This window comes from Hyaena hyaena, unplaced genomic scaffold, assembly GCF_003009895.1.
Source record: "Hyaena hyaena isolate Hyena2069 unplaced genomic scaffold, ASM300989v1 scaffold_10, whole genome shotgun sequence".
In the NCBI taxonomy this organism is placed as follows: domain Eukaryota; kingdom Metazoa; phylum Chordata; class Mammalia; order Carnivora; family Hyaenidae; genus Hyaena; species Hyaena hyaena.
The window spans coordinates 6,504,148-6,769,616 of record NW_024080642.1 but is presented as its reverse complement, the minus strand read 5'-3'; the positions used below and the strand labels follow the sequence as shown (position 1 = coordinate 6,769,616).

Below are 265,469 nucleotides of genomic sequence, written 5' to 3'. Positions count from 1 at the left end.
GCTTCCTCCTGCACGCATCGGGACGTGGATTTAGGAAGGATTTTCCCGGAGATCCCAGCCTTTAGCGAGCTGATCCCACCCACCCTTCTGGTTTTACAGATAAGAAACCGCGGGGGCGGAGCTGGGGCTTTTGACGTTAAGTCCCTTCGGCGCCTCCATGCTGCCTGCCAAGTGAAGGAGCTTTGAATTTTCCAACACATTTAATCAGTAACATTCCATTTGGCCTTTACAACACCCCCCGAAATACAGAAGACAGTTCATACTATTTCCATTTCACAAGTGATAACCACGACCCACCAAAGAGACTTGCCCAAGTGGCAGAATGGCAACCTAGAAGCTGGTGTGCACACTTTCTGCCCTACAGTCCTCAGCTCTCTCAGGGCTCTTTCCTTCTTTCTCTCTTTCAAATTCTGAGCGATCTGAGAGGGAGAGAAGTGGCCCAGGCCCAGAAGCCCTGTAGTTCTTGGGAGGAGATGTTGCCCCAAGACTTCCCGTTGAAGATCTGCCTCAGGTGCCAGAGCCTGCCTGCTGTGGTCAGAGCCTTGCAGTTGCTACCCTGGCTGGGGGGACAGCGCAGCTGAGGACAAGGAGCAGAAACCAGACAGCTGGTGCCAAAACTGAGATCTTCCCGGGATCTCAGTTCTGACTCATTTGCAGGACAGATAGGACATTGTCGTAAAGCCACTGGCTGTTTTGAGTCTCGCCCCTACAAGATTTGCCTCAGGTAGGACTTTGGTCTAGAGATGTGGGGAATCCATAAAGGCACTTAAGAAAAACTACAGGACTGGGGCCCCTGGGTGGCTCACGCAGTTAAGCATCCAACTTGATTTCGGCTCCAGTCCTGATCTCATGGTTCATGGGTTCGAGCCCCACATTGGGCTTTGCACTGCACTGAGCCTGCCTCGGATTCTCTCTCTCCCTTGCTCAGGCTCTCTCTCTCTCTCTCAAAATAGATAAGTAAAACTTAGAAAGCTTTTTAATAAAAAAACAAGAAAGAAAGAAAAACTACAGTCCTAATTAGAGAGGAAGCAAATGGTTCAGCTATGATCTGATCCCATTTGTATCCTCTTGAAGAAACAGTGGGAGCCCCGGATGTGCTTGGTCACATGGCCCTGGGCAGTAATAACCTAAAACCATCATTCACGGAGCACTGATCAGGAGCCAGGCACCCTGCTAACACCTTGCATATCTTGTTTTGTTTAAGAAGATATTTTTATAACCATTTAGGATGAGGAAGTTGACTACTTTAGGCAACTTGCCCAAGGTCACATTGCTAAGAACTGGTAGAGCCAAAATTCAAACCCAAACTATCTCACTCGAAAACCAATGTTCACTGTGCTCCTTGGCCACGAAGTTTGATTTTTTTCACCTGAGAAATGCGGTGTTCCTTGACAATCTCGCATCCCAAACTTTGGTCTGAGTACCTGAGGCCAGTGAACGGGTTTTGGTGGTCACTAGGTAGTGCCTGCGTCTTAGTATCAATAAAATGAGGCCCACCTGGCCTTGGCTCTGGTTTGTTTACCTAGTCTGAATAGGCGCTACTTTTTTCTTTCTGCAAGTTGGTATATGTCCTGCCCTCTAGTGGTTTGGGTTTGCAATACAACAATGACCTTGAGTGTAACTAACCGTAAGGATTCTATTCTTCCCTTGAATAGGATGTCCTTACAATGCTGGGCTCTAAGATTTCTGGGGCACTGACACCTTCCCCAACCCGAGGTCTAGTACAGTGGTTTTCAAACTTTATGACGTACTTCTGAGTCAGTAGTCCAGAGGGAGACCCAAGAATCCGAATTTTTAACAAGCACCCCAGTTCATTTTGATGCAGGCAATTGGCAGGCCACATCTTGATATAATGCTCCGCAACAGTTCAATTCCCATATTTCCCCAGAATCCCAACCCAAGCACCCTTGGGCTTTGGGGAATCTGGGACCGAATTAGCCACTCCTTTTCGCCAACCTCAATATTGAGTTTCCTGGGAGGTCATGGCTTGGATAGTCAAGGAGGGAAGTTGCAGCTGCCCCAGCAGTCAGCCCATGCTGAGTGAGGTTAGTTTTTGCTGATCTGGCAGGGAGAAAAGTGAAGAAAACTAACATTTGGTGCACCAGCCGTGGGCCAGTGGGCCAGACACTGTGCTAGGTGTTTTCAAGCACAATCCATTTTGAAAGGGACGCCTGGGTGGCTCAGTAGGTTAAGCATCCAACTTCAGCTCAGGTCACGTTCTCACCGTTCATGAGTTCGAGACCCTTGAACTTCAGAGGATCTTCTTCAGATCCTCTGTCCCCTCTCCCTCTGTTCCTCCCCCCTCATGTGTGCTCTCCCTCTCTCTCAAAAATAAATATTTTTTAAAAGTTTAATTAAAAAAATAATCCTTTTTTAATCCCTACAATAAACTATGAATTTATTATTCACTCTATTTTGTAGATGAGGAAATTGAAGTGCAGAGATGTTGAGCATCTTCATCAAGTTCAGAGCTGGTAAGAGCTGGAATTTGAATCCAAGTTTGTCTAATTCGGTAGTTCTCAACTGGGGGAGATTTTGGCCCCCAGGGGACATCTGGTAATGTCCTGAGACCCTCATGGTTGTCATAAATGCAGGGTGGGGATGTCGCTAATTCCATCTAGTGGGCCAGGGATGCTGCTAATATGTGACAAACGACAGCCCCCACAACCAGACATTATCTAGTCCAAAATGTCAGTAGTGCTGAGGTTGAGAAACCCTGGACTCAAAGCCTGTGCTTTTGCCCTATGAAGTGGGAGGGGTGAGGGGGATGGAGAGTTAGCAGAACAAAAGGGAGACGGGCCTACTCCCGGGGCCTTGGGTAGGAAGGGGATGAGACTTCCATGGTAAGGATAATGGATAATGGGGGTAGCTAGTGAGGTTTCTCTTTCTTCCAAGCCTGGCCAAGGCCCTGCTCAGTTTCTCCCAACCTTGCCAAGTCAGTCCTGGGACTTCACACTAAGCTTGTCCTGGAATGACCCTGACTCCCAGCTCAGGGCTGGGGTAAAAATATTTACCTGGGTCTTCCTGCAGGACTTACCAGTCAAAGCCTCTGGTTCCTGGGATCAGTGCACTCCACTCGCAGCCCCTGGCAGGCTCATTAGCACGCCTGCTGTGGAAAGTGACCGTGTAAATACAACAAGGGCCAAGTGGCATCTAAATTAGAAGTGGAGTGAATGGGCAAAGCCAAAAGAGTCCCCTCAGCTAGTCCCAGTCTGGGAAGGAACAGGGCAACTTGAGTAAGGAGTAGGGGGCAAATGGCCTGCGGAGCAGCCTTCTCGTCCCAGGAGGCATTCTTTCCACGGCTATTCCTCTCCTCTGGGCTTGGTTTGCAGCTTTGCTGGACCTTCCCCAGCACCATTCCTGGAGCACCCACTCACCCAGCCAGCCACCATTCTGAGCCTCCCCAATACTGGCCTCCTTCTAGACCTGGGAAAACGGTTATGAGTAGAGTGTGATCTGACTGTGCAGACAGGAAATACCTCTCGTTCCAAGCTCAGAACCTCTGAAGAGCTAACCAACAGATGGGGGGAGGGAGGGAGGTAGTCTTGGAGTGAACGAGGAAAGAACACACAAGCAGGTCCCCCATATTTGGGGTTCCACCTCCTTCCTTTCCAGAAGACCCAGGAGGATTGGGGCGGAGGCAGAGTGGGGGGTGGGGTGGGGATAAGGGGATGGAGGAGGGCAGGCCAGGAGGAGGATGTGGTAACAGCTGATTCGTCCCCTGAGGTCACACTTTCCAGCAATCAGCTGTTACTGGGGTGGAAGGCAGGAAGTTTCCTTAAAGGCACATTGTTCTGAACACAGGCTCGGAATTCTGGAGTTCCTAGGAACCACAGCAATTAAGTGGCGGTGCCGCTATTTTAAACCGAGGAACTGTCTCTCACCCCAGGCTGATCCTTTAGGCTCAGTTACTCTGATACTCAATTGGGAGTCTATGGAAAAGTTACGGATCCCTGTCCACATGTTCCTCTTTTTTGGGTGGGTAGGTGGGGGGTGGTAAATAGCGAAGGGTCCCAGACTTGCCCCTTTAAAAAAGCGGTTCAGTAGCTTTTGCCAAGTCATTGGGTTCCTCTTCGTTTTGCCCATCGCCCGCCCCCCTAGGCTCTGATTGGCCCCTGGGGAAAGGAGCAGCCTCCCCATTGGTCTCCACCTTTGAAATCTCTTCCTAAGCAGGCCTGAGTCAGTGAAAGGCTTCTGGAGGGCGGGACAGAATAGGGGTATTAGGCGGAGGTTGGGGTAGCTTACCAGTTGACACTCTGGCACGACCCCTCCCCTAGGGTCCGACCACTAGTCTTGCTTCTACCCTCAGGTGAGGACTGTACTATGAATCTTTTGTTGGGAAGCTGCTGCTTGAGAGGCTCGGCCTCCAGGCGACTGGGACGAGACCTACTCTACAAGAAAAGTCTCCTGGTTAGTAAGAGCCCGTCAGGGGAGGGGGGACTAGATCTCTCCAGTGAAAGCGGGGACTAGTCGAGGTGGACAGTCTTCCCTCCCCCCAAAAGCCCTCCAGAGTCCTCATCCAATGGCAGAGTCTGCTGGCCGGGAGGCTGATTTCCACCTTCAGTCCACCCACTCTTGCTTCGCCTGCTCCACCTTTCCCTAGAGAGCTATCGCCTCATTCGCAGAGGTCAACGATTCCATTTTGGGGTAGTTTAAAACAAGCACGCACGGCCCCAAAAAGGAGGGGGCTGTAGCCCTTTAAGGACTTAGCCCTTAAAGGCTAAGGAGAGGAGTTTAAAAATGCCAACTCACAGAGCGCGCTGGATTCTGGGAACGAGGTGCCAAGACCGAGAACTACATTGACCAGTGTGCACTGCAAACACACACGCCTTTACTTCCTTCTGCTCTTTAGGACTCGGGTTTGACGTAGCGCTCCTCAAAGCAAGCTGCCTTAGGCGTAGGGCTCAGCCACACCTTTTCACCTATTGGCGAGCTCGTGAGTTGGTGGGCGTGGCCTAGCCCAGCTCCGCCGGGCAAAGGGGTGGCCTCCTTGCCAATCAGAGCTGAGACGGCCGGAGAGGCGGGACCTGGGCAAAGTGCAGGCGCCCCTGAGTGGGTGTGGTCACGCTGCCCAACAGTGGGCGGTGATTGGCCCTGGGCGGTGCAATCGCAGCTTGTGCGTCACGACGCCGCCAGCTGATCGGAGACTGGAGCCGGTGTGTGCTGGGCGCAGGGAAGACACAGCGCCGCCGGCCGTGGGGAACGGACGCACTGATTTGCTCCCCTACCCTCAGCAGCCCCCCCACCCAGCACCAGGTGGGTGTGAGCTGGGGTCCCCACCGCACAGGAGGGAACCGTGGTAACAGGGTAACAGGGGAAAGTAGGGACCTGGTGGCCACACCCTGCCCTTCCGGGGGAGGGGAGAGGGGGCGGCGGGGGCAGGGGAGCTTTGGGGCAGAGGGGCTTGAACTGACTGGAGGAGTGTGGCAGGAGGTTTAAAGAAGGAGCCCGGAACAGCAGTAGTGCCGGGAGGTTTTGCAGACTGTCTAGAAGGGAGACGAGGGGCTGGAGGGCTGGGGGCAGCTAACCTGGGCACCCCCTGGTCGGAGGATACGAGAACTGGCCTCCTAGCTTGGGGAGGGTTTGGACCCGGCGAGTAGCGGGGAGGTAGTTTTCCTTTACTGGCAGTCAGTGGGTCAGGGCCAGTTGAGCGCCCTGGCAGGGAAGGGGTCTCTGGGCGGGCCGGCCCCTCCTCTTCGTTCCCTCCTGGGGATGTTATGTAAGGGGGGAGGGGAGAGGAGTAGGGGGCGGCGGTGCGGGGGCCTTATGCAACCCAAAGGTTAGGGTTTCACCGCGGTTGGTGGGGGAAGCGGGCTGGAGGAGGACCTGGAAACTCTAACCCCCCCTCCCCAGCCTAACTGGCCGTCTTGGGCCCAGAGAAGGTCACCTCTGCACCTCCCCCCAGCATGTCCGGTTGTGGGGCCCCTAGCCCAGGCCTGGCCCTGACCGCCTGGGAAGCCGGCTGGCTGGGTGGGGCGCCTGGGTTAGTCATCACTGGGCTCCCTCTCTCCCCACCTCTCGGCCAACTCTTGGCCCCTCCCTATGGCCTCTCGCTAGGCTATCGCCCCCACCTCCCTCCGGCCCTAGTTACAGCCTCCAACTCATTTGGCCTGTCATCCTGGCTGTCAGACTGGGCTAGGAATTGTCAGGGTGCCAAAGGGTTGATGGAGCAGCTGGTCAGAGGGTCAGTGCCCTGGGCCCACCCCGCCCTGCAGCCAAGGGCACCTGCTTGGCACAGACTCTGAGCAGCCGCTGAGTCCTACGGGCTGAACAGAGCTAGCTGGCTCAGACAGAGGAGAGTGGGAAGGAGTTGGACTGGTCACCTGGGGTAAGGAAGATACCACAAAGTTCATGCCTCCCAAGAGGGTTTTGTAATCTGAAAACCTCCCACCCCCACCCTAATCTTTCTTACCCTCTGAGTATAGAAGTCTGAAGGCAAGATCGCCTTGGCCCCTCACACTGGCATGGGCCATGCCCTTGGACTGAGTGTCAGCACAGGACCGCCCTCCCCAGCTCACAGCCCTCTAGCCTGCCACGCCCCCAGCCCCCTCCCTAGGCCATGCTGCAGGGCCCGGCTTTTCCTGCTGATTCATGCGTTGGAACTGTGGGGGCGGGGCTTGGAACTTGGAACAAAGTTCAGACATGGAGGGGCCGGCAGACAGCCTGGAATTCATACTAGATGTACCCGGAATGCGCAAGCGGAATGCCTGGCATTTGAGAGTCTTGGGGAAGCTGCCCATCCACCCTGCCCATACCTCCCTCCCCTCCAGCCTTAGGTCCCCTGTCCTCTCCTCACAGTCCCTGGAGCCTCTGCTGACCTTCCAAACACTTCCTTGCTCTTCCCCAGATGTAGGCCCCCAAAACTCTCCCAGCTGAACTCCTTAGGAACAAGTCAGTTGGGCTGATCACTGAACTCACATTTCTGGACCTAAGGTACAACTCTTCACCTAGTGCCTGGGTGACTGGTGGGATGTGTCCAAGATTCTAAGTCCTGCCCTCTCTGAATGCTGAAGAGGCTGGGCCCTCCGTGGATGGGCGGGGGAAGCGGGAGTGAGAGCAGGCCTGGGTCTCTACAGCCTTCAGTTCTGGAAAGAGGTGCAAGGAAGTATGTATAGAGCTGCCCCTTGCTTCTCACTGAAGTTAATCGCTATTGCAGGCCCAAGTCAGAGCCAGGAACCCTTTGTGACAAGCTTGAGCGTCTGTTGGAGCTGGACTTTGATGGCCAGTGGGACGGTGTCCCTGTGACATGGCTCTGCTCAGATCCTTCCCATTTTTCTTCCCTTTCCTTTTAGGAGCCTGTCCCTCCCACATCCTCAACTGGCTGAGCCGCAGTAGTTCTTCAGTGGCAAGCTTTATGTCCTGACCCAGCTAAAGCTGCCAGTTGAAGAACTGTTGCCCTCTGCCCCTGGCTTCGAGGAGGAGGAGGAAGAGGAGAAGGAGCTGCTTTCCCCCTCATCTGGAAGGTGACAGAACTGGGGCTGGGAAGGTCGAAACAGCGGGAGTGATGATGATACCTTTCGGGAAGGGGAACCCTGTTCAGTTGGAGACCCTTCCGCCAGATTGGCCCAGCAAGACAGAACAGTTTTAGATAGAGGCCCTAGTTGGATTGGGGGCAAGATGGCTGTGACTACCCCAGGTTAGTTGGTCTGCATCGGTGTGACAAGGGGAAGACAATGGGAGCAAAGAAAACTGCCTACGCCTTTACTCAGATGTCTTTCTTGACCCTCCTTCCTGTCTCCCTTTCTTTCCTACTGCCTCTCCAGGTGAGGTCCAAAGTAAATTTCATCTTCAGGGAAAGGGTCATACCGAAACTCCCATCTGAGTAGTCATGTCCATGTTCTTAGCTTTCCCTGTATTTCCTCAGACTGGCCTAGACTCTGCATACGGGGATAATCACCTATATGCGGGACCCTTGGACCCCTTGTCTCAGCTTCTCCGCCTGTGAGATGCAGAATCACACAGTTGAGTGTGCAGGGGCGAATCAGAAGCCTACTGTGCTGACTCCGAGCCTGGGCTGTCCTCTCCCTGTGGGTGGGAACAAAACAGCTTTTCACAGAAGCTGTTGCCCCTCCCCCATCCCTCACCAACACAGCCCCAGGAGCTGGGGGTGGGGGGAGGATTAGACGGAGGGGGCTAGGGTTAGACCAATGCTGGGGGCAGGAGGAGCTCAGTCTCTGCCTTGACTTCCCCCCATGCCAAGGTGGCCCCAGGCTTCCTCTGCCAGCCGAGCCAGGACTGCAGCCCCTGATGGGGTTCCAACTGCTGGTCCTCTGTTTCTTCCCCCACGTTACCTTCCAGGATAATTTGTGCGACTCAGCTTAGGCTTGTGCAGGCAGGAAATGCTCTTCTCCAGCAACCGGGAGAGATGGGGCGTGGGATGTGACCCCCTTTGGGGCATCAAGCTGTGCAAACCTACCACCCCTGGCTCCTGATGCAGTGGAACTCTTGGGGCCCAGGCTCTGGTGTGGTTCAACCGCGGCCCAGTAGTTGTGCCTGAAGGTGGCCAGATTCAGGGGCTGCAGAAAGCTGTCCTGTTGTGGGGCACAAGATGTACAGGTAGCTGGGTCCTATTCTCCATTTATGGGAGAGGTTTAGGGGAGAGTAGATCATTGACCCCACCCTCTGCAGCCTAGGCTGGATGTGTGTGGGACTGCGGTGGAGGGGGTGGGTAGACTGAGTCCACTCATAGGCTGCAACAAAGATTGCTCTGTCCCTGGACATTGCTTCCGTCCTTTCTTCCCCTCTCCGTTTCACTGGCCACAGCGTCTCCCTCCAGCCCTGGGTATGTGGCTCTGCCGTCCTCACCCATCATGGAGCAGAGATGAGGAGAGCAGCCTGGGAACACGGAGGCAGGCAGAGGACCAGTGAAGGATGAGGCCCGGAGAGCACAGGGCCCTGTCTGGGCACCCCGCAGAGGGGGCCCATAAAGGCCAGGAGCAACCCCGGAGGAGGGAGGACAGCCAGCCTCCATCAAGGACAAGCTCCCAGCCATCAGCTTCATTCACTATTTCTCTCCAGTGTTACTACCTCCCTCTGAGATCTGAGACTGTGTTAAAATGTCCTGTTGCTTCATCCTCCTGCGTGTACCTCCCTACCCTATAGTGTTTATATACAGCAGCTTCAAGGAGCAGGAACCAGCTGTGAAAGGACATGCACAGGAAATTCATAGAAGAAATCCAAATGGATAAAACCATGGAAAACAATGTGTGTTTCGTTAGTAATTAAAGACAAACATAGCTGAAAGCCTTTTTCCCTTTGCAAACTATATTTTAAAAATTTTTAAAAAAGACCCAGTATTGGCAAAGGAGTACTAAAATAACTCTCCCGTACCTTGCATATGGGGGTGCAAATTGGTACGGCCTTCCTGGATGTCAGTTTGGTAGTAGGTGTCAAACACTCAAAGTTTCCGTCGCCTTTGACCTAGTAATTCTACATTTGGGAATGTATCCTAAGAAAATAATTAAAGACTTAGTTACAGGATGCTCACCCCAGCATTGCAGTAGAAAAAAATGAGAAGCAACTGGCTGATTGGGAATTCATTTCTTTTTTGCTGTAATGGAAATTTGCAATGGGGGATTGCTTAAGTAAATCATTGTATATCCATCCAGATGGTGGAGTACTGCACAGCCATTAGAAGTCATGTAGAAGAACATTTGACTGGAAAGAAAAATGCTCTTTGAATATTAAAAAGGTTATAAAAATAGTGTGTATAATGTGATCTCAACTTTTTTTTTTTTAATATGTGTATACTGTAGATATAAAACAGATAAAGACCAAGGACATCACTCTTAAATGTTAGTAATAGCGATTATCTTTGGACGGTGGAACAAAATCATTGTGATTTTCCTCTTTGGCTTTCTATTATTTTAAAAATTTTTTGCATTGTGTACGGTTCTCATATAATAAATAAAATTTAAAAGAATCAGTGTAATTGTTTGAAAACTTTGGAGAGGTAGGTGTGGAGGAATGAAGGGATGCCCCTACCCCTTGGACGTGATGGGGTTTTGGCGAAGAAAAGGGTTGTGAGAATGTGAAGAACTTCATTCTCCAGGAGTAAGTAGCTGGAATCTACCCTCTCCACCTACGGGAAACAGCTCTCTGAATTGCTGGCTTTCAGCCAGCTGAAGAGGTGTGGCGTGGAGTAAGGAAAACAGTAAAAACCTGTCACTCTTCAGGAGATGGAAGATGGGGGGTGGGGAGAGATTTTATCTCCAGGCTGAAAGGTTCTAGAATCCTATGGGTCTTTGATTTTCTCTTTGACTCTGCCCCCCAACCTGGAGGTGACCCTGCGTGACCTCTCCTTGCCGCCTCATATTGAAAGGGAGAATTCTATTCCCCTAACAAGTACCAAGCCTGGGGCGGGGGGGTGGGGGTGGGGTTGCTTTTCCATACTTAACAGCTGAATGGTTTCCTTTTCCCTCCCCACCTAATAGCCAGGGTCCTCTGTGGGGCCCTCAAAAACGGTTAGGGGGAGGAGTCCCTTGCGGGTCGCTTCTCCAAAATGGGAGCTGCTGTTGCATTTGAAGGTACTGCGTAAGGAGACGGGACTGCTGGAATCAATAGGGTTGCTATGATGCGTTAAAGGTCTGGAAACCTCGGGAAGTGGAAAGGGTGGCTCCCAGGAAGCGAGGTACCCCCACAGCCGGGACGGGGTGGGTGAGGCGGGGCAGTGCGGTGGCGATGTTTATGCAAGTGGGAGTGGGTGTGCGCTGGCCTCTACCTTCAGGTCGGTGAGGGTGCCAACGGAGGGATGCCCGGCAGGTGAGAGATTAGCGCAGGGAGACGAGGTGAAAGACAATGGGGCGGGGCCTCTGGGAGTGTCAGGTGAGATTGGTGACCGATTTCGGGAGCTCCGAGGGGTTCGGGGCACAGGAGTTGGGGAAGACCCCCCCCATCGACATCCTGGAGGTCCCCCCTGAGCTCCGTTGCAAGGCCTGGTCTCCGGGAGCCCCCCCCCTCCATCCCCCGCTAGGGCGGGACGGGATCTGTGGCGGTGGCTCCGGGGCGTGGCTCCCCGGCTGCTCCAATCACCACCTAGCCGAGTGATGGGGGCGTGGCCGAAGCCTAGGAAAGTTAAAGCAGATTCCAAAGGCGAGGTGGGCTGGAGAAGCCAAGGACCCACTCTGGTCCGAAAACCAACTCACAACCCCCGCAGCTGACAGTGGGTGCGTCCTGGCTGAGAGCGCCGGCGCCCAAGGGACTACTAAATCAGACCTGTCAGGCCATGGCGCCCTGGGGGCTCCTTGTGACTGGCGCCTCCTTCGCCGCTTTCCGGGGGCTGCACTGGGCGCTGCAGCTGCTGCCCACGCCGGGATCTGCCGCCCAGGACCGTTGGAAGTGGCGGAACATCTGTGTCTCCCTGGTGCACAGCCTGCTCACAGGGGTCGGGGCGCTGCTCGGGTGCGGGGCTTAACGGTCGGGTAGGCACCGGGGTGAGGGTGAGCGGTCGAAGGCTGCGATGAGAAGACCCACACGGGCACCTTCAAGAACCGAAGCGGGACCTTACACAACACTTTTTTTTTTCTTTTCTTATTTTTTAAGTAGGCTCCACGCCCTTGAAGCGGGACCCTGAAAGTCTGACACTGAGTGGGGGGTGTGAATGGGTGGGTGAGCGTGCACAGCGGGAGAATGGCGTCTGAGTCTGCGTGATGCCGACCATGGTCCCCCATCTCCTACAGGCTCTCGCTGTACCCTCAGATGGCTGCCGACCCGATTCACGGCCACCCGCTCTGGGCCCTGGTGCTGGTGGCTGTGTCCGTGGGTGAGTCTGCAGGGAAGGCTGGGCCGGTTTGGCGGGGAGCAACCTTCCAATGGTAATTCCAGGTCCCCAGGTGTCAAATGTTTCTGGCAGCTTTGCTGAAAGAAACTAAAGACCTGGAAAAAGGAGGGTATGGAGATTCCTCTCCAGGAAGTACAACAACTTGGGGAGGGCCTAATGGCCCTGTCCCTCATACCGTGCCCCATAGGTTATTTCTTGGCGGATGGAGCTGACATGCTGTGGAACCAGACCTTGGGCCAGGCCTGGGAACTTCTCTGTCATCATTTGGTGGTGAGACTTGGGGAAGGGGAGACAGGCAGGGTGGTATGCTCAGGCTGGGGTCCTCAATCTCTCTTCAGGTTCCTGTCCAGTGACTTCCCAGAATCTCTGACCCTGTTGGTGCTTCATCCTCCGAACCTTGGGCTGGTTTGGGGGGGGGGGGAGGATTGGCTGCTAGCCACAGCTGGAGTCTGAACACTGCCTAGGTAGCTTGGATTCCCTCAGGTGTCCTGTCGATTGCAGAAATGTTGAATAGGGAGATTTTCTGAGAAGAGGGCGTCCCAGTATAGGGAGTGGGGATGGATGGGGCATGAAAACCCAGGATTGGAAATTGGGGGGGGATGGGATGTACTGTGCAGATAGTTATTATGGAAGGGTGATCTTAAGGCTGTTCAGGCCCCAAGTAAGCATAAAGGGCAGGTTTTTGATAGCATACCACAAAATGGTTGGGAGCCCCTGTCTTCGGGATGGAGATATTGGCACATGATGGCCAACAGTTCACGGAAGGTCCTCTGACCTCTGACCCCTGCTCCCCAGGTAGTGAGCTGCCTCAGCACCGCCATTCTGTCCAGCCACTATGTAGGCCTCTCTATGGTGTCTCTGCTCCTGGAGCTGAACTCCGCCTGCCTGCACCTACGAAAATTGCTGCTGCTTTCCCACCAGGCCCCATCCCTGGCCTTCAGCATGGCCAGCTGGGCCACCCTGGCCACCTTGGCCCTCTTCCGCCTGGTGCCTTTGGGGTGGATGAGTCTGTGGCTGATCCGGCAGCAACACCAGGTGCCTCCTGCTCTGGTCATCCTCGGTGGAACTGGGCTGGTCACTGTGGGTGCCATGAGCGTCATACTGGGTGTCCGTATTTTGGTCAGCGATGTCCTTCGGTCTCGGCCCCACCCACCCATCCCTAGGCACAAGGAAACCAGGGGCCCAAGGAGATGTTGTGATCGTGAGCTTGTCACCAGGGACAGTTCCACTCGCAGCCTGAAAGACTAGAGAGAAGCGTCAGGCTCCTCTCCTGCCAGTCCTGGGGGAGGCATGGCCAGGACAAAGCGATGGTGGTCTACAGTATACAGTCCCTCCACGGGGTAAGGACTGAATGGAATTTTCAGTATCTCGGTTCCTTTTCCGGCTGACTCACACCCCTCCCCCATTCCTAGGATCTAAGAAGAAATGCTGATGTTCATGGCGGGTGGGAAGCTGGGCTCCTGGGCTATTGTTCACTGAATCCCATCTTCAGATGACTGCTTCTTCCAGCAGAGACTCAAAAAGGTACAGCCAGTACTACCAGTGAGAGGTAGCAGGAGGCATGAAGGTAAATGAAACAGCCAATGAAATCCTTTGCTTTGGCACAGGAACAGGTGAAGAAAGGTGAGGTCCTATTAGGATCAGAGAGATCTGGCATGGAGGGGGTGGTGTCGGAGGAAAAAAGACCTCAACTGTGACCAAATTCTAGCAATGGGAGGAGCCCATACCGGTGCTATCGGTAGCCAGTAGGGATGGACGTAATGGTTGCCAAGAGACAGAAGAACTGGGCCACTACAATTGCTGGTATTTCTGGTTCTCAAAGCCACACCACTGTGTTTGTACTTAATATTAGTCCCACTGCCTTTAAAAACAATATTTTAAGAGAGAGAGCATGGGGGAGGGGCATAGGGAGAGAGAGAATCTTTTTTTTTTAAATATTTATTTATTTAGTTTGAGAGTGTGTGCATGCACACGTGCACATGAGTGAGGGAGGCAGAGAGAGAGAGGGAGAGAGAGGATCCTAAGCAGGCTCCATGCTGTCAGCACAGAGCCTGATGTAAAGTTCCATCTCACAAACTGTGAGATCATGACCTGAGCTGAAATCAAGAGTTGGATGCTCAATTCACCTAGCCACCCAGGGACCCCTGCTTTTTAAATTTTTAAAAAGCCTGGCACCTGCCCTTTAAATTTCTTAAGTGTCTTCTGACCTTTTGAAAGAAAACGCAGATTTTTAAAACAATTTCTCACGTGTATTTTTGAGAGAGGGAGAGAGACAGAGCATTAGTAGGGGAGGGGCAGAAAGAGAGGGAGACACAGAATCCAAAGCAAGCTCCGGGTTCTGAGCTGTCAGCACAGTGCCCGATGCAGGACTCAAACCCACAAACCGAACCATAAGATCATAACCTGAGCCACAGTCAGACGCTTAACTGACTGAGACACCCAGGTGCCCCTAGGCCTGTCTTCTTAGGACAGTACTGAAGCCCAGGGCCACGGCAGGGACTCAGACGCCTGTTCTGGGAGCCGAGTGTAGGGCTTTCCCAGGCCCTGTGTTTCATGGAAGAGTGAAAGCAGAGGCAGAAGTCTGTGAGGGAAGGCTTCCACTTGACTGCAGAGGGATTAAGGAATATCTGACTTTCTTCCAGGATTCCTTTGCAAGCTCTCCCTCTCCTTTCTCCCCTACCACTTCTGCGGAATTTTTTTCATTGCACAAAACCTCTCTTTTCTTCAGGCAGAACATCCAGGTATGGGAAGTATAGAGCAGATTAAGATTACTATTCTACAAACCAATGGACAGAAAGAGACATAACCCTTACTCATCCACAGGAAAGACATGAGCAGAAGCAAGAGACAGGAAGATTAAAACCAAAAAATCCTGCCCAAAAGCTGAGCTAGAAGACAAAAGGGATAATAGAAATGGCCGTACACAGATCATGGGAAAAATAGAAGGATCACCTGTGTGGAAGAGACAGAGGTGAAGAGAGATGGAGAGCAAGACAGGGAATCTTTGGCGGAAATGTTGAGAAAGACCATCATGGTTGCTGACAGGAACCAATCACAGAACTGGTAAAATGCTCATAAACAAAGAGGACAAGGAAAAGCAATATAAAAGCTGACAGGAAGGGACCCCAGGGGTGCAAGACACAGATGGTCTAGACAGAGAACTAGAGTGAGTGACAAGGAGGAACAATCCGGCTCAGGAGAGATGGAGGTAATAGAAGCCTTTAGAGAGGTTAGCAGAGCGAGAGAAGAGAGAGGTGGAAATAGAGACTGAGGGGGATTCGTCAAGGGAGCTGAGAAGCAAAAGAACTTGAAGGTGGAGAGGCACTCAGTGGAAAGATCCACCGGCAGAAAAAGAAAGTAGGAGATATGTTGTGTTGGAGACAGTCAGAAAGACAAAGGACAAACGGCTACAGTGCAAAACACAAAGACAGAGACTGCCAGGAGCTGGTAGGCAGAGACTGGTAGGAAGATGAGGAAAAATCAGAGTCAGGGATGTAAATTGAGATAGAAGAATAGGCAAAGGGACTGAGGAGAACCATAGAGAGTGAAAGAAGGGGGGAGGCGGGGGTGGGGGGGGAGGGAGAAGCAGGCAGATTAAATAAACATCCAAAGGAAAGGAGGCACCTGGCCAGCTCAGTCAATAGAGCATGTGTGATCTCAGAGTTGTGAGTTCGAGCCCCGTGCTAGGTGTAGATATTACTTAAAAAAAAAAAAAATCTATGGACGCCTGGGTGCCTCAGTTTGTTAAGCATCCGAGTTCAGCTCAGGTTGTGGTCTCAGGTTTTGTGGGTTTGAGCCTCACGTTGGGATCTCTGCTGTCAGCACACAGCCCACTTTGGATCCTCTGTCCCCTCTCTTTGTCCTTCCCCTGCTTGCACTCTCTCTATCTCCCTCTCTCTCTCTCTCCAAAATAAATTTTAAAAAAAATTAAGAAATAGATAAAAAGGGGCGCCTGGGTGGCTCAGTCGGTTAAGCATCCAACTTTGGCTCAGGTCATGATCTCATGGTTCGTGGGTTCGAGCCCCGCGTCAGGCTCTGTGCTGACAACTAGCTCAGAGCCTGGAGCCTGCTTTGGATTCTGTATCTCCCTCTCTCTCTGACTCTCCCCTGCTAATGCTGTATCTCTCTCTCTCTCTCTCTCTCTCTCTCTCTATCAGGAAAAAAAAAGAAAAGAAAAAATATTTAAAAAATAAATAAAATAAAAACTAGATAAATAGAATTTTAAAAATAACAACAAAAAGTCCAAAACCAACCAAATAAAAATAGCCAAAAGGGGGAAAAAAAAACAAGGAAAAGGAGGGAACAGATGAAGAGAGGAAGAAAGAATAGAGATAGAGAAAAAATGAAATAGATCATTAAATCACAAAGGGGGTGGGACACCTGACTGGCTCAGTTGAAAGAGGATGCAACTCTTCATCTCAGGGCCAAGAGTTGGGTTTTTTTTTTTTTCATGTTTATTCATTTTTGAGAGAGAGACAAACAGACAGAACACAAGCAGGGGAGGAGCAGAAAGAGAGACGGAGACACAGAATCCAAAGCAGGCTCCAGACTCTGAGCTGTGAGCACAGAGCTCGACACTCACAAATCACAGGGCTCAAACTCACAAATCAGGAGATCATGACCTGAGCCAAAGTTGGATGCTTAACTTACTGAGCCACCCAGGTGCCCCTCAGGGTTGAGAGTCTGAACCCCATGTTGGGACTAGAGATTACTTTGCAAAGTTAAAACATCTTTTTTTTAAGTTTATTTATTTATTTATTTATTTGGGGGAGAAGCAGAGAGAGAGAGGGAAAGAGAATCCTAAGCAGGCTCTCACTGTCAGCAACTTGAACTCACGAACCATAAGATCATGGCCTGAGCCAAAATCAAGGGTTGGATGCTTAACTGGCTGAGCCACCCAGGCACCCCCAAAATTAAAACATCTTAAACATTTTTTTAAAGCACAAAGGGAAAGAATAGCACTTAGAGGCTGAGAAGAAATTGCCACAGTTGGAACCAAACACAGGCAGACAATAAGAGCAGAGATGTCAGTTGTAATCAGACAAAAGCCAGAGAGGCAAAAGTATAGAAGTTGAGATAGAGAAACAAAATAGAATCGTGTCAAAGAGGTTGTCCTTAGTAGAAGTAGTATCTTCAAAACTCAATTTGCCATCTTAACCGAATGCCTTCACATTATCTTGAGTTTTCAAAGCAAAAGAAATGTGACAAACCCATGGAAGAAATCCATTCCCTAAGTATGTGCTGAGGTCAATATTGATTTGTCCTGAGCCCTGCCTGTTTTCTTGTGCCATTGACATAAATTCATGGTTCAACGGAGTACCCTCTAGATAGTAGTTGATAGTATCCGTGAGAGATGCCAAGACCTTGACCATTATGGAAATACAGCTGTTCCTGTGGGTTAACTAGTAAAACTTGTACGAGAAGGGTATTAGCTACTAGGTAGGGGTAGAACATAAGTAAACACCTGAAGAATTTGGGATCACACAAATTTTCATCATGGCGACCTAGTGAAACTTCAGGAGGGCAAGACTGCATTGTGATTATAATTAAGTAGATATCTCATCACAGAGACCAGTTATAGATGGTGTGGACCAGATATAGATGATGGGAATTGGAGAGGCGTGGTCAGTTGGGTCTCAAGAAAGGAGCAGCTCAAAAACGCAGAGGTTGGCTAATGCTGCATTTGTACGATGAGTTGCGTCACCGTGGCAGTGGCCTGTCAGACCTCACCATGGCCCCGTGAAGTGGTCGTCAAGACTGACTCCATGCCTACCAAGCTATTGGCTGATGAAGTATTTGTCCTCTGGCACAGAGGAGTGGCTTCCGGGATGGGGGACATTGATATATTATAGTCTTGAAACACTATCCTGGTCATAAATTAATAAATTGCTATGTACATAATTGCAGCAGTCTTTTAAGGATGTGGTTTCTTTGAGTCAGGTTTTCTTGGTTCCAGTGGTGGTCTGATTTATAATGAAATGTTGGCTTGTGGAAGCTTTGCCTTGGGGGAAGTCTCCTCTTGGACCAACTTTTTGACCTACAAAGCTCTAAAGTGTTAGAAGATCCTTTACTACCAAAAAGCAAACTTGGGGCACCTGGGTGGCTCAGTTGGTTAAGGGTCCAACTTCAGCTCAGGTCATGATCTCATGGTTCATGAGTTCTAGCCTCTTGTGGGGCTCTGTGTTGGCAGCTCAGAGCCTGGAGCCTGCTTTGGATTCTGTGTCTATGGCTCTCTGCCCTTCCCCTGCTCATGCTCTGTCTCTGTCTCTGAAAAATAAATAAGTGCTAAAAAAGAAAGGAAAGAAGGAAGAAAGAAAAGCAAGAGAACGGAATCTGACAATTTAGAGTGATTTTTCAATGCCAAGGCTTGGAACCAAAAGAATCTTTTAGCCGAATTAATCTTGAGTTAACAAGAAAATTAATTAGACAGAAATCTCTGTAACTGAGTTGTCAAGGCTTTATCATATATAAAATCTGGATTTGTCAGGCTGAAAATTAGAAGCCCTCACTGGGCAGGAAAGTACATAAGGGAAGTTATACTCTTTTTCTTTCATGTTTATTTTATTTTTAAGAGAAAGAGACAGAGCATGAGTGGAGGGGCAGAGAGAAGGAGACACAGAATCAAAGCAGGCTCCAGGCTCTGAGCTGTCAGCACAGAGCCGGATGCCATGAGGTCATGACCTGACTGGAACTGACTGAGCCACCCAGGTGACCCAGGGGGATTTATTCTCTAAAGAGCTGCACTTGCATTGAAATGTTTGTTTAGAATCACTGGCTTAAAGTCACAGGATCCCAAACTAAACATTTGCTATACTTACCATCGTTAGTCACCTTTCATGCTATCTCCTATCTAACCTCATTCAACAAAGACCAATCCCATTATCTAGATGAGAAAACAAACCTCCGAGAGGTTGAATAATTTGCTCAGATTTAACTAGCTAGCTGGTGGCAGGGTCTGGACTCAAACCCATTTTTTTTTTTTCTATGATACCACCTGTGGCCAACATCTGCTATTTTTGCCTGCCTAGCAGTGTAGAGATTTTCCTTAGAAAACCAGGCCTCTCTTGGGGCACCTGGGTGGCTTAGTCGGTTAAGCGTCCGACTTTCGCTTGGGTCATGATCTCGCGGTTCGTAGGTTCGAGCCCCGCGTCGGGCTCTGTGCTGACTGCCAGCTCAGAGCCTGGAGCCTGTTTCAGAATCTGTGACTCCCTCTCTCTCTGACCCTCCCCTGCTCACGCTGTCTCTCTCTCTGTCTCTCTCCTAGAAATAAATAAAAACATTAAAAAAAAAAGAAAAAGAAAAAAGAAAACCAGGCCTCTCTCACTCCTCTGTCAATGGGCATGTGACCTAGGCGTAGCCAATCAAAACACAATATCCTCTTTCCCTGAGATGCGTTCCTGACACACAACTAGAGTTTATGAGCCTCAGCACCTTGACTTCTGCTTGACCTTTTAGCTAAGGGCACTAAGTGTGTTAACATTGCTAAGCCAGTAGGATGTAAGAGATCGTCTCTGAACATGAAGCCACCACAGAAAGAGGGGTCAGAGATGGAGATCTCTAACATCATTTGGGTGTCTAGATCAAGCTCTGCCTGAAGCTGGAACTCATGGACAATTCAGTTACACAAGCCAGAGAACTCCTGATTTGCTTAAGTGAGTATGAGTTGAGTTTTTTGGGGTTTTGTATTTTGTTTTGTTTTTTCACTTGTGACAGTGAGTCTTTGTTAATACATCACCTTCAAGGCTATCCAGTCTTACTCTTTCAGTTTGCAGGAAATTGAAACCTAGAAAAGTTAAGTGACCTATCCAAGTACGCCCAGCCAGTTTGTAGCATGGCCAGACTTAGAATCCAGGTCTCTCCTTTGGTTCAGGCCTCGTTCTTACACACTACATTGCCTTTTTCTTTATAGAAAGGCTGAGGAGGGGAGAAACATCAAGGTAAAAAGATAGGAGGCAGCTGACAACCGAAGAGCTATCAGATCAGATAAATTGCCTCTGAAGTGGTTATTTCTAAGTCAGGATGCTTCAGTTTGAAAGCCAGACTTATATTCACCAAGTATTGATCCCTGTGCTTTTCAGGAAACTGCAGGCCAGAGGTCCATTTCAGCCTTCCCCTGCAAATGAGAACACCACTTACCTCCATGGTGTGAGCATATTCTTTCCCCTTCTTGCCACATCTTCTGCAGGAACATTCTGTGGGAATGTGTAGGTTCGGTGTAGGTCCATGGATGTGAAAGGTTATCAGACACGCCACGGTGGCATAAGGATTGTTCTGACCTGAAGTCAATTGAGAAACAGATACAGGAAAAGTTCTCTATCCTCCCCATCTCTGCCTAGAGGCAGAGTCCAAGTTTCCCTTTGTGAAGGTGGGACGGTGGCTCCCTCCGGCACCTTTTATCAGGAAGAGAATGACTCCTAATCACACTGGAGGATGAATGAGATTTAATAAGGTCTGCATAACAGACCTTATGAAAATAAGCCTTATTATCGCAGAAGTGATTCTCTGAGTGAGCCCTTTCAACTAAGGATGCAGGCCACGTGACCTTTAGGAGGCGAAGAATGGGAGTTCATTTGTGCAGTGCATCGTGAGGGTCCCTGCAAAGGGCTCTCTGCCTACCACCACCCAGTCCCCAAAACACTGTGGGATGGTATCTGAAATTCCAGGGAGGATCAATGATTTCTTGGGGTTAGGCTTTGCCTCCTCCCTCTGGCCTGCCCGCCTGAGCCCTTGAAAGGACCCGTTTGCCTCCTTGAACTTCACTGGTTGGTGTTGCTAACCCTGAGAGCTGAGAGGCTAACACAGCACATGCCGTAGATCCCAGGTTGAGAGGCCTGGAGAACCAGGGGGCCACGAATTCCAGCTCCTGCTCCGCTGTTGACTTGCTCCCCTCAGCAGTGTGTCCAAATGTGGTTTTCTTCAAGCTCTGCCCTTCCTTCCCTAACCGCAGCTCTTCCCAAAATCTAAAGGTTTCTACCCGGACAGCAAGCAAAGGTGGGGAGCGGGGTAGATGACGGCAATGAGGGCAGGGAAACGGGGGTGGGGTGGGGGGCCACCACCCAGGGAGGGCAGCTGCAGCGACACTTCCTTGATGTGTATTAAATTTTAGAAATTCGGGTGAACTTTGCATTCTGCTTCAAAATCTGTTCATATCCGGCTTAATATAAAATACCATTTGGAATTACTTGGGAGTTATAATACTTGATTGTAAAAATTTTTACAAAATGTCCAGTGAAACTGTCGGTTTTACTATCCAGGAAGATGTGCCATCTCTTTTTAGGTTTATTACTTATTTTGAGAAAAAGAGAGAGAGAGGAGATGAATGAATGGGAGAGGAGCAGCGAGAGAGAAGAGAGAGAATCCCAAGCAGGCTCTGTGCCATTGGCGTGGGACTTGAAACCATGAACCATGAGGTCATGACCGGAGCCTAAATCAAGAGTCAGATGCCTGACCAACTGAGCCACTCACGTGCCCTGAAGATGTGCCATTTTATCTGTGGCTCCAACTATCAATGGCATGCTTCACTTTTCCTTATTTCTCCTTTCAACAAGAATCTATAAAGTATCACATTGAGTAAAAATCCAGATCTCCTGCAGGTTACGGGAACCCTGCACCCAGGATTTTGTTAAAGTGGGAAATTGGGAAAGAAGTCCTACCAGAGGAGGGAAACCGGAGGTAAGAAATGTAGAAACAGGTCATCCACAGACTGAGAATGGACAAACAGCACATAGAGGGGATGGGATTGTTGCATTCTGACATCCAAGGGGTGGTCCGGAGCCTAACTCACGACCTTTCTTCCCAGACCTGCATCCTTTCCTGCATTCTCCCAGCCTGTGGATGGCACTGCAATCAACTCACTGTAGAAGTCAGGAATTTAAGATTCAGTCTTGAGCACACCACCCCGCGTCCCACCCCATACACACCTATCTGATTAATCACCCAGTTTGGAATGGATTCCACATCCATTCATTCCTTTCCATTTCTGCTTTCCCACCCTGGTCAAAGTTACTGCCATCTCTAGCCTGGATGATGTTGATGGTGACTTCATAACTATCCTCCACGAAGCAGCCAGTGTGGGATTGTTCCCATGAACATCTGATCATGTCATTCCCCAACTTGATACCATCCAGATGCCCCTCCTTCTTTTGAAGGTATAGGCATGACTCGGGGCGCCTGGGTGGCTCAGTCAGTTAAGCGTCCAACTTCCCGAGCTCAGGTCATGATCTCATGGTTTGTGAGTACAAGTCCCACATCGGGCTCTGTGCTGACAGCTTGGAGCCTGGAGCCTGCTTCAGATCCTGTGTCACCTCTCTCTCTGCCCCTCACTCCCTCAAAAATAAACAAACACAAACAAACAAACAAACAAACAAACATAAAGGCACGACTCAGGAGCGGTCCTGTAGAGTTGTGCATGATCTCCCCTTATCTACCCTCCGGACTCTTGTGACTTTATATTTGACTCTGTCCGCGCTTTCCTTCTCAGAATCTTGCACCACAATGGCGAGTGCTGGGTAGGCTTCCCATTATCCCCTGCAACTGTCTTTCTGGCTCCCCTCCTCCTCCTCCTACTGTATCCCCTGTATCTTATACACTCTCTTTTCTTTCTTGTTTTTTTTTTTTCTTTTTTACATTCTTACTTTTCAGTGCTCATTTCCAACATGTCTTTTTCCAAGGAAATTTCCATGACCCTCCCCCTATAATTAGGTCAAATCTCTCTGTACTTTTCACTGCAAGCACTTATTACAAGTTTAATTGAAGAACCAATTATGCACATTTGAGGAAAGCCATGATATATATAGAAAAAGAAAAGGGAAAACACACAAAAAGCAAAGACTGCATGGAGAATAAAACTTCAGAAAAGCTCTTATTGTTTTCCTCAGAGAGACAAGAGAATATATTGTAACCATGAAATAAGAACATACTAGCAAAAAAGAAAGAAAAGCATTCAGAAAAAAACAAAAAGAGTATTTTGAAATTAAAAATGTGATACTGGAGGGGTGCCTAGGTGTCACAGTTTGATGGGCTTTGGACTCTTGATCTCAGCTCAGGTCATGATCTCATGGTTCAGGAGTTCGAGCCCCGCTTCAGGCTCTCTGCTTTGGGTTCTGTGTCTCCCTCTTTCTGCCTCTCCCTTGCTCTCTCTCTTTCTCTCTCTCTCTCTCAAAATAAATAAACTTTTAAAAAATGTGATACTGGAAATGAAAAATTCATGGAGGAGTTGAGCAAATCTCCCAGAATTAGGACAGAAAAGGTGAGACAATCATGGAACCAGTGCAGGAGATTCAACGTCAAAATAATGGATGGGGCGCCTGGGGGACTCAGTCCGTTAAGTGTCTGACTTTGGCTCAGGTCATGATCTCACGGTTTCTGAGTTGGAGCCCCACTTCAGGGTCTGTGCTGACAGCTCAGAGCCTGGACCTGCTTCAGGTTCTGTGTCTCCCTCTCTCTCTGCCCCTCCCATGCTCGTGCTCTGTCTCTCTGTCTATCAATAATGAATAAATGTTAAAAAAAATTTTTTTTTAAAAAACATCCAAGTAATGGAAAGGGGTGCCTGGCTGGCTCAGTCAGTAGAACCTGTGGCTCTTGATCTTACAGTCATGAGTTCGAGCCCCATTTGGGCATAGAGTTTACTTAAAATAATAATAATAATAATAATAATAATAATAATAAAGGTGTTTGAGTGGCTCAGTCAGTTGAGCATCTGACTCTTGATTTTGACTCAGGTCATGATCCCAGGGTCATGGGATTGAGCCCCACGTTGGGCTCCGTGCTGAGTGTGGAGCCTGCTTAAGATTCTTTCTCTTTCAGGGCGCCTGGGTGGCTCAGTCAGTTAAGTGTCTGACTTTGGCTCAGGTCATAATCTCACGATTCATGAGTTTGAGCCCTGCATCAAGTGAGCTCAAGCCCCACTTTGAGCTCTGCACTGGGATTGTGGACCCTGCGTGGAATTCTCTCTCTTCTCTCTCTCTTTCTCTCTCTCTCTCTGGCCCTCACTCACTCTTGCTCTATCTCAAAAATAAATAAACTTGAAAAAGATTCTTTCTCTTCCTCCCTCTGCCCTTCTCCCCCACTCATGCTCTCTCTCTCTCTCTATAATTCTATAATTGAGAGAAATAATAATAATAATGGGAATCCCAGGAAGAGAGAACTGAGGGAAAAAAAGAAAATCATCAATGAAGTAATAAAAGAAAATTCGTCAAAACCAAAGAACATGAGTTGCAGTTCCTACATATTGATGGGTCCACAGACCAGTGAAAGAAAATAGATTCACGTTGAGCAAATCATAGGTAAATTTCAGGACACTGAGATTAATGTTCCAGAGGGGAGCATCTCAGGAGCTGGGCACTCACTCCACTACTTCTGTGTCCTCCCATAGGGAGCTGGAGAGAGGACCTTGGGGTGTGGCTTCTAGAGCCAGACTACTTGGATTTCAATCCCAGACCTGCCACTTATTGGCTATGTGGATTGGGCAAGTTACTTGATTTTTCTGTGTCCCAGTATCCTCATCTGTGCAGTGAAATGACAGTAATAGGATCATCATGAGAATTCAGTGAATTAACATATGCAGTGCACTTAGACAAGTGCGTAACAGAGTACATGCTATGTAGTGCTATTGATAGTGCATGCACAATTACATAAGCATGGATTGTTAATCTTGTCAAAATTATAATACAACCAGGTTGGGAGAATGAGATTGTATGAAGGGTATACATATATATGGGAGGCTAGGGCGGGTTAGATCTCCATTTTCTACAATGGAAAGTGGGTGGATAACCTCTAAAAGCAAAACGTCAAGTGGCTCGGTCGGTTGAGAAACTGATTCTTGACTTTGGCTCAAGTCATGATCTCAGAGTTGTTCGATCAGGCCCTGCTTTGGGATCTGTGCTGGGTGTTAAGATTCTCTTAAGAGTCTCTCTCTCCCCGTCTCCCTCTGTCCCTCCCCCTGCTCATGCATATGCCCGCTCTCTCTCTCTAAAAAAATAAAATAAAATAAACTTGGGGCATCTGGGTGGCTCAGTCGGTTAAGTGTCCGACTTTGGCTCAGGTCATGATCTCACAGTTCAGCCTCACATCGAACTCTCTGCTGTCACTGCAGAGCCTGCTTTGGATAATCTGTCCCCCTTTTTCTGTCTCTTCCCCACTGTTTCTTGCTCTATATCTCAAAGTAAATTTAAAAAAACTTTTTTTAAATGTTTATTTTCTTTTATTTTTGAAAGAGAGACAGAGAATGAGCTGGAGAGGGGCAGAGAGAGAGGGAGACACAGAATCCAAAGCAGCCTCCAGGCTCTGAGAGCCTGACTCGAGGCTTGAACCCACAAGCTATGAGATCATGACCTGAGCCAAAGTCAGATGCTTAACCGACTGAACCACCTAGGTGCCCCTCAGAATGAAGAAATAAACTTAAGAATATATATAAAATAAAAGCAAAAAGTCAAAAAGTAACAATACACACTTGTTTGGAGATATGAGAATAAATGCCAAATTAATCAGCGAAAGTTGATGACAGTGGTTTTCTTTGGGAAAGGAGAAATGAGCAGGGGAAGCATAGGCAGCTGTTCTTTGTGACAGATTCTGTGAGACTATATAACTTTGTAAAAGCTGTAACTAAAAATATTCATTGTATAACTAGTTATTTAATATCCGCAGGTAGAATGCATGCTCCAAGCAGGCGCAGCCTCGTTCTGGTTGGCTGTCTTCTGTACCCGGCACCCTGGCAAGGTCAGCACCTGGAGGTGTGTATTAAACTTTAATAGAAATACATCTTTAAGGGTAGGTATGCTTTGAAAAGACTTACTGCATTGAATAGGAGTTTGGACAAGATGATCTCCGATGTCTCAGCCAGTTCTATGATTTTAATCTACCTTCCCTCTTATCTCAGTTTCTCTTAAACCTCTTGCTACAGTCCAAATTCTTGTTTTTCTTTTATGCCTAAATTTTCAAATGAGTGGTTGATACCCATTGCCTCCCTTGTTTTAGGAACCTTCTTGGCAACCGGGAACCATATTGTCCCATTATTTCTCTGAAACTGCTCTCGTAGGTTATAGAATTCTTTCTTGCCAAGATCGTGTCCTTTCTTAGTCTTCCTCTACTTCTTGCATCATCTCATATGGTAGAGGGCTTCCTCTTCTTGAAGCCCTGTGGGCCTCTCCCAATCTTTCCAGCTATTACTTCCCTGGCTTTTTCTGGCATCCTCCTGTTCCAGACTGTCTCCAGGCTTCCTCATTTGCTTTTCTGTTAGTCTTCTTATGGCCTTACTATCCGCTTTGGTCTGTCGATTGAACATCTGGTCTGAGCTCTTAGACTTCACACTTGTGTATTTCTAGCCAGAGGACTCCTTCATTCATATGACCCAAGTCACCTCCAAGTCCAGTTTTAAACTCCTTAAACAATAAGGAGACTGGTTTGGCTGCAATGAATTGGGCCCATAACAATGGCAGCTAATATTGTCTCTTTAGCTCTGTTCCCGGCTCTGTCACTTTGCTACTCAACTGAGCTCCATCAGACTCAGACTATATTTGACCAGTTAAGAGACCTTAAGAGAAGTTCTTAATTCTTTAAGTCTTAAAGTGTCTTCATTTGTAAATTGTTTACTTTTTAAAAATATTTTATTTTTAATTTTTAATGTTTTCAGGAATAGAATTTAGTGATTCATCAATTACATATAACACCCTGTGCTCCTCCCAGCAAATATCCTCCTTAATGTGCCTTGACTACTTAGTGTAAATTATTTGATTTGCACAAATGTTTTCCAGCTTTAAAAGAAAAAGCTTGGAAAACATTGGCAAGTAGATAAAATCATTGGTAAAAAGTCAAAATGCTGCCCAAGCTCTGGAATTCAAGATCAACTACAACTTAGCCCAAAATTTTCCCATCCAACATTATACTTCTTAGGATGACCATAGAAGATGATATAGCAGGGGCACCTGGGTGGCTGAGTCGGTTAAGCATCCGACTGCAGGCCAGACCATGATCTCACAGTTTGTGGGTTCGAGCCCCGCGTCGGGCTCTGTGCTGACAGCTAGCTCAGAGCCTGGATCCTGCTTCAGATGCTGTGTCTTCCTCTCTCTCTCTGACTCTCCCCTGCTCACGCTCTCTCTCTCTCTCAGAAATAAATAAAACATTAACAACAACAACAATAAAAGATGATACAGCAGTATGGTTAAGAACACAAGCCTCCTGGGCACCTGGCTGGCTCAGTCGGTAGAGCATGCAACTCTTAATCTCAGGGTCGTGAGTTCGAGCCCCATGTTGGGGGTAGAGTTTACTTAAAAAACAAACAAACCACAAACATATACGCTCTGGATACAGTCACTTAGGGTGAGACGGAGGCCCTGTTATTTACTGTCTGTGGGGACTTGGGCAAGTGGCTCAGCTTCTCTGACCTTCAGTTTCTTTAACTATAAATGAGGTCAATAAGAGTACCTACCTTGTTGGATCATTGTGACAGTTAAGTGAACTCATGCATAGAAAGTTGTTAGAGAGGACCTGACATATGCCTCATGTAATTAGCCATGTAACCCAAGGCAGATTACTCAACGATTCTGAACTTGGGTTTCTCATCAGTAAAATAGAAATAATAATGACATCTATCTTGTAAGGTTGTTTTGAGGATTAAAGTAGCTTACATATATTTATTTATTAACTTAAAAATAATTTTAGGCTCACATGAAAATTGCAAAAGTAGCACAGAGAGCATAAAGAGAAACACATAGATCAATGGAGTTAAACTGAGAGTCAAGGAACAAATGGCCAATTGATTTTTGACAAAGGAGCCAAGACAATTCAAAGGGGAAAGAACAGTCTTTTTAACAAATGGTGCTGGGGCAACTGGATAGCCATACACAAAAGAATGCATTTGGACCCCTCTCTCCTACCACACATTAAAAATTAAGCCAATGGAGGGGCGCCTGGGTAGCTCAGTTGTTAAGCGTCCAACTACAGCTCAGGTCATGATCTCATGGTACATGGGTTCAAGCCCCACATTGGGCTCTGTGCTGACAGCTAGCTCAGAGCCTGGAGCCTGTTTCAGATTCTGTATCTCCCTCTCTCTCTGATCCTCCCCTGCTCATACTGTCTCTCCCAGAAATAAATAAAACATTAAAAAATTTTTTAAAATTAAGCCAATGTGAATCATAGACCTACATGTAAGAGCTAAAACTATAAAACTCTTAGAAAAAACATAGGAGTACATGCTTGTGAGTCGGATTAGGCAATCATTTCTTTTGTTCTTTTTTTTCCCAATATTATTCAGGTTTTTTTTTTTTTTTAAGTTTATTTAGAGAGAGGCTGTGTGCACATGAGCTCACATACACCTGTGTGAGAGCATGAACTGGAGGGGGGAGGGCAGAGAGAGAAAGGGACAGAGAGAATCCCAAGCAGGCTCCATGGAGTGTGACAACATGCTGTCAGTGTGGAGCCCAACTCAGAGCTTGAACTCATGAACCGTGAGATCATGACCTGAACCAAAATCAAGAGGCTGATGCTTGGTTGGTGTGCCTGGGTGGCTCAGTCGGTTGGGCGTCTGACTTCAGCTCAGGTCATGATCTTGCCATTCATGAGTTCAAGCCCCGTGTCAGGCTCTATGCTGACAGCTCAGAGCCTGGAGCCTGCTTCAGGCTCTGTGTGTGTGTGTGTGTGTGTCTCTCTGCCCTCCTCGACTCACACTCTGTCTCTCTCTCACACACAAATAAATAGTCTGATGCTTAACTGACTGAGCCATTCCAGTGCCCCTAGTTAGGCAATAATTTATAAGATTTGATGCCAAAATCATAAGTAATAGAAGGTTTTATAAGTTGAACTTTATCCAAATTAAAAACCTTTCTTCTTCAAAGAACACCATGAATAAAATGAAAAGATAACCCTAAGAATGAAAGAAAATGTTTGCATATCTTATAAAGGTCCTTATAAAGGGACTTGTATCTAGGATAAGGAACTACCAGAATACAATAATAAAAAGACAACCCAATTTCAATATGGGCAAAGGATCTAAATAGACATTTCTCCAAAGAAGATTTTGTATATAGGTATATGTATATGTATATGTGTGTATATGCATATATTTTGAGGACGTACCTCAAAAACATGCTAAGTAAAAGAAGCCAGCCACAAAAGACAACTATTCTATGATACTAATTATAAGAAATGTCTAGATCAGGCAAAACTATAGAGACAGAAACTATATTAGTGCTTGCCCAGGGCTGAGGAGTAGGAGGTAGTTGGAAACATGCAGTGAGTGCTAATGGGTACAAGATTTCTTTTTGGGATGATGAGAATGTTCTGAAACTAGATACTAATGATAATTTCATGACTCTAAATATGCTAAAACTCATTGGAGTGTATACTTAAAAGAGGTGAACTTTATGTAATGCAAATTATATCTCAATATTGCTGTTTAGAAAGAGTACAGGGGCTCCTGGCTGGCTCACTTGGTGGAGAGCATGGAGAACTTGGCTCTTGATCTTGGGATTATGAGTTTGAGCCCCACATTGGATGTAGATTACTTAAAAATAAAATCTTTTTTTTTTTTGTAACGAAAGAAATAGTACAGAGAGTTCCCATGTACCTTTCACCCAGTAGCAAACTTCTTACATGACAATAGCAGAACAACCAAAACCAGAAGTTGGCATTGGTACTATTGACAAATAGTCAGTCACAAAAGATCACTATTCTATGATACTAATTATAAGACATGTCTAGATCAGGCAAAACTATTGAGACAGAAAGTATATTAGTGGTTGCCGGGGGCTGAGGAGTAGGAGGTAGGTGGAAACGTGCAGTGATTGCTAATGGGTACAAGGTTTCTTTTTGGGACAATAGACAATACTAGGATATTACCAGGGTTTAAAACAATACCTCCCACACAAATGAACCTTATACAGGTGGGAGGACTGCACAACAATGATGAACATAATGATAGTGGAATTTCTACTGCTGGCTGCAAGGTTGATTGGCTGTTTTCAGAGCATGCCATATTGGTTCCTTTTTTTTTTTTCTTAAGTTTATTTATTTTGAAAGAGAAAGAGTGCGAGCGAGCTCATGAGCCGGAGAGAGGCAGAGAATCTCAACCAGGCAGAGCCTGATGTGGGTCTTGAACCCATAAACTGTGAGACCATAACCTGAGCCAAAGTCAAGTGCCAGATGGTTAACCGACTGAGCCACCCAGGCGCTCCTATTGGTTCCCCTTTCTAAACTTCAACTCTAGGGCCGCCTGGGTGGCTCAGTTAAGCGTCTGACTTCAGCTCAGGTCATGATCTCACGGTTCGTGGGTTGAAGTCCCGCGTCGGGCTCGGTGCTGACAGCTCAGAGCCTGGAGCCTGCTTCAGATTCTGTGTCTCCCTCTCTCTCTGACCCTCCCCTGCTCACACTGTCTCTCTCTCTCTCAAAAATAAATAAAACATTAAAAATTTTAAAGATAAACTTCAATTCTAGCAGTTTCCACCACCTGGGATTCCTTTCTCTTTCCTCTTTCTTTACCCCATCAAATCCCTCACATCCACCCATTTCCATCAAATCTTTACTAATGCTCCTCTCCCTTCTGTGACTTGGGTGAACTTCCACACTAGCCTCCTCTTGTCTGGACTCTCCTTTGCACTTTTCTCTAATCTTTGAGTCCTAAATTTTCAACCAGATTGAGAGGTTGTATGGTTTACAATTCCTCTGCATCCTCCACAGTAAACTTTGTGAGTAAACTTACCTGTGGACTAAGTCAGATTTAAGGTTGTTTGGATGGAATAAGAGAGATAGAAAGTGAAACTAGGATGGCAGGAGGTGGAGAGCAATTCAAGCAGCAAGACAGAGGCAGAGCCTGAGGGAATCAAGAAGCATTGATAAGGTGTCCACTATATACACCATACTGTAATCATTGCCAGAGAGAGAGAGAAGAATGGAGAGGGAGGGGAAAGGTCAGCTAGCAATGTTGATCCCCATGCCCTCTTTACTGCTCTAGGTGCATTGACTAACCCCTTGACTTCACACGCAGAGTTAAAATGCCCTGCCCCTGAACTCCCATCCCATTGCATTGTAAGATCCTGGGTTGTGTGGCCGCTACCCTGAGTTCCAGGAGGTTGGCTTTTCTCCCTGCTGTTCCAACCCCTATACCTACTGAGCACTCAATAAATGATGAACAAAGCAAGGATGGACTCCGAGCAAGAGGACCTCAAGTCTCCATTTATGAAACTAGATACAGTATAATGTGCAGATGATAACAAATTTATTTTTCAAAAAGAAGGCCTGTTGTAATTTGACAGACCCCAATCGCAGATTAGAGGGCGAGATCCACCTATCACAGGTCCCAAAAGCAGCCCGAAAGGGGCGGGAGGCAGGGCTTGCACCTACCCGACCCCACCCTCTTGCGTTTTACTGTTTCCGCCTATGCACCCGCCCCCTCTTGCCCTATGTGCAACTCTCATTGGTGAACTCTCTAATCTGTCTGGGCACATGGGCGCCTATTGGGTCAACTGCTGAACGAGAGTGGCGTACTTCCCGGCGTTGGGAACGCACAGCGGACGTAGGTTTGCCGCCATTTCTGCTGCGAAGAAAGCGGCTACCTGTGTAGGGGCTTTTTGGGGTTCGTGGCAGGCTTTAAGGGCTGGGCTGCGGGAGGCGGGAGGCAGTCGGGTTGAACGGCCTAAAGGTTGGGCTGGGCCAGACTGGGCATACTCTGAGCGAAGCGGGTTTGCAGGTCGGGGGTGTGGACGCGTTCCTGCTGGGCCCGGGCCCTATTGCTTGTTACAATTTTTCTCTCTGTGTCCCCCAGATCCTCCGGGAATGGCCGGAGTATTTCCTTACCGAGGGCCGGGCAACCCGGTGCCCGGCCCTCTAGCCCCGTTGCCAGACTACATGTCGGAAGAGAAGCTGCAGGAGAAAGGTGAAGAACGGGTGCGGGAGCGGCGCCTGCGGGCCCAGAGGCTTAGGGCGGGTGTGCGCGTGCGCGCAGCGGGTTTGCTGTTTTTTTTTTTTTTTTTTCCCCGTTTTGTTAAGCTGTCCGCTCTCTTATAGCCCCGTTTGTTTATTTATTTTTATCTAATAGAGTAAAGGTATCTGTTTTTGTATTGCCGGATCCAGTGGGGACACAATTGTATTTAAAAAAAAAAAAAAAGATCCTTCCCTGACGAGGGTTAAGTTGCAGGGAGGGAGGTAGACAGTAAAAAACTTAATGTGTTACAAGACTGTCAGACAGTCATAAATGTGATCAAGGAGATAAACGAAAAAATAAAGCAGAGTGAGGTAAGAGAATTGGCATCTGGATGCCCACCCCATGCTTATACATTTTGACAGGAGCTTACCCTGGGGCATGAGGTGGGGATGATTAAGTGTGTAGATCTTTAAACTGAGGTGTCTTTGTAGCCCGAAAATGGCAGCAGTTACAGGCCAAGCGATACGCAGAAAAGCGGAAGTTTGGATTTGTGGATGCTCAAAAGGAAGACATGCCCCCAGAACATGTTCGGAAGATCATTCGAGACCATGGAGACATGACCAACAGGAAGTTCCGCCATGACAAAAGGGTCTACTTGGGGTAATGAACCTCTTGGAATTGTTTTGTTTGCAGTTTGGCCCCTCTCCCTTGTTCTGTCCCATGGGTTGTAGCCCTGGATGGATTTCGGGACAGGAACTCTCTATGACAGCCCATCTTGGTGGTTATAGGCAAAGGGAGAAAACTAGGATTCTGTGATCATTTTCAAATCTTCCAGTCATTCATTCTCTGATTGCTCTAATTTTTTTTTTTTTGATCTGCCTCTAATTAGTCCTGTTAATTGGTCCAGCTATGTTAAGATTTCCCTGTCTTTGAATGGGGTGAAACCTAGAACAGGACACTGCATTCTTATTGCTGGTAACTTCTCAGTGACTATAGAATTCTGAGGTTCAGGATATTTTAACTCCTGAAGCCTCTATACTCTTGTTTTCCTGTGCTCCCAAGCTGAGTGAATACAGATATAAGTGCCTTAGCAAACCTCTTTTCCATTTGGACACAAAAATGTTAGCCACTTAATGGTCTAAGGCAGCCATTAAAAAAAGATAACCATGGGGCGCCTGGGTGGCTTAGTCGGTTAAGCGTCCGACTTTCGCTTAGGTCATGATCTCGCGGTTCGTGGGTTCGAGCCCCGCGTCGGGCTCTGTGCTTACTGCCAGCTCAGAGCCTGGAGCCTGTTTCAATCTGTGACTCCCTCTCTCTCTGACCCTCCCCTGCTCACGCTGTGTGTGTCTCTCTCTCTCTCTCCTAGAAATAAATAAAAAACATTAAAAAAAAAAAGATAACCATATATATTTTGTTTATTTATAAAAAGTATTTTTTTTTAATGTTTTATTTATTCCTGAGAAAGACAGTGTGAGCAGAGGAGGGTCAGAGAGAGAGGGAGACACAGAATCTGAAATAGGCTCCAGGCTCTGAGCGAGCTGTCAGCACAGAGCCCGACGCGGGGCTCAAACCCATGAACTGTGAGATCACGACCTGAGCCGAAGTCGGACGCGTAACCGACTGAGCCACCCAGGTGCCCCTATAAAAAGTATTTCCTGAGAACTGTGCTAGATACTAGGGAGAGGGTAGTGAATAGGAAGTAATGGCCTTTCTGTATCTTTATAGTTTTGTGGCATGACAGATATGAGACAGATGGTTACAATGAGGTGTGACAGATATTTTATTATTTTTTAAGGTGAACAATTTTATTTAATATTGGTTTATTTTATTTTATTTTTTTTTAACTATTTTTATTTATTTCTAGGATAGAGAGAGACAGCGTGAACAGGGGAGGGTCAGAGAGAGAGGGAGACACAGACTCTGAAACAGGCTCCAGGCTCTGAGCTGGCAGTCAGCACAGAGCCCGACGCGGGGCTCGAACCCACAAACCGCGAGATCATGACCTAAGCAAAAGTCGGACGCTTAACCGATTAAGCCACCCAGGTGCCCCTCTCTTATTTTTTTAATTTGGGAGAGATGGACTGCAAGTGGAGGAAAAGGGCAGAAAGAGAGAATCTCAGCGCAGAGCCTGACGTAGGGCTCAAATCCCATGACCCGAGGATCATGACCTGAGCTGAAATCAAGAGTTGGACGCTTAACTGACTGATCCCCCCAAGGCACCTTTTACTATTATTACTTGTGGGAAGATACAGAGCGTGTAGAATGTGGGAGGGCCCAAAAGCTACCTCAAGAGGAAAAGAAGCCCAGTATTGTGGGACTGTGAAGTTTAAGAGGAAGAGTGCACAACTGGAGAGGAGGAAGTAGGGCTCCTGGTCGCAGAGGGCCTGTGCGCTCAGTTTGAGAGTTTGGACTGTAAGACAGGCTTTTCTGTGGAATGCAGTACTGTGATACCATGTGTCTTCTCTGCATGGCACAGGTAGCAGAACACCTTGTCGCTTATAATCGTCTTTCTCCTTAACGTTGCAGGGCCCTAAAGTATATGCCTCATGCAGTACTCAAACTCCTGGAGAACATGCCTATGCCTTGGGAGCAGATTCGAGATGTGCCTGTGCTGTACCACATTACTGGAGCCATTTCTTTTGTCAATGAGATTCCCTGGGTCATTGAGCCCGTCTACATCTCCCAGTGGGGGTGAGAAGGGCTGGAATATGGGGATGGGGGTTGGGGGCAGTGAGCAGAAACTATAGTATGACATTGTTGGCTTCTAGGTCAATGTGGATTATGATGCGCCGTGAAAAAAGAGACAGGAGGCATTTCAAGAGGATGCGCTTCCCCCCTTTCGATGATGAAGAGCCACCTTTGGATTATGCTGACAACATCCTAGATGTTGAACCACTGGAGGCCATTCAGCTAGAGCTGGACCCTGAGGAGGATGCCCCTGTGTTGGATTGGTTCTATGACCACCAACCATTGAGGGACAGCCGGAAGTGAGTAATGCTTACAGTTGTTACTGCTCCTGTGAGAGTTTTGGAAATTGAGGTGTTCTGGAAGAGCAATAGGTAGAGTGGCTTGGCTAGTTGGTATAACTAACTGACAAAGGCCTGTCTTTTCTTCCTAGGTATGTGAATGGCTCCACTTACCAGCGTTGGCAGTTCACACTGCCCATGATGTCCACTCTCTACCGTCTGGCCAATCAGCTCCTGACAGACTTGGTAGATGACAACTATTTCTATCTGTTTGATTTGAAGGCCTTCTTTACCTCCAAGGCACTCAATATGGCCATTCCTGGAGGTCCCAAATTTGAACCTCTTGTTCGAGACATCAACCTCCAGTAAGTTGAAGAATAGGGGTTTTATGCACCTTTGGTTGAATAAAATCTAATCTAGATCCTTGAGATACCATTGTAGTTTCCAAATTCCCCAGCTGGTCAGCTCATCCTTGCTTTTGCATCCTAGGGATGAAGACTGGAACGAATTCAATGATATTAACAAGATCATTATCCGGCAGCCTATCCGTACTGAATACAAGATTGCTTTTCCTTACCTGTACAACAACCTTCCACACCACGTCCACCTCACCTGGTGAGAGCTAGAATACATGTTGGGGAAAAGAGAAGGCTGGAGAGGTAGAGAAACCTGAGCTGACTCTTCTTCCGTTTTAGGTACCACACTCCCAATGTTGTGTTCATCAAAACTGAGGACCCTGATCTGCCAGCTTTCTACTTTGATCCTTTGATCAACCCAATTTCTCATAGGCACTCCGTGAAGGTGAGAAGGGACATTGACCTTAGTTTTTCTAAGAGAAATTTCCTAACTGTGGCTGAAGTGTTACTAGATGAAAATTCAGCTAGAGGGAGACATGTTTGTCATCCTGTTTAGTGTTCCCCTTGAGCTTTAAGCTAATTTGACACTTTGGCACTTGGCTCAACCCAAGTTATTGGTGTAATCTGTGTTCCTGTGATTGGGACTTTATATAGCCTATTTTGGTCTGTTTGCATTATGGTTTTTTAAAAATACTTTTATTAAGATATAGTTCGCATACCATGTAGCTCACCTATTTAAAGTGTACAGTTCAGTGGTTTTTAGTGTATTCTGAGTAGTTCAGCCGTCTCTACAGGCAATTTTAGGATATTTTCATCATCCCAGAAATTCCTGTAGCATTGGTAGTCACTCTTTCTGTTGAACCTCTCTTGCCTAGGCAACTACTAATCTTTCTGTAGATATGTCTATTCTGGAGATTTTATATAAATCAAGTCTTACAGTATGTGATCTTCTGTGATTGGCCTTTTATACTTGGAACAATGTTTCTGATGTTTACCAATGTTCCATAGTGTTCTTAACAGACCTCCGTCCCCTAGCCCAGCTTTTGGAGCCTGGGTAGGAGGTGATTGCATTGTGTGCTTCTTAAGGTACTGGGGCTCCTTGGGAGGCCCTTGGTGATGAGCCAGTTGGGGCGTGAGGAGTGATGCTTGCTTTCCTGGTTGGCCCTGGCTTGTTCTCTGCTCCCCTGGCCCCCTTTGCCCTGGCTCTTTAGGGCTTTTCTTGTCTGGCAGCCTAGTTTCCATGGCAGATGTAGCCACTGTGCTTGGCCCCAGAGAATTTCCCTTCATCCCAGTTCTCTGCCAAGTTCACTGGGAGCTGAACCCTAGGGGGTTCTCCTTTCAGAGCCAGGAACCGTTGCCTGATGATGATGAGGAGTTTGAGCTCCCAGAGTTTGTGGAGCCCTTCCTGAAGGACACACCCCTCTACACAGACAATACAGCCAATGGCATTGCCCTCCTCTGGGCCCCACGGCCCTTCAACCTACGCTCTGGTCGCACCCGCCGGGCCCTGGACATCCCCCTTGTCAAGAACTGGTAAGACTTCTGTCTGGGGGGTGATAATGAATGTATTGGAGAAAACACTATGCCTGGGTGGGATTGCAGCCTTTACCGGAGAGACTGGAGAGAGAGATGGGCTAGCTCTGCTTGGTTTGTTTTCCCAGGTATCGAGAGCATTGTCCTGCTGGGCAGCCTGTGAAAGTGAGAGTCTCCTACCAGAAACTGCTTAAGTACTATGTGCTGAATGCCCTGAAGCACCGGCCCCCTAAAGCCCAAAAGAAGAGGTAAGATGCCTGAGGGTCATTGCTCTGACTTGTTCCAAACTCAGTCTGGAGCTAACTGTCACTCTGTCTCTTTTATTCCCACTCCAGGTACCTGTTCCGTTCCTTCAAAGCCACCAAATTCTTTCAGTCCACAAAGCTGGACTGGGTGGAGGTGGGGCTACAGGTTTGCCGCCAGGGCTACAACATGCTCAACCTTCTCATTCACCGTAAAAACCTCAACTATCTGCACCTGGATTACAACTTCAATCTTAAGCCTGTTAAGACCCTCACCACCAAGGTGTCTGCATTTCTCCTCTGGGTTTAAGGGGTGTTACTGGTTTTGCTCTGTCCCCTGGGGAAGGAGTACATCTAGTTGGGACCATTGCTAATTAATGTTTTTAAAATTTTTGGTATCTTCTCCAGGAAAGAAAGAAATCTCGTTTTGGGAATGCTTTCCATCTCTGTCGAGAAGTTCTGCGTTTAACTAAGCTGGTGGTCGACAGTCATGTGCAGTACCGATTAGGCAATGTCGATGCCTTCCAGGTGAGGCTAGGGAGCCTTGATCCCTGCTCCCTCCACACACCCCTGGGGGGAGGGGGAAGCTGAGTGAAGGCTGGTCTCATGGAACCTGCTCTAGCTTAAAGTCTGATGGGCTAATTGTATTGCAGCTGGCAGATGGGTTGCAGTATATCTTTGCCCATGTGGGGCAGCTGACGGGCATGTACCGCTACAAGTACAAGCTGATGCGGCAGATTCGCATGTGCAAGGACCTGAAGCATCTCATCTATTACCGCTTCAACACGGTGGGAGCCCGCCCTCATGCACTTCCTTTCTCCCAATTCATTTTAATTTTTCTGTCTAGTCAGGGCTTTTACAGGGACTGTTTGGGGGCACTGAATATGTCCTTACTTGGCCTCACTGTATGTATTTTAACATTTCCCCCAAAAGCCCACCTTTAAGTCGGGAATCTCAGTTACTGGTTTTTGCCTTAGAATTTCTCACTCCATTTTAGATGTCGAGGTCCAGGAGTTTTGCCTTTTGTCCTTTTATTGTCTTAGATATGTTCTTCTTGCCCCTACTTGTGCCCAATTTCCAATTGCTCTCTAAAAGAATTGCTAACTTACATTCTTGATTTCTGTTCGGGGCCACAGGGCCCTGTAGGGAAGGGCCCTGGCTGTGGCTTCTGGGCTGCTGGCTGGAGGGTCTGGCTGTTCTTCATGCGTGGCATCACCCCTTTGCTGGAGCGGTGGCTGGGCAACCTCCTGGCCCGACAGTTTGAAGGTGAGTGGTTTTCTCTGTGTCCAATATTCTTTTTTTTCTTAATCACTTCAAGGGTAGATCATATGGTCCCATTCTGCCCCCTGTCCTTGTTGGAGACTGAGAATCTCTTCCTGCTGGATTGCCTCTAAGTCCCATTCTTCAGTGATTCTGACTTAGCACTGTGTTCCTTGGGCTTCTCTCCGGGGCCTTGAGGTTGTCTTGGATTTGCAGGATGGAAATTCCTCAGACGCGTAGTTGTGACTATCTGAGGGAGCTTGTCTTTTTTGCATGTGCTGGGCGTATGGACACTGTTGATTCAGTGTGGCTGTGGTTAATGAGGGGGCGTGATGGTAGAGACTCACTGAGAGCAATGAATCTTGCCTTTAATCAATTTTCACTTTAGGCCGACACTCTAAGGGGGTGGCAAAGACTGTAACAAAGCAGCGAGTGGAGTCACATTTTGACCTTGAGCTTCGGGCAGCTGTGATGCATGACATTCTGGACATGATGCCTGAGGGAATTAAACAGAACAAGGCCCGGACGATCCTGCAGCACCTCAGTGAAGCCTGGCGCTGCTGGAAGGCCAACATTCCCTGGAAGGTGGGTTGTCACCCCGACTCCAAGGAGACATGGACATCATCTTCCTAGGGTTAGGGTTACCGCTCCCGGGCCACCTGGTAAGCTCAATCGATTGAGTGTCTGACTCTTGATTTCAGCTCAGGTCATGATCCAGGGTTATGGGATGGAGCCCTGCATTGGGCTTCTCTCTTTCTCTCCCCATCTCCCCCTCCCTCCCTGTCTCCCTGTCTGTCCCCTATCCCTTTCCCCCACCTCTCTCTCTCTCTCGCTCTTAAAAAAAAAAAAAAAAAGGTTAGGGGCAGTGGGTGGGGCACCTGAGTTCAGTTGGTTGAGTGTTTGACATCAGCTCAGGTCATGATCTCACAGTTCGTGGGTTTAAGCCCTGCGTCGGGCTCTGTGCAGACAGCTCAGAGCCTGGAGCCTGTTCAGCTTCTGTGTCTTCCTTTCTCTCTGCCCTTCCCCCACTTGTATTCTTTCTGTCTGAGAAATAACTGTTTAAAAAAAAAAGATCATTTTCAGACTCCCTTTGCGGGCTATGTGACTCTTGTCTGTCACTTTCTCACTGTGCCTTTTGTACTTTCAGGTACCTGGGCTGCCAACACCCATAGAGAATATGATCCTTCGTTATGTGAAGGCCAAGGCTGATTGGTGGACTAACACTGCCCACTACAACCGAGAACGGATTCGCCGTGGAGCCACTGTGGACAAGACTGTTTGTAAAAAGAACCTGGGCCGCCTCACTCGGCTCTACCTGAAGGCAGAACAGGAGCGGCAGCACAACTACCTGAAGGTTGGGCGGCTTAGGCTGGGCTGGGTGTGGGGAGTAGGCAGGAGAATACACTGCAGAATTGGGATTATGCCTTGTCCTGTAGGGATGAGGCTACAGCGCGGGGCTGATTATCACGTCTGCTCTGCAGGATGGGCCATACATCACAGCAGAGGAGGCGGTGGCTGTGTACACCACCACTGTGCACTGGCTGGAAAGCCGGAGGTTCTCACCCATCCCATTCCCCCCACTCTCCTACAAGCATGACACCAAGTTGCTCATCTTGGCCTTGGAGCGGCTCAAAGAGGCTTACAGGTGAGGGGTAGAGGGTGGATTTTTTTGGGAAGGTGAGAGCGGGAAGGAAGGCATTGTTGTCACCGTCTGAAGAAGGTTCAGCTTCACTGGTTTCTGGTTTTGGTTTCCTGTTTGGTTTTTCCTTTCATCTTTCCTGTTTCCTTATCAGTGTGAAGTCTCGGTTAAACCAGTCTCAGAGGGAAGAGCTAGGTCTGATCGAGCAAGCCTATGATAACCCGCATGAGGCATTATCGCGCATCAAACGTCACCTCCTCACTCAGAGAGCCTTTAAAGAAGTAAGATCCCCCCCCACCTCCCGGTTTTCCATTGGCATGCTATTCGTTCACGGCCCCAAGAATAGTGGGTTGCTGTGAGCAATCAGTGGGTCCGTGTAAGTCAGCTTCCCTTTTCTGCAGGTGGGCATTGAGTTCATGGATCTCTATAGCCACCTGGTGCCGGTATATGATGTGGAGCCACTGGAGAAGATCACAGACGCCTACCTGGACCAGTACCTGTGGTATGAAGCTGACAAGCGCCGCCTGTTCCCACCGTGGATCAAGCCCGCTGACACAGAACCACCCCCTCTGCTTGTTTATAAGTGGTGCCAAGGTAAAGGTTTTCTGAGTTTGCATTTGGGAATTGAGGTGGATTGGGTTGATTTGAGGTGGCTTTGAGTTCTACATCAAAGTTTTCATCCAGGCAGTGTAGTTGACTCTTACGTAGTGCCAAGGAAATAGCGTTGATGTGAAACTGAGCAACGCTGGCACTCCTGGCAGTCCACACCCATGAGTTGAGGGCGGTGTGACGAGGTTATGGGCCGTGGTAGCTACTGCAGGGCACGAATTTCTAACCTGCTGGACGCCTGTCTTGACTACTCCTCAGGCATCAATAACCTGCAGGACGTGTGGGAGACAAGTGAGGGTGAGTGCAACGTCATGCTGGAATCACGCTTCGAGAAGATGTATGAAAAGATCGACTTGACCCTTCTTAACAGGCTGCTGCGACTCATCGTAGACCACAATATAGCTGACTACATGACAGCCAAGAACAACGTTGTCATCAACTATAAGGTATGTCTTAGGGGCAGGGTAGCAAGGAATTGGGGAAGGGGTGTGTATGGCCCCCTGAGTTAGGATTTGCTGAAACAAAAGAGAATAAGCCCCAGAGAGGCTTGGGACATGGCCTAGGGTTAAGAATCGCTAAGTATCTGTGAATCTTTCTTTCTAGGACATGAACCATACAAATTCTTACGGGATCATCAGGGGCCTACAGTTTGCCTCGTTCATCGTGCAGTACTATGGCCTGGTGATGGATTTGCTTGTGTTGGGATTGCACCGGGCCAGTGAGATGGCTGGGCCCCCTCAGATGCCAAATGACTTTCTCAGTTTCCAGGACATAGCCACTGAGGCTGCCCACCCCATCCGTCTCTTCTGCAGATACATTGATCGCATACATATTTTCTTCAGGTGAGGACTTGCCTGGATTCTTCCCTTTGCAGGGCATCAGGACGTGTGCCCGGCCTCTGGGACGCAGCTGTTGTTCCTTAGTCAAGGAACTAAGGTTGTTGCTGCTGGGTCGGGGCTCTAAAATAGAATGAAGTCCTGTGAGTAGGGTGGCCTTTGGAGGTGGGCTCTACCTACAGAGCTGTAGGTCTGTAGGTCTCATGAGGTCCCCGTTTATTTGGGTCTCAGCCATGCGTCTTGCCTGGTGTAGGTTCACAGCAGATGAGGCTCGGGACCTGATCCAACGTTACCTGACGGAGCATCCCGACCCTAACAACGAAAATATCGTTGGCTATAATAACAAGAAGTGCTGGCCCCGAGATGCCCGCATGCGCCTCATGAAGCATGATGTCAACTTGTGAGTTTAACTTGGGGGCTGTGGAAGCTGGAACTGGACATTGGTCTGAGGGACCCAGAGAACAGTTAGAGGGAGTTTACTACGTTGTGTCCTGGGTGGGAGGAGTGTCTTCTGTTAGAATGTTGTCAGTCTGGCCTTCTGAGGGAAATTCCTTCAAGCTCTAGAAGACTGACGTGACCATATGTTCCCTGTGATCAGGGGTCGGGCAGTGTTCTGGGACATCAAGAACCGTCTGCCACGGTCAGTGACTACAGTTCAGTGGGAGAACAGCTTCGTGTCTGTGTACAGTAAGGACAACCCCAACCTGCTGTTCAACATGTGTGGCTTTGAGTGCCGCATCCTGCCTAAATGCCGCACCAGCTATGAGGAGTTCACTCACAAGGATGGGGTCTGGAACCTACAGAATGAGGTACAGTCTGGAAAAGGGGCTAGAACTCGCATTTCCACCCCCGCACCTCCAGGGTACAGAGGGTGAGGAACATCACACCTTTCATTCTCAGTTGAGCCTTTTTGGGTGGGTGGGGCTTTGTTGGGGAGGTGTCAGAGTTGGTCCTTGCTTACATGGCAGCATCAGAGACCAATTAACCTCAACCTTGTGGTTTAGGTTACTAAGGAGCGGACAGCTCAGTGTTTCCTGCGAGTGGATGATGAGTCAATGCAGCGTTTCCACAACCGTGTGCGTCAAATTCTGATGGCCTCTGGCTCCACCACCTTCACCAAGGTATATAAGTCGGTCACCCCCAGTCTCACTCACGTCCTCTGTCCATCTTCTATCCTTTTGAAGTCTTCCCTTGGTTTGCTCTCCTATTTTCCCAGCTTGGCTCAGTGTGCCAGTTTTCATGCTTTATGATATAGCAGTTTAAGAGTGTCAAATTAACTCGGTTCCGTTCTGAGAATACCCTGTAGGGATTGTCAGTGTGATGACTCCGAGTTAAGGTAAGGGTAGAAGTGGGATTCTTTAATTTGAACAAAACTTGACGTTTTTGCATTTTCCTAGGGGGCTTATTATCTATTCACATAGTTCATCTTTTAGCCAGTAACAGTGTACATGTTAAAAAGCAAGTATGGGGATGCCTGGGTGGGTCAGTCAGTTAAGTGTCCAGCTGCAGCTCAGGTCATGATCTCACGGTTCATGAGTTCAAGCCCCGTGTCAGGCTCTGTGCTGACAGCTCACAGCCTGGAGCCAGCTTCAGATTCTGTGTCTCCATCTCTTGGCCCCTCCCATGCTCACGTTCTGCCTGTCTCTCTCTGTCTCTCTCTCAAAAGTAAATAAATGTTAAAAAAAAAATTTTTTTTAAAGCAAGTATAACTAGCATTTATCTTCCCCTTCGTTTGCTTCCAAACACCCACCTGAAGGCAGCTGGATTTAAGAAAAAAATAATCCGGGGATTTAACAGTGTATACTTAGGTTTCCGCAAAGTTTAACAAGTCGCCTTGCTCTTCCTGCTGTCATTCCATGACGCCATAATGGTACACATGATGTCTTGGCTGATGCTCTAAAAAGCATGAGCAATGCCAAAGAGAGAAATTTCAGGTTCTTATTGGTTGTGCTCTAGACAATGCTTTTGTTTAGGATATGTTTCCCTATCGTAGTTTTTTTTTTTTTTTTTTTTAATGTTTTATTTAAGTAATCTCTGCACCCAACGTGGGGTTCAAACTCATGATCCTGAGATCAAGAGGCGCATGCACTTCTGGCTGAGCCAGCCGTGGGCCCCTTAGTGTTTCTTAAAATTTCTCATACTTTTTGAGTATAGTACAAGGGGAAAGTTTATCTTTTTAGGTTGGTTTATGCTCTCCAGTGGTCAGGTAACAAGAATTATGAAACTCATTCATTCATTCCATTGGTGTTTGTTGATAACTACTGTACTCAAGGCTCTGTGCACACCCTACATGTACCTTTGAGCTCACCTACCTGTTGGATAGACAGATCCATAGACGAGAAGACTGTAATGGGGTGTAGTGTTTATTTTTTTAATTTTTTATGTATTATTGGGACAGAAACAGCATGAGTGGGGGAAGGGCAGAGAGAGAGGGAGACATAGAATCAAAGCAGGCTCCAGGCTCTGAGCTGTCAGCACAGAGCCCGATGTGGGGCTTGAACTCATGAACTGTGAGGTCGTGACCTGAGCTGAAGTTGGACGCTTAACCAACTGAGCCACCCAGGCGCCCCAAGGGATGTAGTGTTTATAAGGCTATGGTGTTATTTGGGAATCTGTGATAACACTCAAGTTAATGACTCTAGCCCAGTCTGGGAGAGGGAGAGGAAAGGCTTCCCAAAAGAAGTAACGTGATGAGGTAGATGGGGGAGGGCATTCCTTCAGCCTTAGGTATGGAGAGGTAATTAGCATGATATGTGTGGAGCTGGGCAGATTTCAGGGTTCGTTGGAGTACTGTTATGGAGTAGGAGATGAGGGCTGGGTAGACAGTCAAGAGCCAGATCATGGGGGGCATTGCATGCCTTGTTAACAATCCTGTGAGGGGGGCCACCTGGGTGCTTCATTCAGTTAAGCATCTGACTTCGGCTCAGGTCATGATTTCACAGTTCCTGGGTTCAAGCCCCGCATCGGGCTCTTTGCTGACAACTAGCTCAGAGCCTGGAGCCTGTTTCAGATTCTGTGTCTTCCTCTCTCTCCGACCCTCCCCTGCTCATGCTGTCTTTTATCTCTCAGAAATAAGTAAAAAACATGTAAAAAAAAAAACTTGAGAAATAAATAAAACATTAAAAAACTTTTAAAGAGGGGCGCCTGGGTGGCTTAGTTGGTTAAGCGTCCAACTTTCGCTTAGGTCATGATCTCACGGTTCGTGGGTTCGAGCCCCGCGTCGGGCTCTGTGCTGACTGCCAGCTCAGAGCCTGGAGCCTGTTTCAGAATCTGTGACTCCCTCTCTCTCTGACCCTCCCCTGCTCACACTGTCTCTCTCTCTCTCTCCTAGAAATAAAATAAAACATTTAAAAAAAAAAAAAAAACTTTTAAAGAATCCTTTGAGGGTCTTTTTTTTTTTTATGTTTGTTTATTTTGAAAGAGCGAGCACTTGACACCCATGCAAGTGGGGGAGGGGCACAGAGAGTCCCAAGTGGTTCCGTGCTGTGGGGCTACAGATCAGAGCCTGATGTGGGGCTCGACCTCTTGAACTGTGAGATCATGACCTGAACCAAAATCAAGAATCAAATGCTTAACCACCTGAGCCATTCAGGCATCCAAAGAGTCCTGTGAGGTTCTTAAGTGTGCGAGTGACTTTTCTAGCTTTCTTTGTTAGGGCCTTCACTCTTGTACCTATGGGGAAGGTGGGTTGAGAGGAATGGGTGGAAGATCAAGTTTGTGGATTTCTGCTGAAGTCCTGATGATAGAGATGAGAGCAGTAGAAGACAGGAGCAGATCTGGTACGTTGTTAGCAGGTAAAATCAGCAGAGCCTCATTTTGGTGGAATACCAGAGGGAAAGGAAAATGACACTCAGTTTTTGGCCTGGCTGACTAGGTGGGTATTGGCACTACCAACTGGAAGAGTACAGGAGGAAGAGCAGGTTTAGGAGGGAAGGTAATTGGATTTCGTTCAGGATGTAAAAAGTTTGAGGTTCCTAAGAACATCCATATGGAGCTGTTTGGCAGGCACTTCATATATCCTGTGTTTTCCATTCCAAGAGAAGCGTGTGTGTGTGTTTGTGTGTGAGAGAGAGAGATATATACACACACACAAAAACAGACACGTGTGTATGTATTTTCCTTAGTGGAAAATTAGGTAACTTTGAGGCTCCTGTATGATGTACAGGTGGAGGTGTTTTACAGTCTGAAGCTTAAAGAAGATCTCTGGGTTGAAGATGGAGGTTTAGGAGCCTCTCAGCATGAAGTAGGTGGTTTAAAGCTCAGGAGCGTGCAAGATTTGCCAGGGTGAGGAGTGAGGAGAGCAGAGGGATGGGTTTGGAGCCATAGGACATACTGAGCAGCAGCGTGGCCAGACTGGGAGAGCACCGGGTCATGGGAGTCAAGGATGTCAGGATTTGGGGCGGGCATGTAACAGTGTCAGTTGCCTAAGAGTGTTTCAGTTAGATAAAGCCTGAAAAGTACCTATTGGATTTGGTAGTCAGGACGTCATTGGTGACCTTAGCAAGAGCTGTTTCAGAAATAGTGGGGATAGAAGCCAGATTGCAGTGGGTGAAGCTTTATGGGAAGTGAGGGAGTGGAGACAGCAAGGACTGTCAAATTGCCAGACCTGGAGGAAGAGGAAGAAGGACATGTGATGCCCCCTAGAGGGAGATCTAGGCCAAGGCAGTATTTTTAAATGGGACTGACTGATGTTCCATTAGGAAGGAGCCAGGAGCAGTTCAGGGTACGGGAGATCAGTGTAGTAAGTGATGGAGCAGTGTTCCGAGAGTTGAGTGGGGGCAGAGTAAAGGGCAAGCAGAGGGAATTCTCCTTTGAACCTAAAAGAAAAGAGATCTGGATATTTGTGAATGCAAGTTTGAGTGGGAAGTTATAACAAATACTGAATTTTTCAGCTTTGCCTGGGTTGGTCACAGTGATGAGGATATGACACAATTTTTGAAGAAACTGTGTGCTCCAGGTGGGTTTCAAGACAACAGAAGACAACTATGAGTTCTTCCCAGAAGCACTCAGCTACTCAGTGACATAGATTGACAAAGTGGATATATTCTAGTGGTAATTTGGGATTGAGGTTTTGTTATAGGACTGTTGTGGAGTGGTAAGGATGCAGGAGAATCGAGAGTCCTGGCCCCTATTAGGATCCTAGAGTGTGGGTGTGGGGGAGTGAGTAGGAAGAGACTAGAAGAGGCCAGTGGTCTTGAGTGTAGGGATCAAGGGAGTAGATGTGTGAGAGGGGAGAGCCTGAGTAATGTTACAGATTAGGGAGGTGATTGACCATAGTGGTTACAAGTCAGATTGGAGTTCAGATCACAGCTCTATCACATAACTAGTTGAGATCTTGGATAAGTCACCCACTTTGTGCTTCAGTTCTCTCTATAGAATGGGGATATCAGTGATGGGGGCCTGGCTGACTCAGTTGGTAGAGCATGGGACTCTTGGTCTTGCGGTTGTGAGTTTGAGTCCCATGTTGGGTGTAGAGATAAATAAATACACTTTAAAAATGGGGGGGCGCCTGGGTGGCTTAGTCAGTTAAGTGTCCGACTTTCGCTTAGGTCATGATCTCGCGGTTCGTGGGTTCGAGCCCTGCGTCGGGCTCTGTGCTGACTGCCAGCTCAGAGCCTGGAGCCTGTTTCAGTCTGTGACTCCCTCTCTCTCTGACCCTCCCCTGCTCACGCTGTCTCTGTCTCTCTCTCCTAGAAATAAATAAAACATTAAAAAAAAAAAATTTAAAAAAAAAAAAAAAAAAGGAAAATGCACTTTCCGTGAAAATCGAGAAAACACATCAGTCGAACCTCAGGCAGTATGAGAAATGCGCTGCCGTCTCCTTCTCGTCCGGGAGAAAGATTTGCTCCGTGCCATGNCTGACTGCCAGCTCAGAGCCTGGAGCCTGTTTCAGTCTGTGACTCCCTCTCTCTCTGACCCTCCTCTGCTCACGCTGTCTCTCTCTCTCTCTCCTAGAAGTAAAAAAAAAACAACTAAAAATGGGAGGCAGGGGTGCCTGGGTGGCTCATTCAGTTATTCGTCCGGTTTTAGCCCAGGTCATGATCTCACGGTTTGTAAGTTCACGCCCCGCATCGGGCTCTCTGCTGTCAGCACAGAGCCCACTTTGGTGCCTCTATCCCTCTCCTTCTCTGCCCCTTCTCCGCTCATGCGCACTCTCTCTTTCTCTCAAAACTAAATTAAAAAATTTTAAATGGGAAGCAGACCATAAGAGACTCTAAAACTGAGGGTTCTGGAGGGGTGTTGGGTGGGGAGATGTGCTACATGGAGGATGGACACTAGGTGTTTTGTGTACGTGATGAATCACTAAATTGTCCTGAAATCATTATTATACTGTGTATTAATTAACTTGGATTTAAAGAGGATTTCAAAAAAAAATAAAACAACGGGAATACTGACGTATTTATTACCTGTCTCTGAGGGCTTATTGTGAGAATGAAATAAGGTAGTAAGTGCAGTTATTTAGTAAATTGCGGACTTAATGTTTGCTGTCATTAAGTAGAGGGATCCGGGGTTGTGATCAGGTAGTAGAATGTTTTCTGAGGTGTGGTAACGTAAAGCGGTTCTTGTAACACAATATCTTGGTTTTCTAAGGTTGATAATAGGAGGGAAATCCCAGTAGGGTGAGAGGTGGCGGAACCTTGTGGCCCTGTTCTTGTCCTCTAAAACTGGACCCTTTCAGTCATTGCCACCACTGCCACTTTCGGTGCTCGCTCTTATCATCCTTTCGGGTGTGTGCAGCACACTAGCCCAAGCGTGTAGGCGGAGACCCTTCTCTTCAGTCCCGGTGGGAGCTAGAAAATACGACTGGAACGTTGAAGCAGGGTTTTGGTAAGGGCCAGGTGTAACCAGGAAAACAGATGGGCATAGATAGTCTGACTTAAAAGGTGCAGCCTACTTAGCTTCAGGTTCCAAAGGGCCTTATGGCTGGCTTCCCAACATGGCCGCCTCTGCTTCCTCCTCGAGGCATCCCTATCAGCATGTCCTGATGACTTGAAGTCTAAGGCCTGAGGGAAAGGCCTCAAGAGAACATCTTTGCCTGGCAGGAGATGTATTTCTCTGTTCTTTTTTGAGTTTTGTTTTGACTCCTATTTTACATTATTTTCAGACTTTTAAAAACAATTTTAGTTTTGGAGAACCTGGGTGGCTCAGTCAGTTGAGCGTCCAACTTCAGCTCAGGTCATGATCTCACGGTTTGTGGGTTCAAGCCCCCCATCGGGCTCTGTGCTGACAGCTCAGAGCCTGGAGCCTGTTCCGAATTCTGTGTCTCCCTCTCTCTCTGCCTCTCCCCTGCTCGCTCGCTTGCTCTCTGTCTCAGAAATAAATAAAACATTAAAAACAAAAACAAAAAAACAATTTTAGTTTTATTTTGAAATTGAAAGGAAGGGACAGAGATTTTTCACTCTACCTGTCCCTGTACATGCATAGCTGCCCCTATTAACGTCACTCACCAGAGTGGTACATTTTCTACCAAAGATGAACCTACACCAACACATCATAATCATCCAAAGGCCATAGTATACCTTTAGTTCAACCTTGGTGGTATATGTTCTGTGGGTTTGGACAGATGTAGGATGACCTATATCCATTATTATAATATACAGAGTATTTTCATTGCCCTGAAAGTACTAACAAAACCTCGAAAATATCTAGAATTCTGTTGTCCTAACAGAATTTTGATTTTTCCACATTCCCTTCCAAGTGGGTCATGAGGTGTGTTGGGCAAGTTGTAGAAGTTGAATTTGCTTCTTTTATGAAGACTTAAAGGCATAATGTGTGTTAGCTCTTACCATGGTATCTAGCACATGTAGTCACTCTGGCATTTTCTTGCCTGCTTCCCTGAATCCCCAGCAACTCCTGCTATTCTTTTTTGTTTTGAAGGGTTGTTTTTTTTTTTTTTTTAATGTTTTGTTTATTGATTTTGTGAAAGAAAGAGCAGGGGTGGGGGGCAGAGAGAGAGGGAGAGAGAATCCCATGGTCACAGCACAGAGTGTGACATGGGACTCAAACTCAAACTGAGATCATGACTTGAGCTGAAATCAGGAGTTGGACGCTTAACTGACTGAGCCAGCCAGGGCACCTGCTAATGTGAAGGAATGTGGAATACTCCTACTCCTGGTGTTTGTGAAGGAATGCAGTACTTCTTGGGAGTTCAGACTTCCTCCCCCCAGGAATAAAGCACTGGTAGCTGTGGTGTAGAACTGGTGTGTTCTGTGATAGAAACTGTGCAGCTGGCAGTGCCTAGAACCAGCTGCAATCCGAGAGCTGACTAAGCCTCACAGTTGTCCTGCTGAGGTCTATTTGCCTTTATTCCCAGATCTAGCCCAGTCTGGCCCCTGGCCTGCCTTTCTGTATGGTGGCCGTTGTCGTGGTTGCTTTATCTTGAGTACAACCTAGATGCTCAGTTTAACTTTTGTGATTTGATTCAGGCTGTTACCTAACTCTGAAGTCCCTTTTATGTTGCCTTGTGATTTGATTCAGGCTGTTACCTAACTCTGAAGTCCCTTTTATGTTGCCTATCTGAAGACAGCTATTTGCTCAAGGCTAATTTCTCTGGTAACTCTAGCCAGTGTGATCTCGCACTTCAGTAATTGTCGAGAAAACATTTTCCTTACCTTAAAATCTTGATTATATCATTTGGTATTTTGTAGTTTGCCTTTTTTTTTTTTTTTTTTTTTTTTAAATATTAAAGAACTAGCTTTGGTTTCATTGATTTTTATTTTTCTCTGTTCTACTTCATGGTTTTCAAAATGTATCTTTTCTTTTGCTTACATTGGGTTTAATTTGCTCTAAAAATTTCTGGTTTAAGGTAAAAGGTTAGATCAGTTTGGGATCTTTTTAAATACAAGCATTCACAGCTGTAAATTTCCCTCTTAGCACTGCTTCAGCTGCATCCCTCAAATTTTGATAAGTTGGATTTTTGTTTTCATTCGGTTAAAAATATTTTCTAATTTTCCTTGAGAGTTTTTATTTCACCCATATGTTATTTAGAAGTATGCTGTTTAGGGGCGTCTGGGTGGCTCAGTCAGTTAAGCATCTGTCTTGAGCCAGGTCATGATCTTGTGGTTCGTGGTTTGAGCCCTGCGTGTGCATGGGGCTCTGTGCTGACAGCTCAGAGCCTGGAGCCTGCTTTGGATTCTGTGTCTCCCCCTCTCTCTGCCCCTCTCCTGCTTGTGCTGTTTCTCTCTCTCTCTCAAAAATAGGGGCGCCTGGGTGGCTCAGATGGTTAGGCGTCTGACTTCAGCTCAGGTCACGATCTCACGGTTCGTGGGTTCGAGCCCCGTGTCGGGCTCTTTGCTGACAGCTCAGAGCCTGGAGCCTGCTTCGGATTCTGTGTCTCCCTCTCTCTCTCTCAGAAATAAATAAAACATTTAAAAAATTTTAAAGAAAAACAAAAGGCTCAAGAAGAACTTTAAATAAACATTAAAAAAAAATTTAATGGAAGTATCTGTTTAATTTTAAAATATTTGAGAGTTTTCTAGGTATTTTTGTTATTAGTTGCCAGTGCAATTATATTATAGTCAGAACACATACTTTGTATGATCTTTGTTTTTCCAGATGTCTTTTTTTGTTTGTTTTTGTTTTTCCAGATGTCTTAATACTTGTTTTATGGTCTACATACATGGTCTGTCTAGGTGACTGTCTTATGTGTACTTGAAAAGAATCTGTATTCTGGTTTTGGGTAGAGTGTTTTTGTTTTAATTTTTTATTATTTTTTTGATTTTTTTTTTTTTTTTTTTTTTGAGAGAGAGAGAGACAGAGTGTGAGCAGGGGAGGGACAGGGAGAGAGGGAGACACAGAATCCAAAGCAGGCTCCAGCTCTGAGCTGTCAGCATAGAGCCCAACGTGGGGCTCAGACTCAAAAGAGTGAGAGATCATGACCTGAGCCAAAGTCAGACACTCAAACGACTGAGCCACCCAGTGTTTATAAATGTCAATTAGGTCCAGTAGATTGAATGATGGTGCTGTTCAGGTCTTTGTAAATTCTTAATGACTTTTTTTGTCTACTGTCAATTGCTGAAAGAAGAGTTTTGGAAATTTTGAACTAAAATTGTGGATTTATTTATTTCCTTTTTCAGGTCCATTTTTGTTGTTGTTGGGATTTTTGTTTTTGCAAGGGGTTGTTCAGAGAGATAGTTAACTTTATTAGAGACATCCAAACTTTTAGCATAAAGCCACATGACATTTTTCAAGGAAATTATATATTTTTTGGAGTATGAAGAATTTCTGAAGTTCAGAAATCTGGAACTCTTAAAATATTTAGTCAAAACAAAAATACATAACAGGTTGTAATTTTATAAAAAGGCAATGATCAGGACATCTTGTTGAACACAGCTGAAAGTTTGGCAAAATGTGGGGCGCCTGGGTGGCTCAGTCGGTTAAGCGTCTGACTTCGGCTCAGGTCATGATCTCAGTTTGTGGGTTCGAGCCCTGCGTCAGGCTCTTTGCTGACAGCCAGCTCAGAGCCTGGAGCCTGTTTCTGATTCTGTGTCTCCGTCTCTCTCTGACCCTCCCCTGCTCACGTTGTCTCTCTCTGTCTCTCTCAGAAATAAAACATTTAAAAAAAAAAAAAAAAAGTTGGGCAAAATGTAATTGCAGCTGTAAAACCAACAAGGAATTCATCTAAGATATTAGGCTTAGGGGAGCCATTTCATTGATATCAAAATGCAAACTGACAAACTTTTTGTCCAAGGAAAAGTGAACCTGAATACAAGTGATGACCAGGGGATTGTGCCAGATGGAGTGCTGTCATGTACCTGAAGAGACAGCTGGAATTAGAAATGGGCCTTACAGATGCACACAGAGATACATAGATACTGTGTCTTATAGTAGTGCTACGCAAGCTTTGTTTTGTGTTTGCATGGGTATCTCTTTTCATCTTTTTACTTTTAACTTCTAGTTAAGTTGAATAGAACTATCGGTATAGTTAGGTTTAAATCTGCCATCATGAGGGGCGCCTTGGTGGCTCAGTCGGTTAAGCATCCTGCTTCGGGGCTCGGGCCATCATCTCATGGCCTGTGAGTTTGAGCCCCTCATTGGGCTCAATGCTGACAGCCTGGAGCCTGGTTCGGATTCTGTGTCTCTCTGCCCCTCCCCTGCTCACACTCTGTCTCTCAAATACAAACATTTAAAAAAACAATAAATCTTCCATCATGTATCTTTAGTTCTTACTCTGCTTTTTTCTTTTCCTGCTTTCTTTGTTTTGTTTTTTTGTTTTGTTTTGTTTTTTAAGATTTTATATTTTTAAGTAATCTTCAATGTGGGGCTTGAACTCCTAACCCCAAGCTCAAGAGTGGCATCCTTCATGCTCTACCAGGTTAGCCAGCCAGGTGCCCTGAGTGGGCTTGTTTGTTTTATTTCCCTCTTTGCTTGGTAACTACAAAGAGTTACCAAGCAGGGCTCTTTTTTTAAAGATTTATTTTGAAGGACTCTACACCCAACATGGATCCCAAACTGAGAATCCCGAAACCAAGGCTTGCATGCTCTACTGACTGAGCGAGCCAGGCGCCCCTGTGGTTGCTTCTTTTTCTTTTTACTGGTTGCTCTGTACATCACTGACTTACACGGTCCACTGTGACCATTGGTCTTCTACTAAGATCGCTTTACATATAGTACAAGAACCGCCCCCCAGCGTTATATTTCCATTTTCCCTTTCGTTCTTTGTAGTATTTTTGTCATATGTTTTAACTTTACCTGTATTAAAAATACATCACTTTGTTACGAATTTTGTTCTAAACAGTAGTTATTATTTTATAGAAACTACATAGTGAGTAAAAATATCTTTTGCTTTACTCATACTTTTTCTGTTTTTCTCGGTTATTTGATAAAAGTCCACATTTCCATCTGGGTTGTTTTCATGCTGCTTTCGAGAATTTCCTTAAGCGTTTCTTGTAGTAGTGTTCTACTGGTAGTGAATGCATTCTGCTTTTGTCTGTCTGGAAAAGTGTTTATTTTGCCTTGATTTCTAGTAATATAAATCATTGTTTTCTTTTGTAAATTTACAGTGTCATTCTACCAGTGAATTTTTTTGTTTCAGATATTGTAATTTTTATCTCTGGAAAGTTCCATCCAGATGTTTAATATTTGCCATCATTATGTTCATACTTTGTATACTCACGTGTAATTAAAAGATTTTTTAAATAGCTGTTTTAAGGCCCTTGGTTACTGACTTCATCACCTGTGTTACTACTAGGTCTATTTCTGTTTGATTTTTCTTCTGATTATGGATAATTCATTCATTTTTTGCATTAATGATCATTTTTTATTACATGCTAGAAATTTTGAATTTTACTTGTTGATAGGTTTTGTTATGTTTTGTTAAAGAGTACTGAGTTGTGTTCTGGTGTGCAGTTCAGTAACTTGTGGATTAGTTTGATCTTTTTAAGGCTTGCTTTTAAGCGTGGTTATGGCATCTCTATGGCATCCTTTGTTTTGGGGCTAATGAACCTCTGCTGCTAGGTTGATAACCTTCTGGGGACTCTACCCAATTCCCATGTATTATAGGTTCTCTCTGCTGTGGCTGGTGGGAACACAAACTGCTGCCAACCTTAGATGACTTGTGGGACTTGCTCAGCTTTCTGATCTCTGGGGTTCTTCTTGGAGTTTTACTCCAGTTACAGATTGGTACTCATTCAAAATCATGGGGAATCCCTTCACGGATCTCCAGAAATCTGTTTTGGAGACCTTGCTTCTTGTAGCTGTCTTGGCCTCTTGAACTCTAATCCCAATCTCTTCAATTCACCCAGACTATTGGGCCCTCTTTCTGTTACCCCTCTGTGTGTATGCTACAGCTTGGAAACTCAGTAAGCAGTAAGTTGGGGGCAGTTGTAAGTTTACATCATTTTCCTTTTGGTCAAGGGTCATGGTCTGTGTTGCTGGTTTGTGAATTGTCTGAAGATACTTTTTTATATATTTTGTTTAGTTTTCTAGCTGTTTATAGTTGGAAGACTATTTCTGTGGCCCTATTAGTTTTTATTTCCTCTATAATTTTTAGTAATTTTTCTCATCCCTTTTTCTCCCCCACCTACCCCAGGATTACTTACTGTATTTGCTTCTAAGTGTTTATGTTGCCTTAGTTGATATTTTTTTATTGAGATGAAATCACACTTTTAAAAAAATGTACAATTCTGGGGCACCTGGTGGCTCAGTTGGTTAAGCATCCGACTCTTGACTTCATCTCAGGTCATGATCTCACAGTTCATGAGTTAGAGCCCCACATTAGGCTCTGTGTGCTCACAGCATGAAGCCTGCTTTGGGTCCTCTGTCTTCCTCATTCTGGCCTTCTCTTGCTCACTCTCAAAAATAAATGTTAAAAAAAAATTAATAAAAAGAAAAAATTAAAGAAAAAAGATGTGCAGTTCCATGGTTTTCAGTATATATTGTGCAACCATCCCCACTGTCTAATTCTAGAATGTTTTCATCACCCCAGAAAGAAACCCTGTATCTGTTAGCAGTCATTCATTTTCCATCGTTCCCTCCCATTCAGCTCCTGGCAACTGTGAATCTACTTTCAGTCTATATGGATTTGTCTGCTTTGGATATTTCATATAAACTGAATTGTACAATACATGACCTTTTTTGGTCTGATTTCTTTCATCTAACATGTTTTCAAGATTCATCTACTTGGTAGCACATATCAGTACTTGAAGAATCCTTTTCACTGGTGAATAATATTCTATTATATGGATGTACCCAATTTTGTTTTTCTTTGTCAGTTGGTAGACATTTGCGTTTTTTCCACTTTTTTTTTTAATGTTTTATGTATTTCTGAGAAAGAGAGTGTGAGCAGGAGAAGGTCAGAGAGAGGGAAATACAGAATCTGAAATAGGCTCTAGGCTCTGAGCTGGCTGTCAGCACAGAGCCCGATGTGGGGCTTGAACCCACGAACCGTGAATCATGACCTGAGCCGAAGTCGGACACTTAACCAACTGAGCCACTCACGTGCCCCTCCACTTTTTGGCTATTATGAATAATGGTGCTGTGAGCATTTGTGTACAGATTTTTGTGCAGATGTATGTTTTCGTTTCTCTTGGTTTTATACTTAAGAGTAGAATTGCTGGATCATGTGGTAATTCTGTTTAACTTTTTAAACTACCAGGTTGTTTTTCAAGGTGATTGCATCATTACACATTCCTACCAGCAATAGTAGAGTGTTCTGTTTTCTTTTCTTTTCTTTTCTTTTTTTTTAAAAATGAGAGAGGCAGAGCATGAGTGGGGGAAGGGCAGAGAGAGGAGGAGACACAGAATCTGAATCAGGTTCCAGGCTCTGAGCTGTCAGCACAGAGCCCTACACAGGGGGCTCGAACCCATGAACTGTGAGAACATGACCTGAGCTGAAGTTGGACACTCAACCGACTGAACAACTCAGGTACCCCCAGGAGTGTTTCATTTTCTTCACATTCTTGCTAACACTTTTCACTGTTTTGTAGCCATTCCTGTGGGTGTTACATAGCGTCTCATAGTGGTTTTGACTTACGTATACTTCCTTAATGACACTGAGTCCAGATCTTCCTTGAGAACTAGGAAGAATACTTGAACTGGGTCAAGTAGTCCCCATGGCTCACCTGTAATTTCCTTTTCCCCCACTATTTTCAAGATTGTGAATAAGTGGAACACTGCTCTTATTGGCCTTATGACGTACTTTCGGGAGGCTGTTGTGAACACCCAGGAGCTCTTGGACTTGTTGGTGAAGTGTGAGAACAAGATCCAGACACGTATCAAGATTGGCCTCAACTCCAAGATGCCGAGTCGTTTCCCGCCTGTTGTGTTCTACACCCCTAAGGAGTTGGGTGGACTCGGCATGCTCTCCATGGGCCATGTGCTCATCCCCCAGTCTGACCTCCGGTAGGACTTGCTTGAAAATCTTGCTAGATCCTGAGGGAAGGGGACGTTTCTTTACTTTTAGGCTTTGTTTTTTCTCTAACCTTGGTTGTGCCCTCAAACAGGTGGTCCAAGCAGACAGATGTAGGTATCACACACTTTCGTTCAGGAATGAGCCATGAGGAAGACCAGCTGATTCCCAACCTGTACCGCTACATACAACCTTGGGAGAGCGAGTTCATTGATTCTCAGCGGGTCTGGGCTGAGTATGCACTGAAGAGACAAGAGGCTATTGCTCAGAACAGGTACACATCCAGGAAGGCATGGCCGTCCTGCTGGGGGTATGCAGCCTTGCATGGAGGTCAGGAGCAGAGCATGCTATACTTTTATGAAGACCAGGGAAGTAGGTTCTACATCTGACCTGTTTGTCCTTGGCCAGGGAGGAATGCTGAATAAGCTCTTTGTGTGAGCACATGTTTGAATTCAGTATTTTTTCTTTGACAGACGATTGACCTTAGAAGATCTAGAGGATTCATGGGATCGTGGCATTCCTCGAATCAACACCCTTTTCCAGAAGGACCGGCACACATTGGCTTATGATAAAGGCTGGCGTGTTCGAACTGACTTTAAGCAGTACCAGGTACATGGAGGGGATAATAGAGTTTCCCTGCACTAGAAGAGCCCACCACTGTGCCAGGAACCTGGGGCAGTAGACACCTGGAAGCTTGATGGTGCTTGCCTTGCCATCTAGGTTTTGAAGCAGAACCCTTTCTGGTGGACACATCAGCGTCATGACGGGAAACTCTGGAACCTGAACAACTACCGTACAGACATGATCCAGGCCCTGGGTGGTGTGGAAGGCATTCTGGAACACACACTCTTCAAGGGCACGTACTTCCCTACCTGGGAGGGGCTTTTTTGGTGAGGATTCTCTTCTCCCCTTACGGTGACCTGTCCTAACTCTGAGCTCATCCTTTTGTGCCTTGTGTTCTGTGGTGTCCACCAGAGAGCAGCGCTCTGGGAGATGTCAGGGTATCACTTTGCCTGGTCTCTTTTCCCCAGGGAGAAGGCCAGTGGTTTTGAGGAGTCTATGAAGTGGAAGAAGCTAACCAATGCTCAGCGATCAGGGTTGAACCAGATTCCCAATCGTAGATTCACCCTCTGGTGGTCTCCAACCATCAACCGAGCCAATGTGAGTGCGATTGCTAGACCTGGAAGATGGGAAGCTAAAAACACGTGTTTCTGCCTCCTTCATTATGTCCTGAGAACAAGTGTCTTGCTGTCTGGTGTCACTTACACTTTCTTTGTCCCATCAGGTATATGTAGGCTTTCAGGTGCAGCTGGACCTAACCGGTATCTTCATGCATGGCAAGATCCCCACGCTGAAGATCTCTCTCATCCAGATCTTCCGAGCCCACTTGTGGCAGAAGATTCACGAGAGCATCGTGATGGACTTGTGTCAGGTGGGTCAGGAACAAGGGCACGGGGCGCCACCAGAAGTCAGGTCCGCTTGGGCTCAGGCAGTTAAACATCTGACTCTTGGGGCGCCTGGGTGGCTCAGTCGGTTAAGCATCCGACTTCAGCTCAGGTCATGATCTCATGGTTTGTGGATTTGAGCCCCACATCGGGCTCTGTGCTGACAGCTCAGAGCCTGGAGCCTGTTTGGGACTCTGTATCTCCCTCTCTCTGACCCTCCCCTGTTCATGCTAGCTCGTGCGCGCGCGCTCTCTCTCTCTCTCAGAAATAAATAAAACCTAAAAAAAAATAAAATAAAATAAAACAACAACAAAAAAAACATCTGATTCTAGGTCACACCTCAGGTCATGAGTTAATGGTTCAAGCCCCACCTTGGGCTCTGTGCTGGGTGTGAAGCCTACTTTAAAAAAAGGTCAGCTTACTCTTGGCATGGGAAGTCCACCCTAGAAGCACTGAGGAGGAGACTTGCATTGTGGTGCCAGGTGCCACATTATCTGAACTCCTATAAGCCTCATTCTAAGTGGGCTCCCATGAACAGTCATAACCTTTCCACCTTTGCCTTTAGGTGTTTGATCAGGAACTGGATGCTCTAGAAATTGAAACAGTACAGAAGGAGACCATTCACCCACGAAAGTCCTATAAGATGAATTCTTCCTGTGCAGATATCCTGCTATTTGCTTCCTATAAGTGGAATGTCTCCCGGCCTTCATTGCTGGCGGACTCCAAGTAAGTGCTTTATAACCCAAGAAGGTTGGTTTTACTGTTCTACATGTGCTACTTTGGGAACTGTCCTTTCCTTTTGGAGATTTACATGTAGTGATTGAGGGTTAATGTGATTCTGGGACCTTGGTTGTGTTGGTGGCTTCCTAAAGCCTGAATTCCTAACCAGAATCTCTCTCTACCCTCAGGGATGTGATGGACAGTACCACCACTCAGAAGTATTGGATTGATATCCAGTTGCGCTGGGGGGACTATGATTCCCATGACATTGAACGCTATGCACGGGCCAAGTTCCTGGACTATACCACAGACAACATGAGTATCTACCCTTCGCCCACTGGTGTGCTCATTGCCATTGACCTGGCCTATAACCTGCATAGGTAAATTGGTGTTCAGAAGCACGTATGTATGTCAACCCCATACTTCAATTTTAATATTTTTAATTTATGTAAACTCTGGTTAATCTGGAGCTCAAACTCACAACTCTGAGATCAAGAGTCACATGCTCTACTGACTGCACCAACCAGGCACCCAGTCAGCCCCATACTTTAATGTATACATGTTTTTTAGTTTGTTTGTGTGGCCCTTTCCTCTTCTGGTTGACTTTTTCTTCCTTGCCTCTGTGTATATGGGCAGACACTCATCAGCCTGGTCTTCACTCTCCTTGCCTCTTCTGTTCTCATAGTGCCTATGGAAACTGGTTCCCAGGCAGCAAGCCTCTCATACAGCAGGCCATGGCCAAGATCATGAAGGCAAACCCTGCCTTGTATGTGTTACGTGAACGGATCCGCAAGGGGCTGCAGCTCTATTCATCTGAACCCACTGAGCCCTATCTGTCGTCTCAGAACTATGGTGAGCTCTTCTCCAACCAGATTATCTGGTTTGTGGATGACACTAATGTCTACAGAGTGACTATTCACAAGGTGAGGATTAGAAGCAGCTTAGGGATGTGGGCAAATGTGTACATAAGGGAAACGCAGGGTGGTTGTGTCTAGGCCGCACTAACTGATGGTATCATTCATTAGACCTTTGAAGGGAATTTGACAACCAAACCTATCAATGGGGCCATCTTCATCTTCAATCCACGCACAGGGCAGCTGTTCCTCAAGATTATCCACACATCTGTGTGGGCTGGACAGAAGCGTCTGGGGCAGGTGAGCTGGTTAAAGGGTCGAGAGGCTACCCCTTTTTTTCGGGGGAGGTGTGTCGGGGGGGGGCAGGAGGCCTCGTCCTGTTTCTCTCTCTGAGGTTAAGTGTGTCTCATTTGAACCTTTGCCCTGAATTACTTGGGGGGTGTTCTGCAGGGCGCCCAGCACTGTGTGAGGTCCATCGTTACCTACCGGTTGGTCTCTTCTGTTTCCTGAATCTCCCGTCTCTAACCTACCTTGAACAAGACTACCAAAAATCATCTTTGTAAAGGGAACAAGAATTCTTCAAGCATCATTTTTACCAAGTCTCTACCTTTTTCTATCTAACCCTTTTTTCTTGCTGAATTACCTCTTCTCTGGCTCTCTAGACACTTGGTAATCTGGCTGTGCTACCACCTGTCCAGCTGTGGTTTCTCTTCCTTTAAACCCTGTTTCCTTTTGCAACAGCCAGGATCCTGCTATCCCCAAACTCTGACCTTCATTTCCACTTCTGTGGCTTTGCTCATATATCTTTCTAGAATGCCCTCTCCTCTTTACTATGTTAATCAGTCTTCCTCATTCCCTAAGACCTGTTTCTGTGTATAGCTTTTTATCAATTTAAGCCCTAATTTGATTATTACATAATCAAATACCAGCTTGTGGTGTAACTTGCGTGAGTTTTGTCTGACCAGCTAGGTCTTTTGGGCAAGGCCATTTGACACTTTTTTTTGGACCTCCAAAGTACCTGACTTTCAATAGCAGTGCGCAGCAGAAACAGAGGTTGCTTATTTTTTTTGTTCTAGTTGACCTGCAGTGGTAGGGACTCAGTTTCCATTTCTTCCTCTCTCCCTGTTTAGCTGGCTAAGTGGAAGACGGCTGAGGAGGTGGCTGCCCTGATCCGATCTCTGCCTGTGGAGGAACAGCCCAAGCAGATCATTGTCACCAGGAAGGGCATGCTGGACCCACTGGAGGTGAGAGGTGGGTGAGGTCGAAGAAAGGAGGGCCGAGATGTATAGGCTGTTTCTAATCTTGGACTTGATCTTGTCTCAGGTGCACTTGCTGGACTTCCCCAATATTGTGATCAAAGGATCGGAGCTCCAGCTCCCTTTCCAGGCTTGTCTCAAGGTGGAAAAGTTTGGGGACCTTATCCTTAAAGCCACTGAACCCCAGATGGTTCTTTTTAATCTCTATGATGACTGGCTCAAGACTATCTCATCTTACACGGTATGAAACTACCTAACAGAGAAGGTTACTCTAAGAGGAGTGGGTTTGGGGCTGTAAGACAATCCTGTTCCTGCCTTAGGTTTTCCCCAGGTCCCCTATGGGGCCGTTGCACACCTTCAACCTGCAGATGAGATGTTCTGCAGTTCTGTGTTCTGCATATAAAGTTGACTGGGAGAGCAACAGAAGCTGTACCTTAAGAGTTTGAAATCAATTTCTAGGTTCCCTGAAAGGGTAGAAATGCGGGAAGTTGGGGGGACATGAAGTGGCTGACCCCACCTACCCCTTTATTGCCATATCTTTTCTCAGGCTTTCTCCCGCCTCATCCTGATTCTGCGTGCCCTGCATGTGAACAACGACCGGGCAAAGGTGATCCTGAAGCCAGACAAGACGACTATTACAGAGCCACACCATATTTGGCCCACTCTGACTGATGAGGAATGGATCAAGGTGGAAGTGCAACTCAAAGATCTGATCTTGGCCGACTACGGCAAAAAAAACAAGTGAGCACTGGCAGTTGGGAGATGCGTGGGACATCCTAAAAGGGTGAAATAAATGGTTCAGTATGTGGTTTCTGGGTCTTTTGAAACATTTAGGCTCAGGAATTTCTCAAGGACTTGTCCCGGAGATACCTACAGAAAAGAGATACGCAGTGTCTTCAGGAAATATAGAAAATGTCAATGTTTCAGGGTTTCGGTCTGCTTCTTGGGCATTGTTTCATGTTGCCATTTTGAGCAGGGCATTTCTTTACCATCCATATGTTACAGGAAGTTTTAGCATCCCAGATCCCCAGGTACTGCTGTTAATAACACGCACGCCCCTCTCCCTGTCATTTGGGCAACCCAAGAAAATGTCCATAGGTTTCCACATACCCCCTAGGATGACTAAGGTGATTGACTGACACTACCAGCGATGACTGAGAACATGTTCTAAGGGTTTCTGTGTTTGAGACTTGTCCTATAAACCAGGGCACTTCTTGTCAAGGAGAAGAGGGAGATCTTAGTACTGAGCAGTGTGAGCGCTGCTGAAAGGGTATAGGTGCACAGCGCCGTCCTGGGCTGTGATAAATCTTCTTGGTATTGGGACACCCCCACTTCACGCTCCCTTTATAATTGCCACTTGAGGATTGTCTGGGGTAGGGGTATGGAGTCCCCTGTCCTACCAAGTTATACTCTTGCCATTGAGGCATGATTGATGAAGGGGAAGAGATCTTGTGGTGTGACCCATGCTGTCCCCGCAGTGTGAATGTGGCATCACTGACACAATCAGAAATCCGAGACATCATCCTGGGTATGGAGATCTCGGCACCATCACAGCAGCGGCAGCAGATAGCAGAGATTGAGAAGCAGACCAAGGAACAGTCACAGCTGACGGCAACACAGACTCGTACTGTCAACAAGCATGGTGATGAGATCATTACTTCAACCACCAGCAACTATGAGACCCAGACTTTCTCATCGAAGACTGAATGGCGGGTTAGGTACTGTAAGGGGCCATGGGGTAGGGATGGCAAAGCCTACTGACGTTGCCTGAGGTGCTAGGCTGGAGAAATGCTGACATTCCCCACTGTTTTTAGGGCCATCTCTGCTGCCAACCTTCACCTAAGGACCAATCATATCTATGTTTCATCTGATGACATCAAGGAGACTGGTTATACCTATATCCTTCCCAAGAATGTACTTAAGAAGTTCATCTGCATATCTGACCTGCGGGCCCAAGTGAGTGAGTGTGCACAGCTAAGCCATAGTGTGCCTGGCATTTTATGTGCCTAAAATTCATCTGAATTCAGGGTATGTAAGAATGGCCAAAACAGCAAGGAGGGTTTTGCCTCCCATCAAATACATAATGCTTTAACGTTATAAAGCTGTGGCAGTTAAGAGTTCCAGACATTTTTGGAAGACGATAGTATACAGTCAGAAAGGGATCTTTATGTATTTAGTAAATGTGTATCAGATCTGTAGGATTAAGGATGCCTTAGGGTACTGAAACAGTCAGAACCCTGCCTCACAACTTAAAAAATGCAGGCGAAGGGGCGCCTGGGTGGCTCAGTGGGTTAAGTGTCTGACTTCAGCTCAGGTCATGATCTCACAGTTCGTGGGTTCGAGCCCTGCGTCTGACTTTGTGCCTACAGCCAGCTCAGAGCCTGGAGCCTGTTTCGGGTTCTGTATCTCCCTTTTTCTCTGACCTTCCCCTGCTCACACACGCGCGCGCGTGCTCTCTCTCTCTCTCTCTCTCTCTCTCAGAAATAAAAACATTAAAAATAAATTTTTAAAAAAACGCAGGTGGAATAAAGTCTCAATGTAAAATACTAGGTTGTAGAGTATTAGAAGAAAATGTCTAATATCTTAGTGTTGAGATTTTTTTTAGTTTATTTATTTTGAGAGACAGCGTGAGTGGGGGAGGGGGAGAGAGAGAAAGGATCTCAAGCTGACATTCCAGAGCCCAACTTGAAGCTTGAACTCATGAAATCATAAGATCATGACCTGAGCTGAAACCAAAAGTCGGATGCTTAACCAACTGAGCCACCCAGGAGCCCCGAGATAGCCTTCTTAAGATATAAAACCATGGGGCACCTGGGTGGCTCAGTTGAGCATCCAGCTCTTGATTACAGCTCAGGTTGAGATCGCAGGGTTGTGAAATTGAGTTCTGCCTGTGGCTCCACACTCAGTGCAGATTCTCTCTCTCACTCCGCTCCTCTCCCATGCATGCACAGTCTATCTACAATTAAAATTAATAAAATAACTAGAAGAATAGGCAAAGAATATGAAGGTAATTCAGAAACAACTATAAATGGCAAATGTAATATGAAAAGATGCTTGGGGGGGCCGCGTGGGTGGCTCAGTCTTTATTTCAGCTCAGGTCATAATCTCACGGCTTATGTATGAGTTTGAGCCCAGCGTCAGGCTTTGCACTGACAGTGCAGAGCCTGCTTGGGATTCTTTCTCTCCCTTTCTCTTCTGCCTCTTTCCTGCTCCTGATCACATTCTCTTTCTCTCTCAAAAATAAATACTTTGAAGAGGTGTTTGGCCTTACTAGTAATCAGGTAATTCATTGTATACAACACCCAATTTGTGGCCTCAGGTTGGTAAATTTGAGAAGACTGTTAGTATCTTGTATCGGTGGGTTTATAGGACACAGGTCCTCTTTGTCGATGGCCGTGTAAAATTTAAAATTCCACCTAGTGGTGGATTTAAAGATGTGTTCTTCTTGTGAAGCTTCATGAACTGTGTGTTGGTGTGCTCATTTATTTATGGATACTCCTTAATCAGCCGGGGACCATGTGAGCAATGCAGGTTCCTGGACCCCACTCGAGATTCTTTTTTTTTTTAATGTTTTAATGTTTTATTTCTGAGAGAGAGACAGTGTAAGCAGGGGAGGGTCAGAGAGAGCAGGAGACAAAGAATCGGAAACAGGCTCCAGGCTCTGAGCTATCGGCACAGAACTCGATGCGGGGCTCGAACCCACAAACCGTAAGATCATGACCTGAGCTGAAGTCGGCACTTAACCGACTGAGCCACCCAGGCGCCCCACCCCACTCGAGATTCTGATGTGAGAAGTCCAAGGTTAAGGGTCATGTTTAACGTTTTGAACAAGCACCCCAGGTGACTCTAATGCAAGAGATTCTGATCACATTTTGAGAAACTGTCCTTTGTTCTTGGGGAAGGGAACGAAACACAGGGCTGACAGCCCAGAGTCTGGAGTGGTGCTAAGAATCGTTCTGGTTCTTCACCCTTTTGTTCCCAGATTGCAGGGTACCTGTACGGGGTGAGCCCGCCAGATAACCCGCAGGTGAAGGAGATCCGCTGCATCGTGATGGTGCCGCAGTGGGGCACTCACCAAACCGTGCATCTGCCTGGCCAGCTGCCCCAGCATGAGTATCTCAAGGTCAGTGGGGGTGGGGGTGATGGGAGCTTTCTTGTGTCAGCCTGGTGGGAGGAAGGCAGCGTGTTGTTCTCATGGGGGGTGAGTCCTGTCTGTAGATGGGACTCCAGATAGCTTCTCACCTCTCTTCACCTATAGGAAATGGAACCCTTAGGATGGATCCACACTCAGCCCAATGAGTCCCCCCAGCTGTCACCCCAGGATGTCACCACCCACGCTAAGATCATGGCTGACAACCCATCTTGGGATGGCGAGAAGACCATTATCATCACCTGCAGGTAGTCTTGGGCCCCTTGGGGAGGAAATGCGGTGTGGCAGACCTTGCCACACAGGGCCTAGAAGGGCGGCCCGAGCTCTGACTGTCTTCATCCCTCTGTCAGCTTCACACCAGGCTCCTGCACGCTGACAGCCTATAAGCTGACCCCCAGTGGCTATGAATGGGGTCGCCAGAACACGGACAAGGGCAACAATCCCAAGGGCTATCTACCCTCGCATTATGAAAGGGTCCAGATGCTGCTGTCAGACCGCTTCCTTGGGTTTTTTATGGTCCCTGCCCAGTCCTCATGGAACTACAACTTTATGGGTAAGTTCAGCCTGAGGAAGAGGGACTACGGTTAGGCCATCACTGTTGGCACTTGGGGCTTGACTCCGGTTTGAAGATGGCCCGGAGGCCCAGGCTGGGTGACGCGGGTGCACTTTGTTAACACTGGACCTTTCCTCCCACCCCCAGGTGTCCGGCATGATCCCAACATGAAATACGAGTTGCAGCTGGCAAACCCCAAAGAGTTCTACCACGAGGTGCACAGACCTTCCCACTTCCTCAACTTTGCTCTCCTGCAAGAGGGCGAGGTCTACTCCGCGGATCGAGAGGACCTCTATGCCTAGTTGTATCCTCTCCTCCCCTCCCCCACTTCAGACGCTCCACAGGCTGGAGCCTTTTACCCGCAAAGACAAGCTGGTGACATTCAGCAGCTTGGCCCCCTCTTCCTCTATTTGTGCTTCTTGTGTTATTGATTTCTGGTGGCTTGTAGCCCTGAGCGAAGTGTATTAATAAATTTTGTATAAATAGGAGTTTTGGGGTTTGTTTTCCTCCTGAGCTCAAATTCTGGATGCAGGAAGGCTGGACTTGTTCACAGCAGCATGCTGGCCTCAGCCTTAAAGGGGTGTGAGCCTCCTATTCAGGGGCTGTGGTACTGAGTATCCCTTAATGAACCGAGGTGGGGTTGGGCTTTCACACCCCTACTGATTGGCTGTATTTGTCAATAATCGTCAAAATATTTGCAAACCAGGGCGGGCACCTGGGTGGCTCAGTCAGTTGAGTGTCTGACTTGATTTTGGCTCAGGTCATGCTCTCACAGTCATGAGATCAAGCCCTCTGTGCTGGGCCTGGAGACTGCTTAAGATTTTCTGTCTCCCATTCTCTTTCCGCCCATCCCTGCTCTTGCTCACTAGTGCTCTGATTTGCAAACCAAATCGCTCCTATTCGACATCCTTTGGAACAATTGCTGCCATTTTCTGAGCTTGTGGATTTTCCCTTCCCAACTGTGGTGCCCAACCTAGCCCCTTAAGCTTTGTGTCACTTCTGGTTGGGGAAACAGGCACATGGCTGGACAGATGGGCTGTCTCTGAGGCCAAGGACAACCCTCCTGCGTCTCACCTCTTGCCTGTAGTGCTTGGCAGCCAAGTTGAGCCTCATGACACCAGACACTGGGGTGGAGCCTGGACTGAACGCTGTGGGGAGGGATTGACAAAAGTGACCAGTTAGAGCCCTGAGCCTCAGCTCTGAGACGCCTGGCTGGAAGCAGGCAGTCCTGCTTCCTGTGACCTTGGGTACTCTTAACAGGACAGGACCCCGGGGGACCCAGTGCACTACCTCCTTACCCACGCCTTTTCCCTTAATCGCTCCTCCTCTGTCGCTTCTTCCCCGCCCTCTACTGCCCTAAACTGCTTCCTGGGCCGGAACTGTTTGGCTTTTTCCTGCCCCAGTTAGGGTTGGGGGTGGGGAGAGCGTCGCAGCCCTTGGCCTTCTGGGGCCATGGAGCCCAGGGGACCGGTACCCGGGGTGCCTGGCTGCGGGCCTCGAGTGGCCACCGGGTCAGGGACGGCTGCGGAGCTCGTGTACCATCTAGCGGGGGCCCTGGGCACGGAGCTGAAGGAGCTGGCGCGCCGCTTCGGGCCGGAGGCGGCGGCCAGGCTAGTGCCGCTCGTGGTTCGGGCGCTGGAGCTCCTGGAAAAGGCTGCGGTGGGGCCCGACCCCGACTCAGTGAGTCACCGCCCCCTCCCCTCGCCACCCGCAGGGCTGGTGGGAGCGTAGCGCTCACAGCCTGGACTCCCCAGCTGCAGGTGTCAGCGCAGCAGGCCGAACTGGAGCTGCGGCGGCTGCGCGAGGAGAACGAGCACCTCCGCAGACAGCTGCGCTCTGGGCCACAGGGTGAGTGCGGGCACCGCCACGGGGCGGGGCGGGCCGGCCCAGGGCCTCCTCCCCAGGCCGCTGCTAAGTTCGTCCCCTCCTCAGAGGAGCGCGCTCTTCTGCGGCAGCTCAAGGAGGTGACCGACCGCCAGCGAGATGAGCTCCGGGCGCACAACCGCGACCTGCTGCAGCGCAGCCAGGAGACCGAGGCGGTGAGGGCGGGGCAAGGGGCGGGGCGACGAGCGGGGCTCTCCACCTCCCCCATCGACACCCCGCCTACCTCCTCTTTTGCCCCGCCCCCAGCTTCAGGAGCAGCTGCAGCGCCTCCTGCTGGTGAATTCAGAGCTGAGGCACAAACTGGCCGCGGTGCAAACCCAGCTGCGTGCCGCGAGGGACCGCGAGAGTGAGCGGGAGCTACAGCGCCAAGGGGCAGTGGCACTGGCTCGAGAGCCGGCGCAGGACCGGGCCAAGGGGACCGGGTATGAGCAGAGGCAGGAGCCGGAGCGGGCACCCGCTGACGCGGGAGCCCCAGGGAGCCCTGAGGACCTGGTGAGTGCCCAGAGCAGTATTCGCAGGGCTGGAACTTGGTGGGCACTCGGGAAAGGTTTGCTGTGCTGCGTTAGCAAGTCCACCGGGAAGTTGGAAGGTGGCCAACAAGTGTGCGCCCCCCAGCCGGCCTCTGCTCTCACTCTCGGCCAGAGCTCTGGTCTATCATCTGTTGCAGCACCCTTGTCTCCCAGGTCTCCCTGGCAGTCACTTGCCCTAGCACTCCTGTGATGGCCTGGGGACAGGGGACACCGGCAGAGGCGCGCCCACCGACCAAGCCTGTCCTTCAGCCAGGGCGCCCCTCCAAGGTAGGACAGTGCAGCTTCAGTCGAGAGGAACTTGAGCAGATCCTTCAGGAGAGGAATGAACTCAAAGCCAATGTGTTCCTGCTGAAGGAGGAGCTGGCCTACTTCCAGAGGTGAGGGCGGTGGGCGGGGGCTGGGACGATGGCGGTGGGGGACTCCACTCACACCTGTTCCTGGGCCTCAAGTCACCAGCTTCATGTTTTGGTTCACGGATACAGCCACAGTGACATGTGCCAGGCACTGTGCCGGGCACTGGGAGGATGCCAGTCACACAGCGCCTGCCCTCCGGGAAACTTCTTCCACATGAGGGAGGAGGTGGTACAGAAAGTCACAGCAGTGCTCAGAGAAGTATTCCTAGGAAAGTCACAGTAGTGCTCAGTGAAGTATTCCTAGGAAAGGGCGACAACGAGGCTAAGGTCTGAGGGGTGTGAGCAAGGCAGAGTATTTAAAAATGGGGGAACAAGATGCATAGGTACTTGGAGTGAGACCTACCATGGGCATTCCCACTGCTTACTGGAGCCTGCTGCCTCCTCTGTAGGGAGCTGCTCACAGACCACCGGGTGCCCGGGCTTCTGGTTGAAGCCATGAAGGTGGCTGTCAAGAAGCAGCGGAAGAAGATCAAGGCCAAGATGTTAGGGATTCCAGAGGAAGCAGAGAGCAGGTAAGTCCCTGCCTTCATTCCCACTAAGCCAACTCCCCTTGCTCTTTCTGCTGAGCCTCATGTACCAGCCTGGTCATGCTCTAACCCAGTCTTGTCACCCCTTGAGCCTGCCACCTGAGCCTTCTTACTCCCTGAGCCTGTCACCTAGTTACTTCTTAAACCTGCTAACCTGGCCCGGTCACCCCTGGGCCTGCTGTCTGGTCTGTCCCGCTGAACCTATCACTCCGGACTGGGCACCCCCTGGGCCTGCCACTCCGGCCTGGTCACACCCTAGCCTGCTGCCCTTCTCTCCAGATTGCCCTGCTTCCGCTTGCCATGCTCACTGTACCTCCTGATAAAGAAACCTGGTAGCGCTGCTTCTCCGCATTAATTTTTTAGTTTCCTGTCTTGGCTGGATCTGTTTGTTCTCAGAAGGTTCAGGCTGTCGTTACAGCCATGTCAGGGCATGCTGTCAGGCTATAAAATAAAAGCCTCAAGATGTCCTTCATCTCCCCAGCACCTCCTTCTCTCTAGCCCCCAGGGGCCCAGAGTCACTCTGTCCTCCCTTGGCCACTCCTGGGCGCGGTGCAGAGGGCTGAACATAGCCGGACTCCTGGTGTCCCCTAGGGCCTTGATTAATGACCCTGACATCTCTTCTCTCTGCCTCAGTGACGATGAAGACAGCTCATGGCTCCTACTCTCCAGTGATAAGGAAGCCCACTCTCCACCCATTGAGTCCCGAATACAGAGTTTGTATGTTGGGAGAAGAGGAACGGGAAAGGTTGAGGGGGTGAGGGAGGGCCCCCACCTTTATTCTTTCCCCCTTTCCTGCTCCACTGACATTCGTTTCGCTGCGCTGAGCTCTAAGCGTGCCCGTCCCACGCTGGCCCTGGTCCCTTTGCCCCCTCGGTACCTCAGGCTCCCCTTTCTTCCCGTTGTATCCCTTTCCTCACCGCCCCCTGCCCTCAGCCCGTGTCATTGGCCCCTCTGGCATCCAATTCAGCGTGCCTCTTGGTTCTGCGCCCAGGTTTGGCCTGTCCTATCGAGGTGAAACAGAGGCCCCTGAAGCCCAGACCAGCAGCATGGCCCCCAGGAAGCTAGGGGGAGAAGAGGAGGCCCCACAGCCACCCCACTTGGATCCTGCGGGCAGCCCCACAGTCCTCAGCTCCTGACCAGCCTTGCTCTGCACTCGATGAACATCTTTGTCTGGGGAGGCCTCGGCTGCCCCAGAGACCTGACTCTGGAATCCGGCCATGGGTAGATGTGTGGCCTCCAGTAAGGGCAGGGCTCCCCCCTTTTCCAATCCTGGCCTGAGCCAGGGCACGATGAAGAGCTCAGCCTTCCTTCCTTCCCTGTATCTCTGTGCCAAGCCTCCGGGGTCAGATAAAAGCGCTTCCTCCCCGAGTCTCCATTTTCCCATTCATGAAATGGAGAGCTGACTACCTACCTCCCCAGGGTTTATGCGAACGGCCTAAGCCAATGTAATAAAGCCGCTGCCCACGATACCCAGAACCGGCTCCATGTCTGTGTGTTAGCGGTCTGCCCCCGCCTGGCTCTGCCGGGACCGAAGGCAGGCCGAGGTTTCCTCCCAGGGTCCTGTTGGTTGTTGGTGGGGAGGCGTCTCCCAGCTAGGGCCTCCGTTGGGTGGTATGACCTAATGGAAAGATGGGGCTCCCACTCACACCCCACACCCTCGCCTGTCCCCAGTGCTCTGGGATTTGCAGCTCCGGCTTCCTGCCCCCTCCAGACTGAGACCAGCCCCTCAAGCCTCCACTCAGCCTTCGCTTTTCCTTTCTCTGGTGTCCCGGCTTCCCAGCACCCGCCCGCCCTCTCAGGGAGGTGCCTCATGGCAGCCCGCCCCTCGGCACTGGTTTCCTCAGGAAAGGCCTTGGAAGGAAGCAGGGAGGGGGTTGGGAGCCGTGGGGGCCAGACTAACCCAAGCCTTCCCGCTGGACTGGCCGCCATGGGGCTGAGGCTGCTGCTCCCGCTGTTGCTGCTCTGGACCCAGGGGACCCAGGGGGCCAAGCTGGACCCCAGTGGGCAGCACGTCTGCGTGGCCAGCAGGTGGGTTTTGGTAGGAATCTGATGCGGGGTGGGGTGGGGTGGTGCCTGAACTGGTATGGCAGCATTGCAGGCAAGGAGGACATGAGGGAAGAGGTCATGGGGCTTGGGGACAGCCGGGGGGGGGGGGGGGGCACACGTCTGAACTTGGGAGGGCCAGGGAAGGAAAGGGAAGGGACTGGGGACACTGGGGCTGTGACTCTCGGCTAGGCCTGCCTGAGGGGGTTGAGGCAGCCTTGCACANAGGAGGACATGAGGGAAGAGGTCATGGGGCTTGGGGAGGGGGGGGGGGGGGGGGGGGGGGAGTCAAGGCAGAAGGTGGGAGGGCCAGGGAAGGAAAGGGAAGGGACTGGGGACACTGGGGCTGTGACTCTCGGCTAGGCCTGCCTGAGGGGGTTGAGGCAGCCTTGCACATCTCAGCCAGAGACAGTGATCCACCTGCGGAGCCAGCCTGTCCCCCAGCTGACCCCTCTCTGCCCCACAGCCCCTCTGCGGAGCTCCAGTGCTGCCCAGGCTGGAGGCAGAAAGATCAAGAATGCACTGTCCGTGAGTAGTGAGAACAGATCCCCACCCGAGAAGAAAGGAGGACACAGCCCCCTGACCCTTCCTCCCTCCCCTCCTGGGGCCTAGTTCCCCTCCTGAGCCCTAGGGCCAGGGTCCACGCTGACACCACCCGCCCCCGCCCCCGGCCCTGAGGGAATGGCAGGGCGCTGGGAGCCAGTGAGAGGGGCAGAGTGTCCCCTGGTTGTGCCATGCCACCGTCCTTCCCACCTGGGTGGGGTGTTTTTCAGCCATCTGTGAGGGGCTGGATGCCTGCCGGGAAGACGAAGTGTGCGTGAAACCAGGCCTCTGTCGATGCAAACCTGGATTCTTTGGGGCCCAGTGCAACACCCGTGAGTCCTGAGTTTCATCTGGAGGACGAAGTTGCTAGGCAGAACTGGGGAGCGGGGAGGCAAAGCAGGTAGAAATGTGATCTCAGAACAGCGGGGCCAGAATCCCTCCAAGCTTCCCTGAGGAAATTGAGACCCAGAGTCAGGAAGTGACGCATTCTTGGAAGATGCCTTGAGTCATCTGGTTCTTACCCGTATCCACAAAGCTCTACCCACAGCCTCAGTTCTGGGCCCTTCACCATCCACAACTTCTCAGAAGGGATGGTGGTTATCCCTGTTGATTGCGAAGTGGACACATTCTCAGTGTCCCGCACACGCACTTTACACTTGCGTGGAGGGTGGAAGGAGGTCCCTGGCGGGGCTCTGCCCTGCGGGGTAGAAAAGACAGGCTTGGTTAAGGGTTTGGTGGCCAGGATGGCCAGAGAGTAGCCATCAGGAATCAGGGCTGAGAGAAGACACTAGGGGGAAATGTGGCCTCTCCTGTGACCCTCACGGTCAGCATTCAGGTGCAAGGGGATGGGGTGTGTGTGTGGCGGGGGACACTCAGATGCTGTGTCATCTCTGGTGGGGTGGAGGTGGAGGGAGAGAGGTGGGCATGAATGAAATCCTACTTGTGTGTGACTCTGGGCAAACCTTTTCCCACTCAGGAGCTTTAAGTGTGTTCTGGAGCATGAAGTGGGAGGCTGGGCCACTCCAAAGGGTTTCTGTAGTTCGTGAATCCGAGGCAGGAAGTGATTTGTGCCCCAGGAGGTTAGGCGGCCAGATGTTCAAGGGTCTGTCTCCGGCTCTTGGGAGGGTGGGTCTGGCGCCCCTCTCCCTTGCGGAAGGGGGCGTGGAGCTGAGATCCGTCTCTGGCCCCGAGCCCACAGACCCCTTTACGTTCCCCGCCCCCCCCCCCCGCAGGCTGCCCGACTCAGTACTGGGGCCCCGACTGCCGTGAGAGCTGCGCCTGCCACCCACACGGCCAGTGCGAGCCGACCACGGGCGTGTGCCACTGCCAAGCGGACCGCTGGGGCAGCCGTTGCGAGTTCCAGTGCAACTGCGGCCCCCACGGGCGTTGCGACGCCGCGACGGGCGCGTGCCGCTGCGAGCCTGGCTGGTGGTCACCGACTTGCCGCCGTCCGTGCCAGTGCAACCTGGCGGTGGCGCGCTGCGACCCAGCCGACGGCTCCTGCCGCTGCGAGTCGGGCTGGTGGGGCCGTCGCTGCAGCTTCCGCTGCGGCTGCCACGGCTCGCCGTGCACGCAGGAGACCGGCCGCTGCCTCTGCCGGCCCGGCAGGTGGGGCCCCGAGTGCCAGCACGAGTGCGAGTGCGAGCGCGGCCACTGCAGCGGCAGCTCCGGCCTGTGCTCCTGCCCCGCCGGCTTCCGCGGCGCGCACTGCGAGGTGCCCTGCCCCGCCGGCAGCTATGGGCGGCACTGCCGCGACAGGTGAGGGGGGGCGCGGGGCTGCGGGCAGTCCCCGGGGGGCGGGTGCGGGGGGGTGCGGGGGGGGCAGTCCGCGGGCGGGGGGCGGTTCGGGCGGAAGAAGGAGCCGAGGGAACCCGAGAGAAAGGGGATGGGCCCGGCAGAGGCCGGGGCGAGGGGACAGCGTCGCGCGGTGCCCTCCGAGAAAGCATCCAAGGACGGGATGAAAGGGGGAGAAAGACCCCCGATGCTCCTAGGTCCAGCCTCGCCCACCCTGCGTCTGGTTACCGTTAAACGAACAATAGGAGTACTAGCGAGCTATACTTAGGAACAGATAAAAGATGAACTACGTGACGGAATGATTGTAGGGTCCCTTTTAGACCTGGTGGCTTTCAAACTTTGGCCGACTCCACCCATAACAAGAAATGCCTTCTCGGAGTCCCTGGCTGGCTCATAGGTAGAGTATTTGACTCTTGATCTGGGGCTTGTGAGTTCAAGCCCCATGTTGGGCGCTGCGCATGGTGCTTGCTTAAAAAACAAATAAAACCAAACAAAACAACGACGGAAAGAAATGCGTTTTACATCCCACCTATCTTATTCACGCATCTCTGTGGTAAAAGCTTAACTAGACAACATATATTATCTTTGCTTCAGGTATATAATATGTATTACGTGTATATATACAGTATATATACACATATGTTTTCTATTTTCTGTTTTTTTTCTTTTTTTGATGCTGGTCTGCTAAGTTGATTTTATGAAAAAATGAATCTGATCCAAGCATATGACTCCAGATAATTATCTGGAGGGAAACTTGTCAAGAAACTGTTAACAATCAATGAGAAATTAAGGTAAACCTTGTTGGAAAAGTTGCTAAGAGAGTAGATGCTAAGAGTTTGCATCCCAAAGGAAAAAGCCATCGTTTTCCTTTTTTTTTTTTTTTTTGTACCTATATGAGGTGAGGGATATTAACTAAACCTACCGTGGTAATCATTTCACAATATATGTAAGCCGAGTCATCATGCTGTACACTTTAAAGTTGCATACTGTCAGTCATATTTCAAAAAAAACTGGGGAAAGCATTTCTTAATACATTTTTTAAAAGCATATTTATTGAGAGAGAGAGGAATAGGGGCAGAGAGAGAGGGGAGAGAGCTTCCCCAGTAGGCTCCACACTATAAGCCCAGAGCGGGACTCAAACTCACAAACCGCGAGATTGTGGCCTGAGCCGAGATCAAGAGTCCGAGGCTTAACCACCTGAACCACCCAGGTGCCCCAGCCTTTTTTTTTTTTTTTTTAAACATAGGATAAACTTGAAATTATAGTGATGAAAACATACATTTTAAATTTTTATGGATCCTCATGTTACAGGATAGAAGACACACTGAGTCACATTGATGCCAGACCTCAGAGAAGGTGTGGGTAGGAGGGAGAGAGGAGAAAGGATAGGAGGGAGGAGGTTGGCCAAGGTAACTTGGCCACTTTGCCTGGGCCGACCCTGGGGCCCTGGGAAGGACGGGCCCTGAAATGGGAAGTTGGAAGGAGAGGGTGGGAATGAATCCTACAGAGGTCATCTGTCCAGCCTTTTTGCTATACAACATGGGGAAACGGGCTCAAACCTTCCTGAGTGTCCTGGATGCTCTCTGGTGTCCCTGGAGGCCCGGGCAGACATTCCATCCGTGGGCTCCTCACCCGTGGCTCCTTCTCTTCCCAGCTGTGGCCACTGCAAGCAGAACAAGCCATGCTCTGCAGACACAGGCAGCTGTGAGTCCTGCGAGCCGGGCTGGAACGGGACCCAGTGCCACCAGCCCTGCCCATCTGGCACCTTTGGCGAGAGCTGCCGGCAGCAGTGTCCCCGCTGCCGGCTGGGAGAGGCCTGTCAGGCGGACACTGGGCACTGTCAGCGCTGCGACCCTGGGTGGCTGGGGCCCAGGTGAGGGGGGCGGCCTGTTTGGGGTGGGGTGCCCCCTCCTTCAGGATCCTCATTCCAGCTCCGGGATAGCTGGCCCCTCCCCCAGCGGGGGCCCGCCTCCTGGCCAAGACTGAGGGGAGAGGGAGGGGTGCCGATGGGGCCCCGGGCAGGGCTCTCTTCCAGCTCCCTCACCACTCCGGTATCCTGTTCGCTTCTCCCTCCAGGGATCTGTAGTCTGTCACCTGTGGGGTTTGGCCCCAGGTTCAAGGCCCTGTTTACACCTGAGCTTCTCTGCCGAGGCATAGACAGTTGGGGGCCTGAGTCCAGAAGCATGGTGGAAGATGGGTGGGACCCTTCTGTGGGGGGTCTGCCCTGCCAGGCCTGCTGTGCCTTCCCCTTCCGAGTCTTGCCTCACCTCAGGTGTGAAGACCCCTGCCCACTCGGCACCTTTGGGGAGGGCTGTAGCTCTACCTGCCCCACCTGTGTTCAGGGGACCTGTGACGCTATGACTGGGGAATGTGTCTGCGACGCTGGCTACTGGGGACCCAGGTGAGAACTGGGGCCGGGAGGGGAGGCAAGGGCCTAGGTCAGGCCTCTGTGCAGTCTGTGTCCTAAACTTCCCTTCCTGGGCTTCTCTGCCTCCCGGATACCCACCCAGCATGCTCATAACTGAGAAGTTCTTTCTCCTCCTGTTGTGAGGTCTGCATCTTCTGAAGAAGAGTCAGAGCGATGCTTAATCTAAAAGGCCTGGCTCTGGAACTAGGCCAGGAAGGAGCGGAACTCCAGCTCCTTTGTTGTTTCCCTGAGGTCTTCAGGTAGTAAAGCATAATCAAGGTCAATGAGTCCAGTGTCCGGTTTTCCACCTCTAGGACAGAATGTTGTATCAAATGGAAGAGACCTCATTTTACAGAGGAGAGGACCGAGGCCCTAGAGTTTGGGGCAGGGCTGGACTCAGACCTCCAGACCCTGAGGACATTTCTCTGGATGCCATTGGCATCTTGCTTATTTCACATTGGTGCTGGATGGGCCAGGGACCAGGATCATGAGGGATGGATCTTGCCCAGAGATTATACCCTGGGGGGCTGGGGATCAGCTTGTGGGTGGCCTCTCTGGAAGATGGGCTTAGGGATGAGGGGGTTCTCCCAAACACGGCCAGGGGTACCTAGAATGTCCTCAGAGGTCGAGGAGCCTGTCTGCATGACGGGTTGGGGAGCAGTGCCTGGAAGTCTACCTTCCCCTGCCCCCTGCCCACCCCATCCCTTCTCACACAGCCTGCAGCCTGTTTCTCTTGTCACCCCTTAGCTGCAACACTTCGTGCCCATCTGGTTTCCATGGCAACAACTGCTCGATTCCCTGTGAATGCCCAGAGGGGTCCTGCCACCCTGTCTCTGGGGTCTGCCATCTGGGTAAGGTGGAAAGGAGGGTGCGGGGTGCAGTAACCAGGGGAAGACGGGCTCTTTATACGGCTTTGGGGACGTATCTCTTGCCAGGGAGGCTGGGCTCCCTTCAGAGATGTTCGCTGTACCCGAAATCTGCAAGGATGGTCGGGAGGCCCCTGAAGATAGGACGCAGCCCCTGCCCGCCGAGACGCCAGGCTCGCGTCCAGGGCTCGCGTCCATGAGCAGGCAGGGCTGGGTACCGGGACGTGTGTCAGGCGTGACAGCTGGGAGCCAGAGCTTGTGGAACAGGCCACGGACCATGAGGAGCAGACAGGGTAGCAGAGAGGCTGCCTTGGGGAGAGGGCCTCCAGCTGAGCAGAGCCTACATCTCTCTGAAGAAGGGGAGGGACCACTGGTGGAAAATTCCAGGGGCGGGGGGGCAACTCAGAGCTGGAGATGAGACGTGATGTGTGGAGGCCAGGAGGGCCCTGAACTTGCTGCCGTCCCCCGCTCTCCCCAGGGCCTCGCAGTCAGGACGCCGCCCTCATCGCAGGCACCCTTGTGCCTCTGCTGCTGCTCGTCCTGGGCATTGCCTTCTGCGCCTACTGCTGCTGGGCCGCCCGGTCACACCCCAAGGAGAGGTGAACGCTGGCTCATCCCAGCTCAGGCCTCAGGGTGGGAGCAAGGTGGCATCTGGTTTCCTTCCAGGGGCAGGGGAGGGCTGGCCTCGTTGCACACTTAGGTCAGAGGGCACGAGGTAGTTGGCAGTGGCCATGGCCTGGAGCCACCAGGTCAGCTGCCTGCCTTCTCTGGCCAGTGTACGAGCTGCATGAGGGTGAGCATTGGGCGCTGGGCACCAGGCTGGCAAATCTCAAAGCTGCAGCAGGAGGCCAAGGGTTTATTAACAGGGACCAGAGGGGGAAGGCGGGGAAGGCGGGAGCGGCAGGGCAGCTTTGGGCAGGGAGGGGAAGAGACGAGACCTCAACACCCCCCCACCGCCTACCCCCCACAGGAGAGTAATACAGGAGTCTGAGCAGTCGTTTATCAGAGACGGTGGCTTTCTGAGAAAAGGAGATAATAGGAAGGATTTGGGCTCACGGGGGCCCGCTGCGGGGGAATATGGCTTGCAAAGAGCTTTGTTCCTTTACAGAATCTCTTAGAGACTCACAGCAGCAAGGTTGAAAGCAGGGAATGTGGGGGCAGGAGGATTAGCATTCTCAATTCACAGAGGACGACACGGGGGGGGGGGGGGGGCCCAAGGTGACCCAGCCTGTGACTAGCCTGCACCAAGTCCCTGCTCTGGTGTTCTGGATTCTGTCCGGTGCTCTCTTGTTACTTTGTGCACTGAGCCTTGAGCTCCGTCGGCCTCTGTGCTGCAGGGGAGTCACAGATGGGCACACCCAGCGGCCCCTCCCCTGGAGCTGAGAGCCTGGGGGTGGGGCAGAAGACCCTCCCAGGAGGATAGGAACCATACAAAGGCTGTCAGAAATGGTAACAAGGAAGCAGCTTGTGGGGTGGGGTCAAGGACAGGCTTCCTGGAGGAGGTGCCACTTCCACAAATAGAGCTGAGCTGGGACTCAGGGCGATAACACAGAGCTGCATTTTGGGGAAGCTCACCAGGTGCCTGGAGCCATGCTGGGTCCTGAAAAGAGGCCTCATAGATAGGAGTTGTCCCCACTTTATAGATGAGGAAACTGAGGCCCGGAGAGGGCAAAGCCTGAACCAGAGTGGCTACCCGGGTCTATTTGAGCTATGTTGCCCTCTGGGACAGGCCCAAATCTCAGGCTCAATACTTTGGGTTTTACTCTGTAGTCAAAAGGAACCGCTGAGGTAGGTCACTGTGTCAGCCCTTTGCTTCTTCCCCGACCCTGCCCCAACCCATGGTCTTGTGCACTGACTGCCCTCCTTTACCGTCAGACCGGGAAGAGATGGAGCTGCCGTGTCCAGGATGAAGATGCAGGTCTGGGGGGCGCTGACCAGCCTGGGCTCCGCACTACCCTGCGGTTCCCTCAGCAGCCACAAGCTTCCCTGGGTGACCGGTGAGTGTGGGTGCTGAAGGTCAGGGGCTGGGACGGGACAAGTTCTTCCACGGAGCTCGGCGCCTGACCCACAGCCCCCTGCAGTCTCACACCACGACCCGGAGATCCCCTTCAACCACAGCTTCATTGAGCCGCCCTCCGCCGGCTGGGCCTCAGACGACTCCTTCTCTTCTGACCCTGAGTCTGGCGAGGAGGACGAGAGCCCTGCCTACTGCGTGCCACCCCAAGAAGGTAGCCCCCCCCCCCCCGCCCGCTTGGCCCCGAGCAGCCCTGCCCACTACTTCTTTATTCCTTCAGCAAACGTGTATCAAGTGCCCATTCAAGTGCAGATCAGTGTTCCTGGCTGGCGGATGTAGTAAAGAACAAGACAGGGTTGTGTCCTCACCAGCCTTCTCGTGTGGTGGGCGGTGACCAGACACGGGTAGGAGCGAGTGATGCATGCTTTGATGGACGACATACAAGTAGGGCCTCACAGTCCAGCCATGTCGGGGGTGATCAGGGTCAGGGAAGGTGTCTCCGTGTTCGTGATACTGGAGCTGCGTTTGCCAGACTCAGGAATCGGGAGCCAACAGAGTGCGAGTTAAGGTGGGAATGGTGTTTCAGGATGAGGGAACAATCCACATGAAGGTCCAAGGTGAGAGGGACATGACTGTGTGGCACCGAAAGGGTGCTGGCTTAGTTAGAGTGTGACATTAGTTCATAGTGGGAAGGGGTGGGGAGAAAAGTGTGTGTGTGGAACGAGTAGGGTCTACCCGAACAGGCCCTCCCCCTGCCTCGGTACCCTCACCCTCCTCCTCGCCCCATTGACGAGGGTTCCCAGAAGGTGCTAAAAGGAGTAAACGGGACGGACTGGGGTGGCCAGCCCGGCTTTGGCCAAGCTTTCCTGTCTCCCCTGCCAGGGCTGGCCACTGTGGCCCACGGAGAGTTTCCGGAGGCCAGCCTGGCTGCAGGTCCCATCCCTCCCCCTGAGGACGCCTCGACACCGTTCCCCATCCCGCGCACTTCCAGCCTAGCACGGGCCAAGCGGCCATCGGTCTCCTTTGCTGAAGGCACCAAGTTTGCGCCACAGAGTCGCCAGAGCTCAGGGGAGCTCTCCAGTCCTCTCCGAAAGCCCAAGAGGCTCTCGCGGGGGGGCCAGCTGAGTCCCGAAAGCCAGGAGGCTGAGGAGTCCGTGGACCCAGAGAAAGCGGAAACGGATGAGACCCTTCCTGGTGCTGCCAGCCCCAGGGATTCAGCTGCTGGCCGCCGGCGGCTCCCACCTGGCGGCCGGGTGGTGGCTGAGCGCGTGGAAGCCATTGAAGGCAGTGTCTCAGAAGGCTCAGGCTCTGTGACCACGATCTATATGCTGGCAGGGACACCCCAGGTATCTGAGGGCCCCGTCCGGTCTGTTCTCCGCCGTTTTGGTAGCTTCCAGAAAGGCCAGGCAGAGCCCAAGGTCAAGAGTGCCATCCCCAAGCCTCCGCGCCGGGCCCTAAGTCGAAATAAGGGCAGTTCCGGGCTGGCCTCTGGCACTGCCAGTCAGAGTCCCAACTTAGGCCGGAATGATGAGCTCACTAGAGCCTCGGAGTCTGCAGGAACCGGGCCAGAGGAGCTAGGCGATGGCACCAAGAGCTCAGGGAGGGCCCAGGGGCTGGCCCCTGAGGGGGGCCCCCAGGAACAGGATCCCCAGAAGCTGTCTGAGGAGGAGGGGCAGGAGGAGCCCCAGTATGAGAATGTTGCACCCATCTCTGGGCCACCAGCACCCTGAGAGCCTTGAATTTGGGGAGAGGGAAGACTGTGGATGGGGGGTAGGCGTTCGGACCGCCCCTGGCTCCAATTGTGTTTTGCTGGAAAAAGATGCCAGGGCCAGGAAGGACATACCAGAGCCTCTGCCCTTTCATGGAGGAGCGTCAGAGTTGGAGGCCAGTTGGCTCTGGGTCCTGGCAGTGCTCTGGGAGTGGACTGGGAGGCCTGGGCAGAGACCCTATTGGGTGGGGCCAGCAAGGGGAAAGAGGTGACTGCGGGGACTTTTTCTCTGTTGTCCTGGACTCTGTTTGCCCCAAAAGGCTATTCTTTTCTTCATTTGCAAAACATTTTTCTGAAATGGGAAACAACCTAAATGTTCGATGATAGAAGATTGGTTAAGGAAAGATTGCTTATGTTACATTCCTAAACAGCACGAGAAATCATGTCGTGTGAGAAGATTTCATATGCGAAATATGGGACACTGTTGATGTTTTACTGTTAAGTGTAAAAAGTCAGTTTTCCTTTTAGAAATCTCATTTCCTTTTCCTTCAGGATACGTGCTTTGAATCCTTCCATTTGGCGTATGTTTTATGATTGTTTGACAAACTTTTATTTTTAAAGGATGTACATGCATAAAAAAGATTTGGGAGCAAGGCATCAAGTGGCCTTTTTTATTTTCTGGGAGATGAGATTGTGGCTGATCTTTTCTTCCTTCATAAAATTCTGTATAATTTTTAAATTTCCTATAGTGAACATTCTTTTCACTTTTCTCCCTAGATTTAACTTTTTTTACAAAAAAATCATAAAAAGCAATGTTTTTTTGTTAAAAACAAAGTGCTAACATTACAGATATGTATAGAGTAGAAAGGAGATTTCCCCATTCCCCAGGGGAGTCTGAGGGACAGGGGAGGGGCCAGACTTGTCATCGAATGCCTTTTGGTTCTGAATTCTTTTCTTACATACTTGAATTACCAAGTCAGGACCAAAATACCAGTTTCCCCTTCGATCCTAGCGCTCAGAGAATCCTGCAGACAGCTTAGATTATGTTTTCCTGTGCACGTACCATTGTACAATTTGCTTTTTTACTGAAGTATACCCTGGATATCTTCTGATGTTAGTATTTATAAAGCTACCTCTTTTTATTAAAAAGTGGCTGCACGGGATTCCATTATGTGGAACTAACACAGGTTATTTAAGGCATCTCCTACCCATGGGAATTTGGGTTGTTTCTAATTGTTTTGATACAATAAATGATGCAGTGTACAACTTTGTCCGTATATCTTTTGACGCTCATGGAAGTTTGTATTAGAGATTCCAGCAAGCAGAATTGCTGGGTTGCAGGGTAAGAACGTTAAATAAACATTTGGGTACTGGGCGCCTGGGTGGCTCAGTTGGTTAAACGTCCAACTCCTGCTTAGGTCATGATCTCACGGTTCATGGGTTCTAGCCCCATGTCGAACTCTGTGCTGACAGCTCAGAGCCTGGAGCCTGCTTCAGATTCTGGGTCTCCCTCTCTCTCTCTGCCCCTCCCCTCCTCATGCTCTGTCTCTCTCAAAAACGAATAAACATTAAAAAAAAAAAAAAAGTTAACATTTGGGTACTTACTTCAAATTGCCCTCCAAAAAAACTGCATGGTTTTGCATTCTCACAAATGATGATAGGATCTGTGTCCCCACACCCAGTCTAATAGGTTGAAATGGTGTCTCATTATTTTAGCACCTTAAAAATAATAAAGTGATAACATGCTGAAGCTCCTTAAGAAGTTACAATCTTTGTACAGATAAAAGTGTTTTGCCTTTGTTTTTTAACCATCAAAAATTATGTCTTTAAAATGTGAATTTCGGAGTGCCTGGGTGGCTTAGTCGGTTAAGCGTCCGACTTTCGCTTAGGTCATGATCTCGCTGTTCGTGGGTTCGAGCCCCACGTCGGGCTCTGTGCTAACTGCCAGCTCAGAGCCTGGAGCCTGTTTCAGAGTCTGTCACTCCCTCTCTCTCTGACCCTCCCCTGCTCACGCTGTCTTTCTCTTCTAGAAATAAATAAAAAAACATTTAAAAAAATGTTTTTAAATGTGAATTTCTATGATTATCCTAAGGTTGAGTTGCTTCTTATGTCTTTGATAATTATTTGTATTTTTTCCTATGAACTATCTGATTATATTCTTTCCCCAATTTTTTTTTTTTAAATGTTTATTTTTGAGAGAGACAGCACGGGTGGGGCAGGGGCAGAGAGAGAGGGAGACTGGGGATCCAAAGTAGGATCCAGGCCCTAACAGCAGAGAGCCTGATGCGGGGCCTGAACCCACAAATGGTGGGCTCATGACCTGAGCTGACATCAGATGCCTAACCTACTGAGCCACCTGGGTGCCCCTCTTCCTCAGTATTCAGTTGAGGTGTTTCTCTTCTCCTCGATCTAGAAGTGCCTTTATGTATATCAAGGATATTAATTCTTTGCCCCATTTGTGATTGGTCGGTTAATGATGCTTATAGTTTTTCTTTTTCTTTCTCTGTAGAGATTTTTTTAAAAATGTTAATGTCTATTTATTTTTGAGAAATCGAGACAAAGCATGAGTCGGGGAAGGGCAGAGAGTGAGGGAGACATAGAATCCAAAGGAGGCTCCAGGCTCTGAGCTGTCAGCACAGAGCCTGATGCAGGGCTGTGAAATCATGACCTCAGCCAAAGTTGGATGCTTAACCAAATGAGCCACCCAGGCGCCTGAGAAATTAGAAAAATTTTTTTCAGTGTTTATTTGAGAGAGAGACAGAGACAGAGAGAGAGAGAGAGAGAGCAGAATGCAAGCAGGGGGAGGGGCAGAGAGAGAAAGAATGAGACAGAATCTAAAGCAGGCTCCAGGCTCCGAGCTGTTAGCACAGAGCCTGACATGGGGCTCAAACTTGTGAACTGAGAGATCATGATCTGGGCCGAAGTCAGACACTCAAATGACTGAGCCACACAGGTGCCCTAGCATCCCAGAAATTTAAAATTTTAATTTAGATGGTCTTTTTGACTTAGGAGTTTCTTGTGCTTAGTGGAAAGGTCTTCTCTACCTTAAAACTGGTAAAATAATCATCTGCAAGTTTCTTCTAGTACTTTAAGCGGTTTTATTTCTTTGATTTGCCAGCAGTGCTGGCGTTGGAGCTTTAACACCTTGATAAAAAGACTGAAAACAGAGGTGCCTGGGTGGCTCAGTCAGTGGAGCATCTGACTTTGGCTCCAGTCATGATCAGGGAGGATAATGTCTCTCTCTCTCTGCCCTTCCCCCTCTTGTGTGCTCTTGCGAGCGCTCTCTCTCTCTCTCTCTCTCAAAAATAAACATAAAAAAAGAAAAAAAAAAAGACCAAACAAACAAACCCAGAATTTCATTCAAATAGCCATGGATTCAAATCTCAGTTCTGATATACTAGTTTTGTGACTTTGGAATGGGGACACTGGCCATCTCCCAGAGTTACAGAGGGGATTAAATGACACAAACTATGTAAAGCACCTAGTAAAATTTTAGTTCTCAATGAAGGGTAATTATTATTGTCAGTACCATCATTCTCCCAGCTTTGAAGGACAAAGCTTCCATCCTTTGTCCCTAGAAGCAGGTACCTTCTACCCCTTTTCATTTGCTCATGTGTTTACTCAACAAACTCAATATTGTGCATCTTCTTTGTTCTTGCTTCTGTGTTGAGGGGGTATACGAAGTTGAGTAAGACCTAGGGGAAAGGGAGAGACAAACAGATGAACCGATAGTTACAAAACAGTGCAATCAGTAGACTGAGACAGTGGAGAATATTTTCGGGAGTGGCTAGGGAAGGCTTCCTGGAGGAGGTGCTATCCAAGAAGGGTGTGTATGTTTGAGGGCCAGAGGTGAGAGAACAGCAACTGCAGGAACCACAAGCAATTCCCTGTGATTGAAGCATCAACCGGCCTCTAGGGGGTGGAAGCCTCTAGAGGGTGGAAGACTAGTGGGGAGGAGTCTGTGGGTCCGGCTGGAAAACTTAAACTTTATCCTGCAAGACAGATGGCAGAGTTTCTGAAGGATTTTAGCAGAAGTCAGATTTACTAAAGTTAGATTTACATTTCCCACAGCTCACTGGGATGGGGTTGGGTGAAGAAATGGATTTGAGGGGCTGAGCCTGGAGGCTGGATGAACACCAGCTGCATTCCTACGGACACAGATGAGCAATATAGATACACATTTAGGAGACATGGGTGTATTGGTGAGGTGGGGATGGGATGAAGGAGAGGGAGAATAACAGCAGGTACCCAATAAATATTTGTTCAAATGATGGTTTTACGGTAGTGGAACCATTATCTGAGAAAGGAGAGGGACAGTCTTGGGGGTAGAAAGTGAATTATTTTTGACCTGTGTTTGAAACAGTTCAGAGGTGTGTATGAACAGCTGCCTGAAGACCTTCCTTAGGCAGGTGGCAGTAGGAGATAAGGAAGGACTGAAGTCTATCAAGTGACAGTGACAGGTGAGGGTGAATGGGCGAGATTCTGCGGGGGTGGGTAGCCGAAGAGGTGACCAGCCAGGATGCCCTAAACCCACAGCGCCAGGCGTGGAGTGAGCGAGGTTGCCAGCGCTGGGTTCCTGGCGGCAGGGGGCGCACTCGGATTCGAGGACCCGAAACGGAAGGCTGTGGAAGCTCCCAGAGTGTGCAGAGGGAGACCAAGCTGAATCTGAGGGAGCCCGGGGCCTCGGAGATAGGGCTGGCGACTCCGATCCGGGAGACGCATCTGGGCTGCTGAACGTTCACTCCCCAGTGCCCGGCCTCCATCCCTCTGCCCTAGCAGTCGTGGAGGCAGGTCCAGCTCGCTGATGAGACTAGAAGCCCAGAGTCCTCCCCACTGCACGCGCTCTCCCCGAGGCGCTGCCCGCCGCGTCACCACAGAGGGCCCTTGACGGAGACGCCTGGGAATGGGGCGTAAGGGGTAAGGGGGGTGGAGGTGGCGCAGGACAACGGGGATGAGATGGTCAACTCTGGGTAGAGGTCCCCAAGGGGACCAAGGACAGCGGGAACGGGTGGGCGAGGGGGCAGTGGATGGGAGAAAACCGTCCTAGGGTACAGACGAGCTCCAAACTCCCACCTAGGGATCCCCCAAGAGCATCGTCTAGGGATCGGGCAGATGGCACCCCAGAGACGGATCGGTGTCAGGAGCGCAGGGAAGAGGCACCCCACGCCTGGACAGGGGTCCGGGGATCCGGGATGTGCAGACAGCGCCTGGATGGAGGACACTGGGGGCAGACGAGTGAAATCAGAACACAAAGCCCGAGGCAGCTGGGGATGGCAGCGTTGCGTGGGACAGGCAATGGAGGTGGCAGGAGCAGAACAACCCACACGGAGCCAGAGCATCGGGACGTGGTGCCCAGGACAGAGGGGAAGCTGGGGACTGTGTAGCCGGCTGGAGAAGAACCGAGTGCAAGGAGCCCAGCTGCGTGTGCGAGAGAGGCAGGCATGCAGTCTACCGGAGCATCGACGGGGGGACAGAACCCAGGGTCAGAGCTTCGGAGTAAGGCTCTGGAGAGACGCTGGGGGTAATGCCCCGGGGGATTCCCAGCCGGGCTGTTACTCCAGTTTAAGGCAGCAGACCAGAGGCAACCCACCACTGCCCCTGGCCCCCCCCAGCTCTCTTGTTTGTCTCCCAAGTCCGGCCGGAACCGGCTTCTGCTCGCCGCCGGGCGGGCGGGTAGCTGCTGATTGGTCACTGGCTGTTTCCAGCCCCCACTCAGCCAATCAGGGTGCGACAGTGTTTTCGTCTTGGGGTCGGAATTAAAGCGCTGGAATAAAAGGAGGCAGAAAAGTCGCCGGCCGGGCCCGATACACGCCAGTAGCAGCCGGGTGAGCTGGGTCCTGGGGATCTGGGCATTGGGCGAAGGTGCTAGGCGTACAGAAGGCGCACGAATAGGGGCATAGGGAGATGATGTATGACGATGAGAGGAAACAGATTTGGTGAAGTTCCGCCAGGGATGAGATGACGAATAGAGGCGGCAGCCTGGAGATGGAGGGACGGGGGTCCGCTTCCATGGGAACAGACTAAATGGCGCGGAAGCAGCCCGGGATGGGGGTCGCGCCAGGTTGCTCGCGCCGCCGGTTTGAACCGGCTTCGCCTCTCCCATGCGGGATTCGCGTGGCCGCAGCCCTTAGCGACCTAGACAGCGGCCAATGGCGCGGCAGTTCCTAGCCGTCCAGCCTATGAGCGGGCCGGGGGCGGGCCGTTCTAGAGTCCCTGCGCTGATCTTGTGGTTGAAGGAACCAGCTCTGGGGAAGGGTCTCGAGTGCGGGCGGGAGAGCGCCTGTCAGGGTCCCAGGGAGTGGCAGTCCTCAGGTATGACCCTGCCCAGGTATTCGGACCTGAAGGTGCGTCCCCTGACGGTCCCCAAGCTGTGTCAGTCCTGCGGAGAGCCAGGATTAATTCCACGTCCCTGAGCATTCGTTAGTCCCTCCTGTTTTCATGCCTCAGGTTTCCTCGGAGTGAGCCAAGGGAGAGGTCTCCCTGCCTGGCCGGGGCCGCTGCTCCGTAGCTGAGGGCAGAAGGACGAGCCGGCCGCGGACAGGCTGGCCTGGGGTCCAGGCAGGGCTGGGGCTTCCTTCGCTGCGCGTACCCACGGCCCGGGCCGCGGAGGGGTGACAAGCTCCGCGCGCTGCGGCAGCGGCCCGGGTTGGCCGCACAGGCTGGGCAGAGACGGGCGCTGACGCCAGGTCTGTGTGCATTCAGGTGGCTGCAGAGCCGGAGCCGGAGCCTGGCCGCTACGCCGCGCCATGGCGCCCACCCTCGCCACTGCCCATCGGCGCCGCTGGTGGATGGCCTGCACGGCCGTGTTGGAAAACCTCCTCTTCTCGGCAGTCCTCCTGGGCTGGGGCTCGCTGCTCATCATGCTCAAGTCGGAAGGCTTCTACTCGTACCTGTGTACTGAGCCAGGTGAGACGGGCGTCTCGGGCTCTGGGTGGATCCCGGAGTGGGGGTTTGGGAGAGGGCGAGATGGCAGTGAAGACCCAGCCCGCCATAGCGCCTCCCATTTAGCAAAAGCCCCGTTTGATGCTCAGCCAGCTCTGCTGGGTACGCATCATTGTCTCTGTTTTATGGATGAAGAAACTGAGGCTCAGACCGATCTTCTGACTCATCCAAGGCCACACAGTTGAGGACTGTGGTAGTTCCAGCATCTCCAAGTCCAAGATGTTCTTTCCACCAGCTAGGAGCCTTGCTGGATTCCTCTCCTGCTGGTGTCTGGCCTGTCACTTGACTTGCACTAAATATGTTCTCTGACTGTGAGAAAGAGGAACTCCTGACTCAATGATTGGGGTACAGCAGAAGAGAGAGGAAGTGGTTTGGCCTCCACCGCTCTGAAGGTTCATCTAGAATCTAGATGTTTTTTAGGCCACTATGGAATCTCTTCAGGGCATGTCAGCTACAATTTCTTGTCTGCTTTTGCTGCCTTATGATTTTCCAGAGAACATTTCTTCCCATAGGCCACGAGGACATCTCCATGGCCTTCTATCTGCCTATCATGGTAGGGGGAGGCAAGGGGAGTATTTAAGGAAATAACACTAGTTCTGTCCTTGCCCTTTGCTGCACTGGGGTTGCTGAATGCAGGCGGAGGATGCTTGGCTACAAGAAGTGTAAGCCCCACTCCGGTCCTCACACGCCCCCTCACCTGGTTTAAGGATCCTAATTGCTATAGGTCAGTAGATTAAGCCAAGCAGTAGGATCCAAGTCCCCACCTCTACCCTCGAACCCCTTTCCTAGGTAACCCTGATAGGAAATGTTTCCCTCTGCCCTCTTGCTGTCCCCAACAGCGGCCACCTAATAGTTGAACTCCGCAATATCTCTTCCCAGTGCCTCTGTCAGCCAACCCCTGTGCGAGTCCCCTTAGAGGGAGATAGCTTAAGTTTGACCCAGGTTAGAGGCCTAAATCTGGGGGAAGAGAAAGCTTTGGACCCCCTTTCCGGCTGCCTGGAACCCCTTGTGGGATCCTCCTCCTTTCCCTTTGCTGATGGTCCCAGGACATTCCCAGGTGTTTCAGTCTCTAGGCAAGCTTTGCTGGACAAGGCAAGGGCGGGAGAAGCCGAGGGGATGCAGAGGCCCCCAGGGGAGAGGACACAGAGTATGTCATTTATAACCTTTAGCCTTTAGCTACTCAGAAATATTTCTTAATAGCCTAAAGGTTCTTGGCAGACCTTTTCCCACATCAGCAAGAAATCTTGGGAGACGGGAGAGTCACTCAGACCTTGTTCCTTGAACAAGCTTTCTGCTTTGCCCAAGAGATGTTAGCAGATTAAGGACTCTCGGGAAGAAGCAGGTTGGAGTTTGGCTCCTCCCCTGCCCTCCAGCTTTAGATCCTGACCCTGCTTGCCTCTTTGATGGATCGTTTCGGGCTACACCGAGGGTCTTAGAAACAGAAACTGACATCATCCCCAGATGAAGCTTTTAGCATCTCATCCAGACTGAGGGACTGTTGTGGTCGATTTTTTTTTTTTTTTTTTTGGACCTCCTGTGGAAGGTCAGATTCTAGAGTTTTATCCCCCAGATTGTCCCACCGCTTTAATTTATTTTATGGCATCGGCAGCATTGAGGCCGGTCACTTCATTCCTGCCTCGACCTTGGCTTCTTCCTTCGTTGAAATGGGAGGAGTCCCGGAGATTGTGCCGACACAGTGCTGAGTTGGTGTTTAAGCCCTAGAGGCTTGACCCCGTCCCTCCTATAAAGCAAAGTGAAGGTGAAGGGTCAGGTTGTAGGTTGAACATCAACTTCTTATCCCGTGCCTTTGCTCCTGCCTTTGATTTTGTGTTTTCTGACTCCCTGGCAAACCTGCTGACCTAGCATCCTTGATGGACAGGCCTGCCAATTCCACTTAGCTTATCTCTGGCCTCGCTGCTCCTCACTTCTTGCAGTCCAATTAGCCTATTGCCTCTGGGAGCCAGGAGTCTCCTTCGTGCCCCACCTAACTGGGAGTGCCTGGAGGATTTAGGGTCAAGGTTTCTGCTTGGGCCTAATATTTTCAAACTTGGTGGATGGCTGAACTGCAGAGAAGCCTTCGGGCCATGAATTGAATGCGGCTGTGACAAGCAGGCTGGTCTACAGCTGATTGAGATGCAGATTTGTCAGCTTTTGGTTGCTTTCTGGACCTTTGCTTTGGTTTGTTCTCTAAAGCAAATTTGCCTGAACCTGTTGAAAGGTTCTTGGGACTCCGGCCAGAATCTGGCCACAGACGCGGTGTTGGGTTCCAGCATAGTGAGGTGCGAGAAGGAAAGAAAAAGCCCGTTTCTCTGTTGCCTCTCTGCTCTTTTTGCCGTGGCCGCCAGGCAGGACTGATAAGGACTGGGGTGGGTTTTTGGGCTTTGCCTCCTGATGTGGACAGGGCTTCCCAGGCCAGGGGGAATGGGGCGTTCCCAGAACCATGTCGTTTTGGCCTCCGGAGGGGCTGCTGTACGTGCCCACTCTTGACCTCTTTCTTCATTCTGCCGTCTGACGGCCCTCTTGGACAGGGTCAGATCAGGGGGCTGGTGATCTCACCTAACCTCCAGGTTCTGTAAGCGTTGGTTGAGGCGCTGTGCCGGGGGTGTAGGGCAGTCCCAGGGGGTCTGCAGTCTGCCAGCGTCAACACATGGACCGTATCATTACGAGAGGTGTCGGAGCCCCAGTGGAGAGCCGCGTGCCAAGAAGGAGAGCCACTGCGGGCATCTGGTTCAAGTTGGGTGGCAGGGCCTCTCTGATGTTTGGAGGGCAAAGAGGGGCGAGTTGGGAGAAGAACGGGCAAGGAGAGGTGGGAAGGGGCCAAGGGCCTAGGAAGCCACTTGGGGAAGTTGGATTTTATTCTCAAGGCGAGAAGAAGAGACAGAGGCAGAAGAGGGTGACCATCACATTCACCTGTTAGACTCTAGGAGTTGTTGAGGCCTTGCCACATACTGGACGTGGGGTGGGGGCGGGCGTCGTGGCCTCTGCCTGAGGAAGTCTCAGTCCAGCTCCTCCGTGGCAGACCTCCGTGGCAGAGCTCCGTGGCAGAGCTCCGTGGCAGGCCTTAGTTCTGGGCTCTTGACTATCGCGGTCTCCCTACCTGTGGTGGCAGGGGAGCTGAATCCCCATGAGACAGAGTAGGAAGCTGGGCCCCTGAGGGGGAAGGGGGCCGCAGGGGGCAGAGAGGCTGCCGGCAAGGCAGGAAAGCAGAGCCAGGCCTGGTCCCCAGCAGGTGGCCAAGGTTGCAGACAAGAGACATTCCCTGCTGCTTGGAGACCCTCTTTTAACCGGATCCCCCCACTCTCCCCCTCACAGGCTGCTGGCTTTTGATACCTTTTGAAAACCCACCCTTTTACTTGTATTGCTGTGAATGCGACTGTTTCCATCCCCTCCTCCCCAGTTTATTTTGGATTTAAAAAAAAAAAAGTATTCTGTAGCAACGGGTAAGGTCTAAAGGCTGGTGCCCATGGCCTCAGGATGCATCACAGAAAGGAGCTGGCGCCCTCGGCAGCCCTTCCTACCAACCCTGCCTTCCTCCTGCCCATTTCATGACCCAGTTTCCCTCCCCCACATCCGCTGGCCCCACCTGCCTTCGTGGTGTTGCATGAAAGTTCTGTCCAGCTTGGGCTGTCTTTCAGGGAGGATCTTGGAGACGGTCCCATTCACACTAGGTGTCATTAAGAGCCACCTGGTGCTGTCCCCGACACGGTGACAGCCTTGTGCTGTCTCCATTCCCTTGGCATATTCTCTCTGAAATGCCTCTAACTCAGGTAGTACAAGCAGCAGCACAGCCTGAAGGTCAAAACCAGGAACTTTGAGGTCCCGCAGCCCGGTTTCAAGTCCAGCTTCCCCATAAGGGACTGTCTGGGAGACCATGGGCGGGCAGCTTGCTGGTGTCCCGGTGTGGCGTATGGTGGGGGTGAGAGGGTGCTGAGTGACACAGAACGAATGGCACTGAATACAGCAGGCAGCGTGCACAGGCATCTGGGACCACAGCGAGGGGCTAGGCCCTGGCCTCCCCAGGATGGCCCTGTGACTGTCTGTGGCCTGCCTTTTGTTTGCTCTGTGTTTGAGACTGACCTCTCACCTACATCCCCCTGTTGGACCGAGATGCTGCTTCCTGTTGCCGGATAGACTAAGGATTTGGGAGACAGACAGGAGATCCTGGGGCAGGGGCCATCGGCAGGGAGGTCCAGGGGCCTGCATCCTGGGTGGGGGGCTCAGTGCGCAGCCAGCCAGAGAAGGGGGGTGCTCGGAAACTTGGAGGGGCCTCCAACCCGGTGTCTCTTGCTCCCTTAAGCACCATGCAGCCAGCTGTCCTCGTTCCCTTTGTTGCTCTGGGGCGGGGGGAGCCCCCTCTTTGACCCAGGGATGTCAGGGGAGTCTGACAAAAAGGGAGCACCCCCGTTTTGTCCCCTGCTTTTACTGTGCAGATTGTGTGCGAGTCTTCTGGGAGGAGAGCTGAACAGTGCAGGCATTGTTCTCTCTCCCCTGCCCCTAAGCAGCCTCACAGCTATTTTCCCGGCACACTCTGGCCACACCAGTCCCTTGCCTGTCCTCTTGATTCACCTTCCCCCGCTGGGCTGGTCCAGGCCACCCTGGCCACTCACTGCAGACACATCTGTTTAATAAACAGGTGCCAGTGAGGTGCAGAGCAAGCCGGTTTGGGGAGAGGCCCGAGCTCCAGGTTGGGAGCAGAGGGGCACCCCAGGGCTTGACACTTCCTTTGTGCTTTATCTGTTTGTGTCTTTCCTGGCCCACGGTGGCCCAGGTGGGAGCAGAGGGAGAGGAGCAGCTTGGGTGCGGCTGTGTTTGGGCATCTGCCGGATCTGTGATTATTCATGTGGGCTGTTTACTGCCCACAAAACTTCTGGGCTCCCCGGAGATTTGGTCCCCTCTAGGAGTGAGGGGCACTGTTGCTTTGCTTCATGGGCAGACAAAGAGAGGCCACTGGGACCCCCCACCCCAGGCTGGACATCACTGCCCAGAGGCAGGAGGCCAGGCAGAGGCTAGGCAGCCCTGTCGGCAGGGATTTTTTTAAGGAGAGGAAGGTAGTGGCCCAAGGTGTGTAAGGTCCCTGCTCCTGAGTGCAGTGGCTGGAAGATGAAAGACGGGGAACAGATATCCTTCCCCCTAGTGTCGCCTTTCTCCTTGTGAGCTTCCCTGGCTAGCTAACTCTGAGTAATTCAAGATGCTTCCATCTTGAGTGGACAGGACTTGAATGTCCATCTCAACTGGACATGCCCAGTTATGGCAAATCAGGGAGACTGCCTTGGGGACATTGCCTGGGATTATTTATCCTGTCTCTGTGGGTGGGTATACTCATGGATTTAGGGGTCTAGCTCTGGGGAAACTGAGGGGCGGGCACCCTGGGGCCTCTATCCAGTTCCGTCAGTTCCCAGTCCAGCTCTGGCTGTCTGCTCATAGCAGCAGATCCTGCAGCACTCCGAGTCCTGAGTTGTTATGTGCCTTTTATTTATTTTTATTTATTTATTTTAAATATTTATTTTTGAGGGAGAAAGAGAATGAGAGTGGGTGCACACGTGTGATCAGGGGAGGGGCAGAGAGAGATGGGGACAGAGGATCTGAAGCGGGCTCTGCCAGCAGCAAGCCCCACGTGGGTCTCGAACTCACTAACTGAACCATGAGGTCCTGCCCTGAGCCGAAGTCGGACGGTCAACTGACCGAGCCACCCAGGCGCCCCTATTTCGTGTCCTTCAGTGCAGTCAGGGGCTCCAGACCCTGCGTGGGCACAATCAGGGCTCACGAGCCAACGATCTTGATCCTGGGCCCTCAGGTGCCTTTTCCACCCGTCTCCACTGTCACACCCGTGCTGCTCTGCCCCCCTCTGCACACCAGCGTGGGGATGGCCGTTGCTGTGTGGGGACCCTGCCCTCCCGTTTCCTGTTGCTGCTGGCTGAGCTGTCACCAGAAGCCAGTGCCAGCCTGTGAGGCAGCCCCGCCTCTGCGGAGTCCCCCCCCACAGTGGCTGTGTGGCTCAGGCCCGCTGGCCGAAGCAGGGCGTGAGGTGGTTCTGACCTGGACTCCGGTGGGCTCACGTGATCCTGTTGGTCACGCGTTTGGGCTGTCAGCGTGGTGGGGCCTCTTTTGGAAAACTGGAAGTGGCAGAGATTGGGGGAGGGGGAGAGCCTGGCTTGCTATGTTTTGTTTCTGTGGCTTCAGGAGGTTAGCGATGTGCCTTTTATCTCCTTACATCCCCCCATCTTCATGGTTCCGTATGTCCTAGTTCCTTCTACTCCCTGGGTCCTTTTGGCTGTTGTGATCTGACTTCATCGTATTCATTCATTCCGTAAACAGCTACCGTACACTAGGGCCTGGGCGAGGTGCTGGGGACATGGGCCCCCAGTGGAGGACTAGACACAAATTCATGCCACACACACACACACACAGTCATGGAACTCTGCACCCGGTTCTGTTGCCCGGCTTGGCCACCAGCCGCGTGCGCCATCCCAGGACTCCCGTAACAGTGATGATAGTAACTCGTCGCTACTGTTTAGTGAGCACTTTCTATGTCCATGTGAGCCCTGCAGTGTTATCCAGATTTTCTCATTTATCTCCTAGCAGACTCCAGGAGGTAGATACTATTATTATGTTATGCCATTTTACACATAAAGAAACTGAGATGGAGCGAGATTAAGTCACTTTTCCAAGGTTATACAGGTAGGAAGTAGCGGCACCAAAATTGGAACCCAGAGGCCAGGTTGTGGCACCTCTCCCTCAATCAGTGTGCCCCCTGCAGGGCTCGTTGGTTAAGAGGTTGGCATATAGCATGATTCACCTTAAGTGCATCCTTTTCCTGGGCAGGCCTTTGCAGCCCTCAGCTTGACAGCCCTGGTGCCAGAGGGCCGCGGTCGGGAGGCAGGCAGTTATCTGGAGCGAGGTGTTTCCTTAGCTCTCCTCGTGTGACCTCGCATCTAATCAGAGGCCGCTCCTCGTGGGATTAGTCAGCATCTCTCAACTAGCTTTCCCAGAGAGAGGGCTCCCGTGCCGCCTTCCGGCCTGCACTCCGCCCTCCAGCCCTCGGCTGCTGCAGCACTTCTCCCTCTCTCGTTTCCGTTGTCTTGGTGCCCGGTGGACTTTGGAGGGGTGTTAAGGGCTGAGATTGCAGCACAGGTGTCGCCACAGCAGCACTTGACCCCAGCAAGAAAAATAAGAAAGGTGAACCTCCATGAGTGAAAGCAAATAACTTGGGACTGTTTTAAAAAAAAAAAAAACCCTTTCTCGGGGCACCTGGGTGGCCCAGTCGGTTAAGCATCTGACTTCAGCTCAGGTCATGATCTCACGATTTGTGGGTTCGAGCTCCGCATTGGGCTGTGTGCTGACAGCTCAGAGCCAGGAGCCTGTTTCAGATTCTGTGTCTCCCTCTCTCTGTCTCTCCTCTGCTCACTCTCTGTCTCTCAAAAATGAATAAACATTAACAAATTAAAAATAAAAACAAAAAAGCCTTTCCCAGGGATTCTGTGACACAGTGTATGTGGTGGTCGATGCTTTGAAAATACCAGGGGGCGGGGGCAGGTGTACGGATGAGAAGTCTCCTGGACTCAGCAGTAAAGGAGGCCCACTCGCTCTTCCCTTTGGTTGACCAAGGAGAACTGAGGCATTGCAGGGAGACCAGCAGCCCGTGCTTCCCAAGTGGTCTGGGATCGACCACCTACACACTGGCTGCAGTCTGTTTCCAGGGACGGAGCTTCTGAGAAGGTTTCAGCCTGCCTGCAGCCCCACAGCCTAAACTGAGTCCTGAGGCCCATTCTTCTAGAGTGTGGGTTACTCTAGCATGGGAATCCCCAGCTGGGACACATGCGTGCTTCAGGGACACCTGAAACTCCAGAAACTGTGGACAAGACTTCCTGTGCATTTTCTGAGGAGCAGAACTTTCTCCCTTTTCCCCAAAGGGTTTGTGCCCTCCACAAACGACCAGGGCCTCCGCCTTATTGCTCCGGGGCTTGGGCCAGATGGACAGCCACGCCTGCTGGGGGGTAGCTAGAGCCAGCCCTGACATTTCTGGTGGGGCCTGGATGTGCGTCTGCCCCTCTGGCCTTTGGGCATCGCTGCCTGAACCCTGTGATCAAGTTTCCCTCCTTCTGCACACACAGAGAACGTCACCAACGGCACAGTGGGGGGCACGGCGGAGCCGGAGCACGAGGAGGTGAGCTGGATGAATGGCTGGCTCAGCTGCAAGGCCCAGGATGAGATGCTAAACTTGGCCTTCACCGTAGGCTCCTTCCTGCTCAGTGCCATCACCCTACCTCTAGGCATCGTCATGGACAAGTATGGCCCGAGGAAGCTCAGGCTGCTGGGCAGGTCAGTGCAGGGGTCGGGGTTGGGCAACTGCGACTCCTGGGGTCCCCACTGTAGGGAATCCTGGTACCTGCTCTCAGATGCACTGAGCTCCCTAAATGCCCGCCCGGAGTGGGACTCCTATCCGTCCCACCACGAAATCGGTAGGCCCTGTGACCCTTGAGGCGTGCCGGTACTGAGTAAAAAAGGTTCAGGGCCCCAGGCCCACCTGGAAGGGTTTGGAGTTGCTTGTCATTAAGAACACTGGTTTCCACCGTCTTCCTGACCTTCTTACATAACTCCCGTCAGAAAAAAAGATTTTGAACACGTGCCTCCAATGTAAACATGGGATTATCAGTTATATACGCAGATGCCATTCGTAATACTTTATGTGCTTTATGATGCAGGTACCAAAAAATGTCAATTAAAGTGGCTAAGGTTAAAAATGATAAAATAGTTTAAATTTTTAAAAATTGCAAAAAAAAAAAAAATCACCGAATTCCGGTCCTGAAACCAATACTGCACTGTATGTTAGCTAGCTAAAATTGAAATTAAAAAAAAAAAAAAAGATGAAACAGAAGTCCTCTGTTTCCACCACTCCTGGCACCACAGTGGATCATTTTGTGCACTCCCCGATACGGTCTGGAAAGCTCCAGTCTGCCGGACTCAGAGTCAGACCACCGGGAAGCTGGCCCTCTCAGGCCGGCATCCTCCCCAGACCAGCCCCACCGGGAACGATCACGTGCAGGGCAGTGGTTTGCAACCAGTGAGGCCTGTGGCTGTGAAGGGCATGGGTAGGGGATCAGTTTCACTTATTCTTTGGAGCCTAAGAGGCCTCTGTCCCCAGGACGGAGCCAGGCAGCCGGGACTCTGAAGCTGCCATTATCTCCCTCATGCTCAGCATGGTTCTGTCCCTCCCCTGGCGGGGCCGGCACAGGAACCCAGGAGATGGATTGCGCCCTCTCTCACTTCAGAGCCCTGGCCTCTCCGGTCGGAGGATGGGAGGGGACAGCGCAGGGGACAGTGATATTTACCAGATCTGCCTTTGGGCCTTGAATTCCAGTTTAGACACCTACTAGGGAGGAGACTTCTGAGAATGTAGTTCGTTTTTTTCTTTCTTTCTTTTTGTTTTATTTTCTTCATCAGTAAAACGGAGCCAGTTATACTCCTTACAAATGTTAAATTAAATGAGAGAATGTATATACATTTTATGAAAACATCTGACCCATAGTAAATACTTCCAAATAACACGACTAATAATAAGCCATGTACTATCTCTGCTTGGTTTTAGTGCCTGCTTTGCTGTCTCCTGCTTGCTGATTGCATATGGAGCAAGTAACCCAAACTGTGAGTACGCTTTTCCTCTACCCTTTGGTCAGGGATTGGGGAGGGAGTGCCCAGAGGTGCTCACGAGCCCACCTGCTCTAGGAAGCCGTGCCAGGCCTTACTGCTCAAGTTAGAGGGTAGCTGGTTAGGCCTTCACCCAGTTACTTATCTCAAAGTGTGGGCTGGATACGGCAGCAGCGCCCCCCAGACAGATGTCTGAGAGAAGCTCCTGGGGTGTGCCATGCTCCCATCTCATCATAAGCCAGGCCAGTCCCCGATGGCCTCATTGATGCCAACCTGAAACAGATGCTAAGAGCCAAGCCAGCTGAGGGATGTGTCTAGAAGTTGGGAGCTGAGTCCCCTGAGGCAACCTAGGCCAGCGCTGCGAGGTTGGTTTAGAAGCTGGGGCGTCTAAGAGGTGCCTGCGTGGCTCAGTGGGTTAAGCATCCAACTTTGGCTCAAGTCACGATCTCATGGTTTGTGGGTTTGAGCCCCCACATTGGGCTGTGTGCTGACAGCTCAGAGCCTGGAGCCTGCTTCGGATTCTGAGTCTCTCTCTCTCTCTGCCCCTCCCCTGCTCATGCTCTGTCTGTCTCTCTCAAAAATAAAAATGAACATAAAAAAAAAAAAAAAAGGAGCTGGGGCACCTGGCTGGCTCAGTCAGAATAGCGTGCAACTCTTGATCTCAGGTAGTGAGTTCAAGCCCCATGTTGGGCACAGAGCCTACTTTAAAAAAAAAATGGCTTAGAACCCAGCTGGTCCCCAGCCGTGTTTAGGTGGGGCTGTTGCTCCAAGGACTCTCAGAACAAACACCAAAATAGAACCTGAGTTTTATCAAAATCTTAGCTGGGCTCATCTACGATTTTTGAGGACCCCGTAGTCTTGGTTTCTGTGAAGCAGCTTCTGTGGGCCTCTGGCTTGCTGCTACGGTTAATGGAGAACGGAAGATGGGGACAGACCTGGAGCAGGAGTCCAGGCCCCATAAAATAAAAGAGGAGGGTGGCGAGGAAGAGGCTGTCCCAGCTCCCCAGGTGGCCAGCGCGCACCCCCGCCGGCCCACCGGCCGGTCCGCTTGCTCCCCGCAAGGCACTGGGCCGGGCCTCCCTGGAGCTCAGCCGTGGCGCCCAGATGACTGAGCCTCCCGTTTTCTTTCAGCTCTGTCTGTGCTCATCTTCATCGCCCTGTCTCTGAATGGCTTTGGTGGGATGTGCATGACCTTCACCTCCTTAACAGTAAGTGTTGATTTGTTAAAGCTCCCTCGTTCAGTCATCTCGTGGTGAATTTGAGGCAGCTTCTGTTGGCGTCGGTTTCCCTGCTTTCCGTTGGCCCACCTGTGCCTGGACACCCCAAGCAGGGGAGGCTGCTGGTGGTGAAGTGGCCTGGCAGCAAAGCCGGTCATGGCCTCCCGGGCTGGGAGGCTCCGGAGGCGGGTCCGAAGGCGCAGAGCTCGGCCCTCGGAGTGAGCCCGTGCCCTGCCTTCTGACCGTGGTTTAGGTGCTGAGGAAGCCAGCTCACTAGCCACGTACCCAGAGAAGACAGGAGCAGGGAGGAAATAGCTACCTACCGCCCACTTTCTTTTCTCTCCGATTTCGTGGCGGCTCTGGCTAATGGTACAACCTACAAACCAAGCTCCCTTGGAATCTCCTCGCCCCTCACCGTTGTCTTTGTCCAGAATGGAATGGAAAACTCAGGGGAGTACCTGGCTGTCTTCCTTCTTGGTTTTCTAAATGCCAGGGCCCAGCGAGCCAACCTGAGGAGGGAGGTGTTTTTTTGGGATGCTTGAGCACCCCCTTCCCTATAACCGTAGAACAACCCAGAATTTGCCTCTTTTTGAGGTGAGAGAGGTCGCAGGAAGGTCCAGGTTGAAAGAAAGAGAGTCCGAGAAGGCCAAAAATGTCCTCCCCAGGAGGAAGAAGGGAGCTCTCTGCAGCCTTGCCCTTCAGAGCTGGCTGATGGGAAAGAAGTAAGAAAACTACATTTCTGGGGCGCCTGGGTGGCTTAGTCGGTTAAGCGTCCGACTTTCGCTTAGGTCATGATCTCGCGGTTTGTGGGTTCGAGCCTCGCGTCGGGCTCTGTGCTGACTGCCAGCTCAGAGCCTGGAGCCTGTTTCAGTCTGTGACTCCCTCTCTCTCTGACCCTCCCCTGCTCACTCTGTATCTCTCTCTCTCTCTCTCTCTCCTAGAAATAAATAAAAATATTTAAAAAAAAAAGAAAACTACATTTCTCAGAGGGATTTCTATCCGACAGCAAAGTCTGGCTTGCCTCAGTTTCCCTGTGAAAAAGCTTTTATGACATAGAATCTGCTGTCCCCATTTGCAGGGCACTTTGGTCTCTGATTTCCCTTTCTACAAATGAGTCAAGTCATGCTATTGAGGGGCCCTGGGACTGCCGCTCTTCTAGAAGGAGCTTAGATAGGTAGCTGGCGCCTCGCTTTGCCGTGTTCGCTTTGTCCTGGTGGGAACGGGTAACCGTCTGGTGGAGGCCCACGGGAATGGAGAGTTCAGAGAGGTCTGTGTTGAGTGAGAAAGCACAGCACAGGGCTGTGTATGTGGGATGCTCAGGGTGTGGGTGACACAGGGGCATGGTGATGCGCACAAATCTGGGAACTCTGGTTGCCTTGCCCTGTGTGACAGGAGGGACATTTATTCTGTACTCTTTTGTGCATTTTTATTTCAGTTTTTTTTTTTTAACCAGGTAGATTTTTTTTTTTTAATGGATATATCCCTCTCCCTCCCAAGTTCCCAGGGGAAAGCAGATGTCGAAACTGTAAAAAATGTATCAGCACTGTCCAAAGTACACAGATCCCACTAAGTTGTGTAAATTATGAAACAAGAGTCATGGTTCTGTTTGTTCTTTGACAGCGTGAAAGCGACCAACTTTTTCATCAACATGAAAATTAAAAACCTGGCAGCATCCCCATGATTTCAGTCATGCTGTGCCTGTGTTATGGCACTTCTGAATCTCGGGATAAAAACAAAGAGACGGGCCTTGAACGTCAGGAGTTTATGCTCTGAGATAGAGAAGGATGCTTTATTGTAGTCAAGTTTAAGACAAATGGATAAAAACAACCACACCCTGGATCACCTTTAAGAAAGCCTTTAGGGCCCCTGGCTGGCTCAGTTGGGAGAGTATGTGACTCTTGATCTCGAGGTCATGAGTCTGGGGCCTAGGTTGAGGGTTGAGATTACTTAAAACAAAAAAGAAGAAAGCCTTTAAAATGAGCTTGTGGTTGTTATCAAGGGACATTTAGGGGAGGCTAGTGGGATTGTAAGATTTTATTTTCTGGATTTTTTAAATGATTATAAACAGTGTTTTTATGTTAAAAAGTCAATATTTTAGGGGCACCTAGATGGCTCAGTCGGTTAATCATCCGACTTTGGCTCAGGTCATGATCTCATGGTTTGTGAGTTCAAGCCCTGGGTCAGGCTCTGTGCTGACAACTTGGAGCTTGGACCCTGGAGCCTGCTTCGGATTCTCTGTCTCCCTCTCTTTCTGCCTCTCCCCTACTCCCCTCCCCAAAAAATAAATAGACCTTAAAAAAAATTTTAAGTCAACATTTTAGAAATATATATCATAAAATTCTCTAAGTATACCTTCATCAGCTTAGAATATATCTTTTCAGTATTTAAAAAAAATCTGCATAGGGACACCTGGGTGGTTTAACTGATTGAGTATCCAGCTCTTGGTTTTGGCTCAGGTCATGGTCCTAGAGTTGTGGGATCAAGTCCTACCTCGGGCTCAGCACTGCGTGAGGAGCCTGCTTGAGATTCTCTGTCTCTTCCCCTCCCCTGCTTGCGCATGCTGTCTCTCTTATAAACAAACAAACAAATCTACATATAGCCATGTTATATATTTTTAAAAAGGCTGGTACAGTTTGCATTTTTCAGTTAATGTATCTTTCACGTGTTTTTCTGCTGGGACTTAGAAATCTACCTTACTGTTTTAAACTCTAGAGATCTACTCATTATGAAATAGTTCTATGTTATTGTATAATATAGATGTACCATGATTTATTTAACCAGTTTCTTGCTAAAGGACAGTTGGGTCGGTCCCCAGGCTCTCTGATTTATGATGACGTTAAGGTGCCCAGCCCTGTACGTATATTTCTGTAAAATAAATTCCCGGAAGTGGTATTACTGTTCTTCCGCATACCAGTCCTGGTGGACCAGCAGGAATAAGAGTGGCCCTTTCTCCACATCCCTTCCTGTACGCTGTTATTAGTCTTTCAAACATCAGCCAGTCTGATCTGGTGAAAATGATATTCCATGATTTTTTAAAATTTTTCTTTAATTGTCTGCGAGGCAGAACATCTTTCCCCTCTTTTTTTGTGGTCATTTGTATTCTGTGAATTGTTTCTTTGTGTGATTTGTCTGTTTTTCTACAGGGCTGTTTTTCTTTTTTAAAGTGTTTTGTAAGAGCTCTTTTGTATATAAAGAAAATTAGCTCTCTTTTTGGAGTGAGCAAGGAATCTTCCCCTAGAGTTTTGAGGCCTCTGGGTGATCATGAATAAACTCCAGGAGGGCCGTACACTCCCTTAAGGTTGTGTGCCAGCAAACTGTGTGTGCCCAGGTGCATCTCTCTGCGGGAAGGACTGTTGCTCTCGTCAGCCTCTAACAGGTCTGTGCAATGTCCGAAAGCACCGGAGCAGGAGCACTCCCATTAAGCTCCTCGCCCGCCCATTCGGAGGCCAAAGCTACATAGGATACCTAGTGACCAGGCAAGAAAACCATCTGATTGTTACCTAAAGCATTTGGTTAGCAGATACCTGTTTAAGGGAGGCTGGTGGCTTGTTTCCTAAGGTCTCCATTCTTGGGTCTGGAGCAAGGATTAGCAAACTGCTGCCCCTAGGCCAAATCCAGACCACTGGTGAGTGTGGGGCGACGGATCAGGTAGAGGCCAGGTGGAAGCCGGCGGCGAGGGTGGTGAGAGAATTCACCCAAGGCAGAACGAAGGAGATACGAGTTTATCAGATATACCGCAGGGGAGCAGCGGGCAGAACAGCTGAAGAGAGACTGTCTGCCGGGAGGCAGTGGTGGGGGGCTGTAGTTAAGGTGGGGAGTGAGGAGGTCTGGGAATGTAGGTTCCTTGTTTGGCACCTGTGTCTGGGTATAAGTAGCCCATTGGTCAGCTGGGGCTAATGGCTATTTTGAGGTGGGTCACCTAACGGGCCTGTTTGTACTCAGCCTAGTGGTCACCACGCGCCCTTACTCAGGTTTCCATTGCTCAAGCCTGTTGCCTAAAAGAGGCCTCTACGGTGCGGGGTGCGGATTGTAAACAAAGTGTTTATTGGAACATAGCTATGCCCACTTGTTTACTATTGTCCGCAGCTGCCTTTGTGCTGTCGGGGCAGAGTGAGGGAGTTGTACAGAGACTGTATGGCCTGCAAGACCTAAAATGTGTACTGCCTGGCACTTTACGACCTTTGGACTGAGGCGCTAAGAAGCTACTCAGTTACCATTCCTTGTCCAAAGGCAGATGACGCCCTCACCCCCTCACCCCCACCCTACTGAGCCCCCTTCTAGGCACATGGGCCAACTCCCTGAAACTTCTGAGTCATTCCTCCCCGTCCACCGCTGCCCCGGCCCGAGGGATCTCGGGGGGCATTCTCTGGTCCCATGCCGCCTCAGGTAGGGGCTTCGTGGCTCTCCTTTCCCGAATAGAGCCCAGAAGGGGGATGAGAAGCAGGCCAGTGAGGACAGAGCCGGAGTTCTCGGGCAGTGTTGTAGGGCTGGCCGAGGCTTCTGCTGAGCAGAGCGCAGTCTCGTTCTGACACAGCCCAGATCTTTAAAAGCAGAACTGCCAGGATCGGCTCCCAGAGACGCCAGGCTAGCAGCATAGTGGCACTTTCTGTTTCGTCTCCCACCCATGTTCTAATTTGGGGGACAAAGGACTCTTTAGGGTTGCCTTTAGGAACTTCCTAAATCAAGTCTCCTACCACTTCTTTGGGGCCATGGATAATCAACTCTGTGATAACCTGGAAATTTGGGGGAATGTGTTGCCACAGAAACGCTGATTTGGGGACTTTCTGAGTTCCAAGAAGTTTTTGTGTTGTATGGTATAAATAGACATGACCAGGGGCTGTGAGCTGTCACCTCATTGGTGGAGAGGGGGGTCCCAAAGTAGGCAAAATGCCTTTTCCCCAGAGGCCAGGGCGAGATGATCAATAGCGCCTGAGAGGTCTGTACTCCTGTGTGATCCTTCCAGAGTAGAGGCTCAGAAGGGCAAGACTGAATCCCATTCCGGGGGGCTGCCGACAACCAGAACTGGCTTTCCCAGGTCCCCGAAACAGAGGGCCTAAACTGCCCACGGTGACATCCTCAGGGGAAGGGGAGGTCACTCCATGGGAACAGAGTACTTCCCAAGGTGCAGAGCCCCAGCCCTCCCGCTGGACGTCTGGACAGCACACTTTGGTCTGTTTGCCCAGTGTCTAGCGTTTGTACAACCCTTTAACTCGCTTCATTGGCTGGAGTGCAAATACCAGCCGGCGGCTGAGGTGGCATCTTTGGGCCACCACCCTGTGATCCAGGGCCTGGGGTTGCTTAGAGATGGGAGCAGATGTGACCGACATTGTGAACAAATCTTTTCCACTTCATTACTCTGCCCCCTGTCCCTACGGGCGGGACGGGGTTCTGAGCTGGAAACCTTGCGGCAAAACGGTCACAAACTGTTCTCAGGCTCCTTAATGAAAAATTTCTCTATGGGCTCTTCCTGTTTGATTCATTGAAGTCTGACTTTACTTCAGGAAGAAACGATCCCATGGGAGGTGGGACCAGAGTTTGATGAGAACAGAATAAATATCCCTCTTTAAATACCGAGAGGGGAGGAAAAGGAATCAAGGCACAGCAGTGAAGCGTGTGCCCCCTGGTGGGGGATGGGAATTCGGCGTTCCTGCTCAGCTGACCCATTTCTACCAGGAGAAAATCCCTGCAGTGCCCGGAGCCAGTTCTGTCTTTTGTTTTTTTTGTTTGTTTGTTTGTTTTAATGTTTTTCATTTATTTCTGAGAGAGAGACAGAGAGAGACAGTGTGAGCAGGGGAGAGTCAGAGAGAAAGGGAGATACAGAATCTGCAACAGGCTCCAGGCTCTGAGCTGTCAGCACAGAGCCCGATGCAGGACCCGAACCCACGAACCGTGAGATCATGGCCTGAGCTGAAGTCAGATGTTTAACCGACTGAGCCACCCAGGCGCCCCTGTCTTTTGGTTTTTATCCCGGTTCCTGAGAGCCCGCTGCCCAGCTGATCGCCACCGACCTGGGAAAAATGCACCCATCAGAGGGCTCTGCCTTAGGAATTGGTTCACCATGTGACACGTTCAGGGGTGAACAGAAAGTGTAGTGGAGGCAGCGACAGGGCTGGACCTGGCTGGGAAGGCAAACAAGGTGGTTTCGGGAGTGCGGCCCCTCCTCCCCACCCCTGCAGCAGCAAAGCGGAAAGGTGACCACAAGGACCTTTTCCTGGCAGTGTGTGCTTGGAGCTGCCCGGTTGTTGGGGTTAGGAAATAGCCTCGCTTTGCTGAGTCTGCTTGTCCAGACTGGTACCTGGATCCCGGCCTATACAAGTTGTACAGAGCTCTGGGCGTGTACACCAGCCACCTCTGGAAGTGGCCCCTGGTGTACCCTTAGCTGGTGGGCTTGGGGGACGTGGATTTGGAAAGCGAGTTCGAGGGGCTATGCGGACCGCCTGCCAGCCAGGGCCTAAAGGTCTTTGGAGCTCCTGAGGAGAGAGGCATGTTATAGAGGGTCTGCAAGGAAGCCAGCCGGTCCTCACCATCGTGGAGCCTAGGCCTCTGGGTCCTCTTGTCCAGTAGCCATGTTCGGTGGCCAGAACTCCAGGGGAGGGCCGCCTGCAGCTGCTGTTTTCCCCTCTGGGAAGGTCACACCGCCCGGGCCTGTTTACAGTGCAGCCACGAGGCTGAGAATGAGTCACCACCGGTAACCCCGAGCAAGCTAGGCCTTGGTCTCTGCCTGGAGAGCCCGTTCCAGCCCCAGCCCTTGCAGAGACAGCAGCAGCGGCTGTGGGAAGCGCCCAGAGCCGAGGGGGAGGGGCTGTGCTCCCCACCTGTGAGTGCAGTTGTGACTCCAGAACCAGGAAACCGCTCCTGCTGAGTGTTTTCCCGTGTCGTCTGTCATTGTAGCCTGGCTCCAGCTTCCTACTTGGCGGAAGAGCTGGTTCTTCCCCCTCCGCCCAGCCCTTGAGGCCCGCACTAGGGCACTCTGCTCAGCGCTCAGCCATGCCTCCATCATCAGGGCTTCTGAGTAGCCGTTATGTACAGTTGAGGTCATTTGGAGGCAGAAGGAGGGAGAGGGTGGGAGGGAGGAGGAGACCAGAGTGGGAGGAGACAGACCTAAGAATGAAATAGGAGAAAGTCCAAGGGCAAGTGCAAGTCTACTTGAAGGTGTGGCCCTGGACCATGGGGAGGTCAAGAGGAGGGAAACGGCAGGTAGGTCCAAAGGGAACATCGGAAGGAATGTAAAAAGAAACCTTTAGTGGGGAGAGCAGACAGAGTGCTTAATAAGGAGCAAATAGAAGCCCGAGAGGTGAGGGTAATTGCCCTGAGAACCAAACTCAGATTTCCAAGGGGCAGAGTAGTCCAGTGGCTATGCTCGGAAGCTTGACCTGCTTTGGATCCCAAATTTGACACTTACCAGTTTGAGGGTGTCCCTCGACTTTCCTAATCCTAGAGTTGTATACCCCATAAGTGAGAGTAAAAAGTGACACTTACCTTGGAAGATTGTTTTGAGGGTTTGTAAGATAATAACTACAGTAGGTATTAAAAATAGTTGCTATTATGATGCTACTATATTATTATATGCTATTGTACTAATATAATTATGCCATATTATTGTATATTAGTACTTCATACTAAGAAAAATCCTTTAATCAATCTGCTCCTGGACATAGCAAATGGGGGAAATCTCCTGGCAGGCATGACAGCTTTAGGAGGAAGGGAAGGAAGTGGCTTAAAGGAAAAACACAATTAGTATTAACATTTAAAGAATAATTAACATCCTTAGGGAAACCCTCTCTTCTCCTGTGCTTGCTATTCTTTTGTGACCACACACTGACTGTTGCCAGGATGTTTATACACTGGGTTTCATTGGCCAAGGTCACCCTTGATGTTTTTTTTCAGAGCAATTTCATCTGACATAAATGCTAGGTAGGCCCTAAGAGCTGACATACACTTTGACTACCTATTTAAAGACTTGTGTTGGTCAAAAGAACACCATGAACTAAGAAGTTAAATTAACTTTGAAGTTAAATGACAAACTAGGAAAATACACCTGTACTATACGGACAAACTGTAACTGTCGTTAATATATGAAGAGCCTATAAGAAATCAATATAAAAAGATTAACATCCTCATAGGAGAAAAGGACAAATGAGGAATATAAATGACTGATTTTTAAAATTGTAGAAAATGTTCAAAGTCCTTAGTAATCAGTAAATGCAAATGTTTTAATTTCGTTTTTTAGTCATGGAAATTTTTAAATATATACACGGTATTAGAATAGTATAATGATCCCATATGCCCATCTTGCAACTTCAACAATTACCAACTCACAACCAGCCTTGCTTTGTTCCTGTCTCCACCCACCATCCAGAGTGTTTTGAGGCAAATATCAATCATTGATTCATTTCATCCATATACACAAAGAAGTGGATTTTAAAACAAGGATGTTGGTAAAGTGGCAAATACTAAAAATAATGATACCTTGAAATGTTGGAGTGGATGCGGTGAAATAGACACCCTACAATGCTGCTAGTGGGAGTTACCAATTGGTGTAAGTTTTCTGGAAGGTGTTTGGCACAGGTTCTCACAAAAGCTTAAGAATGTGTATTCCCTTTTGCCTACTGATTCTATTTTTGGGAATTTACCTCAAGGGAATAATAGCTATGTGCACATAGGCTTATCTTTAAGAATGTTAATTAAAAAGACTTGAGTTTCAACATCAGAGAAATGCTTGCATAAATTATAGACCATTCAGATAAGGAAATACCAGACAGTCATTACAAATTATGTTGAAAGTGAATACGAAGTTAGAAAACATTTATAGGGATGCCTGGCTGGCTCAGTCACTGGAGCATGCAATTTTTGATCTCAGGGTCGTGAGTTCGAGCCCCATGGTGGGTATAGAGATTACTTAAAATTTTTAAAAATAATAATAGTAAAAAACAACTTTAAATAAAAAACTTTTAAAAGAAAGAAAAAAGGAAACTATATCAAGTAAAAGGGAAAAATTGTAAAATGACATGTAGCATATGATCCCAGTTTTGTTTAAAAGTTACCGATATTTATAGGAAAAAGATTAATGGGAAACACATTAAAAATACTAACATGATTATATCAGGGGGATTTTTATTTTATTCTTTCTTTATGTATACTTTTTTTTTAATGTTTTATTTATTTCTGAGAGAGAGAGAGACAGCATGAGCAGGGGAGGGTCAGAGAGAGAGGGAGACACAGAATCCGAAGGAGCCTCCAGGCTCTGAGCTAGCTGTCAGCACAGAGCCCAACACGGGGCTCAAACCCACGAACCGTGAGATCATGACCTGAGCTGAAGTCAGATGCTTAACCGACTGGGCCACTCAGGTGCCCCTTTCTATGTATACTTTGTTCCAAATGTTTTACAATTGCTTTTCTAATCAGAAAAAAATAATCCTAATTTAAAACACAGGATAAAGGGGCACCTGGGTGTCTCAGTCGACTGAGCTTCCGTCTTGGGCTCAGGTCATGATTTCATAGCTTGTGAGTTCAAGCCCCGCATCGTGCTCTGTGCTAACAGCTAGTTCAGAGCCTGGAGCCTGCTTCGGATTCTGTGCCTCCCTCTCTCTCTGCCCCTCCCCTGTTCATGCTCTGTCTCTCTCTCTCAAAAAATAAACAAACATTAAAAAAATAAATTAAATAAAATACAGGATATAGGTGTTGGTGGAAAGACTGTATAGTGTGGTTTGATCTGAGGCTCTACTCCCCTAGGAATTGCTCTGCTGACCAAAGTAACGTGTTGGGGCAAATTTTCTTGGTGTTGCTAAGAGTGTTCTAGGCAGCGAGAAGGAGAGCAGCTAAAAGGCTACTGCCCTTGTCTTGGTATGGCGACAAGGGCCTCATCCACGGGCAGATGGGAGGTCAGTCCTCTTCCTCAGCTTCCTGTTCTTCCCTGTCCTGGATCTGGTTCTGAGGAGAAGATTCCGGAAGATCAGGCCAGGTTGTGTGCTAGCCCCAAGTCCATTGTTCTGTGGGTCTCTAGCCTAGGTTAGGGTTAAGGCAAACTTGAGCTTAAGAAGACAGAAGGCCAAGGGCTGGCTAGCAAGCTGTCTCCTTTTTTAGAGTATTCCCAGCCCATTTGAAAAGTTGGGAGACACCTTTGTGTGCTCAAAGGTGACTACGGCAACAAGAGCGGCTTTCTGGCTTGACTTACATCAAGTAGCCTTCCCTGTACCGGGCGCTTGGCCTCCATGCGCTCTTCTGGTTCAGTTCCAAGCCCTCTTTGATCCCTTTCTTCCTTTATTTCCCCTGGCTGGAGTGGCGACTGAGGTTGGAACAGTTCCTTCCATATAAGCAGAACAAGTCTGTGGATTCTCCCGGGGGTGGATGTGACCCCAGAAAGGCCTCACCTGCAAGGCTGCCTTGCTAGGTGAGGCCACACAGAGCAGCCCGAATATGTGAGCTCAGGAGCGGAGGCGTGTCCTCTGAACCACGGCATACCCGGGAAGCAGGTATGCACAGTAGGATTAGGCACCTTCAGTACTCCCCTAGGTGTTCCCGGGCGCACGTGAGCGTGTCACATTGCCTCTGTGTCCAGCTGGGGGGAATTTCTGTATGCTTTCTCTCCTTCTCTGGCCCTGTCTGAGAAGCCTGAGTGGACAGAGGGGCCACTCTGCGTGAGGGCTGGAAGAAGAGCTCTTTGTGTCCTTGGGATTCTTTGCGGAGTCCGGATGGCCGCCCTGGCCCGCTGCCGTAACATGGCTAATTGGCCAGACGTGATAGATTCATTCAGGTTCCTTTTTCATCCTGGGACCCCACATCATCTTACGTTTCTTACTCATTATTTTTTAATAGTGATGTCGAGACAAATTCACATACCATACATTTCACCTAAAGTATACAGTTGAGTTGTTTTTAGTACATTCAGAGTTGTGCAGCCATCACCGTAATCAATTATATCACCCCAAATAGAAACCCTGTACCCATTAGCATTTCCTCCCTTTTCACTCCCAGCTTCCTCTGCCCCAGCCCTGGGCAACCACTAATCTATTTGTTGTCTCTATGGACTTGCCCATTCTAGACATTTCGTATAAATGGAATCATACAATATGTGGTCTTCTGTGACTTGTTTCTTTCAGCTCGCACAGTGTTCTCAAGGTGCATCCGTGCTGTAGTGTGCATCAGTACCTGATTTCCTCTTGTGGCTCAGTAATATTCCATTGTACAAACAGACCACAGCTTGTTTGTCCATTCACCCACTGATGGGCATTGGCATTGTTTGTCCTTTTTTGTTACTGTAAAGAATGCCGCCACAATTTTGTGAGTCCATATGTTTTCATTTCTCTTGGGTATATACCTAGGAGTGAAATTTCTAAGTCATATGATAACTCTGTGGTTAACTGCTGGAGGAACTGCCAGACTGTTATCCAAAGTGGCTGTGTCCCGGGGCGCCTGCGGGGCTCAGTCGGTTGAGCGTCCGACTTCGGCTCAGGTCATGATCTCGCGGTTCGTGGGTTTGAGCCCCATGTCGGGCTCTGTGCTGACAGTCAGCTCAGAGCCTGGAGACTGTTTTGTGGTTTTTTTTTTTTTAATGTTTTTTATTTATTTCTGAGAAAGAGAGAGAGAGGGAGACACAGAATCTGAAACAGGCTCGAGGCTCTGAGCTAGCTGTCAGCACAGAGCCCGACGTGGGGCTCGAACTCACGAACCATGAGATCATGACCCGAGCCGAAGTCGAACACTTAACCGACTGAGCCACCCAGGTGCCCCGCCTGGAGCCTGTTTCGGATTCTGTGTCTCCCTCTCTCTGACCCTCCCCTGCTCACGCTGTCTCTCTCTCTCTCAGAAATAAAACATTAAAAAACAAAACAAAACAAAACACCAAAGTGGCTGTGCACCATCTTAACATTTCCAGCAGCAGGGCATTAGGGTTCTGATTTCCCATATATCTCATCAACATTTGTTATTATCTGTGTAGCCACCCTGGCGGGTATTAAGCCATATCTCATTGTGGTTTCAACTTGCATTTCCCCAAGATTAATGATACTGAGTGGATTTTCATGTGCTTATTGGCCATGTGTAGATCTTTGGAGAAATGTCTGTTCAGATCTTTTGCCCATTTAAAAAACAGGGTTTTTTAAAAATTATTATTGAGTTGTAGGAGTCTTTTATATATACATAATGCATAGACACACGCCCCTTATCAGATGTATGATTTGCAGACATTTTCTCTCCTTTGTGTGTTCTTTTCACTTTCTTGGTGGTGCCTTTTTTTTTTCTTTTATGTTTATTTAGTTTTGAGAGAGAGATAGAGAGACAAAGTGTGAGCAGAGGAGGGGCAGAGAGAGAGGGAGACACAGAACCAAAATAGGCTCTGGGCTCTGAGCTGTCAGCACAGAGCCCAATGCGGGGCTCAAACCCACGAACCGAGATCATGACCTGAGCCGAAGTTGCATGTTCAACCAACTGAGCCACCCAAGCATCCCTTGCTGGTGCCCTCTGAAGCACAAAAGCTTTTAATTTTGGTGATGTCCCTTCCTCATTTTTCATTGTGGGCAAAACAGGCAGAAATGATGAGGGGCAGGGACGGCCAAGTTCAAACTGCACGCATTCAGCAACAATGGATTGGCTCACAGGTGGCAGTGTTCTGTGTTTAAGAAAACCCCAATATGATTCCAGGCAAATGGGAGAGGGGATGATAGATTAGGTCCATATGAACAACCTGAATTCAGTGAAGCAGGTTGGCATAGCTACACAGAGAGTGCTCCTCCATGCCCTGGGCGCTGTGCACATGGAACGGCAGAGCCTCTTCACAGCATGGCAGTGCGGGCTCTCTGGAGGCAAGGGAGAGGAGATACAAACTGGCTGTTTGGGAGGATATACTTTGCCCTAGGTCTGTGTGACTCTGTGACTATATTGTCACATTTACCATGCCTGGATTTGGGTAGACTCACCGGCCAGGTGGGTCTTAGCTTTGAAGTTGTGGCGGGTGGGCCCAGAATGAGCTGATATGGGAGGTGTGTGAGCGACCTTGCTGGGAAAAGAGACTGAGTATTTCTTGCCATCGGTCTTCTGCAGTGCCCGTCACTGGGGTAAAATGTGAGGGGGAGAGGGAGAGCCTTCCTTGCACTTAGAAACTCAGAAGTAGGAATCCCAAGGCTAGCCTAGCTCTCCTGTCAGCCCTGAGGGAACTGTAGAATTCTGATTGGCACCTTCCAGAAGCCTACTGTCTTAGAACCGAAAGCAGCTTTTGCTGACATCTGGTCCTTCTGGGACGCTGATATTTTTATGTATACAGTGACACTCTCATCCCCAAATAGATTCTTATTTTTAACAGGCTTGCTCCCTTTGAGGGATGCCTGAGGCTCCCGACTTTGCTCCCTGGCACCTCACTGTAATCCTGCAAAGACAGGAAGGCCCCTGGTATGTGCCTGAGCAAAGAGGAGGGACACTCACCAGCCCGGAAGTCCAACAGCTCAGAGTCCGACCCAGACTCGGAGTTCTGCATTAATCTCCCCTCCCCTTATCAGACTAAGTCCCGGATGAAAGGCTTCCAATGAGCCGTAATTACCCACTCCTCGCACTCCCTCAATGACACAGGAAGGAGAGCAGATAAGAGATGGAAACTGAGGATACCTCGATTCCCTCCCCCACGCCTCCCCCACAAGTCCGCTGCCCATTCTCTCAGTGGGCTCCCTTGCTTCTTGTCTTTCAGCTACCCAACATGTTTGGCGACCTTCGGTCCACATTTATTGCCTTGATGATTGGATCCTATGCCTCCTCAGCAGTCACCTTCCCGGGAATCAAGGTGAGGGTGTGGCCAGCCTCACCTTCTTGTCCTACTGTCTGAGCAGAGCCCTCTCCCTTGGCTCCTTCAGCCTCCTCTGAAGAGGGAAGTAGTTGTGAGTTCTGGGGTTCGCCCCTCCCCACCACCCACACCTGGGAGGATGCACCTGGGCTTCACAAGAGTAAGAAAAGAAAACCACTGCACCATGGGAGACGGAAAGTTCAAGCATATCACACAGGGTGTTCCGCAGGCCGCCTTTGCGTTTCTGGGCTGGGGTAGAGAAGAGGGATGGGTGAGTTCGTCCCCGGTCACCCCGCCCCCGGTCTGTTGTTGCTGGGCTGTTACTCATTAGCCAGAGCAATGCTCTTGGCTAAGTTGGTTCAGCTGTTTCCCTCCCAGGCAGGATTCTGAGCCCGTGGAAGTCACGCAGGGTCAGGAGGAAGCAAACACCTCACAGCCCATCAGCCCCAGCACCCACTCCAGATACTGTTGCCCCTGCGAAGGCTTCAGGAGGGGCTTGTCCCACGTCTGGTCTCAGCACCAAATCAAATCCCCTTTCCCGTGGTACATGGCGGGGAGGCCATGGACAGGAGCGCTGGCCTCCTGGGAGTCAGGGGCCCTGGAGGGTGTGGAGCCAGCCATCCTGTGGCCTCTAGGAGTCCTCACACTCTGGAGCGTTGGGGGGTCCACAAGTTCCTCCTCCACCTCTCCCGCTCTCCTTGCTGTCTAACTGCTGGTCCCCTCCCTGGGGAGCTGGGCAGCTGTCTGCCAGGACACTGGCGACTCTTGTGCTGGAAATAAATGGTAACAGTGACAACGACAGCTAATACGCTTGCTCAGCAGGCTTCCCACCCGCCAGGCCCTGTACTGAGCACTCTGGGGATCACACCCGCAGCCCCTGAGGGTACGTGCCAGTGTGACGCCCATTTCACAGAGGAGCAAAGGGAGACATCCATCTCCTCCTTGGGTATTTGGGGGCACCTGCCATGTGCATCCTTGAAGGCACATCCGTGAACAAGGCCAGCAGGTTCGCGTTCCCAAGGAGCTGGACTAGTAACGGACTAGGAAAGTGATCAAGAAGTCAGTGATCTCAGCCAGGGCTGTTCTCTGTGAACTTGTGAGGTGACAGCAATGGAGGCAGTCAGGAAAGGCCTCTCCAACGAGGTGACACGTGGTCCAAGTTGGAGGCACAGGGGGTTAACAATGTGCCGGGGCAAGCTGAGATTATTGGGACGACCGGACACCAAGGCTGGCAGGGTGCAGCTCGGCACAGGAAGAGCAGGGCTGTCAGATGCCCCCTGCCCGCCACCTGCCCTGCCTGCCTTCTGCTAACCCTGCCCCCTGGCCCTGCGCCTACCCCATTGTGCCTGTCAGGTCATCTACGACTTCGGCGCCTCCTTCATCATCATTCTCGTGGTCTGGGCCGGCTGCTCCGGGTTGGTTTTCCTCAACTGCTTCTTTAACTGGCCCCTGGAGCCTTTCCCGGGGCCGGAGGACATGGACTACTCGTAAGTGGGTGTGCCGTCTGCCCCTAATCCCACCCTGGCCAGGGTCCTGGGCAGCACCGATGGACACTCTCCTGTGACCTCCAGGGTGAAGATCAAGTTCAGCTGGCTGGGCTTTGACCACAAGATCACAGGGAAGCAGTTCTACAAGCAGGTGACCACGGTGGGGCGCCGCCTCAGCGTGGGCAGCTCCATGAGGAGCAGCAAGGAGCAGGCAGCACTACAGGAGGGCCACAAGCTCTGCCTGTCCACCATTGACCTGGAGGTGAAGTGCAAGCCAGACACTGCAGGTACCCACCTCACAGCCCTCACCTGCTAGGCCCGCATCCATACCTGCACCTCAGCAATGGGGAGGAGGCAGCCAGCCCAACCCGGAAGCCCTAGGCTCCTTCCCAGGCCCAGCAGCTCCTGAGGGCTTCACGGGTGCCGTCTCACTTCACTCCCACTTGATCCCCAGAGGGCAAGCAGCACCCTGCAAACGGGCTTACAGATGAATGCGCTAAGGCCCAGGCTGGAGAAGGGAGTCTTCCAACTCCTTTCACACACCTGGGTGACCCAGGTCCACCACGCACACATTTTTCCTTGCCCAGGCCCATCCCTCATCCAGCACGGGGTGATCTGGTCAGCAAATCAGGCCTTATGTATGGCCAGCCCCTGGGTAGTGGGTAGGCTGCGGGCACGGGGGTACGGCCATTGGTCCTCCAGAGCACCCCGGTCTTGTCCCCACAGCGGCCCCCTCCTTTATGCACAGCGTGTTCAGCCCCATCCTGCTGCTCAGCCTGGTCACTATGTGCATCACCCAGCTGCGGCTCATCTTCTACATGGGCGCCATGAACAACATCCTCAAGTTCCTGGTCAGCGGCGACCAGGATGTAGGTAGGTGGCCCCCGGACCTCGACGCGCGTCCCCATAGGAGGGCACCCCGCCATCCGTGCTCCCTCCTGCCCACCAGAGGTTAAGCCCACCACCAGGGAGGTAGTAGGTAGTAGGCCAGGAAATGGCAGGCCTCAAAGGATTCCCTGCCCTCGAGAGCCATGTCACCCCAGCCAGCCCCCACTGCTCTCTCCCGTTGCCATTAGAATTTCCCGGTTTAGAGGCGGGGGAGGGGGACTAAAATAATTACAGGTGTTCAGGGTGTGAGGCGTATGCTTTCCATTGCCTCAGGGGGACCTTCTGCAAGCCTGTGCGTAACTGAAAACACGGTGCCCCATGGAGTGCTCCACCTGAGAGCCTGCTGAGAGACAGGCAGGCAGCCCCATTGCCAAGGATCTCCCCACCCTGGGAAACCGCAGGCTTGGCCGCGGACAGGCTGTGTGCACAGGGGCGGGGGGGGGGTGTCCCCCCCGCCCCCCCCCGGAGCTGGATATCTCGGGATGCGCACCCAGGACTGGAAGGCAAGGCTTCCTTGTGGGTGTGAGCCAGTTGAGACTTGTCAAGTTTGGTAAACAGCGCTGATAAACCCACACACCACTTTTCTAAAACCGCTCAGAAGGTCTTCAGCTGATTAGAGGTTTTGATTCTACAAAGAAAATCAGTACTTCCTCAGGGCCTGAGCTGAGTCAGCGTTAGTCATCCCTGAGCGGGACAAACACAGTCGGTAAATCCTTTTTATTGGCATTCTCAATGGTGTGCAACTGTTTGTTGGTTTAATTGTTTTTCTCTAGGGGTATTTACGCTAGGGATGGCAAGGAACCAAATATAGGGGTTTTGGTGTGTTTTATTTTTATTATTTTTTTATTTTTTGACAGAGAGTTTGTTCATACAAGTGGGGGAGGGGCCGGAGAGGGAGAGAGAGAATTGAAAGGGCTCCACGCCCATCTCAGAGCCCAATGCAGGGCTCCATCCCATGACTATGGGATCACGAGCTGAGCCGAAAACAAGAGTTGGACGCTGAACTGACTGAGCCACTCAGGCACTCCTGAAATACAGTTTTTAAAGGGGATGAGTCAGCGAGGAACCTGCCTAGAGTTTTCTCTCTCCCCTCTCTCTCTCTCTCTTAAATAAATAAACACTTAAAAAAAAAGAAAGAGAAAAAGGGGCACCTGGGTGGCTCAGTTGGTTGAGCGTCCTTTTCGGCTCAGGTCATGATCTCACGGCTCATGAGTTCCAGCCCCGCGTCAGGCTCTGTGCTGACAGCTCAGAGCCCGGAGCCTGCTTCAGATTCTATGTCTCCCTCTCTCTTTGCCCCTCCCCTGCTCACACTCTGTCTCTGTGTCTGTCTCTCTCCCAAAAATAAACTTAAAAACAAAACAAAACAGCCTCAACCGAAGGGAAAGATGACAAAGGGACCCGGACAGCCTGGTCCCACCGTGAGAATGGATGTCCCGCGCTGAAGCAAAGTGGAGAAACACTGGCTACCATGTGCCCTTGCAAAATTTCATGACGAACGCTGACACAGCAGAGGCCCTGAGAGAGCCCGATAGGAAAAAGTATTTAGCTTTGTTTTGTCCAGTGATGCTCCCCCGAATTTCTACCACAAGAACATTTTTATGGTGTAACGCTCATTAGAATCCGTGGACCACACTTTGGGGAAAGCTGATCTATCGTGTCTAAACACCCTCTGTTGCAAACTCAGGCCCCGAGAAGTGAAGCGAGGGCCCACTGGCTCTTAGAAGGCAAAGCTCTCTGCTGCTGAGGCGTGGACTCTCACTCCAGTTCTCTGACAAATCTTTTGCTGCTTGACAGGCATTTTTTTCCCAACTGTTTCCCACATTCAAAAAGTCAGCTTTAAGAAGTAGAGGAAGTTGGGCCAGGAGGTTCAGTCTATAGCTGACGGACACCGGTTTTCCCATTCTGCTCCTGTGAGCTGTCGTTCCCGACACCCACAGCCCCGGCTGTCCCCAGAGGGGCACCTTCAGGATCGGGGAGCTGGTGGAATAGAAGGGAACAGCTCTGGCTGTCTGAGGGAGACCCATGGTGTCAGTGTTTGCCTGGGGGTCGGGGCAGGTTCTTTGCCCTCTCCCTGCCTGAGAGCAGTAGGAGGTATGACAGAGCCGTGTACACGAGGGGCCCCAGTTTGCTGGGTCTTCGGCACCCACGCCACTTCCCCCTCCTGGTCCCCGGCAAGCATGGCAGCCCTGATTTACCAGCCTGCCTGTGACAGTCCCCAGCTGCACGTGACTGAGGCCGCAGCAGGCCGGAAACCAACAGACGCGCGTGCTGGGCCTCACCCGCCTCTGTTCCCAGAAGCCTGGCTCAACCAAGCCGGGCGTCCCGTGGGTGCTCCGAGAGGCTGGTCTTGGTGGGAAATGGCATGTGTGCTGGGCCCAGAGCCGGCCTGCTTCCACACCCCGCCTCCCTAGAACAACCGTTGAGATTTCTGCTGCTAACCCCTCTCCTTTCTGCTTTTTCACTTTTGCTTTCTTGATGCAGTGATGGCTACTGGTAAGCCAGGGGGATTGTCGGAGAACACTGCAATGTCTCCTCCAGCCACCCTCTGACCAAGAAACATCCCTCTTGGCCAAAATTTGGGGTGGGGGGCAGTCAACTCTCAGCTCCTTTTTGCCTGAAAAAAAAAATCTCATCATAATTTTAAGGCTCTTTGAAGACTGGAGCCCTTACGTCACAGCCCCTGTGAGTGGTGCCTTCCTGGTATATTTCTAGAGGCAGAAAACTAATGACTAGTCAGACACAAAGCCTCAGTCCCAGGCATTGGTAATTTTGTGGTTCCCGAGTCACGGACGCTTCCTGAAGCTTCTGGGGGATGTCATTGTGACATACTGGATTTCATTAGACTGTTTCTTAGAAATAGGCAGACAATTTGGAGAAGAGAATAGGGGGGCTGGCCCTTGCTCCACCTTTGATTTCGGAGTTTAAAGTCTCTGGGCTCCCCTCAAGGCCCACAGGGAGGGGTGACGGGGTGGTCTGTGGAAGACCCCAGAAGGGCCCATGGGGGTCTCAGCCTCTCTCAGCACCTGTGCGGGCTTCTGCTAGGGCCCCCCCCATGACGCAGCCCGTTTTCCTCCCCAGTTGGCCTCTACACGTCCATCTTCGGTGTGCTCCAGCTGCTTTGCCTGCTGACAGCCCCTGTCATTGGCTACATCATGGACTGGAGGCTGAAGGAGTGTGAAGATGCCTCTGAGGAACCGGAGGAGAAAGATGCCAACCAGTGCGTAGACCGGGCCCGTGCCCTGGCTTCTGGCCCCCAGAGTCCGCTGCTAGGCGGGGGCAGGGTGGGTGGCAGCAGGAGAGGCGAGAGGGGGTTGTGCCCAAAGCTACTCATAAGGGCTTCAAGACACAGTGGGAAACGAGGTGGAAGAAGTCCTGCTTGCCTGCAAGGATCACTCCACTCGGTGGGAGTAGTAAGCTGCGCTATAACCGCAGAACGTGTTACTAGATCTGTTCGTAACTGTCAGCGTAAAACAAGGTATGGGAGCCCCGCTTTTGTAAGGATTGGGCTCCAAGATCAGAGGATGAGTTAAATGCTGTCTTTACGACTCCACCTTAATATAATAAGCCACTGTTTATTGCTTTAGGCCCCTTGCCAAGCACCTGATGCACAGTATCTCAGTTAGGCCAACACCTCAATGCGGCGCGTACTAGTGTTAATACCCATTTTTCAAAAGCGGGAACTGAAGTTAGGAGTTTGAGTAGCTTGTCTGGGGTCACATAGTGAGGAAGTGGTGGGCCTGGGACTCCCCGTGTGTCCAGCACTCGGCATTCATTCCTGGGTGTCATCCAGTTGTGCAGGGGTTATCTGTGTGGGCAGTGGGACTGGGATCCGTAGTAGGGAATTCACAAGGAGATAATTACTGAGAATGCTCTGTTATCTAGGTCAGGTCCTAAAGCCATGAGGTTGTTTGTGCCCATTCTGGTTCCATCAGTGGCATATTTGTTTCTCTTTCTCCCCTTCCTGCCCCCAAAGGGGAAACCCATTCCCTCCCTTGTTTGCCTTATTATCTGGCTTATCATCAGCTCCCTGCAGGATTTGGGTGACAGAGTCCGCGGTGAAGCGGGACTTCGCCACATTCTGACTTGGGTGCGCTCTGCTGCTCGCCTCCCCGTCGGCCTTTGCTGAGGCGGCACAGTTTGTTGATGGCCTCTTGGCACCCGACCTCCCCACTGCGGTGCACACCCAGCACGCAGTCCAGAGGGCACAGTGAGGCTGTCCCTAGTGGCGCTCCAGCCCTGACAGTCCCTCAGACATGCTTGGGTGGTCTCTGAGTCTTGCCTCGTCTACAAGCTGTGACTCCTGAGGCCTGACTTCCTGGAAGAGCCCATCCTCCTCCAGGGAGCTCCCAGCTCCAGTGTGTGCTCTGTCTCCACAGGGGCGAGAAGACGAAGAAGCGAGACCGGCAGATCCAGAAAGTCACCAATGCCATGCGGGCCTTCGCTTTCACAAACCTGCTGCTTGTGGGCTTTGGGGTGACCTGCCTCATTCCCAACTTGCCTCTACAGGTGGGTACAGGGAGAGGTCGGGGGACATGGTGATATGGGACAGCGGGACCAGAAGGGATGTGATGTGTCATGGAAGCCATCTACAAAGACCATGATGACTTTTCATTCATTTATTTCAACCAACAAGCAAGCAGCCGGCTGTTATTTACCAAGGGTTCTTAGCTGCCAGGCCCTGTGCTTGATGCTGGCGGTGAGCTCTACATGAAACTGGGATTGCCTTTCACAGAAGACTCTTCTCCATGAAGGCACATCCTTCTTCATGGCCTTTGGAGCATCTCGCATGGCATGAATCCCCCCCATCCTACTGTCCCCCAGAACTATGGGGGGCAGTGTGTGGCTACTTGGTTTGCATTTGCTCACACAGCTGAGACCTGAGGTCCAGAGAGGTCTGGCCAACCTCTGGCATTGGTGGGAGCATCGGCTTCTCTGGTACGAGAGTGCCTACAGGACATCTGTATTGTAGAGAGTTGGGGAGGGCCATGGTGATCACTTGGCGTCAGGGTTCAAAAGTTTAATTCCTTTTCACAAGATTTCTGATGCTTTTGAAACCTGACTTTTGTCAGACATTGCAAGCAAAGCAGATTTCGTCACCTGCTCAGCTCTACCCTTAGGTTCGAGAAAGAGTTTTATCGTGACGACTTTTGTAATCCCCAAGTTTATGAACTTTGAAGGGACGTGAGTGATAGCATTGCTTCCACATGGGTAGCCCAAGTCCAGAAAGTATCTTGGGCCAGGTCCAGAAGGGAAGCGAGAGTCTCTTCTTCTTTGCAAGTGGCCACGTGTTGAAGTACATCGAACACCCAGCTGTGCACCACCCATGGGTACTATCACGTGTGTGTGGCGACATTCTGTGTGAGACCAGAGTAAGCCATTGGAGGCTTGTTCCAGTTCCCAGTGAGTGTTGTTGTGTTCCTGGTGCCCTCCCAGCTTCCTGGCGGCCGCCCCCTCTACAAGACTGGTTGATAGTCCTTGCCCTGACCACCTTGTCTGATCAAGGGGCAGTGCTCACTGGGAACAGCCTTCTGCTTTCTGTTTTATTTAGTTCTCGTTGAAAGAAAAGTTATGAAAAGGCAACAAGACACTTGAAGTGGCAAGAGGGAGCCTGCACAAGTGTGTGCGAGCACAGTTGGGCACAGCCCTCTTGCGACACCGCAGAGAGCAGTCGGTGCCCCCTCCGCCGCCCACGTTTCTGGGAACAGGTCGTGGCTGCTAAGCAGGATGGCAGGGCCGTGTGCAGAGGGTCCTAGTGGCTGTGGCAAAACGGACAGCTCTCGACCTCCTCAGAATTCTCTCCAAGTGCTTCTTAGAGCTTGCTAAGCCTGCCAGCAGTGGCCTTTTTGAGAAGCTGAACTTTCCTCGGGAGGGGAGAAGGAAAGCTATCAGCCATTAGGGACTGAGAGACCAGGCACAGAGATCTCTGGGCACAGTCCTCAGGTCAGCAAAGGCAGGAGGTCGAGTCCTGATTAGCGACCTCCTATTTAGTGCTGTGTCAATACGTATACAGCAGCTGACTCCGGGTGGAGGCAGAGGGGCCCTGACTCAGCGTTTGCCAGTTTCCTTGGTGTAAATGCTTTCACCGTGGCTGATTCCAGCCACCATGAAGTCCCCAAATGTGCAGCTGGAGGGACATTCACAGTGACACGCCGGCATACGTCCCACCGCACCGGACGATAAACGTAAAAACCCTCAGAGTGCAGATCATAACAAAATCATGAAGAAATGGTGAATTTTGAGTATCTGTTACCTTTGTTTTTAATAGAATTTAATTGTAAGCTTTTATAAATATAATTTTTAGTAATGACTGTGTCTCATAGCTGGCTCATAAAATTCCTGAAAAGTCAGGAACTGGCCCTTGGAGAGCTGCTGTTGGCCAACACCAGGCTGCTAGTGCTCCCATGGCTCGGGACCCCAGGGGCTGTGAGGCCCCTCACGTTTTTCTGCTCACACTCTGCTCTCCCTCTCTCAGATCCTCTCCTTCATCCTGCACACGATCGTGCGAGGATTCATCCACTCTGCCGTCGGGGGCCTGTACGCCGCCGTGTAAGTGCTAGTTGCTGGGGGGTGGCCCGGTGGCTGCCGGTAGGGGAATGACCTGAGGGAGGCTCGTGGTGGGACTGAGCTCCTGAGGGAGGCCAGCCTGCCATCTGGGCTCATCTTCTTGTGCCAGGGGATGGGTACTGGGGCTTGGCCATGTCCAGGGGAGGTCACACGTGGCAGGAGGTGGGTCAGTGGGCAGACAGTTGGGTGCCCACAAGCCTTGGCACCTAACACGAAGTCAGTTCCCCCGCCAGAGTCAGTGCTCCTGTGTCGCTCATTATGCCTCGGGGCTTGCTGCTCAGCTGAGCCCCGGGACTGCCCCTGGCTGCTCACAGGAAGGACAGGGGCGGGCTCTAGCTGCCCGGAACTAAATGGCCCTCGGCAGGGGCAATGACATGGATAACTGAGCCCACGGTGTGTCAGACTCTTCTCACCCAGAGTCGTTAAGGGCCTGGTTCTGCCCTGGCCTGCTCGGGCCTTGGCTATAATGAAACCTGCCTCCTTTTCCAAGAGGCCACACATACAGAAGGAACGACAGTTGTTCTTCCCCCTGGGGTTCGGCTCAGAAATGGAACTCTGTGGGGGGCGCCTAGCTGCCTCCATCAATAGAGCATGCAACTCTTGATCTTGAGGTTGAGTTTGATCCCCACTTTGGGTGTAGGGATTAGTTAAAAATAAAATCTTAAAAAACAAAACAAAAACAAAAAAACCCTCAAACACCATCTGCTGTGTGTCTCTGACCGAAGACCCGTGCTTTCCTTGCTGGGAGCCCCTTCCCGCCTCTGGGGCTACCGCGCCTGACATGTCACTGAGATATTCTCTCCCATCAGCATCCCACGGGGGTCATTCCAGGTCTGCCTGTCGTTCCCCACTCCACCCAGTGCCAGGAGGAAGTAGCTGCGGTCCTGGCAGAGTCTGAGAGCCCACGGAGAGTGTGATGCCGAGTTTCCGTGATTACACAATGCCCCTCTGGATGAGGGCGTAGCGGAGCCAGGGCCAGCCTCCAGCCTGCTCCCTGGGCCTGTTTGCCAAGCTGCCAAGTCCTGCTGGCACCGCTCTTTCCACTCAGCTCATCCAGACACCCGTGGACCTGGGGCATGCCTGGGTAGAGTGGGGTCCCCATAATTGGGGGTCTCATGTCGGTCTGAAAGAGAAATTCACAGTCACAGGACTGCTTAGCAGAAACTGATCCAAGGCAGGCACACCTGGGGCCTTGTTGAGGCGGAGGCGCACTGGGAAAGCCTGACAGGTGACAGGTCCCCTGTTGTCCCGGCAGGTACCCCTCCACCCAGTTTGGCAGCCTCACGGGACTGCAGTCGCTGGTCAGTGCACTCTTCGCTCTCCTGCAGCAGCCCTTGTTTCTGGCCATGATGGGTCCCCTCCAAGGAGACCCTCTATGGGTAAGAAGGGTGCGGGGTTGTGGGGTATGGGCATCTGCCCACTCAGAGCTGGGGGGGCATCGCTCAGAGCTTCTGGGGCCCCAAGGATAGGCAGTTTGGAACTCGGGTTAGGATGGATTCTGGGTTCCTCTGTGAGCGGTGGCTGTGCAGGAGAAGGGTATCCTTTCTGGACCTGATTTTGGGGTAGCCCTCCTGCTGAGGGCTGGGATTTCTAACCAGGTACTGTGAGCGGGGCCCCAGTCCTGGCCCCACCCCCAGATATCCACACCAGGAGGTCAGAGGTTGGGGACCCACACCCCGAGGGCTTCTCAGCAGCCCACGGACGACCGACCAACTGGGAATCCTGGTGCTGGAATGTGAAGCGACAGGTCCTTCATCCAGTTTCAGCTTTTCCTCCCCTCTCTGGTGACCTCCCCTTTCCCAAACCGGAGTGTGGGGCAGGCCGTCGAGCCGGGCTCTGCAGGGACCATGGCCCTGCCTGTCCCCCGCCTCGCGCGATGGCCGCTCTCTTTTCCGTGTCTCCAGGTGAACGTGGGGCTACTTGCCCTGAGCATGCTGGGGTTCTGCCTGCCCCTCTACCTCGTGTGCTACCGGCGCCAGCTGGAGAGACAGCTACAGCAGAAGAGGGAGGATGACAAGCTTTTCCTCAAGCTGAACGGCTCCTCCAACCGGGAGGCTTTCGTGTAGTGCTCGCCGCCTCTGAACTGTGGCCCCTGCCCTTGCTTCAGTGACTCACCGGTGTCCTTCTCCCCATCCCGGAGGACCTCCATGCACCCTCAGGATCCCCTCCTTCACCATTTTGGAGTCCACGCTCCCTCCCAGGGCCCCGGTCCTGCCTTGGAGCTCTGCCGCGGAAGGACGGGAGAGGGCCCGGATGTGCGATGTTCCTACTGCTGGAAGCAAGGGCCAGCCTGGGCTTTGCTCTGCCACTCTCGAGGGGCCCTGGGGCCTTGAGGCACCCTGGTGCCTGCGGGAGGAGCAAGGAGGACCCCCAGCAGGCAGGCTCTCTCCCTTAAGTGTCTGGATTCTGCCTCTTGCCAAAGCACAGGGGTCTGCCACCTACTGCCTGCCACCTGCCCTCGGCTGCATGCCCACTGGCCACCCTGCCCAAGGACAAAGGCTTGCACTGTCTGCACACCCTCGCCTGGCCCCTCAACCTCCTCCCCTGGCCAGTCTGAGGCTGCCTGAGGAAGGAAGGACCCGCTTCCTGTTGTTGGTGCTAACTCCTTTGTAATTCCAGCCCCCTGTGGCCTGTCCGTGACCTGTCCTGTTCTAGGCCTGTGGAGAAGCCCCCTGGCTTAAAGCCTGGGGAGGGAATGGGGGGCTGGATAGTCACGCACGGCTAGGAGCCGAGGACAAGGCTGCTTAGCAGCCCCCTCACTTCCTCCCTCAGGGCAGGGAGCACGTTTCCACTGCCACCCTTCATCCAGTCTGTGACCCGAAGGGAATGAAAACAGCACCAACAGGCCCCCCCCCCCCCCATACACACAGCTGTTTTTATGGGGGTGGAAGCCAGGCTGTCGCTGACAGACGAGGAGGTAGAGGCCTGGCCGGGGAGATGGCTGGTGAGGGGCCTGTGTGTGTGTGTGTGTGTGTGTGTGTGTGTGTGGGATGTGTGACCATGTGATACGTGTGAGGAAGGTGTGTGGGGTAGTGCTAAGGTGTGGGCTCCAGGGGTCTGCCCTCATCCCCTTCCCAGGGCCGCCCAGGAGGCAGCCAGGCCTGCCACAGGCCCAGGGTCCCCAAGGCAGCCTTCCTCTGGGTCTGGAGCTGGTCTGAGGCCGTGGGGCCACAGCGCCCCCTGCCGGCAGACGCCTCCATGGTCCTGGAGCTGTTTACGGAAGAGGCCACCCTTCTCTGCCAGGCCCGCCTGGCCTTCCAGCCACCCACCTGACTGCCTCCAGAAGTGTGTCTGAGACTTCCTGGGAGTGCCCGGCAGGGCAGGTTGATTTTAGGTTTATGCTTTTGGGGGTTTTTTTCTTTTACGTTCTATCAGACTCCTTTTTATAAAGCAATAAATCCATTTTCCTCCTGGTAAGGGATGCCCCTGCTAAGCATTTCAGTTCATGGCCACACGTGCCTGTTTCTGGGTGATTGCCATCTTAGAAGCTAGAGTGGGGCCAGGGAGAGACCTTACTCCCCCACCCCACCCCCAAACAAACTGGGCTTGCACAGACATCTTAGAAGTGTGCGCCAAACTGCCTCTGCTGTTTCTCCTGACCCCTTCCATCCCCTACTCAGATTTCCTATCCCTGGGTCAACTGCCAGGGTTCCTCTCGAGCTCAGGACACAGGGTGATCCAGGAGAGCCTCAGGTTCAAATGTGGAGCAGAATGTGGTGGAGAACAGGAAGGGACAGACCCCAGCCCAAGCTTTCGTTCTGCTTTAATGGTCTGGCACCTGCAACACACCTCATTTTCCTAGGTTTCAGTCCACTCGGACATTAAAAGACAAGATGTTTGTTTGAAGCAGATATTTTTAATTTTCTTAAGGTTTATTTATTTTGGGGAGAGACAGCAAGTGAGCAAGCCAAGAGGGGCAGGGAGAGAGGATCCCAAGCAGGCTCTGTGTGGTCGGTGTGGAGCCCCACTCAGGGCTCCATCCCACAAACCGTGAGATCATGACCCAAGACAAAACCCAGAGCCGGACACTTAACTGACTAAGCTGCCCAGGCACCCCTAAAACAGATATTTTTAAAAAGGAGAGAGAACCACATCAACATTTTCCAAACCATTCTACAGAACACTAGTTCTGTGAGATATTAATTAGTCTAGTTTTTTAAAAAAAGACCTTTCATAGTCAGTGGCACGTGGCTGGCTCAGTAGAGCATGTAACTCTTGATCTTGGGATTGTGAGTTCAAGCCCTGTGTTGGGCACAGAGCTTACTTTAAAAAAAAAAAAAAAAAATTGGGAAATGCAGAGTTAAAGTCGGGCAGGTGCTAGACTTTCGTCATTTCATGGACCTGTGGCCTCCCAGGCATGGTCTGGTTTCAGCAGTCAGAGCCGTCTTCCTCCACATCCTACTTCCTCAAGCAGGAACTCTGGGGCTTGTTACAGATGTAGACGCCCGGTGTTGCCTCTGGCCCAGAGAATTGGCAGCCTACATTTTGCTAAGCCCCACCTGGTGATTCTGGTGCACCCAGATTTTGAGACCTACGGACACAGAGGAGTACAGTTTGGGGAGATGGCTAATTAGCAAGGGCCCTTGAGGTTGTACAGACGGGCCGTGCTGTCCCCAACAGCGCCCAGGCCTGGCCAAAGGGAGATGCTGCCTGCCTCTCCCACCCACCCGCAGGACATGGGCACTTTGTGCGAAGATCAGGCATTGAGAAACTAGAGCCCAAGGCCAACAGTGCATGGAGCAGTACCAGATGGGTCAGGTCCCTGCACCCCCACTCCCTTGTCAGGGGCCAGTCATTCTGCTCTGACTGTACAGAGTTGATGTGTTACATATTTTCCTGTTATCATCCTTGAATCATGATAAGAGCCCAGGAGTTAGATATTCTCCCTATTTTATAGCTGGAAAACTCGAAGCCCAGGGGGTGGAGTAAGTTGCTTAAGATTAGAGCCAGGACTCCTGAAGTCATTAGAGCATCCAAGGCCCTCCAGACCAGGACATTCCATTTGGAGCATCAGCCCCAGGGCCCACCAGGCCTCGGGAGCAGGGCAGCAACAGCCCGGGGAAGGGAAACAAAAAGCTAGGTACGGTCTCTGTTTCTTGGAGCCAAGAGCTTCCTCAGATACTGGGTTGAGCTCTACTTAGTAGTCATGTTGGCCCCAGAGACTGATGGGGACTTGGGGGAGCAAATCTCTGGTCACCCCCACCCTGGGATGGGAAGGGGACCATGAGCTGGTCAAAGGCACTCTGCACCAAGTGGCCACAGCCTTCTGTCTCTTCCCCCCCCCCCCCCCCCCCAGCTTCCTGGCTCCTGCTATGAAGGAGCAGGAAGTGATGCTGGACCGGTGCCTTTGGTGGCTTTTCGTCGAGAGGAAGGGGGCTGGGCCATCCTCAGGGACGTTGCCAGGAGTCCCCTCCTGTCCAGTCTCCCTGGACTCTTGTCTGGGAGTCTGGTCATTCCTTTGTGGCTGGCTTCCTGCAAATGCTCCTGGGGGAAGGTTCCAACCCTCCTAAAGCCCATGGTTACGGTTACAGGCCCCTGTGGGTTCCTTTCTATTTTGCTCCATCTCCTACCCTTCTTGTACCCAGAATCCGCCCGGTCGGAGGAACCTCTGCACAAGCCCCCCTTGTCATGGCCCCTGGGCCATGCCGTCTGAGGGGGACATCACTCTGCCCTGGGGCCTAAGGACACTGAAAATGCGGACACACCTGGAATTGGGGGGTCTGTGTGCAGGACTGCCCCAGGCAGCAGCACATTCAGCTCAGTGGAGTTGTTCATGCGCTTGCGTGTCCGCCTGTGTGACTTTGAGCAGACACGCAAGGTGGGGGTGGGGGGATGAGTGGTTGGCACTCTGTGGTCAGAGGCTCCTGTCAGAGAGCTCTGGGAAGTCGTCTCCACAAGATGGGGCTTCAGAGGCTGTTAAAACAGCAGCTCCCCTGTCTCTGAGGGAGAATACGATGGCTCTTCATAGGCTCTTGAGGTGCTGGGTGCCTTACCTGTTCCATTTACCAGGGGGCCATCTCAAGGGTGAGAGCCCATTTTCCCCAAGTATCGGTCGTGGGGTTGTGAGGATTAGGAGCCCGGGACCCCAAAAGTGAAAGAGTTGGGTTTTCTCTGGGCTCCAGCTCCCACCCTGGTTCCCCAGGGTTGGGGGCAAGATCAGGGTGAAGAGGTGGGCTCTGTGAGCCTGTTTCCACCCATGTCCTAATTTACCCAAGCCCTGGGGTGAGGACGCAGTGTCAAGAAGGAGGTGTGGGTGGCCTGCCACAAGCGCCAGCCTCTCCCTGCCAGCGGAGGGGGGGGGGGGGCACCACCTGTGTCCCTGGCTCTCTGCAGTCAGCAGCATGTCCACCTTTGAAGTTAGTCATTCTCAGCCTCATGGGTGGATCTGAAACTGAACCGGGCCCCTGGCAGCTCGCAGCTGGGACCCATCCCAGATGAGGCTCTATCTCCAGGTGCCGAGGAGGCAGTGAGAGGAGGAGCAGAGGATCGAGGCCCCGCCCCACATACTATCTCCGGGACCTTAGCAAGTCTTGAGCCTCAGTTTCATTACCTATAAGGTGGAGGGAATACCCTCACTGGGAGGTAGGTGGACTTGGGCATAAAGCACATGTACAGTGCTATAGCCTTGGCACCTAGTAGGTACTTAATAAGTGATAGCATTGGTTCATGACTCTGGAGGAATGCAGATAGCACGGGGGACAAAGGCCACCCCACCCTCACCCCATCCGTGTGATAGCACATCTACCCCAGGCAACTCCGGCGGGAACAGACTTGCGGCCAGGAAGTGAGGTCCGTTTCTGCTCACCCGGATCCCACTAAGAACCCCTCTCTAACCAAAAACCTTCAGAAGCTGTCCCCTTGCTCATCTTTTTTATTCTTTTTGTTCTCTTATTTGTCACATTTGAGTAAGTGATTTGGCCCCAAAAGTTTCTCAAGATAATTTCTAAATGGTGGGTGTTCAGGCGCCCCGACAGTTCACGCTAAGCGGGGTGACCAGGGTCGCAACAAGTAGGTGACACCTCCATGCCGCCTCCTGTACCTGTGTGGCTGTGCCTCCGTGTGTGTGTGTGTGCGCACGCGTGTGGGATGTGTTCTGCGCACATCAGGTGCAGACGCGCTCCGAGGAGCACGTGGGAGCTTGTCTGTGTGCTGGAGAAGAGGGACAGGGTCTTGCCTCGCCGAATCCCCTTCCGTTGCTGGAAAGGCCTAGGTCCTGAGTGGTGCCTGAAGGGTGAACTGTTCCCTCTGTCAACCAGGGTCCATAGGATAGTGACACTAATGACATCGCTCCTCAGTAACTGACCCTGGCGCCCGGCCCTATTGCTGTTTCTGGCACCTGGCTTACTTCCTGGCACACAGTAAGCACACAATAAATGTATGCTGAGAATGACTAGGAACTGCTTCCTCCTCTGCTCCTGTGTCTCTTCCTGAGTCACCCGTCTTTCTGCCCCTCGCCTCTTGCTCAGGTTCTCTGTCACTTGTCTGTGCTCCCTGACCGCCAGCCCTCCCCTGTGGTGCCCTTGCCTGCCCAGCTTCGCTGGTTTGGCCTTCTGCGCGGGGGAGGGGCAGAGTGAGGGGGCTCTTGGGTGGGAAGGCCGAGGCTCCTGGTGAATTCTGGTTTTAAAGGGAACTCATCCTTGTCCCCTTTCTTATGTATTGAGGTGCTGGTCACAGACATGACTGCTCCTCCTGTAGATATCCCACCACGGCGGCTGCCCTGGGCAACGGCAGCGAGAGAGAGCCCCTGGGCCTCCCTGGAGCAGCCACAAGGAAATATCCCCACCCCAGGGAGGGGAGGGGCAGTCTGGCCCTCACCCTGCTTGTGTGGAGGGGGCTCGAGGCCCAGGGCTGGGACGAGCGTGGCCTCGGGGGCCGGCTGGGGAAGGGATGAGAGGGACTATTTCATGGGTGTGTGCGGGAGCTCCTACCTGTCAGGACTGCAAATTCAAAAGCTCAGGTTCTGACCCATCCCTTTGCTGCTACCTTTCCTTTCCCATGTTTGGCTGACATTTCTCTAATAGAAGTAGAGGCACAGCATGAGGTCTCTGGTGATGCAGGGGTTGTTAGACCTTGACCTCCACAGCAGGGACACAGGAGGACTTGGCGGGGAGGGCGCTGTGGGGACGTGGAGGCCACAGCCTCCATCTAAGGGGCAGCCTTGACCCCACGCTATCACGGCCATGTGGGGATGAGCTTAGTGTTGTCTGTCGGATCTTCTGAGGTTTTTCAAAAGAAGCTGAAAATCCTAAATTTTATTATTTTATAAAAATTCCCTTTTTTGGACCATGTGGATGGCTCAGTTAGTTGAGCACCTGACTCTTAATTTTGGCCAGGTCAGGATCCCAGGGTCGTGAGACCGAGCCCGGCGTCAGGCTCTGCACTGAGCACAGAGCCTGCTTGGGATTCTCTTGTCCCCTGTTCCTCCCCGTCGCTTGTGCTCTCTCTCTAAAATAAAAATTAAAAACAATTTTTTTTTATTCCCATTTTCAATTGTTGGCTCAAAAAAAATTTTTTTAACTATCATGGCTGCCCAAATAGCTTTCCACTGTATGCAGGCCAAACACCGCCAGAGGTAAGGAGAGAGGAGTACATGCAAGGCCTCCTGGCCTCTTTTGGGTGGCCCCAAACAACTGTTGTCTCTTTCCTTGACTCCAGCAGGTGACACATCTGTCTTGCATCAGACTGTGGCCCTCTCTGGCCTGAGGCCTTTTTCTTTTTACCTTCGTGTCCCCCAATCCCGGTGCATAATAAATGCTGCCGAATGAGCAGGTGGGTTAAACAGTCTCATCTGGCTTCTCGAGTGGCCCAGAGTCTCCGTTTAGGGACAGGGCATGGTCGGCAAAGCGCAGGGCAGAAGCAGTCGGCCCCTACTGGCTGAGCACCCGCCCGCGGCCTGGCCCAGCCTGGCCCGCACCCTCCGCCTCCCAGGGGGCCCAGCCTGGCCGCCAGCCCCACACCTTCCTCCGTCTTCTTGTCCTGTGCCTGCGTCTCCACCAGAATGAGTGCTCCTTGAAAGGGGCCACATGCTCTGCCCTGGTCACTGCAATACTTCCAGAGCCTAGAAGGGCGCCTGGCACGCAACAGCTGCTCAATAAATACTTGGATGATGAAATTTAAGAAGGGAGAGAGAGAGAGAAATGAACTGAAAAGAGGCTGAAACACACTGAGAAGCAGGGGGAAGCGCGTGCTCGCCAGCCAGGAAGGGACAGAGCAGAAGATGGAAACAGGGAAACACAGTCTCCTCGAAATACCCAGAGCTGGGTTACAGGTGAGGCGGTGGCGAGGCCGAAACAGGGCCGGCTGGCCGGGGCGACCTGAGGCGGGGGAGGGGTCGGAGCTTCCAGATACACAGACGTGAGGACCGAGGCACGAGGAAGTCCAAGGTGGGGCGAAGGGCGCACGGACGGGCGGGAGACTGCTGGGAAGAGAAGATGGAAGAACCGGCGGCTGAAGGTCATCACCCAGACAGAGCAGCGTGACAGACTGAAGCCACAGGGCTGGGGGGAGCCAGAGAGGGCTGAAGCGGACAGGCAGGAGGAGACATGAAGAGAGACAGACAGAGGAAAGCCAGAGACAGAGAGATACAGAGAAACAGAGACGGGGCGGAGAGACCGAGAGAACAGAAAGAAAGGGAGACAAAGGTACACAGAGATACGAAGACAGAGAGACAGAGATACAAAGAGACAAGAGAGACAGAACTGGAGAGGGAGCATGGGATGGAGAGAAGACAGGTGTAGACAGAGATGGAGAGAGGGAGGGAAACAAAGAAAGAGACATGATAGGTCACTGTGACACTCGAGATTTTAAGCCTGGAGCATGGAGTAGTAGGTTTTGGCCTGTGGTTTTTTTATTAAAATTTTTTTTTAACATTTATTCATTTATTTATTTATTTATTAATATTTTATTTATTTCTAGGAGAGAGAGAGAGAGACACAGCGTGAGCAGAGGAGGGTCAGAGAGAGAGGGAGTCACAGACTGAAACAGGCTCCAGGCTCTGAGCTGGCTGTCAGCACAGAGCCCAACGCGGGGCTCGAACCCACGAACCACGAGATCATGACCTAAGCGAAAGTCGGACGCTTAACCGACTAAGCCACCCAGGTGTCCCTAATGTTTATTTATTTTTGAGAGACAGAGAGACAGTGCATGAGTGCGGGAAGAGCAGAGGGAGAAGGAAACACAGAATCTGAAACTGAGCTGACAGCACAGAGCCCGACACAGGGCTCGAACCCACAAACTATGAGATCATGACCTGAGCCGAAGTCAGATGCTTAACAGACTGAGCCACCCAGGTGCCCCGGAGGAGCAGTTTTTAAAATTACTTTTAATTTTTTTGTTTGAGAGAGAGATGGGGGGAGTGCAGAGGGAGAGAGAGATAGAATCCCAAGCGGGTTCTACACTCTGCATGGAGCCTGACACAGGGCTCAAACCACAAACCGTGAGATTGTGACCTGAGCTGAAACCAAGAGGGACACTCGACTGAGCCATCCAGATGCTGTTGGAGAGGTAGTTTTCAGGGGGCGATGGTGTCCATCCCTCCTTCCTCACAACACCCCTTCCTCAGTAACGATGATATGGAAATGTGCCATGCACTGCACAAAAATGCCTGGAGCACACTGCCTCCTCCCCTGATTCCTACCAATCCTACCAGGCGGGCACAATCATTGCCCAGATTCACATCTGAAGAGGCTGAGGCACAGAGAGGTTAGGTCACTTGCCCAAGCTCATCCAGGCCGGAAGAAGTAGGGCTGGGACTGGAAGGCATGGGAACCCGGGGGGTCTGCTCCCACAGTGGGGCTGAGGACTCCCAGGGGGCCAAGCTGGAGAGTGCTGTGGCACCTGCATGTGCGGGCTAACTCTTAAACACACCTGAAGCAGAGCCTGCTAGAATAAAAGAGATGTAAGAAACATCGCAAAACTAAAATGTGGGGGAAGATTAGACCTTGTTCAGACACTGAACTTATCTAGAGAAACTGCAAAGGGGCGCCTGGGTGGCTTAGTCGGTTAAGCCTCCGACTTTCGCTTAGGTCATGATCTCGCGGTTCGTGGGTTCGAGCCCCGCGTCGGGCTCTGTGCTGACTGCCAGCTCAGAGCCTGGAGCCTGTTTCAGAGTCTGTGACTCCCTCTCTCTCTGACCCTCCCCTGCTCACGCTGTCTCTCTCTCTCCTCGAAATAAATAAAAATATTAAAAAAAAAAGTTTTAAATAAAAAAAAGAAACTGCAAAATAGTATTTTTTAGGTAATTAGGGAAGTCTGAATGTGAAGTAGGTATGAGATAATATCAAGAAAGTATTAATTTGGGGCGCCTGGCTGGCTCAGTTAGTTAGTAGGGCGTGCAACTCTTGATCTTAGGGGCATGAGTTCAAGCCCCACGTTGGGGGTACATATTAGTTAAAAATAAAAGAGGGGTATCTGGGTGTCTCTGCTGGTTGAGCATCTGACTTTTGATTTTGGCCCAGGTCATGATCCCAGGGTCGTGAGATGGAGCCCCGAGTCAGGCTCCAGGCTGAGCATGGAGCCTGCTTATGATTCTCTACCACCCCCTCTCTCTGCCCCTCTCTCCCGCTCATGCTCTTTTTCTCTCTCTCAAAGTAAATAAATAAGCATTAAAGAAAAAGAAATTGTTGGGGCACCTAGGTGGTTCAGTTGGTTAAGTAACCGACTTCAGCTCAGGTCATGATCTCAAGGTTCATAAGTTTGAATCCTGGGTTGTGCTCTGTGCTGACAGCTCAGAGCCTGGAGCCTGCTTCAGATTCTGTGCCTTGGTCTCTCTCTGCCCCTCCCCTGCTCACACTCTCTCTCAAAAATAAATAAACACTGGGGCCCCTGGGTGGCTCAGTCAGCTAAACGTCCGACTTCAGCTCAGGTCATGATCTCACGGTTCGTGGGTTTGAGCCCTGCATCAGGCTCTGTGCTGACAGCTAGCTCGGAGCCTGCTTCTGATTCTGTGTCTCCCTCTCAATCTGACCCTCCCCTGCTCAAGCTGCCTCTCTCTCTCTCTCTCAGAAATAAATAAAAATATTTTAAAAATAAATAAATAAACATTAAAAGAAAAACTTATTAATTTTTTAAGTATGATAATGGCATGGGTTTTCGAGAAAATATTCCCATTCCTAGAATGCATACGGAAACATAGAGGGGTGAGGTGGCATGATGTCTGAGATCTGCTTTAAAATATTTCAGAAAAGGGGCACCTGGGTGGCTCAGTTGGTTAGGTGTCTGACGTGAGCTCAGGTCGTGATATTACTGTTTGTGAGTTTGAGCCCCGCATCAGGCTCTGTGCTGACAGTGCAGAGCCTGCTTCAGTTCCTCTGTCACCCTCCCTCTCTGACCCTCCCCTGCCTGCACTGGAGTGCACACTCTCTAAAAAAGAAACATTTAAAATAAAAGAAAATGTTGTTCCAAAATGGCAGCCTCCAGCCGCGCACAAGTGTTAGATCTGTACCGGGCGATGCTGAGAGAAAGCAAGCATTTCAGTGCCTACAATTACAGAACTTATGCTGTCAGGAGGATAAGAGATGCCTTCAGAGAAAATCAGAATGTAAAGGATCCTGTAGAAATTCAAACCTTAGTGAATAAAGCCAAAAGAGACCTTGAGATAATTCGTCGACAGGTCCACATTGGCCAACTGTATTCAACCGACAAGCTTAACATTGAGAATCAAGAGAAGCCTAGGGAGCGGGGACCAGCCATCCCCGGCAGCTGTGGACCCCACCTTCAGCATCCATTCTGTGCTTGGGATTTGGGTTCCCAACAGACCACAAGTGGCCTCTTTCTAACAGCAGCTTAAAATAGCCTCTTGCTCTGCCCCACATGTAAGGAGCTGATAAACTGAGTCCGGTTTCCATTCTTCTTCTTCTTTTTTTAAAAAATATTTTTATTTATTTCTAGGAGAGAGAGAGAGAGAGACAGCGTGAGTAGGGGAGGGTCAGAGAGAGAGGGAGACACAGACTCTGAAATAGGCTCCAGGCTCTGAGCTGGCAGTCAGCACAGGGCCTGACGTGGGGCTCGAACCCACAAACCGCGAGATCATGACCTAAGTGAAAGTCGGACGCTTAACCGACTAAGCCACCCAGGCGCCCCCGGTTTCCATTCTTCTTCAGCCTTAGTGAAAAAGGATGGCTGTCTCCTTGGTTCAAGTGTTCGAATGAAGAGCTGGAGCTCACTCCCAATACCGCTGTGTATTATTGTGTCTCCTCTGCACCCACCCCTCTTGTAACTCATCCTCGCTTGTATAGAGCACCTCCACACTTTGTTTCTTGGTTGACAATAAACAGAATTGTCTGCCTAAGTCACCTGACACCAGAATGAATGAATGAATGAATGAATGAATGAATGAATAAATAAATAAAATGTTTCAGAAAAGAGATAAAGCAAGATTGGCAAAATCTCTCTAACAGTGGAATCTGGGTGACAAGGATTGGGGGTTCCTTAAGGCCCTCGGTGGCTGCCCCCTGCCGCCAGAACAGAGGTATAGTTCTCTAGCTTGGCACTTGCTCCCACCCGTGTGCCCACACATGAAGCGCTCGAGCACTAACCAGAGGCCCTTGCAGAATCCTGCCTCTGGGCCTTTGCACCTGGTAGTTTCTCTCTGGAGATGCATTTCCTCTTCCAAAGTGGCTCAAGTGCCTGTTGTCCCGGGATGCCTCCCACACCTCTGCAGCCCAGGAGGCCTCTCCTTGGACCTGTTCTTTGCGTCACACACGTTCACCTTTGTCACAAGCTACCTTGTGTCACAAGTTGCAGTTCTCCAAAAATGCAAGTCTTCTTCCCTAAGAGTGACTTAAGGGCAGGGGCTGTTTCTCAGGCATTTCGATTATCGTTTTGCTTCTTACTTTCCCCATAGCCCAGCTCTCCAAGCCCTTTTGTCTCAGCTCTTGGTAACTAAGAGCCAGCTTAGCAATAATTCCTCTCATCACGGAGGGCTCAGCGTAAACCTCGCCTCCTCTAAGAGCCTTCCCTGACCACCCATTAATGTCACCCGCCACTGCCCGTGCTCACCCTCTCCGTGACATTTATCACTACTTGTGACAGTGCTAGAAGTTATTTCTGTGTTTGGTTATTCTCCACTCCCTCGCTCTGAACAAGGGAAAGACCTGGTTTTTCTAGGTCACCCCTGTATCCCGAGTGCTGAGCAAAGGCCCAGGACAAGGTCAGGAGCTCACTCAGTATGTATTGAGTGAATTTACTAGTTGTCCCAACCAGACTGCAGGCTTCCAGAGGGCATCATTGTTCAGTTACTTTCTGGAGAGAACCAGCACATGGCAATTGTTAAATAACTATTCACTGATATTATGTGGGAGAAAAAGCCCTCTACTTTTTCTCAGGTCAGGGTCAGGGGATCAGGGTCTGGTTCAACTTGGACTTTGGGTGGTAATATGTCTTCTCTTGGCCTTCCTTCAAGGGGCTTGGGCTTGGATTTCCGGGGCAATCCATGCACCTGCTTTAGGATTTGATGAATGAGTGGCCAACATATGCAATGCTCAGAGCTGTCCTGGGGTAGGTATGAGTCATGGCTTGACAGCAATATGCCACCCACTCCACCCTCCCTTCCTGCATCCCTATAGTGTTAGTTGCCTCACCAGCACCTGGTGTCCCTCAGGTCCAACACCGGAGTCATTATCCTCCGCTGTGCAAATCTACCTTTCTGGTATTCTTCTGAAGGCAGTACTGCCCACCCAGGCTCCCGGGCCAGAAACCTGGGTGGTTTCTTCCTGTTTCTCTCTCACCCTCTCAGCCAATTAGTCAACAAGACTTGCCAATATTACTTCTTGAGCTGCTTCCCTCCACTGCCCTTTCCCATCATTGTCCTAGTCCATCTTCACCTGGACTTGTGCAGAGGCCTCCTTACTGGTCTCCCTGCTTCTGCTCTGGCCCCCGCCATCCCCTCTCCACCCAACCCTCAGAGTAAGCCTCCAAACACCAAACCTGCTTAAAACACTTAAACGGCCCCAGCCCCCTTAGGATGGACTCCAGACACTTTATCATCACCTGCCAGAAATTGCATTATCTGCCCCCCAACCCTCTCCCCACTCTGCCTGGTAAACTCTCCCTTGGCTAGCCCTCTGTAGATCTCAGCTTAGAACTTCCTCTTCCAGGGAGTGCCTGGTTGGCTCAGTCCACAGAGCATGTGACTCTTGATCTCAGGGTCTTGAGTTTGAGCCCCACGTTGAGTGTGAAGATTACTTTAAAAAAGAATCTTAAAAAGAAAAAATAAAATAAAAAAGACCCTCTTCTTCCAGGAAAGTTTTGAGGACTGTATCTCCAGTGTATTCCCATCAAGCCCGTGTTTCACTATTCAGGGGCCTTTTCTCCTATCTGCCTTGTTCATTCCCTCAAAACACCGGCACAGGTTTTGGTACATAGCAGGTACTTTGCAAACACTTATTGGATGAATGACTTCACACTATGACCGCTAGGTGAAAATCTCCATCACATGCTCGCTATGGACTTGAACAAGTCATTCATTCATTCATTCATTTTTGAGCAAGTCTTTAAATCTCCGCCTCTTCCTCCTCACCTGTAAATGCGGACAGTAATGATAACTTTTTCTGGTAGAGTTGTTGTGGAGTCAAGCGCTTAGAAGAGCACCTGCACGTAAATTTGGCTATTTTAAATATTTTCTTGGCACAACCGTTTCCTTGATCTCAACCCACCCTACCGAGGGGAGCCAGGCGAACTGGTGCAAAACAGGCACACCTAGGTCCCCACGCGACACCTTGACGTCTGCTCCGCCTACTGTCTTGGGCGCACGGCGGGGAGGTCTTGACCCCCGCTGGAGACCCACCTAGGACGACGAAGCGGACGCGGACGCCACCGCCCATTTAAGGATGGAGGGGGCGGGCCCGAGAAGGCTCCGCCTTCGCGCTGAGGTCAGCGCGCACAGCTGCGTGTGACGCTCCGGTTGCCGCAGAGACGCCCCGCCCCCGCGCGGCGCTGCGGAACCGGAGCTCCGGGCGGCGTCGGCAGCGGCGCGGGTGGCGGCAAGGCCGGGGCGGCAGGAGCCGGCGCGGCGACCGCAGCGAGAGCGGCGGGGACGGAGCAGACCACGACGAAGGCGCACAGGCAGCAGGGCCGGGCCGGGCCACGGGGACAGCGGCCGCCGGGAAGCGGGCGGGAGGCCGGGCGGGCAGCTGGGAGCTGCGGAGCGACATGGTGCTGCTCAAGGAGTAGTGAGTGTCCGGCGCGCCGCGCCGTGCGGAAGCGGGGAGGAAGGGAAAGTCGGGGATGACGACCAGGGAGCCTGATGGCTTGGCGGAGTGGATGCAGCAGCCGGACAGGGATGGGGAGCAATGGATGGGCTGTTGGGCGGCCCAGCAGGGACTGGGAGGACCGTGAGGGCCGGACAGGCCCTGAGGTGGGGCCTCAACGGGGATAGAGAGATACGGACAGCTCATGAGGTGAGGCCTGAGGGACAGTGAGGGCCGAATAGGCCTGGGAGGAGAAGCCAAAGGGACAATGAGGGCTGGACAGGGCCTGAGATGGGGTCAAGGGGACAGGGAGAGCCAGCAGGGCATGAGGAGGGGCCTGAGGGGATGGAGATGCGTGGTGGCCCTACAGTGGGGGCAGAGGGACGAAGGGGCCCGCCAGAACTACAGGGGTGGCCTCGGGGGCTGGCGGGAGAAGGAGGAGTAGGCTTCGGGGGCTGAGAACAGTTAAGGCAGCTTCAGGAAAGGAGCTGAGACGGTGCAGAGGAGCGTGAGGGGGCCTGGAGTATGAGGAGGGGCTGCCTTGGGCATCAGGAGGATTGTAAGAAAGTGCACACAGGACAAGGTGCAGGGGGTCAGGGCCAGGCTTGGGTGAGAGAGGAAGGGTCTAAGAAGATTGCAGAGGACACTGGTGGCGTGACATGGTCCCTAAGTGGTAGGTGCAGAGGGGGAGGTACTTGGAAAGAAGCTTAGAATGTTTGCTTGGGACTTGGGGAGGGAATCCAGAAAATTTGGGGAGGAGCTGATTTTCGGGAGTTACAGTGCTGGAGAGGGCTGGGATGTTAGCAGGGCTGAAGACACTGTGGAGAGAGAGTAGGTTTGTGACTGTGATAAATAAACGTACTGGAGTGGGAGTTGGGGGGCAGGGGCAGCCTGTCTCTAGGGCAATCTCAGTCTTGGTGCAAAGAGATAGGGAAATTGCTTTGAGGAATTGAGGAGGCTCCCAAAAAGCCATTACCTGAGGAAAGACAATGAAGGGTGAGGGAGTTCTCGAGTAGTGACTGGGGTGGGAAACTGGTGACTTCTGGCAGGTGTTGCAGGCACATAGGCTTGCTCCTGAAATCCAGGGGACTGGGTGACAGGTGGGGATGTGTAGATTGCTAAATCTTTCAAACACTAGATGATGACCTGTCACTGAAGCTCAATGGTTCCAACTAAACATTTCAGGACTTTTTTTCCCCCCCAGAGAGGAGAGATTGAATGAGTATGTGCAGAATTTACAGTGAAACTGTTCTTCCCTGGAGAGGAGGGCGGGTGGGCAGCGGTGGGTCAGAAAGCCCAGGAAGTCCAGAAGGAGGAGACGTCCCTATAGGGAGCAACTGGTGGGACTCAGCTGGTAGTCGGGCAGGTGTGCAGAGGGCTGTTTCCATTCTGTCATTGAAGGCACTTTGCCCCATCCCATATGGCTCGGTCCTTGGAGGTGTTTAGGACATTTAGGACTTAGTGTGGTGCTTTGGATAACAAAGGGAGCAGAGACCCAAGCTGTCATCCCAGCTGGACGCCTCCTCTGAACAGCATTTTTTGGAGCCCCTCCACCTCTGGTTCTTGAATCCAGTGTGATGTTGATCCCGCCAGAGCTTGGAGCTTGGTATGGTGAGGACGGAGGACCCTGGGACACCAAAAGGAGGTGCACTTTGCCTTTAATCTTGACTGTCCAGAAAACAGCCTTTCCCAGCCTCCTGATCTTTTTATCTATTCCCAAGTGAATTCCAGAATCTGTAGAAAAACCTGGAGTTCTGTGAAGAAGGTCAGGCAGGGAAGGGACCTTCAGAAGATCTGAGTGAGTTTTGACGAAAGGGCCTTCTTTCCCAAGTCTTTGTTCTTCTACCCTTGAAGCCTACCAGGGAAAGGTCCAAGGTGCCGGGGCTGCAGAGCCTGCTTGGCATCCGCGTTTCCTTCCTGCCCGACCACACGCGCTCCAGCGGGTGTGTGCGTCCTGGGGCAGGGGCCGAGGAGGGGGGCATCCGAGACACTTGGCCGGGGCTGCAGTGCTGCAGGGAAGGGAAGGGTGGAAGTGAAGGTCACACTGAAGTGAGCACAGCTCCAGTCTCAGCCCAGCACTGCCCCTGTGGCCCTAGCCTTTGGAATTGCACCCTATTGCTGGCAAAGTGGTTTTGCTCTTGCGGAGCCTGGGTACGCAGCTGTCACGCTGTCACGCACGTAAGGCAACCTCTGAGCGTCCCATCGGGAGCTGCCTGATGCTGGTCTCCTTTTGGGGGAGCCTTGGTGCCCACCCAGGGTCTGGAGGTTTCCCTGGTGATTTCTCCGACACTTCCTCTAACAGGAATCGCCTCGATTTGATTTCTGCAAATTCTTGGATGTGGTTCTCACTGCCATTCTTGCAGATAAAAGGCATATTGTTTTCTAGGAAGTTTCTTCTGAAGGTGCAGAAATCGCGGCCTCCAAGTTGGAAGTGTTTTTCTGCACTGTTGGCTTTCTCTCATGGGAGGAGGGCATTCGTGGCAGCATCCAATAACCTGCAGGATTTGTGTTATTTGAGTCATTCTGGAGGAAGGGGGTTCGCAGGCAGTAAGCACTTGAAGCCCAGTTGGTTTTTCCTGCTACCCTTCTGCCCCGTGCCTTGCGTTAGGTGTGATGTTCTTCTCAGACCCCTGTGTGCCTCTTGCTACCTGGGGGACCTTTGTGGATTTAGAATTTAGTGAGCGGACCATTTGGTGGCCTGGAGCACAGCTCCCAATTGTCGGAACCACCGTAGGAAGGAGAACCTAGCAGCTCCTGCTTCAGCTAGCGTGCGAGGTGCAGGAGCCCCAGTGCGCTCCAGCTGCGGTTTGGGCACTGAGCTCAGGAGCGGGCTTCACTTGGAGGGATATAACCGAGTGTTTTGGTCAGAAGCTTAGAACTGGGGCTTGGCTGTTGCTCTGCCCCTGGCCCTCGTACCTCTGTGGAATGCCGACTGGTGTGGGACCTGGCCGGCCACGGCTGGTGGGTCATGGCTTATTGGTACTTCCGACAGTTAGTGGTCATTGAGATGGAGAAGAAGTAAAGGGAAACTGTCCATTGGGGTGTCTTTGGACAGCTCCTTGGGGGTTAGGACACGAGCTGAGTGTCCTCTCTTGGTGTCTTTGTGATAGTAGCTTGTATCGCAATATCCTGCCTCAGCAGAGATGGTTGGTGTGTGCCTGTGGGGTGGGGAAGCTTCGAAGGAGCTTGGCCCCTTCCCAGCCTTCCACCTTGAGGGCTCTTGTTAGGACATTGGGCCCCTAGAGCTGAAATCCCCAGGGCCTGAGTCTTCAGGTCTGACTCCTCATCGTGGCTTCAGAGTTTCCAGTGGGCTTGGGGGGGCGGTCCTCGTTTTGCTGGGAAAGATATTAGTGGGGGAGAGGGAGAAGAAGACAGCCTCAATGTGAGTCAGAGGCCTGCGAAGTAGCCGGTAGGGGACAGGCTTGCACTGAATCTCAGGTTCTAAATTGGGGCTGAAGGGCACAGATGATCCTGCCTCAGAGCACTTCAGGGGGCCATTCGCTGCTGGGGTTTCGACAGTGAGTATCAGCCACGTGCCACAGAATGTTTAGGACTGTGCTGAGATGATGCTGTAAGAGCCCTGGGTAGCATTCGGGCCTGAAGTTGATACTGTTTTCCCTCTCTTGTAGTCGAGTCATCCTGCCGGTGTCTGTAGATGAGGTAAGTTCTTTTATTTCCCTTTTTATTCATAGTTGTATATAATTGCTTGCGACCATTAGCTGCGTTGGGCTGCACGTTTATGTGGTTTTCATGGTTGTTCTAACTTGGAGATGCTCAGTACTCAATGATACTCAGTACTCGATGAGAATTTTCCCAACGCCACCTTTAGTCAAAGGAGGGCACCTAGCGTGTGTATCTGCAGCCTGCCTCAAGCTGCCAGCATGCTAGGTGACTTTGAACAGAGACTTTGGATAGAGGCTAAACCAGCCCCTTTTACCTGCTAAGACTGTGCCTGTTTGGGAACACTTTGTTGAGGGGATTGAGTGGGGGCGGGGGGATTTCTGGGCCCTCCGGGACCTGACTGGGAAGTGCGCACAGCCCTCTCTCTGGTTGTGCAACAGACCGGTAGGGCAGGAAATCTCCGAGGCCTCCCCGGCCATGCTCTAGGTGACTGCTGGGGTGATTGAGGCCCCGGGCCCTTTTCCGGAGATCGAGGAATGACACATGGGCTTGGCTTGCCCTCTGTCCTTTTATGGTTTTAGGCCTGATGTCCCTGAGGATGGCGCTCTGGCAGGACCTGCCCCAGGAAGGTTCAGAGGCCATGCTGACTCAGAGTCGTGTCTTGGACAGCAGAAAACTGTCATAGAGCCTCCCTTGTCCCACCCTTTCTTTGAACTTCCTCCACTCCCCTCTCCAGGTGCAGCCTGTTCTTTGCAGCCCCCAGCTTCTAGCCAGGCTCCAGTTTGGGTGAAGTGTGTCAGCCAGCGTGGTGCCCTCAGTCACTGTCTTTCCTGCAGTGTCAGCATGAAGCTCCTGTGATAACTTACACTCTGCTCCAAATATGAAATGGACCTTTGAAAAATGAAATCAGGCCGACAGAGCCTGCAGCACACTTTAGATGAGACAGATACCCAAGCTTCTTGAGCCCAGAGCGGGTGGGCAGGCCTTGGCCCCCTAGAGGATCGTCTCCAGTGGTGGGCTACGCATCTGATGAAAGCTGTGGAGACCTGGGGGTGAGAGTCGGAGGTGGGCCTCGAACATGCTTTGGGAGTTCTAGGAAGGGATTATGAGAGAAACCAGACGGGGGTGCAGGAGAAGGGGCATGGAAAGGGTAGATGCCGCTGTCCCTGGGGGCACCTGCCATGTACCTGGGGCCTGGGAACCATGTGCTGGGGCTGACAGGTGTTGCCTTGGAGGAGTTCCTGTCAACCCACCTCCTTGGGGGTCTTGCCGTCTTTGTGAAAAATAAAAGTGATGATTTTCCAAACCAGGAGGCCAAGCAGTAAGTCCCAGCATGTCCCTTGCCCTGAAACTCAGTTCTTGGGGTTCAGTAACTCACTCTCTGCTCTGCAGGATGATACCTCCCCCCAGTCCTGAAGATGTCCCCTGGGAACTCGGGAGTACCACAGTGTGGCATTTAGGGGCCAAATGGACCTTCTCACAGGGAGTATCCTTATGGCACAGGGACGGAAGCACTTGTGAGAAGTGTGGCCACCCCAGGAGAGCCAGCACCGTCCAGGAGCACCTGTTGGTGCCTTGCAGCAAGGCTGGAGATGGCTACGATGGGGCCAGGAGTGGAGGGGAAGAGGAACTCACCTTGAGATCATCTGCAATTGGCAGTTTTTAGCTTGTGATGGTTTTGGGTTTTTTTTTTCCCCAGCATTGGGGAAGTGGTGGGGCAGGGTGAACAGAGCCTAAAATCTAAGCAGAAGCTTGGGAAGTAAGTGCTGGTAAGGATCCATCTGTCTGCCAGGGAATGGTCAACCTGTTCTTGGCTAGAAACCACCGATGAGAAGGGAAGTGCCTGGCTTGGGTAGAGTGAAGCAGGTGCTGCTTCTCTAAGATTTTTTTGTTTTTAAGTAACCTCTGCAGCCCTGGTGTGGGTCTCGAACTTACAACCCCGAGGTCAGAAATCCCATGCTCCACCAACCGAGCCAGCCAGGTGCCCTAGAGCTGCTTTTTTGGTGGCTTAAACCTTAGTTCCAGAAGATCAGAAAACCTTGAATGGGGAAGCCAAAGAAGAAACGAGTAATGATCAACCTTTTCAGTCTTTATCAATAGCCCCATCATGACTCATGGTTCCCATGGGAACAGCCCAGCATCATCTGACTGTTGGATTCACTTCCCAATTGGAGGCCTTGACTTGAAACCCTTGTGGCTTTCTTTCTTTTTTTGTTTTGTAAGTTTATTTGTTTATATTAGTGATCTCTACCCAACCTGGGACTTAACCTCAAGACCTCAGGATCAAGAATTGCATGCTCTTGTGACTCTGCCAGCCAGGCACCCCTCCTCAGGGCCTTCTGATGTAGGTTGGGGAAGAGAGGAAGGAGAGAAGAAAAGGCCATGTCTTTATAACGATCCTTATGGTCTGAATCAATATTTTGGGGTGAAAGTCGCTTCTGTCTGGCCAGAGCCTTCGTCTGAACACTGCACGGGGTTTCTAGGCCTTCTGCACAGGAAGCCCTGGCTGTCTGACAAGGGCGTGTCCACCAGTTGTTCCTGGCTTAGATAGGCCCACGCTCTTCCCTGTGGGCAGGGCTGTCTTACTCCCCATTTCCAGAAACGCACAGTCCCATCCACCTGTGGTACCTGGCCTGACATGGTCACGTGGATGGGACCAACAGCTGTGCTGTTTCTCATGATGATGTTGCACGTCTGTGTCTCAGTGTGCCCCCCCACCCCCACTACCTCATCTTCCTGGGCTCCTGTTCCCAGGTCACCAAAGTGGTAGAGGGTATGTTTCTCAGCTGAGTGCTTTGGGACAAGGGCAGGCATCGTTGTCCCGGGCCTGAGGAGGCTGGAATCCTCAGATGGATAAGGGCTCTTTATCTGATTTCACAGTCTGACCGCCACACCCCCCCACACCCCCGTCTTAGTGTGGCTGCTTCCTGCTATCCTAGGGTGTGGAGCCACTTTGCCAAAGGGAGCCTCTGGCATGTCAAGTGTCCCTCACTTGTAGCTTCTGGAGGCCAGTCTTACTTAACCCCTTTGGATTAACAGAACGGCCTTCACTTGTCTCATTGGGATTACAGGATCAGAATATCAAGAGAGATTAAAGGGGGAAGATGCCAGCCCAACACACTGATCCTCTTAGAGCTTGCCCTCTGATTTCTGTATCTGATGAGGAACCAAATGAAGGGGATTAACCTCTGTGTGGGGGCCCCTCCCCAAGCAGCACCACCAGCCAGCAGCCCCGTCCCCCCCGACCAGGCCCTTTCTTCCGCCCGCCCTTCAGGATTGCTGAGTCAGTGGTTAGATGTTCTTATGACTCGTCTCTGAAACAATTACTGCTCCTTGTTAGGAACCCCTGTCTTTGCCAAACTGGGACCCACCCGACAGGGGTTTTCACCTTGCCTCAGCCAGGAGGCGGGGCTTGGAAAGGCACGGAGACAGCTTGGTGTCCCGTGGGGGCATCGAGGCAGCACTGATGTCGTTCAGGATTAGCAAGGTCAAGGTGACTGGCTCTCTCCCAGATGTTCCTCTCTGGGGGATTAACAGCCTTGATCGCTTGCCTGGGCCTTTCCTTGGCATTTTGTACTGGGTTTTCACTCTGGGAGTTGGAGCTCCAGCAGCGTGTCCTAGCCTGCTGCTTCTCCCCTCCGGCCGCTGCCCAGACATTTCCCTGCTGGGCTTTGCAAGCTGCCTGGTGACACAGGCTTACAGGTTTGAGGGGAAGTGGCCCGGAGGTTGCCTCTGCTCCTTGCTGTTGTACGCAGTGGTTTAAGCGGCAGCTGCTCAGAGAGGCAGCCTCTCTCTTAATCTTGATGGGAGGAAACCCCATGTCTGTCCCTCCTGGGCATACCGGGAGTTTGCGGAGGTGACGTAGAGGGTGAGGGCAACCTTTACACCCGCAGTGTGATCACGTACCTCTTTTTCGCATCCTCCCTAAATAGTTGTTCCTGGTGAAACTGGCAGGGAGAGGGAAAGTGCATCCTCTGGTACAGATGTAACTTCCTGCATTAACTGTTGCTGTTCACCCTTTTTGCCTTATTTTCCCCTCCAAACAGCTTCGCTCAGAGAGAGAGTTGCAGAAGGGCCAGAGTCACTGGCCGTAACACTGGGTTGTCCTGAGGGGGTCGGAGGACACCAGTGACCTTGACTGGTGGGTCCACAGGGTGGCAAGTGACCAAATAAAAGAAAACCAGGTTCTCGCCACCTAGTAAAGGTGCACACTGTGGGGTCAGAATCTCTGTTATCCAATTTTGGAAGCAGGGCACTTGCCCCCTCCCTGCCAGGAATCTGGAGAGCATCAGGAGGTTCGGTCGCCTGTAAGCTGTTCTCTGAGCTGCTGGCAGGGTGACGAGCTGCCCAACACCAGAGAAAAAACAGGTGGATGAGCCAGGTTACAGCAGAGGCTGTGGACCTCTCAGAGCACTGGGCAACTGTCTTTGACAACAAGTCATGTGTTAGGATCTGTTTGAATGAATAGGATGAAGAGATTCTAGCAGCTGACCCAGATCTTGTTTTAGGGTCTTCATACCGGAGGCAGGTTCAGGGAAGAAGGTACCTTGGACTCTATAATCTATTTTCTGGATAGTTGGTGTGAAGTTACGTATATTCACCTGGCTCCTTAAGCCTGGGTGGAAGATGTAAAAGAGGGAAGGATGAAGTGAAACACATTTGATACCTCAAGAGAGGCCATGGAGCCGCGTTCTTAGTTGCTATGGGTGGATTTGGGCAAGGTCCCAGTGGAACTGCAGAAAGAAATCCTGGATGTGGGGAATCGCAGAGTGATCTCATTGGACGGTTCCTGGCAGTGGGACCACGTGCGCGTGTCAAGAAGACCGCACTGACAATAAACCCTGTCCCTCTGTCCCTCTAGTACCAAGTAGGGCAGCTGTATTCTGTGGCCGAGGCCAGTAAAAATGAAACGGGTGGTGGTGAAGGCGTGGAGGTCCTGGTGAACGAGCCCTATGAGAAGGATGGCGAGAAAGGCCAGTACACACACAAGATCTACCACTTACAGAGGTATGTGGCCGAGCAGCAGGGCCGGGAGGCAGCCAGGGGGCGAGGCGGAGATGATGGGCCCCTGGGGGTGTTTCCAGATTCTCACTGGTTGCGCAGGTTGCTTCACCTGTGCGAGTGGGTATAAGGGACGCTTCTTTGCTCATTTAAAGGTTTTTTATTGATTTTTTATTTTTTGGAATTTTTTTTTTAACGAAGGTAATAACTTTCCTCACCAGACTCATGGTCCCTAGAGGTGGTAGTGTTTAGTTTCTTGGGGGCCGTTCCATTGTCTGTGAGTGTAGGGTGTGTGTGTGTGTGTGTGTGTGTGTGTGTGTGTATGTGTGTAGATGGGTGTTGCATTTCTTTCATTGTTCTCTCACATCCACGGGATCAAACTATACATACAGATCTGGACTTGGCTCCTTTGTTACTTGTCATATCATAGCCATTCTCGGCTGTCAGCATATTCTGCCCCATTCTTTTAGAGCGCGCAGTGCTACTTCGTACAGATATTCGGTAGCCTGCTTCACCAGTCCTCCCCCGATGGACAGATAGTCATCCTTACCAAATATTACACACCTCTTTTGCTGCACTCATGTGTGTAAATCTATAGTAGATGCTCCTAAAAGTGCAGTTGTGGGGCAGTAGTATTTTAAATTCTGATATTGTGAAATCGGTTACCAGAGAAATTTTAGCACCTTTTTGGATAGAAGGCATGAGTGTTTTATTTTTTTAATGCTTATTTATTTTTGAGAGAGACGGAGGGGCAGAGAGAGGGATACCCAGAATCCGAAGCAGGCTCCAGGCTCAGGGCTCTCCGCGTAGAGCCCAATGCAGGGCTCAAACTCAGGAACCACGAGATCATGACCTGAGCCAAAGTCAGACACTTAACTGACTGAGCCATCCAGGTGCCCCAAAGGCATGAATATTTATTTATTTATTTATTTATTTATTTATTTTTTAAATATTTTTATTTATTTCTATGAGAGAGAGAGAGACAGCGTGAGCAGGGGAGGGTCAAAGAGAGAGGGAGTCACAGACTGAAGCAGGCTCCAGGCTCTGAGCTGGCAGTCAGCACAGAGCCCGACGCGGGGCTCGAACCCACGAACCGCGAGATCATGACCTAAGCGAAAGTCGGACGCTTTACCGACTAAGCCACCCAGGCGCCCCAAAGGCATGAATATTTAAAAGTGAGCCTGAGGAGCGCCTGGACGACTCAGTTGGTTAAGCACCGGACTTAGCTCAGGTCATGATCTCATAGTTCTGTGGGTTTGAGCCCTGGGTCTGAATCAGTGCTGACAGCTCAGAGCCTGGAGCCTGTTGGATTCTGGGTCTCCTTCTCTCTCCCCCTCCCTAGCTCACATTCTGTCTCTCTCCCTGTCTCTCAAAAATAAATAAACAGTAAAAAATAAATAACAGTGACTCTTATGTGTATACCAAAATCCATAGCAAATCACATAGATTTGCTTAATCTCTAACCAAAACAGTCCTATTTCAGTAAACTCTAAGCTGACCCAAAGGGCACTCACTGAAAGCATTAGTAAACATACACCAGCTTGAATGGAAGTTGAATGAAGCTAGTTTTAGACACTCTGCAGTACTGGAAAAAATACACCTAATCTATGTTTTTTAACTGTGGTAAAATCTACAAAACCCAAAATTCACCATTTTTAAGTTCAGTGGCAGTAAGTGCGTTCACATTGCCGAGCAACATAAACCGGAGTCTTCATCTCCAGTCACTGAAGTGACTAGAAATGAAACCAATTTCATTTTCGTTTGGTAAAGTCCCTGACTGAATGTGGTCTGCTGCTCCGGAGATGTAAACGTGCTGGCCCGCAGGGGCCCAGGACTTTGCAAGTGCTGGAACCAGGAGGAGAGCAAGAACACTGTGAGGTGGGGAGATCTCACCACGACCCCATCTCCTGGCCCTTTTCCTCTGTCCTCCACGTCTCCTCTGCGTCTTCCTCTGTCCCTACTCGGAGTTGACTGCCGACCAATCCTTACTGAGCCCTTAGCCGTTGATTAGAATAAGGCTCAGGATGTGCCTTCCCCGTAGCGCATCTGTGGGGTTTTTTTTAAAAGAGGACATTGCAGGGACAGCGAGGTTGGGAGAAGGGGCCAGTTGGTTCCTTACGACTCAGTTGGGCCAACCGAGGTGTCAGAGGGATCTGTATATGTGGAGGGTGGGACTTGTCTCACCCTCTTCCTTAAAAGAGAGGGGGTAAACTCTGAGCTGCTACCACCACTCTTGACTTAACTTCAACTGCAAAACCCAGGTGGGAGCCAGCAGTCAGCACTGACCACCTTTCTCCACGAGGATCAAAGCCTTCCTGTCAGTCGTCTCATTGCCCCGGTCAGAAATGTGGGTTCCCTACTACCTTGTTTCTCGTCCCTCATATCAAATCAAGTCCTTTTGACTCCATCTCCTTAGTGCCTCCAGCATTTCCATCTCCTTCCATCATGTCTTGCCAGCCATCATCATGTCTTACCACAGCACCTCCTGACTCTTCTCCCTGCTTTCCGTTTCTCTGCACGGCTTCCAGTGTTCTGGCCAAAGATACATCTGTTGCTCCCCAGCTTAAAAGTTCTGGATGGGGACACCTGGGTGGCTCAGTCACTTGAGCGTCTGACTTTGGCTTAAGTCATGATCTCACACTTTGTGAGTTTGAGCCCCGCTTTGGACTCACTGCTATCAGCCTGTCAGTGCAGAGCCCACTTTGCATTCTCTTTCCCCCTCTCTCCGTTCCTCCCCTGCTTGCGTTCTCCCAAAACTAAGTAAATATTAAAAAAAAAAAAAAAAAAAAGGTTCTGGATAGCTTCCCTTCGTCCTAAAGTATAGATAAAGTCCATGCTCTTTGACGTAACTTACAATATCTTTTATGACCAGCCTCTGCAGGTTTTCTTTTTCTTTTTAAAAATTTTTTTAAATGTTTATTTATTTTTGAGAGAGACAGAGAGCGTGAGTTGGGGAAGGGTAGAGAGAGAGGGAGACACAGAATCCGAAGCAGGCTCCAGGCTCTGAGCTGTCATCACAGAACCCGACACGGGGCTTGAACTCACAAACTGTGAGATCATGACATGAGCCGAAGTTGGACACTTAACCGACTGAGCCACCCCATCGTGTTTTCTTGTATTCCTGCCTCATACCTTATACCAGCTACTCCACACTTCTCTTTCTTCTAGCTTTTCTAACCCCGCTTCCGACCTTTTATCTAGCTCAGTCCTACTCACGCTCCACTCTGTGTTCACGTAATTCTTATTTTCCTTGAAGAGCCTCCCCATGTACCATGCATCCCACATCATGTTCTCCCGAGCTCTGTCCCCCCGCCCAGAGCCCTGTGCTCACCCGCTCTGGCACACACGAACAGTGCCGTCCTCTGCCTGGTTTGTTAGACTCCCTGCTCGCACGTAGGCTCCATGAAATCAGGAGCCACGTCTGTGTGATTTCTGCACGTATCCCGGTGTGGGGCACACAGGACTATTTCCCTGAATGAGCGTGTCAGTGAGTGGTTGAATCTCAGAGTTGCCGGGGGCCTGAGTCAGCTGTCTGCTGGACTTAGCCCTTTTGTCTTAGGCCCAGGCACTAAAGCTGATGAGACTGTCAGAGCCTCTAAAGACTACATGGATTACCAGCTAAAAATGAAGGAAGAGGAATATATGCACCTTTAGAAGCAAACAAACAAACAAACAAACAAAATGGGCTCGTACCGTACATGCTGTTCTGTAACCTGAGATAAAATGAATTGATGAAATATTTTGTCCTGGGAGTCAGGTGGCCCTGAGGCCTTCCGGGCCTCTCAGAACTGATGACAGCAGATCGGATCATCTTGGATCCTATATCCCAAGTTCATCAGCCAGTCAGTCACTCTGGTGCATAAGCCCAGACTGGTGAACTCTTGGCTGTGTCCCATCCTCACAGGGTGTAGAGTAATGCCCTGGGCCTGGTGAGCTCAAAAAAAACCTGGGTAATGATAATGTAAGGATGGGCAAGCCATGGCAGGTGGCCCAGGGTCCCACCTCCTGTCCTGTTCTGATGGCCGGTGAGGTAGGTGGTGGAGCGAGTAGTGGGTAGAAGTTAGTAGCCAGCCTAGCTTGGGCGTCAGGCTCTGACAGGTGGCTTCTCACACTCAGGAGTGACCTGCTTATCTCATGGAAACTTGCTCGTCAACCCCGCTGAAAGCCGGGGCTGTGGCCTGAAGAACGTGATGTCAAAGCCCACTGTCTTCTCTCCTCTCTATTTGTCTTCACAATCCCTTTTTCTCACCACAGCAAAGTGCCCACGTTTGTTCGAATGCTAGCCCCAGAGGGAGCCCTGAATATACATGAAAAGGCATGGAATGCCTACCCTTACTGCAGAACTGGTGAGTGCAGACCTGGCCCGAAGCTGGGGTTTGAGCCCCAAGGCGGACCGAGGGTGTGGCCAAGTAGGCCCCGGGGTGGCAGTGAGGGGTCTTAGGGTTTGGGGTCTTACCTTCATTTTCCAGATTAAGCCAGTGATAGGATGAGCCTGGGGACTCCCCTCGGGCTGGCGGTGAGTGGCAGTGTCTCGTCTAGTACAGCTTGGCATCTGGCCGGGTGGGAAGCACCAAGGAGTCAGAGTCACAGCTGAGATGGAACAGAGCTGCCTGCCGTGGTTGGGAGGATATAATAATTATCGTTGTTTTTACTGATCACAGAAGTTATGTCCTTTGTTTAAATTGTGGAAAACACAAACAGAAGAAAATAATCACCCATGATTCTTCCATTCCTAGATAGTCATGTCAACATTTTAGTGCCTTTTTATCTAATCCTTTTTGTCTAATCCTTTTTTTCCCATGCTTACGAGTACCTCTCCAGACACGTTTCCAAGACAAATTTTAGATCAAACCATACTAATTGTTAAAATTGCTCATTTTCTACTCAGAATATTTTCCCTGTGTATTCTACTATTTTTTAAATTTGTAATGTCTGAATAATATTCCATTCTTCGAGGATAACTGTGATCTTTTTAAACCACTCCCTTATTATTAGACACTGAAATTTCCAGTTAAATGTGACGTATTTGGGTTTGGCTTGAAAAGCAGCTTTGAGGCTGAGGAGCTCTTGAGAGAGGCAGTCATAGGAAAGGACCTATAAGATGACCTTGCCCTGGAGGAGGGCCAAGCCTAGACACCAAGAAAACGTAAAAACAGAACCTTGATTTTGTTGGGGGAAAGTTGAAAATAAGCCCAAATTTTGATGACAAAGGATTCAGAAACAGCCATTTCCTAAACATATAACACATAGAATATGCATGCCCCATCTGGGGGGTGAGGAGGCAAGGAGGGAGGTGGCTACTGCTAGGAGCCCTGTATTCAAGGTATGAGTAGGGGTGGAATTATTGTCTTAATCTTGGCTGTCTGGGGTTTCTCTAAAGGGAAGACTTGAGCCTCCACAGAGAACTTTCTCTTCGAGACATTCTGGGATTCCCTTTGAGGGAATTTTAACAATTTTTTTTTTTAAATATTTTATTTATTTCTAGGAGAGAGAGAGACAGCGTGAGCAGGGGAGGGTCAGAGAGAGAGGGAGACACAGACTGAAACAGGCTCCAGGCTCTGAGCTGGCAGTCAGCACAGAGCCCGACGCGGGGCTCGAACCCACGAACCGCGAGATCATGACCTAAGCGAAAGTCAGACGCTTAACCGACTAAGCCACCCAGGCGCCCCGGAATTTTAACAATTTTAACAATTAGTATGTTTTTTAACAACTAATTTTAACAGTTAGTATGGTTTGATCTAAAATTTGTCTTGAAAATGTGTCTGGAGAGGTACTCGTAAGCATGGAAAAAAAAGGATTAGACAAAAAGGATTAGATAAAAAGGCACTGATTCTTAGCGGTTTAGGATTCTTAGGTCTTGAGGGCTGATTAGGAGTAGACTTCTTGGAAGACCCAAGCCAGTACTGATCTGTATCCTGGGGGCGCAGGGTGTCCTTAGAGATCCCCTGGAACTTGACCGTGAGTTGAGTGGCCTTTCCCCTGGCCTGCCTGCATTTGTTGGCGTAGACAGTCTGGGCGTGGGGCCCTCCTGCCAACCTCCGCTTACGTGTCCAGTTACACCTGTCTAATTCGTTGGGACCCGTCACTCCCTAGATCGTATCTGATGAGGATGCTCCACCCGTGGAGTCTTATCCTGTGGACTGTGGGAGAGGCTGAAGGCTAGAGCACAGAGTCATTGCTCTCCCCAACCTTCAGTGGCCCTACCGGGTTCAAGAACCTTGTTTCAGGACACGCACACTCTTCGGCAGAACCCGGAGTGTTTATTGCAGTAGTTGACAATGCAAATACCACTACTCCCTAAACAGCGCAGGGCAGGAAATTATTACCTTCTTGGGAAAGAGGCGCACTCATGTCTTTCTTTAAGGACAGTGTGCACCGTGGCTGGGTGTGTCTGACCTGGGGCCAAAGGTGAATTTTCTTTATGTCTGAGAGAATTGCTTTGAGCTTGCATCATAAGAACCTTAACCAACATGGCATAAAGGTGACACACTGTGTGGACTTTTCCATGCCTGGGTCAGTGTTCTGTGTACCCAGCTTCTGTTGACTGAGACACCTCTGTCCTCTGAGTAACTCTGGGGGGAGTCAGTGCTACAGCTGACACGGGCATTTTTCTAGATGCCAAGTGTCCATTCACATATTGTCCTGATCCTGAGCAAAAAAAAAAAAAGAAGAAAAATGTAATTTCTAAATACTCCGTGAAGAGAAGCGGGGAGTAAGGAGGGAAGGTGGTGTCCTCGGGGTGCGGGATTCACAGTTGGAGCCCTCCCTCGTACAGAACAAGTATGCTGAATCTTAGATCTGCGTAGTTAGATGTTATTTTTTGAAACTCAGAGACAGAAATAAGGAAGGCTCCAGGCCTCTGGTGGGAGAAAGATCAGGAGTTCAAACCCCTTAGCCTGGCCGAAGTAGATTCAAGTTTGAGGTGCGAATGGATAAAGGAGCATAGGGTGAAAGTCCAGGTATCTCTTAGAAGGCTCTACCCCTGCTCCAAGCGGAATGAAAACGGATTTGTAATGCTCCCTTTACTGTCCGCTCTTTCCGTCCTCTGACCTTATTTCTCTGTTTCTTTCCTCCTGATGCTGATGGGACGGGAGGAGGGTGTATGAAGGGGCTTGGCCTGTGATTGAAAGGAGGCAGAGGGAAACACATGTTTCTCCCCCTGCCGCTGCCTCTCACCTTAACCCAGCCTGAGTGCAGTGTCACTTAGCCATGGGTTTAAAGGACCTGATTGGTCGTCTTTGGAGAGCCGTTTCCTGAGACTTCCAGTATAGCGAGGCTTGCCGTTTGAAGAGACGGGGCTGCTCTGAATGCAGAGGTGTGTGGCGGGACAGGGAGGACTGGAGAAGACTGGAGGGGCTTGTTTGTCACCCTAGTTGACAGTAAAGGCCAGGGAGGGCCATCACCCTCAGAGGTTCAGAAACCTAGGTTGTCAGAACTGAGTGGATCCTTTTCTCACGGTCTCAGAAAGACTAACATATGAAAACCCCAAATGCTGGTATATTAAGTTGTACTGAAATACAGAATTATGGACGACACCGGCTATTCCTGTTTGCTGACTAGGGTGTCCTTTCTTGCAGACCCATCTACACGGGAGACCAAAGCATACTCAGAACGCTAACATGCAGTGGAGATAAATGTCCATTTGCTTAAGTGATCGGACTCTTGTGTCCATCGCTGAGCATATTCTGTCCCCACAGAGGCCAGGCTACTAAAACATTGCTTGCAGAACATGGATTCAGGATCAGGTGGTTAGCTGGAGAACCTTAATGGCTCGTGTCATCAAACTGGCCTCGGGTGACACTGCTGTCTCCACTGTGGACACAGGGCTGCTAGATGTGCCACACAGCAGCCCGCAGCTACCGCCACCGGCACAGCACGGGAGAGTTTCTGCCACTCGGGATATCACACCTATCATTTCCTTTTTTGTTAACTGATTTCCTTCGAGCTGATAACAGGGCAGTTACTTCAATAGGCCACAGGGTTATAATCTTAACTGGGTGCTTTCTTGCAAGTATCTTTCATTGGATTCAGGGAAATTACTAGTCGTCTCTTGTATTGTTTCTATACAAGGTGGCCCTTATCTGTTATATTTCAGCTCTTCCTTATCTTAATCTCAGGGGTGACCTTAGTTTCACTTTTGGAGTTAATGGTGCCTGACTGCTAGCCCCGTAAGCTGTCCATTGTGGCTGTGTGACATCCATCAGAACCTGAGAGAGCTAAATTCAGAGGGTACAGAGTGACCTGGGCTGTTGTGGGGATGAGAGCTAGCTTGTTCCTCGGCGACATTAGAGCTGCAGCCATTTTCTCTGATAAATAATTGATCCGTGCTCTCCAAGGGGTCTCATTACAATGAGCAGGAGCATAGAGGGCGCGAGGTCTGGTTACAGTGACAGGAAGCGTGCAGAAGGCCGGCAGACAGTGTCTGGCCGCAAGCGCCCTCTGTGCCCCAGGAGGCGGCGGGACAGCAGGGGACGCTCTGATGGCAGAGTGTTGGGTCTCAGTGCTTCGGCTCCACAGAGCCAGCCCCCTTTCCTTGCTCAGCTGGGAAGACTCAGTTCCGGAGTTGGTCTTTTGGGACTCTTGTATGAGTGAGGCGGGAGGCTCGGGACATTTGAGGTGCCAGATGCACTCACAGACGGGGCTTGAAGGCTGAGCGTGGAATAAGCCCCGGGGAGTGGAGAACTCTTTACCACCGTGGTCCCTGGGGGTGAGGGACAGATATTTATTGATCCTCATTAATCTTTGTCTCTCTTCTTTCCATGTCCTTGCCTTGGAACAGTTATTACGGTAAGAATTTGGTGGGGGGGGGGGTGGGGGATAGGAAAAGAGGAAATAAAAATTCACTACCCTGGAGGTTCCTGGGTATTCCTCTCTGTCAGGAAACATGGTTCTGTGGAGACTTAATCCTTTTCGCTCCTAATGAGGAGTTAGTTAATTGGCGAAGTGGCCTCTTACCATAAGCTGCGTTGGCATGTGGCTTTGTAGGTCCGGCATTTAGGACCACGGACCACGGGTGTCACGTGTGCAGTGTGACCCGAGGTGCTCTCCCACTCTCCCCACGTCATGCCGTCTCAGGCTACGAAACCTCGTTCGGCTGACTGTGTCTTTCCCACTGGCGCACCTGTGGACCCCAGGGAGCGCTGCCCTCTGGCAAAATTGTGAAGGCAGCGAGGTGTCTCTTCCACGTGCACCCCCTGTGTCATCACCCCTTCTTTTCACCCTTGGGCACCGCATCTAGGTGCCCATCCCTGCTGCTCAGTGGAGGTGGCTTCTGCTCACTTCCTGCCCCGAGGAGGTCGGAGTTAATGTGTGCCTCCTCCAGGGAGCACCACGTTTCAAGCAGCACCAGGGGAGGAAGCACCAAGGGTTCATTTGCTGAGAAGAGAACTTCGGGCCTCAGCAGTGGACTGGCTGGTGGAGGGGCGCTGGGGAACATTTGGTTGGCTAGGAATATTCCTTCTCACCTTAACCGTTAGCACCCTGTGCTTAAAGCAGGGTGACCAGTTGTTAAAGACATGCATTTTGAGGTCAGACCAATCTGGTTTTGAGGCCCAGCTCTGCCAGTGTCCCTGTGGCCTTGGACAAGTCACCTCCCCCCTTTGAACTTCACTTTCCTGTCTGTAAAATGAGGGTGAGGGCACTGCAGCCCTGGCCGGCTGGGATACGGATTGAACGAAATGATGCACCCCTAGTGTGCTGTGGGCTCCTGGGCAAGTTGGTGGTTACTGTAAGCAAGCTGGAGCCTCTCAGCCACCTGCGATCAGTCACGGAAGGTACTCTCCCGCTTCGAGGCTGGTGACCGTAAGGTGTTTTCCCCCTTCCAGAATGAATACATGAAAGAAGACTTTCTGATTAAAATTGAAACCTGGCACAAACCAGATCTTGGCACCCAGGAGAATGTAAGTAACACTTCCCAAGAGCCCAGGGACTTGCAGGCTGCGAGGGGGGTCTTGAGGCTCTGCCCAGAAGCCTCTCCTTCGCTGCTTTCCCTGGGGTCCCGTTTCCTGGCCGTGAAGGCAACAGCCTTCGCCTAGACCTCTCCTACCAGCATGGGATTGCTCTGTCTAATTTGTAAAATATGGTCTCCAAGACTCCTGTTTTCTTTCTTTCTCTCTCTCTCTCTCTTTTTTTAATGTTTTATTTTTTTTGAGAGAGAGGGAGACAGAGACAGAGCACAAGTGGGGGAGGCACAGAGGGAGAAGGAGACACAGAATCCGAAGCAGGCTCCAGGCTCTGAGCTGTCAGCACAGAGTCTGATTTGGGGCTTGAACCCACAAACCATGAGTTCATGACCTGAGCTGAAGTCAGACACTTAACTGGCTGAGCCACCCAGGCACCGCTCCAAGACTCCTTATAGGGCTTCTCGTAGAGCTGAGATTGGTCTAAAATGCAATTCTTGGCACAGAGGAACTGTATTTTTAAACCACGAAGATTACAGGGGCGCCTGGGTGCCTAGTTTAGTTAAGCAGCTGACTCTTTTTTTTTTTTTTAAATGTTTATTTATTTTTGAGACAGAGAGAGACAGAGCGTGAGTGGGGGAGGGGCGGAGAGAGAGGGAGACACAGGATCCGAAGCAGGCTCCAGGCTCTGAGCTCTCAGCACAGAGCCCGATGCGGGGCCTGAACCCACAAACCACGAGATCATGACCTGAGCTAGAGTCAGACGCTTAACCGACTGAGCCACCCATGTGTCCCAAGCGGCTGACTCTTAATTTGGGCTCAGGTTGTGATCTGATGGTTTGTGAGATCGAGCCCAGAGTTGGCCTTAGGATTCTCTCTCTCCCTTTCTTTGTCCCTCCCCTGCTCTCCCTTGCATTCTCTCCTCTCTCTCACAAACATTAAAATAAATAAATAAAACATGAAGATTATAACCTCTATAGAGCACAATTCTAAATCCTCGATTATATTTTATTTTAGTTTTTAATTTTATATATTTGTTATTTCAAGTAATCTCTCCACCCAAAGTGGGGCTCGAATTCACAACCCCGAGATCAAGAGCTGCGTGCTCCACCAACCGAGCCAGCCAGGTGCGCCATAACTCCTCAGTTTTCCAATACATCTGTTCTTCTTACCCCAGCAATCGGCCCCTGGGAATTTATCGTGCAGTTCTGCGCCCATGTGTGTGAGATAACTGATACACAAAGGCATTATTCCAGCATTCCCTGTGTAGCCAGAGATGAAAGACAATGTAAGAGCCCAGCAGTAGGACGCTGTAAATAAATCGTGGTGCAGCCTCACAGAGGGGTTTTATGCAGCCACTAAAAAGAGCTAATAGAGGGGTGTCTGGGTGGCTCAGTTGGTTAAGCAGCTGACTCTTGACTTTGGCTCAGGTCATGATCTCGCAGTTCCTTAGATCGAGCCCTATGTCGGGCTCTGTACTGACAGCTTGGAGCCTGCTTGGGATTCCCTCTCTCTGCCCTTCCCCTGCTCACTCGCTTTGTCTCTTCCCCTCTCTCTCTCTCACAATAAATAAATAAACATTTAAAAAATAAAACATTCTCTCTCTTCTCTCTCTCCCCCTGCTTGTTCTCTTTCTCTCACAAAATAAGTAAATAAACATTAAAAAAAAAAAAAAAAGGTGGGGCAGCACGTGGGTGGCTTAGTCAGTTAAGCATCTGACTCTTGATTTTGGTTCAGGTCATGATCTCACAGTTTGTGAGTTCAAGCCCAGCATCATACTCTGTGCTGACAGTGCAGAGCCTGCTTGAAATTCTCTCTCTCTTCTCCTCCCCTCCCCCCACCTACCCCTGCTTTGCTCTCTCTCTGTCAAAATAAAATAAACATAAAAAAAAAGTAAAACGTGTTCACACAAAAACTTAAAAAAACAACAACAATAGAGAACAGTCTTCAAGGTTCCGTGAAAAAAAAGCATGATACAAAACTGTATTTGTATTACCATTTGTATTAAAAGAAAAATCTTTCTAGGTGGATGTTTGTATGCGCATAGAATCTGGTGGTGGTGGTGTTATTCAAGAGGGGACTGGAAGATAAGAGAAAGTTTTTTTAAAGCATCAAAGTAAGCAGTATAGGGGCACCTGGGTGGCTCAGTCGGTTAAGCGTCCAACTCTTGATTTCGGCTCCGGTCATTATCTTACGGTTTGTGAGTTTGAGCCCCACATTGGGCTCTGTGCTGGTAGTGTGGAGCCTGCTTGAGAGCCTCTCTCTCTCTCTCTCTCTCTCTCTCTCTCTCTCTCTCTCTCTTCTCTCCCTCTCTCTTTCTGTCCCTCCCCTTCTCACTAGCTTCCCCTCCCAAAATAAACATTTTTTTTAAAAAGGAGTATATGGCTAAACAGGGAACATGTCCACAAAGGTTTGTAGTCAGGCTTTACAAAGGGGAGCTTATGGAAGTAACATAAGTGCTGTAAGTAGCCCTGAGTGTTTTGGCCTGCTGAAATCATAGTGTTAGTTCTCTCATGTCTACCTACTTAAACCCCACCCCCCGCCCCGTTCCTTTGGATACTTTCATCTATAATTCTTTACTGGTCAGAATCGCACATCGATGACCACGGGAGTAGCTGTTCCTAAGTGTTCATTCTGGTTAAAGGGTGCTTTGTAGTTGACAAAACCCACACCCTGGTCCTTGTTCCTGCAGGTGCACAAACTGGAGCCTGAGGCGTGGAAACATGTGGAAGCCATATATATAGACATTGCAGATCGAAGCCAAGTACTTAGCAAGGTAGGAACTGGTTAGCAATGTGGGCGATGTGGCCTTTGAGGTGCAGGAATGACTCCCAAGTGTCAGACCCCAGGGAACCGTACCCAACTTGGCTCAAAGGGAAGTTCTCTCTCGGCTATTGTTTATTTTATTTTTTAAATTAGTGTTAAGAATTCTCCTGTCTTGACTTGGGCATCCACCCGGAAGAAAGTGGCCCGGATGTATGTGTCCCATTTGGCCTCTGAGAATTCTCACTGGCCATCGTCAGTCCTGAGGATAATTTGCTCAGCTGAAATGACACTTAGCCTGAAACTAGTTCTCAAATTCATTTTTCCAAACCCAGTAATTCAAAAACATTTATTGCCTGCCCGTTACATTTGGAAGACTATGTTCTCTGGGTTCCAGCAGAATATATGAAAAGACAAATGCGCTTCCCTCAAGAAGTTGGTGTTGGCTTGTCAGAACACACATGGCAGCACCTGCCTAGAAAAGGACAGCCACTGCTACACCATGAACTTGGAACGAGCAGGGACCAGGTCTGTCCGGCTCAGTGCTGTGCTCCCAGGGAGTATTTGTATAGGGAAGGAAAGCTGAGTTTCTTCCTTCCTCATTCACTGCTCTTCCTATTTGTCAGGGAGATATTGGGAGCAGGGTGGAGGAATTTGGCTCTCTGCCCACTGATGGGAAGTAAGCATTTGCTTTCCATATCCCTGGGCTATGATACCCCTTTCCTGGAGTATCTCTGTGCTTCAGATATTTTGATCTATATGTGTCCAAAAAGACCTGAAAACCATCCTATGCTTCCTTGCATAATATCCTCACTTCCACCCTCAAAAGTTAGCAGATATTTCCGAAAACTTTTTATTGAAGTATAGCGTACGGCGAAGTTAATATATCCTAAGTGTATGGCTTAACAGATTTTCTCAAACTGAGCATACTCAAATAGTTCTCAAACAAATGATACCAAAGACTATGGCTCTCTGAGCATTTTGTCAACTCTGGTGGTTTTGTGTGCGTGGAGAGCAGCAGAGGTGGGGAAGATTTGATTGATTAACGTATTTCTTTTTATTTAAGCACAGTTGACACAAAAGGTTGATTTTTTTTAAGCTCACATAAATAATTTTCGCTTTGGGAAATACTTTGTGACTCGTGTGTGTCTGCGTGTGATTTGTTTTCTTCGGTATTTTTGTTAGGTAGCTCTTGTGGTAAGTTTGCTTTTCTTAAGCCCCTATTAGCCGGTGCAGAAGAACAGCCACATTTTAAACTTCTCTTACGGTTAATTCACACATGGCATTGACTGCATTATAAATAAGTGAAGTGAGACTAACAACGGTCTAGAAGAGCGTGGGTTCTATACAGTGAACATTTCCAGTAATGATTTTATTAAAACAAGTCAGTTCAGAAAAACAGAGCCAGAGGGAGATTGGAGGAGACTTCAGGCTCGACAAGCAGTTCTCATATGTGGCCGGGTTTTGGAATCACCTGCAGAGGTTTAAAAAAAAAAAAAAAAATCAATGCTGCCCTTACCTGCAGATATTCTGATTCGCTGGGTTTTAGGTGGAATGGCCCCAGAATCTGTATCTTGAAAAAACTTTCCGTGGTATTTTGGATGCTTATCACAGGTCGAATATCTGTCTTAAACTGGAAATATGTGCCCGCTCAGATAATACTTGACACTTTCATACACATAACATTGTAAACAGACTGTGGCAGAGAAAACCACACAGAGCTCTCCTCAGAGGCAAATGTAAACGGTTCTATATCTTGTTTATAAAATTTTCCTGTGTTTTCTATACACCAGCAGCTTTGACTGGTGTATGAAATATACTCTGATGGAAAAACCTAATCTCCGTTTCTCTCTCTCTGTCTCCCTCCCTCCTCCCCTCTATTTCTCCCTTCCTTCTCCAACTCCGATTCTACAACTGCTCTCAGGATTACAAGGCGGAGGAAGACCCAGCAAAATTTAAATCTATCAAAACAGGCCGAGGACCCTTGGGCCCGAATTGGAAGGTGCAGTTCACATCTTCACCACCAGGGGGCAGGGCATAGCACGGGCAGACCGCTACCATTGAGGAGGGGAATGGCAAGGGTGGGCTGAGGGAGGGGAGAGCCAGAGGTCTGCCCTCTTAGTTACCTGTCTGCCTGTATGTGTTTCTAATACAGCAAGAACTTGTAAACCAGAAAGACTGCCCATACATGTGTGCATACAAACTGGTTACTGTCAAGTTTAAGTGGTGGGGCCTGCAGAACAAAGTAGAAAACTTTATACATAAGGTAAGTGACCAGGGTAAGGCCTTTCCCCTGTGTGTGTTGTGGGGGGAGAGTGTTTGGGCCAACAAGATAAGTGACTTGTATCCTCTGGTGGCTGACATTAGAATATTTCGGTTTGATTTCCAGACCCCCACTTCCCCTTTCACTTATCTGTCTTACAGTTGAATGCTGCTTGTCCAGGGGGGACCACATGTTACAGGGAAGGAAACTCAAGCACAAAAAGGGAAACAGGAAGGGGTTTGCTGTGACTGAGCTGCAAATAAAACTCAGTCTTTCTCTTTGCCCTAAGCCACAAGGCAAGAGGCCCCATGAGCTAACTTCTCCAGCACCCTCAGCTCCTGAACTGGACAGACCTGAGGCGTTTTTATAGCCTTTTCTCTGATGTGTTGGAGCCTCGCTCTTGGGCCACATTTCACAGCTGCTGGCCAGTTTTAACCCGGCCTTAGGCTTTCGAGACAAGAAGGGACACTTGGCACAGTTGTTTTGGGCCCTCAGCCGAACCGTGAGCACGTGGGCTGCCTGTCTTGGCAGCATTTGGGGCACAGGGCAAGGCCGTGAGGGGGCTTCCTCCTACTCCAAACGTTACCTGTCGTCAAATGAGGGCAGAAGTCACTGACTTTGGGGACCCGAGGGCTCACCCGTGTAAGCCAGCCAGCCCCCCTCCTCCCCGGGCCCCTCCCTCCCCAACATGGGGTTGTTGACACGGAGGTCATGGGAGGGGAGCTGCGGCAGGGGCCGCTGCCTTCTGGTTCCTTCTAACTAGGTTCCCTCCTTTCTGTAGCAAGAAAGGCGTCTGTTTACAAACTTCCACAGGCAGCTGTTCTGTTGGCTCGATAAGTGGGTTGACCTGACCATGGACGACATCCGAAGGATGGAAGAAGAGACGAAGAGACAGCTGGATGAGGTGGGTGGGCGCCTGGAAGAGCCCGGCAGGAGACGGTGCCGCGGGGCAGGTCCGCGGGCGCCGCCTGGGGCTCTGGGAACGCGTCGCTCGGCGAGTGAGGCGTAGCTGGAAGGGGACAGCGAGCCGAGGCCGGCAGGGCGTTCTTCAGACCTGCACGGGTTGGGGAGCCGTGCTGGGCTGCCGACTCGGGGTGCCCCTGGGCGGAGGCAGGCTGGCCGCAGCGGGAGCACCACGCCGCCCCCCCGGAGGAGGCGGCGGCACGCACACGCAACGCACTACTCGACCGGGTAGTTTTGAGCTATTTGTAGAGTTTGGAGCCTTGGCTTCTTCTGGGGAAGCGGGGCTTGGCGTGGACCCAAGGTGCGGGAGGCCCACCACCCCTCCGGCCTCATTTGGGGGTGCCTCTCCCGCGGCTCGTGCCGAGGAGGCGTCGGTAAAGAGCGCTCACGCACTGGCTGTGTGTGAGGCACCGTTCCCAGGGCCCTCAGATAGCGGCCTCCCGTGATCCCCACGATACGGGTGCGCACCCGCCACTGTATTGCCACCTCGGATGAGGCTCCGGAGGCCAGCCCCGTGCCCGTGGTCACATGGCCTGCAGGTATGACGGGCAGCGTCAGGGCCACAGCTCACTTGGCTGCTTGTCCTCCCTTAAATGCCATTTGAGGCCTTCCTGCCCTGTCGGGGCTAAAAATAAGGCAGGAAGCTGTTTCATCACCGCGGTCTGTCTTTCCCTCCTGGCCCCGGGGTGGGGGGGGTGGGGGTGGGGTTGGCGCAGAGGCAGGTGTCGTGCAGATGGGGCCTTGCCCAGCCTCGCCCAGCTTCCCCAGACCCAGGCCTGGGTGCCCGTGGCGCCCCCGCTTCATGGTGCTGGTGGTGGGTAAGACCTTCCTTGGCTCCTGTTGAAGGCAGATGTTCTGCTTATTCATCCAGCTACGATGGCGGGGAAGTGGCAGGATCTGGGACACGATTCCAAAGGATCTTCAAGGAAGTGGTAGATTTTTAACCTCCGGGACCCTGGTGGTTCTGACTCTATGAGAGAGAGGCCTGTTTCGGTCACCCTAGTCCCAACAAAAGAAAGGGAAAAAGTTACCAAAGGAGCCTGACGACTTCAGGGATTAGCCTGGAGCCTCTGCCGCCCACAGCCTGACAAAGGCCAGCGAAAGTATGCCGGCGGGTAGAAGCGCGAATGGGCAGCCCTTCACTCTGTGGGTAGAATTTGAATTCTTGGAGCTGGAGGAACTCTCCAGAGGAGGAGCTCCTGGATCCAAAGTTTGAGTCCTCATCATTAGGGAGGTTTTTTCTGTGTGTTTTTTTTTTAATGTTTGTTTATTTTTGGGAAAGAGAGACAGAGTGTGAGCACAGGAGGGGCAGAGAGAGAGAGAGACATAGATTCTGAAGCAGGCTTCAGACTCTGAGCTGTCAGCAAAGAGCCCGACATGGGGCTTGAACTCATGAGCCGTGAGGTCATGATCTGAGCCAAGTCAGCCGTTTAACCAACTGAGCCATTCAGGCGCCCCCAGGGAGTTCTTTTTTTAATCCCCACCTCTCTCTGTGGGTTTCTCCATTCTGTGGAGAATTGTGCCAAAACCTTAGAAGATCAGTATCCTCCAGGATAACTGCAAATTCAGGAAACTCATTTTAGAAATGGAATTTTAAATAGTTTGTAGTAGAAGAAAAAGGCAAAACCAAGTCCGGGTCATGGTGGGACATCTTTTGACCTCATTAGCAACTGTACTGGACCTTTGTGTGCTAACTGTACCTCTGGCGTGCTTCTGTCTTCTCTCGTTTTTTCCTCCTTCTAAAAATATTTTTATCAACGTTTTATTTACACAGTTGTATTTATTTAGAAAAACACCTTATTGGGGTATGATTGACATACAGAAAGCTGCACATATTTAATGTATACATCTTTTTTTTTTAGTTTTTAAATGTTTATTTACTTTTGAAGGAAAAAGAGACAGAACATGAACAGGGGAGGAGCAGAGAGAGAGGGAGTCACAGAATCCGAAACGGGCTCCAGGCTCTGAGCTGTCAGCACAGAGCCCGGCGTGGGGCTTGAACTCACGAACAGTGAGATCATGACCAGAGCTGAAGTCGGTCATTTAACTGACTGAGCCCCCCAGGCGCCCCGTTAATGTATACACATCTTGATGAGTTTCAGATAAGTATACACCTGTGAAGCCATCATGACAGTCTTTGCTATGAACAAAAGCATCACCTCCGAAAGCATTTTTATAGTTTGCAAACTTGGATGGAGTCCCAGGCTTCTGAGGAAGCAGCTGTCCTCCTTTGCCCTGCCCCTGAGCCCTGGTCCTGAGCCCTGCCCCTGAGCCCTGCCCCTGGGTCCTGCCCCTGAGCCCTGCCCCTGAGCCCTGCCCTTGGGTCCTGCCCCTGAGTCCTGCCCTGAGCCCTGCCCCTAGGTCCTGCCCCTGAGTCCTGCCCCTGAGCCCTGCCCCTGGGTCCTGCCCCTGAACCCTGCCCCTGGGTCCCGCCCCTGGGCCCCGCCCCTGGGTCCCGCCCCTCGGTCCCGGCCCCTGGGTCCCGGCCCTGGGGCCCGGCCCCTGGGTCCCGCCCCTGAGTCCCGCCCCTGAGTCCCGCCCCTGAGTCCCGCCCCTGAGTCCTGGCCCCTGGGTCCTGCCCCTGAGTCCTGGCCCCTGGGTCCTGCCCCTGAGTCCCGCCCCTGAGTCCTGGCCCCCACACGTGGCCCCTTGCCGTTCTTAGGGTTGTTTCTTTTAATTACCTCCATATTTCCAAATAATATGCTGATGCACTTAATTCTCAGTCTCCCAACTCTAGACATTAATGGTCAATTTTTCCTATGGAAGGTTTAGCTCCTGTACTCCACCCATCACTCACTCTTTTCTCCCTCGTCCAATGTCACAATTTTGGGTTAATTCATGATTTGGTGTTTATATTATTACAGCTTAGTCGTTCTTTTCCCCATCTGAGCATTTTGGTCTGCTCCTGATTGTCGTTCCTCTCTTGGAAAATTTTTTGTTTTTTTAATAAGTTTGAAACTGGTATGTTAACAAACTGGAATTTAAATAAAAATTTGGGGAGGAAAAGATGAGAAGTTAGTAATTGCCTCCCTTCCTTGGGTTAGCTTAGTTTTATGTATCTGTGTCATTAAGGTTTGTGTTTGAATCTTTCCATGGATGATCCCATCTCGTTGTGTGGCACGTGCCGCCTTGATAACGCAGGTGATGTCCCTCCGTCTTATTTGATTTTGTTCCCCCCTCAATGGACACTCTGATCTAAAGATCTCCTCAGTTCTGTAAAATGTGTTTATATATCTGTTTCATAATTTTCTCCCCTCTGTTTCCTTTATTTTTTTTTCTGGAATTTTTATTAGGAGTCAGAAATCAGACCTCATGAAGTGACCCAATTTTCTCATGTTTTCTCTCCTTTTTTGTCTGCCTTCTGGAAGATATTTTCCAGCATTTGCCTCTCTCTCATCTATTGATTTTAAAAACATTTTCAAGCACTTCTTGCGCTGTGTTCTTTTCCTTAAGTACTTTTTCTATTTTTCTCTGTACGTTATCTTCCTTTTCTAAGGCTTTCGCTTTTTGTTTTTTGTGTTTGGTTCTCAAGGTTTCTCTGCCCCCTGTGTATTCTTTGTTTCTGGGGAGCACCTTTCTCCTGTCGGACTCTGTGATTCACGTTAGTGGCTTTCCTTAAATGACTAGTGGTCCTTGGCCATTCACTCACATCTAAGAGTGAGCAGCCATGGGACTGCTTTTTTTGTTTTTTTAATGTGTATTTAGTTTTGAGAGAGACAGAGTGCAAGTGGGGGAGGGCCAGAGAGAGAGGGAGACACAGAATGAGAAGCAGGCGCCAGGCTCTGAGCTGTCATCACAGAACCCGACGCGGGGCTCGAACCCACAGACCGTGAGATCATGACCGGAGCCAAAGTCAGATGCTCAACTGACTGAGCCACCCAGGCGCCCCGGGACTGCTTTAACTTAATCCCCTGGTGTTCCCTTGGGGGGCCGTGCTCGCCGAGCCCTTCACCGTTGCTATGATGTGACAGGAAGGGAGGTGATTGCTTGGCGTGAGTACTCAGGGAGGGAATACCAGGGCCAAACTGGTTTTTTTTCAATTCTCATTTTCAAACAAGTCACCCGTTTTCCACCCTAGCTGCACACCCACTCTCTGAGGTACTTGGTGCTTCCAGCTCCTGAGCCTCTGGCAAACCCGCAGCACAAGTAGGTCTGTTCCTCCTCCTCAGCTCCCCTCCCCGTGGACACTGAGGGCCAGTCCTGCTGCTCTGCAAGTCAGTCACTACTCGTCCATCCATGTTTCATCTTCCAGAATGTTGTTGCCATCCCTTCTCTGCTGTTGGCTCCTCTGTATTTGTGGTCTTCATGGCTTTACATCTTTTGCTTATTCTTTTACTGTCATCGCAATAGAGTTTGGGGGAGGAACAGCAACAAATGCGTGTTGCAACCTGCCATGGTTAACTGTAAATTTGCTATAGGAATTATGACCCTTATTCTCTGAATAATGCATAGCAGTCTAATGTGGGTGGATTTTCTCGGTGATTATGAGGGGTCACTATAAGGCCGCAGTCACCAGTACTGTAACTCTGGTTCCCATGGGAGGGCAGACTGAACCATTCTTGGGCTACGTTCAAGGATTTGAGAAACAAGAGTTCAAGAGATTAATCCTTTGCCCTAAAAAGAAACATGTCAGGATATGTGTGTGCCTGTCGGAGAGTGGTGTCTGTTCGTCTGTCTCCCCGCTCCTTTCTTCTTTCCCTTTCTTCTTCCCTCTCTTTTTCTCCCCCTCCGTTGCTCTCTTAAGAGACTCATAGTCTCAAAACTGGAAGAAGGCTCCTTAAAAAGCTCACTTAGTTCAATTACATGTCCAATGCTTGAGTCCTTTCTGCAGCTTCCCCACCAGCCTGTGCTTGGTCGCTCTCGATAATGGGGAACTCACTATCCAATGAATATGGTAGCAATAAAAAATATTTTTATTTCTTTTATAGAAGCTAACATTTTATTGAGGTCTTACTGTATATGTCTGGCATGTGTGGTCAGCATTTTCCACGAATTATGTCATCAAATCCTCATGTCATCCTGTGGCATAGTATTTTCTTTTTTTTTTTTTCTTAATGTTATTTATTTCTGAGAGAGACAGCGTGAGTAGGGGAGGGTCAGAGAGAGAGGGAGACAGAATCCGAAACAGGCTCCAGGCTTTGAGCTAGCTATCCGCACAGAGCCCGATGCGGGGCTCGAACCCATGAACCGTGAGATCATGACCTGAGCTGAAGTCGGACGCTTAACCAACTGAGCCATCCAGGCGCCCCTCGTATTTTCATTTTATAGAAAGAGCAACTGAGGCTCAAAGAAGTTGAGGATACCTTCTAGTTCAGTGTACCAGTGCCGCCCGGGCCTGTGGCCACTAACTCTGTAGGTAATATGTCTGGGGGAAGAGAACTCATTTAAAATGCCTAAGAAAGCTTGTTTCCCGATGCACTGGACTCTAGAACATTTGGTGAAAAACAGCAGAGACTGTTGTGTGAGAGTGCTAATATTCTGTAGCATTTCCTTCCCGGCCTTCCTTTGTGGGGGCTCCTTCTAGATCCCTGTTGGCTTCATGATTCCTCTGGTCCCTCCAGAGCCCACCCCGTTGTGGTGGAGCTGAGAGCCGGTGACCCTCTTGCTCCGCAGGTCCACGTAGGGGACTGTCTCTGAGCCTCCTGGTGGTCAGTCCCCCTGTCCGCGTGCTTGCACGTGAATGGGCCTGTCCCTTTCTCATCTGGTCTCCTGATTCTCGATGCTCCATCCTCCGGCTTTCTGACAGACCATTGCTGGCTCTCCATCATGTTTAGATTTTAAGATTTTAGCTTACCTGCTGGGCCGCGGACCAGACGGGAGTGAAGTTCCATTGGCATCTGCAAAGGGCAGCGCTAGCTCCGACTCTCGAGGCCATGCGATCTCTGCAGGTGGGGGACGATGCTGGCCCGTGGACCCAATTCCCCCTCGTGTGCCCCACAGTGAGTGACCCCAGGGCAGACCGCCTGGAACTCTGGCCAACATCTTGAAATATGGAAGTAGCTTTATTTTCTTTTTATTTGTTCATTCATTCATTCGTTTATTAATGTTGATTTATTTTTGAGAGAGAGAGAGACAGAGTGCGAGCAGGAAGGGGCAGAGAGAGGGAGACACAGAATCCGAAGCAGGCTCCAGGCTCTGAGCTGCCAGCACAGAACCCGACGCAGGGCTCAAACTCAGGAACCATGAGATCATGGCCTGAGCCAAAGTAAGATGCTTAACCAACTGAGCCACCCAGGCGCCCCTTTATTCTCTTTTTAAATATGGTCTCATTTTTCAATATTAGGGTAATATATAAACATTAAACATTTTTTTGGGAAATAGTGAAAAGTAGAAAGAAAAAAATCGCTTGTACTCTATTTAAAGACCACCTCTAAAACATTTGAAGTCTTTCTACACACTTTTATTTAGTTATGATCACAGGACATGTGCCAAATGGATAGCCTAGTTTTTTCTCTGAATGCTATAACAAATATATAACATTATAACAAACGTAACATCTCCCACTGAGAGTTTCTTCATATACAGGGCTCTGACTGCAGCATACCCGTTGCTCTATGCTCGGTCATTGCCCTGGGTTGGGTTTGCCTTCATGTTCTCAGGTTCTCACTGTTAGCAGTAATGCTGGAATGAAAATTTTTGTGTACTCAGTGTTTTGGATTATTATTTGGATTTGGATTACGAATATTTTCTTAGAATAAAGTCCTACCAGTGGAATTAGAGAATTTAAGACTCTTGTTATTTGTTACCAATTTTCTTTTCTGAAGGGCTTTTTGGTTTTTTTTAAATTTAATTTTCTTTTTAAGTTTTATTTACTTAAGTAATCTCTACACCCGTCTTGCGGCTTGAGCTCATGACCTGGAGATGAAGAGTCACGCGTCCCTCGGACTGAGTCATCCAGGAACTCCTGCAAAGGGCTTCCTAAAGAAGTTCTAGAAACAATTTGCATGTGCCTCCTATTTGTGTTCATTCAGGAATGCTCAGTCTATGGTTGCTTTTCAGTGTCTTAAACTGATTTTTTTTTTACTAGCTTTATTTTTTTATTGAACTTTTTATTTTGAAATGATTGTAAGATTCACATGCAGTTGTAAGAAATAATATGGAGTGGGGCGCCTGGGTGGCTTAGTTGGTTAAGCGTCTAACTTAATTTTGACTCACGTCATGACCTCATGGTTTATGAGTTCGAGCCCCACCTCTGGCTCTGTGCTGACAGAGCGGAGCCTGCTTGGGATTCTCGGTCTCCTCTCTCTGCAGCGTTGGTGCACATTCTCTTTCCCTCTCTTAAAAATAAATAAACTTAGGGGCGCCTGGGTGGCTTAGTCGGTTAAGCGTCCGACTTTCGCTTGGGTCATGATCTCGCGGTTCGTGGGTTCGAGCCCCGCGTCGGGCTCTGTGCTGACTGCCAGCTCAGAGCCTGGAGCCTATTTCAGAGTCTGTATCTCCCTCTCTCTCTGACCCTCCCCTGCTCACGCTGTCTCTCTCTCTCCCTCTCCTAGAAATAAATAAAAATTAAAAAAAAATAAAAAATAAAATAAATAAATAAATAAATAAACTTAAAAAAATAAATAGAATACAAAGAGATCCATTTCTCCCAATGACAACATGTTGCAAAACTATAGTACAGTATCACAACCAAGATATTGACATTGTAACTTTTACTATTTTTTTAATCAAAGTATTTCATACTTAATAGTAAAAACAATTTTCAAAAGATATAGAAAAATAGGGGCACCTGGCTGGCTTATTCAATATAGCATGTGACTCTCGATTTCATGGTTGTAAGTTTGAGCCCCATGTTAGGTGTAGAGATTAAAAATAAAATCTTTTTTTCTTTCAATTTTTTAATGTTTATTTTTGAGAGACAGAGAGACAACATCAGTGGGAGAAGGGCAGAGAGAGAGGGAGACACACAGTCTAAAGCAGGCTCCGAGCTGTCAGCACAGAGCCCAATGTGGGGCTTGAACCCACGAATCATGAGATAGTGCCCTGAGCCGAAGTCGGATACTTAACCGACGGAGCCACCCAGGTGCACCAAAAATAAAATCTTAAAAATTTATAAATATAGAAAAATTTAAAAATGGAAGTCCAAGTAAAAAAATAAATAGATGAATAAAAGTTCCTTTCTTCCAAACCCTGGCCTCATTCCCTAGAGAAAATCACTGCCTGGTCCAACTGACACTTTCTGTTGGTTGAGCTTCCATCTCTCGATTTCGGCTCACGTCATGATCGATCCCAGGGTTGTGGGACCGAGCCCTGTCTCTCTCCTTCTGCCCCTCTCCCCTGCTTGCGCACATGTGCGTGTACACACATTCTTTCTCTTCCTCAAACAAAACAAAAAAGCCAAACCAGGACTGGAGTTTCTATTTTCATATTCCTTGACCACATAGGCAGCCTGCAGTAGCTTGATTGGAGGAACAACCATCAGATAAAGTCTCTCAGTGTCCGAGAGGCCCCAGGAGACAGGAAATAAGCATTCTTAGAGCATTTCATTATAAGAATGAAATAATGCATTTTTATTTCAGTGGCACCCTCTGAGGTGACCTTGTCTCTGAGAGTAGGGGAAGCTATGATGGTCCCTGACAGGAAATTTCATCTTAAGCAGTAGGAAACAGGACCGGGCTTTGCATTCATAAATTAAAGCAAGGCAGTACACTCTGAGGGTGTACACGGAACTGGGTGAGGCCTAAGGAGCTTTGCTCCCCTGGTTCTAAACCTCAGCCTCTCAGAAATGGAAAATTTATGTGAATGGTCAGTAGTCAGCAAACAGTTAATGAGCTCATTTTTGTCTTTTTAAAACATTTATTTCCGTGGCACCTGGGTGGCTCAGTCGGTTGAGCATCCGACTTCGGCTCAGGTCATGATCTCACAGTCTGTGGGTTCGAGCCCCGCATCAGGCTCAGTGCTGACAGCTAGCTCAGAGCCTGGAGCCTGTTTCAGATTCTGTGTCTCCCTCTCGCTCTGCCCCTCTCCCACTCACTGTCTTTGTCTCTCAAAATAAAAGACATAAAAAAATAAACAAACAAAACATTTATTTTGAGCTGAGATATGGAAACAACCTAAGTGTCCATCAGTAGATGAATGGATAAAGAAAATGTGGTGTGTGTGTGTAAATAAAATGGATGGAATATGACTCAGCCATAAAAAGGAATGAAATCTTGCATTGTGACAACATGGATGGACCCTAAAAGGGTATTAACACTAAGTGAAATAAGTCAGAAAAAGACAAATACCATATAATCTCACTTATATGTGGAATCTAAAAAGCAAAACAAATGAACAAACAAGGAAAACAGAAACAGCCTCAAATACAGAGAACTAAGTAGTGGTTCCCAGAGGGGAGGGGGGATTGGGAAGTGGGTGAAACAGTTATAAAATCAGTAGGTCACAGGGAGCCTGGGTGGCTCAGTTGGCGAAGTGTCTGACTCTTGGTTTTGGCTCAGGTAAAGGTCTCACAGTTTGTGAGTTTGAGCCCCACGTTGGGCTCTGCACTGACACTGCGAAGTCTGCTTGGGATTCTCTCTCTCCCTCTCTCTCTCTCTCTCTGCCCCTCCCCTGCTCACACTTAAATGAACTTAAAAAAAAAATAAGTAAGTCACAGGATGAAAAGTACAGCACAGGGAATACAGTCAGTAGTAGTGGAATAACTGTATGTGACCAGTGGCAAACACACTTACATGGTGAATGTGTCCTAATGTATCTAATTGTCAAATCACTGTATTGTCCACAGAAACTAACGTAATATTGTACACCAGCTATACTTTAATTTTTTTTTTTTTAACTTTTATTTTTAGGGGCATCTGGGTGGCTCGGTTGAGTGGCCAACTCTTGACTTTGGCTCAGGTCCTGATCCCAGGGTCATGGGATAGAGCCCCGTGTCTGGCTCCACACTGGGCGTGGAGCCTGCTTAAGATTCTCTCTCTCACTCTGTCCCCATTTGCATGTGCTCTCTCTCTCTCTCAAATAAAAAAAATGAAAATTATTTTAAAAGTCCAAACTTAGAGAAAACGGCAAGAAAAATACAAAGAATTTTCTGTATTCCCCTTTATGCAGAGACTCATTCCTTTTAAGTTTTTTTTTTTTAGTTTATTTTTTTCTTTGTGAAAGAGAAAGAGAGAGAGGGAGAGAGAGAGACAGACAGACAGACAGACACACAGCACTGGAGAGGGGCAGAGAGAAAGGGAGAGAGAGAATCCCAAGCAGGCTCCGCACCGACAGAGGGCTCCATCCAGGAACTGCGATGCAAGATCATGACCCCAGCTGAAATAAAGAGTTGGACGCTGAACTGACTGAGCCATCCAGGCACCCCTATTTATTTTGAGAGACAGAGCAGTGGAGGGGCAGAGAGAGAGGGAGAGAATCCCAACACAGGGCTCAGTTCACAAACTGGGAGATCATGACCTGAACCAAAATCGAGTCAGATGCTTAACTGACTGAGCCACCCAGGCTCCCCAGAGACCTCTATCCTTTCGAGCAGATACAGCCCAGTGTCACAAACTGTACCTCTAGTCTCTGTCAGTCTGATGCAGTTCCTCAGTTTTCCTGGACTTCCGTGACCTTGACATTTTTGAAGGTTATAGGCATAGGTAAGTCATTATGTAGAGTGTCTTTCGGTTTGGGTTTATTGAGTGATTCTGCAGGATTAGATCCGGTTTATATGTTTTAGGCCAGACTGTCACAGATTTGGTGTTCTTTCATTGCATTGTAGCTGTCTTTCTGTCCATTTACTGGTCAGGTTATCTTTGTCCACTCAAAGCACAGGTATCACAGGTTAGTCTTTTTCTTTTTTCTTTTTCTTAAAAAAATTTTGTTAACATTTATTTATTATTGAGAAAAAGAGAGAGAGCATGAGCATAGGCAGGCAGAGAAAGGAGGAGACACAGCATTCGAGGCAGGCTCCAGGCTCTGAGCTAGCTGTCAGCTCAGAGCCTGATGTGGGGCTTGAACCCACGAGCAGTGAAATCATGACCCGAGCCAAAGTTGGACGCTCAACCAACTGAGCCACCCAGGTGCCTCTGTCTTTTTATTTGCGTGAGACAGCCCTGGGGCCCTGTCTCTAAGGAGCTCTGGTTCCTTTCAGTGAAGGGTCCTGGGTGTGTTCGTTACTGCTGGGCTGTTGCTCACGGGACAGAGCTGGGGAACTTTCACATCTGTAGTTACTTCCAGATCTGTCTTTCGTATGTACATTCACACCAATACTTCCATTTCCAGCCTAACACTACAAGGTAAACTTTTCCTCTTCTTAAAAATGTAACAGTGCCCTTATCCTTAATAGATTTCTGTCATGTTGAAAAATCTTAAATTTGGTAAACTCCTATAAAGTAATAGATTAAGAGGCATTAATTGATACAGATAACTGAAGTTACAGGAGCAATAAAAATCAAAAGTCATCATTCATGAACGTGAGTTTTAGAGCAGATCGACAGGGGACAGGCACTCAGGTGGAGGGAGGAAAAAGCACATACTGGCTTCATGTCAGAAAACAGATCTTCCTGTTTGGCACAGAGGATCTTTGCTGGGGATGATGAAAAGTGAGGCGTGTAAGACTGGCTGATCTCATGACCCACTTACTGTCTGTCTCCTGTAGGTTCTGACTTATCAGGTCTCAGGTCCCAAAATCGACCACAAGCAGCCTGGGCAATTCTTTTGCTCAAGTAGGAAACTCTGAACCGAAAGACCAAGCTGAGACATTTGATGCAATTGCAGTAAAAGTTGTCAATAGGGAGTGAATATCGGAACTTCCAGAATTTTTTTCTTTTCTTTTCTTTTTTTTTTTTTTTTTTTACCACATCCGGGTTCCACATGGACTCACTGAGTATGATAGTTGGGGAAAGCAGGGAGTGTGACCAATGGACAGGAGTTTGAAATGTGGCGGGAAGAGTGTTTTGAAAATACTTCCTAGCGGAGAGCTACTGCTTCTGAGGCAGCATCTCTGCAGACGTGGGAGCGTTGAAGCTTTAGCGGACAAAACAGAAACCTGAGGAGAAGGTAGTATCAAAGTCCCGGTTCCCCAGAGCTCGTGAGCCCTCGCCCCCGTGGCCGCAGGACACTGCCGAGGTCCCTGGTGACGTGGGCGGAGTGCACTCCTGTGCCAAGCAGCCTGCCGCACATATGTTAACTTGTTCTCCCCCACTTTGCCCCAGGATGTAATCACCGGGAGGAGAGACTTGGTCTCTCTTGGTTCACTGCGGAAACCTCAGGCCTGAAGCAGTTTTGTGCAGTTTCTAGCTCAAAGGAGTTGCTTCATAGATATCTGATGAATGAATGAATGAATGAATGAATGAGCGAGCGAGCTACACCCCAGCACTGCGATGCAGGGCGAGGACCAGAAATCCACATACATGGAGCTGTATGTGGTATGGCTTTGGCTGTATGTGTGCAGAATTCTCTTCTGATTCGCTTTGTGCCCAAAAAATGTCCCACCCTCTTCACTGGCAGGACTGAAGAGAAGGCGGGATGTATTTGTGTTGGAGTTCCAGCAGCAGCAAGAGCCTTCAGTTTTTCCTGTTTTTTTTCTGTTCCAGATGAGACAAAAGGACCCAGTGAAAGGAATGACCGCGGATGACTAAAGCCACCCCTCTCCCTTCTGCACTGTATGTACCCAACACTCTCCCTTTTGCATGTCATAGACGTGAAAGCCAGTTTGGGTGTCAGGGCCTCAGCGGCTCGCTGTGGAGTCAGGAAGCCTGCTTCATCCATCTGGTAGTGGTGACTGACACTGAAACATGCTGTGACTATTAGGACATTTCGGGGGCATCTGATTTTGTAACGACGGCCCAGTCAGACGCATGGACCTGGTGGTGGTGAGGAGTGGGCTGTGTCAGTGGACACGGAACTGAAGCTTATCCGCAACTAACTCCTCTCCCTCTCCTGACTAGAGCCACGTCAAGTGGAAGCTGGCATTCTGGGGTGTTCTCTATACACCCGGGCTCATTCCTAGTTCCTGGTGGCCGGCATTACCTGCCCCGCCCTTGGAAAATCCGCGGGCCAGACAGCCCTTCCTAAGGTCCATCGTGTCTGCGGCATTGCTCCCTTCCTCTTCAGACCCCCCGGTCCCGTACTAAGCAGCTGTCCCCAGTCAGAGGCGGCATCTTGCAGATGCTCGGAGAGTATTTCTGCCCGGGTCATAGGACCAGAGTGAGACGTTCCTTGCTTCATGCTGTCACTCTTGACTGAGCCCCGCCCTTCTCTTAGCTCCCGGGGCCCCGCATACCTCCAGACTTGGTGGTATTCTGGCAGCTAAGAGTGGGCTTGGTCATGGAATTAAAAACCTGGCCCTGCTTCCCATCAGGCTCTGAGAGAAAATTATGAGATGAAATCTGGTTGTCCTCTAACACTACGGAGCTGAGGCGGCTGGGGTCACAACAGCAGTGCAGACCTCAGCTCGCTCTCCCTGCCTCACGTGCTTGAGAACTTCCGGGAGATAAAACAGTAAGATTAAGTGGATTGTTGGCACTGCCAGCTGCTTGGACCTTAGTCTTCCCCTGACCCTAACCACCCCCCGCTCCCGGACTGGCATCTTTCCTCCTTTTGAAATTCCCCCATCAGTGACGATTTTACAGTGTGCTCCTATTTTCCTCTGTTGCTTCCTTAATAATTATATTTCTTTTCTAGTTTTGCAAGACAGTGGTCAACAGGAAGGCCCAGCAGCTCCACCCTCCCGAGTGACAGGCCATCTTCGGACGCAGCCTTTATCTGTGCCCATTCTTCAGGCAACTTTCGATCCCTTACTGTAGCTAATTCTAGATGCCCTTCAATATTGTGAACAAATAGACCGTCTGGTATTACGAAGCCCGCGTGTACGGGAGACTGCTCCTCTGAGATACATGGCCTGTAGGTTGCTGTGTTTACAGCTCCTCCCTCTGCAGCCATTGTGTTCTCAGCCCATTTCTGTGTGCCCCTCCCTTTATTTCCAAGTGACATTTTTAGTCTTTCAAAATAGCTGCCTTTTGTGATGTGGTGATTGAAATGATTTAAGTTTGTTTGTTTTCAACCTTGGGATAAACTGAGGTATTTTGCTTCCTGGGCAGATCTTTGCAAATTTGAGTGCTCCCCTGGGGAGAGGAGATGAGTTGGAAATACAGTTTTTTCCTCCATTTCCACAGAACAGCAGTGTGGCTTCCTAACTGTGATCTCTGTTCTCAGCATCCCCATTGCTCGTGCACTATAGGCACCAAGGAAGTGCCCAGGGCCCAGCCAGTCTGTTTTAAAAAGTCAACAAATTCAAATAACCTCTGCCCCAGGCATTGCATCTCCCGGTCACTAGTCTTAGAAACACCTATGGCTTCTCGGCCCTCCTGTTGCCCGATCTGTCTGGACCTCGCAGAGCCCACAATACACCCTGGTCCGCTCTCCACCTGGAGGGACCCGTCCGGTGTGGCCCTTAGAATTAAGTCTGCCCTGTGTGTACTAATTAGTCTGCCCGCCCCACTGAGGAGCTCTCTATGTCCACGCTCCTCTTCCCTTTTGGGCTGGTGCTGCCACTCAGCAATAATCCTCTTTTCTCTGTGCTTTCTCAGATTCCTGTCCTCTGTCTTTTGAGGTTGGTCAGGACACAAGGGTCCCGATCTTTTCATGCTGCACAAAACGAGCATGCAAAAAGCTTTTCCCCAGCAGAACATGTTCCCTCTTGTCTCCAGTGGCTGGAAAGGAATTTGGGGATCAGGAACTCAGCTCATCCCGCCCCCATGCTGAGTTCTGTCCTGGACAATCAAAAGCAAGTAGTGATCATGGTATGGAGCTCTGCCACAGTAGGCCGGTGAATAAGTCCAGACTCCAAGGGAGGTAGAGGCTGCTAAGTGCTTCGTAGTCTTGTACGACTTGGCAGAACCCAAGTGCGCCTTCCCGGTGGGAGAATCCGAGATAGCTGTGGTGTCATCCGACATCCGCCTTGTGAGGTATGTGTTAGCCAGGCGTGTTGTGACCCAAGCCCACGCCAGCCCAGGTGTGGCGGCGGAATAAGAGACCAAATCTGTGTTGGGGGAGCAAGAAGTAGGATGGGATCATTTATCCTTATGTTCTTGTCAGTTTGTTTTGCCTTACTCATCTCTAAGTGCAATAAGGGAGTGTTGCACAGGATTGCACCCGTGACATCCTGATGCATGCTTCCCTGTGGCCCTGCTGGGGCAACAGTGGACAGACTGAGACCCCTCAGTGTGGCTGGCTCCCACCTTCATTGAGGCCTCTTTGGGACCAGGAAACGTCCTGTTGCACCTTCCTGTCAGTCTTCTCATCTTGCAGGGTCTACAGTAATGGATCTGGGGCAGTTCAGTTGGCTATTAGGATCCCGACTGCTGGTAGCTTCTATTTGACTGGGAAAGCGAAGCATTCCTACTGGAGAAAAATGTAAATGTTTCCCTACAAGCTCTGTATTAGCTATAATTATATTTGTGCTTCAAGTTCTCCCTTCCTCACTCATCCACTAAGTCCAGCTGTGGGTTTTCCTGGGAGAAACGAACCATGATGTTCAAAGCAGACAGGCGGTTTGAGGGTCAGCAGATGGTAGTCTCCTTGCTTCAGCTCTTCTCGCAGATCCACACATATCACTCCAACTCCGGTGGGGGCTCGCTCTTTCTCTGGCTTTTCTCTGGCTCCTCCCACCTCCACCTGTTGCCCCAGTCTGAAAGCATCCACATGAGCTGAGCTAGAATTTCCCGAGGTCAGCTGGATCTGGGGCTCCAACCCACAGAAACATAATGAGGGGTTTCCCTGGTCTGTTCTATCCCCACGGATAGTGTTGCTGCTGGGCAACAGTGTTGGCTTTTAAGTACCCCCCTGACCCTCTCACCCACCCCCCAGACTGACTAGCAACCAGAGGGGCTTCTGATGCAAGGCTCGGCTCCAGGAACAGCACCTGAGGGCGTGCCATGCCCCTGCAGACTAGCTGCTTCCATTAGATTTCCAGGGTCGCAGTCCCAGTTTGAAGCAGCAGTGCCTCTGTTAAGGGGGGATGCAGGACTCTGGCCTTCTCACGGAGAGAGGTCAGGGACGGGGTCAGTATTGTGGGCATGTGTGTATCTTCCCAAGTTCTCTTACAGTCCCTGCTGGGACTCCCTGACTTATTTTGGTTGGTTCCTAGTGCTACTTTTACAAAATACACTTTGTAGAACTGATTAGATTACCTTTATTTAATGTGAGTTTGTGCCTTTTTGTCTCAATCTTCCGAAACAGGTATATTGGGGGGGAAAGCAGTCTAATAAAATCCTAGACAGAGCTTTCTGGAGTCCAGCTTATTGGTGATGTCCTTATGTCCATTTTACAATTTAGATACCCTCCAACTTCTGCTGTCCTCCATTTTACCAGGATTAGAAAAAATACAAGGTATCTCCAAAATTTTTTGCAACTCGATTTCTAGAAGTTGAAACATCCCATCCTCATTGTACTTATGCAGACATCTCATATTTGAGAGGAATTCCGCCATTTTCTACTGGCAGGATTTCCTTTTTGCTTTGGTCTCCCCTCCTCTTCACATCTCCCTCTTTTTTACCATCCTACCCAGCAAAACATTTATTAAAAAAAAAAAAAAAAAAGCTCCAGGTCTGTGAACCTCATAAAACTCGTTTGTGAAATTGTGCATTTTTCTGAGGAGTCGTTCTCATCCGATCCCCAAAGGAATTCCATGCACCGCCCTCCCCACGGCCAAAAAAGATTAAGAACCAGTTATTTGAAGAAAATCTGTTTTTTTCCTTGGCAAAGCAATCTTCAGTTCTATTCATCAAATACAGGCAGTGATTTTTCATTCCTTGGTGGCTAATTTCCTAACAGTCCAGGAACCTCCTACGTCTAATGTGTAATAAGTGACCTAACGAGTTTGAAAAGCGAGAAACGCTTGAAAGTAGGCGTGGAGAGGAACGACGGAGGAGCTTGATGACCAACGTGAGAGCCATTAACTGTAGGTGAGGGGCAGAGACTGGTTTACAGGCAGGGCAGTGGCTGGACTGCCACCCCACCCCACCCCACCCCACCCTACCCTCACCCCACCCTCACCCCTCGCCCTTCGGACCTCCGGGAAGGCGAAGGGGCACAACAGAGGTCAGCGACCCCCCTCTCCGACTGTAGCGAGGCTCGCCGGGCGGAGGATGTTCGTGCGCGCCTTGCAGCAGCTTCCGCCGGAAAACAGCCCCTCCCGGCCGGCCTTGCGCGGGGCACCCTGGGAGCCACGGGGTGACAGATGCCCGGCGCGTCGGGCGGGGCATTGTTGCGTCGGGCTTTGACGACACGGAGACGCGCCTCTCTTACGTCTCGGATCCCTTAAGTCTCTCCTCTCAGCCTTTCGCTGTTTCGCGCTCGTTGGAGCGTCCCGCCTCTTCCCCCGGGCCGAGCCACTCAGGGCCCTCCGTGCCCTCAAGCCCCGCCTCTTAAAGAAGCTGAGGCGGAGGGTCAGAATCCGGAAGGAAAACAACCGGCGAGAGTAAGCTGGCCGGGACCTCCTGCCGGAGGGAGGCGGATCGGGCCGGGAGCCGCTGCGGCGGGGACACGCGAGCCGGCCGGGCCGCTGCGTGGGGACAATGGCGGCCGTGAACCCACGGAAACCGACCGAACCGAGAGGCAAGACGCTCTGGTGAGGAAAGCGCTGGCGGGCAGGCCGGTCTGCTCCGGGCAGGATCCCTGCCTCCTACCCATTCCAGGCTGCGGATCTGGGGTAGAACTAGACTGGGAGGGAAAGGACCAGGCCTACAGGGCTGACTCCAGTTCAGAGGCCCTCCCCAGTTCTCCCAGGCCAATGCCGGGCGGGCTGTTTGGGGCCCAAGTCCCGCGCTCCCTCCAAACTCAAGCCGCCGTGCTCGTTTCCTATTTGGGCGACCCAAGCAGGTGTCTCGGTTTGCTACTGGCGGAGGCAGCGGTGTCGGGCCGTTTGAAGTTAAAGACAGAACAAGGTATTCTTCAGGCGGCTCTAGAATAGAAATCTTGTTCTTTTGATCAGCAAGTACATCACGGGATCTGCCTGATCCCATTGTGACCTCCTGAAATCCGAAATCAGATTTAGGTAAGGTGCTTTAGCGAAGTAATATAGCCTGGTCCCGTGCTTGCTCTTTAACGAAGAACGGCGCTAATCACCAACTTAGTGCAAGTCACAATGCAGGGATTTGCTGCTGGTCGTCGGATCTGAGAGCGAGGGCAAGAAATCCCGACTTTTGTTCTCCATCCATGTAGAGCTGGTCCGCGGGAAAACAAAGAGCTTTGGACTAAAAAGGCTGCTTTTCTTAATCCTTTGTTGGACAGCAGGGGGAGATCTTAAACAAACGAAGCCCAGAATCTCTGGCCGAATGCCTAGGAAGGTGGCTTCTGCATTGTTTTGTTGATGTTCATAGGGAGGGGCAGGAAGTTGTTTTAAAAGGCCAAGAATTTCAAATTGTGCCTTTTAGAACATGGACCTCTAAGAACAGGATCTGGTGGAGAAGAGATGGTTTTGGACATCCTGCCCTTTTCTCCCACCTCTTTCAACCCCCCTGTAGCTGCTCCCATTCTTGGTTTCCAGCTGCTGCAGGTCGTCCTCCTCATGGTGTCTGTCCCTAGGACTCACCTAGGGATCGGTGGCTGCCTTTGGTCTCTGCAGGGTTAGTAGCTCCTGCCTGCTCTGTACCAAGCAGAGTCTGGCTCTGTCTTGGAGTATTGTTGTAACTATTCAGTTAAAGGGATCTGCAAGTGTCCCCCCTGAGACTCTGATGGGATCATGTTATTGAGAGCTGCTGATCTAAGTTCTGTTACTTCCTTAGCATGAAGCCAAGGTTGAGGATGTTATCCAACTGACGACTTTTCCCAAAAGAGGGTAGACTCTTGAGAGAGATGCTGAGAACCTTGTTATTTAGGATCTTCTCCCTGGGCTCCCTGAAATGTTTGGCAGAATTGGTTATGCTCCAGGGACCTCCTAGGAAGAAGGAAGGAAGGGCATGTGGTATTGTTTTCTCTGTTACTTTTGAAATTCTCCTGTCTTGTAGTGCTGAGGCCTCTTACAAAGTAAAAACTGAACCTCCAGAATCTTCCTGGTGATCTTAAGAGCCCCAGGGTGTGAATGGCTGGTGGAATTATTAAATTCCTGACGACCCACGCCTTCTCTTGCCTGACCTGGAAACCTTTGGGCAGCCTTGCTAATGTCAGCAGCACCCGTGCTGCCAAGTGTGGGCAGCTGTGGTGGGCCTGCATGGGGGAGCCGAAACAGGATGGAAATTTCCTGCCTCAGGACCGAAGTGAGGATGACAAGTTGAGGTTCAGTGCTCCTCTTCCCATGCCCAGGTGCAGAAACTCGCCTTTCCCATTACGATTGCAGTGGATTGTGCAGGCCTTGACCCCTGTTTGATACCTGACAGGGTCTCACCCACCTTCCTCCACGACTTGCCTTTCCATCCATTCCACAGCATTCATGTTGCAACATGGAACGTGGCCTCTGCAGCACCCCCTCTAGACCTCAGTGACCTTCTTCAGCTCAACAAAGAGAACCTGAGTGTGGACATGTATGTCATTGGGTAGGTGTCTGCAGTGTCCCTTCCCCATATCTGAGATGGGTGAGCCCAGCCAGTCCGAAGTTGTCCCCGTGGGGAACTGTGACCTGTCCCCCCTTGTTCTGGAGTCTGAAAGCTAGGAGCTTTCAGCCTGCATCAGGGCCGGTCATCGTCTCTTGTCCTGAGTTAGTAATGGCAAGGGGTTGGCACTCAACAGCCAGGGGAGGGAGAGATCACGGTCATGAGTACCCAAGGTTTGAAAGTGCTGAGGGCAGCATGAAATGTCCGTGGCAGCGGCAGTACCCTCCAGGCCAGGGGGAGACCCTCTGACCTGGGATGGGCAGTTTGCAGGAAATGAACTGTGGGATCATGAGCCTCCTTTCTGACGCTGCCTTTGAAGACCCATGGAGCAATTTCTTCATGGACGTCCTTTCCCCTCTGAGCTTCGTCAAGGTAATTTACAAGTTCATGGGCAGTTGGGAACTGTATCCCTCCTCTCCTCACTAACCCGCAGTCCTTTGGTCTCCCACTCAGGCTTTCATGCCGTTTCCATTTGTTTGACGGCCTAGACCTCAGTTGCACCTGGCTTCCTGGGGCTTCTGTCTGCCTTGTGTCTTTCCAGTGTAGCTGGAGCTGAGCTGGGACCCCCAGGAATTAGTTTGGCACCTTGATATTTTTAGATTGGGAGAATCCTGGCGTGGTGGCGGGGGGGGGGGGGGGCACAGCAGGGTTATTAACACTTCAGTGCCCTCCCTGCCACCAGCCTCCATCTCTACTCACATGCCCATCCTGAAATCCCAGAGTATAATAATAACTGCTAACATTTATCGAGTGCTTACTTGGTGGTGAGCATTATAATAAGCTTTTTATATACATACGTTACTTAGAAACCCTAACTCTCTTGAAGTATGGCTATTTTGCAGATAAAATCAAGACTCAGAGTCACACAGGATATCTGGGATTTGAATCCAGATCTTTCTTCAAACTTCATAACCCTCGTTTTTGACTACTGTACCTTATTGCTCTGTTGGTGAGCTCCGAGGCTGACAGGTATCCCATGGCTAGCCTGCCGGTGTCAGAGGGTGTCCTCTGATCATAGAGGACATGTGCCTCAAATTCTAGGGGCCCAGAGGTTAGGAGAGGGGACACAGATGGGCAGGAAAATAGTTCTCAGTGTGAGGGGCCAGTATTCTTTGGGGAAACTCGACCATAAGAGACTCCACAGGGAAGGCTCTAGATTGCTGGATCTTCATGTTCTGGATGACATGAAGGCTCTAGATTGCTGGATCCTTCACGTCCATGGATCTTTATATCCTGCGCAGCCGAGGGATGAAGCATACTCCCTTTCAAAGCGCCTCATGCAGTGCTTCTGGGAAATACCAGAATTCCTCTATTCCTCTCCCTGGGCGACTGGATTTCTCAATTAATTCTCTTACCCCAGTTTGCCTAAGGGTGCCGATGCAACAGCTGTGAGTCCTCCTGAGGGCAGAGCCAGGAGGAGGGCCTATAAGCTTTGTCCTGCCACTGAGGCTGGAAAAGGCCAGCCCCCAAGCCCTTGGTCTCCTCCAGATGCAACTCAAGCCTCTTTCTACAGACGAGGAGCTAGAGCCTCTGTGAGGGGAGAATCACTTCTCTCACCACCCACTCTCTTCCCAAGACTGGAGGTCTCCCTGCGCCCTGGCTAATTGGCAGGGGACTGGTGGGATGGAATGGAGCCAAGGAAGTTAGCTCAGCTTGTGCAGGGACATAGCCCATTCCACCCATGCAGCCGCCCGCCTTTGGGAGGACTGCCTGAGGGGCTGGCGCCCAACACAGATAGATGGCCCTCCTTCCCCCAGCCAAGAGCTGAGGTGAAAGGGTGAGCCCTGCCTGCAGCCTCTTCCCTTTGGCAGGAGTTGGCCAGTTATAGGTTGAGAAGCCTGGGCCTGACCCCCTTTGCCTGCTCCAGGGCCCCTAGCTGCCTCCCTTTAGGCTCTTCCTTAGCTCCTCCTACCCCACTTCCTCCCACCGAACTTCCCCTGCAAGTCTCCCGCCTTCCCCCGCAGCCCCACCCTTTCTCCCAGTCTGAGGCTTTCCTGCCTCCGCCACCCCCCTTCCCTGCCCGCCCCTGCTCCTTCACAGAGTGGACTGGTGCCTTTGTGCGGGGTCCCGGTGGCCCAGACCTGCTCTGTGGATTCGGATTAAGCTTGACAGCTCTTCCTGGATCTTTATCAGTTCCTTAGGAGTCCGGTCCATCATCCTATGCTCGTGAATGGGAGAGACCAAGACTGGGGCCGGAGGGTGGGGCAGAGGACACATCTGTGGCAACCTCTACCCAACCCGAGGTTCTCACGCCTCCCTCACTCGGTCCTGGGTCTGGGGTTCCCCCTGCTCCGACTCCTCCACTGTGCCAAGGTTCCTGGCCTGCAGGATCAAGTTTCATAATTCCTGGAAGGCCCCAGTACACACTCCCCACCCGGGGATTTCCTCCTTGGCCTCTGCACCTCACGCTCCGGAAACAGCTACTCGGGTGGTAGGTGTAGACAGCCTGAAGCGGAGTAAGAGGGTCACTGGCTAAGGCCCGTTCCCGCTCCACCTCGAAGAGAGCGGGGATTTTGGCGATCCCAGACCTCTAACACTGTTAGCCAAGTAGTCCTTCTGGTTCCTTAGTCTCCTTGAGCCTCAGCTGTCCATCTGCAGGACAGGGACAGCGGTTCCTTTCGAGATTGGCGCCGACATTAAATGCAGAACGAAGGGTTTGTATAGATGGTGGCTGTTCTCCCCACCCCGCGAACACGTGCCCACCGTGCTTGCTCTCTGCCTCTGCACTGCCTTCATGGAAATCTGGCTAACCACGGTGTATGATTATTCGGGGGAGCGTTTTCTTAACTATTTTCCATTGAGCTATAATGTTTGCAAAATTAAGTGTATTTTTTATGTGTATATACACCAATATTACCACCTAACAAGTCAAAATGTAGAATATCTTTAGCATCCTAGAAGGCTCTCATATGTTCTTTATCTGAATTTAATTTTTTTTAAACATTTTTTTTTTTTTAATGTTTTATTTATTTCTAGGAGAGAGAGAGAGAGACAGCGTGAGCAGGGGAGGGTCAGAGAGAGAGGGAGTCACAGACTGAAACAGGCTCCAGGCTCCGAGCTGGCAGTCAGCACAGAGCCCGACGCGGGGCTCGAACCCACGAACCGAGAGATCATGACCTAAGCGAAAGTCGGACGCTTAACCGACTAAGCCACCCAGGCGCCCCTATCTGAATTTAATTTTTCTTTTTTTTTTAAGTAGGCTCCACGTCCAACCTGGGGCTTAAACTCACAACCCTGAGATCAAGGTTGTATGCTCTACTGACTGAGCCAGCTAGGCGTCCCTCCCTGAACTTACTTATATATTTTTTAAATTTTTTAAATGTTTATAAGAGGGAGAGAGAGGGAGAGAGAGAGAGAGAGAGAGAGAGAGAGAGAATCAAGTAGGCTCCATGCTGTCAGCACAGAGACGGATTCGGGGCTTGATCTCACAAATGGTGAAATCATGACATGAGCCAAATTCAGGAGCTGTACAGTTAAGTGACTGAGCCACCCGGGTGCTCCCTGCATTACTTTTATTTTATTTATTTATTTATTTGTTTATTTTTAAATGTTTACTTATTTTTGAGACTGCGTGTGCATGTGCACGGGGGAGGGGCAGAGAGAAGGGGACAGAGGATCCAAAGGGGGCTCTGTACTGACAGCAGCAACCCCAATGTGGGGCTTGAACTCACAAACTATGAGATCATAACCTGAGCCGAAGTCAGATGCTTAGCCAACTGAGCCACCCAGATACCACTACTGCCCCCTCCCTCCCAATTTACTTTTAAGAACTTTAAATCAAGGGCACGTGCCTGGCTCTGGCTCGGTCAGAAGAGCATGCGACTCTGGATCTCGGGGTCATGAGTTCAAGCCCTACTTTGTGTGTAGATTACTTGAAAAAAAATCCTTAAACCAGAAAATAAGAGCTACCAATTAATCCTTCCAGCATCTGTGACATAGATGAGATAGATTCCTGCTTTATCAATGATAAAATAGACTGAGACGTGACCCCGTATCAAATACTAAGAGCCCAAGTGGGATTTAACCCAGATCTGGCTAACTTCAAAGCAGTGCCCTTAGCCACTCTCCTGCGTTGTGCCATTCCTCTCTGAGGCCCCGGCCCATGGGTGTAGCAGCCCGGAGTGCTCGAAGGACCCCCAGGGCATGGGTGAGAGGAGCCCCTGGGCTGCATAGGGCTGAGACTGAAGAGTCAGTGCCCTGCTGATGGCAGGGTGCCCTGGCAGCCCTGTCTTCCCTGCCTTCCACCCAAGCCTAAGAACAGAAATTGGAACTCGCTTAGCTCCCAGAATGCATGCATCATTGGGCAGCTAAGGGGAGTAAGACTCGAGCCGAGATACCATTGACCTCAAGGCTGGGCACGGATGTGGTCAGCCGGTGCAGGGAGTTAAATGACCATTGTCCTCCCCGCCCCCCCCCCCCGTCCCCGTCTGTGCTGTAGGTCTCCAGTGTCCGCATGCAGGGGCTCCTCTTACTGTTCTTTGCCAAGCATCAGCATTTGCCCTTTGTCCAGATCCTCTCTACTAAATCCACCCCCACTGGCCTCTTCGGCTACTGGGTAAGGCCTGAGTTATTGTCTGTGTCGTGAGCTGGGAGGCCTCCTACCACTGGGCTGGGGAGGGCTGGGTACTTTAGAGGTGAGCAAATAAAAAGGGGGTGGAATGAATCTTCACATTATTCCAGGCCAGTGCCCCATATATCTGCTCTCCTGCCCCTAGTTGCTGAGCACCCCTGAGAGCTCAGACCGGGTGAGCTGGGCTCTTAGATGAAGAGGTTGCTCCAGGGAGCTGAGTGCCTGGCCCTGCGATGGGAAAGGGGAGGTGATTCTCACCCAGAGCAGCTTCCCACCCTTCTGCCCACCTGTTCTCCCAGGGGAACAAAGGGGGCATCAACATCTGCCTGAAGCTTTATGGCTACTATGTCAGCATCATCAACTGCCACCTGCCCCCGCACATGGCCAACAATGACCAGCGGCTGGAGCACTTTGACCGGATCCTCGAGATGCAAGACTTTGAGGGACAGAATATCCCCAACATCCTGGACCACGAGTGAGCATGCATTTGCGGACTGCCGCCCCTGCCCCCACCCCCACACCAGCCCGGGCTAGCACCCTCCTCAGGCAGCCTGGGCTCCCCTCCCACCCTTTCCCAGCCTCTTCCCTAACACTCCGTCTGCTCCCCTGTCCAGCTTTGCCTGCCTAGGGTCTGGGACCCCTTCCTTTTCCCTGGCCCCCTGGCCCGCCTAGGAAATCGGGACTCTTCTGAACATCCCCAACTGAGAATGACGTGCTTCCTTGAGGTTACCCACAGGGAGCTGGTTCTCAGCTTGCCTGGTGGCCAGTTGAGGGAGGCAGTGGGAAGGCTAGAGCCCACTCTGTATTTGTTACTTGCCCCCAGGGGCTGATCCCGTTGGCTCAGAGGACAGGGAAGTAGGTGGCCATCAGCACAGTCCAGTAGGACCCGTGCCACATCCTCACCAGTACTGGCTCCTCTCCCAGCATCGGGCGCCTTACCTGCCCCTCGAGCTCTGTGCCAGAGGAGTGAGCGGCCCTGGGGTCCGTTGCTCCCGCCTTCTCTTACCGCATCACAACCCTCAGCTGCCTTCTTGTGTCTCTGCAGCCTCATCCTCTGGTTTGGAGACATGAACTTTCGGATCGAGGACTTTGGGCTGCATTTTGTTCGGGAATCCATAAAAAATCGGCGCTACAAGGACCTGTGGGAGAAGGATCAGGTACCAGAGGAGGGAAGAAGGGTCCATAGGGGTGATCTGAGCCCGTTGTGGAGGCCCAACATCAAATGTGGGGAGCCCTGCTCAGGGGTTCCCAGGCCTCCAAAGCCCCTGTTCCCTTTCCCCCCGGGGGCCTGGTCTTCACCTGGAGGAAGTGCTGGGTGTGCGCTAAGATAGGGAACGCGAAGGGCTCCAGCCTGCCGCGGCCGCGCACTGGGCACCGACTCTCCCGTGCCCTGTTGTCTTTCCCGTCCCCAGGCTTGCTTGCCTTCGGGAGGATGAGAAAGTACCCCTTTGGGGGGACCCCGGCTACCCAAACACACTGTGATACATGTCTGCTGGTGGCTCCCAGACAGATGGAATTCAAAGCCTGGTCCCTAGAGTCCAAGGACTGGGAAGTGGCTTGCAGCTGCCTCTCGTGGGACTATGGCGTGATGTTTCCAGAAGGATTCAGCTGCTTTCCTCAGGGTGGAGCGGGGACGGGCTGCTGAGGCTGCCACCGGGGCGGCAAGACGTGAAGTGTCGCTAGCCTCCTGCCTAGCCTGCTGGCATGTGCTCGTCCCTTGAATGAAGTGTGTGCTGGGCCACTGGGTCAGGACTCCTAGGAGATGGGACTGTGCCTTTCTCTCCAGCTCAACATTGCCAAGAGACACGACCCACTGCTCCGGGAGTTCCAGGAGGGCCCCCTGCTCTTCCCACCCACCTACAAGTTTGATAAGAACTCCAACAACTACGATACCAGGTGAGGGGGCCCCGGCAGGTGACAGTCAGCCCGCCTCGGATTGGAATTAGCCTGCAAGGAGGAAACGCGGGGCCAAGAGGCTGGGGAAGTCGGGCCGTGTGGGCCCGAGTGGCAGAGGAGGCCACCTCCCAGTGCCAGTGTTAGGAAAGCAGGAGCAGGTGCAGCTGGCCACCGCCCCGGGAATGGCACCTCCCACCCGCTCACCTGACCATGGGAGCTGCCCCAGGTTGTCCTCGGGGAGCGGGAAGGTGCTGACAGGGCTGCAGGGTGGGGGTGGGGGCAGGGCGGGGAGGGCGAGAGGAAGGGGGAAAGCAGCCAATCCCTCACTCGGGAGGGACTGTATTTCTGCATTCTGGGCCCCCTTCCCCATACTTCCCCAGGCTTTCTGGCCCCTCCCAGGCAGGGGGACAGAAAGCTCCGCTGAGCCAGTTACTGGTATTTACTGGTATGAGGGGTCCTGCCCCAGCTGTGAGTGAATCGGGTACTACTCAGGAAGATGAAGTAGTAGTTGTCAGTGGGGGAGTTTATGGGGAACAATATAGAGACAGAGCTGTCGGAGGTACAGCTCTGCCACTTGTCGGCTGTGTGACCTTGGACAAGGTATTTAAGCCTCAGTCTTGTCATCTATAAAATGGGGATGATAATGTAGAGAATTGAATGAGACCTTGCATGTGCTCATCCAGGTGGCCTGACACCTGGTAAGCATGGTGACGACTGCTATTATTAGACTCATGTCTTCAGGTGGTAGTTTTACTAAGAACCTTCCTAAGAAGCCGAGAAAGGGCCAGGTAACCACCAAAACTTTAAGCTCGGGCAGAGGGTCAAAAGCAGCTCCGGCATGGAGTCACTGGCCCAATTGGGCAAGGCTTCTCGTCTCTTTGAATAGGGGCACCTGGCTGGCTCAGTTGGTTGACATGCGACACTTGATCCCAAGGTTGCGAGTTCGAGCCCCACATTGGGTGGAGACATTACTTAAAAATAAAATGTTAACAAAAGAAAAAGAAGAACCCCTCACATGTTCTGGGGGTTTTGTTTCACCTGGACCAGCTGCCTCATTTATTCCTCACAACGGGGCTGTCTTGTGAAGGAGGTGGGGGTGCCTCCAGCGCATCACCTCTGGAATTTAGGGAGGGGACAGTTATCTACCCCACCAGGCCAGGGGGAGGGGCAGAGCTGATGGCCCTGTGGGCCCTGTGCCGGAAGGGGATGGCACAGCCACAGCGGCCCCTCCACAGAAGGGGGTGAGGGCCAGCCATTTCAGGAGTGTGGAGCAAGACAGGGTGGGGTCATGGCCCGGGCAGTGTACACAAGAAGAGTCCACGAACCCTGGAAATAGAGTCCAGCCTGGGCAATGGAACGGGCCAGAAAGGAGGTAAGAGGGCAGGTTCTGGCCAGCCAGCTGGCCCGGGTCCCCGGCTGCAGGGGCACCACCAGTCTCCCCAGCCATTAGTTGGAAAGAAGACCTATCGGGAATTGGGAGGCGTCCGTGGGACAGGCCCAGGCCTTGGGGGCTGGGACCCTCTGCCAGTTGACTTTAAATCCTCGCTTGTCAGTGGGAAGAGAGCTGCTGGCAGGCCGTGGGGCCAGGGTTCACTTTGTCCCCACCCCCAGGTACAGTAGGGAAACCAGGAGACGGGGAGTTGTTGCAGGCAGCTGAGTCTAGGCTGTGGTCGGCAGGGGCTGAGACTGGCTAGAAGGGCCCCGAGGTGCTAAAGGACTTCAGAGGACCTCCCACGAAAGCTTGGCCAGAGTGGCAGAGTTGGCGCTGAGACCTAACTGGACTGTGTGGCCCACATGCTTCCCTCCAGCCCACGGTACCTCCACGTTCACAGCCAGTCTTGCCGGCAGCAGCAGAAATGAGAGCGGGGGCGGGACAGGCTTGTGAAAGAGGAGGCAGGTGCCTATTTCCACATGACAGATGCAAGGGGCGTTGTGATCGCCGTTACTGCGCGCTGACCATGCGTCTGTGTAACCAGACTGTTAACTCACCCTTGAAAACTCAGTTCAGGCATCATGTCTGTCAGAGGCCTTCCCAACGTTCCCCCATCCTGCCCAGAGCTCTCTCCTGCCCGGATGCTGCTTGAAAGCCTCGCACGTACCATGCTTTCAGTTCGCTCTCAAGACACGGTGTGCTCTTCTCGCTCTACTCCGAGTGCCTGGAGAGACTGGGTCTGATGTATGACCGTCTCTGTGTGCTGCTTAGTGCCCGGCCTGTGTTGAATTGGGGGCCTGAGAGGACAAAAGGACAAAAGATAAGGCATTTAAGGAGCAGCCAGCCTATTAGAGAGTCCCACCCATAGCAAGAGATCCAAATAAAGACTCTCAAGTCCAGGAGTCGGCCAGTAAAAGGTTCTAGAACTCTGTAAGTGCCAGAGGAGGTTGAGCGAATGGTGAGGAGCCAGGCAGCTGGAGCTAGGAGGAGTCCGTCAGAGCTGCTGTCAAGGACACAGCGGAGTTTGGCAGAAAGAAGGGCGGACATTGCAGTCAGTCAGCAGCACCGATGAGAGTTACCTTGAGAAGAGACTGACCAGCTCTACAAGGTGACCATAGGTGAGCTGTGTGCAGGGCAAGGTACGCATGCAGCTTTGCCCATCCACAGCAGCGCCCAAGCCAAGATGTAATGAGAAACGAGGTCAGCTCCATTACCGGGGAGAGTGAAAGGGCTCAGAGTGGGAAATCCTGTTAAAGTCAGGGATTGCAATAGGGTTTTGTTACAGTCGACATGAGCTTGGTCAACCTCTAGGCAGTGAGCAGAGGATATTAGGATTGATCTAGTCAAGACACAGGCCCAGAGTTCAGTGAGACAGGTAGAAGCCATCTGCAGGGAGTAGAAGAGAAAGGTCCTTTTCCAACCTAGAAATGGAACACATCACTACTTCGGGGTAAGTAAATTGGCTCAATTTTCTAGCTCCTAAAGAGAAATTTGCAGAGCTACCCGGTTTCAGTTTTTCTGAAGTTAGGACACACTAACATCCGGCAGCAATTCTTGTACTCAGCCACACCATTCAGCCAAAAAAGCATAAGTGAGGTCCAGTTCTGTGAGGCATGTTATGAGCCAGGTCTGGCTGCTGGGAATCGGCCACAGGGGAGTGCCGTGGAAGGAGCGTGGACTTCATTAGACCTGGGCAAACGTCTGACTTCGGCCTGGACAGGGTGACCTCTGAACCTGTGTCTTGTAGGAGGCAAATGCAACCTGTAACATTCCTCCGGTGTGGGGGGGATTAGAACAGCCCTGAAGACACCTGTCACACCGTTTAGGACCCCATGTTTTGCTCTTGTTACATTTAGAACGGAGACTGGGGGAACAAATATAATATTTAATTTGTACACATTTAACTTGTTTCTTGTCTTTTGTTTATCAAACAAGCTCTTTCAAGACCTTGTCAATCCCGTTTTTCAGATCCCCAGTTGCCTGGCGTGTAATAAGGGCTCGGTAAATCTTTGTTGAAAGACTGAACGGTACAGGTGCCCCGTGATAAGCCTGGGCCAGGCCATGGAAAAGGAAGAAAGGGAGACAGGCTGAGGAGTACTGAGGAAGAAGGAGAGACAGGCTGTGGTCAGGACTTGGGGAAGATCTTGAAGTCGCCATAATAGGGAAGTTGAGGAGGGGGAACACTTTGAAAGGGAGAGTGGTATGTTTGTATGGTGCATTACCAAGTTTAAGCGTTGCTAGGTACTGGCTGTGGGTTCAGTAGGTTTGGAGATTCTGTTTATGGTCTCTGCAATGCAAATAGCACATTCAGATGTGCTCTGAACAGTCCCCAGAAGAGTGAAGAGTTGAAACGACCCAAGGAGCCCCAAACGGATGTGCTTTAGCCGGTTAGCACTTTCTGACCACTCCCTTGTGCACATTAATTCATTTGGTCCTCACAATGTCTCTTTGAAGTAAGTACTGTTATCGCCCCATCTTAGAGTTGAAGAAACTGAGGCTTAGAGTTGTGAAGTCACTTGCCCGAGGGCACATAGCTTTCTCTCTCTCTCTTTTTTAAACTCAATTACCAGTTAATTATAAAAAGATATAATTCAGGAGCAGGCAGATGAAAAACATGTGTAGGGCAAGGTATGGGGAGAGGGCAAGGAGCTCCCATGCCCTCTGAGCCCGCCACTCTCTTCAAATCACGTGTTTGCCAACCAGAACCACATGGCTCTTAACTAACAGAGAAGGACCTTTCCCCCGACTCCTGTTGTCTGATTGTGGAGTCAGTTTACCAGCGAGACACCATTCTGCCTCTGTTGCTAGAAGACTGTATTGCTGTTGAATTGACATTATGTCAGAAATGTTAATTTAAAACAGTAAATGGCTGGGGAGGGGGGTGCCTGGGTGGCTCAGTTGGTTGAGCAACCAACTCTTGATGTCAGCTCAGGTCATGATCTCATGGTTCATGAGATCAAGCCCAATGTGGGGCTCTGCTCTGATAGCACAGAACCTGCTTGGGATTCTCTCTCTCTCTCTCACTCACTGTCACTCCCTCAAAAAGAAACAAACTCAAAAATTAATTAAAAACATTAATGGAATGAAACAGAAGACAAAAATAGCATTTCAACCTGCTTATTAGCATTTGAAACTGTATACATTAGGATTCGATGGACATTTTTGAGGTGAGAGGTCAAGTTTGGGGTTTTAGTTAGTTTGGGTTCCACAAGCCATTGAGTACCTATTGTGTGCCAGGCTCTGTACTAATGCTAAGGATACACAGGGGACCGAAGAGCCAGTCGTTCCTTCTGAGCTCACGCCAAACGCCATGCTGACTGGGAAACGGGAAACAGCAGCGCTGTATAACATAATTGGGGAAGCTCTGGTGTAAAATGCTTTGGAAGCAAAAAGGAGAGCTCAAAGGTGGCTTTATGACAAAGACAGCTTTGGAATCAGGCATTTCCCTGTGAAGAAGGGTATTCCAGGCAGCAAACACTGCAAGAGTAAAGATCCCGAGGCTTAAGAGTCGCTGTGGGGGACGCATCCGGGACAGTGGTGGGAGATAAGGTAGGACGGGTGTTAGACTCCTGAGCACCTTGAAAGCCGTACTTGGGCACCTGAGCTTAATTCTGGAGGCATGAAGATTCCTTAAAGGTTTTAAAGTAGGGAACCATCTGACCAGGCTTGATCACTCTTTTAAAATAAAGGGAGCGGGGTCACCCTGGTGGCTCAGTCGGTTAAGTGTCCAACCCTTGATTTCAGCTCAGGTCATGATCTCGTGGTTCGTGAGTTCAAGCCCCCCAGTGGGTTCTGTGATGACTGGTGCGTGCTTGGGATTCTCTCTCTCTGTCTCTGTTCCTACCCCACTCGCTCGCTCACTCTCAAAATAAATAAATAAACTTAAAAAAATTGAAGGGGAAAGAACCCAGAATAGCACTGTACCCCCACCCCACCCAGTTCCAGGACCTGGCGTCCCCCTTTGGAGGGTGGAGCCTGGTTGGCCAGCCAGTCTTCGAGAACACCGGGAGTGGCCTGGGCACGGCTGTGTTAGGAGTCTGAGACTTGCCTGTCTTGGGCAGCTACAGTTACCTCAGGGAGGAAAGCTCCCCCTCTTGTCTCTACGAGGGAGCTTGTGAGCAAAGAACAGGTGAGCAGGCTGTCAGTGGAGGACACTCGAAGACAGAGAGTCACAGTAGCCAGTGACTACAGAGTTTACTTTGTACCTCCCTCTGTGCTAAATATTTTTTGTGCTTTATCTCCTGTAATCACGTCTCAGCAACCCTATGAAGTAACTGTTACTACCTTCATTTTGCAGATGAGGAAGCTGGGCCCCTGGAGGGGTTGGCATGGTGATTAAGAGCGTGTGCTCTGTGGTTACCTACCACCTGCCCCTGAATCCTGGCTCTGCCACTTGGGAGCTGTGTGACTTTGGGAAAGTTACTTCCCCTTTAAATCTCCACCTCTCCACCTGGGAAAGAGTGGAGCAAACAGTATTGAAGGCAGGCACAGCCTCAGCTTCCCTACATGCGGCCCTTTGCTTTTCTGGGGTTGCGCCTTTAGTGAGGGGGAAGCCAAAGTCACGCTCACGTCTGACTCCCAAGTCCAGACTTCAGAAAAGCTTTGAAAAGGAAATGTTTCTGAATGACAATTTGATTCATAAAAATGGAGACCAGGCTGAAGGTCCTTGGCGGAGTCTGACGAAGGCCAGCATACTTTTTGGTTGTGTTGGGCCCCCTCCTGTCCGCTGCATACCGTATCCGGCTGTGGCCCAGGGGTCTCATGGCCACTGATAGGTCCTGGTGTTAGGGGCTCCAGCAAGCTCGTGGGGGTACCTTCGTGCTCTCCTGCCAACCCTTCTCTCCCCATTCTTTTCCTCCTCCTGCCAGTGAGAAGAAACGCAAGCCCGCATGGACTGACCGTATCCTGTGGAGGTTGAAGCGGCAGCCCCGGGCCAACCCCCACACCCCAAGGCTGCCAGCCCCTCACTTCCAGCCATCTCTGAGGAGCTACGTCAGCCACATGATGTACTCCATCAGTGACCATAAGCCTGTCACCGGCACCTTTGACTTGGAGGTGAATTTCTGGGCCGCCTGGTGCTGGACAGTGCCCGGGGCGGGGCCACCTCCCAAACCCTCCGGCCCTGGATTCTAATATCAGCACATCTCCCAGGGGAGACCTGTAGGCGGACACCATTGCCACTCCTCCCAGGTCAGGTGTCTCAGCTCTTAGAAGCTGTTGGAGGCGCTGTCAAAAATGCGTTCAGACCCTTTGTGAATAGGTTTCCATTTCCTCCTGGTGCCATCCCTTGGGGCTAATGAGTTCCATTATGCTTATTACCTACTATGAAATAGGACATCTTCCGTTTGTCCTAAACCCACCCGGATCAGGTTGCAAAGGGAGCTCCCTCCATCCTTGCGTCTTGCCATGGAACGACCAAGGCAATGTCTTCCTTTGTGACCTGCTGGCTGCCCTTATCCTTCGCTTTTCCATACTGGTTTGTCTGTCCGTTACCATCGTGTCCCTTCACATGCCTATAGCTGCTCTCCCCAGAGCCTTGGGTCAGGAACCCTAGCTAGAGGCCTGGGAGCAGCTACCTGGCTTCTTTCTTAAACCTGGCAGCAACTCCCCCATTCTCCCCCACCGTCACCCCTCAGCACTTGACCCTCTGCTTGGTTGCCCACCTGGCCCCCAGCCCCATCTTCCCTGGCAGGGCCAGCCACCCGCGACACGCCTTTGGCTCCTTCTTCAGCTGGCCAGCCAAGGTCTGATACTTTCTTGGGGCAGCCTGGCAGAGTTCAGCGCCCACCCCCTTGTGTGCCCTCTTTTCCCCTACTGACCCTGATGGATTGGAAGGGCACAGCAAGGACATTCGTCTCAGAGAAGGGAATGATGCTATGGGATTTCAACCCCTTTCCCACTCCTGCGTGTAGCTGATGCCATTGGTGACTGCCCCATTGATCACCCTGATACCCGAGGGCCTGTGGACCATGGAGAACGACATGTTGATCAGCTACTCCTTGACCCCAGACTTTCTCAGCAGCCCCTGGGACTGGATTGGACTGTACAAGGTGATGTGGCGGGCAAGGCGTGGCGTCCATCAGCCATACCCCTCTTTATCCACCTGAGGGTTTATGGGAGGTGGGTGCACCCTGAGGAGCTCGTGCTCATCACCCACAGGGATCCTTGCCCACCGAGGGGCAGTGAAGGGGAGGGGGCCTACGCCACAGTGGCCAGCCTGAGGGACAAAACCGTCCCCTCCTCAGGACTTGCCCTGGGTCCTGTGTCCTCCCAGACCTCTGACTGCCCAATCCCCTCTCCCACAGGTGGGGCTGCGCCACATTAATGACTACTTGTCCTACGTCTGGGTCAAGGACAACCAGGTCTCCTTCAACGACGGGCTGAGCCAGGTACCTGCCCCCTCTCCTCAGATAGGTGTCCCACGTCTCGGGCACAAGGCCTTGCCTGAGCACTGCTCTCTCTCGGAAGGAACGGACGGTGGGATAACTTGTTGCCGAGAGCTGCGTGGGGCCCAGGCCGGGGAGCTGACCCCATTCCTATGCATCCTCCCCTCCAGGTGTACTTCAATGTCAGCGATATCCCTGAGACTGAGGACCAGTTTCTCCTCTGTTACTATAGCAACAATCTGCATTCTGTGGTGGGGATAAGCAAACCCTTCAAGGTATGGGATGCTGCTGGGGGGAGGGGACTGTCAGAGGACTTGAGCTCCTCATCGCTTCTCCAAGGCCACGGGCCGAGGAACCCACTTGTACCTTCGAGCCGCATCCATCGAGAACGGGAGTGATGGAAAGGCACAAAGGAAAATCTGCTCTTCCCCACCCCACCCCACCTCCACCTCCACCTCCACCTCTACCTTCTCACCGCCTGCTTTATCCCTGCAGATCCAGCCTGCCTCCTTCTTGGCGGAGGACCCACTGGGTGAAGCCCAACCCCATATCTGAGCCCGGATGAGAATGGATCCAGGGCGGAGGCCAGAGCTGGCAGCCAGCTCTGCCTACCACTGCCAGGCGTGCAGGGGGCCCGGCCCCCAGAAGAGGCAGCAGGTATCCTCCACCTCCCAGGGGGAGCTCTAGCCATACTCTTATGCTCTCTCTCCAGCCCAGAGTTCTGGAATTGGCCACTCAAATACAGGTTTTTGTTGCTGAGATGTGAGTGCAGCCAGCTAGTTTGTCAACAGTGAAGACCTAGGACAGGCCACTGGATGGGGGAAGGACCCTCCTGCCTACATCTCGTCCCTTGATTTTCCCCACACACACTTCCAGTCATGCCCAAGCAGGCGTGCCAGGCACATGCCCCATCTGGCAGAGGCCTACATTCTTGTCACGCCATCCTGGGCCTCAGGCTGCCGGGCAGGGGGGGAGGTGGATGCTCACATTTGCACAGGCTCCCTAGACTGGTTGGCACAAGCACCCTGGGTTCCAGGAGTCTTGGCATCTCACTGCCTGTGCCCCTGAGGGATGGGCAGAGGGCCTGGGGTCCCTGCTTTCGGCAAGGACTAAGTGGGCAGGATGGAGGGCCCTCCACCCAGGCTCTCATGTAGAGGCTGGGCAAGGTGATTGCCCTGCCACCAGTACCCCCACCCCAGGATGGCCCAGGGCCGGAGCCGAAGAGTGAACCCGGGTTCACTTCTGCTGGGGGGTCAGGCTCCGTGCCCCAACCTGCCCTCTTGTGAAGGCACAGACTTTTCCAGGGTGTTCCTTGCCCAGCCGTGCCCATCTGCCCCTCATCTGCTGCGGTCGCTGGCCAGAAACCTGCCCTCTCTCTCGACTGCCCTAGCACCCAGAAGGGAGGCAGGCAGAGAAGAGAGCCAGAATGTAGATGTACTGGAGAATCTGGCCTCAGGGCTTTTCAGAGAGCACTCTCTAGGTGCTGTGTGGGCACTCCGTCCCACCTCCCACCACTTGCCTCCAGCCACTGGTGAGTCAACAGCCCTTCTCCCAGAAGACACCTCAGGGAGCCTGCTCTGTGATCGTCACGCCCATCCTATGACCTGAGAGTGAGGGACTCTGCTGTCTCTCTGTGATCCATACTCCACCCTGGGAGCCGCGTGTACCATCAAGAACTGTCCCCCTGGCTTCTCGTGGCCCATGGCTATCTGTGTTCTGTGTCTCTTGTATTGGGGGATGATTAGAAACATGACTTTTGCACTTGTGTGTGTGTGACTCCATGATGGTGGTGGGGGTGGTGGTGTGACTGTGGCACATGGTAACGGGCCCTAGCTAGACTCGAGGACAAGGGCCCTGTAGATCCAGACTAGACTTTCCGTGTCCGAGAGTAGCAGATACTGCCTGGATGGGAACGGGATGCCTTTCCAGGATGGTGGCCTTCTGGGTCCCTGGCACAGTTGGGACGAGCCACCTATGTAGTTAGGCACTTCGTTTACTTTGCTGTGAAGCGGAGTGCATTTCTGGGAACTGACAACTCAGAAAAGGTGCTTATTCTGCACCCACTGGTTCAGCCCTCCTCCCCGTAGTCTTGAGCTTTTGTCCCAGGTCCAACTATCCAAAAACGTCGCCATCTTTTCTCTCTGCCCCACCTTTTCCCCACATCTCCCTGCCCCAAGCCCTCCACGGTAACCTCTGTCCCTGCCCCAGCGCACTCACACCTCAGGAACCCCGAACGCTCGCACTCGCCCACTGCTTGCCTTCACACCTGCGCAACCGTCATGGGCACTGCCACACGGCACCTGTCGCGTGGCAGAGAGAGAAACCAAAGCTCAAAGGAGTGGCGTGAGCCTTCCAAAATCACACAGGCAGCTGTGGGGTCCTGCAGGGCCAGAAACCCAGGAACGAGGTCAAGACCCGGGTTTGAATCAGAGTTCCACCTCTACCCACACAGGAATCTGGGCCATCTGTAGAACACAAATAATGAATCCATTCACAAGATTATTGTGAGGACAATTGCAGAAACAACCAAAGCAACAGCGTGACTACCTCCTCGTTCTCATTAGTGGAGCCTTGGGGCTGGGTCTCGGGGGACCCCCTTCTGCTTGTGGGGAGCGTGCTCGTCCACATGTGCCCATCCCTCCCCTTCCGCTTTAAGTCTTCACACATCCCTGCCCCTGCCTCCTGTTGGGGGCCTCCTCCTGGCCTAGGGGTGGGGGGGAGTCCAGTGATTGAGAGGCCGGGAAGGGGAAGGGGGAGTGTTCTCCCTCCTCTTGGCCCCAGTCAGGATATGGCCGCTCTGGGCCCAGCCCTGACCCGCTGGGTGGAAACAGGAAATATGTGAGACTTGGTGTACGCTGGGTCTCTGCGCCTGGCTCCACAGCTGATAAGGGCCATTGTGTGGCCACCGGGGATGAGCCTGCCCTAGATAGATGTGCTGCTCAGAGGAAGGAAGGAAGCTTTGCCGGCCTTTCCTGGGCGGGGGAAGCTGTGGGGAGGGAAGGGAAGGGTGCCCCAGGGGAAGGTGCCCGTCCAGGGGGCTGTCAAGGCCAGCAGCAGCCCACTGGGCTCCACCCCTCCCAGGCCAGTGCCTCCCTCTGGAAAGGTCACTTTTCCCCATCCTCTTCCCCTCTCACTTCCTATAAGGAATGACTGAAGACTTGAGGGCTCACTCCCAGGCCAGGAAAGTGTCAGCTGTGATTTAGCAACAATAAAGAAGAAAACAGGAACCCCGGGGGTGAGGGGTACCTGAGGGTGCTATGGAAAAGTAAGAAGCCAACAGGGCTAAGGCTGCCCAGAGCCAAGGAGCCTAGGGACCAACTTCACAAGCATTAAAGGCTCCAGAGCAGGGTGGGACAGAGGCCTCCTCACAGTGTCGTCCTGCCTCTCTGGCTGAACCCCTCTGCTCAACGTGGCCAGCCCCCAGCAGCTCTGGCCTCTCAAACCTAAGGGGTTTACCTGCTGCTGTGGGGAGGTAGGCTCACTGGGGGAACATGCAGGAGGGGCAGTGCCTGTTGATGGATCCTGTTGGCTTAGGGCAGGGCGTGCTTCTGGTTTGGGGGGCACCGCGCTCCACAGCTGACACCGGTGAGTGGGCAGCAGGAGAGGCCTGGCCATGGAGCTGCTGGGGGAAAAGACTCTCCTACCCTTTGGGCTGGAGGCCAGGGTCCCCCACGGGTGGCTGCATCAGCTCCTCTGGGTACCTGGGACAACAGGCATTTCCTCCATCCCTCAGCCCCTCCTCTTCCTGCCCCAGCCCACTGGGCCAAGAGGCCTCCCAATCAGACCTGGGCTGCTCCAGCTGTGTCCTGAGGAGCTGGACCAGACGCATCCCCTGGGGCTGGAGTTGAAGCCGAACCAAGTGGCCATCCCAGTGTGAGACCCGGTTCCTGACTCCGGGAGCAGCCAGAGCCATCAGGCAGGAGGCTTCTGCTCAGCACACTGGCTCTCCGTCGGCGGAATGGCACTGCAAGTGGAGCTGATACCCACTGGGGAGATCATCCGCGTGGTTCATCCCCACAGGCCCTGCAAGCTCGTAAGCCGGGATGCTCTGGGCAGGGAGGAAGGGTGGCAGCGTCTCCCCAGGGCGCAGCAGCTCCCTCTCAAGCAAGCCCCTCAGGAAAGAGATCAGGGCAGTGGGGAGAGGTTCTGATCTTTGGCTAGACAGGAACAAACTGGACAAGAAGGGGCAAATGAAAGGAAGGAGTAAGAGTTTAAGCCCCTCCAGGAGCAGAGTTTTTCAAAGCAGGGATCTAGGTTTGAATCCCTTCTCTCCCAGCTCCCTGATCCTCATTAAGCTGGGCTATAAACTGGGTATAACACGTAGGTGACAGGACTGCTCTGGGACCTAAGGACCGGCCGTGCATGTAAAGCTCCAGATGGTTTAGGTTCAATTAATGCCTCCCCTTCATTCCAGCCCGAAGAACCAGGACTGGACAGCTCGCTGCATTAGCTTGGGCAGGGAAGGAGGGGGAAGAGAGACAGGTAGTCACAACTGGCGAAGAGCTGACCTGGCCTGGCAAACGCGGGGCGCGCGTCGGGGTTTTGCATTCTGAGGATGCAAAGGGGCCCTAGGAAGAGGAAATGCACCCCCTCCACCCAGCACTGCAGCGAGTGGGCCAGGTGTGGAGGAGAGCGCGTGAGTGTGTGCGCGCGCGTGCGTGTGTCCGTGTGTGACTGTGGCGCGCCCAGTCCCGGGAGCTGGTTGCGGAGCGTGCGGCCCCGAGTCTCCGCGGACTCGGGAGGGGGCCAGGGCCCGGGCTGGCGGCCGGGGCGGGGCCGGAGGGTTCGCGCGCGCGCGCCCGGGTCTGGGCCCTGCCCGGGATGACGACAGGCAGCGGCCCGGCCCCGGGCGGGCCCTGGGCGGGGAGAGCGTGCCGGGGCCGCGGACTCCGGAGCCGGCCACGCCGCCCAGCCTGGCCCCCGCCTGCGCACCCGAAGAGCCGAGCCGGTGGGTACGGGGGGCGGCGGGCGCGCAGCCGCGTGGTCCCGGGAGGGCTCGGCTGGCTGGCGGGAAGGAGGAAAGGGCAGGCGGCCGAGAGTCGAGCCCAGCCCGGAGCTGCAGTGCGGGTGGCGGGGGGTCGCCAGCCTGGGGATCGCTGGGGCGGAGGGTCGGCCCGGCCCGGCCCGTGAGGGCTCCCAGAACTCAGCCTCGTGGAGACTTAGGTTACTTGCAGGTAACGTGAGGGCAGGGAGAGGCGGCTGGGGTCGCAGGATCCAGGCACCCTGCGGGCCCTCCGGGCCCCTCCAGCTGCCTAGGCTGCCTCTGGGTTCCGGAGAGGACGCCCGAGCCCCGCCCCTTCCCGTACTCCGCCCCCGGGCCCCTGCGGTGCCAGCTTCCCCGCGCCTGGGCGCCTGTGAATGCGGCGGCCAGGGTCTCGGAGGTGAATGAGAGAATGAATGGTTGGCCCACGGCCTTATTCAGCTCCCGGCACGCTCTGGGCTCAGTGATTCGTTCATTCATACAGGCGTCCACGAGGGGTTACCGAGCCCCTACTGTGTGCCCAGCCAGGTGTACGCCCGGGAGGGAGCAGTCTCCTGGGAAAGACTGACAAGGAGACTGGCGATTAGAGCACGATGAGATATGGAGGGGGCTTTGTGTTGGGGGAGGCAGGAAGGGGTTCTGGAGGAGGTGATACCTGAGCTGAGTCTTGAGGGATGACTAAGAGTCAGTCAGGTGGGGAGAGGGAGGGTGTGCCCGACCAAGGAAGGTGCAGGTGCAAAGACAAGAAGCTTAGAGAGAGAGCGACGTGTGATAGCGGTGGGAGCAGTTCCTCCCGGCTGTGTGTGGTGGTGAAAGAAGGGACTGGAGAGGGCCACCCCTGTGGTCACAGAGGAACACAGGCGCACGGGGGTAAGCTGAGGACAGAGGGGGCTGCTGGAGTCTACATGCAGGTCCCTGGCAAGAAGCATTGGGTGTGAAGTATGGGCTTGGCGCACGGAAGGGTGCCCTATAAACTTGTACTCTATTAACATAAGATGTTAATTGATCAGATTCGCATTTGTAAATACTACTGGCTGTTGTAGGAAAACGGATTGGAGGGAGGAAGGCTGGAAGGGCAGTTTGAAGGCTGCTGTCTGATGCACGAGCAGAAGAGCGCAAGGGAAGCAGAGGGAAGGTTTTAGCAGGTGGTGCCTCTTGATGTGAGAAATGGAAGGAAGTGAACAGGCCTTTTGATGCCAGATGGCAATGCTTAGCTGGAGGTGTCTTCCTCCTTTCTATATATAGGATACGGAACAAGTAGAATAGGTCAGGGCGCAAAGTGTTCTGTTTACTTCCACTGGACCTCCAAGCAGAGGTGTCTGGCAGGCCAAAGACCCATGATTGTAGAGCTAGAGTGTACAGCCCTTGGCCGGGGCCCTGTGAACGATCAGGTAGAGCCCTTTAGTCCCCACCTTTAATCTCCTTTGCCCCTCACAACAGTCCCCTTGAGTCCGGAACAGTCCTTGGTGGGGCAGCCTGGGCCAGGACCTAAGATACATTCGATGAATATAAACTGAACACCTGTTGTGTGCCCAGCACTACACTGTGGGTGACAGAGGCTACGCTTCTATTTCCCCCAAAAGGCCAGGAGGCTGCCTCGGTGGAAATCAGCTTTTAGCAGAAATCTGGGGATGTTCAGAACACTCTCTCCAGACCTGCAAGGGTCCTTTGAGGCCCTTTGAACATCTGAGGTTGCCCACCGCCTTCCTCACTCCTCCAGAGGTCAGTCTTGAGGGTACCTGGCTCACACTAGGTAAAGTGCACTGGATGACCCAGGTCTGCTGGGTCCACCCCATCCCTGCCTTTAGAGGACACAACACAGGTGGGAGGATCTTGGGAAATAAGTCCCAGGTCACTCATGTGGGATGGCTCCTGGCCAGCCTGCAGCCAACCCCTAGGTACAGAGCCATGCTTGAGGCCCAAAGGCAGTGGCATGTTCCCAGGCCTACATGTCTAGTCACACAACACTGACAGGGTTGTATACTGGGCACTGCAGTCACGGGGTTACTGAGGAAGGCCACGGCCTGGCAGGGGAGCGAGGCTGCCCTTACAGAGAAGCGGAAGCTTGGAAAGCCACCAGCCAGCGGGCCTGCCTCTCTCCCTCAGCGCCGCTCTGCAAAAGCACGGAGTGTTGGCGTTCCTGGTTCCGATCCCACTCCTCTTTTTACTAGTCCGGGGATCTTGAACAAGTCATTCACTTGCCCAGACTCAGTTTCCCCGTCTGTAGAATGGGATAATAACACAGACCTAATGGCTTGGCTTGGGAGCATTGAAGGGAGTATGGTAAGTTGGCGCTGAGAACGCAGGAAGCTCCAGGCGCTGCAGCCTCGGTCGCTGTGTCTCTCACACCCTCGGTTCCCCGCCTCCCTACCCCCTCCCTGGGGCTGGTGCTTCCGTCCCGTGGGGCGGGGCGGGGCGGGCGGGGGACTGGACCCCAGCTGGGGCCGCCCCTCAGGCCTGCCCAGCAGCGAAGACGCCCCCTCCTTCCGCCGCCGGGCGGCGGCTGTGGGGGCGCCAGCGGGCATCCCGGGAATGCGGCGGCGCGGCTCCGGGTGGGGGTGGTGGGGGTGGCCGGCAGGACCCCTCCGCACGCGGATTCCCTTCATTCCAGCCGCTTGACGCGGCAGCGGGCGGGGCGGGCTCTGCGGCCGCGAAGCTCCGCCCGCTCTCCGCTCCTCCTCCCCGGTCCGCGAGCGGCCGCAGTGCCAACGCTGTCGCCCCCTTACCGCAGGGAGCCGTGCTGCTGGTGGGGGCTCGCTCGACCTCGTTCCCCCGGTACCCAAAGGCACTCCCCGCCCTGGGTGGGCTGGCAGCTGAGAACCCTCGCCGCTGTCGTTCCCTTCTGGATTTTAAACCTGGGGAGCCGCAGAGGGCGCCCCCTTCCTCCCTGAGTCCGCCTCTGTCGGTGGCGTTTCATACCCCCCTTCCTCTCCCACCCATCTCCCAGCTGCGCACCCAGTCCCCTCGCCCCTCCGCAAGGCCCCATCTCCCAGCTGGTGCACCCCCAGCGGGGTCCCCCGGGCCGCGGCTCTGGCCTGGCTGTTGTTCTCGAGGTAATGAGCCTCCCCACGAGGCTGCAGCCCGCACCTGCCGCAGCCTCACCCCCTCTCCCGGGAGCCTGGGTCCGGTGGGCATGCTGGGGCTTTAGGCGCCGCCTCTCCGTCACACACACACACACACACACACACATGCTGGGGCTTTAGGCGCCGCCTCTCCGTCACACACACACACACACACACACAGACACACATGCTGGGGCTTTAGGCGCCGCCTCTCCGTCACACACACACACACACACACACACACACACACACACACACACACCCCCCGCCCAGGACAAGTCAGTGTTACTGCGCCTCAGGCTCGTTATCTGTCAGGTGGGGTGCAGGTAAAGTTGTAAGTGGCAGACACGCCTAAGGGGCTTTCCCCGCTAGATAAGGAAGTGTGACCCATCTGGCCCAGGGGCTGGCTCTTAGTAGGTCTGTCCCAAGCACTTGAGGAGTGAATGTCGGGTCGAGAGAGGGAAGTGCTTGTTGAGGGGCTGGGAGGTGCCTTAGCGCTTTGTCTTAGCCCTCCCAACAATCTTTAAGGCAGGTAGTGGCCGCATTTTAAGGATGAAGAGTTGGCTTTGGGAAATTAAGTGACTTGCTCCCAGCCATACAGCTCTTAAGAAATAGCGCAGTCTTTTGCAAGCACCAAAGCCTTTTAGCCATCACCACCTCCGCCAGCGGTGGGATCTGAGCTGGAGTTTGCCCCTCAAGGGCCTTTCGGGGGCGGGGGGGCCGCTTGGGGCTGGTTTGGGAGAAAGAACAGTGTCCTTGGGGATCCAGAGGGACAAGAGAGGAGAGGAGCCCCTGAGTGAGGCACAGAGGCCCTCGTTAGGGTGTGTGGGATAGAGGAGAAGGGTGTAGGCCCCAAATGCGGGAAGTCGGGTGGACGTTTCCCAGATGGAAGAATGAGACCTCCATAGGGGCCAGACACGCACCGCACTCGGCAAAGGCTCCCCGTGGCCGTGGCTGCCCCTTGGGTGTGCGCTCCGTCCTGACTCGGGAACTTAAAGAGACTTTCTTGGGCCTTAAGGACACCAGGCCACCCCCAGAGAGTATATATAGGGGTGGACAGTGTCCCGTACGGAGGCTCCGCCCGCCTGGGCGCGCCGGCCGTATTTGGACATTTCGGTCTATTTTTAACTTTCCTGGGACTCGAGGTTGGGGTGAGGGGAGATGGAAATCCTGCCTCCTTCGGGACCCACGGGCCTCAACCCTCGTCGTACGCCTGGCCTGCTGTGTAGTGTAGACATAGCCCGGAAGTGAGTTCCGGGTCCGTGTAGACGCGGCGGCCGTGCGGGTTCCGGGCCCCACCCTGGAACCAACAACGTCCCTCCTGGAAAACCTGACTCAGGCGGAGCCCCTGCCCCGGCGGGGAGCCCCGCCCCCCCACCTCCACCCCCACACCGAGATCCCGCGTAGTTCCTACCCCACCCCCACCAGCTGGGCAGGGACCCCCGAGTGCGAACCCCGAGGGAGGCGGGGGCGGCCGGGGAGTCCGCGCTTCTGAGGCTCGCTGAGGGGGCGGTGCGGGGGGCGGTGCGGGGGGCGGGCCGGCCCCTCCCTCGCTGACGCCGCCGCCGCCGCCGCCGCCGCCGCCGCCGAGCCCGGGGCGGAGAGCACGGGCAGCGGAGCAGGGCGCCAGACCGGCCGGGCAGGATGCGCTACCGGGCGTCGGTGAGCGGAGGTGGCGGGCAGGGCGGGGGGTCCCGGGCGTCCCTCTCTGCTTCGCGGCGCCGCCTCGGCCCCGCCAGGAAGCGGGCGCGGCCCAGGAATTTGGAAAAACGTCCCGGAAAGTTGCAGGGGTAAGAGGCGGAGGCAAGGAGGGCCGCGGGCCACTCGGACCCAGAGCCGGGCTGGTAGCTCTCAGGGAGGACTGAGAGCACAGAGACCCACCACCCAGAGGGCAAGGGGGCGGGAGCTCCGGCCAGATTTGGCAGCAGCTTGGGGACAGGATTGGGGGGTGGGGGTGGGGAGGCGGTAAGGGACAACCTGGGAGAGGCAGGCCAGACCCAGAGGGGTGCCCCAGGCCAGATATCTGGATGCTTTGTGGTTGGAGGAGAATGGGTAGCCCTATGGGATCTACACCCACCTCCCACCACTGCCACCTTGGTTTTCTCCGACCCTTGACACTCTTGACGTCAGTTTCCTAGAGCCCCCCCCCCCATTTGAAGAGCGTAACGTGGGGTGAGGGCCTCATTGGGCCTGTCTGCTCTGGAGGCCGCTGGGCTTTCCGTGGTAAAACCCCCACCCCCTTGAGGCTTCTGGGGCTCTCAGGAGGAGGGTGTCTGGGGAGGCTGGCAGCTGGAGGAGAGGGTGTGGCCCAGCTATGGGAAGGAGTTCCCCCCCCACATCCCCCGCAACTTCTTGGGGGGGGTGTTGAGTCCCAACGCTGAGACCGGAGGCCCTCTGGGGAAATCCCTCTCCTGTGGTCTGTTGGTGGCCTCTTGCTTTGTCCCTGACTCTCTCCCCCTGCAGATTTTGATGAGTAGGGGTGACAGAGAGGGCCCCACCCCGCCTGCGGAATTCACTGTGAGCCATTTGTCCTCCAAAGCACCTGTCACACGTGGCCCAGAACTAAGAGACTTGAGGTCACCTGGTCTAACTCAACTCCTCCCCCTTGAGGAGGAAGCAACCCAGAGAGAGGAGGGGGTTTGTCCAAGGTCAACAGAGCATTCTTATTATTCCAGCGAGTTTCTACTCATGAGCCCTCTTTCTCTCCACAAAAGCAGTGCCTACCTGGATTCGGTGGCCTGGCTTCACATGTGCTCTGGGGCTTCTGTGTCCCAGTGTCCTGTGTCCAGGTCCCATGCGCCCCACATGGTCCTTGTTCTATGTGACCCATGCCCTCAACGTCCCGTGTGCCGGCTTCCTGTGACCCGACCCCTGTGCCCAACAGGGTCCATCTCTTGCGTGTCCTGTGTGTCCTGTGTGCATGTGCCCCTCGGTGCCCTCAGTCCCACAGGCCGAGGTGGAAGGGAAGCAGCCCTACCTTGCCCTGCTGGCTCTGAGCCTGCCCCACGGTCCATTCGCTGCAGGCCCTGGGCAGTGACGGGGTGCGGGTGACCATGGAGAGTGCGCTGACCGCCCGTGACCGGGTGGGGGTACAGGATTTCGTGCTGCTGGAGAACTTCACCAGCGAGGCAGCCTTCATCGAAAACCTGCGGCGACGGTTCCGAGAGAACCTCATTTACGTGAGCCCCAAGTGGGAAGAGAGGGGGCTCTGGGGGGGCGCAGACACAGGCCTGCGGGGGAGAGAGGCACCAGGAGCCTCTGGGAGAGACTTCTGATTCTCCTCCCCCGACCCCCAGACCTATATTGGCCCCGTCCTGGTTTCCGTCAACCCCTACCGGGACCTACAGATCTACAGCCGGCAGCACATGGAGCGCTACCGGGGTGTCAGCTTCTATGAGGTGCCACCCCACCTGTGAGTGACCCCCCAGCCTCTCCAGGAGCGACCCCCCCACCTCCACTTGAGATGACCTCACCCGACTCTCTAGAATATCCCTGACCTCCCACCTGGGACGAATCAGTGTTTGCATCTTGAGAGGCCCCACGGTCCCTCACCTGAGAGTGTCCCTGATCCCCACTTGAGATGAATCTCTCGGCCCTATCTGGGTGGGGCCTCCCCAGCCCCCACCCCACTCACACCCCCAGCTCCTTACCCCCAACCTGGGCATGGCTCCCCTACCTCAGTGACTCTGCGACCCCAACCTCCACATCCGTGACCTCCAGAACCCCCACCTGTGAGTGATCTCCCTAGTCCTCCACCTCAAAGTGACCCCCATCTTCAATGTGAAGGACCTCCCTCCACCCACACCCCTGAGGGTTCCCCCAGTCCCCATCTGTGAGGGTACGCCCAGCTCCGACCCGCCAGGGAACTCCAGCCAGACATGGGAAATATGGGAATCCTCGCGCCCGCCTCCTGCCTTGCCCCACTCCCATCCCTTAAGCTCCTGACAAGCCTCTGCCCCAGGTTTGCGGTGGCCGACACCGTGTACCGGGCACTGCGCACCGAGCGCCGGGATCAGGCGGTGATGATCTCTGGGGAGAGCGGCGCAGGCAAGACGGAGGCCACCAAGCGCCTGCTGCAGTTCTACGCCGAGACCTGCCCAGCCCCAGAGAGGGGGGGTGCGGTGCGCGACCGGCTGCTGCAGAGCAACCCAGTGCTGGAGGTGAGGGGACCGCAGCATCTGCAGGGAGGGAGGGCCAGGGAGGGAGCACCGGACACCCCTCACGCCCCGCTCCACTCCTAGGCCTTTGGAAATGCCAAGACCCTCCGGAACGATAACTCCAGCAGGTTCGGGAAGTACATGGATGTGCAGTTTGACTTCAAGGTAACTGTGGGTGTGTCAGGGCAGGGGAAATGGGATTCCCAGTTAGTAGGCACCCGCTCGCCAGGTCTTTGGTACCGGCAAATATTTATTGAGCTCCTACTGTGTGCCAAGTGCTGTTCCAGGTGCCGGTGGTACAGCAGTGAAACAAAGCAGATGAAAGTCCTGCCTCCAGGGAGGTAGACAATAAACAGAAAAGTGTAATTTAGGTGACAAGTGCCATGGCAAAAAGTAAAAGGAGGTAAGGGGTGGGGACAGTTGCTAATTGAAATAAGGCAGATAAGGTAGACCTCACTGAGAAGGTAGTATTTTGGTAAAGGCTCGATGGAGAGAGGGGAGCAAGCTGTGCGGATACCTGTGGGAGAGTTCAGGCAGAGGGACTAGCTGGTGCAAAGGCCCTGGGGTAGGAGAGTACCTGGTGTGTTTAAGGACAGCAAGGAGGCCAGAGAACAGGGCACCCAGGAATGGGAGAGGAGACTGGATGGTGCAGGCACTTCTGAGTCTTTGTAAGAACTTAAAAAAAAAAAAAAAACTCTGAGTAGGGGCGCCTGGGTGGCTCAGTCGGTTAAGCCTCTGACTTCAGCTCAAGCCGTGATCTCACCATTCATGAGTTCGAACCCTGCATCGGGCTCTGTGCTGACAGCTCGGAGCCTAGAGTCTGCTTGGGATTCTGTGTCTCCCTCTCTCTGCCCTTCCCCCACCCACGCTCTGTCTCTGTCTCTCTCAAAAATAAACAAAACAAAAAACCGAGCAGAAGGGGGGCCATTGGAGGGGCTGTTGGAGGGCTTGGAACAGAAGTGTGTCATGACGTGACGTTGCTCTCAGATCCTTCTCATGCTTTGTTGAGAGTAGATGGTAGGAGCAGGCTGAGCAGGGAAACCAGTCCAGAGGCTGGTGGGTATTAAGCCAAGGTGACAGATGACAGCGGCTGGGACCAGTGTGGCGGCAGTGTGGAGTTTGGGATGTCCGGAGGGTTAAAGCAGCAGGATTGGCTGCGCGACAGGACGTGAGGTTAGAGAGAGAAAGATGCTTCCGAGAGGAGGGCAAACTTCTTGGGCCGAATACCTAGAGGGGCCGAGTGACCACTGACCAGGATGGGAAGAGCAGCTAGTTTGAGGAGGGAGACACCACGAGTTCAGAGTTCAGTTCCAGGCCTGTTGAGTGTCAGCGGCTCGTCAGACAGCCAAGTGGAGCAGCCAGATGGATAGTGCTGAACGTGCTCATTTCTCAGATGAGAACACTGAGGCCAGAGCGGGTGGCTCGCTGAGCCCATGCCGCTAGTCACAGCTCTAGAATTAGAGGCCATGAGGTGCCTGGGTGGCTCAGTCAGTTAAGCATCTGACTTCAGATCAGGTCACGATCTCATGGTTCGTGGGTTCGAGCCCCACATCGGGCTCTGTGCTGACAGCTCAGAGCCTGGAGCCTGTTTCAGATTCTGTACCTCTGTCTCTCTCTGACCCTCCCCTGCTCACGCTGTCTGTCTGTCTCTCTCTCAGAAATAAACATTAAAAAAAAAAGAAAAGCATTTAAAAAGATTTTTTTTTAAATAGAATTAGAGGCCAGCAGTGCAGGGGAAGGTGAGGGAGATGGAGCCCGTCCCCAGGCCCCCTGAACAGCCACCACGTCCTGCCTGCCCACAGGGTGCGCCCGTGGGCGGCCACATCCTCAGTTACCTGCTGGAGAAGTCCCGAGTGGTGCACCAGAACCACGGGGAGAGGAACTTCCACGTCTTCTACCAGCTGCTGGAAGGGGGCGAGGAGGAGATGCTGCGCAGGCTGGGCTTGGAACGGAACCCCCAGAGCTACCTGTACCTGGTCAAGGTGAGCCGCATGTGGGCAGGGTGAGTGCCACCCAGGAAGCGCAGCGCCAGGGCCGGGGTGACCCAGCTCCGCCCTTCCTCCAGGGCCAGTGTGCCAAAGTCTCGTCCATCAATGACAAGAGTGACTGGAAAGTCGTCAGGAAGGCTCTGACAGTCATTGACTTCACTGAAGATGAAGTGGAGGTGAGGCCCGCGCTGGGGACCCTCCCTTCCCTCCCACCACGCCCACCTCCTCCCCCAAAAGACTTCCTTCTGCTTTTACAGCCCTTACAGCTCCCTTCTCTCAGACATTCCCCTGCCTGGTCCCTGCTCCATCTGACCGGTCACTGTTGCCCTCCTCGGCTCTCCGCCCCTCCTGTGACCGCCCCCATCCCCTCCCTGTTTGCCCAGGACCTGCTGAGCATTGTGGCCAGTGTCCTGCATTTGGGCAACATCCACTTTGCCGCTGACGAGGAGAGCAACGCCCAGGTCACCACCGAGAACCAGCTCAAGTATCTGACCAGGGTGAGTGGGGGAGGCAGAGGGTGAGGGCAGAGGGGCTGGGGCGAGGAGTGCACCCCACCAGGCCCACACCCCTCCCTCGGCAGCTGCTTGGCGTGGAAGGCTCGACGTTGCGGGAAGCCCTGACGCACAGGAAGATCATCGCCAAGGGGGAAGAGGTGAGGCCAAGCCCTTGTCCCAGGACGTGAGGGGTGGCGGGGGGTGCAGGTGCTCCAAGGCCTCCCACCCCCAGGAACGCGGCCTCCTGTCCTTATACCGTCTTCCCTCCGATGCGGCCGGTCATGGTTGTCCGGTGTGCAGCCTGAGCCCGTACGGGAGGGGGACGCAAAGGGGTCCGTGGCATTCATCTCCTGTCTCACCTCGGCCTGCAGCTCCTGAGCCCACTGAACTTGGAGCAGGCTGCGTATGCACGAGACGCTCTTGCCAAGGCCGTGTACAGCCGCACTTTTACCTGGCTGGTCAGGAAGATCAACAGGTCGCTGGCGTCCCAGGTGAGCTCATGGCTCTCGGCCCGTGCTGCCTCTGAGGCAGCGGAGAGAGCCGTCCGGGGAGGCCTGGGGCCGGGGGCCGCCGAACACCGGGACCCACGCTCTTGGTTGAACGACCGGCCCTAGGACGCGGAGAGCCCCAGCTGGCGGAGCACCACGGTCCTCGGGCTCCTGGACATTTATGGCTTTGAAGTGTTTCAGCACAACAGGTCAGCACCCCCTTCCACCTGCCTGTCTCGCCTCCCGTCTCCCCCATCCTGGGCCCTCTCGGCTCCCCACCCCTCCCAGCCTCTCGTATTCCCGACGAAGCCCCCGGCCATCTTGGGTCCTGCTCTGTGTGTCTTCCCTTAGCTGCTCAGAGGCCTCGCCCCGTGTCTCCCCTGCTCCTGGTTCTGTGCCCCCCTTGAGCTACCGTGGGCTCCTCTGTTTCCCTCACAGCTTTGAGCAGTTCTGCATCAATTACTGCAACGAGAAGCTGCAGCAGCTCTTCATCGAGCTCACCCTCAAGTCGGAGCAGGAGGAATATGAGGCTGAGGGCATCGCGGTGGGTGCGAGTCTACAGGTGTCCCTGCGGACACCGCATAGGAAGCCAGGCACTGGGGGCTCCCGGACGAGGTGCCAGGACCCCATGATCATGCTTCCTTCCCTTTTGCCCCTCAGTGGGAGCCTGTCCAGTATTTCAACAATAAGATCATCTGTGACCTGGTGGAGGAGAAGTTCAAGGGCATCATCTCCATTTTGGTGAGTCCTTTGCTCTTCCAAGGACTCGTGTTGGGGGCTAGGTGGGAGGGTGTTACTCCCTTCCCTGTTCTCTTAGGCATGTCCACAGAGGGCCCGAGTTCGGTGTTGGGTAGGGACAGGGCAGGGCTCTGTGCAGAGGGTGAGGTGAGGTGAGGTGCTGGTCTGGTCTGGACGCTGTCTGTGGGAGGCTCCCTGTGGTCTGCCCCGCCCCCTGCTTCCTGGTACGAAGCCCCTGAGTCTCCTGTGCCCCCCAGCTCCTTCCCTGATACATCCCTCACCCTCTGCCACACCCCCCAGGACGAGGAGTGCCTGCGCCCTGGGGAGGCCACGGATCTGACCTTCCTGGAGAAGTTGGAGGACACAGTCAAGCACCATCCGCACTTCTTGACGTAAGCGGGGTTGCCGGGCAGCTTAGGGGCAAGGGCTCGCTTGGAGCAGAGCCTGGGAAGCGTGAGATCCCCCTACCATCATAAGACCCCAGCCACAAGGAGAGATGACCAGGGGAGGTCCCAGGCTGAGGACAGGCACGCAAGGCCATAGCTTGTGGCGCATCCACAAAGTAAGAAGCTAAGAGGAGCATGGCTCCCTCCTGACTCTTTTTTGAGACTAAAATTTGCTAAGGTTTTTTTTTTTTTTTTTTTTTTTTAGCTTCCTTGTTTGGAAGTTGCTCTGTCTTTAAGGACTCCCCTAACGTGGGAAGGGGGAGGAAAGACACAAGCACCTCTGCCCTGCATCTTTTGTGCACATCACCTCCTCTAGCCTGAAGCAAGCCTGGGAGGAGGTGTTCGGGGTGCTTCCTCCACTGTACGGAGGCTCCAAGAGGTGATGTCATTTGCCCAAGGTTCTCACACATTTAGTAAGTTGCAGAGCCAAGACTCAGGCCTGGAGCCATTGAATGCCAAGGCCCTGAGCATTTTAGTTTTTTATTTTTATTTTTTGCTTAATTGTAACCTTAAGGGGCACCTGGGAGGCTCATTTGGTTAAAAGTCTGACTCTTGATTTAAGCTCAGGTTTGTGAGTTCGAGCCCCTCATTGGGCTCTGCACTGACAGTGCAAAGCCTGCTTGGGATTCTCTCTCTCTCTCTGCCTCTCCCCTGCTCACACTCTGTCTCTCTCTCAATTTATTTATAAATAAATAAACTTTAAAAAATCATAACCTTAAAAACCTTTTCCTGGGGGCGCCTGGGTGGCTCAGTCAGTTAAGCTTCCAACTTCTGCTCAGGTCATGATCTCACGGCTCTCGGGGGTCAGCACTGACGGTACAGAGCCTGCTTGGGATTCTCACTGTCTCCTCTCTGTCTGCCCCTGCCCCACTCGTACTTTCTATTTCTCTCATAATAAATAAATAGAAAACTTTTTTTTCTGATTGTAAAAATAATGATGCTCATTAGAGAAAAACTGGAACGTGTGCAAAAGCCACTTGTTACCTATCCTGTCACCCAGAGGTCATCGCTGTTAACAATGTAAGGCATTTCCTTCCTGCCTTTTTCTATATGTTTGTTTTTTATAGTTGAAAACTTATTGTGCATAAGGTTCAGGATAATGTTATATCCTGAGTATTTTCCTGTATCATCAAACAGAAAATTTTCCTCAAAACACTTCCTCCAATAGCTCTAGCTCGTGGATACCCCACTGCTCTCACCCAGCCTCTGGGGCCCCTGCCCAGCCTCCCGGCTTCTGCTGGGGCAACAAGGCTGCCACAGAGCCCCTCGTGCCTTAAATCTCTGCCTGCATCTCTGGTCAGTTGCTTGAATAGTCCTTAAACGTAGAGAATGGGGGGAGTAGGGGTGTGCCTGGCTGGCTCGGTTGGTGGACCGTGTGACCCTGGATCTCAGAGTTGAAAGTTTGAGTCCCATCTTGGGTATAGAGATGACTTAAATAAAATCTTAAACATAAAAATAAAGTGGACAATGGGTTAAAAGGTATAAACATGCTTAATACTTAAGTGATCCTTTGGGGCAGATTTCCATTCTTAAAATGTAGCGGGCAGCACTCAGCCCTCTGAGCACAGTCACATAACAGCCACAGGCAGTGAGAGGCCTACGTGCCTGTCCTGGCACTGTGTGACCCTGGGCAAGGCCGTCTGCCTCCCTGAGGCTCCGTGGCTGCCTCTGTGCGGGAGGCTGATGGCCCTGCCCTATCTACCACCGGGCACAGAGGGCCTGGGGCGCACCTGCTCCTTACTGGATGCCTGGGTCCTCTCTCGAGCCTCTTCAGCAGGAAGGCGCATGGCTCGGGCCGGCAATCTGTAGCTTTCTCTCGTTCCCCAGGCACAAGCTGGCTGACCAGCGGACCAGGAAATCTCTGGGCCGTGGGGAGTTCCGCCTTCTGCACTATGCTGGAGAGGTGACCTACAGCGTGACCGGTGAGGATTCTGGAGCTGGGTCCCCACAGTGGGCAGGGAGAAGGGCTCTCCCTCACCTCGTGTCTGCTCCCCCCTCCCAGGCTTTCTGGATAAAAACAATGACCTTCTCTTCCGGAACCTGAAGGAGGTGAGAAAGACTGGGGAGAGGGACCGGGGGCTGGGCACTGACTGACCTCTGCCCCAGGAACAGGTCCCGCCTGCGCCTGTGCCCTGACCCCCCTGCTTTGCCCTCACAGACCATGTGCAGCTCAGAAAATCCCATTATGAGCCAGTGCTTCGACCGGAGCGAGCTCAGTGACAAGAAGCGGCCAGAGACGGTGTGGAGGCTGTGGGGACCCGAGGGGGCACGTGTGTGCACGTGTGTGTGGATGGGTGCCTGCGTGAGCCAGGAGTTGGCAGCGTGCATGTGAGCTACGCGTTCACTGGGACACATCTGTGTGTGTCTGGGAGGCTGCCCGGGGCGTATCTGCGCTTGCTTCCGTATGCGCCCCTCTCTACCTGCGGACCCGCACAGGGACACCCGAGTCCTTGCGGCCATATACACATACATATACCTGTCTCTGCGTAGGCACCTGCCTGCATTCACCCATCTGGATCAGGCATTGCTAGGCACTCAGGAGACCAAAATGAATAGGTGCTTTCATAGAAATGTGCACACCGTGCTTTGGAAACACAGTAGGGAACAGCACATTGCCTGAGGGAGTAGAAGTGGGAGGAGCAGTCGGGAAGGCTTCCTAGAGGAAGCATCTGAGATGACCTGGGACTGAGTAGGTGCTTGTCAGATGAACCTGTGGGAGGGCACTGTAGGCAGCAGGAGGCCCAGCACAGACACGCAGAGCCCAAAAAGGCCCAGAGGCTGGCAGGAGGGTGACATCATCCAAGAGAGAGTCTGGGAGAGGCAGGTGCGGCCAGTGGTGGCGGATTCAGGGAGAGCTCCAGCGAGCTGAGGGCAGGGTGTGGCTGTTGGGTGTGGCAGGAGGAGGGCCCAGGTCCCAGGAGGAGCAAGTTCAGTCTGAGGTAGAAGTTGGAGTGCTGCAGGCTGAGACACGCTGGCAGGGAGGGTGCAGAAACCACGTGTCTCCAGTCCCCCGTTCTCTGATGCATACCCCTCCCCCTCCCCGCCACACCCCCTCCCCACTGGGAGGACACGTGCACCGCTGTCCACGCCCCTCCAACAGGCTGAAGGTTCGCATATCCACTGATCTCCTGCAGTGCCTCTCAGGCAACCTTGACTCCACTGGTCTAAAATGGGCCCTTGATCACACAGTGCCCCAGGCCTGCCCCTTCTGCGTCCCTAACTCAGGATGAGGATCACCCTCCACCAGTCCCGCAGGCCAGAGACCTGGGCAACATCCCTGACTTCAATCTCCCCCTTCTCCCTCACCCAGACAACTACTGGGTCTTGCTGGCTTCTGCTGCCCAAGAACTTCTCAGCTCCTTCCCCTCGGCCTTTCCCCACAATCCCAGTTCACTGCTCTGAGCCAGCCAGTGTCCTCCCCGGTCTCCTGGCCTCCTGGCTGCCCTTGCCACCCACCCTCCATATATTTGCTTAGAGATCTTCCAAAATGCGGATCTGTGCCTGCTATTCCCTCACTCCAGATTCCTCATTGGCTCCCTGTTTCCCTCAGAAGTCACTCCCCCTAATGTGACTCTCCAGGCCTGTCATGATAACTGCATCTGCCTGCCTCTCTAATCCTATCTCATTTACTCCCCATCTGGATCCTTTCACTGCTTATAGCTCCCTGGGTACGTCAAACTTTTGCTCAAGCTGTCCCTCTGCCTGAATACCTGTCCTCTCTTCCTTCTGGCTATCTCCTACTTATCCTTTAAAACTCAGCCCAAGGGTCACTTCTAGAAATGGAAAGGGGCATATCCTGATGCCCCTTACCTCCTAGATGAGTTGCCCCTCCTTGATGCTTTTGGAACCCCCAGGCCTACACCTCTGTCACTCATGGGATTGTAACTCTGTGGAGAAGTCTGCTTCTTCCATAGGTCTGAGATCCTTGAAGGTCTTGCTGAACAGTGTACAGGGACAGAGGTTGGAAGTCTAGGAGCAGAACACATTGTTAAGGAATGTGGCCCTGAAATTCTAGAAGGAGAAAGAGTTGTCATCAAAGGGAGATGTAGAATCAGGGCTGTGGGGATACCTGAGCAGTTTTTTTCTGAGTAATCCCTACACCCAGTGTGTAGAAGATTGGATGTAGAGACTGGGTGTGGCTTGAGCCCACAACCCTGAGGTCAAGAATATGTTCCACTGCTTGAGTCAGCCTGGTGCCCCCCGAGCAGGGCTTTTAGACAGGAGTGAGTTCCTAAGCTGATGTCTCTAGCCCACCTGGAAGATGCCTGCAGTCTGACCCCTTCCTCTCCTGTGAGCGTGGGGAGGCCAAAAGTGGCCCAAGCAGGGCCCAGGGTAAGCTGTGGGAATTGGTGCTGCTCTGCTCCAGGAAGGGGCAGCTGCAGGGTTCGGCAGCTTTGCCCCCGTGAGGGGCAGCTGCAGGGATCCACAGCCTTGGCCAACCTTCCATTCGCCTTGGCCGCCCAGGTTGCCACCCAGTTCAAGATGAGCCTCCTGCAGCTGGTGGAGATCCTGCAGTCCAAGGAGCCCGCCTACGTCCGCTGCATCAAGCCCAATGATGCTAAACAGCCAGGTAGGGCCCTACCCCCGCCGCAGGCCTGTGGGGGCTGGGTCGTCCCTGCAGGGGCGACAGGCCATCCATCCTTGAAAGTCCACTGACCACCCTGTTACCCCTCCCCCAGGCCGCTTTGACGAAGTGCTGATCAGGCACCAGGTGAAGTACCTGGGGTTGATGGAGAACCTGCGCGTGCGCAGAGCCGGCTTTGCCTATCGCCGCAAATACGAAGCTTTCCTGCAGAGGTGGGGGCGTGGCCTGGCTCAGCGCCCGGGAAAGGGGGTAGGGAAAGAGAGGGTAGGAGGGTAGGAAATTTCTGGATCCCGTGAATTCGGACAGGGGTTCTTGGCCCCATTTCAGAGACTAGGACACTGAGCCTCTGAGCTGCTGTGGGATGCATGCCAGGGGACCCTCCATGCTCGCGGGCCTGATATCAGGCTAGGTGGACAGGATGCCAGCTCGCTCCCCACCCCCTCGCCCCACCCACTCAGGGCCCTGCCCTCCTAGAGCCCCTGGTTAGGGGTCCATAGGTGTGCTCGACATGCTTGTCACCAGAGGCGATGGTAAAAGCCTATGGAGAGGACAGAGCAGCTTTGTGGATGGTCTGAGTTAGCGGTTGGGGAGTCAATCGGGTATGAATTCCATCCCTGCCATTTTCTAGCCCTATGTATGGCCTTAGACAGATGATTATACATCAGTTTCCTCCTCTTTAAAGTGGGTGCCGTGGGGCAGCTGGGTGGCTCACTTGTTTAAGTGTCCTACTCTTAATTTTTTAGAATGTTTTTATTTATTTCTGAGAGAGAGAGAGAGATACAGTGTGAGCCGGGGAGGGTCAGAGAGAGAGGGAGTCACAGAATCCGAAGACAGGCTCTAGGCTCCAAGCTGTCAGCACAGAGCCCCACACGGGGCCCGAACCCACGAACTGCGAGATCATGACCTGAGCCGAAGTCGGATACCCAACTGACTGAGCCACCCAGGCGCCCCTTTAAGTGTCCTACTCTTGATTTCGGCTCAGGTCACAATTTTGATTCAGGCCCCTGTATTGGGCTCTTTGGTGAGTGTGGAGCCTGCTTAAGATTCTCTCTCCCTCTGCCCCTCCCCCACTCATTCTCTTTTGAAAAAATACATATAATAAAATGGATACGGTGACAAAGTGACCTCTGAGGCTTTTCATGAGCGGCAAGTCAGCAGTAGTACCTAGCAGGTGCCCAGAAAAGCTGGTTTGGAGGGGAGGGGACTGCTTGGAGGGGGGGCCGGGTGCATTTCTGCTCCTCCTGTCTCCAGGTACAAGTCACTGTGTCCAGAGACATGGCCCACATGGGCAGGACGGCCCCAGGACGGGGTGGCCGTGCTGGTCAGGCACCTGGGCTATAAGCCGGAAGAGTACAAGATGGGCAGGTGAGTGTGGCCGCCCACATCCGGTGTCTGGGGCGCTAGCGGGTAGCAAGCAGCGGCTGATCACTGCTGCCTTCTCAGGACCAAGATCTTCATCCGCTTCCCCAAGACCCTGTTTGCCACAGAGGACGCCCTGGAGGTCCGGCGGCAGAGCCTGGGTAAGAGAGGGGCCCCACCCTTCCTGTCCCAGTGGGGTCTGTTCTGGGGAGGAGAGAAACCAGTGCATTTGGGCCTCTTCTCCAGGAAGTCCACCTCACATTCAGCCTCCCTCCTCCTTACCAGCTCTAGTCCTGCTCCTGGCTGCAGAGACTCGGAGTATATCCCCACATTCCTTTGCTCCTTCCTTGCTCCTTTAGTGCTCCCCTTCTCTTCTGTATCCTCTCATTCAGTGGCTCCTCCACCCACTCTCTCATCCACGCCCCTCGGTGAGCTCTGCCAGTGCCAGGCCCTCAGCTGGCTCCCCAGGGCTCTGGCCAGTTGACTTTCTTTCCCATCCACAGCCACGAAGATCCAGGCTGCCTGGAGGGGCTCCCACTGGCGGCAGAAATTCCTCCGAGTGAAGCGATCAGGTTCGGGGGGCCCCCGGTGTCCTCGGCAGGGGCGGGGTCTGGGGCTAGAGCGGGCCACCATGGTGAGGAGAGTAAGGGCAGCCGTCTGTGGTCCCCACAGCCATCTGCATCCAGTCGTGGTGGCGGGGAACGCTTGGCCGGAGGAAGGCGGCCAAGAGAAAGTGGGCGGCACAGACGATCCGGCGGTGAGCACCGGGGCCCCACGAGGGGGTGGTGCAGGGCCGGCAGTGGGGCGCTGCCAGGCTTCTCACCCCCACCCCTGGCGGCCCACCCCCCCCAGGCTCATCCGTGGGTTCATCCTGCGCCACGCCCCCCGCTGCCCCGAGAATGCCTTCTTCCTGGACCACGTGCGCACCTCCTTTCTGCTCAACCTGCGGAGGCATCTGCCCCGGAACGTCTTGGACACTTCCTGGCCCACACCGCCGCCTGCCCTGCGTGAGGTCTGTGGGCTCCCCTGCTGACGTGGGCACTGCGAAAGCGCTCAGCGGAGGGGCTACTGCTCTTGTGGCCGGAGAACTGGAGGTCCCCTGAGGGAGGAGAACTGGAGCAGGGCCGTGGAGAAGGAGTGGTCCAGGTTGAGGGGGTGGCGCTCTGGTAGAGGCCCCGTGGCGGGCATACGCCTGGTGTCTTCAGAGGGAAGGGAGCCGGGCGGTCTCAGGGCCCTGACCTGACTCACGCCCTCAGGCCTCGGAGCTTCTACGGGAGCTGTGCATGAAGAACATGGTGTGGAAGTACTGCCGGAGCATCAGCCCCGAGTGGAAGCAGCAGGTATGGAGGGTGAGGAGGCCGGCGGAGCTGGGACTAGCCAGTGAGGCCACGAGGAGCACTTCATCCCCGGCCTTGCGGTGTGATGTCACATGGATCCCGGGCCCTGTTTGGCCTCACGTATGAAGCCAAGGCTGGAGTAGATCCTGGGTGGCAAATAGGATTTGTCCTCCAGGCCAACTCCACTGGTCTGGTAGAGGCTCCCCAGAGCCCTGTGTGGAAAAGGCTATAGATTCAGTCTGGTCGATCGGTAATGTCTGCCGTGGTTCCACAGATGGACACTGGTGGCTGACATGCCTGTATATGCCAAGTCACTACTGGATGATGATGCTAAAGGACCTACCAGCTCAGATAACCTGGAGGCAGTTTGTAGAGTCTCAGCAATCAGCCAGCTTCGAAATGCCAAGTGAAATGCCAAGTTAGAGCTGACCGTCAGGGGCCCCAGGGCCAGGTCCGATGGGGAGTTAGCTCCAAAGTGGAGCCTAGCCCCCAGCAATGCTGTCCCTGCCCTTCTGGGAAGCCTTCTGTCTTGTTAGCGGGGACAGGGGCAAGGCGGGGGAGGGGCTCACGGCAGTGTTGGTGGCAGGGCTTAGACTCCTGGTGCTGGGGCCAGACAGAAGGGGAGAGGCGTCTCTGCTCCTGAGGCTGGCCTGCCCCCTCCCGCTCCCAAGACGGTTCCCACCCCTTCTCACCCCCACGCCGCACCTTTTGTCTCCTCAGCTGCAGCAAAAAGCCGTGGCTAGTGAGATCTTCAAGGGCAAGAAGGACAATTACCCCCAGAGCGTCCCCAGGCTCTTCATCAGCACACGGCTAGGTGAGCCCCTGACTTTCAGTGCTCCCACCCTCCGGCACCATCCGACTTAAGTCCCCTCCCCCTCCTCTGATGTCTTTCTCCCCCATCCGGGCTGCAGGTGCAGATGAGATCAGCCCCAAGGTATTGCAGGCCCTCGGCTCTGAGCCCATCCAGGTGAGACCACAGTTCCGCCACCTGAGGGCTGGATGCGGGCTGCTCAGGGCCTGGGCAGAGGACGAGGGCCTGCCCTGGAGCCCCCCAGCCCCTCCCCTAACCCTCGCCCCGCTTTGCACCCGCAGTATGCAGTGCCAGTGGTGAAATACGACCGCAAGGGCTACAAAGCCCGCTCCCGGCAGCTGCTGCTGACCCCCAACGCCGTGGTCATCGTAGAGGATGCCAAAGTCAAGCAGAGGATTGACTACGCCAACCTGACCGGTGAGCGAGAGCCCGGGGCTGCCTGGGGGGACCCCTGCTCTGACCCTTGACCCCTAACCTCTGCCCTTCCACGCAGGCATCTCCGTCAGCAGCCTGAGCGACAGCCTTTTCGTGCTGCACGTGCAGCGGGAAGACAATAAGCAGAAGGTACCCTTTGGACACCTGGGAGGTGGGGCGGGGCTGGGTTCTCTAGCTTCCGGCAGGGCCTGACCCCTTTCCCTTCTGGCCCCCCCAGGGGGATGTGGTGCTGCAGAGTGACCACGTGATTGAGACACTGACCAAGACAGCCCTCAGCGCTGACCGTGTGAACAACATCAACATCAACCAGGGCAGGTGAGGCGGTCAGGCTTGGGGGGGGCGCAGGTGTGAGCAGGAAGGCGGCCCTCACACGCCCCCTCCTTCCAGCATCACGTTTGCAGGGGGCCCCGGCAGGGATGGCATCATCGACTTCACCCCTGGCTCGGAACTACTCATCACCAAGGCCAAGAATGGGCACCTGGCTGTGGTGAGTGGGGCTGGCAGGCGACAGCCCACCTCCCTACCCATAGCCCTGGGGCTCACGTGGGCCTTGGGGGGCTACAGCTCCTTGGCAGCTTGGCAGAGCCTGGGCACCTCATCCGTGGGTCTCCCTCCACGGGGCATCAAACCACTTTGCTCATCTCATTGCCCACTGAGGGCCAGAGGGCAGAGCCATAGGAGGCTCCAGGATGCAGGGGGTCATAACGATGGCAGTGTCGGGAGGTGGGGAAGGCCTAGGAGGCTGGGGCGCTGGAGGAAGGCCCACTCTGGCAGGGTGGGAAGTCCTATGGGAGTAGAGCAGAGTCCCCAGGACCGAAGCCACCAGACACCCACCCCCCAGACCGCCACTGCATGTATCTAAACCGTGTAGACAAGCACCCAAAGCACCAGGGTCTGCCTCCTACTCACCACTCGGGCTTCTCTCTCTGGCCCCGTAGGTGGCCCCACGGCTGAACTCTCGGTGATGAAGGCGCCCACTGGACCCCCTCCCACCTCCCAACGCTTTGCTTATCCCCACCTCCCCTTCCCACTTACCAAAGACTCGAGCTTCTAGACAGGGACCCAGGGACACCTCGAAGCCCACTGACAAATTCCTGCCTTTTGCTCATCCCTCTCTTGAGGGAGCAGCAGGGGCCGGGGAGCTGCCCCAGAAGTGGGCCAGGCCGGGCCACAGCAATAGGAAAGCCGGGGACAGCGGCGGCCATGCCAGCCCCACTGCCGATGCCAAATATTTGAGAGAAGGGAACTTTTGCTGAGGTTTTCTCTGAGATTTTTTGATGCTTTATAAGAAACTATTTTTTAAGAAAGCTATTTTCCCACCCCAAGACACACTGGATGTGTTCTCCCTGATGCCAGCAGGGCAGGGAATGCAGCTGAGGGGTTGGGCGGTCTGGGCCCTGGTGCCCTCTTCCCCGCCCGGGCCACTCTCTCCTCTTCATTCCCTTGGCACCTTTCTGCCTGCCTGCCCACCTGTATGTACCCTTTGCAGCCTACTCCGACATCCCCTTGGGGGCTGAGACCACCTCCGCCTGCCCCCTTCTTCCTGCCTTAAAAATACCCTTTCAAACCATCACCCCCGCTGAGGACATCCTGGAGCGGGGAAGGAGTCTTGGAACATAGAACCTGGAAGACACCGAGAGATCGTTTAGTCTAGCTTCCTGGTGTGACAGAGCAGGACACGGAGGCCCAAGAGAAGGGACTTGCCCTTCATCCAGCAGGTTGGGGCAAAACCAGGACCACAGTCCTGCCTTCAGCACACCTCACTGCCTCTCCCAGGGACAGGCTCAGGTCTTAAGGGTGCGCGTGGCTCCCTAACCAGCAATCACCCTGGGGGCCAACGGGTGGGAGAAGCAGTCCTGCCTGAGTCTATGCCTTAGGATGACAGACACCTTGTCTATATATACTTTGGCCCCAATTCAAGGCTGCAGGGCCTTTCCTGGCCCCCTACCCCCTCCCTGTGTGGGGAGCCCAGGGAAGAGGCTGGCCTTGGGAGGAGCTGCAGAGGCCTCACCTCTTTCTGCTGCTTCCCCCCACCTCCCCAGAGGCGCTGGCGGCTGCCCAGCTGCCTCTGCCTTCCTGGGGGTCTCAGCCCACCGCTGACACTTCTGCAATCCAGAGAAACACTAAATAAAGCAATATGTGTTTGCCAACATTGGTCTGCTCGTGAATGTCAGGAAAGGGACAAGACCCCTAAACGGCAACCAGGGGTCTTGTATTAGAATTTCTGTCTTGTCCACAGAAGAAGGGAGGCATGGAGAAGAGTTTTTCCTTTCTGTTCTTCCTTCCTAGAGGGAAAACAGAAGTAACCAGGAGCTGCAACACAGACTTGGTCTCCCATTAACTGTCTACCAAAGGGCTGCTGAGGTGAGCCCACAGCAGTGAGCCAGGGGAGGACGCACCACACACTCACTGCCCAGCGGTCCTCGGCCCGGCAGAGAGAAACACAGCCCAGTGTGGGAAGTGCAGACCCCGAGGGGTACACTGGCTAGTGACGGACTCTGTCTGGGAGAAAGGCTGCAAACATTTCACAGAGAAGATGACATCTGACGTGGGTCTCAAAGGATAGGCTCCAGATCCTGTTGCAAGTGGCAAATAAAATCTAAATTGGCTTGGGCAGAAAAGGCATTTATTAACATTAGCAGCCTAACGGTCCCAGGGTAGGGCTGCTTGCAGGCACGCAAACAACATTGTTAGGAATGTGTCTGGAACCATCTCTTGGCTTAGCCTTCCCCTGTGGTGGCTCCATTGTCAAGCAGGTTGTGCCCTGTGGCATGGCAGCAACAGCCAGCAGCAGCTCTGGGCTTTCACTCTGTGAGTTGACCATAAGGAGGTAGAAAATAAGAGCATCATTCCCAGTAATTCAAAAGTCTCAGGGGGTGCCTGGGTGGCTCGGTTCGTTAAGCATCCAACTTTGGCTCAGGTCACGATCTCATCCTTCCGAGTTCAAGCCCGGCATCGGGCTCTGTGCTGACAGCTGAGCCTGGAGCCTGTTTTGGATTCTGTGTCTCCCTTGCTCTCTGCCCCTCCCCCACTCATGCTCTGTCCCTGTCTCTGTCTCTCTCTCAAAAATGAATAAATGTTTAAAAATTTAAAAAAAGAAAAGTCTCAGAGCCAATGCCAACTTGAGACCAACTTGAATGACGACCTTGAATTGGGTCTTCCCTGACCCAATTGTTGCAGTTACGGAGAAGAGCATATTCTATTCTTTTTTTTTTTTTAATATTTTTATTTATTTCTAGGAGAGAGAGAGAGAGAGAGAGAGACAGCGTGAGCAGGGGAGGGTCAGAGAGAGAGGGAGACACAGACTCTGAAATAGGCTCCAGGCTCTGAGCTGGCAGTCAGCACAGAGCCCGACGCGGGGCTCGAACCCACAAACCGCGAGATCATGACCTAAGCGAAAGTCGGACGCTTAACCGACTAAGCCACCCAGGCGCCCTGAGCATATTCTATTCTGATAGGTGCCTGCCAGGTCTGGGTCACACGTCTCTCCCCTACCCCAACCCCAGACACAAGCAGCATGAACCACACCTGACTCATGGTCCAAGAGTGGGGACAGATGGCTTCCCAAGAGATCATCAGAGTGGTACCTCCAGAAGAAAGGGAATGCGTGGTGCAGGCTGCATCCACAGAACTCCTCAGTAGACGGCTAAGAGTTTTCCCAAGTGGGACAGGCGTGGTGAGCAGAAGGAATGGGAAACGAAGGGTTTAAAAGTAAGAAAAAGTTTAGTTTGGGCTCAGCCTATCTGCCCAGGAGCTTAGATTCATCATCCGGGACAGAAGTCCCCAATGAATGACATACTGTGCAATGTGGGACTGTCCTGGGCCTGACGCAATCCTGGGCACACAATCTAGATTTGACACTCCCCCAACTACAGGGGGAGAAAAGCGCCACAATAACTTGTACTCTATCAGCAGTAGCAGTGGCCGCGAGAAGCTGACAGATAAGAGAAGCACCGTGCTGGACACAATCAGCAGCTCTAGAACTGAGCAGCGTGCTTTTTGCTAGCAAACTGCGATGCGTGCGAGAGCCACGTCACGGGCGTAGCCCACACGCAGCCCAGGAGCCTCGTCCTTAGGCGAGGTGGTCAAGAAGGGTGTGCACCTGCGGCTCACATCCTGCGGGAGGTCCAGGGCCCTCCAGGAGATGCGTGCCAATTGCGGGAAGCTGCACCGGGCCCTGGACCACAGCCTCCACCTGCTCTCTCTCCATCCTTCATTCAACTGGTATTCACTTAGTGCCTTTTATATGCCAGGCTCTCTGCCAGGCACTCGGGAGTTAGCAAGAACAAAAAGCACCCAAATCCTTGCTTTTACGGAGCGTACATTCTTGACGTTCTCAGCTCGGAGAGGACAAGGACAAGGAAGTTGACGCCTCTCGGACGCCTCACCGCAAAGGCGTGTCAACAGCTTTCCTAAAGGATGGAGGCCATGAGGGGCATTTACCTCACAGCAAGGCACACAACCTCTCTCTTTTTAAAGATTTTATTTTTAAGTCATCTCTACACCCAACATGGGGCTCGAACTCATAACCCTGAGATCAAGAGTCGCATGCTCTGCAGACCGAGTCAGCTGGGTGCCCCAGACAACCGATTCTCGGCAGTCCCACAGCACGTCACCACATACGAACATCTCACTAACTATTCTGGGAAGGTCTGGCCTCCAGCCTCGGTCCCTAGCACACTTTCCTCTCCAAGACCCTCCTGGAACCCCCTGGCATTTGTTCACAGAGCTTCCCCTCAGTGTCTGCCTCTAGATCTGATCTGTGCCCATTTTAAGATTGGTCCTGGTCTCTGAAAAACGAAGGGCTACCCACTGGGAGGAGAGGGCATTTCTCTTCATCGTTCAGAGGCTCCAGCAGAGGTTTGGAGATTTCTGTGTCTCCTTTCTTTCTCCCTGGTCTCCCTACATGGATGAGAACAAGGGAGAATAGTGTTTTTGTGCTAAGACAAATTGTGTCTACACACACCCACCTTTTCTTTCTCTCTCTTGGAAGGTGATCCTGTCAGTTTTCTCTCTAAGTAGCAATATTTTTGTCATCTTGATACAGATCATCTTTGTTTACTTTTTTTTTTTTTAAAAGCAAACTGTGTAATAGTAGCCCAACTCCAAGCATTCCATTTACATAATACTGTGGAGTGTGCAGACCGAACAGCTGTACGAGGCAGCTCTGATTACTTTAGGTAACACAGTGCAGGCACACAAGCAGGTCACTGGTCCCCTATTCCTCCTCCACTGCTAAAATAAGGAATTCCTTTCTTTGGTTAAGAGGGTAGCGAGTAAAGGACTTTGGTGTGTTTTTCTCTTGAACGGGGCAGGCTTCTCCTTCTTTTCCCATTTTACTTCTGCTTCTCTTTGAGGTAACTCCCCTGCACCCCACCCCAGTACCAGAAGCCAGTCCTAGGCAGGAAAGCCACATTCTTTGGAGGGCGGATCTCAAGCTTATCAGGAGGCAAAAGCCACCATTATAGCTGCAAAGCCCGAATGGATGTAGGGGAATGGATGAGAGAAGAGAAAGGACGGAGGCACAGGATGGGCTCGCCTCCTCCGTGTGCCAAGGCCACTCCAAGGCATTGGCCTCTCTGTGCTCAAGACAGAACACACGTGAATGGCCACTTGGGTCTAGGTCTTCCTCCTTGCCAATCTCCTTGCTTATTATCCAGCTTAGTTATGATCTGTTTCCTTCCTTCTTTCCTTCCTTTGTGACTTCCTTCCTTTCCCTTTTTCTTCTTTTAAAGGATGTTTTCCATCATATCCATATGCCCTGGAAAGGGGGTTAGAGAAATGGCTTCAGAGCCCACGGGCAGCCTCTGGGTGAAGCCTTGCCTCAAGGCTCGGCCATCCCGGAGAAGCAAAGAGCAGGCACTTCTCTTTCCCAAAGGGCCAGAATTCACACTGGGATGGCTTCTGCTGCTGGCTTGTGGTAACTCGCTGTGACTAAGCCAGGGTCATGATGAGTCACCCACAGCAGGGAAGGTGCCTTTGCTCCCCCCCACCTTCCCTTCCCAGAGCAGGCCCAGGAGTGTGTGTGGAGCAAATCCGGAAGAGGTATGCTATTCATATGAAGACCAAAACCCAAGGCTGACTGATTTTTGTTTAATGCCTATTTCTGCCATCCTCCCCAACCTCGTGTTCCCCTCCATTCCTATTCCAGAAGGCTGAGGATACAGCACAATGACCATAGCTCTCTGTTCCTTCCAGGATGTGAATGCCAGCTCCCCACTCAGCAGCCATATGTCTCTGGACAAATGACTTAACCTTTATGAGCTTCATCTGTAAAATGGGGCTAGCTGTAAAATAGGTTGTTAAGAGAATTAAATGAGATGACCCACATAAAGGCGGTTAGCAATTAGCTCTATGCCTGGCAGGTAGCAGTCCCTGAATAAATGTAAGCCGTTATCATAAAACATTTGTGTAGTGCCTTCTACACTAGCTGCTTGGCCTCTGAGGAGCTCTAGCGTGGGATACAGGCAGATCTGTAAACGAACAATTATAGTCAATGGGTAGGAACTGTAATGGAAATAATATGGACACAGGGCTGTCCATGCAGACAGGGAAGGGATGGGTGGTCAAAGCAGGGGACACATTTGAGATCTGGAAAGGAGTGAATACGTATTCCCGGAAAAGAAACGCAAGGTTCATGTAGGAGCAAGTAAGAGGAGACTGCGGCCCCACTTTATGCTGGGAGCTACAGAGAGTTTTCACACCTGGAGACCGTCAAAAGTTGCACACAGGGTAGCAACAGAGCCGTGATTCAGAAAGCCCACACTGGCAGATGTGTGCAATACATTTGGGGCAGCAAGACTACAGAGCAGAAGTGAGCAGCTGTTCACAGGAATGCAGATATAGAATACAGAGATAGACATGATCATGACAGCAGGAAGAGTAGAGGATCCCTACGGCCACAATTAGGGTTTAAAAGAATCTGGGCAAATGAGAGATTCAATACAGAGAGCTCCATACCTCTACCTCGCTTGGCATATTCTGCTTCCTTTGTGTTGAATGCTCTTCCCCCACTTGCCATTCAATAATCGGCTCAATCCACCTCCTCTGGTAAGCCACTTCGTATTGAATCCCTTTACAGACTGGATTAGCATCCCACCCCCACCCCCCACAGGGTTCCTAGAACCCCGTTGTCGGTTCCCTATCACAGTACTTGGCATTCCTTGGTCATCGTTTCCTGGTTCCTCCCACTGGTGGTGAATTCGGTGAGGTCAGGGCCCAGCTTTGATCACCTTTGCACCCACAGTGGTGTCAATAACTGCTTGCTGAATGAATCAATGCTAACAAAACACTTTAGCCAGTCCAGAGAAAAGCTGGAGCAACCTCCAGAAAAAAGACTGATGCCTCCCACAGTTCAGGCCCTGGGGCCACATCCATTTTTTGTGGCCTGGAGTCGCCGCCTAAGAAATGCTGGGCCTTCCAGGAACTCGAAGCCTGGTGCAGCGAAGAGCCCGGTGGCCCAGAGCGTAAACACAAACCTTCGCCGACTGCTGGCTAAGCCCGTACCCCTCGCCCCAGACTTCGCCTGTCCATCCGCTGCAGTCCCGATCCTCGCCAGGCGGCGACGCACGAGAGGACTCATGCGCAGTGCGCGCTCGAGCCATCTTTGCCCTTCTCCCAATGGCGGCCGGCGGTCCCCTTCCCGGCATCCTCGCGGGGGCAAAGCGCGCGTCATTTCCGGTGGGGAAGGCCCGCGGCCGCCGCCGCCATTTCGGGCGCTGCTGTGAGACTGAGACCGGAGCCGGTCCGCTGGGCGGCGGGCGCCGGGGCAGGAGGGGCGCGCGCGCGCGCGGCGGCGGCGGCGGCGGCCCAGCGTATAGGCGCGGAGGCGGCCATGGCGGGCAACTTCGACTCGGAGGAGCGGAGTAGCTGGTACTGGGGGCGGCTGAGCCGGCAGGAGGCGGTGGCGCTGTTGCAGGGCCAGCGGCACGGGGTGTTTTTGGTGCGGGACTCGAGCACCAGCCCCGGGGACTATGTGCTCAGCGTCTCCGAGAACTCGCGCGTCTCCCACTACATCATCAACAGCAGCGGCCCGCGCCCGCCTGTGCCACCGTCGCCCGCCCAGCCTCCGCCCGGTGAGGACAGAAGGGACGGGAGGCCCGGGGCGGGGGATGAGGGCCGCGGAACTCCCCAGCCTGGCTGGCTGCTCCTAGCGAGCTGACCTCCACGAGGGACAGGGGCAGAGGGCTGGAGTGACCATGGCAGGGGGGGCAGCCTGGTGCCCGGCCTCGTTCCCACCGACTAGCGGGCGTGTGTAGGGGAGGAGGAGCCGCTGACCCAGGCCTCTGGGTGTGACTTGGGAGGACAGCCCAGGGGAAGGGGAACTGCTTCGGCCCCAGGGTGGGGCTGGCGGCGGGGCCAGGCCCAAGGGCAGGGCCGGACAACGTGGGGACAAAGAGCCGAGGGGGATGTTGGCACTGCGGGGGCATCCCTTGGCACCGGTTTCCAGAATGAATCCGATAATCCTACAAGTGGCTTTTTAGGCTTGAAACATTTCCTGTAGTGTTAGAGAGCCGGGTTTGGTTTGGAGAGCTATTCTCCCCTGCTGGCCTTTGGTAGGAAGTCACCACATACTAGCCGGGAGGGATGGAGACACCCTCAGGAAGCCGGTCAGCTTTTTCCTTTCTTGGGCATTTTTCCAAAATACTTTTGCTGCCCTCTTCTCCCACAGAGGACGAAGGTGGTGAGCTAAGTGCCTTGGTGATAGAAGTAAGCCCTCTGTGATCAGCCCAGAACAAGTTGATGCCCCGCTGACAGTGTCCGAGAGATCTTAGCGCCCAGAGACAGTTTTCCGCTATTGGGGGGGGTTCTAGTTTTCACGGTATTTTGTGGAGGACATTTTTCTCCCCCCAGGAAATAAGCCAATAGAAACCGCCCTTTCCTTGAAAGCGAATGGACCTTGCAATTTCATTGGGCTTCAGCACTGTCAGTCTTGGGTGTCAGGGCCTCGCCTTTCTCAGTAAGTTGGGGCTGTGACCTAGGTTTTCCTTACCAAGGACCGTTGAGATGTGACTGTCTTCCTTACGCCGTTGGAGAATGTTAAGGAGGTTTGTGCACTTAGTACTTGAGATTTGTGCGGTACAGAGTAATTCTGAGGTTGCTGCCCTGTGTGACAGCACCGAGAGTCCTCGACCTTCTCATTGTTCACGCCTGGAAGCAGTTTCCGCCTGACCAGTTGAGGCAGCTCCAGGCCAGTCTCCATGCGTTAGGAAGCTCCCGAGCCAGGATTTGCAGACTTGCACGTTTGGGGTAGTCCTAATTTAGATTTCTTGACTCTGGCCAGAAATGGGGAGATAGGATAGTCAGCCTCTTTGTTGCTAACACATACCAATACATAAGTCTCTCAGTCCGTTGGATTTAATAGCATAACATGAGACCGGAATACTGATGTAACGGAGATTTGCCCGAAACCTTCTGCCACCTTCTTCGTATCTACGTCCTTGCAGTACAATGCAGTAATGTCACGGCAACTGTCACCAAAGCTCGGTTTTCACCCTTTTGCTTGCGTGTGTGTTTTGCAAAATTTGGAAATGGCAGCAGGCAGGTTTGTTAGTTTGAGCTTTCCCCACACCGTGGTGTTAATGACTTTGTGTCTCTGCACTTACCTTGATATTGAGCTCCACCTTTCCATAACAGATATGAGTTCAGATCCTTGGCCCAGGAGAGAAGGTGGAGATTGCCAGAGTTTGTGGATGGGGTGTGGAGCATTCGTGGGCATTGTGGTAATTCTTGTTTCTGGTAACGTGCCCACTTTTTCCACATAGAACAAGTGATTGAGTTGCTGTCTTTTTTTTTTTTTTTAAACATTTATTTATTTTTGAGAGACAGATCATGAACAGAGGGAGAGGGAGAGAGAGAGAGAGAGGGAGACACAGAATCTGAAGCAGGCTCCAGGCTCTGAGCTGTCAGCACAGAGCCCAATGCGGGGCTCGAATCCACGATCCATGAGATCATGACCTGAGCCAAAGTTGAACGCTTAACCTACTGAGCCACCCAGGTGCCCCATGAGTTGCTGTCTTTATAAAGATTACTTAATCTTTGTTCTCCCCCTCCTCCATCAAGCTATTTTCTTTTGAAACTACACAGAGGAATTTTTGAATTTTAGAAAAGCATGCACAGTATTAGCTAGCATTTCTTGACTGGTTATTCTATGCCAAGTACTTTGCTGAGTACTTTCTGTGCTTTATCTCATTTTCTGTCTATAACAATCTGGTGAGAAAGTACTATGATTGCTATTTATTGAGGTGTTTTCATTAAAAAAAATTTTTTTTTCCGTTTTATAGCTGAGGAAATAGAGTCAAAGATTCAGTAATTTGCCTGAGGTCACATAACTAGTAAATGGCTGAGCCAGAATTTGAACCTTTGAATTCTGACCAGAGAACTTACATTATTACACTGTACTTCTTTCTCTTCCCTTCTAAGATCTGAACAGTGCATGTAGAGGATTCAACACTTCTGTCTCTGGCCTGGGGTTACAGGTTCTATTTAAAGACCAAAAGGAAAGGATGACAAGAAGAAACTAGCTTTAGCATTTAGATAATACATGTCTGCCATCTAAAAGCAAATGATGAGGCTTTACATCCTTATTTGGTAATCTGAACATGAAAAATGAGCTTTTTATTTAAGATTATATAACATACTTTGTGGACATAATACATAGGTAGAATTTGTATGGAACGGTGTAGTTTTTAGAGTCACAGGGATAGGATGGATCAGATTTTCTCAAACTTTTACCATGAACCTATTTTTATTTTTTACTTTAATTTTTTAAATGTTTATTTATATATTAGTGAGAGAGACAGTGTGTGAGCAGGGGAGAGGCAGAGAGAGAGAGAGGGAGACAGATTCTGAAGCAGGCTCCAGGCTGTCAGCACAGAGCCTGACCTCGGGCTTGAACTCACACAAGCCGTGAGATCGTGACCTGAGCTGAAGTTGGAGGCTCAACCGACTGAGCCCCCCAGGCGCCCCCTGTAAACCTATTTTTAACTTAGATGTTCAGCTCCTGCAGGCTGCCATAGTCTGGGAGCACCCAGGGTGTGCCTCAGGGCCAGGCAGCGTTTGGTCAAGTCTGCTGGTCATATTCAGTCAGGTTAGACTTCGAGGTTGACCTCTGGAGAAGGCTTTGCAATCACTGATTCACACATTTCTTCTTCAGACAATGAGGTATTAGACCTTGACAGTAGACTGGATAAGTGTGACCTGGGAGAGTAGTTATGTTTGAGCTCTGGAGCTTGGATTTGAATCTTTCTTACTTGCCACTTACTACTTCTGTAACTTTGGGCGAGTTCTTTAACTTCTCTCTGTTTGCCCATCTGTAAAGGAAAGGGAAATAGTAATACTGATCTCAAAGGGTGGTTGTGAGGATTAAATGAGTTTTAGTGTATTAAATACTTATGAATGGCGTCAACATATAGTAAGTACTCAATAAGTATTAGATATATTAGTCTTATGAGGTTGGGAGAGCAGGAGTTGAAGCAAAATGGAAAACTCAGCTTTGAGAAGCTCACAGGTAGGCTTGGTGTGGGTTGGTGAAGTGGTCACCAACTGGGTGGAGGGGAATGGGGTGCATCACGCAGTGTGAAAGGACCTTGGATCCAGGACATGGAAATAAGATGACACTTGTTGTTACCTGCTTAACCCAGAGCCTTCTACCTGTTGCTCTAGTAGATGAAGGGAGCATAAAAGCTTGTCTCATTTTGAGGGGGCAGAAACTGGGTGGTTCTTGGTTTGTGCTGCCTCTTCAAGGTGGTGCTAAACCAAGCCACTTCTCTAGAGATCTTGTGGGACTGCTCATTACCCACTGCCGCTGGTTTGTTCCTCCACTGTCTGTTTCGCTTGTTTACCTCATCTTGTAGTTCTCAAACCTGGTCCTCCTGTTTTACTCCTCAGTTACAGAGAATCCATCCATCCAGTGGTTCTGGGGGGAAGTTCTTCAGTGGGTTGCTTACATGTTTTACAAGTAAAGGAGTCCATGGTAAAAGGAAGCAAGTTTATTTATTACAGGACTCCTCTAAGCCTTTACTAGACTTCTGTGAAAGTAGCAAGTGAGGCAGGTATTGGATACTGGGTTTTTCAAATATGTTTGACCATAAGACTTTTTGAGAAACATTTTGAGATTGCATAGAATCTTCTCTGAGAAACAGTATAGTGGACTTTGGCTTTGGGGATTAATTGAAAATTTCTGAAGGAATTCAGAGGTTTGGGTGCAGTATTAAGCCAAATTTGCTTTTTATTAAGCATCTGTAATGTACCAGCTACTTTTAGGAACTTTATTGTAATTAAGTAGGTGTTTGGCCCTATGAGAAGTTAAATGACAGCTCATACAGCTAGTAAATGGCAGAGCCAGAATTCATCAAACCCAGTCAGTCTGAGTCTGCAAAGTATCAGGCTGATAGACACCATTTTTAGAAAGTTCTATTTGCTTAGGAGACCAGACATTTGATACCTCTTTAGGAAACCTCAGATGGAAGTCAGCCTTTTTATCCCTTTGTATTAGACAGGTGGTGGGGTGTGTGTAAGCAATTTGTATAAATAGCGTAGGCAGAAGAGAAGGAGTGGGAATTAAGGAAAGGGGAAGGGAAAAAGGAAGTGCCGTGAGATCAAAGAGAGGATGATAATGGAGCTGCTGAGGTGGTACCCATGTCAGAAGTGACCTTGCCTGTCGTAGTCCACAGAGCTCTTGGGTGTTCACAAAACCTTCAGGGAGTGGTGTTGTAAAAACTGATGTAACCCAAGGGCTAAAATGCTTAAAAGTAGTGAGTTGGGCATGTACAGAAACCAAAAGAATATCTAATTGCATTGATTTTGATTTCTGAATATGTGTGTTCATAACTGCATGTTCAGAATACTGGCACAGGTTTATGTGGAACAAATCAGTGAGGTTTTCCAAGTTCCAGCAATGAGAACCTTGTCATTGGTTCTTTTCTCTAGACTGACTGACTGTATCTCCCTCCTTTCCCGCCCTTCTGTTTCCTGCCTTTGGCTCTTTGTGGTTGGAAGGAGATGGACTAAGGAAAAGGAACCAGAACACATAGCCGTGATGAGGTTTGGGCTTATCTGAGACTTAGCTTTGTTCTCTTCTCTTCCCTTCCCCTCTCTGGAGTTTGGATCAAGCTTCAGCTTGATAGTCCGGATATCTGATTGCTTCGGCAGAACACAAAAACAGGCATTCTTCTGGTGGTATTAGTGTAGTGTCATTAGAAGAGGAAAATATTTATAGGTGAAGAATATCCAAGATTTCCCTCAGCGTTTTGCTTTTATTTCTGTGACTGCTGGGGTTGCCAAGCCAAGCCAAAAAAAATCACAGTGGGCCCACTTCACACCATGTGGCAATTGAAGGATGAACCAACATCCTACCTTTATGTTTATGGCAGAGGAGCTGCCAGTTTTTCTTTCAGAATTCTCACAGTGATCTTTCTCAGGGACTTGGCTTTGTGGTCTTATTTGTTCTTCTAAACTCTTTTCCCCCAAAGAAACACAAACATAAAACACATTTTATTTGGGCTAGTACAGTGATGGAGGAACTATAACAATGGATAACGGAGTGGTTACTTTCCTTTTTAGAATGAAAAAAACAACTTGGAAATGTTCATGGAAGATCAGAGCTATTCTTTCATCATGATTTTGTTGTATCTAAGCACACAATTTGATGTTGCTACTGTTTTTTGTAAGAATACATCTCCCCTTAAAAGTGAAAGCAGGAGGGAAATAATGTCTTCCTGTGACATACCGCCTTGGTTACACTGTGTATGCCTTTGTATCCCCAGCTATGCTGTGAGCTTCTCAAAGCTGGGAACAGACTTTCATTTTACTTCTTTACCTCACATCAGAGTTTTGTTCATTAAGGATAGTATCTAACATTTACTGAGTATATACTGTCTGTCAACCACTGTCCCAAAAAGGCAGCTAGTGAAAACCATTTGGCTGTTGCACCTCAGCATGTAGTTGGGTAAGCTCTAACAAGGAAACTTTCCTCCCCAGGTGTCATTAGGACCATTTTCTAAGCTGTGGGTACTCTGCTGGTATGCGAGTTCCCCCTACAACTCAGCCCTGAAGGCTTTCTTGACCAGGCAGTGCTAAGTCCACCTCCTTGGAGCTCACACTGACCCAATCCTTAACCATTCTGCAGACCTAAAGGGTCACTTAATTAGCCTAGTGGTGATAGGATAGGCAGAATGACCATTATCTCCCTGCCTACCAGACTTGAATAGGAACAGTTCCCCTTCTTTGATCCACTTTAGTGAAGAGAAACTCTAGAGCACCACCATGCTCTGGTGTATTCATAACCAAAATTCCATTTCCACTTCAACACTCGAAACTATTACAGTTATGTCTGCTGAGTATCCACCATAGATATGTAGTCCTGGGGCTGGGCATCTATTTCAGCATCTTGATTTGGGGAGACAGCATTACTGAATGTGGGTTATTAACTTGTTTCAGCTTACAGCTAAAATCTGTGACTTCCACAGATGGATTTTTGCCATATAAGAAATAAGCACCTGTCCTTTAAATTGTGTCTTGGTGTCTCCTCATGCATTCATTTGTGTGAAAAGGGAAGGCATTCATCAGTGCTCATTCTGTATTGAGGACTTCGGGTTAGCTTTCAACGTTTATCTTTACTTCTCCCCACTACTGCATTTTAAATGCAGTTTTTCTGTTCATTCTAGAAGTGATTTCTAACAGTGAACAAAATAATTGGGTCTCATTTTCTTTAGAGTGAAAATTAATTTGCACATCTGAGCTACCACAATATTACTATTTCATCATATTAGTCAGTATGGCTTTTAGATGGTGGACCAGTGTTCTTGGAGTGGAGAGCACAAATTGACCATTTTCCTTAATAAAGGACTTGAACAAATAACCTTTCCCAAAAAGTACAAATAGTAAACTTGAAAAACACCAATCAAAGATGATATTTAAAAAGAGATCACATTTCTCGTTTTTAGTCAGTGATTTTTTAAATGCTGTTTTGGCAAGGGCATGGGGGAAGTGGGAACCTATAAACCACTGGTGGGAGTGTAAAATTGTGCAGATTTTTTTTGGAGGGCAAAACCTTAACGGTTTTCTTTCTGTGTGTGTGTGTTTGTGTGTGTGTGTGGTTTTTTTTGTTTTTGTTTTTGTTTTTTTGAGAAAGAACACGTGCATGCAAGTTGGAAAGGGAGAGAAGGAAAGAGAATCCCAAGGAAGGAGAGTCCACAGATGCGGGGCTCTCCATCTCATTACCATGAGACCATGTATGACCTGAGCCAAAATCAGGAATTGGTTGCTTAACTGACTGAGCCACCCAGATATTCCTAAACTTAATGTTCTTACCTTTTGATCCAGCCATTGCATTTCAAGGAATCTATCCTAAGGAAGTAACAAGAGAAAAAAGTTCATTAATAGTTAAGAACAAAATTGCTCATAATAGGGGCACCTGGGTGGCTTAGTCTGTTAAGACTCAGACTCTTCGGGGGCGCCTGGGTGGCTTAGTCGGTTAAGCGTCCGACTTTCGCTTAGGTCATGATCTCGCGGTTCGTGGGTTCGAGCCCCGCGTCCGGCTCTGTGCTGACAGCTAGCTCAGAGCCTGGAGCCTGTTTCAGATTCTGTATCTCCGTCTCTCTCTGACCCTCCCCTGCTCACGCTGTGTCTGTCTCTCTCTCTCTCTCTCCTAGAAATAAATAAAAAATATTAAAAAAAAAAAAAGACTCAGACTCTTCGTTTTGCCTCAGGTCATGATCTCATTGTCTCGTGGGTTCGAGCTGGGTTCGAGCTGTGAACCAGGCTCTTGAGTACTGACCGTGAGGAGCCTGCTTAGAATTCTTCCTCCCTCCCTCTCCCTCCTCTGCTCACATGTTCTGTCTCTCTCAAAATAAACTTTAAAAAAATTGCTCATAATAGCATTTTCACTAGCAAAAAGTTGGGAATACTTTATTTTTTTAATTTATATTATTTTTTAAATCCATTATCAGCATTTATTCCATTATCTTTATTAAAAAATTAATTTATTAAAAATTAATAAATTTATTTAAAAAATTTATTATTGAGAGACAGAGTATGAGCATGGGAGAGGCAGAGAGAGGGGAGGACACAGAATCCAAAGGAGGCTCCAGGCTCTGAGCTGTCAGCACAGAGCCCAGTGTGGGGCTTGAACTCACAGAGATCCTGACCTGAGCCAGTCAGACGTTTAACCGACTGAACCACCCAGGCGCCCCTTTATTATTTTTAAAGTGTATTTATTTTGAAAGAGAGAGGGGGCACATGAGTGGGGGGAGGGACTGAGAGAGAGGGAGAGAGAGAATCCTCAGCAGGCTCTGCACTGTCAGCATAGAGCTTGAGGTAGTGTAGAGCTTGATGCAGGGCTCCATCCACAAACCATGAGATCAAGACCTGAGCCGAAACCAAGAGTTGGATGCTTAACCCACTGAGCTACCCAGATGCGCCTGTTTGATTTATTTTAATGTGTGTATATTTTTGAGAGAGTTAGTGTATGTATGTGCTTGAGCTGGGGAAGGGTAGAAGGAGAGGGAGGCCAAGGATCCCAAGCAGTCTCTGTGCTGTCAGTGCCCTAACGTGGGGCTCAAACTCACAAACCACAAGATCATGACCTGAGCTGAAATCAAGTCAGATGCCAACTGAGTGAACCACCTAGACACCCCAATTTATTTATTTTTAAGTAAGCTCCATGCCCAGTATGGAGCCGAATGTGGAGCTTGAACTGATGACACTGAGATCAAGATCTGAGCTGAGATCAGAATCAGAAGCTTAACCTACTGAGCCACCCAGGTACCTGGGAAATACTTTGTAGCTATTAAAAGTCATGTTCTTGAGGGGCGCCTGGGTGGCTCAGTCAGTAAAGCATCTGACTTCAGCTCAGGTCATGATCTTATGGTTCGTGGATTCGAGCCCCACATCGGGCTCTGTGCTGACAGCTAGCTCAGAGCCTGGAGCCTGCTATGGATTCTGTGTCTCCCTCTCTCTGACCCTCCCCTGCTCATGCTGTCTCTCTCTCTCAGAAATAAATAAAACACTAAAAAAAAAAGTCATGTTCTTGAAAAAAAATTTTCTATAAAATAAAATATTTTTCATAATAGGGAAAATAGGCAAGATATAAAACTTTATGGCAACTTGGCTATAAAAACTTGTACATATTTATCACAGACACATCTGTATTAAAATCTGAGGTTAGGTGCCTGTCGTTAAGCGTCTGACTTCGGCTCAAGTCATGTTCTCACAGTTTGTGAATTTGATCCCTTGTGTTGGGCTCTGTGCTGACAGCTCAGAGCCTAGAGCCTGCTTCAGATACTGTGTCTCCCTCTCTCTCTGCCCCTCTTCCCACTGGCACTCACTCTCTCTCTCAAAAATGAATAAACAATTTTTCTTAATGTTTTATTTATTTTTGAGAGAGAGAGAGAGAGAGAGCATGAGCAGGGGAGGGTCAGAGAGAGAGGGAGACACAGAATCCGAAGACAGGCTCCAGGCTCTGAGCTAGCTGTCAGCACAGAGCCCAATGCGGGGCTTGAACCCATGAACCACGAGATCATGATCTTAGCTTAGTCGGACACTTAGCCGACTGAGCCACCCAGGCGCCCCAGCAATTTTTTAAAATCTGGGATGTTATAACTCAATGCTGAGTGCCTGTAGGTTAAGGCTGATTTTTTAAAAAGCCAAGCTCCACAAAAACCAGTTTTCTATAGTTAGTTATTACTTTACCAGGAAACCAAAGGTAAATCCAGTGAAGACAATTTGATGTTTTGGCGTTTAGAAAGTAAGTTAGAGGAACTCCTTACTTGACACTTTGTTTCTCGTTTGAACTGATGTTATGTTAATTTATTATTCACGTCTAGAATCTCAGGATAGAGAGGGAATACATTCTGAAGTCTGCCCTGTATGTCTGGAGCCATATACTTTTTGCACCATGTGAATTTTAAGGATTCCTACTATATTCTCTGACCCTCAATATGTCCTCAGAGGTTGAGAATTTTGTTTTTATTTATTCTTTAAAGATTTTAAGCAATTTCTACACCCAAAATGGAACTGGGACTCAACAATCCTGAGATCAGGAGTTACATGATGTACAGACTGAGCAAGCCAGGTGGCCTTAGAGGTTGAGAATTTTAATACTTCTTTATTTTTTCAAGCATCCTTATTGACTTTTTTTCATGACCTGTTTGCCTCAAGGGGGGGCAATACTGCTTGCATGTTTTATTTCAATGAAGACCTTAGGAATTGGTTTTTAAGCAGTTAGCTTTTTAGTTTCTCTTTATAGGCTCCTTGATTCTTTTGCCTGATTAAGATTCTTTATTTCCTTAATTTTTTTTTTTTTTTGTGGCTGTCAGAAATGAAATTGCAATCAGCAACCATAGGTTAAAAGAGAGAGCCTTAGGGTGCCAGGGTGGCTCAGTTGGTTGAGCATCTAACTCAACCCAGGATTGTGGGATCGAGCTCAGCATCTGGCTCTGTGCTGAGCTTGGAGCCTGCTTGGGATACTCTCTCTCCCTTTGCCTCTCTCCTCCACACACACGTATATTCTCTCTCCCTCCTTCCCCCAACCTCTAAAAAATAAATGAAATGAAAAAAACAATTTTTAAAGAGATCGTGCCTGGCTGGCTGGCTCAGTTGGTAGAGCATGGGCCTCTTGATCTCAGGGTTGTAAATTTGAGCCCCATATTGGGCACAGAGCTCACTTTAAAAAAAAAAAACAAAGCAAAACTTAGCAATGTACATTCTAGATGTGAAGGGAAGGAATGTATGAGCCTGGTATAGATTAGTAGCAAGTTCTCCCCACCTCTTGGAAAAGCTGCTGGGATCTATGATAAAGGAGAGCTTGCTACATTTCCTGAGGTTGAAAAGAAGATTTCAACAAAACCTTAAACCTTATGCTACTCTGTAAATGGGATAGCACAGAATGTTTTGGGAAAATGAACAGAAAATCTCCATGTTGCTTTGTCTTTGATTCAGTATGGGAATATGCCCCGACTGGCCTGGTCTCTTAATGACCTTCTCTTCCTTCTCTGCTGCAGGTGCTAGGGAGCATCTTTTGAGGGTATGTTGTAGCTCCAGAGTATGATTTCAGTTTACCATAAGGAGAGGGGCTATCTTTTCTAGACTTTTTTTTTTCTGATTACTAAATGTGTTTGGGAAATGTTTAAAATCTGCATTTCATCTCCTGTGTAATACGTCTTTAAATAATAGCCTATTCTGTTTTTTTCCAGGGGTGAGCCCCTCCAGACTCCGAATAGGAGATCAAGAGTTTGATTCATTGCCTGCTTTACTGGAATTCTACAAAATACATTACTTGGACACTACAACATTGATAGAACCAGTTTCCAAATCCAGGCAGGGTAGTGGAGTGATTCTCAGGCAGGAGGAGGCAGAGTATGTGCGAGCCCTCTTTGACTTTAATGGGAATGATGAAGAAGATCTTCCCTTTAAGAAAGGAGACATCCTGAGAATCCGGGATAAGCCTGAAGAGCAGTGGTGGAATGCGGAGGACAGCGAAGGCAAGAGGGGGATGATTCCAGTCCCTTACGTGGAGAAGTATAGACCTGCCTCCGCCTCAGTATCGGCTCTGATTGGAGGTAACCAGGAGGGTTCCCACCCGCAACCACTGGGTGGGCCGGAGCCTGGGCCCTATGCCCAACCCAGCGTCAACACTCCGCTCCCTAACCTCCAGAATGGGCCCATTTATGCCAGGGTAATCCAGAAGCGAGTCCCTAATGCCTACGACAAGACAGCCTTGGCTTTGGAGGTACATAATGTGCAAAATGTAGAAAGAAAGAGATCTGCTACAGGGTCTCCCTTTCAGACCTCTTAGAGCTTTATAGGAATGCTGAATACAAGCAGCAGCATTGTGATGTTATAGATGTCAAACCATTAAGTACTGATTTTGGCATTTAATGTTGGGTTTTCTCTCTTTTGTAGAAAACCTGTTTTGGAATGAGTAAGCTTAAAATTGTATAATTGAATGTTCTGATTGATCTACTAAACATACTTTGACTTCTTTAACTCCACCTAAATTCACAGGAATTAACCTAAAATATTTTTTTCTCATCTACATTCTAATCTGATTCTTTCTTTCTGTTTATCGTTGTTGAAAATAAGATGGGCTCTAGTAAAGTCCTTAAATGGAATTTTCCCACGAAAACATAATGTGTTACTTTAGAGAGCATGGACTTTCTTACCATTGACTGACTGTTCATAAAGAGTTCAGGGGGAACAGAAAAGCCTAGTACAGGTAAGAAGAGGTACATCCCCAAAAGCACACACTCCTAGGAGCTGCAGGTTTACTTGCCTTTTGCTGTTTGGTACATTTTTACAGGCGAGAAGCTAGTTCTCCAGAGGAATGAATGCTTGCCTTTTACTGGTGACTAGTTAGTCTTGGTAGCCCATCTCCTCTGGCCAACCATTATTCTTTTATTCTTCATTTTAGAACTCATAGCATAGCTCTAACCTCCACCCTCCCTCCCTTTCTGAGTTATGCACAGCTAGTGGTTCATTGTAAAAGCTTGTACAAAAGTGGCATGCTATCCGTCTTTCAGAGCTTACTGATAGAATGTGAATCTAAGCAGAAAGCTAACTTTCAAGAGCACAGACTGAAGTTATGTGAGCACAGAGGAGCAGAGAAGGGGCAAAAGTATATTCTTATAAACTGAGATCTCTAAATGCTGTTTTCTTTTTTTTTTTTTTTTTCCCTAAATGCTGTTTTCTTTGGATCATGTTCATACACTGAAGAGTAAGAGCTGCTTAGAAGTTTGCCTATAGAATAAGCTAGGGTCTATTTGAACCAGTCTCTGATCATACTGGACTTGAAGTTTTTCTTTTACATTCTGAATAGTGAATGCAAAAAGGGTTAGCTGAGTCTTACAGATTATACTGAAAAATGTATTTTTAAAGTGCTTGTTTTTAGAGATCATGTTGTGAGTTAAAAGTATTGTATTTCTGCTTTGGCGAGAAACGGATGTGTGTCATCTAGGGTACACCCCTCTTTCCCGATTTGAGTTTGGACATCCAATATGATGCTGTGCACATACATGACAGATGTAACTCTTGACATTTACTGCAGATCTTGTTAGCACTGGGCTAGATTATGAAAATAGCATTCATGAAACAAGCCAGCCAAGGCCTAGGAGAGAATAAACAGTAATTTTGTCTCCATTCACATTTCCTTTTTTTTTTTTTTCCTTTAAAGTAATCTCAGTACCCAACATGGGGTTCAAACTCAAACCCTAAGACCCAAGAGTCACATGCTCTAGTGACTGAGCCAGCCAGGTGCTCTTGCATTTCCATTCATTCATTCATTCATTCATTTGAGAGAGAGAGAGAGAGAGAGAAAGAGAGAATCTTAAGCAGGCTCCATGCTTGGTACAGAGCCTGATGCAGAGCTTGATCCCATGAGCCTGGGGTCATGACCTGAGTCAAAATCAAGAGTCACACCTTAAACCAAGTATTTTTTTTTTTGTTTTTTTTTTTGTTTTTTTTTTTAATTTTTTTTTGAGAATGACAGAGATTCGGGAAGGGGCAGAGAGTGAGAAGGGAGCAGGAGAATCCCAAGCAGGCCCTGTGCTGTCAGCTCAGAGCCTTACGTGGGGTTCGGACCCATGAACCATGAGATCATGACCTGAGCTCAAGTCAAGAATTGTATGCTTAACCAACTGAGCCAGGCTCCCCAAGAGAATTGTTTTTAATGATGCCTGCCTTGACTAGAGGTTTTAGTGCTCAAAATGGTTGAGCTGCTCTCCCTACAATGAAACATAAATCTTGGAAAATAGATAAGTAGGAAATGGTTTATTATAAAAAAAGAAAATAATGTCTGATTTCAGTAAGTTTTGTTTTTTGGTTAGATATTGATTTTAAGCCACATATATTGATTGCCGACGACGGCCTCTTTCGGATACCCCAAAGTAATAGCTTCGAAATACCTCATGAGTTTAAAAACACAGTGTTTGTTTAGCATCATACAATTTTAGAGCTGGAAAGGACTTAGTATCTTTATTATATAAAAAGAACTGATGGTTAGAAAGATTGGATTGTTCAGACTAATTGGAGGTAGAGCTATAATGAACCCAGATCTCCTGTGGTGCCTTTTCTATCATGCACAATTTAATCTGTGATTCTTTTTGTTTTTTAACAGTGCCGCTGCCCTTCTCACTGTAGGTATTGTGTGATTGCACTAGCAGCATATCCTCACCTGTCGTGTGTGCGAGGATAGTCGTGCTCTCAGTACAGTACAGCTGCACAGTAGACACTTGTCTCCTGTTCTCCTCTCCCATGTCTGGGTTTTTGTTTTGTTTTTTAATGTTTTATTTATTTCTAAGAGAGAGACAGCGTGAACAGGGGAGGGTCAGAGAGACAGGGAGACACAGACTCCGAAACAGGCTCCAGGCTCCGAGCTGGCAGTCAGCACAGAGCCCGACGAGGGGCTCGAACCCACAAACTGCGAGATCGTGACCTAAGCGAAAGTCGGACGCTTAACCGACTAAGCCACCCAGGCACCTCAACCCATGTTCTGAGCTGTCAGCACAGAGCCTGATGCAGGGCTCAAACTCACGACTGCGAGGTCATGACCTGAGCTGAAGTTGGACGCTCAACTGACTGAGCCACCCAGGTACCCCAGACCAGCAGTCTTCAGACTGCTTCTCAGTATCTTAAGAATCCCCAAGAGATGCCCAGCCAGAGAGAGAAGCAGAGGATGCAGGGCTCTGGCTCCAACCAAAGCAACTGTTTTTAACTATGTTATATGTTTGGATCTCTCTAAGATTTTCTTTGAAGAAAGGATTTCTGTACTTAAATAAATTTAAAAAACAGTTCACGAACCACCTGGTCTCACTTAAAGATGAAGTTTTTCTGCATTGGTACATTAACTCTGACCACAATCCTCAACTGGAAAATAAATTCTTACATATTTCCTCTTTTCCTCTGCACCAGATTTCTCTAGTAAGAATGAAGGCTGTGGAAAGTAGGGATTGATTCCAGCTAACCACCAAAGTAGGGGTATTCCTCTGCCCACTATAGTTCTGTGGGTCAGTTGGTCACATCTGGGGGGAATATAACTAAATCAGATACAAGCTGTTCCACACTGGAGCCCCTGAGATTTTATTTTATTTAAAACAATTTTTTTTAATGTTTTATTTATTGAGACAGAAACAGAGCATGAGCGGGGGAGGGTCAGAGAGAGAGGGAAACACAGAATCCGAAGCAGGCTTCAGGCTCGGAGCTGTCAGCACAGAGCCTGATGTGGGGCTCGGACTCACGAACCATGAGATCATGACCTGAACTGAAGTCTGCCGCTTAACCAACTGAGCCACCCAGGCACCCCGCTCCTGAGATTTTAAATATGCAGTTATGCTGAGTGTTTTAAAGGAGAGCTACTGGAAATAACACTAGGCTAGGGCAGTGGCACCTTTCATTTTTGTTCTTTGATTTTTGTTTACTGGTTCCTTGGAAGCTGGAATAGGATGAATCTTGTTTTGTAAATTGCAGATGTTAAAGTTAATTTGATACCTCTGTAGACTGTCCAAAACAATCAAATTATCTTTAAATCTACTAATTATGTAACTTACATTCTCCAATTCAACCTGGCATTTTGCCTTTGATAGATGATAAGACTTGAGAGTAATCAAGGAGCTTGTCAGGTATTCTTAGGTTTGGACCTGTTCCTCAGGGCACAGATGGGAAAGGTGTAAATGTGCTTTGGGTCCCAGATTATATGCATTAGTGGCTACATCAGCTCTGTCTCCCCCTGTGGAACTCCATGAAACCTAAATTGTTAAGGCCTTTTGGCCTGTGTGTGGAGAATTGGAGTAAACACCCCAATTTTCCCTGTGAGAATAAAAATTCGAGATCGGAAAGTGTAAGAACATGAGTGGCAAGTGTTTGCTGTGTCAGTTTGGTTTGTCTTTTCCTATAATTGTAACTATAGATTTCTGTATTGTTCATTGAGACAGGTGTCTGCTTTTCCTCTGCTTTCCATCCTTCTTGTACATTGCCTTTATTTCAGTTCATAGAATCTCAGTTGGAGAAGACTTTGTAGGTAAACTGGCCGCTCAGACATTAAAGGCAGGCCTTCTGGTATCTTCACAGGTGATTTTTATTAAAAATTTTTTTTGTTTTAATGCTTATTTTTGAGAGAGAGAGTAAGTGGGGGAGGGGCAGAGAGCGAAGGAGACACAGAATCCTAAGCAGGCACGGGCGCCTGGGTGGCTTAGTCGGTTAAGCGTCCGACTTTCGCTTAGGTCATGATCTCGCGGTTCGTGGGTTTGAGCCCCGCGTCGGGCTCTGTGCTGACTGCCAGCTCAGAGCCTGGAGCCTATTTCGGAGTCTGTGCCTCCCTCTCTCTCTGACCCTCCCCTGCTCATGCTGTCTCTCTCTCTCTCCTAGAAATAAATAAAAATATTAAAAAAAAAAAAAAAAAAGAATCCTAAGCAGGCTCCAGGCTCTGAGTTGTCAGTCCAGAGCCCGATGTGAGGCTCGACCTCATGAACCGCGAGATCATGACCTGAACCAAAGTCAGATGTTTAACTGACTGAGCAACCCAGGCTCCCCTTCATAAGTGATTTTTAAGAATTTTTTTTTTAATATTTTTATTTATTTCTAGGAGAGAGAGAGAGAGAGAGAGACAGCGTGAGCAGGGGAGGCTCAGAGAGAGAGGGAGTCACAGACTGAAACAGGCTCCAGGCTCCGAGCTGGCAGTCAGCACAGAGCCCGACATGGGGCTCGAACCCACGAACCGCGAGATCATGCCCTAAGCGAAAGTCGGACGCTTAACCGACTAAGCCACCCAGGCGCCCCATAGGTGATTTTTAAACATCTGTTTGAATATCTTTACTTTTGGGGAACTTGTTATCAACACAGACGTATAGTCCATAGGTTCCAAACTTTCTTGGTTCATAGCACCTATAGTGTCTCTCTTTTTTTTTTTTTTAAACTACTACTTTTTTTTTAAATTTTTTAATGTTTTATTTATTTCTGAGAGAGAGAGAGACAGAGACAGAGAGACAGCGTGAGCAGGGGAGGGTCAGAAATAGAGGGAGACACAGAATCTGAAGCAGGCTCCAGGCTCTGAGCTAGCTGTCAGCACAGAGCCCGGCGCAGAATTTGAACCCATGAATTGTGAGATCATGACCTGAGCCGAAGTCGGATGCTTAACCAACTGAGCCATCCAGGCGCCTTTTTCTTTCTTTTTTTTTTTTTTTTAATAATGTCTCAATAACATTTCACAGTGTCCCAGTCCAAAAGAAATACATGACAGTTGCATTTATTAAGTAAATGGGTTAAAAAATTTATATCCTAATAACTTAGTACCCATTTGAAAAATAATAAACATAATGGAAAGAAAACATTTTTAAAGATTTTTTAAAGTTTATTTTTGAGAGAGAGACAGAGCAAGTGGGGGAGGGACAGAGAGAGAGGGAGAGAGAGAATCCCAAGCAGGCTCCACACTGTCAGCACAGAGCCTGACTTGGGGCTCAAACCCATGAACTATGAGATAATGACCTGAGCTGAAGCCAAGAATAGGATGCTTAACCAACTGAGCCACCCAGGCTCCCCAAGAAAACAATATTTTAATTTTAATCTCAAATAATTACAGTTACTTAACTAACAAGATGTGTACATCTAGGGGTACCAGGATGGCTCAATTGGTTAAGCATCCAGCTTTGGCTCAGGTTATGATCTCATGGTTCATGAGTTTGAGCCCTGCATTGGGCTCTCTGTTGTCAGTGCAGACCCTGCTTTGGATCCTCTGCCTCCCTTTCTCTCTGCCCCTCCCTTCTGCCCCTCCCTTGATCATGCTCTTTCTCATTCTCTCTCTCTCTCTCACAACTAAGTAAAAACATTTTAAGAAAAGAAAAAAAAAAAAGTCGTGTACATCTATTAGACACCATATAGTTTCCAAACTTGAGATCATATTGAACACTGCCACCTCGTTTCTTGTTCTACACTTATTTCACGAGGTACTTGTTTTGTGTCATAGCAGCTGCCACCCAGCTTCACATCTTTGAAAGGAATGTTGTGCAGTCTAATGTAGAAATAGTCAACTGCCTTGAGCTAGTAGTTCACATGGCATAGTAGATGTCAACTATTGCTGTTTCCCTCAAAACTTGATGTTGTGGCACCCTCTGAATTTGCTACAGTGCCTCTGACGCCACAGTTTGGGAACCTTGGATCTAGTTCATTGTGTTAGTTTTTAGAACATTCTTGGGGGGCCTGGCTGGCTGAGTTGGTTGAACATGCGACTCTTTATCTTGGAGTTGTGAGTTCGAGCCCCACGTTGGGTGTAGAGATTACTTAAAAATAAAGTCTTTAAAGAAAAACAAAAAAGAGGGACTCCTGGGTGGCTCAGTCAGTTAAGCATCCGATTCTTAATTTCGGGTCAGGTTATGATCTCCCAGTTCATGGGATGGAGCTGACAGCACAGAGCCTGCTTGGGATTCTCTCCCTGTCTCTCTCTTCTGTCTCTCTGCCGCTCTCCCCTCTCCCCATCAAAATAAATAAATAAACTTTAAAAAGAAAAGGAAATTCTTTACATTTAGCTAAAAATGTATCTAGTATATGTAGTTACCTCTGCAGCTTGCACCAGGGGGACAGAGAACTTAGCTTTAGGCATTATCAGCTGTTGAGCTAGAGAAGATCTTTGCTGACTTGAACTAGAATTACGGTAAGACTGGGGTGCCTGGGTGGCTCAGTCAGTTAAGTGTCCAGCTTTGGTTTAGGTCATGATCTCATGGTTTGTGAGTTTGAGCCCCGTGTTGGGCTCTATGCTGACAGTTCAGAACCTGGAGCCTCCTTCAGATTCTGTGTCTCCCCCTCTCTCTGTCCCTCCCCATGGCAATATCAGTCCATCTCTGAGGAAACTGAATCTTTAAGGCCAAATTGGTTGTTTCCATTGATTTGTAAGACTGTGGATGTACTCTAAATATTACCTATTTCCTTAGATGAGTGATCTGCAAACTTTTTCAGTAAAGGGCTTTACAGACCATATGGTTTCTGTTACAACCACTCAACTGTCATTATAGCAAAAAAGCAGCCATAGACAAAACAATAGATGAGTTTGCTATGTTCTGAGAGAACTGTTTACAGAAACAGGCAGCAAGCTGGATTTGGCTCCTGGGCCATAGTTTGCTGACCCCTGTCTTAGATTGCTGTCATTTTCTTAACTTTTGTTCTCCTCCAGCCAAATCTGGAAGTGTTTCAAACACACGTGTTCTTGGTGTGTTTGAAAATGTCTGAAGTCAAGGCCTCTGTATTCCATCTCTGTATTTCCGTGGTTCTATTTCTATGAATTTATATGGATTTCCTGTCAGAGCTCGCTGGAATCCTGCAGCAAGTTAGGATCAAAGGAGCACTGGTGATTGTTGGTGCCTTTCCTGTTAGATAGCAGGGACCAACACTAGGAAGGTAGTCACCTGAGGTTACACCAGCAAAGGAGGTCACACAGTTCCCTGATGTCTCCTGTTGAGCAAGTACCAAAAATTAATGCTAATTGGGTTCCAGTATCTTTCTCACTATAATGAGAGCTCACTGGTGAATATCAGTTGGGTGGTCTTTTGCTCCTGGACCAATTGTAGATCTGACTACATGTGTACCAAAATTGTGATTTACCTTGCGAACTACACAAGAAACCAGGATTCATCAAGTTCCCTAGGAGTGAAAACACTGAAGTCACCGCATTCAGCCCTCTTCATAGATGATGCCCTGATTTACTTGCACACTTGCTTCTAACACATGACATAGGATCAGGACAGTGTAACAGTGCCTCAGTGAAATAACCATCACTATCTCTCCTTTACAAGGTGGCGGTGAAGTCTGCCTTGTAAAAAGAAAGGTTAACTGGTGCTTCAAATCCCTTATAAGGTCTTCCTTATTCATTGATAGGCAAATTAGGGGTTTTTCCACCTATAACTTGAATTTTGAAATCAGTAGTGTTAGAAAACAGTTATTACTGCATTTACTGATTAGTACATTCGTTTGTGTCTTAAGATTATAGCATATCTGGGGCAATCACTTTGTTTTGCTTTCTTTGTCTTTGAAGAAGCACGACAAGCTTTGAACCCATATATGTCCTCCTCACCCTCCTTGGTGTGGCCTTGGAAATCCTGCTTTATAAAGTTGTTGCCTAACAGGAGGAAAAGCGTGAATTCTCGTGTGTGTCTGATTTGGAGGAGAAACCGCACTTTGCGTAATCTGTGTTTTTAGACTGCCCTGTCACCTCCTGCGCTCCCCCAACCTGCACGCTTGACAGTCACCTGTTCTTCCAAACTATGGAAGTACTAGGGCCTCATGTGATCTAACGATAGTCATGTTGCCTTTGGGATTTGCCTTTTCTTGACCCTAGGAGTCCCCATGTGTTTCTGTATTATTTCAGTACAAAGACTCCATATTTAATTTTGATAAGGTCTTGCTTGAAGTATTTGTACTTAAAGACCACTTTGGACAGGTTAAGTAGCCCAATTGATGCTTACAATTTTCTCTTTTACCCATTTAAATATCAGAATTGCTTAAAAAAAAAATTGTTTCAGAGTTTTGCCAGCCTTTGTTTCACTCCCTGATGTTTGGGCCTCTCTGCCAAGAACCTAATCAACTATAAAAAAAAGTTTTGGATTTCAGAATATGGTGTGGTTTTCCTGAGCCTCTGTAGGGTAGAGCCAAGAGACCATGTGCATTTGGGAGATGGCTCTGGTGTGTCCCAAGGTCTAATCTGTACAGAATCCTCACCAGTAACATCTTGCACTGTTTCTCTGTTTGACCTCTTAAAGAAGAAAAGTCTGCGGGCAGGGCAGCAGGATCCAGCCTGTGTGTGGAGAAGCTGGTGTGGTTCTGTGGGACTGATAGCAGCGGAGTCTGGACTAGTCCACTTTTCAGCCGGCCCTTCACCTCTTAGAGCCCTGTGGGATGAGATTGGAGATAGCATGTTGAATGCTTAAAAATAAAGACAATATAACATTGAGAGGAAAGTGTTTAAATCTAGATTTTGGGGGTGCATGGGTGGCTTATGTGTCTGACTCTTGGTTTTGGCTCAGGTCATGATCTCAGAGTTTGTGGATTCAAGCCCCACATCAGGCTCCATGCTTGACAACGTGGGGGCTGCTTGAGATTCCCTCTCTCTATCTGCCCCTCTTCCAGTCGCTCTCTCTCAAAATAATCAAACTTGGAAAAAAAATGAATAAAATAAACCTAGATCTTGGTATCAAATAGAATGGTGGGCTTAAGGGTATAGCCTGAAGAACCATCTTCTAAAAAACACACAGAAAATCCGGGTGAAATACAACAACTTTTTATCTTTTTAATTAGATGTGAAATAATTTGAGGGGGTGGGTTAGGAGAAAAAAAAAAGATATGAAATCATTTGGTAAAAGGTACTGATCCTGAGTATACAGCTTGGAGTTTTACATGTGTGTGCACCTATGTGATAACCACCAAGATGAAAGTATAAAACATTTCCAGTACTCCAGAATGTTCCCTCATGTCTCTTTTGTGGGTTTTTAATATCAGTAAAATGATGGATTCAGATATGACAGCTGTTAGGGGTGTTAGTTGTTGTGAAACTAGCTTTTTTCCCCACCTAAGTAAGCTCTTCACCCAATGTGGGGCTTGAACTCACCACCCTGAGATCAAGAGTCAGATGCTCTACTGACAGCCAGCCAGGCACCCCGTCAAATCAACTTTTTAGACTGGTCCCTTGTCCTCATCTGGAGGGGAACTTAATGTGAGTGGCAATTTAGATTTTTGACATGAGCATACACATCCCCAAGGTATATTATTCTGTCTAGCTACCAGAATAGAACTTAGCATGACATGAGTATCTTAGCAGAAAATACAAATAAATACTAAAATGGGGGAAAGAAGTCCTGCACTTGATATAATTGACCTTAGAATAGCAAGGGGCTAGCAGTACAGTGACATTGATTCCAGCGGTATGATAGGGAGGAGGGTAGGGAGTCCAAGGATAGTTGACAGGACAGAAACCAGGAAAATTCACTACAGAATAATCAGATGTTATGGAGTGGATGTTGTACCTGGTGCAACACTGTTAAGAGGGGGTTTTTTGCTTTTCTTTTTTTTTAATTTATTTCTGAGAGTGGGAGAGAGACAGCGTGAACAGGGGAGGGTCAGAGAGAGGGAGATACAGAATCTGAAGCAGGCTCCAGGCTCTGAGCTAGCTGTCAGCACAGAGCCTGATGTGGGGCTCGAACCCACAAACTGTGAGATCATGACCTGAGCCGAAGTCAGATGCCCAACCGACTGAGCCACCCAGGCACCCCTGTAAGAGTTTTAAAAAGAAAGGAGCAATGGGGTGCCTGGGTGGCTTAGTCGGTTAAGCATCCAACTCTTGGTTTCAGCTTGAGGGGTTTGGCTGTAGTGGTGGCTTGCAGTTCATGAGTTTGAGCCCTGTGTTGGGCTGCATGCTGACAGTACCGAGCCTGCCTGGGATTCTCTTTTTTTGCCTCTCTCTCTGGGTCTTCCTCACTCTCTCTCTCAAAAATAAATTTAAAAACTTAAAAAAAAATAAGAAAGGAGCAAGTGAAAGTCTGAGAAGTAGAGAGTGTGCCTGGCTGGCTCAGTCCGTGGAATGTGCAACTCTTGAGCTTGGGGTTGTGAGTTCAAGCCCCCACGTTAGGCCTAGAGTTTACTTTAAAAATTAAAAATAAATAAATAAAAGGGGGGTGCCTGGATGGATCAGTCAGTTAAGCGTCTGACTTCGGCTCAGGTCATGATATCACAGTTCAGGAGTTTAAGCCCTGTGTTGGGCTCTGTGCTCACAGCTCAGAACCTGGAACCTGCTTCAGATTCTGTGTCTCCATCTCTCTCTGCCCCTCCTCCACTTGTGTTCTGTCTTTTTGTCTCTCTCAAACATAAATAAACATTAAAAAATTTAAAAATAAATAAAATTTGGGAACTAGAATTAGGGGTATAAAAAGAAATCTTTCAGATTATTTTTACTAGCTAAAAAAGTGTCACTTGAAGACTGATCTTCCTCTCCCTTGAAGACTAAAGGAGTTTCTTGACTTGTCACGGTTGGCTTGCTTGGGCATCAGGAACCCTGAAGGAGAAGAGTGCTGAGAATAAAGAGCCCTGGTGCCAGCAGCCCGCAGGGACTGCATGTGCATGCAAAGCTGGGCGTGCAGCATTGTCCTTTCTTCTCCCCTTAAACCATCAGCCGCAGTCTTCACAACGTCAGCAGGCTGCGCTGCTGCCTTTTCTCACCTGTGTATTTTGTCCCATTTTTCTCAATATTCTCTAGTTTCTGTCTTCCTTTTCTCAGCATCCTATGACCCCCGCAACCACCTTAGGCCTCTCTGGTTCTCAGATAGTTCTTCAGGAAATTGTAGACAGGCCAGTAGGCAAAGTGTTTCTTTGAGCAAGATCAGGCTGGTTTTACAGAAGGCCTTGGTCCTAAGCTCGAGTTCACTTTAGCCAGTAGTTGTCCTATAGACATTCTTAGGGAATCCTGAAGGTCATGGGAGCATAATTTCAAAGTTCCTGCTCTGGTAGAAAGAGATAAATTGGCTTTGGAACCAATACTTCTGGGCTCAAATCCCAGCCCTGCTACTGGCTGTGTGACCTCATGTAAATCCTGTAATTGGCCAGATTCAGTTTTATCATCTATAAATTGAAAAGTTCCTGTCTTACAAGGTTATTATAAGGACTAGAAAATAGCTTATATAAAATATTTTCTACAGTAGGGGTGCCTGGCTGGCTCAGTCAGTAGAGCATGTGATACTTGATCTCAGGGTTGTGAATTCAAACCCCGTGTTGGATCTTGGAGCTTACTTAAAAACAACAACAACAACAAAAAGAAACACCTCTACAGTACTTAATGAAAGTACAATAAATAGTGGCTATTAATTTAATAAAACCAAATGAACAGTTATACTGAGAAACTTCTTGTATGCTCAGAACTCAGATGTTGATAATTGAAGGATAAAGTTCTCTAGTCCAGTGTCATATGGGGCCTGATTTCACCATTGTTCAATATTTTGTCACAGGATGAATCCATTCATCAGACTGATTTTGTCTTAAGTTTTATAGGAGAATAGACATATATCCTAGATTGTCAAAACGTTATAGTTGATGTCGCAAAGGAAGCTTTCCATAGCAGAAGCAAAACATAATGTCTCCTTAATGACTAGGTACCAAGTGGCATTGAAGGAGCAACAAGGTCTGTTAGTACATGGTGGGGTGGGTGGGGGTGGAGAGCTAGCAGGCATTGACCTGCCAGGTAGAGCTTGTTGAAGAAGATGGGGACTTTGCAGGGAGCTGATGGAATGTGGAGTTTTGGCCTATACCTGCCCAAGTGGGAAAAGTCTTACCTTGACAGGAAGGTGATAGGAACACTTCATTTTCTGGGACCAGATGAACTTGATTTCCATGATTATCTTCTCCTCTGCAGGCACTAGTGGGTGGTGATGTGTATACATGAGTGGGTTGAGGGATTGTGCTGCGCTTGTATGCCAGTAAGGGTGGGGGACGTCTCCTTCTAGGCCACGGCCTGTGGGCCAAACAGCAAGCTAAGGGTAGTGGGTACCAAGAAGAGGAATACTGGGTCATTCTGGTTGGGATTGCTCATCCAGAGATGATTAAAATTTCCAAAAAGTGTCATTTTCTAGGATCCTTTATATTTTCTGCACTCTGTTTTTCTGCACTGCTAAAATCACTCTTCTTCCTTCTGCCTGCACTAACCACAAGTAATCAGTCTGGTGGCTGGGGCTTGGGAGGCAACAAATAGCCATTTCTATAATGTCAGCCCTAGAGCAATCACGTGGGCAGGGTATGCCTAACCAGAGAATGGAGTTTTTCAGTTTGCATTCATAACTGGAAATAAAGCGCTTTCCTTATTCTCCTCCTGCAGGTCGGTGAGCTGGTAAAGGTTACGAAGATTAATGTGAGTGGTCAGTGGGAAGGGGAGTGTAATGGCAAACGAGGTCACTTCCCATTCACACATGTCCGTCTGCTGGATCAACAGAATCCTGATGAGGACTTCAGCTGAGTATAGCTCAACAGTTTTGCTGACAGATGGGAACAATCTTTTTTTTTTTTTTTTCCAATTGTCATCTATACAGTTTTCTTCCAGACATCAAAGCAGTCTAGTTTATATAAGCATTCTGTTACCTGTGATCTTTTTTAGACTGAACTACTCCATCTCTAGTCTCATTTACCATATTCAGGGTACGAAACTGGAGGGCTCGTGTGTTAACTTCTGAATTGGCAATTTTAGGTGATAGCAGCCATGCCTGAGTGTATCAGAAGGGATGGGTATTTTGCATCCTTTCCCTCAGGTGGTGCAGATCAACCTGTGGAAAACTGATGGACACGAGAGGAATATTGCACACTGCTTACCCTGATTTACTCAATGGTTTTGTTTTCATTTTGAAATCATGCTAGCAAAAGGCAATAGACTGTTCCCTTCCACCCCCATGAAGTAATATTGCACCGTGTGAATAGGAAGTACCCAGTGGGATTGCTTTTTCATTTATAGAACATGACCACTGTGTGACTCATTCTGACAGTTTGGATCCTGAGATTTCCGAGGACACTACTAGAGGCATTTGTCTTCCTTCCTAGTCAATGCTTCATACTTTTTCTTGGGATTCTTTAAATCCTTGTCATTCTTTCCCCCAAACCTACAAATATGTTCATTCTCAAGAAAAGTATTTTTCATTCCAGATGACAAGCAGGATGTGCAGAGCACTTTATTCAGTGCATAGCTTTAAGCCAGTATTGGATTCACCGAGTGGACACCCAAACTCCCAGCTTTCTGCCTTCCCTCAAGGGGTCATAGTAGGTTCACACTGCTACCACAGCTAAATAAACTCCTGGCTAATGGGATCCAGTAGGGCCATTTTTCTCTTGAGTGCCAGAATCCTGTTAGGGGACTCTTTGAAATTCTTAGCTTCTACTTGCTTGGAGTGGAAGGACCAATCACTTAGAATATTCCATAGAGGGTTGTAGGGCCAAATTCTGCCCTTTGCTTTATGTGCAACTTGTATACAAGTCAGGTTAAAATTACATGAGTTTGGGGTAGAGTTAGTGCTTTTCTAAACATTTGAACCAATCATAAATTATGTAGTATTCATTTTACATGGCCAGAATAGTGCTTGAAGTACATTACATTATCACCTGCCTTCATTTTTGGCTCTTTTTCTTTGTGCTCCAGTTTAGTTTACAAATCCTTTCAAGTATGGAAGGTTTATGTGGGGCCAGGTGCTCCAAAGAATTGACTTCTGAGACCAAAAATGATCTAGGCTATTTAGACTACAATATGAAACTTTCAAAGTTAGTTCCCAGTCTAGAAAAGCACTTACTGGTCTATGGTGTGGTATGACCCATAGAAACACCTTATATTTTGCTTTGGGCCTCATTTTAGAAAAGTAATATATCTTTCGAATTGTTTTTACGTAGGTTTATGATTAATAATGCATTCTTTGAACTATACCAAATCATGGTATCCCAGTGACTAGCACAATGCCTGGCATAGTCGGTGTGCAGATGTCTGTGTGAGTGAATGAGGGGTGCACAGAAGCTCATTATACAGCACAGGGAAGCCGGCTGACACAGGATTACATACCACAAGCAAACTAATGAGTTGACGCTAATTTATTTTTACCTCACACTAAGGTAATGCTTGATAAAAATATTAATACTCAACTTTTAAAAGTTAGCACAGTGCAATGCACATAGTGGGTGCTCAATGATGTTAAATGAACAGATTTGCAATACTAGACTTAATTCCATCTGACTACTCTTAAATTTTCAGTTAGAGCAGAGATACTGTAAAATTCAAATTCAAATCCACATTAAATCTTGTTTTCCTGGAAGTATGACATCTAAAATACTTGTAGAAAAACCTTGTCATAAACTGATTTGAATGTGTGTATTTTCTTTTGCCTTTGACTTTGATATTGGCTTGGATATGTCTTCATCATATGTAATATTAGTGGAACATTCAGCTCTACCCAAATCATAAGAATTTCTCAATGATCAGATGACTGAAAGCCATTATATGAACTGTTAGGTTGGATTTGGCTGGGTGTGTCAGTTGTTGGACCTTAATCAAAGGACTTCTAAAAAGTATGTTCCAAAAGCAAATGCTAGAATCCTATTCAAGTGCATATGTACATTGTGACAGAGCAAAGTAAACTGTAATTGGCTGCTATATTTTATATAATCATTTCTGCAAAAGCCCAGTTTTTGGATACTAATATTTGACATGGTTAATTCTTATTAATTTGTTGGAATTGTTTATTGTTAATAATGCAAATAGATAATTTTTAATTATCCTTAAGTAACATTTCACTATTAATGGTTTGAAGTGGGTGATAAGCAAACCAATTTGAAATAAAATATGAACATGTGCCATTGTATTATAACACTATACACTTTCTTGACAGTTAAATTTTAAAAAATGTTTTTTTGTAGCATGTATTGTATATGTTTATAGTATATGTAGTAAATAAAAATATGGCCAAATGTTTGGCTTGGTGATCTTTTGAAGAAAGTAATCTTTGAATATTTTTCACAAAAGAGCTAAATCTTTTATGCTTAGGGAATAAGAGGTGTGTACATTCTACAGCCTACAATCATATAATCAGATAAAAAAACAGTTATATATAATCTGTGGGTACTCATTAAAGATTAGGTTAATCGTTGGTGATATTCTGAAGGGCCTCCAAAAGTCATGAAATAAATTGATTTGAGAGGAACATAAAAGATTATGTAATGATCAAAAAGCTGGAATAATGTGGACAGAGAACATCAGACTTGTCCAGAAATGGTTATATGTGGGTGTAAAGAAAGTAAGGATATGGTAGGGGACTTTATAAAGCAAATGAGAAGTTTAGACATTATATAATAGGTTTTTAGAATGTTAGTGTAGATAGATATACAGTGTAATTTCTCCTTTTTTATGTAAGTAGCACGTTTTCAGGATAATTTAGTAAATACCCCCAAAAAGGGCTAAACGTTATGTTTTTTCCATTCTTTGTCAAAGCACGTGTATATATTCAGACACACACAGTATGACACTAAATATACCTAACAGGTTGGCATTATCCTCTAGTTTTGTGTCCTAGGGGTGGCGAAGTTTTAAAAAGAAAAAGACAGGGCCACCTGGCTGGCTCAGTCACTACAGCATGCAACTCTTAACCTGGGGGTTGTGAGTTTGAGCCCCAAGTTGGGTATAGAGATTACTTTAAAAAAATGAAAAGGACGAGTTTTGCCAATTACTTGGACCCAAAATAAAACATCTCGTTACCGTAAGCAGATTGTCAACGCAGAGTTAAATAAAGGAATCTCCCCCAAAGGGAGCCAACTTTGCCATAAACAAGCTTAACAAGGTGATTTAAGTATGTTTTGATTTTTTTTATCAATAAAAAATAAAGTGTTAAAATCTTGTTTTAATATGTTGAGTGTTGGGTTCCTTCGCATAACTTTGAGTGCTCTTACCTCTCTTACATTTATGACCCTGACTTTTCAGATTAAATTCTATTCCTTTTACAGATACGAAGAGAGAAGAAGCCCCCTCTGTAGAAGAAAATGCGAAAATAGGCCTCTTAAGTTTGGCAGGAGAAGGCCTAGTATTTGGAGCTCTACTGCCATACATACCCTGAAAATAGAAGTGGGTGAAGGGCTAACAAGAACTTACCATTGGGAAGTAAGGTTCCTAAGGAGAGCAATGGTCAAGGGTCCTGCAGGGATACAAGATGAAAGCAAGCATCCAGCCTGGGCTTCTGATCAAGGGGGTGCTTCCAGTATTTCTGTAGTTGGCCTCATTTTCTTAGACTTGAGGTTTGCATTGAATCCTAGCAAGGTGGGCACTAGAATTTTGACCAAATGGTCAAAGGTAAACTGGCTTGGGCAGATTTTTTTTCTATCCTACTTGAAATGGGAAGACTGTGGACTGTAGCTTTCTGGGAGTGGGAGGGAGAGTAATTGAATATCAGACATGTGGAGTGTGACTTGTTCAAAGCCTCCTCTCCTTTGCAAGAATTTTATGGAGTTTTCTAGTTCCATTTCAAGCTGATGGCCCAGGTGAGCTTCTCCAAGGCCCTGAGTGCCAGCAAGGAAACTAGGGAAGTTGAGACCTGAGTTGAGGTGGAAGATGGTTTCCTCCTTTCTCTTTTATATCAGGAAAGTACAGTGAGTGAAAATGAACTTGGTACTATATAAGGGTATAGTAATACTGTTTGTTGGATACCTCTGGGCTGCCTTCATGTACTATGTAATTCAGGATATAGCTTCCTGGAGTTAATGTGTTATTTGTACAGGTTTGTATACTCAGTGCTACCTCCCTCTCCCTTCAGACCTCCAGCCTGACCGTAGGGCTCCCATGAGTCCTTAACAGCTGGGAGCCCTAACACAAAGGCCCAGCTGCCTTGGCTGCTGTTGCTACGGTGTCTAAAGACTATCTACTGTGGGGGGGCGCCTGGGTGGCTTAGTCAGTTAAGCGTCCGACTTTCGCTTAGGTCATGATCTCGCGGTTCGTGGGTTCGAGCCCCGCGTCGGGCTCTGTGCTGACTGCCAGCTCAGAGCCTGGAGCCTGCTTCAGCCTGTGACTCCCTCTCTCTCTGACCCTCCCCTGCTCACGCTGTCTCTCTCTCTCTCTCTCCTGGAAATAAATAAAACATTAAAAAAAAAAAAAAAAAGACTATCTACTGTGGGGTGATGGCAATCTTGACCTCACTCATCGTTTTGTAATCTTTGTTTAGAGAGAGTATCACATGAATCCAAGGATACCTCTACTGACACAGAAAGGAGCTATTCTAAATATGAAGTATTTTAATAAATGTGAAATATTCATCTGTTGTCACCAGAGGGAGAGATTGACTGCATATTTTGCAGGCTGTGAAGCTGTCAGAGCTAGCTGAGCGCTTCTGTGACTAGTTTTGATCAGATTATAGTGGCTCTGGGGCGCCTGGGTGGCTCAGTCGGTTGAGCATCCGACTTCGGCTCAGGTCATGATCTCACAATTCATGGGTTCGGGCCCCATGTCAGGCTCTGTGCTGACTGCCAGCTCAGAGCCTGGAGCCTATTTCAGAGTCTGTATCTCCCTCTCTCTCTGACCCTCCCCTGTTCACGCTGTCTCTCTCTCTCCTAGAAATAAATAAAAATATTAAAAAACCTTTTAATAAAAAGATTATAGTGGCTCTAAGCAGATCTGTAAAAAAAGATACAGGATAGATCCTTGCCCTTGTGAATCTTCCATTCTAGGAGTAGCAGGACAAAATCCACATCCATAGCCCCCATGGAGGCCGCTGGTGGCTTTCTTGAAGTGTTCTGTCATTGACGGTCACCAGACACACAGCTTGGTGGGCAGTAGCTTTTGTGAGTAACCAGTTGAAAAAGGCACTCCTTCCTCTGTGTGGACATGGCTCATGCCAGACTCATGGCTTGCCAAGTCCAAACCAGAGTGTGATTTGGGTATGGCTCCTGTTGCCACCTCAACCGAGTGCGCATTTCTGATGCACAACTGTATGTGGTACTCAGCAAGTAGCTTCGGTAATTCTTTTTAATGTTTCAGTTGGCTGCTCATTTATAGATGGTCTCTCTCCCTCACATCCCCATCATCACCAAATCCTGTCGGCTCTGCCTCTACCACCACCACCCAAGCAAGCAAGCCGTCTCCTGTGGACCACTGTAACAACACCCTGGCCGTTCGCTTTCCCTACTCTGTTCATCAGAGAGCATCTAGGACTTGAGCATGGCATTCTTCTTCTTTTTTTAATGTTTTATTAATTTTTGAGAGAGAGAGAGACAGCATGAGCAGGGAAGGGTCAGAGAGAGAGGGAGACACAGAATCTGAAGCAGGCTCCAGGCTCTGAGCTGTCAGCACAGAGCCCAATGCAAGCCTCAAACCCACGAACCGTGAGATCATGACCTGAGGCAAGGTCGGACGCTTAACCGACTGAGCCACCCAGGCGCCCTGAGCATGGCATTCTTTTACTTAAAATCATTTAATGGCTTCCTCTTAATCATAAAATACAACCCACATTCCATAGAACGGCATACGTGGGAATGCTGACCTTTTCCTCGGCCTAGCTTCCTTGTGCTCCTGTCAGGCTTCCCTTTCAGCTTCTCAGTTAGGGGGCACCTGGCTGGCTCAGTTGGTAGAGTGTGTGACTGTTGATCTCGGAGTCTTGCGTTTGAACCCCACGTTGGGCATCAAGGTTACTTAAAAAGGGATGGGGAACAAGTCAGCTTCTCAGATGAAGATGCCCTTGCCCGTTCTAGGACCTCCCTTCCCCTAACTCTGACCTACTCTCTTGGTTCCAATGTCACTTCCTCAGAAATGCCTTCCCCAAACCCATAATCTCGTACTTAGTCACATCACTCACCTTCACGGTGTTCATCTCAGATTGTGGTGGTGTATTTCTGTGTTCATTTCATTCCATCTCCTCTGTTAGACTAGAAGTCAGCTCCAGCTGGACGGGAGCTACATGTGATTTGGTTATTCCATCTTGAGAGCCCAGCACAGAGCCTAGCTCACAACAGACAATACAGTTATTGAATGAGGTATGTTTCCTTCAGCAGTTTTTAGTGCTGGGGAATAGGGACCCCCAGCTGACTACTTCTCAGCTGCTGTCTCTGGTTTCCTGGTCTTGTGTATACTCAAAGACTGCAGGTTCTTTTTTTTTTTTTAATTTTTTTTTTTTATTTATCTCTAGGAGAGAGAGAGATAGACAGCATGAACAGGGGAGGGTCAGAGAGAGAGGGAGACACAGACTCCGAAACAGGCTCCAGGCTCTGAGCTGGCAGTCAACACAGAGCCCGACGCGGGGCTTGAACCCACCAACCGCGAGATCATGACCTAAGCGAAAGTCGGACGCTTACCCGACTAAGCCACCCAGGCGTCCCTGCAGGTTCATTTTAATACCAGACTAAAACCAATTTAGGAAGGTCCTGTTGCAGAAACAAAAAATGCCTGTCAAAGCCCAGTCTCAGGGCTTGGGTGCTTCCCGGTGGCCATGTTCCTTTCCTTTTCCATAGAAAATGTGACTGGAACACTTAGAGGGGACCTATATTCATACAAGAAAGATTATTCTCTGGTTGTATCTTTTTTTACATTTTCATTCCAGTGTAACATACAGTGCTGTATTAGTTTCAAGTGTACAACATAGTGATCCAACGTTCCATATTTTACTCAGTGCTCATCAAGACAAGTGTATTCTTAGTCCCCCAACCTATTTCCCCCATCACCTACCCACCACCCTTTTGGCAACCATCAGGTTGTACTTTATACTTAAGAGGGTTTTTCTTTTTTTTTCTTTCTTTTTTTAATGTTTTATTTATTTCTAGGAGAGAGAGAGAGAGAGACAGCGTGAGCAGGGGAGGATCAGAGAGAGGGAGCCACAGACTCTGAAACAGGCTCCAGGCTCTGAGCTGGCAGTCAGCACAGAGCCTGACGCGGGGCTCGAACCCACGAACCGCGAGATCATGACCTAAGTGAAAATCAGATGCTTAACCGACTAAGCCACCCAGGCGCCCCGGTTTTTCTTTTTTTTTAAACTTGTCTCTTTAGTGCCCCATGTTTGGTTTGTTTCTTAAATTCCACATATGAGTGATATCATACGGTGGTTGTCTTTCTCTGGCTTATTTTACTTAGCATTATACTTTTTAGATCCACCCATCTTGTTGCCAGTGGCAAGATGTAATTATTTTCTATGGCTGAATAATATTCCTGGGTGATTATATACGTATATGTGTGTTTATATTATATATGCCTTACATCTTTATCCATTCATCTGTTGATGGACACTTACACTGCTTCCATATGTTGGCTAATTATAAGTAATGTTGCAATAAGCATACAGGTGCACGTGTCTCTTCAAATTAGTGTTTTTGTATTCTTTGGGTAAATACCCAGTAGTGCAATTACTGGGTTGTAGGATAATTCTATCTTTAACTTTTTAAAAAATGTTTATTTGAGAGAGAGAGAGAGAGAGAACACAAGTGGGGAAGAGCCAGAAAGACAAACAGGGAGAGAGAATCCCAAACAGGCTCCACGCTACCAGTCCAGAGCCGATCTCAGAGCTCAAACCAGCCAACTGAAATCATGACCTGAGCCAAAATCAAAAGTCAGACACTTAACTGACTGACCCACTCAGGTGCTCCCACCTTTAACTTAAAAAAGATTTTTAAAAAAAATTTGTTATTTGTCTCTGAGAGAGACAAGAGGGACAGAGCGTGGTCAGGGGAGGAACAGAGGGAGAGGGAGACAGAATCCGAAGCAGGCTCCAGGCTTCGAGCTGTCAGCACAGAGCCCGACGCGGGGCTCCAACTCACCGAACTGCAAGTTCATGACACGAGCCGAAGTCAGATGCTCAGCCAACTGAGGCACCCACGCGCCCCTAACTTTTTGAGGAAGCTTCATAAGATCTTCTACAGCCACTGCACCAGTCTGCATTCCTACCAGCAGTGCAGGGGAGCTCCTCACTAGTTGTAACTTATTTTTCATTTCTAGTTTTACCAATACTTTCAAAAAGACTGATCCCATTACAAAAAATGTTAAGATTATGTCCAAATTATTTTGTTCTCAAATGCCAGTTGTAATGGAAGTAGCTTAATAGGTCCTAAACACTATTCAAAGTAATTACTTCTTATCTTGCCTTTTAGGTCTCAATAACATAGACTGCAGAGGTAGCAAGTCAAGAGAGCAGCTAACCGGGGCAAGGTCCTTGTAAACTTCTCTCTGTAAACTATAGTAAAGGGCGTGACCCCATTCTAGTGTCAAGGTAAATTGGAAGTAAAGAGAAAATTGGCCCGAGTCTGGGGCCCAAATCCTTTGACAAGCCTTGTGAGATAACAGGAAACAAGAAGAAAGCCAGATCCCATCCCCAAAGAAAGAATGTAACAAGAGGAAGTGCTTTATTTAAATTCTTTGGCCACATCTTTTCTCTCAGTAGAATCAAATTCTTCCTCTACTTTCACTTTTTCTTTTGAATAAAAAATTGCCCCAGTTTCTCATTTCCCTTGTTAGGCATGCCTATGGGATTAGGTTTATGCTTGAACCAGCTAGTTGCTTCTTGTTTCTTAGCAAGCTCTGCCATAGGAGATCAAGGGCAGTCTTCCTGTTGTCATGACAACCGACATTTACATAAGCAAGAACTGGGGGAAAACCTTTGTTGTTGGGAATGATTTGTGGTAAATTTCATCCTAATGGGAAGATAAAGCCCCAACTCGACAGGCTAGCAGCTAGAATTGGAAAAACAGAACACACTTTTCCTATTCCTTTTAGGGACGGCTATTTGCTAGGTGCCACTTTTGGCTATCCTAAGTACTGCCTTATGTGGAGGAAAAAAAAAAAGGAAACAATGTACTAATCTTTAATTCTGTCTTTAATCACGTTTTCAGTAGCAATCAGGACTTGGTGTGTTTACGAGATGGAGAGAAGGGGCCTGTTCTTCTATATTGATCCAGAGTCTTGTGACCCCTGGAGGATCCACAGATACACCTCATCAGTCTAGCAGAGATTATTCAGTCAAATCCATGTTCTCTGCTGGGCACACTGCCTGACTACATTAACGAGGGTCTTTTGCCCTTATGTACGACCACGTGATTGAGATCAGCCAATGGACCGTGTGCAGGAGTGTCTGCGCCACTTTGGGGCCTGGCTTGTACAAAACCCCCACAGGTGCTCACCGTTTCCATCTGGCTGAGATGGAGATAACACCCAGGGCAGAGAGTTCATCCCCTGACCCCTAATTACTGCCTGAAGAAGGGTCTCTCCAGCTTCGTTATCCGCTAGGTAGCAGGAAATAAACGGTTCAACCATTATATGGGGGCACCTGGCTGGCTTAGTCAGTGGAACATGGGACTCTTGATCTCGGGGTTGTGAGTTTGGGGCCCACATTGGGAGTAGAGATTAGTTAAAATCTTCAGGGGTGTCTAGGGTGGCATCGGTCTCTGCATTGAGCATGGAACCTGCTTAGGATTCTCACTCTCCTTCTGCCCCTCTCTCCAATTGGTGCCCTCTCTCTCTCTCTCAAAAAAAAATGAAAAACAAAATCTTTAAAATCTTAAAAAATATACTTTTAATTTTTAAAAATAAAATTCAACAATAAATCTGGGGCACCTGAGTGACTCGGTTGAGCGTCCGATTTCAGCTCAGGTCATGATCTGGCTGTTAATAGGTTTGAGCCCTGCGTCGCGCTCTGTGCTGACAGCTCAGAGCCTGGAGCCTGCTTCGGATTCTGTGTCTCCCTCTCTCTCTACCCCTTCCCTGCTTGCACTCTTCTCTCCCTGTCTCTCAAAAATAAATCAACATTAAAAAAATAAATCTTTTTAAAAAACCCATTTTATGTTTTAAGATCAAATAGCTGTAGCAGTGAGCCTAGTCTGACTAATACAGAGGAATGGGATAGCTGGCGGAGGCTACCTGGCCGGCTGTTAGGACTGGATGATGCCAAAGCTTTGTAGTCATTAGTAAGATGCTATAGTCACCTCAGACAACAATTTTTTGCTGTAAGTATTCCCATGCAATATCTGAAATTGAAATTTAACTGAGCAGAGTGCCTGTGCGGCTCAGTCAGCTAAGCATCCGGCTCTTGATCTTGGTTCAAGTCAGGATCTCATGGTTTGCAAGTTCAAGCCCCGCTGACAGCACGGGGCCTGCTTGGGATTCTCTCTCCCTCCCTCATTCTCTAGCCCTCCCCTGCTTGTACTTCCTCTTTCTCTCTCAAAATAAATAAACTTCAAAAAAACAAGAAAACTTTAACTGAGCATCTTGTATTTTTATTTGCTAAACCTGGCAATTCTATCCCTGGCTGCCCTTTAAAGAAACACTCTGCCAGGCTGCTGCTCTTTCCTCAAGGGGTATTGCATTCCCTCCGAAGCATGAACAGTCTGTGCCTGAACATCTGGGGCCAACCCACTCATTCTGTACTTCACATTCTTGTCATCTTGCTAACTGCCCCAAGTGTGAGTCCCCTGGTCACCCTTCATTTTGTTCCTGGCATCCTCGAGCTGTACCAGGTCTTCTCTGAACACATGTGCACCATTTTGGACTTTAGACCATTTTTGAAGGTCTGGTCATCCTGTTCTGCTCCTTACCTGCCTTTCCATTATCAACCAACCTTCCTCTCATTTTTAAAAAAAATGTTAATGTTTATTTACTTTTGAGAGAGTCAGAGCGGGAGCGGGAGAGGGGCAGAGAGAGAGAGGGAGACACAGAATCCAAAGCAGCCTCCAGGCTCTGAGCTGTCAGCACAGAGCCCAACGCAGGGCTTCAACTCACAAACTGTGAGATCGTGCCCTGAGCCAAAGTCAAATGCTTAACCGACTGAGCCACCTAGGAGCCCCTACCTTCCTCTCATTTATGAAAGGTTTTGACATCTGGCCTGCTATCATCTGGAGTGACCCATCCATCACTTTGGCCTCCTTTTTTTTTTTTTTTTTTTTTGAGTTCTTCAAATTCATTATCTTGTCCTCTTACATCCTGAGATCTTTTACCCTCTGACTACTACCTTCTAGGCTTCCAGTTCTCTCACTTTTCCCAAATCCCTCTTCCATTCCTCCTCTGGTCCCTAAACTCCTCAACTATCAGACACCTTCTATCTTTTTTTTTCCCAAGTTGGATAATGAGTAAGTATATAATATTGTCAGGTCTTAAATATACCCAACTGCCTACTAGACATCTCCATTTGGATGTCGTGAAGGCATCTCAGACTTAACATATTCCAAACTAAATTCATCATCTCTTCCCCTATTTTTTTTTAAAGATTTTATTTTTAAGTAATCTCTACACCCAATTTGGGACTTGAACTTATAACCCTGAGATCAAGAGTTGCATGCTCCCGGAGCACGTGGGTGGCTTATTTGGTTAAGCATCCAACTTCAGCTCGGGTCGTAAGCTCATGGTTCATGAGTTCTAGCCCCACCTCAGGTTCTGCACAGACAGTGCAGAGCCTGTGTGGGATTCTCTCCCTCTCTCTGCTCCTCCTCCACTTGCTCTCTCCCTATCTCTGTCCCTCCACTACTTGCTCTCTCTCTCTCCCTCTCTCTCTCAAAATAAATAAACTTTTTAAAGAAAAGTTACATGTTCCACCGACTGAACTAGACACAGGTGCTCCTTCTCTTCCCCTGTTCCTTATCCACGTTCTTAATCTCAACTCTGTCACCACTTGGCCAAGCCCAAACCCTGGGGCCATCCTTTATTCCTTTCTCTCATTTATCATCCCATTTCTTGTCATTTATGGAATCTTAACTCCTAAGCATCTGTAAAATCAGTCCACTTAACTTCATCCCCGCTACTGCTACGTTAGTTCAGACTGCCAACTTCTGTCATCTAGATGACTGCAACAGCCGCCTGACTGGTCTCCTGCCTCTGTTCAACCCCTCCAGTCCCTAACACATTGCAGTCCTAGTGAGCTTTCTTCATTCGTATTAGGGTATATTCTCCTGCAGCAGATATCTAAACTCCCTGCAAAGGGGTGGAGAGCTCTTTAATGTTCTAGTTCCCACTTCTGTCTCCAGCCCTGCCTCTCCTTGCTCTCCTTCCTGCACTGGGGCCTCTAGCCACACTCAAGTTCTTGACCTTTCTTTACTTGCCCCTCCAGGCTTTTGTTTACAGTCTATACCTCTCTCTGACTCCCTTTGCCTCTCACCTTCAATTACTAGACTTATCTGACTAGTAATTGATCTGAGTAGTTCTCTTATCTGACTAGTTAGGTGTCTGTCCCAGGTCCTCTGCTGGCAATATGTATTTACAGTGTAGCATCACACCCAACTGAAACTACCTGTGCATGCCTGTCACACAACCAGGTGGCTCATTGGTGTATTTCAGTACCCAGCTCTGCTTATACACACAGCAGATACCCAGGGTATTTATTTTGGACAAAATAATGGAAAACATAGAATAGGTTGGAGGTCATCAAAAGCCAAGAGGGAACAGCGGGTAGTAATCATCCTATGGACATAAAAAAGTTACTCTGTCAGTTAGCTTTTGCTGCCAAATAAACCATGTCAATACTTAGTGGCTTAAAAC

The 265,469-nt window shown here is 50.5% G+C and overlaps 11 protein-coding genes and 2 long non-coding RNA genes across 27 annotated transcripts; 11 read left to right on the top strand and 2 right to left on the bottom strand.

Moving 5' to 3' along the window:
- The first annotated feature begins 5,169 nt into the window (after positions 1–5,169).
- On the top strand, positions 5,170–9,744 carry LOC120245453. The gene is made up of 2 exons (XR_005531793.1): positions 5,170–5,256; positions 7,293–9,744. It is a non-coding gene; the product is annotated as an uncharacterized LOC120245453 (long non-coding RNA).
- A 1,390-nt stretch (positions 9,745–11,134) lies between these two features.
- On the top strand, positions 11,135–13,027 carry TLCD2 (TLC domain containing 2). The gene is made up of 4 exons (XM_039252515.1): positions 11,135–11,400; positions 11,679–11,761; positions 11,967–12,049; positions 12,575–13,027. The coding sequence occupies exons 1-4, from the start codon at positions 11,225–11,227 to the stop codon at positions 13,025–13,027; spliced, it is 795 nt and encodes a 264-aa protein (XP_039108446.1). The 5' UTR covers positions 11,135–11,224.
- Positions 13,028–31,282: 18,255 nt separating this feature from the next.
- PRPF8 (pre-mRNA processing factor 8) lies at positions 31,283–65,386 on the top strand. Its single transcript, XM_039253068.1, has 43 exons — positions 31,283–31,343; positions 31,533–31,643; positions 32,123–32,291; positions 34,158–34,322; positions 34,400–34,618; positions 34,750–34,962; positions 35,087–35,212; positions 35,293–35,398; positions 36,296–36,486; positions 36,615–36,734; positions 36,822–37,011; positions 37,137–37,256; positions 37,382–37,516; positions 37,865–37,994; positions 38,377–38,573; positions 39,136–39,342; positions 39,470–39,633; positions 39,782–39,908; positions 40,029–40,221; positions 40,495–40,682; positions 40,840–41,078; positions 41,326–41,472; positions 41,671–41,881; positions 42,077–42,193; positions 55,666–55,913; positions 56,015–56,194; positions 56,394–56,529; positions 56,641–56,810; positions 56,952–57,081; positions 57,206–57,352; positions 57,931–58,091; positions 58,274–58,465; positions 58,771–59,008; positions 59,111–59,239; positions 60,070–60,183; positions 60,263–60,436; positions 60,743–60,936; positions 61,674–61,913; positions 62,010–62,151; positions 64,178–64,318; positions 64,454–64,593; positions 64,696–64,898; positions 65,046–65,386. Exons 2-43 carry the CDS (start codon positions 31,544–31,546, stop codon positions 65,198–65,200), a joined length of 7,008 nt encoding a protein of 2,335 aa, XP_039108999.1. The 5' UTR covers positions 31,283–31,343; positions 31,533–31,543; the 3' UTR covers positions 65,201–65,386.
- On the bottom strand, positions 64,331–66,438 carry LOC120245898. The gene is made up of 3 exons (XR_005531927.1): positions 66,373–66,438; positions 65,973–66,046; positions 64,331–64,447 (listed from the first exon to the last, which is right to left on the bottom strand). It is a non-coding gene; the product is annotated as an uncharacterized LOC120245898 (long non-coding RNA).
- On the top strand, positions 66,102–69,728 carry LOC120245890 (Rab interacting lysosomal protein). Of its 2 annotated transcripts, XM_039253115.1 has the most exons (9): positions 66,102–66,578; positions 66,653–66,746; positions 66,831–66,937; positions 67,029–67,274; positions 67,466–67,689; positions 68,115–68,237; positions 68,886–68,969; positions 69,244–69,330; positions 69,362–69,728. In XM_039253115.1, the coding sequence occupies exons 1-9, from the start codon at positions 66,351–66,353 to the stop codon at positions 69,528–69,530; spliced, it is 1,362 nt and encodes a 453-aa protein (XP_039109046.1). In that variant the 5' UTR covers positions 66,102–66,350; the 3' UTR covers positions 69,531–69,728. The 2 variants fall into 2 exon arrangements, with proteins under 2 accessions (XP_039109046.1, XP_039109039.1); XM_039253108.1 differs by having other exon boundaries at positions 67,562–67,689; positions 69,244–69,728.
- A 40-nt stretch (positions 69,729–69,768) lies between these two features.
- On the top strand, positions 69,769–80,370 carry SCARF1 (scavenger receptor class F member 1). Of its 2 annotated transcripts, none has more exons than XM_039253085.1 (11): positions 69,769–70,280; positions 70,762–70,823; positions 71,069–71,170; positions 72,071–72,596; positions 74,287–74,505; positions 74,905–75,033; positions 75,787–75,890; positions 76,384–76,504; positions 77,781–77,902; positions 77,987–78,133; positions 78,802–80,370. In XM_039253085.1, exons 1-11 carry the CDS (start codon positions 69,874–69,876, stop codon positions 79,647–79,649), a joined length of 2,787 nt encoding a protein of 928 aa, XP_039109016.1. In that variant the 5' UTR covers positions 69,769–69,873; the 3' UTR covers positions 79,650–80,370. The 2 variants fall into 2 exon arrangements, with proteins under 2 accessions (XP_039109016.1, XP_039109027.1); XM_039253096.1 differs by having other exon boundaries at positions 78,024–78,133; positions 78,802–79,007.
- Positions 80,371–83,100: 2,730 nt separating this feature from the next.
- LOC120245310 lies at positions 83,101–86,409 on the bottom strand. 4 transcript variants are annotated; one of them, XR_005531759.1, is made up of 4 exons: positions 85,080–86,335; positions 84,701–84,848; positions 83,688–83,775; positions 83,101–83,322 (listed from the first exon to the last, which is right to left on the bottom strand). XR_005531759.1 is itself a non-coding variant. In XM_039252320.1 (4 exons), the coding sequence occupies exons 1-2, from the start codon at positions 85,728–85,730 to the stop codon at positions 84,725–84,727; spliced, it is 903 nt and encodes a 300-aa protein (XP_039108251.1). In that variant the 5' UTR covers positions 85,731–86,407; the 3' UTR covers positions 83,101–83,322; positions 83,688–83,775; positions 84,701–84,724. The 4 variants fall into 4 exon arrangements, 2 of the variants coding, with proteins under 2 accessions (XP_039108251.1, XP_039108243.1); XR_005531758.1 differs by having other exon boundaries at positions 85,105–86,335; XM_039252320.1 differs by having other exon boundaries at positions 84,952–86,407.
- On the top strand, positions 86,348–123,984 carry SLC43A2 (solute carrier family 43 member 2). 3 transcript variants are annotated; one of them, XM_039252299.1, is made up of 14 exons: positions 86,348–86,533; positions 94,681–94,888; positions 96,156–96,211; positions 97,346–97,422; positions 111,107–111,199; positions 112,553–112,686; positions 112,771–112,973; positions 113,413–113,559; positions 116,056–116,067; positions 116,653–116,791; positions 117,951–118,080; positions 120,047–120,120; positions 121,394–121,463; positions 122,058–123,984. In XM_039252299.1, the coding sequence occupies exons 1-14, from the start codon at positions 86,374–86,376 to the stop codon at positions 122,202–122,204; spliced, it is 1,650 nt and encodes a 549-aa protein (XP_039108230.1). In that variant the 5' UTR covers positions 86,348–86,373; the 3' UTR covers positions 122,205–123,984. The 3 variants fall into 3 exon arrangements, with proteins under 3 accessions (XP_039108230.1, XP_039108214.1, XP_039108222.1); XM_039252283.1 differs by having other exon boundaries at positions 121,394–121,517; positions 122,043–123,984; XM_039252291.1 differs by lacking the exon at positions 116,056–116,067 and having other exon boundaries at positions 86,374–86,533; positions 121,394–121,517; positions 122,043–122,204.
- Positions 123,985–132,541: 8,557 nt separating this feature from the next.
- LOC120245860 (LYR motif-containing protein 4-like) lies at positions 132,542–135,046 on the top strand. Its single transcript, XM_039253024.1, has 2 exons — positions 132,542–132,833; positions 135,042–135,046. The coding sequence occupies exons 1-2, from the start codon at positions 132,542–132,544 to the stop codon at positions 135,044–135,046; spliced, it is 297 nt and encodes a 98-aa protein (XP_039108955.1).
- A 1,040-nt stretch (positions 135,047–136,086) lies between these two features.
- PITPNA (phosphatidylinositol transfer protein alpha) lies at positions 136,087–177,042 on the top strand. Its single transcript, XM_039252806.1, has 12 exons — positions 136,087–136,307; positions 139,955–139,985; positions 144,808–144,953; positions 149,202–149,293; positions 153,727–153,734; positions 154,772–154,846; positions 157,539–157,622; positions 159,534–159,611; positions 159,765–159,875; positions 160,654–160,776; positions 173,354–173,422; positions 174,444–177,042. Exons 1-11 carry the CDS (start codon positions 136,288–136,290, stop codon positions 173,396–173,398), a joined length of 813 nt encoding a protein of 270 aa, XP_039108737.1. The 5' UTR covers positions 136,087–136,287; the 3' UTR covers positions 173,399–173,422; positions 174,444–177,042.
- Positions 177,043–178,100: 1,058 nt separating this feature from the next.
- INPP5K (inositol polyphosphate-5-phosphatase K) lies at positions 178,101–196,398 on the top strand. 5 transcript variants are annotated; one of them, XR_005531841.1, is made up of 13 exons: positions 179,808–180,062; positions 180,185–180,292; positions 180,613–180,721; positions 184,788–184,904; positions 185,219–185,394; positions 185,965–186,076; positions 186,706–186,815; positions 193,116–193,302; positions 194,160–194,297; positions 194,553–194,636; positions 194,804–194,908; positions 195,129–195,290; positions 196,159–196,398. XR_005531841.1 is itself a non-coding variant. In XM_039252789.1 (12 exons), exons 1-12 carry the CDS (start codon positions 178,337–178,339, stop codon positions 195,186–195,188), a joined length of 1,359 nt encoding a protein of 452 aa, XP_039108720.1. In that variant the 5' UTR covers positions 178,101–178,336; the 3' UTR covers positions 195,189–196,398. The 5 variants fall into 5 exon arrangements, 4 of the variants coding, with proteins under 4 accessions (XP_039108720.1, XP_039108709.1, XP_039108695.1 ...); XM_039252789.1 differs by lacking the exon at positions 179,808–180,062 and adding an exon at positions 178,101–178,389 and having other exon boundaries at positions 195,129–196,398; XM_039252764.1 differs by having other exon boundaries at positions 195,129–196,398.
- A 2,024-nt stretch (positions 196,399–198,422) lies between these two features.
- On the top strand, positions 198,423–221,666 carry MYO1C (myosin IC). Of its 3 annotated transcripts, none has more exons than XM_039252584.1 (32): positions 198,423–198,666; positions 205,700–205,855; positions 205,973–206,088; positions 206,638–206,836; positions 206,918–206,998; positions 208,636–208,815; positions 208,899–208,997; positions 209,205–209,318; positions 209,402–209,473; positions 209,687–209,806; positions 209,930–210,012; positions 210,242–210,347; positions 210,464–210,544; positions 210,842–210,933; positions 212,815–212,909; positions 212,990–213,036; positions 213,146–213,226; positions 215,452–215,557; positions 215,667–215,784; positions 216,824–216,937; positions 217,016–217,092; positions 217,435–217,503; positions 217,604–217,688; positions 217,784–217,943; positions 218,188–218,271; positions 218,989–219,082; positions 219,180–219,235; positions 219,361–219,496; positions 219,573–219,643; positions 219,732–219,829; positions 219,902–220,001; positions 220,453–221,666. In XM_039252584.1, the coding sequence occupies exons 1-32, from the start codon at positions 198,592–198,594 to the stop codon at positions 220,477–220,479; spliced, it is 3,192 nt and encodes a 1,063-aa protein (XP_039108515.1). In that variant the 5' UTR covers positions 198,423–198,591; the 3' UTR covers positions 220,480–221,666. The 3 variants fall into 3 exon arrangements, with proteins under 3 accessions (XP_039108515.1, XP_039108531.1, XP_039108523.1); XM_039252600.1 differs by lacking the exon at positions 198,423–198,666 and adding an exon at positions 199,487–199,581; XM_039252592.1 differs by lacking the exon at positions 198,423–198,666 and adding an exon at positions 204,237–204,338.
- A 5,538-nt stretch (positions 221,667–227,204) lies between these two features.
- On the top strand, positions 227,205–254,974 carry CRK (CRK proto-oncogene, adaptor protein). Of its 2 annotated transcripts, none has more exons than XM_039252610.1 (3): positions 227,205–227,589; positions 238,708–239,243; positions 252,342–254,974. In XM_039252610.1, the coding sequence occupies exons 1-3, from the start codon at positions 227,349–227,351 to the stop codon at positions 252,477–252,479; spliced, it is 915 nt and encodes a 304-aa protein (XP_039108541.1). In that variant the 5' UTR covers positions 227,205–227,348; the 3' UTR covers positions 252,480–254,974. The 2 variants fall into 2 exon arrangements, with proteins under 2 accessions (XP_039108541.1, XP_039108545.1); XM_039252614.1 differs by having other exon boundaries at positions 238,708–239,073; positions 252,342–252,435.
- The last annotated feature ends 10,495 nt before the right edge of the window (positions 254,975–265,469 follow it).

Excerpts from the sequence above, each read along its gene's own strand:
- LOC120245890 (XM_039253115.1), top strand. The coding sequence starts at position 66,351 with ATGGAGCCCAGGGGACCGGTACCCGGGGTGCCTGGCTGCGGGCCTCGA. Across the intron at positions 66,579-66,652 it reads TGGGGCCCGACCCCGACTCA|CTGCAGGTGTCAGCGCAGCA; the intron begins GTGAGTCACCGC and ends TGGACTCCCCAG. Across the intron at positions 67,690-68,114 it reads GAGCTGGCCTACTTCCAGAG|GGAGCTGCTCACAGACCACC; the intron begins GTGAGGGCGGTG and ends CCTCCTCTGTAG.
- PRPF8 (XM_039253068.1), top strand. The coding sequence starts at position 31,544 with ATGGCCGGAGTATTTCCTTACCGAGGGCCGGGCAACCCGGTGCCCGGC. Across the intron at positions 58,466-58,770 it reads CTGGCCTATAACCTGCATAG|TGCCTATGGAAACTGGTTCC; the intron begins GTAAATTGGTGT and ends CTGTTCTCATAG. Across the intron at positions 64,319-64,453 it reads CCCAGCATGAGTATCTCAAG|GAAATGGAACCCTTAGGATG; the intron begins GTCAGTGGGGGT and ends CTTCACCTATAG.
- LOC120245310 (XM_039252312.1), bottom strand. The coding sequence starts at position 85,730 with ATGGGAGAGGCGAAGCCGGTTCAAACCGGCGGCGCGAGCAACCTGGCG.
- PITPNA (XM_039252806.1), top strand. The coding sequence starts at position 136,288 with ATGGTGCTGCTCAAGGAGTA. Across the intron at positions 139,986-144,807 it reads TGCCGGTGTCTGTAGATGAG|TACCAAGTAGGGCAGCTGTA; the intron begins GTAAGTTCTTTT and ends CTGTCCCTCTAG. Across the intron at positions 160,777-173,353 it reads CGAAGAGACAGCTGGATGAG|ATGAGACAAAAGGACCCAGT; the intron begins GTGGGTGGGCGC and ends TTTCTGTTCCAG.
- INPP5K (XM_039252764.1), top strand. The coding sequence starts at position 179,842 with ATGGCTGGTGGAATTATTAAATTCCTGACGACCCACGCCTTCTCTTGC. Across the intron at positions 180,063-180,184 it reads GCTCCTCTTCCCATGCCCAG|CATTCATGTTGCAACATGGA; the intron begins GTGCAGAAACTC and ends TCCATTCCACAG. Across the intron at positions 194,637-194,803 it reads TCAACGACGGGCTGAGCCAG|GTGTACTTCAATGTCAGCGA; the intron begins GTACCTGCCCCC and ends CCTCCCCTCCAG.
- SCARF1 (XM_039253085.1), top strand. The coding sequence starts at position 69,874 with ATGGAAAGATGGGGCTCCCACTCACACCCCACACCCTCGCCTGTCCCC. Across the intron at positions 71,171-72,070 it reads TGGGGCCCAGTGCAACACCC|GCTGCCCGACTCAGTACTGG; the intron begins GTGAGTCCTGAG and ends CCCCCCCCGCAG. Across the intron at positions 72,597-74,286 it reads GGGCGGCACTGCCGCGACAG|CTGTGGCCACTGCAAGCAGA; the intron begins GTGAGGGGGGGC and ends TTCTCTTCCCAG.
- MYO1C (XM_039252584.1), top strand. The coding sequence starts at position 198,592 with ATGGCACTGCAAGTGGAGCTGATACCCACTGGGGAGATCATCCGCGTG. Across the intron at positions 209,474-209,686 it reads TCATCGCCAAGGGGGAAGAG|CTCCTGAGCCCACTGAACTT; the intron begins GTGAGGCCAAGC and ends CTCGGCCTGCAG. Across the intron at positions 210,013-210,241 it reads GAAGTGTTTCAGCACAACAG|CTTTGAGCAGTTCTGCATCA; the intron begins GTCAGCACCCCC and ends TTTCCCTCACAG.
- TLCD2 (XM_039252515.1), top strand. The coding sequence starts at position 11,225 with ATGGCGCCCTGGGGGCTCCTTGTGACTGGCGCCTCCTTCGCCGCTTTC. Across the intron at positions 11,401-11,678 it reads GGGGTCGGGGCGCTGCTCGG|GCTCTCGCTGTACCCTCAGA; the intron begins GTGCGGGGCTTA and ends CATCTCCTACAG. Across the intron at positions 11,762-11,966 it reads GCTGGTGGCTGTGTCCGTGG|GTTATTTCTTGGCGGATGGA; the intron begins GTGAGTCTGCAG and ends CGTGCCCCATAG.
- SLC43A2 (XM_039252283.1), top strand. The coding sequence starts at position 86,374 with ATGGCGCCCACCCTCGCCACTGCCCATCGGCGCCGCTGGTGGATGGCC. Across the intron at positions 112,687-112,770 it reads CCGGAGGACATGGACTACTC|GGTGAAGATCAAGTTCAGCT; the intron begins GTAAGTGGGTGT and ends TGTGACCTCCAG. Across the intron at positions 120,121-121,393 it reads GGGGGCCTGTACGCCGCCGT|GTACCCCTCCACCCAGTTTG; the intron begins GTAAGTGCTAGT and ends TTGTCCCGGCAG.
- LOC120245860 (XM_039253024.1), top strand. The coding sequence starts at position 132,542 with ATGGCAGCCTCCAGCCGCGCACAAGTGTTAGATCTGTACCGGGCGATG.
- CRK (XM_039252610.1), top strand. The coding sequence starts at position 227,349 with ATGGCGGGCAACTTCGACTCGGAGGAGCGGAGTAGCTGGTACTGGGGG. Across the intron at positions 227,590-238,707 it reads GCCCGCCCAGCCTCCGCCCG|GGGTGAGCCCCTCCAGACTC; the intron begins GTGAGGACAGAA and ends GTTTTTTTCCAG. Across the intron at positions 239,244-252,341 it reads AGACAGCCTTGGCTTTGGAG|GTCGGTGAGCTGGTAAAGGT; the intron begins GTACATAATGTG and ends CTCCTCCTGCAG.